The sequence below is a fragment of the Xiphophorus couchianus genome, chromosome 23 (assembly GCF_001444195.1).
Source record: "Xiphophorus couchianus chromosome 23, X_couchianus-1.0, whole genome shotgun sequence".
In the NCBI taxonomy this organism is placed as follows: domain Eukaryota; kingdom Metazoa; phylum Chordata; class Actinopteri; order Cyprinodontiformes; family Poeciliidae; genus Xiphophorus; species Xiphophorus couchianus.
The window spans coordinates 1,744,117-2,032,474 of NC_040250.1; the positions used below are offsets into that span (position 1 = coordinate 1,744,117).

General features: G+C 38.5%; 10 protein-coding genes and 3 long non-coding RNA genes across 25 annotated transcripts in view; 5 read left to right on the top strand and 8 right to left on the bottom strand.

The window, feature by feature from the left end:
- Positions 1-47,010: 47,010 nt before the first annotated feature.
- pitx2 (paired-like homeodomain 2) lies at positions 47,011-103,518 on the top strand. Of its 4 annotated transcripts, none has more exons than XM_028009472.1 (4): positions 47,011-47,211; positions 96,352-96,420; positions 100,891-101,090; positions 101,969-103,518. In XM_028009472.1, exons 2-4 carry the CDS (start codon positions 96,375-96,377, stop codon positions 102,524-102,526), a joined length of 804 nt encoding a protein of 267 aa, XP_027865273.1. In that variant the 5' UTR covers positions 47,011-47,211; positions 96,352-96,374; the 3' UTR covers positions 102,527-103,518. The 4 variants fall into 4 exon arrangements, with proteins under 4 accessions (XP_027865273.1, XP_027865272.1, XP_027865271.1 ...); XM_028009471.1 differs by lacking the exon at positions 47,011-47,211 and adding an exon at positions 92,171-92,528; XM_028009470.1 differs by lacking the exon at positions 47,011-47,211 and adding an exon at positions 93,841-94,242.
- Positions 87,549-92,884, bottom strand: LOC114139493 (uncharacterized). The gene is made up of 2 exons (XR_003594456.1): positions 92,500-92,884; positions 87,549-88,321 (listed from the first exon to the last, which is right to left on the bottom strand). It is a non-coding gene; the product is annotated as an uncharacterized LOC114139493 (long non-coding RNA).
- Positions 103,519-111,326: 7,808 nt separating the features above from the next.
- On the top strand, positions 111,327-113,688 carry LOC114139497 (uncharacterized). The gene is made up of 3 exons (XR_003594457.1): positions 111,327-111,440; positions 111,798-113,510; positions 113,596-113,688. It is a non-coding gene; the product is annotated as an uncharacterized LOC114139497 (long non-coding RNA).
- Positions 113,689-125,186: 11,498 nt separating this feature from the next.
- On the top strand, positions 125,187-143,960 carry elovl6 (ELOVL fatty acid elongase 6). 2 transcript variants are annotated; one of them, XM_028009371.1, is made up of 4 exons: positions 125,187-125,804; positions 141,083-141,214; positions 141,609-141,760; positions 142,300-143,960. In XM_028009371.1, exons 1-4 carry the CDS (start codon positions 125,722-125,724, stop codon positions 142,740-142,742), a joined length of 810 nt encoding a protein of 269 aa, XP_027865172.1. In that variant the 5' UTR covers positions 125,187-125,721; the 3' UTR covers positions 142,743-143,960. The 2 variants fall into 2 exon arrangements, with proteins under 2 accessions (XP_027865172.1, XP_027865173.1); XM_028009372.1 differs by lacking the exon at positions 125,187-125,804 and adding an exon at positions 129,809-129,831.
- Positions 143,961-149,541: 5,581 nt separating this feature from the next.
- On the bottom strand, positions 149,542-167,621 carry egf (epidermal growth factor). Its single transcript, XM_028008051.1, has 21 exons — positions 167,420-167,621; positions 166,702-166,883; positions 166,273-166,494; positions 165,970-166,172; positions 165,769-165,882; positions 165,344-165,466; positions 163,735-163,854; positions 161,175-161,300; positions 160,908-161,044; positions 160,563-160,711; positions 160,292-160,396; positions 159,869-160,092; positions 157,202-157,369; positions 156,883-157,032; positions 156,650-156,802; positions 156,443-156,559; positions 155,274-155,439; positions 154,109-154,273; positions 152,894-152,996; positions 151,751-151,829; positions 149,542-151,675 (listed from the first exon to the last, which is right to left on the bottom strand). The coding sequence occupies exons 1-21, from the start codon at positions 167,570-167,572 to the stop codon at positions 151,497-151,499; spliced, it is 3,138 nt and encodes a 1,045-aa protein (XP_027863852.1). The 5' UTR covers positions 167,573-167,621; the 3' UTR covers positions 149,542-151,496.
- Positions 158,096-174,419, top strand: LOC114138667 (uncharacterized). Of its 2 annotated transcripts, none has more exons than XR_003594266.1 (3): positions 158,096-158,344; positions 159,888-160,100; positions 174,077-174,419. It is a non-coding gene; the product is annotated as an uncharacterized LOC114138667 (long non-coding RNA). The 2 variants fall into 2 exon arrangements; XR_003594265.1 differs by lacking the exon at positions 174,077-174,419 and adding an exon at positions 163,621-163,754.
- On the bottom strand, positions 171,129-180,047 carry lrit3a (info leucine-rich repeat, immunoglobulin-like and transmembrane domains 3a). The gene is made up of 4 exons (XM_028008052.1): positions 179,012-180,047; positions 176,144-176,610; positions 172,783-173,088; positions 171,129-172,660 (listed from the first exon to the last, which is right to left on the bottom strand). The coding sequence occupies exons 1-4, from the start codon at positions 179,125-179,127 to the stop codon at positions 171,639-171,641; spliced, it is 1,911 nt and encodes a 636-aa protein (XP_027863853.1). The 5' UTR covers positions 179,128-180,047; the 3' UTR covers positions 171,129-171,638.
- Positions 180,048-180,737: 690 nt separating this feature from the next.
- gpm6aa (glycoprotein M6Aa) lies at positions 180,738-205,301 on the bottom strand. The gene is made up of 7 exons (XM_028009069.1): positions 204,809-205,301; positions 187,058-187,250; positions 186,694-186,850; positions 185,086-185,239; positions 184,549-184,625; positions 183,969-184,034; positions 180,738-182,615 (listed from the first exon to the last, which is right to left on the bottom strand). Exons 1-7 carry the CDS (start codon positions 204,843-204,845, stop codon positions 182,463-182,465), a joined length of 837 nt encoding a protein of 278 aa, XP_027864870.1. The 5' UTR covers positions 204,846-205,301; the 3' UTR covers positions 180,738-182,462.
- A 5,512-nt stretch (positions 205,302-210,813) lies between these two features.
- Positions 210,814-214,551, bottom strand: spata4 (spermatogenesis associated 4). Of its 3 annotated transcripts, none has more exons than XM_028009816.1 (6): positions 214,313-214,551; positions 213,679-213,808; positions 213,315-213,433; positions 212,933-213,129; positions 211,637-211,683; positions 210,814-210,984 (listed from the first exon to the last, which is right to left on the bottom strand). In XM_028009816.1, exons 1-6 carry the CDS (start codon positions 214,408-214,410, stop codon positions 210,898-210,900), a joined length of 678 nt encoding a protein of 225 aa, XP_027865617.1. In that variant the 5' UTR covers positions 214,411-214,551; the 3' UTR covers positions 210,814-210,897. The 3 variants fall into 3 exon arrangements, with proteins under 3 accessions (XP_027865617.1, XP_027865616.1, XP_027865615.1); XM_028009815.1 differs by having other exon boundaries at positions 211,610-211,683; XM_028009814.1 differs by having other exon boundaries at positions 211,580-211,683.
- Positions 214,552-214,627: 76 nt separating this feature from the next.
- Positions 214,628-221,728, bottom strand: asb5a (ankyrin repeat and SOCS box containing 5a). Its single transcript, XM_028009813.1, has 7 exons — positions 221,373-221,728; positions 220,189-220,268; positions 218,627-218,734; positions 218,251-218,401; positions 217,708-217,842; positions 216,283-216,474; positions 214,628-216,144 (listed from the first exon to the last, which is right to left on the bottom strand). The coding sequence occupies exons 1-7, from the start codon at positions 221,575-221,577 to the stop codon at positions 216,017-216,019; spliced, it is 999 nt and encodes a 332-aa protein (XP_027865614.1). The 5' UTR covers positions 221,578-221,728; the 3' UTR covers positions 214,628-216,016.
- Positions 221,729-222,786: 1,058 nt separating this feature from the next.
- Positions 222,787-236,132, top strand: ctso (cathepsin O). Its single transcript, XM_028009574.1, has 8 exons — positions 222,787-223,053; positions 225,978-226,083; positions 226,304-226,428; positions 229,518-229,685; positions 229,781-229,902; positions 234,107-234,270; positions 235,670-235,762; positions 235,866-236,132. Exons 1-8 carry the CDS (start codon positions 222,883-222,885, stop codon positions 235,898-235,900), a joined length of 984 nt encoding a protein of 327 aa, XP_027865375.1. The 5' UTR covers positions 222,787-222,882; the 3' UTR covers positions 235,901-236,132.
- Positions 235,999-241,174, bottom strand: tdo2a (tryptophan 2,3-dioxygenase a). The gene is made up of 12 exons (XM_028009573.1): positions 241,018-241,174; positions 240,779-240,881; positions 240,591-240,681; positions 240,366-240,436; positions 239,970-240,097; positions 239,688-239,874; positions 239,463-239,570; positions 239,240-239,351; positions 239,036-239,093; positions 238,413-238,492; positions 237,420-237,510; positions 235,999-237,207 (listed from the first exon to the last, which is right to left on the bottom strand). Exons 1-12 carry the CDS (start codon positions 241,050-241,052, stop codon positions 237,054-237,056), a joined length of 1,218 nt encoding a protein of 405 aa, XP_027865374.1. The 5' UTR covers positions 241,053-241,174; the 3' UTR covers positions 235,999-237,053.
- Positions 241,175-249,570: 8,396 nt separating this feature from the next.
- The window catches only part of LOC114139297 (teneurin-3), a 187,966-nt gene continuing 149,178 nt past the window's right edge, over positions 249,571-288,358 (bottom strand). For 4 of the 6 annotated variants that reach the window (XM_028009152.1, XM_028009150.1, XM_028009149.1 and 1 more), the window contains 11 exons: positions 282,061-282,310; positions 280,245-280,265; positions 274,288-274,520; positions 271,626-271,780; positions 261,930-262,813; positions 259,721-259,896; positions 259,188-259,423; positions 255,912-256,208; positions 252,316-253,927; positions 251,706-251,836; positions 249,571-251,196 (listed from right to left, as the gene is read on the bottom strand). In XM_028009152.1, coding sequence (XP_027864953.1) covers positions 250,444-251,196; positions 251,706-251,836; positions 252,316-253,927; positions 255,912-256,208; positions 259,188-259,423; positions 259,721-259,896; positions 261,930-262,813; positions 271,626-271,780; positions 274,288-274,520; positions 280,245-280,265; positions 282,061-282,310 — 4,748 coding nt within the window. In that variant the 3' untranslated portion in view covers positions 249,571-250,443. The remainder of the gene's footprint in view (positions 251,197-251,705; positions 251,837-252,315; positions 253,928-255,911; positions 256,209-259,187; positions 259,424-259,720; positions 259,897-261,929; positions 262,814-271,625; positions 271,781-274,287; positions 274,521-280,244; positions 280,266-282,060; positions 282,311-288,358) is intronic. The other 2 variants (XM_028009148.1, XM_028009151.1) reach the window with 1 other exon arrangement.

The following is a 288,358-nucleotide window of genomic DNA, read 5'->3' on the forward strand; positions in this document are numbered from 1 at the left end:
TTGGCCATCGCCAACATGTCTGCCACTCCTCCCTGTTCTCAGAGCCTGTGGCATGCTGGGAAACCTTACACCATCAGAGGGGTGCCTGTGATGAGTCCATGCAACATGTGTGGTGCTGGGGGGCACAGACACTGCGTCATATCAGACAGCTTCTCTGCTACCACAGCACAGCGGCAGCTCCCAAAACCAAAATTATATTTCACCAAGATGAGGTAACGACAGCTAAGGCTTGCGCAGTAGGAGTCCAGAACATTACCGCACTTGTGGGAACACTGCAAACCTGCACCCGACAAATCCTTAAGATTTAAAAGATCGACACAAATTTGTGGTTAATAGTTGAAAAAGTTTGATGTTTGATGAATGTTAAAATGTCAGACATTATAATGTAGGCCTGTTTCCACAATAATTGTGAGTTTGAATAAAAGGAAGCAGCTGTTTACTGAAAGCTGACAAACTGGCTGGCAAAAGGTTAAAGAAAACCTTGAAGCTGTGAATGTAAAGGATGCAAAGAAACAGGATGAAAATATTCCATCAATTCATTATCTTCCTTTCATAGCATCTCTCTGTCGTATTAGTATATCCATCCTGGGGCGTTTTCAGGCTTTGGCTGGCTTAAGATCTCATAAAATGAAGTGTCACCTGCTTAGTTATTGGGTGCTTACAAATAACCAAGATGCATAACTTGAGAAAGTACTAGTCCCATAAAACCCGTTCTAGCAAGAAGAAAATAAGCTCCTTTCAATGCATTATTAATACTTTTGCCTAAACTCAGCCCGGACTGAACAGCAAGCTGGATTAGCCAAAGGAATTTAATATAAAATTCATGCCTTTGCTCTTTCCCCCCCCCCCTCTCTCTCTCTTTCTCTCTCTGGTGGATAAATTCAGTCTGTTGTTAGTTAGAAAGCCACGGCATTCCTGCGCACTCTGACATATGAAAGTGGATGTGGGAGCAGAAAGTGTGTGGCCCCACTCGCTGCCATGTGTTGCCATTTAAAATGATATTTTCTGAAGTTAATAGCTTACACAGACTTATAGGTATAAAAGGACAATCTCTGGTGTTAATTTCATTGGTTGAGTGGGTCCCATAAAAAGGCCATTAAATCTGGTTTCTGTTTAACTCGTGTTTAATTCCAGACGGTGAGAGAAGAAAAGCTGTATTGATTAAATGACAGATTATCTAGTTGTTTAATAAATAGGCCCCTCTATTGGACTAGATGAACAAGCAGCCAAACAAAAACAGTGATTTGAGATTTAAGTGTTTGGGCTTACGGCGCTGAGATGAAGACAAGACGGAGGGAAGAAATCCTGGGACACTTCAGTGCTGCTGAACCCCCTTCCTCCCTCCCGTCTCCCCGCTTCTCACTCTGACAAATTTATGTTAACAAGCAAATTAGCCACAGCGGGGCATACAGCACCAATCAATAGCCACAATAAAAAAGTTGGTGCTGACCACATAGTGTCTGCAATGTAAACTGCCTGGCCCTTGGTCCCCAAGGCCAGGCCAACAATAACCTACAACTGAGCGAGACACAAAAGGTATCGACACAGAGAGCGCTTCAATTTCCCCAGACAGTGGGGCCCTGTCACATCAAACTGGCTATTAGTCACAAATTCTGCCTGCCACCGATCCATCCCCCATTCTCCAGGGGGACCTTGTCAACTTGAAAGTTGTGCCGCTGGCAAAAGGACATCTGGTTCCACTGTAGAGTGTGTTGAATACAAGAGGCCAGGAGCTGCCTGCCTGATAAAGGAGAACAAACAGGCCTCTTTAGACTTGTCAAGCTTTGTTAGAGGGAGCAAATGACGAAAAAGGCAACACATTAAAAGTGAGAGGCGTTTCCTTAATGCCTGACTTCCACTCATCTGTATTAGTGTATAATTATAGCAAAATCATTTCTGAGGTTGTATTTTATGTTGGGTTGAACTGGGCTGTTGTTGTTCCTGTAGCTCCTTGCACCAATTATGCTTTACACATCTGGACTTCCTCAAAGAATCTGACCCAACATGGCTGTCAGAGGCGTGCGAGTAGCATTGTAAATTTCAATCAGCGTCTCACAGCGGGGTGCCAAGGTTTGACTTCATTTCCCCTCACAGAGAACAGGTGGTAACAGACCAGCCAGAGCGCGTCTGACTGTCTGAGCTAACTGCTGCCCCCCTCCATCCTGCCTCCACCATTACCGCTCTATTAATTGCCCCCACTGTTCGTGACAAGCTAAGGGTCCCGTGTTAATGTTTAATGTGGCAACTGCTGGAATCAATGTGTGTTTAAAAAGACACGCAGGTCCGGCCGGGACTGCACCGTTGGACGGTGGTGGGCAGAAAAGTGTCATCGCTCTTGGTGGGAGGGGGCAACTGGAGTAGGCAGGATACAGCGCTCCAGTAATTGACTCAGACAGATGAGTACATCTGAAGTCCTTCAGCTGAGCTATTTAAACTATCATTATGTTAATTGTAAAAGAGGAAGGACGTGCAGTTAGGTTTTGTACGACTCTTTAAATCCCTTGCCCTAAAGCTACAAACACCTGGTAATCTAGTAACTAATAACAGAGCTTCACATAAACTAGAGCTGAGAGCTAGTAAATATCCATCCATCCATCCATTTTCTGTTCACCCTTGTCCCTAATGGGGTCGGGAGGGTTGCTGGTGCCCATCTCCAGCTACGTTCCGGGCGAGAGGCGGGGTACACCCTGGACAGGTCGCCAGTCTGTCGCAGGGCAAGCTAGTAAATATGATGAAATTATTCTGTTTAACATGAATGTTGGATGGTACAACTTTAAATATGTTTAGATTACATTTGGCTCAAATAGGATTGAGTCTAGAATGCCAACATTAGTCTAAGAAGAGATCAGTGTTGTAGTTAAGAGTTTGGTATATTTAATGAATTCATGCCTCTTTATTTATCCATCACTCATCCAGCCTTTTCTCCATAAGGGTGTAAAAGAAGAAAAGTTAAAGCATCCCATAGAGACTGTTGTTAAGGACAATCAGTCACCAATCAGGCGCTGAGAGTGCTTGTCCTGGACGATGTTCCTTATTACTTACAGACGTTCAGCGTGGGGGAGAAGGTGTTTGTTGTTGCAGGGAACATATGCCCCCTAAAAGTATTCACACCCTGAATGGATTTCGTTTTAGGTGAGGGAACAGAAAACCAATATCAGTATTTTGCACAAACCTGAATTTGAAAACCCAGGCATACATTATTCTCCAGTTCCCCTTTTACTGATGAACTCAAGAGCCGTCAGCTGCTTACTATTAACAAATAGTAAAAATTTGTAGAAAATGGAGGTGTAAATCATTTTTGACCCCAAACCAAAAAAAGGTTTCTCCATATTCACCCTATAAAATGAAAAGTATTGACTGTGTAATTTTTTTTGAGCTTGATTGAAGAGGTAGAAAAAGATTAAGTCTACTTAATAAAGACAGGATCTGGGTCAGTCTCTCTTTGAAAACGCTTGCAATATTTATCCAACTGTAATGAGTTAATTAAAAGCAAAGTCTGCTTTTGAGTAAAAGTCACTGTATAGATCTGATCCAGTTTAAGAGAATGCAAAAAGTGTGGTTGTAAAAAAACTAACTACATTTTCCCCTGCAGGAAGATTTTAATCTGTAATAATTTTGCTATAAAATAAAAATTCTCCATCAACTTCCCAAATTTGTATCATTCTTAAATTGAACAGTAAGTGGCCACACAAATCATTCAAAGTGGCTGAAAATGGCTCCTGCGTAGCATTTGGACATACCATTCCCACATGGAACACGGTGGTGGTGGAATCATGCTGTGGGTGTTTGTTCCTTCAGCAGAAACAGAGAAGCTTGTCAAAATTTTCATAAAGAGCGAGGAGATAAATACAGACAGTGCGAGCCTGCTACAGTGGCTAAAGATGCCTCTAGTACAGTTAGAGACTTTTTAAAATAGTTCTATAAAGCTTTGACTCACAGGACTGGAAACATTCAAGAGGTGTGAATAATTTTTCAAGGTGCAGTATTGTTGTCTAGAATATGTAAGAAGCCAACACACACATATGTAAGATTCTCATGAATCTGGAGTCCTCTGTGGACCCGGTGGGCTTTAGATGATCCCTGAGGTTGATATTAGCTCCCATGGTAGGCATGAGAGAGTAACCCAGTTTACATAAGAGCCATAATAAGAGCACCGGCCTTATAACATTTTATTATCATTTTCTTCTATATTGGTTCTATGATTTATTTTAGAAACACAGTATACTTAAATCAGAATAAAGAACAATGTGCATAAAACTGTACAAAAATCACGTTTTCTTAAAAATGTATGAAATGATGTTGCATATTGTCATGTAAAGCATCAGTTATGGGCTGACAGCAGATAGAGAAAATAGATATTCCACCCTTTCCTACAGCAGATATCCCACAACTTATTAGATGCGTTGTTGGAATACCCTATTAGGAATGAAGAAGGGAGGCGGAAGGGAAAAGGGGCTTTACTTTAAATTGAGGAAGTGCCAACGCACATTTATTGGCTCTAATGTGGTACAGGCGACCCTCGTCACAATATCGGAGCTCTGTGGGCCGGTGCTGCCACGGTGAGGGAACATAATAACCTTTTTAAGGGTTCAGCGTGCCGCCCGACTCACAGAATAAAGACTTCACAGTCAGCGTCTGGCGAGAAAACAGAGGGCCTAGCCCCAGATGAACATAATCTTTTGTTATTATGCTGTTAATACGTTTTTGTTGTACACACTGTTCTGAAGAAAAACATACTCTCTGTGGGCTGAAGCCGTGTCCTGGAGAAAAAGGATTTATTTCTATGTTCATCTTACCTTGTGATCAGAAGCAGAATCCTGGAGTAAAGAATGATTTTTTTATGTAATTTTAAATGTACAAGCCAACAAAAATAAAAACTGAAAATAAATGATTATTTCAGTCCACTTAATAAAACCTGTCCCCCAAAATCCCTTTCATGTCCCACAATCCCTTTCACCCCAGGTGCTGACACAAACTTGGTTTTGGGATTTTGTGGCCAATCGACCAGACCATTGATTAACAGATTGGAATTATTAACTGGGGGATCATCCATCCCACATCGTCCATGTCATTTCCATTACTGCATTTCCATTACGCCTCATTTCAAAGACAAGGGGTGGAGGAGGCAGGAGGACCATCCTCACATTAGCATTCTAATCAAGAGGCCATCAGATAATGATCAATCAGAGCAATCAACCGTCCAACAAGCAGCAGCATACAGATGGAGGAAAACGACCTCACTGTGGGAATATTCAACACAATATTTATGGTGGAATCTGCTTTAACAGATCGCTTCACATGAAAAACATACAATATATAATACAAAAAAATGAAAAGGTAAGAAGAAATAAAATTAGTTAGCAGCAGAATTTATAAATATCTTTGCAGAACCAACTCAAAGTGACTTTATTAACTAATACTATATAATTCATGACAAAAATAAAATAAAAGATGCATGAATTATAGATATATTAGAGATAAATTGTGAGACCATAAATGACCTGAGTTCTTGTATTTGAGGGAATTCTCAGTGTTTACTTTTTGTTGTGAAAAACAAATATTTTTGCGGGGAATGGTCCCCAGGGGCCTCACCAGCACCCCGGCAGACCAGTGCAAGCAGCTGCCTTCATAAATAAACCTGCACCCTGTTTAGCAATATGTCAGTGCAGTAATGTTTTATGAAGCAGTGTTTTATACCGCCGTTCACATTAACTCCATAAAGCCTCACGGCCAGCGCTCCTGACCCCAAACATGGACGCTGCTGCTGTGCAATTATGCAGAATCCCATTGGCTTTGATTTAGGAAGTATCAGTGTGTCCCGAAGCCGCCGGGCGGAGAGAAAAGAGGCGTCATTGATTGAATTTTATGTCGCTGTTGTCAAAGATCTTAACATGCCAGAATTTATAACCCGGAGAATAATAATGTCATATAAAAACTGACAGAGCCAAGGAGGGACCCCCAATTCATCTCTGCTTTCCACTGAGACTGGAGGGGGTGACTCTCCGTTTCAAATATATTCCATCTTTTTTCCCAGAAAATGAAACATTTGTGTTTGACACTGGAGGAAAAAAATCAATATGAATTTATTAACCATACAGTACCTATTGTCTATTTTATTATTTTGGACAAATTTATATCCCTGTTTCCTTCACATAATGGCCTAAATATATATAAATGAAAATAAGTATATATTTTTATAATTCGGAGTGAGGATTGAACCATACACCATAAAAACATGTTAAAAATAAGTAATAACTAAAAAAAATTGCTTAGAAATTCAAAAGTCATTTGTTCATAGAGTTGTGTCTTATTACATATGACATAAAATGCTAATCTATTACAAATACAATAAAATCACATTAAGATTGATTCACATTAAATGTTGCCTCATAAGAAATGTAATAGGATCATATTACATGTTCCTATTTTTCACAAATAATGCTATAAGAAATATACGTCTTGGAAAGCTAATATTCTAGTAATTGACATCTTGGAAAATAAATTAGTTACATAAATACTGTATTTTTTAAGTATTGTCAAACTTCTGATTTTCTTTCTTAAATTAATAGCCAAAAAATAAATACACAATAAAAACCAATAAATGTACAACTAACTAAAGTTAAAACAGAAGTCTTTCATGTTAAGTTGCAGCTTCCAGGACCATTAGTTTTTTTCTGTCAAGGTGAAAATAAGATGACATTTTTATGCTGTTAGACTTTTATTTGGCTGTGCCAACAGCTGGTGTTACATTAAAAGGTGACACTTCACCTTCCAAACTACAGCGCTGTGGGTGTCAGTCAGACAACTTTCAGGGACACGGCGAACACGAAACCCTGTTCAGACGTCATGTTCCAGCCATGCATTTACACTCCGCATCTCCAACAGAAACGACACGGTGCTGACCGAGACGATTTATTGAATTTTCACCGGCCGCCTCAGGACATGTCAGGACTGTTCAATTTTAGCCCGAGGAGGACACGCCATTAAAGGAGATGAGTCAAGAAAGTGTCTTCTCCTGATTGCCCCCAGAAACCATTACCACTGAACATCAGCAGCAGCAGAGACTGGACACATGCCCTAACTTACACACACACACACATGCTTAAACTGAAGCAGGATTGTATTCACAAATTCACACACAGCAGAGTAAAAAAAAATACACATACACCCACCCCCTCCAACAGAAAGCAGACACAATTTACATGAGTTGAAGCGAGGTGACAGGTAGCAATCAGCCTGGGGAATAGGGTTATAGGCTGACGCCTGGTTGCGTATTACCGCCTGCCAACCAAAGCCTACAGATTGCTTATACCAGGCCACGACCTCCGACCCTGCCACATATCAACCAATTGCCCTTTAGTATAATTATGTGGAATAATCTTTTAGAGTTTGATTTGAGGGAGATGGGCAAAGAGCACCACCTCTAATTTATTTTTTTAGGAGTGGAGGGGAGGGGTTCTTAATAAACACTTTTTTGGTGCTGGGCCCGTCTGGCAGCAATAAGTGAAATACCCTTAGAACCGGAGGTCAGATTTATCTATTTTCCTGTGCGTCTGTCAGTCAGTGGAGTTAAGCAGCGACGCAGACACGGCGGTAGATGAACCTCATTGGGAATGTCATTATCCTGTGATCATGTTTTATTGATGGTATCATTTAAAGTGTCCCTCTCAGGTCACTAAAGATATCATTGTTTACACTCTGTGAAAATTTTATGATGTTGCCATGGTAACCTTAGTAACATCTTTGTGTATGTGACTGGGGACAACTAAACAAAGTTTTTTTATTATTATTATTATTTTCTGAATACTTATAATGATTCATTTGGAAAAATACCAAAGTCCTTGACTTGATCAGGTTTTTACGTTTGAATCCCTGTTAATGTGTTAAAGTGAAGTAATTTATTTTGCTATTTAAAGAATTCAACCATTTTTCTTATTACTGTCTAACTAACTAATATTTCTCTTTTCACTTCTTACCCTTTTCTGATTGGTTGATCAGCCCTGTTGACGTCTCCCTCCAGGAAACTCTGGTCCAATGTTCGTGAGAATTAACTTCTCATGATTTGGTTGTGATTTTTGTTTGTATTGTAATACAAAACAATAATCCATAGCAAAAGAGGCATCCTCTTTTGCTATGGATGCCTAACTTTTAAGAAGTTTCTGCAATGATTTTTTTTATTTTTATTTTTCTGCCCCCCTATAAATGTGACTGAAACACAACTTCATGCCTTTTAGATTGACCTGTGGCAGACTGAGCTGCTGCTGCTGCAGAAAAGCCAAAATTAAACTTAATTAAATAAAAAAAAGTAAAGAAATAAAAATAAGGAAAATGCATCTGGAAAAAGATCTGTTTGAATTAGAACCAATTCCTGATAATTGTGTCTTATCATTCTTAACAGAAGTGTAATTATATTTTGATGAATGATAAAGAAATCTATTAATTTGAGATATAAGTTCAAACGAATAGTAAAGTATTGATACTGGGCACAGATTCTAGATCAGATTGTAGATATATACTGATTTATTTACATCCTTACAGTATTTATGTAGCGTATCAATGCTACAATCCTTTAAAAAAGTGGGGAGTGTACTTACATGTTACAAGAAGACAAAAGTACACAATATTAATAAATCTGAATTAACACTAATTCAGATTTTTCTGAGCTGCTTTTTCTAATGCCAAAAGTTTTAAAATTCTTCAAAAACATCAAGTTTTTTAAATTATTTTGATTCTTTCAGTGATTATGATTTTTCTTGCTGCTGTACTTGTTTACTATTTTATTAAAGATTATTTCACAAAAAACAGACATCCTGTGTAAACTCTATTAATGTCACCTTTTTACCCGCTTATGTAGCAAGCAGGTCACTTCTGGCAATTACAGTAACTTTGTTTTGGCGTCTTATCGTAACCTCCGTGGCTCAAAAGAAAAATCATGAACTTAACCTGTTACAGTAAGGCCCCCATCTTGACGCCAGGCACCTTTCCATCAGTGGTCAGGTCTGACCTTAATCATACGATCCCATCAGAAACCCACTGACCTTCACCTCCCTGGAGGACCCTCCTCATCCACACTCTCTCTGGGACCTCTGGCTGCCCATTTAGTGCTTTAATGGTGGGAGGACCCGCTCAGCCACCCATTTCATTGTGTGCTCCTGTAAAAACACACACATTCACACACATACACAGTGAACAAATGCATACAGGAGGTAGTGCAGGAAGACACAGGTGCATCTACACATACACACACACACCCAACGTCAACATATGTCCCAGTCACACAGATTAGGGTAAAGGTTGCAGACGTCTAAATATGTGGTGGTTTATAGTCAACTTTTTAGACTTTTTATTTTCTTCTGAGTTCATCTGTGAGACTTTTGACAGACATTCTCTGCCTTCTCCAACACAACCACACAGCTCCCATCTACTCTGCAATTTGAGTAGTCTGTAAAGGGCAAAAAAGGAATCAATTCCACCCTGACAAATGTAAATAAGGTCTTATCGGGGCAGCAGCGACGCATCGACAGCATCAAGTGAGCAAATGTTCCACTCGCTTGCCTGTCATTTAACTACATCACTGCGGCGCGCTCCTATATTTTGCCCCCAGGACAACCAATCCACCACTGCATCTGCGTACACACGAACTCCACATCACATGTGTGGGTATGTGCAAACACGGATGAAAACGGATGTGTGTGTGTCTTCCTTGTTTGCTTGTGAACAGCATCACTTTACATTTATTGAAATGAGCTGCTCTCCCTGGGGCTCTTGAGTGAAGCAGAGGCCTCCAGCCATGCTAGCATCTATCGACTCTCCAGGATTAGGGCATGGCAGCAGCAGCCTCTCCCCAGCGGCGCTGCGGAGGTGACCCACACCGAGGTAAAGTTCAGGAGGGGAGAGCAGGGTGAGCTCTCCCGGGCACAGATTAGGCGCTGCTGGTGCTCCCTGTGGAGACATGAAAGTGCGTAATGACGGAGTTTGTCTTTGAACGAACCTCAACGCTCACAAACAGCCACATCAAAGAAACTCTGCTTTGGTCAGACAAAAACTCCAATTAAGGGAATATGGAAAATGTGTCACTTTCTATTGTCAGAAGGAAATAAGAGAAATGAGCACTGGAATTCCACTGAGGTGTTTTTACCAATAACTGTCAACACAAACACTTGTGTGTGTGTGCGGGGGTGTGTGTTTGTGTGTTAGTGCTAATTACTGTAATAGCATTAAAATAACAAAGTTTTAAAGGCTTCTTTGAATGCATCACCTTTGACCTTTTGAAATGTAAACTCAAAATAAAGAAAAACAAATATCATCTTGATCATATCTTATAATTAAAACTGTTATTAGCACATCGATTGGAAACATGCCTCATTTTTAAGGCTTTTTCAACCAAGCACTTTAACTATTTTACAAAAACTGGAACTTTTTCTTACAGAACTAAAAGGGCTGAGACTGCATTTATTCACCAACATATTCAGAATATATTACGTCTTTATTTACAGGTATCCATAATCTTTTAGTTTAAATTTTCAGTTGTTGCTTCACTTGGGTTTGTTTGTGGTAGCATGAAGTTACAGGTTAGATTTTTACAGTGAGCACTGTTGAATCATTAGTTAATTTGAAATGTTCTCTTAAAGGTAAAATTCATTATCTTTGTTGGGACAGGCTGATCCAGCACTTCCTGTTTGCTGTAGGCTCATGATGTCATTGATTGCATCACTGAACACAACCAAATGAACAGTTTAATTTTCAGTTTTCTCCATCACTAAAGTCTATCATGAGGGCTCAAATCTGACTATTCCTACAGTTTTACACCAAACACAAAATGCAAGTGTGCCAAAACAGTGTGCATGTCTTGGTAAATCTGCAGTTGGTTCATCCTCTGTCTCTGTTCAGAAGACAGGTTGAATCTAACACTAAACTTCTCCACAACAGGAAGAAGTGGAAAACTGTCCATTTTAAAATAAGGCTATCTATTAATCTGAGACAGAGTGTGTTCAGATCTTTACGTGGTAATTAAGGTTTCAGAAATATTTAATTGGTTCTTTTGTGTCTTTTAAGCCTCTTTGTCTTTGAAGATACAACTGGACGGGTTATTGTTTCAGAATGTTCCTTTTTTTTTTTTTTACTTTCCATCTCTGCTTTTATTTTGATTCTGTAACAATCACTTTGCACAACTAGAATAACTCCACATTTTCTCTCAGGGCTGACGCATTGGACTTGGCTAATTTGAGGGAGGAAAGAGGGCAGGCAAGGTGCAAAGACTGAATTCTTAAGTCCTGAAGTGGCAATCTCGCCTCTGAGTGGTATCATCATCTTCATCATCAAACCCTTTTCTTCTTTGGGAGCAATGAGGAGAAAAAAAATAATTGGATTCTTTCCCACAAATAACGCCTTCACCCCTGAGCTTAATTAAGTAGACAGACTGCAGGACCGGGTCCATTCTCTCCACAGAGAGGAAGGAAACCAAGCTGTTATTGCCCATCGGCCTTTATTACCATGGCTGAGAGATAATATAGGTTATTAGGGCAAGTTGTTGAGAAGAATAAGCTTTTATCTATCTATCTATCTATCTATCTATCTATCTATCTATCTATCTATCTATCTATCTATCTATCTATCTATCTATCTATCTATCTATCTATCTATCTATCTATCTATCTATCTATCTAACCAATCAGACGTTTCAACAATCCATCACAGCTCAGTCAATTCTATCACAACAGTGGTCAATGCATTAAAAAACTCCAAGGAAGAGCAATTTAAGGGGATAGTGTGTCGTTGCTCCTGGATTTGCTTTATTACTGTGGGTGTTGTTTTATGGCAGTGAGCGGTGTATACACTACGCCCACAAGGCCCTCCTAGATGCCACCGTTTGTATTATAACTCTTCCTGAGGTCCTTAGGGCCACTTTGGATGAGGCAGTTGCCATTTTGCTGTCACCGGTCCCTCCCTCGCTTTCCTTCGTCTCTAAACCTTCATGTTTGTTGTTCTATTCCCCTCTATATCTCCCAGAGGAGCTGGCTCATTTTAATATAAATAGAACGCTTCATCATGCAGTGGCACAAACTTCCCCATGTTGCATTGCTCCAGTGGCATTAGCAGCATCAGATGAGGGGAGGAGGACGACGCAGCGAATGGATGGAGCAGCAGATAGAAAGAAAAGCAGATTGCTGCAGTTTTAAATAGTTGTTTTCAAGGAGGAGAGATACAAATAAAAAGGGTAATAACAATGGAAACAGCAAGTAGTTGTCTCATGGCCAAAGTTTGGCGTCACTTTAACATAGAAGGAACAGAATTTGTCCCTTTCTTTGTCAGGATGAAGGTGAGCTTCCACAGACACGAGGGATTTATAACTTGACTGATGGGTAAACTGTTAGTCTATTGAGAATTTCTCCCTTTTTTAAATGTGTCAGATGAGAAAGCCACTGAGATCTAAGAGACAGCACTTCTTGGCCAGAGTGGACTGTGCCTGCCTCACACTAATCAGATGTGCACAGCTGTATCTGAAATGCCAGAGGGATCATTTCACCAGAGATATCAGCAAGCCGCTTTCAGCTGAGGATTTCTGTTCTCTCCTCTGTAGTGGTAAAGAGGCCCGAAAAGACCAGCAGGGCGAGGACACAGCCTGGGGGCACTAACTGCCAATGGCTCCCAACCAGAGGAGCTCTCACTTGCGCCTTGTGATCGGCGGACACCTAAAGCCGCCACCATTGACTAATTGTGCTTCATCTGGGTGCAGGATCCATCGCGGCTAACAAGAAAGCACTAGAGGTCTTCATTTAGCTATCAAGCCTGCTCTCCCCAGGGAGCGTCCCGAGTGCAGCTGCTGTCCTCGCTCCTCTCCCAATCAACACATCAAACGCCAGTCCCGATTCATTTTTCTCCTCCCCTCCTCTCCCTTGCCCCCCTCTCTTCTTTCCTCCGCTCGCTCCGTCTCCTGTGAGAGGCAGAAAGGAGGAAAGTTCCTGGTTTGTGGAACCAAAGAGCAAAGAGAGACACTGTGGTGAATACAGAGCAGCGGCTTTAGCCCGGCGCTGCAAGCACTCTGGATTTACTGGGATATTTATTCTTTTCTACCCAGACAAAAGAGATTGCACATGCCCTCCTGTGCAAGCCAGAGTCACTCCTGTAAATCAGAAAAAGCAGCTCCAGTATAATTAGTCTCCATCATGGTGATTCTTCTACAGCTTTAGATTAATTTATATAAACAATATGTTAAATGTAAGTCTCTTTTTTGAACACCTTTAGTATCTGATAAGAACTACAACTTAAATACTTTAAGAATAATGCTGTTTTAGGTTTCCTCTACCTCTTCCTCCTCCTCTTCTTCTTCTTGCCCTTTTTTATTACGTGCAAGAATTTAATATCATTCACGTAACCCAACAGCTCCCTGTCCTCTGTCAGCAGCAGCTTGTGTGTTTATTAAAAGCCCATTTTAGCATATGCTTTGATTAGATTCTTAATTACAGAAAATTATCATAATGCCACAAAAATACATCTATGTCCTCCAGGAAATAAGATCATATTGAGGGACTTAATTCTACGAGCTATAGAAGGAGAAGCTGCTCACACTGAAGCGGCTTTCTCAACAGCTGGGCGCGAAAAAAAAACTGCTAGTAATCTGGTTTAGCAGCAGGAGAGCTGCCTTTAAAAAACACCTTGGTCACAACCTATGAGTTTAAACTAATAGAAAACTACAGAGGCGTTTCACAGAAAAAGTCCAGCTCAAATAAAATGTTCATGATATCATTTTTTAAAACTTTCATCTATAAATAAAAAAAAGCTAATTATTCTAACCCATGGCTGGTTTATGTAATTATTAATTTTATAAAGGTCTTTCTTCTAAGTAGAAGTAATTTTAATGCTTTGAAGTGTCTCAACCACAGTCCAGATAAAAGATTAGGGTGATGGCAAGGGGACCTTCCAACCTTTTATTTATTCAAATAAAAAAGACGTACAAGGGAAGAAATCATCAAGATAAAATATATCATACAAAAATAAAGCACAGACAATAGGCTATTTGTCAGGATCAACATATAAACTTCATGTACACAATATTACGATATTATATTATAACCAAGAAGAACCATAAAACACATATAATGGATCCAGATGGACACTTTAGAATAAACCTTTTATGGAAACAATTTCACAAACAAATAAAACAATTATAAAATAAGATATTAAGTACAACACTTCTAATGTATTAAAAGGGTTTCTGCATTCATATTAATTTTATGATAAATAGAACCTCAAACGTTAAGCAATCTTTTCTCAAAAACAGAGCTGGGTTTGATTTGAAGTCCTTCAGAACAAAGAGTGATCTGTGCTGCGAAGCTGAGCTTTGACTGAAATGTGAGAAACTGTATGCTTGTATTATAGACCCTGTTTATGCTTTGGATGTATGATCATTTACAGATGCATTTTGAACAAAAACATGGCTGTTTATGTTTTTGAATATGTTCTTGTAAGCTTATATTATTAAGCAGATGAAAAAAATGACTCAATACACTTATTTTTATTTCAAAAACATATTACAAAATTGATCTAATATTTTGACCTCTTTTTAAAAAAAACATCTTCCTGACAGTTTTAACAGCATCACTGAAGATTTGATTTAAAAATCCAAAGAAGGGTTTGAATGCTGGACATGCAAATTTTTATTATTCTTTTTAACTGATTCTGCTTTTATATCTTTTAAAGTTATTTTGAACCACTTGTCTCATTTCCCACAGTGACTCTCTCTGTAGTTGTATGTGGCTCTACATTTGTGTTCACATCAAATACTGTGTTATTATGGAGGAAGACAGCAGATCTCTTCTGTTTTATTGTACTGTCTATGTGAACACATTCAACCTAATGACATCAATAACAAGATTAAACAGGTGATTTGCATAGGAAGTGACACCATGTCATATTAGTGAATATAAATTGGGTTATTAAAGCTTGAGTTAGATAATTCATCAGCTTGTTTAACTTTGATCTGACTGACATCCTTTACTGATGGATTTGTCAAATTCAAATGACCAATAATCAATGGATGCAAAGTCGTAGGTGACAACAAAATAAACAACATCTGCCTCAGTTTCATTTCAACTGTCACGTAGTTGAAACACAGAACGTGAGATAACGAGGCTCTTTCAGACAACTGGCCGGTGAGAGTTATTTCTGCGCCAATCAATACAACTGTTAAAAAAATGTCAATAAACGTATGCGTAAATTGATTTCATCTGCCTATTATCATATAAAGCAGCCTGGTAAATATGCACCTAATTACTGGTTATGCTTCAGTATCCGATAAACTGCAAACGTAATGTCTGTGGTGCAGCTCTGGATGTGTTGTTACATTTCTAATCGATACAAGACACGAGAAATGTGATTTATGAAATACATTTCAGCATGGTCTGTTCAAAAAATCCCAAACTGTTTACTTTTATTTATAATAAGTCCTGTTAAGTTAAAAAGGGCTTTGTGTCACCCATCTCTGCCCTACTTGGCATGTGCCTCTGCAGGCATCATCTCTTTCAGAATCACAGAGATGCCAGCTGCACAACATGCCATGCTGCCATCCTTTCCAGCCCTAATTCACCAAGCTACGCAGATTTTCTCTCCTAATCCTCCCTTTGCTTGCACTCCTATCCCGCTGGAGTTTGATAATACAATCTGAAGAGCAGACTGAATTCCTCCTCCGTCCAATATCATTGGGTTGCTAGTCTTCTGCCTCCAGGGTTCTAACAAGATGAGCTGCTTTCCATTTGGGCCCTTAATGCCACTCTGGGCTTCATTTTTGCAGATCTCTGATGTGCCACAGTGAAATCACTGCCCTGGTTTCAAACCTGCTTGTTGATCTTGAGATTACGGGCCAACAACAGGTTTCCCTCCTAAGCCCTGTCCGCCATCAGTAGGGAAACCCAGACAAGGGATGATATGAAGATGTCTTCCTCTGTGTTGTGCCCTTTCTACCTTTCTCTCTCGCTCTCCAACCACGACTGTCACCGATTGCTCACAGCTGTTGGCACCGCCGCGCCACTAAGCAGGTTTTAAGACGGGTCCCAGTCGGGCCTTCTCTCACCCAACCAGGAGGCAGAGCCCTGGATCCAGACCTTTTTAAGTGATCATCCTTGTATCATAACAGATTAAGGGCTGCTGCTGCTCTGGATTAAGCCTAATCTAACCTTTATCCGCTCCCATCTCCACCTGAAACTTACGGCGACCAGCAAGTCAATCGCCAGGCGCTCGCCATTTACAGTGACACTGATCTCTTTTTTGTGCTCTAATTATTAGGATTAAGAAAAACACTTTTGAGTAATTATTTTCGAATCGGATAAACATTAGGCTTGCACGGATTTAGCTGAGCTTTCGCCCAACAAGAAGCAGAGATCTAAAAGCACACTTACAAGCTCCAGTAAAGCAGATGGAGATCTTTTCTAATCACGAATAACCAACAAACAGGGAATAGAGGAAAAGGCATGAATGTCATTTTATGTAAGTGACTGGAGGATTTGTACATTTCTCAGAGGAGACTATAAAAAGCACCTTGACAATAAGTGTATTTACATGTCAGCTAACAGAAATGAAATTTACATTGTGTGCTTTGCTCTGGTGGATATCTCCTTCTGATGTCTTAAATCCTGGAAGTCACTCTGAACTCTGATTGCTGATGAATACGGCGGGCGTTTGTAGAAGTAGAAGAAAGTGGAACCATGGGATAAATATGACCTTCAGAGCTTGTTTGATATTATATATTATTTCAATCATACACAATTACAAACTGAAATCACATCATAGCAGCAAACTGAGCCCCAGATAACCTTTTAAAGGGACTATTCCCTCAGAGGGGTGACCCCTGACCTCCGGCCTGCCAGCAATCTTCCACAGGATGACTTGGCCATGGTTGCAGAGGTTATATGCATCAGCACATACACAGAAACACACTTTTTCCTCTTTTCTCCACAAGATTTGTCTGAATATTTCCTCAATGTCAAAGAACATTAAAGATCCAAATGCATCTTTTACCTGAGTAAAGAGAATCAGGTAGAAAACGTCAACTTGGGTTTTTGTTTAATTTATTCTACATACAATTCACAGAAAGGAAGGGAGAACATTGATGCTTTTTATCAGACAAAACATAAAATGAGCAGAAACTGAAAGGTGTTATTGTGCTGAAAAAATCTGGAAATAAAAATCCCCCTGGAGTTTTATTCTTAAAGTCAAAAGATTATTTATGCAATTCACTGAAAATTAGATTTACACAATGACAAGATAATGAGCAAAATACAATGAAAACTGGACAATAATTCTTACAAATTACCTGAAATAATCTTAAAACAGGTTTTGATCTAAACCCAGAACAGTTACATTTTCAGTTGTTTGTACATTAAAGCAGAATGAAGAATGAGAACCGAAACTAAACTGTTTAAAAATCATAAACACAAAGATTGGAAAAACAAACTGCACTGCAAATCAATTTATAACCCCAAGGAGAGAAAATAAAAAAATCCACCCAAACCTGAAAATGAAATACTAGTATTTTAGATTAAAATACTAAACTAAATAAAATAATATAAGCAGTTGCATCCATAAAAACCGTTGCTTACAGAGATATTAAGCATGTTAAGCATGCTTTAAACATATTTGATACATTTCCTTACAAAGTGAACACAACTGTAATATTTAACTTTTGTACCTGTGGCAAACTAATGAATGAACAAAAGAGAAAACTTTAATAGAAAGCTAGGGGGCGCTGCAATGAGTAGGTACTCTTAGATAGAGACTCCAGTCCTCAACACAGCTGCTGGGTTTGATTCCTGACCACGGCCATTTGCTGCATCTTCCTTTCTCTCTCAGCTTCTTCCTGTTAAACTACTAATGAATAAAATCCACTAGTACCACAAATATTAAGAAATGCTGCAGAAAGTTACAAATCTTTCATTTTCCAGATGTCACTCAGGTGAAAGATTGATGTTTTTACTTTCAGTCAGGATCTCTTAATCCGTTTCTTTTATGGTTTAGGCACCAAACGTGGTTTTCTTTAGCCAAAAAAACTTGCAAGACTGAAAATCAATCAAGCTCACATAGCAAATGGCTTAGCCTCCAAAAAACATGACATGGTTAGTTCTTAGGTTTCTTTGCTTTTCTTTGGAAATTGTGACACAAGTGAATAAAATCCAACCAACTTCTGCATAGGTAAATATTGCTAAGTACAGTTAATATAGTGATAGTACAATTAGTGTGTTTGTATCATGTTTTTCATTCATTTTTCGGGGACATTACTAGTACTAGTACATCTGCAGAAAGATTCCTGAGCCATAGATTGAGAAGATTAGATTAAAGCCTAGAGACATCCTGATAATCGGAACATCCTTAAATCTGCATAAAAATCTTATAGTGCATTATATTTGTCTCTCTAAATTGCCCTTATATATGAGTGTGTGTTCTTGAATGGCGGTCTGCTCTGTGTGTCTCTGTGTGACACACAAGACAGAGTCCTGATAAAACATTAAATTGGAAGAAACATCAAAGATCCAGCAGTGGATCTCAGTCTATCTGATGTGAAAACTGTTTTCCTGAAATCATAAAATTGAACATCGAGTGTGCTGTGGTGGCACAGCGGGTTAGCACGTCCCATGTTTGGAGGCCTTAGACCCACGGACGTCGTGGGTTCGACTCCTGGTCCCGACGACCTCTGCCACATGTCCTCCTTCAAAAAATGGCGCTGGCTCAGCTGGCTGCCTGCAGACACAGCTCCTGTCGTGTGCTGTAACTGCGAAATAATTTCCCTGCTGGGATGAATAAAGTAAAAATTATTATTATAAATTATGTTTACATGGAACTAAAAATTTTGAAAACTGTTTATTTGTTAGATGGCAATATGACCTACAAACATCTGTTGCAGGAATAAACTGCAGTTAAGGTTTTAAAATAAACTCACAGGCAGGAAGCTTTTCCCTCAGCCGGTATCATCTTGGTGGAAGTCAGGACCCAACTACTAGACCTGCTGAGATTTATGGTTGTGCTAATTTTCCAACACTCATTCAGGAAATGACAGTTGTGCTCTTGTAAACTCTGATTAATCTCCCTGGAGTGTGGTGAAGGTTTCTGCATTGCCACTAACCTCTCACTACCCTCTGACATCCCCCTGCTGCTAAAATGAAGACCTCCTGCTTCCACCTGCCCTCTTCCCTCTACCCAGAACCAGATGTGTGGAGGCTTTGATGTGGACCAAACTTTTCAACTCAGAGTGGGACAAAAACTCACGGCTAGCTCACATAAAGCCGCAACACACACTATCATTTTGGCTTTCAGCACAATCGTTGTACGGAGTTATGAAAAATGTGACTTATTTAACTTTTTTGCCACACTTTAATCATTCATGCTCTGCAACAGGGTGAAAATGTCTGCTTTGATGTGGCTGGCTGTCTGCTCCTAGTTTCCTTGGAGAGCTGGAGCCCTTGGAGGCCCTCAACAGTGATGTATTAAAGTTACAAGCATTATTCCATAAATTAGATAACCATTCATTACGAGTTTATTTTAGATTAAGTATTTATGCATCCCAGGTCAGACAGTATTCAGAACATTAATCGACATGCTTGTAAATACATTCCAAATGTAAATCAGAAGAGTTTCAGTTTAAGGATAACTTTTCCAAAAGGGTTTCTGCTTCAACCATGCATGACAAAGCTCCCTCCCATCAAAACGTCCATCAATTATCAGCTTTTATATTTCTAGATTTTAAATGATTCTCTGTTTTACATATGAATTATGATATTGCCATTACAGCTGCCCATGTACTTACATCTTGCAAGAGATTATAAATATACCATGTTCATAAAGTCTCATCAGGACTGCCATTAATATTTGTAAAATGTGTTACTTCAAAAAGGGACACAACTTTCTATCTAATAACTGCAGAGTGTTCCTGCAAACATCTTTTCTCTCAAAAAGTCATTTGACAAAAAAGCACATTACCACCACCTGCTGGGCTGGAGTTTAAAACAAATTCAAATGTTTTGGTTGAGTTGATTCAGAGTTTCTGAGTAGAGCTGTGCTGTGCATCGTTCAATAGACACCTAAAGCTCTGCAGCCCTGCAAGGATAAAACATATAGAGATAAAAGACTGATGGATAATTCAGAGAAAATATCAAAACAAACATTTGCCAAGTGTCAATGACTTTGTATGTGCAGATAAGGAAACTCATTTTGATCAGAGGAACCATTTACAAACTTAAAGTAACACAAACCTCTGGCTGCACATTCACATGTGGATAACCTTTGTATGCAGCTTTGCACCACATTCTCCTCTCTTAGATTGTGCTAATTTTTTTCTTCCGTTGTAAGATAATAAAACAATAAAACCTGCCTAAATTGAGAAAACTCAAGCTGTAGTGAACGGTTAGGGCAGCATGAGAAGGTGAGTTTCATGTTTTCCCAAAGCTCTGTTGGAGGTAAAAGAAATCACCGAGACGAGACATGCCACTGGGCAGCGCAAGGAGGGAATGAGAAATTAATGGATTACTCAGTCAGGAAAGAGGAATTTCTTTTCTACTTTGTTGGGCTTAGAGGCTAAGTCGGTGAATATGAAGCATAAAAGAATTGCTCCAAACTAACTGCATATTTAGGCTCTCCTCCTATAATTAGCTGTTTCTATTGGAGGGTTGGGCAGGTTTGGTGCTGTTCAGGTATCCTGTGCAAACAGGAGGGACCGGAGTTTAGTCATGGGACACCTACGTACTGGAAAATCCAGCATCAGAAAAACATCGTTAATTTATCTGAAACTTGAAGGAGCTGCAGCATAATCACTCAAGTCCCAGTCATCTTTTAATCCAGCTCATGATCAGGACAAACGCATTGGGTTAAAATAAGAAATAATCCTGCTGTGTTGCTGAACAAGTCTGAGTTCTGAGATCCTGACTGAGTTCACTGAGACAACAAATTGCAAGCAGACTATCTTCTTTTGTAGCTGGTAAGTTTGCAGGAATGTGTCCTTTCTGGTGAACTACAGCGGTAACCTCTCACAAGTCACAAGTCATAAGCTGAAATTAAAGGCAGTTTGTTTTCTCTAGCTGGGTTTGATTAGCAAAGGCAACAGCCGCTGCACATGCAGCATTTATAAACTTTCTTAAGAGCATAAGTGCAGTTTACTTTGTCTCTTGTCACAAAGGCAAAAGGTCAGAAAGAGTTTGAAGTTTGGAGAAGCACATTAAATGTTTGTTTACCCCTCAGAGTTATTTTTGAGTCTTTATTGACCACAGCTGGCTTTTGAATGAATGATAGAAAATAATACACAGGGATTAGGCCAAGGCTGGAAAGCTATCACATCCAATAACTTGGTCTTCTTTAAAAAAATAAAAAAACATCAGTATTTGCATGCAATCAAAATGGAAAACAAAGTGAAAGGTATAAAAAAAATGAATGTTGAAAGTATCATCACTTTAAGTTAAAGGTGTTTTTAATTGAAAGTGGCCAAAAACAAGATGGCAGACTTTGAGTTGGTAGTGATGCAGGTTTTTATGTTATCATATTTGTTGACTTTACCAAAAATGTATTTTTATGTGGGTCCAAACATAAAGAGATTAAGGACATTTGGTAAAACATTTCATTCTTTGGGTCTCAGTAATATGTGTTCAGTTCAAGATCAGATGGGATGAAGGGAGGAAAATGTAAAAACTCAGCAGAGTTAGCTCCTGCAGTAGCGCCAACAAGGTTTCCAATGTGTGTATTTTTACACATCAAGGTATATTTGGCAGTTATTAACTTTGATAGCTTTGATTCATAACACACTTGGATTTCAGGGGTACTCTGTAAGTCCATATGCCACTTTAAGCTACTTCACTGTTGCTTTCTTGGATTTAAAACCAAAGTCTTTATTTCTAACTTCCTTATTCATAGTCCCTGTCTTACTTTGGTTAGTCTGGTCCTTTCTGTCCTGTTCTAGTTGCTCATATTTGAATTTTGTTGCATTTTTTTGTGCTTTCACATTAAATCCTATCTTGTGTTTTCTACTATGAACTCATAGTAAAATACAGGATTTTGATTTATTATTCATTTCAAGCAAGGCAAAGACAGCTAGAGAAGTAGCATGAATCTGCAGACCACACAGAGCAGAAGCATCTTATGATTTTCCAGGGTCCGCTTGATCAGAGAAAGTTTGTTCTGCAGAACCCAATGGAGATAATAATGTTTAGAGGATTGTGTGCTTATGTTGGAAGCATACAATGGATTTGCAAAGCCTACATTAGACCCTGTTGAGAGTTTCTCTTGGGAAGTCCCCTACAGGTCTGATGCAATGCTCAGGTACATGCCGTATATTGTAAGTGTTTGGGTCCACAGCCTTTACAGCGTGGTGTAAAAGCACAACAGGCCATGGTGTTGATGTGAAAGGCTAATGTAATCAGCAAAGGAGCCTTTTTGATTTCCATGACTTTAGACTTAGAAGTGATCAGGCTACAGTGATCCTAAAACTTTCTGTAGGATTTTAGAAAGGAGGCTCTGACCAGTTGTATGAGAGTGGCCTTAATCCAGGTAATGGAACCAAATGGATCACGTCTTTACCCTCAGAGGATTCCAGAAGGGGTCCTTAGAGTTTTGTTTTCTGTTCCTCAAATTTATGTGGATCAGGAGAAAAGCTACATACCGCAATAGACTGCATTTATGGGCTATAAAGTTCATAATGCTAACAAATTCATAGAACAACCTAATGTCAAGAACCAGAATGAAAATGGTTCACAATGAAATGTTGATAAAAGAATTTTACTAATAATGAATCCTTTAGTACTGTCCTGTCCTTCAGTTCTACTCTTTAGTCGGAACCAAAAGTGGACTTTACTTTGTCCTTTTGGTGCGGTTTGCATTCATATTGCGCTTTTTTGCAAACAAGCTTTAACAAATAAACAAAGCAATGTTGGTGACGATCATTGGGACAGAGAACAGACCATGTAAGAAGGCCTGCTTGCTGCATTTCTTTTGTACACATTTGTGCTGTAATTTATACTGCAATACCACTTTGAATGTCAAGATCAGCTCATACAATACAGTAGTACCATCAACAACACTGACGGACTGATTTTTACCAGTAATGGTTGCTTGTAAAGTCCAAAAAACATGTAATTTCTGTAGCTGGTTCAGATCAAACCTATATTCAAATCTATATTCACGTCAGAACCAAGTCACACCAGAGTTCATTTGGAAGCGGACCATCACTACCTCAAAAAGTGGTTCTTGGTCCAGGATTTACTTGAGACTATTCACCTGAACGAAGGAAAAATGTGTCAGGAGCAAAAACAAAACAATTTATTTTGTCTTCAAGAAAGTAATGTGATCCTAACCTACTCACATTGTATTTGTTACCTCGGTCTGTTCGGAGAATATATATCTATAAGAAAGCACAAAGAAATCTTTCTACCTTCAACAGGAAATCTGAAGGTAGAACAAAGAACAAACACTGAATCACAAAGTCAAAGATCTTAAAGCATTTCAGTCTACATTTCTCCACATCCACATCCATCTGTCACACCTCCCACAGCATGATCCACTCATCATCACATGTAATTTGATTTTTCAATTGACAATGACAATGATGGAGATTGGGATAATCCCCACTATGCATTCCAAATGGAATATTTCCCAGTAGCCTGTATTGATCGGTACTGTTATTTGCCAAGAGGATCAGAGTGATAATTAAAATCTAAACACATTTAGCATCTGACTGTGAAGCTTTTATTACCTGGGATAGTTCAGTAGTGAAAAGAAAAGGTCATCTTGTGCAAGAGAGAAAAGGATGGTGACGGGTTTGACAGTTGGGTTTGTTTAGGATATTACAGATTTTGATTTATTGCATGAAGAAAGATTAGTCTTTACTTTGGACATCCTCCTAAATAAGCAGAGGTCATAAACTAGTGATTGGTGTTTGGAAACCAAAGCTGAAGACTGATAATGCAGACACTGTCAGAGATTTTGGAATCAAGGAGTTATTCAGCAAGAAATTCTGCTTTGTTCAACGGTCCAAAATAAAGACATCCTGATGTGTTCAATCCCAGTAGAGAACCCAAACATTTACTTTCCCTTTTCTGTTGCTTCACTATTTTTGGTTTCTGCAGTTTTGTGCATTTTTCCCAAAGTAATACATTCCCTTGAAGGACTTTTAAATATTTGTAGAGGTTTGAAATCTAGATGATAAGCAGTGGATTATTGTTGAAGTAGCATGGACCCTGAACTGACTAATGTGGTAAAATCTGCATGAATCCAAATAAACTCTTATTTTTTGAACAAAGTCAAGGCATTTATGATGTCTGTCAGGTGACTATGTAGTTACACGACTGGTAGCACTTTTGTTTTCTTACTTTTTTGAATCTCAGATATGGATATTTGTGTGGAATGTTTTTCTGTACACTGATTTCCTCTTATATTCCACAAGGTTCCCCTCAGGTTTAAGTATGCATAGACATTCATATGAATGTTGTGTTCATTGAGATTTGGACTGGTGACTAGTCCACAGTGTACTCTGTCTCCCATTCATTTTCTACTGGTGACCTCTGAGAGAACTGACTACAGAGAAGGAGTGTGTGAATTATCCAGACCTGGAGGGAGGAATCTGTCTACCAGAAGATCTGACTCCCATCCTATCTGCTTCACACACAGCTCACCAAAACGCCAAAAACTTAACTCGTGGGGTTTGGCCACGCACAACCCGAAAAGGCAACAGGAGGAAACCTCCCACTGAACTGAAGAAGAGAATGAAGGCTGGGGGAGTTTGAGCTCAGACAGGCGATGGCAGGGGCCTGGATGTGTCTGACTCTGACTTAGAGTCAAAATATACGTCCTTTAGTGTCGATTACCAACAAAGTAAATCCATATGTTTATGTAGAGTTGTTTTTGTGTATTTCATTTCCAATACTATGTACAGGTGCACATAAAATGTGTTTTATTTCTTCTCTACACATATTAAATTAATACATTTCAAAAACTCACACAAATATTTTTCTTCTTCTGAAAAAAACAAACAAACCAGGAGCCAGCTCATGTTTTCACAGACACTGCAGACCCCAACCTGACTGAATGGACTGCTCAAGACAAATTATGTCACTTGCTGTTATTTGTTAGCCAGGGCCCTCAATGGGTCCCTGAAGACACAACACTTGAGAGTAGGAAAAGGTGGCGGGGGCCTTGGCTTCAGCCTGATGTCAAAATGATAGATATGCTCTGTAATTTCAAATAGCAGCTGTCAATGTTTCGTTACTGGAGACACAGCGAGGGTCCAACAGCTCCCAAAGGCCAAAGCAAGAAAGTTACTGATGCATCAGTTGCTTTAATGAAGAGACTTCATCATGTTTGTCTTAAAAGAGGGCGGTACCTCCTGTCCTGTCAATAAAACCTCAGCTTCTCAGTTATTAGCTGTTAAGAAAAATTGTTTATTTGATGTCTTTTAAAATGAAAGAGTGTGTGGTGTGATGTGTTCTTGTTGGAAACTGCAGAGTCCTAAATAAACTAAGAGACTTTAAAACTATTGGAACCCTTTATGCATATATTGTATAAGTGCATACTGTATATACTGTATATAATAGTGGTCTGGACAAAGAATACTTTTGCTAATTTTGATAGCAGCATTTTATTGCTGCACATAGCGAAATGGCCAGATCATCTGTGAGCAGCACAGAAGCAAACATTGTGCTTGAAAGTAGCACACTTCAGAAATTTTATCTGTCATATAAATTAACATCATGGCCACAGGCCCGCACCAGGAGCAAACACAAGCACTCCCCTGGGGGAGGCAATTTAAGCCAGGAGGGGAGGCGGACGGAGCGCCAGGCCACAGCCTGGGAGGATCCAATCGACCCTAAAGACCATCCGTTGTGAGATGAGGCAGAAATTGATGACCATATGTCAATGAGATGGAGACAATGAGGACGAAAGGTAAATGTCCCAGTGTGGATGTTTATACATGTGCATGGCTGAAGTTTACATTGGACCTCTCACTGAGTGTGTAAATCACCAACCTCCTCACACTCAAACACTTTTTAAGGGCTCTTTGGAGTATTTCCCCCCGTTTTATTAAGCAGTAACATTTTATGAAATTCAGTGGAAGTGAATATATGGCCCACCTATGGAAGGGAACCTTTTATGTGTGATCGAGACAAATGATAAATGTGTCATTACTAATGAAATTCATTGTGCTAGCCACTGGGGATTCTGGCAAGAGAAAACTAGCCTTCCTTGTTTTTAAAATATAATCCCTGTAACAATAATACTATTATTTAAATACAAGCAATGTATGCAAAGTTTATTTATGATTTCCTGAATCTTAATAGTTTGTACAGTCTTGGTATGACCACAAACTGATGTATATTATTTGGATTTCAGGTGAAGTAGAAGTAAGATACACATGCTTCATCAGTGTGCTTACAGCAAGTACTTACATAGCCCCTTTCACTCTGATACCCCTAAGTAAAATCCAATACTGCCGTCTTCCTTAAACATAATCTAATAAACGAATGAAGCTGTCTGATAAACAGAACTTTGAATATTAAATCTTTAATTTTGTCTCATTAAGAAAAACTACTTTAACTAATTAACTTTAACTAGTTATCTCTGTACAGGAGAGTGAAACTTCAACCTGTTTCCTTGAGGTAAAACTTTCTCCTGCTCGTTCCCAGACCTCCTTCGTTTCCTGGTTATTTGTGTAACTTCAGGGACTGTGAAGAAATGAAGAAGGATTAGTGGAAATCTGAATCAATGAAATGACTTCTTTGGATAGCCATAGGTCAGGCACGCAGCATGTTTTACTTGACATTTCAATTGTACAAGTAATTTGCATTGTGTTTGACTCTGAATGACACCCTCATATTGAGGCTTCCAGCATCAGTGCTTTTTGATGAGCTCAGTTCAAAGAGGAGCCGGAAACACGACTTAATCACAGACTGCAAGACTCTTGTCAATCTCTGAGGCAAAGAAAAACGAAGCACCTCTGATAAGGTCTGCTTTATTCAAATTACCAATGTGTCCATTCTGACACAAAGCAAATCTTTGTCACATCTTATTAAAACACAATCTGCCATTTGTGTGCTTATATTGTCACATGTAGTTTTAATGCATTTACTTTAAGATATTGCATGTAGACAGCAGATAGGTTTGTGCATTTGAGAAATTTTTTTACAATTTATATCCTCTTAATTGAATACTAATTCAGTTAAAAATGTATTCAAATCAATTTGATTATTTCTAAAATCAGCCTAAAATCATATTCAGCTCAAGTTACATTCTGACAGAAGAGTCATTACAGTTCTTGATATTTGATGTGAATTTATGTTTCCAAGAAATTTCAAGTGATTGAATTCTGTAATTGATTTTGCAGCAATATTTCAGCCTTAGCAAACATCTGGTGACAGTGGAGAGGAACAGCTATCTTTAAAAAAAAAGAAAACTCCTCCTAGTGATGGAGGTTCAATTCTGGGGAATCCTTAATCTGCCTGCCTAAAATTTTTACTTGTCGATTCCAATAATGTGAGAAATTTGTGTGATAACAAATTGATTGACTATTGACTATTTTGATTTAGAAAATATCATAGCAGAAGTATCGTTACATATCATAAAAAAGATATTATTAGGGCAAAGTGTGCAGAGCTTTAATCGCGATAAAAGGAAAGTGCATGTAAAGTGTTTGATAAGTTGCTCAGTAGTGAGGAGTGTCGCCATGACTAACCCAGTAACGTTAAACTCCTCCAGGTCCCGGTTATTGTATTAATATTAGAGTCATATTAAATAAATAATCTTCATCTTATATTAACCTTTACAGTCGTATTCAATTAATAAGAGTCAGGCTTGTTTGTCAGATTAAAAACACTTTCTGAAAATAACCATTAAGCAGATATCGAACATATTTTAGACCATATTTCTGCATTAAGAACATTTTTTATTGGTTTGATACTAAATGTCATGTTTTCATTAGCTGTAAGCAATAAATTGTCATCATTAACAAATAAAAGCTTTAAAACATCAACCTGTGGGAAGTTAATCTATATAATGTGTTTAACTTATGAGATGAGTTACAGAAATATGAGCTTTTCATTATTATTCTAATTTATTGAATATGATTGTAGATGATGAAGACTCCCAGCGCTCACAGGTAACGTCTCACACACTTTTAAGGATTTCATATCAGAATGTCAAAATGCGTTTATTCACTTGAATTTGAAATCTTTACAAATTCTTGCTTCCTTTTTGTTCTTGCAAATAAAAACAGTATATTCAATGCATTCAGAAATGCCACATTATGTTTTATTTGTCTACCCTTTAATCATTGTGTTATGTGGGCAAATTTCCACCTGAAACACTGATCATCTGGTCAATGTCTTGTTATCTGGAATTACCCCACTGAGGGACAAACAGGAAGAGGAACAGTTGATCTTCTATCCTAATATGGCCAATAGATTAAATAGATATTTTTCTCTATACATTTCATTTTATGGTCATTCCAGGTCACGTTTACCCTTTTCTTGACTTACACAGTCAGGTACTCAGTTGTCACCTTTCTATCTATTTTCTCAAGGTCAGAACATGATGGGCGGACGGCCAGACACGAGACAGAGGTAATGAGTTTGGAATGGCATTTAGAGAAGTGCGAGGCTGGAGAATCACACCTGACTCATCACAGTATGGATTCAGAAGGAATAGATAGTGTTAATGAAAGTGGATGGCTCAATCTTTGCAGCGGTTCTGAAAATCTCCCCCCTGTTAGCTGAGCGAATGAGCTGTAAAGAACAAACATGTTAGAAATTAAATATATATTCGTGTTGAGCATTTTTCTCAGAAAATAAAAAGAAAAAAATATAATTCAGCATTAAAATGTTTGCTGCTGCTGCAGTTAGAGATGTGTTTCTAGAACAGCAATGTTCATTTATCAAACTCTTCTTGCTAACATGCTAAGTCGTTTGTTTGCACAGCATTTCCAGATTTCCAGTTTAATTGTGAGTGTTAGTGCAGAGGACCATGTTTTGCCTGAGTGTCCCGTTAAGGGTAAGGGGAAACGTGGTCAGGTTTCAAAAATAAAGCAGGATTTTTTTTAAAATGCAACCACTTTCATGCATTCTGCATCACTGTTTGTTCTTGTAAATGTCCCCTTACCCTCCGGGGCATACATCTGCCCTCATGGGCCTGTGCAACAAGAGAAACAATCATGTTTCCACCATTCATGAATGATAGTTTTCAATCGTACTGTCAGCAGCAGAGGAGAAAACTGATTTTTTTTTCTCCCCGAGCCTCCTCCTGCTCTCAATCCACCGCTCTGCCATGAAAAGAGAAAATGCTTGTTTACCCAGAAACCAACTGGCCTCCCTGATTGCCATCCCAATGGTAATGGCCAAGGATGAGGGAGATCAATAGCTATCTGCACCCATTCCTGAAGCAATAACATTCAATAGGAAAACCCATTTACTTTTACTTAACTTTGCTTTATTTTGTTTTACCATAAGAAAAGCCAGTTGTGATGAAGATGGGATTTAAATGGACGGCAGGTTATGGATCTTTTACAACTATATTGCTTTTTTATTGGAAGGTGAGTAACAATGAGTATAATAACAGAGACAGGAGAGGTGGAGTGGTGAGCAAATCTGTCAGAAAATATTTTTAATCAAGAGAATAACGTCTCTACTTCTGTGTGATTGACACTCTTTATTGGCTTGTTTGACCTTGAAGAATGGACACTGATCTAGACCGGTAGCTTTGGCGTTATAGCCAAGCAGTGATCATTGCCATTTAAAGCTAATACCAATTTATGAGCCGAAAGGACATAAAAAAAACACACAACAAAAAAAGGAAATATTTTCTTTCAGAAACAGAAGATATTTTTGTGACTCTGAAAATCTGAGGCTGTAAAAGTCATTAAAAACCGGATTTGTGTGTTCACGTGTATATGCCAGCGCAGGCATGTCCGTCTAACTTGGTGAAAACAGGAAGTTTAATAAGAGTGTGTGTGTTCTGCAGGACTCACCCTAGAGCCACACTCGCAAATCCTCCTGCAGTCAGAGCGGGTGAACCAGTATGGAGTCAAGTTTTTCCCAGAGCTTCCAGACACAGAAAATGCATTTAAAAAAAGAAGTAGCTTTACTGCAAAACACATTTAATCACAGAAGAACTTATTATGTTTTATTATTTTATAATAGTGCTTCACTACTTGCAGTATATTGTGTGATAAGTTTCCACCTCTGTTGGTATGTCTGTGTTGTTTTGATGCAAAGTGAATGAAGTTTCTGTATCTTCTGTATTCTGTCGCTGTTGTTTGACTCCCTCATTCAAACCAAACATCCATCCTGGCTGCCCTCCACATAACCTTGCATCTAACTCCAAAGACTTCTCCGAATCCTTCGGAAAGCTTCTGGGAATGATATTTCTTTACTTTGGCGCAGCTCTGATCTGCTCTAGATATTTATTTTCTTTTTTATGGCATCATCACATCACACCAGTACTACTGTGGACACTTTGGTGGATTAGCTTTGTGTCCTGGGTGTTCCTATTAGAAGATGCTTTGTACTTTATAGAATCCCACATTTTCAACAATTTGAAAAGTAATAACTGATAAATGAAATATAACTTGTAATATTCCAGCCTGGACATTTACTCAGAGCATCCTTTGGGATCTCTGGAAATATATGTAAAAATAATTTAACTTCACCTTATTTCAAGTTAAAATTCAATCTGTGGGCACAATTAGCAAAACAAAGCATCTTATGCTGGGTGCTAAATGTTTTTTTTTTTAGGAATCACACTAATTTATGCCCATAACAAGTCCTGTAAAATAAATACTTCTACTTGATCTTTTAAGAAGTTTTCAGGTCACTTTTACATGATAATAAGGAGATCTAGTGATTTTTGAAAGGTTGACCAGTGAGCATGTGATTAAAAATAAAACATTAAAAGTTTATCTTCTATCTATAATCATATTAATTATTAAAAAGTTTACAACAATAAAGGCTAAATGATGATCTAAACTCATCCAACTTGTTTTAATAATCTTCAAATGTTTTAAGTCAGTTTGTGTCCAAATATGAAAACCTTTATCTGTACTGATCCATTAAAAAACAGTTACATTAAGACATGCAGGCTTTTAATTTTTACCATTGTAATCCAAACATTACAGAAGTAGCAACACACTGAGATTATTCAAGGTGTAAAATTAACCCACTCATCAAAGTGACCGTTTTGATGAGACGGCCACAGCTGCGGCTGAGTTCAGCACCTTTCTGCTTCGCTGTAAACGGTGATCAATCATGCTGCATCTGCAGGGCAACAACTTTGTTTCCAAATTTATCATCGTAGCAGGCTTCCGCAGGAATCCGTCTCTGACATCATGCAATGCTTGTGCATAGGGAAGGAGACAGAGGATGTCAGCGGTGAATTAGGTGACACCGATGGGCACCGCGGGGCCCCTCTCCGCTCCAGCTCTGGTTAATCCAAGCTGCTGCGCTCAGAGGACACCGCAGGACGTTTAGATGGCGGGCTCAACAGCAAATCAGTTCAGACATACTGTGGATGGAAATGGGCCATAAACAAGGACTGTAAGCTCTTCAGTCTCTGCGAACTTATTAATGTTTGGGTTAAATCATGAATCATCTTAACACTTTTTTTTACCTCATTGAATCTTTAGTTGGCATCAGTGCTGGTAAATGTGTGGTTAGTTAGACAGGTCCACTAAAATACAGCAGTGATGAGAGTTTTACCCTCACCACTGGGCATGGGTTTCACATTCATGTTGGGCTTTTTATGATTTATTGAAATCATATTTTTTTTCCAGGGTAGAATAATTATATGGAAAAATGTTTAAAGGTTTTATAAAAACAAGAACTAAATGCACAATTGTCAATTTCTTGCAAATCCATGAAGGTTCAATTATACATGTATACACCACCCTACTTGTATTAAGTTAAATTACTTAAAAAATAAAAAATAGTAACCAAATGTTGAATTCTGGCTGCTCTCTTTTAATTTGAAATGAATCTAAATTATTTGGTCTTTTGGAATTGTTCACAATTATTCAAGAGAATGGATTAAACTATTTATTTTTTGCCAAATTAACAGCAGGAGAAGATAAAATCAAATAGATGGACATACACCTGATCCTGTGCTCTTGTTCTTAAATGGAAATTTGATGCAGACATTTAAGAACAACTAAGAAGATGAACTGGTGGTTGTTTTAATTGGAAAACTGAACCTGCTATTTTCACATCTAGTTTTTCATTTATCTGTGAATGTAGTCGGCTCCTGAACAACCTTTCAGTTTCATGTTTTGACTCTTCTGTCAGAAATCATAAACCAGAAGTTCCTGGTTTATGATGAAGTGACGGTTCTCTTGGCAATCAAACATTTGAAAGTTTAGAAATGAAAATGTAGTCATTATTATTAATATGCTTCACAGTATTACAGCTTGTTTTAAAAAGTTTATTTGCTTTTACCAATCATCCCACTCTGCATAGTATTTTTGTATTTTGCAGTAATAGGCCACCATTTACTAATAAACAAGTTGATATTGATTTGCACATGGCAGCAGGTTGCTTTCTAAATGTTAACATATTTCCTCTGGTTTCTTGGCTTTCTATGGTTTGGTACTTGTTTTCTGTACCAATCCAAGTCATTGCACATCATTTAATTATTAAATTAATAAATTAAAATTGTTCTTATTACTTGGGTTGAAAAACGTGTTCAGTTCTTATGTTTAATTTTGTACCAGTTTGGTTTAGATTTAAACTTGTGCATCCAGTTGTTGATTTTATGAAATGTTGGCTCTGAGCTGCTGTATAAAACATCAGAGTGTTTAAATTGGACAAAGTGTACAAAGTGGATATCTGGTCTGCAGACTTCCATCAATGATCTTTCATTTCTTAAACAGTTTAGTCCTAAGTCCTAAATGAAAGACTAAATAGGGATCTAAGCAAGCATGTGTCTCTCGCTGCATTCCATACCTTTAAATAAATAGTTTGCAATCTTTAATAGCAAACTGCTGCCTAAACAGCTGCAGTCCTCCACCAAGAACCATAGGACAGCTGGTTGTGCACACACACCCTCACACTGTGCCATTTCAACACATGCACACGCACATTTCCTCTCAGCCTCACTCAAATCCTCTTCTATCCATCCCAGGTGGAATTGGGTTGAACAATGGCATGATGGGAAGGGTGTTGTCTGCTGGGCTTGGTGGATAGTGGGATCCTCCCCAAGGTGACCTTTGGAGAGTGCTGAGGGAAGAGTTGAAGGCTTTGGTGGCGTAATGGACTGGTGTCACTCTGGCCAGTGCTCGAAATAGTAATAGTTTCACAGAAACTACTAGGAGGAAAAGAAAACTTCATTGCCACAATTTATTTTTGGTCTTTTTTGAAGACTGTCTTTTTCATTTATCCATATTTAACTCTGCTTAAACATAAAGTTACACATCTAATGAAACATTCATTGTTCTTTTTTAAAGATGAAATAGACAAGAGATTGATTGGATAAAACATGCATGTGAAAACAAACCTACATACATTTATGTCGAGGAAAAAGCCTTTACATAAGGTTTTCTTGCAAAATTGTAATCTCATATTGGGAAACTTTGAAAAAATTCACAACTGAATACATTTATTCAGGAACAAACAATCCAATTTTAAGTAATAAGAAAAAGCACTGTCCATCTAAACTTATAAAATAAGTGTAACTGAAGCATTTTATGATTTATTCTTTAACTTGTTAGGATGAGCACAAGGTTTTGGAACTTACTTTCAAAAAAAGAGTCCAAATTTGTCCAAACCACTAGGATGGACAGGCACTCATATGTTGCTATAGTGTGCAGTAGATGATTTATGATTTTGTTTCGCCTCCAAAAAAAAAAAAAAAAAAGTGACCTCTGACAAAAGACTGAAAAAGAGTAATGAAACTATGAGTTACTCAACACAGAAATGCTTCCCCAAACTCATAATCCCACCTTCTTCATGTCTGTCTCACTAACCAGAAGAACCAAACCCAGGAGAAAATCGGCATGGTGAGCTGAAGAAAACACCGGAGACTACTCTGGACTCTGGACCGTCCAGAGAGATCAAGCAAACTAAATGGTGAGAAATATTTCTCTCTGTCAGCTCCAACCTTACATAAATGTTGTTTGAAAGGTTTTGGCGCTGATCTTTCACTCCTATTTTATGTATTTTATGAATTTTATGGAGTCTACTTCCTGCTTAATTTATGTGAAAAGACACGAATAAAACCGATCCGAACAAAAGCCCACCCTGCTCAAAAATCAGAAGAGCCAAATATCACTGTATGCCAGCACATCTCCACCGACTCCAGAGCTAATAACCTTCAAATAACCAACTTTGGGCGGATCCTGAACTTTCATATATATTGATCTTAATTATTTCTGCCCCCAAAGGTCTAACAGACGCAAAGTAAAAACAGTTTCTGCATCCCCTCCCCTCCTCCTTCCTCTGTAGGAGATTTTACTCTCCAGTGTGGAGGTGCTTAAATAAGAGGAGAGGCAGAGGAGGAGAGAGCGGAGGAAAAATAGCCCGAGGCACCTGGCAGAGGATTTGACCTGTTCCCTTACAGCCAGAAGCAGGGAGGAAGAAAAACGCTCTTTTTCCCACACTAGCCATATTTAGGGCTTAGAGAGCAGAAGGTACAGAGGTGCCGCTATAGGTGGAAGCCTTCATCTCTGTCTCCCAGTATGAAGGTGCGTGCAGTGTGGAACAATCTGGACATTGTGCTGACCCGCCCCGTCTGCTCTCGGCTTACAGGCCCAAAATAAGATAAATAATAATAAAGAGTTTCCGCGTTTATCAAGAGTCCCAGGGCCTGCTGCGCCACATTCATTTACTTTCAGCCTTACAGCATCACAGCCAGTCACGCAATGGTGTTTTAAGCCCCTTGATGATGTCTTAAGCTGGATATATAATACGCCGGAACAGATGAAAGCAACTTCATATGAAAACTTTTTCTCTGCCTCTGGGTTGAGTTTCTTCAGCTCAGTATTATGAAAACTGTTCAGCACACAGACACAAATATCTCCAGTGCAATAAAAAAACAACATTAATTTGACTATGTAGAAGTTTTTCTGCTACGAATCTGGAGTCTTCCTAGGACTAATTATGAATTCTTCTTCTTTCATTTTACAATATAAATGCAAAAATGTATTTTTTTTCTGCTGAGGCTAAATATGATTTCCCACAGAAACAAATGAATAAATGAAAATTTTCATGTCAATCACACAGCTATTTGACAGTAAGTCATGTTTTCCACGATGGGTTTGGTTTCACAGGATAACGCTGTAATTCTACTGCATAGTGCTGCACAATAACCATATTTCATATTTGTGAGAACGGCGCACACAGAATCGCTGACGGTGATTTTCCTGCTCTGTATTTTCACGGTGGAGTTGTGCCCGATGATGGTTATGATAATTTGATCTGAGAAGACACAGAGATCTGAACTAGCAGAAAGGAGGATGCAAATCCCTCAGTAAATCCCTACACTATATAGCCCCAGCCTGCTGGGAGAGTTTAATATCTACTGGAATGATTAAACTGAAAAGGTGAAACCAGTGCTGTAGTAATAAGAGGGAGGACTGTGCAACAGGGGTTGGACAGCAGGCTAATAGCTTGCACTGTAACTTTGACCTCACATCCACATCCACAATCCAGAATGCTAATTTGCTCGACATTCTTGCGTTTGTCAAATCATTTTTATTTTACTCTATGCCTCATGAAAAGGTGTGTTGTTAAATGAAGGGAAGTCAGAGCTGGCAGTCAGTGTGATATCCAATCCAAATTCATTTAAAGAGTCTTAAAAGAGCTCTTAGAAAAACTCCCAGTGTACAATAAACTTACTTATTTCCACATTTTATAAAATAACCACCATAGAGGCAGGATAGCATTGGTGAATGTCTTATTCTGTTGTGCATTTTGACATAATTTAAATTTAAATAATGTTGGTCACTGATAAAATAACCCCAATGCACTCATCGGTTCAATAAAGTCACAGGAAACATTTCAACACATTATTTGTTTAATGAACATAAAGGTCAACAGATGTTAGAGATTATCGTTGTTGTTTCTTAAGTGTTACAAATATGATCCCTGCTGCTTGAAACTAATTTTCCTATTTTGTTTGAACAGCTTAAACATCTGACTTTATGTCAGACTTTAATGCTTCAGGAGTCAGGAAAGAGATCAGTTTTGTCTCACAGATCAGCAGGTTTAGGTGTGAAATGTGTGTAACAACCCCAGAAGCTAAAGACCGTATGAAGATACTGACAGAAAATGAATGAGAAAGTGAAATGTGCCTCATATCAACATGAGTTGAGAGGCCACTCAGCAGGGAAGAAGCCAAAACTCCAAAAGATGCACTGAAAGACAAAAACCTTGTCCAGAGGTTAGATGAAACTGAAATTGAAATTTGGTCATCAGCAGCATTGTTACATTTGAAGAAAAATGGTGAGTCTTGCAAACTATAGAATAGCAACACAACCATGATACAGGAGGCGGCAGCATCATGTTGAGGGATGTTTTGCAGGAAGGGTTCATGCATTTTGCAAAAATACACCTTATTTTTATAATCTTAATTGACTTAGAACTTAAAATGTAAATGTTAAAACATGAGGAAAATAAGTTATACATGTCTTTTTATATTATGTATTTAAATATCCGTTCTAAAATAAAATGGATATTTATCGATATAGCAAGCCATATGTTAATAAATAAATGAAGAAATAATATTTTTAAAACTTTAACTTTTCATTTAGAAGCAATGCAAACAGGCTCTTTGTTGCAATACAATGATTGTCTTAACTTCTATTTAGATTTTTTTTTTTTGCAATAATATCAAACTGATCAGGTCAGAAAAGTTTTGATCCACAATTATGATAAACATCAAGTCAACAGTGATAATTATTGCAACAGCAATAAAACAAAATCAGCTTTTTCTCTTAATTATTAACATTGTGCTAATTAATGCAGATGTAAAACTTTTAAACTACCATTGTTGTTTTCATATTGATAAATGAAAATTAGAGAGTAAATTTACTTACAAAATAAAATGAATCTTACTGCTGGCAGGTTCCGTTATAAAGTAATTATGTAATTGTACTAAAGAGTTTAGAAAATAATAAAATAATGAATGGGAACGACTTAGCAAGAGTCTTGAAGTAAATCTGAAACAGAGCTAAACATTAGGGTGATGGAAAAGAGGGTTTCCAACACCAAAGAGTCAGAGCTCATCACCACAGATTAAAATAGTTCAAATACCAGCAGAAACATGCAAAAAGTGTCAACAATTATAAGAAAGGTTTAGCCTGCTGGTATTTGGTAAAAGTATAAATTTGGATGCTATTATGTTAATGAATTGTAAATGATCTATTTTATTATTTTTTGAGAGATGCCCGTCTCATTTTTATTAGAAACAAACTTCTTGGTTGGGTGAAAATCATTTAAAATCAAAATTTAATGTCTTTCTTTATTCATTGGCTGTCTGTGACATTTCTAAAGTTCCTGCTGGGAGATGAACTTTGTTTTTATTGGCGTCTGACTTGGTTGGTCAACAGAATTAAATACGCAGCTGACGGAGCTCTACCCAACACCGCCACAACGCTCATCTAAATGTCTATTTATAGCACTAATAAGTGTGGACCTTTATGAAAGCCCATCAAGTTTTCATTACAAACAGATCCAATGGTTGGAGTTCTGTCATGAAGAGAACTGAGAAATATGAAGTACAGCGGGCCTTTATGCTCTTTTTCTCTCTGTTTTCTCTGTTATGTGGTTCAGGTTTTGTGTTTATGTTTTCAAAGCTTCAAATCCAATATATTGCAGAAGTATTCATAATTCAAATTTAAATTTACACTTCTACCCACTCCCTTGAACGTTAATTATTTATTGTATTACTATCATATTATTTGTAATTTATAATGCTCAATAAACTTCAAAAATACATAAGCTTTGTATTTTATTGGGGTTTTAAGTGACAAAGCAACATAAATTAGGTCCTAATTGTTAAGTGGTAATCAAGGATATAATGGTTTCAAGGTAGCTATCAAATAAAAGTCTAGAAAGTAGATCTAGATTAAATTCAAGTCCTTTGATCAAGACCCTCTGCTTCATTTACATCTTCAAGTCTTTTTTTGTTTTGTTTCTACCAGCTTTTTTGAGTTAGAACCTGAAATTTTTGACCAAAATATCTCAAGATCATCAAGACATCAGGTCAGGCTTGATGCATGCAGCATTTTTAACTTTGGGCATAGTTAATGCAAGATTTTCTCACATGTTCTCTAGCAAACCTCGCAGAATAGTTGGATTTATACTTGGAACAGAAAACAGAGATGAACTGAGAGGACTTCTAAAGGCAGCTGACTGAACTATAACTTTTTTAGGGGTATCATATTAAAAGAGGTCTGCACACTTTTTGGATTTCTTTTTTCAGATCTAGTAATACTGGATTCCTTCGCTGTTTATTTTGGTTTGATCTTTCTGCATGTTTTATCTGAAACTTTCAGTGTTTTCAGTAATAAATGCTCAACCTCATATCGGGGTCACTGACAGGTCATCACCCTCACTTCCCATTGCGGACACTGTGATTTTTTTTTAAGTCTGCCGTTGTCACTTTCACACCTCCCCTCTAAACAGACTTGCATGTTCACCTGTGGCACCAGATAAAAAATAATCTTTAGTACGATCCTGCTCACCACTGCCCAAGCACAAAAGGGGGCAACTTACAGGGTAAATGCAACGACTCATTCATTCTCCATACACAGTAATTCTGCCCGAGCCCCTTTAGTCTCTGCCGGCTAAATCCTCTGTTAGAGATAGAGGCTGGGTTTGATCCCCAGCAGGATCTCAGTTTATCTCTCTTGCAAATCTGCTGCCAGATGACAGGGTTAGCATTTGTGGACTGCGGCTGCCCGTTTTCCCTTTAAGATCGACACATTGCCTGGTGACACAGTCTATGCTACTTTAATACAGAGGAGCAGCCGGTCTTTGTGCCAAACGTGCAGCTGATATTGTTCCCTTTGTGCTTTACGTTTCTCCAAACCACATTTTTTAATTTATTAATTTTAATTAATTTTTTAGCTTCATCAGGCCACAGAACTACAGGACAATGCTAGCATGTCAAGCTGCATTGTGTAGCTTTCTATAATATGTTTTATTTAAAATATTTTAGATTGACAAAAACACCAAGGCATATTTTTCATGAATAATTTGGAGACATGTTTTACAGAGAAATCCAGAAACATGTCAATCTGCTATTACTGAACCGTGAACAGGTCGAGGTTCTGTAAGAACAACATAAAAACCAGTTGACAGTTTGAAAACTGTTAAAAACTAAACTGGGAAGGGTTGACCTTAATGACCTTTGTTATATTCAATTTCCACCCTGAGAATTCAGTGAAGTATGAAGGTGGCAGGAACATGCTGCAGGATGTTGTGCTGCAGGAGGAAGTGGTGCGCGTCATAAAAAATATGGCATCATAAAGGAAGAACATTATGTGAAAACATGTAAGGATTTCAGCCAGGTAGTGAAGCTCGGCTCCAAATGGGTCTTCCAGGTGGACAGTAATAATCCAGCCAAAGTTTTTCTGAAGTGGTTTAACTACAACAAAGTTCATGTTTGGTGTTGACGTCACAAAGCCCTGAGCTGTGGAGAATTTGTGGGTGGATCCAACAAACTGGATCCAACAAACCTGACCCAGTTGCACTGTCTCTAGGGGGAATGGGCCAGAACTCCAGCAAACTATCGTGAAGATATCTGACTGAAGTCAGTTTAAAAGCAATTCTGCCAAATCCTGAAGGAACGTATGTAAACTTTGGATTTTTAAGACATTTGTGAATAAGTCATTATAACTGACCAAAAACAAGAGCAGTTTGGTGTGATTTGACTTCAAACATCAAGAAAGTAAAAGTGAATTTAACTTTATGACTTCTGAATTTGAAGATACTTACAAACAAAAATCTAAGTAATTCTCTTTCTCATTATTCTGTAATTTTGAGTAGAAATTAATTTTGGTAAATTACATTTATAATTTAATTTACCAAAATTATATTTGGGTAAATTCCCTGCTGGGGACATCATAATTTATCATAACTCAAAAACATCAATGATAAAACAAATACTAATGACTAAATAAACATTAGATGAAGCTGAAATAACCTTTTTGTTTTCCTGACTTTTCTTTAGAACAATTTGAAGTTCAACACTGATTTCTGTGAACACAAAAATAGAAGGGAAAAAAAGCATTTTTTAAATTTTTTTTATATTTTCGGAGTGTTCCCTGAATGTTCCCTGAGCTCAGGCAGTTGAGTTGTTTCCGTGTAGAGACTCACACGTGTGTCTCGTGTCATGTCATCAGCACCGGGCGACCAGCTGCTGTTGCTGTTCGCTCGTTAAACATTTGGAGAGTCAATACGAATTCCATCAGGCTCCCTTCCTCAGGGTAAACACGGGGAAATACAGTGTGTAAACGTGCCACACTCATCGTTCACCCCTGCAGAAAATAGAGCCATCCAACTGTATCAATAGCTGGAGCGGCGGTGGAGAGGTTCCAGGAGCAAACCTCAGCAATTCATTAGACTCTGTGTCGCCTCCGGCAGATGAGGAGGTTTGCAGCTGTTGACGACTCGTCGTGCAGAGGAGAGTCACGGATCTTTGGTAAATGTCAATGTGGCATATAAAGTCTGCAGAGGGGAGTCCTGTTCACATGTGAACCTTTTTTATAACCTTTAATTACTGAAGGAAAACATTGATCGTTCTTATTGAGATTCACATTTTTTCCCCAAGAAACTTTCATGGCAAATTTATTGAAGCAGTTTTAGAGTCACTTCAGAATAGGACGACAGATTTCAGTAATTAAGACGATGAATGTGTTACTATTTAACACATCTACAGCCGACCTTCATCTTAATTTTCTTTTTAACTTTTAGTCACCCTTATTTTCTAAGATATTATTCAGAGAAACAAGTGAAAAATGTCCTTCTACAATGACTCCCTAGATATAAATTCACAGCAGTCTAATTATTTTCAGAATTAGTAAGCACACTGCATGGCTGTATAATTTATTTTAAGTATAAACTCTTAGCTGTGCACTCCATACATGTGGTCTCATTGTGAGGAAGTCACTGCAGCTGAAAACATCAAATTTGAATCATTTGGCCAGTATGCTAGTTTAATGTAGAAGAAAAATAATACTGCACATCAACCTGAACACACCATAAGCATGGTGGAGCATGGTGGTGGCAGCATCATGTTTGGGCTGAGAGTTGATGGGTTAAGGTTCATCTTCCAGAAGGGGAGCCGTCCTAAACAAAGATCCAGAGAAACAATAAGACGGTTTAGTACGAACAGCCTGATGGGAAGAAAAACACTCTGAGGTTTTCTCCTTCCAGTGAGTCTCACAGCTCACTCCCCACCCTTAAAAAATCTTTAGAAAATAGTAAAAAGTTGTTAAAAAACATTAAGAAATATCTTAAAATTTGTTGAAAACAGTAATGTTTGTTTTTTGTGAAAACTAGCACGTTAATTTTATGTAATATTTGGCATGTTGTTGATGTTGTCAGGTTAATAACTCATGCACATCACATCTATACAGTATTCAAAGTTCACTTGTTTGAGTTCTAATAAAGAAAAAAAAAACACTTCACTGGTTTATGGCAAATTCTGTAAAATTTCAACCACAGGACATATAAACTTTGCACACATGTGGGTGTATTTTCAGATGTTTCTATTTATCGCTTCTGCTACAGAGTATCTTTCTTAAAAAGCATCTTCTTTATTGTCTTGACCTTAACCCATCACATCGGTTCAAACAAGATTTTCAAGATAACTCAGAAATTTCAGCTGAACATGAACTTTCAATGAACATTTGACCTCAAAGGCTCTAATCTTTCTCCATTGTAAGACTAAATAAGTCCTGTGTGAGCCAAATGACGGTCAGTAGAAACATTTAATAAACTTATCTGTGAAAAATCTTGGTTTTCTTTTGATCTTATCGCAAATTTCATTAGAAGAAAATTAAAGGGATTTGCAAGAGAGGAAACAGGCCGGCCTGCAGGTCTTAAATACCATAAATAGATCAATATAAATGACAACATGTTTGTTTAAACTGTCTGTTCAGGTGACGTTTATGAGAAACTGTGCATGCAGAGCAAGGTGCCAGACATGCAGCACTTGACTCCTCCGAACAAAAGCAAACAAAGTCCAAAGATAGCTGATGGCTGTCAGTCAAAGCCATGGCAGGCAGCTGCCTCGGCCTGTCAGCCATCACTCTTTTCCCAGGGTTCCTCTGAGCTGCAGATCCCCCGCCACTGTTTTTACACAAACAGATCAGATTCCTTCTCAAACAGGCTGCTGCCGTCCCTTTTGATAACAGTGTAATAATTCAAAACAAATGATTCAGCCCTTTGATGGGAGCACTTTTATAGGTCACAAGGACATCACCCTCAGTCTGACATCTGTTTGATTTTATCTTTGTGAACTTTATCCCTCTGCGAGAAAATGTACTGGCTCTGACCAGAGCCGTGTGCCGGAGCAGATCACTGGGCAACACAGAACATCCCCGGTTTTATAGACTGAAGTTAAAACTAGGATGGGAACCCATCTTGATAAAGATGCAGAACAATTCCTACCCAGGAAAGTTTTTCACATTTTGTCATCTTACAACCATAAAATTTATTGCGTTTTGTTCTGTTTTTTATGTGATAGATGAGGATCAGGAGCTACAACTGGCTCTTTGGATCTTTTACAATGATTCTTAATAACTCTGACTAAAAATGATAGGGAACCAACTAATTGGTTATTAAATTATGGATATAATAACAAATGCAGGATTCAGTATTAAATCCTGTTTTTTCATGGAAGAATTGCATTGAATTTCCACAACATAGATCATTTTTTTTGTATTTATAAGTTGGAAACACTATTTTATTTATTTATTTATTTATTTTTCTTTTTGTTTTTCTTTTTTTTTTTTTTTTTACAAATTTTTACCTTTTTCTTTATTTACAAAGCTAAAATCAGGAATAAAACAGTGATAACATTCTTATAGTATTTCAATTTTTTTCCAGAAGTTCGCATAATATTTGTGGCTAAATGAGTTTTATTTCACCTGACTGAGGAAGAAAATGACTCTTTGGATTATTAAAGTTGCAGACACCTGTGATAGACAAACATAATGGTGTAGTGGAAGGAAAACAGAACTTTCCTAGAATCTTCTTTTAAATACAAATCTGACAAGTGTGGCATGCTTTTGTTTCAACCCTTGATGAGTCAATAATTGTTGAATCTTAATCAGACCTGCAGTTTCAGCCGCTGGTCTTCTAAATCTAGATCCTGACATTTTTCTTTACAAAACTGTCCAAGTTCAGTCAAACTGGACGAAGAAAGTTTGTAAATATTCATTTCCACTTTGTCCGACCTGAACTTTGACTAGACCATTCTAACAAGAATTTTCTTCAATCTAAACCGTCCACTTTGTCTCTGACTGGATGTTCAGGATCGTTCTGTAGGCTTTCTTCCAAGATTATCCTGGATTTAGCTCAGTCCATTTTCACATCAACTCTCACCAGCTTCTCTGTTCCTGCTGAAGAAAAGCATCCCCGCAGCATGATACTGCCATTACCATGTTCCATTGTGGGGAACTAAGTATCTTTGACAGTTATCAGATGAACTTCAAATATTTCAAATAAATATTTTGTAAAATATATTGTATTCTTATTCTCACTACTTCGTAACTATTCTGTGCTTTGTGTTTGTCTGTGACATAATCCAACTCCCCTCCAAAATATGTAGATTATTGGTATTAATTATAATCTCTCACATGAGTTGGTATTTATGTTTTTGTAAAGAACTATATGCAAACAGGAAAAAAAAAGTTAAATTATAATTTTGCAAAGTTACAGCAGAACAACTGAGAACAAAAACAAGAAGTATGAAACTAAAACCTGATCCAGCTTAATTCCAAATATCAGCGCTAACTTCTCATGCTTTTCTGTTTCTAGTTTGAAAAAAGACCACTGGGGGTTGCTTTCCTCCAGACTCCGGCCATGGTTGGAGCTGTAAGCTAAAGCCATGGTCAGGCCCCAGAGATTTCCAGCCTCTTAGATGCCTATAGCTCATTCCTAGTCCTGCTTCTGAAGGGAGATTTTCCCCTTCAATCCCAGGCCCCAAATATCCTTTCAAAGGCCGCAGACTGGAGACAGATATGTAGGTGTTTTAGATAACGCAGGAATTGCATTAAAGGATTTTTCTGTTTTAAAGCTGTTCCATCTTTTTTTGCCCTTTCCCATAGACCTAAAGAAGACTGGCTGAGAGCGAACGGGAAGAGGGGTAAGGGATGTGCTTTGGGACAGACTAGTTCGTACATTTGTGGTCAGTTCACAGCTCATAAAAGACTAGTGCTAACCTCAGAAGATATTGAATAATGTAGAGAGACTAGAGGCAGTGCAGAACCCCGCTAAAGAATACTAAAGTTATTGACCCGAGTTTGGAGAGAAAGCCTCATAGTTCATTGATCTCCTCACCAGCATAATTACAGGGCAGCAATATGAATCTTCATGTGGAGGAAAACAGAAAATTTACAGTGATGAATTTTCAGAGTGATGGGGATTCGTGCCAAATGCAACCGTTAAATTAAAAGCTCTGGCCCAAAACCTCAGCGTGGGATAATTTTGTTTTGCAGAGCAGCGTGTGGCCGAAAACAGACGAAGAAAAGTCAACAGAATCTCAGCCTGGAGGCGGCGTGTAGGCAGGAAACATCAGTTAAACAGGTTGGTAAAGTCGTAGTACCCATCTAGGTACAGTACCTTGCAATTCACACTCATTGTCTCAGATTCCAACCTTAAACTTTGATGAATTTTAAAAAGCTCAAGCTCAGTCAGATTGGACAAAAAGCATCTGTTAGCATCAACTGCCATAGATTCTCATTTGGATTTATGCCTGGACTTTGATTAGGACATTTTCACATGAATATGCTCTGATCTAAATCTCGCCACTGTATTTCTGGCTGCTCTTATCCTGGTGGGAGGTGAAACTCAGCTTTGGTCTCAAGTCTTTTGCAGCTTTTGAAAAGTTATTACAGGAGTTTTCTGTATTTAAAAAAAGTGAATTAATGTCCTGTGATTAGCCTCCCTGTCACTGCAGCATGATGCTGACACCACCATGTTTCATGGTAGGAGTTGTGTCATGCATAGCATTTTGCATATAGACCAAATACCTAATTTAATTCAATTTATTTATATTTATATATTTATATATAACAAATGTCGTCTTGAGGCACTTTACAAAAAATTTAAAACATGTAAAAAATCATTTCAGTTCAATCACACATACATTCAAATTAATCCTGGTTATCAAACATTGCATTAAGTAATTTAAAAAGTTTGTATTTAGGAAACCCAGCAGATTGCCTCAAGTCATTGACTTCATCACTCCTTCTGAATGTAGTAACAGTTGACAATTGCAATGAATCATTGACTTTACAGCAATCTCTCATACTGAACATGCATGTAGCAACAGTAGAGAGGAAAAACTCTCCTGTAACAGGAAGAAACCTCCAGCAGAACCAGAACCGGGCTCAGTACAAACCTTCATCTGCTACGACCAACTGGAGGTTTGAGACAATTGGGACTCCTTGTTATTTGCTTAACAAGGAGTGTTAAAAAGTGTTATTTTTAACAGTTTTCCAGAAAAAACATCAGGTTTTGTAGATTGCACAACTAATAGTTGTTCTTCCACCTGAGCAGTAGATCTCTGCTGCTCCTCTTGAGTAACCATGGTCTTCTCTGGTTATTGCTCTCCTCCTCTTCCAGCCTGTCGGTTTAGGAGGATGTTCAGGTTCTGGTCTGTCTCCAGGTTCAGATGATGGATTCATCAGAACTCTGGGAGATTTTCAAAGCTTGGCATGTTGTTGTTGTTGAACTTAAACTTGTTTTAAACGTCTTTACAATGATCTTCCTGACCTGCTGTAGGAGTTTTTTGCCTCCATGATGTTGGTTGTTCTCTAATATTCTCTGACGAACCTTGAACATTACTTTTATTAAAGGAAATCAAAAAAATGGGGGCTAAGTAGTTATGATTCCCACTCTTTGTTTAGTTTTATTTGTAATTTTTTTTTCACTTTCATAATTGTCATCTGTTTTGTTTTGGTGTATCACACAAAATCACAATAATTTGTTGCCGTGATACAACAACATGCACATGATGTAAAGGAGTCTAAATGCTTCTGCATGGCGGTGTAAATGTGTGTAACGACCGACATCTGCCTCCCATGCCTCTCTGTTTTATTAAAGCTTATGCTTCACTTTGGCATTTACTTTCTAACTTCATGATCACACGGCCTCCTATTCCCCAGCAGACTGTATTTACATTTGCCAGCTTAACATGAACAAGGTCAGGTCCGCGAACACACAACTCCTCCACAGTCCACATGTCGTTCTTCAGCGTTGGTTGGGCCGAGCGGCTCAGAGATTAGTCGACTTGTTCCTTCTGGTTTCTCGGCTTTGCTGCTCATTTTCTAAAGGATCAGCAGGCAAGAAAAAACTCCAATATTTTAAAATAGGTTTTATTTTGCTTTGCAAATTCAGCTAAACTGTGTTTAGCAGTCATGACATTACACTCTGTTACATGCATTTTCTTTTTTTATTTCTAAAGCATAACATTTGATATGAAACAAAAACAGACTTTGGTTATGGTCAGTGGGTTGTGAAACCACAAAAAATGCTCAAATTCTGAGTTTGCTGTCCCTGATGTATTAAAAAGCAAAAGGAATAAAGAAAGAAAGGGAAGAATTTTAAATGTTACCCCACTAATCTGTGTATATAACGGAGGTTATGATACAAAAAAAAAGATCCAGTCATAAATCCCAGATTTCAAAACGCGCCTGAACCAAGCCCAGATATTTGCTGAAATAATACATCACATATCTCACATTCAGAAAATTACAGACAAGCAGCCTCACTCTACAGACGGGCGCTCGACTAGACAGGGACTACCCGGACCCACATGGTCAGAACCCACACATCAGTGGATCCAAAACGGCATGAGAGACAAAAATACGAACGAGAGTGGGAGAGCAGGGAAACAAGCTTGTGGCTGAAATCGAGGAAGGATCAACTAAAAATTGCAGCAGCAGAGCTTGAAATTAAATTCTGAGAAAACATGAAGTAATCGCTGTCTTCCTTTTTCTGCCGTTAGAATCTGGAAAGCAGTTAATTAAGCGTCGCTAAGGTAAGCTGGGCTTCTCTTTTCCTCCTTCCATGCTGCTTTGTGAATTCCAGCACAGTTCCTAGCCTCATTTGTTGTTTGGTGGTGTACATTTTACTTATTGAGCAGTGGAGTTTTGTACAGCCTAGGCAGAGATTAAGACAAATTCTGATAAGGACTGGAAGTTGACTCTCAGCATTAAGGAGGATTAATGTTTAGCTCTGTGTGGCAGGGGCCTTCTCAGTGACTGTGTTTACGCAGTGTTTCAGACCCCGCATTAATCCAAAATTAGTATAAAAGATCAGCTGTGGCCACTGAGGCGAACCTTCGAAGGGCTTAGGCCTGTAATCAAGTCTCACTTTTGGACAATGAGCGCCTAGAAGGTCAATGAGAGACGAGGGGTGGGGTATTGGGTATTGGGGGGACGGGCTCTTTTGGTGACCACATGATTTAATTTAGGTGAGATCTACACACAGACAAAGTATGTGGCTTCTTCTCCTGAAAACATCGGACCAGGATTTGTTTTAGTTGGAGCTGAAGGAGACATTCATGTTTATCATTTAACACTTGAAAGACATTTCTGTCTTTTTACTTGAAGCCGATCTGAAATCTTATCCATGTATTTGATGACACAGGTTTACATTTCAGAGTGTAACATATTAGCTCTGTCACATAATTATGATGTGTACCGAGGGATTAAAACAACACAGTATAAAGCTGCTTGTAGAAAATAGGACAACAGCTCCAACACAAACCCGGACAGAGAGGAGATGCATGGAGAATCGCATGAGATGCCTGAGAGTTTAACCCTAAAAAACTAAAACTGGAGGAAATTTAAAACTACCAGAAAAATGTGAGTGAGTTTAATATAAAATTATCTATCAGGTATTAAGATTTTTAGGATCATCTTTTCTGTTTGTATCTTATCAATAGAAATATTATTTATTTAAAAATTTAACTTATCCAACACAAAGGCAGCTGTGCTATTTTCACATCATCATATAACAGAGTTTTTTAAAATTTCTTTTATATATCTATTTTTATGGTAATTTTAAAAATTGTCTCCTTTTTTGTTTTTTCATTTTAAAATACTTTATTTCCCAAAAAGCTAAACTCAGCTACACAAGAGACAAATAATGCTGATCTCGCCTAAAGAAAAATATAGAAAATTATTTATTTTTTCCACATTTCCGTTCCTCTAAAATTTTTATTTTTAACTTCTTCCTTTCTCCATTATTTTCCGTTTTTTATCTCTGTTTTTGTCTTTATTTTTTTTTTTTCTGAAGTCATGAGGGATTGCTGATTGGTTGGTTGTTCGTTCTTCTTGTTAATGTAACAATACAAGAGTGTATGCCAAGCTTAATCACAACATGTTGTTAATATTCTAATAACTATATAAAAAGGCAATTTAAAATGTTTTATTTCAGTGTAACTTCAGTGTAACTTTGATAAATTTTTTGTTTTTATTTTGGAGTTTTTTGTCTGGGAACAGGAAGCCTCATGTACGACCGAGAGAAGACAGGAAATATAGTTGAGTATGAACCACAAGCCTCGGTTGATGATTACTCATGAAACTGTTGATGTCTGCATTATTTTGTATTTTTAAACCACTCTGGAGGAGCGATGCCAAGCTCCAAAACGCTTCCAAAAGGAGACAATTTTATTGATATTTTTAAGAATGCTTACCATACATGGAGCCTAATAATGTGGCCACGAGAGTTTCTCTGGCGCGGCAGATGAGTTCAGGAGAGCTTGCCCTTGTAAATACTTTCCAGGCTGCATCAGTGAAGTTCCTTGAATTATTTATTTACTGACATTTTTCAGCGCTTGGGTAAATTACAGCCGCCAAAATCATCTCCTCAATCAACTTCTTGGCACATGCCAGTCCTGAAGTTTTCCACAGGAATCCAAGCGTGCATCATGTGAACACACGTGTTATCAGCTTACACGCACACACACACACACACACGTACACAACATAAACCAGCAGCAGCAACAAAGCTGAATGATAATTTGGGGCATTTACACCCTGTTGTGGTGGAAGCAGATCTCTTCATGTGCCATAAGGGTACCAGGAACCCCTCAGCCCCTCGTGCCCCCAACCTCAGCCACCCACGGCTCCTGCTAAGATTAGACAAATTAAACGCTATTATTCACGTCACTCCTGCAGCTGGCCTTTAAAGTGGTTCTGTGTTAACTATCAGAACGGTTTGCTTTAAAAGCCACAGTCTTCTCCTTCATTTACGATATAAAAAAGCGTTTTTGGCCGACTCGCGGTGGGATTTTTCCTCTCTTCGTGTTGCAGAGGAAAAGAGTTTTTATTATGCTGGAGTTTCTGCTGCTTGGCATGCATTTCCATAGCTCTAAATACTTCATCTACACAGTTTAGTCCAAAACCCGAAATGTTTTAATGACACAGTTCTAGTATTATTCATCTGGTTAAATCTTTAATCTGTGTTTTCGTACACTGTTTTTCCTCCACAAGAAGACACTCCAGTGTTTGCATTCTATTAAAAATATGATGTGTAGCTCAGTCAGCCTCTCACATCTGTCCTTATGATTTTAATGCAGTCTCATGTGGACACTCCACCCCCATCCCAAACCCACTACCACCCACCCCTTTATTTTCCCAGTTGTATTCCCTCAACCTGATAATGGATGTGGTATTGGCCAGGGGCCCTTGGACTGAGGAGCACCGGTGATGGATAACCTTGTTTCAAACCCATCATCACTGTACAGCATGTGCCTTGTATGTGTTGTAAAATCCCCCCCATCCTGACCACGTTCCAGACTCAGATTGGACAAATGGACAGTTAGAGACGACGTGCAAACCAAGTTTCATTTTTATCTCGTGTTACAAACTGGAGAGAAAAAACAAATCCTACATTTTTGTTCCCAATTCAAACCATTTAATAAATCATCAGTTCAATGAGTTCAATTAATGAATTGGCAATAAGCAATCACATTAACTTACTGTAACAGGCATTCAAGACACAAAGGAACTACTGATTGGGACAAGCACAAGTAAACGCTGCAGAAAGATGATAAATACCCCAAATTATTAATTCATGGTTTTCAATGCCTTGATACAGTGCCTTGTAAAAGTATTCATACTTCTTGGATTTTTTCACAAATTTAAAAAGTGTAAATTATTGAGTCAGCTTTAATTTAAATAGCATCCAGTGCAAACCGTTTCCTTTAGACATTGATTTGTAGTCAGAGCCCGGCTGTGTGTAGCTCAGTTAAGGTTCTGATTACACAACAACGTTTCCAAAAAATTATTTTCATTGCATTTGTAAAAAGTAGCATTTACACAACAGCAGAATAAAAATGCTCTGTATGCAGATGAAAACACCAACAGCAACGGAATCAATGTAGTGTGCATGCCAGGCCCATAGGAGGCAGTGTATCTTTCTTTTATCCACAATTTGTTGTCCCTGGCCTGATCCAGAGGAGTGGTTTCATAGGAGGATGTGATGCGTCACGAATATTCCACAACAGTTCAGGTTTTGCTTTAACACGTCAACTAATCTGAAGAGGTGCAGTAGTTGTTTTTTGTTGTTTATTTTCACTAATGTTGTTGTGCTGTGAGCAGAGGAAACATTTTTAAGGAAAGTCGTGACATCATCATGTCCTGTTGTTTTTGGTTTACTTCAAACAAGCATGATTTATATGGTTTGAGCTGATGGTAGAATGGATGGTGCCAATGATTGGAGACACCATTCAGCCTGTACATACCTAAATAGAATGGTTTTTATAGCAATGATTTTTAATGTGTCAGAAAGGTCTAGTCAAAGTCCAAACTTAAATCAAATTACAAACCCTTAAAGTTATACTTACAAAAGCTCCCCACTTATAGTGACAGAGCTTAGTTTATTTTCAAAGAAAAACAAAATAATGAATAAAAATGCAAGCCACACTCATCAGATTTGTTTTGTTTCAGGAAGTAAAGAATTCAGACAAAGTGAAGAAGCCAAAGTAAGAGCCACAGTTGCTCCTCCAGCTCCCAATTTAAGCTGTAAGTTACAGTTATACATAAAACGTTGCACAGAAAAATAGTAACATATATTTAAACAATTGAAATAATCATATGTTTATACATACAGATCTGCAAAGATTTGTAGATGATAAATGGTATTTTGATCTACAATGAAGCAGATTTTTGTTACTTGATCCCTCTATCATGCTTTGAGTCTGCATGCGCTCAACAAAATGAACTTTTTGAAAGCTTATCTTCTGCTCTGACCAGTAATAGAACCAACACCATCCCATCAGGAGCCAGGGGCGCCGACTCCTTCCAACATTACTGCCTTCTGGGATTCTGGCATATCAACTTTAAATCCTGCTATGGGGAACTCCACCAAACTTTCTCGCTGAGGGTGAAAATGAGCAGCGGTTGAGATTGTGTGTCTATGAAAACAGTGATGGAGCAGTTTGGGCCTGATGTGAAACATGATAACACCGCCTCCAAGCTGGGTGTCGAGAAAACACCACTTAGTTTGACTTTCAGATTTGATGCTTGATTATTATTTTAATCCGAGACGGTGTCGCATGGAAAAAATGATTGCCATACTTCCAAGTCATTTTATAGATTGGAAATTGCAGCACTTTTCAATGCAGTTTCAAGTTGTATGTGTACTGAAATCTGTACACGCAGATTATGTGGCGGGAACTTAAACTGTAAGCAGATTTTTTTGAGTATTTTGTCATAAACTCAGAGGAATTGTGGTCAACATCATTAGTTGCTAAGTTATGACTAAATCTAGTACATTTTTTATGTGTTTTGTTGATGAAAGCAGCATCAATGCAGGAGGTAATTAGTCCAACCAAATTAAAAGCTGACTCACAGTTTAAGGACAGCTGTACGACTCACTCTACACCCGGAGGTTTTTTCTATCTAAAGGAGCTGCCGACGGCTGTTTCTCATCCTCACTCACATGAGTTATATGTCTGACACATCTTACAGTACACTAAAAAGACTCAGCATACATGAAGAGAAAGAAGAAAAAAAATGATGTGCTTCACATTCACATGTTTTGCATTTCTTGCTGGGAGAGGGTGTCATCTCTAAAGATCTAATTCAATTTAACCTCCAAGCTGTTTCCAATCCTTCCCTTCTCAATATTTCACTCCATGGGTTCAAGGCTGGAACATTTGCTGTTTGATTGCCTTTTAATGGCGAAATACGTAGAATTTTGTTGACAAAAAGTCTAAGGAAAATGGTTAAGTCCTTAGAGTGTCCCTGGAACAGGCAAAAAGGAAAATCTTGCAATTAATTTTTTTTTCAAACGCCATTTAGAAAAAGAGTGTGCTATCCAAGATAGACAGCAACTTGTTCCAGCAGAAACACCTCAATACTAAAAGTTCAGTATAAATCATGCTCATGTATTTTTATTTAAAACTTAAAAACACAAAGAATGCACAATTTTCACATCTCCAATAAATACTCTAAAAAAATGAAATAATTAATGTTATTCATGTTACGAGGCTCACACATTAACATGTTTTATTCATTTCTCACATTTTATCTAAAATAGACACATTCAATAAAGTTGAATATTATTAAAAAGCCAATTTATTTCAGAAACATTATTGCTAAGAAACAAAACATAAAGTTAATCAAACACAGAGTTGTGTTTTCCAGCCTTTATTCCAATTCATTATGATGATTTTCCTCTTACAGACATTTAAAATTAAAATATAACATCAGACCAATAAAAATTTATATATTTATAAATATATATAATACAGAAATATGGATTTCCCTCCTACAGCGAGAAGCTGTTAAAATGATTAAAGAGGATTCACCTCATTGATGTCCACCTGCATTCAGTCTCTAAACAGTGAAGTTATCAGGTGTTCAGGAGATGAAATCACTTCAAGGTGAAATAATACACACTCTTTGTTCAGCTTGATAGTCTGTCATAAATTATTGTTTAGGAAATAAGTGGAAACTGCTGCAAGAGAAGAATTCATGAAGGATTCTCGACATCTGACTGATTTAGTTTTTACTTACCAGTAAAATACAAGTTTGTTCTGACTTCTAAATAAAAGATTTTTGCGACGTCAAAATGTTTGGCCCTCATTTGGGCCATATTTCCACTTTGGCTGCTATGAAAGTAACTTTGACTTCAGTGGTTCAGTACAATCACAAGATAAAAACAATGAGAATCATCAATTCTCAATACTGGGATAGAGAGTTGAGTTTTAGACTTTGACTAAACTTATACTACTTTGACTCATACTCTAATTATTGGATAATTGACTAAGACTTGTGGTCTGGGACTCAAGTCTAATGAACAATCTAGCTGTTCAAACCTCAGCTTCGACATAGCATGCACATATGAAAAAGTGTGTTTGTTTTAATAACCAACAACATGCTGACTGAATAGTATTTCTTTTTTTTTTTTATTAAACCTTTAATTATACAGGTTGTCCCACTGAGATCCAAGATCTGATTTACTAAAGACCTGTTTTGATAAAACAAACCACTAAAACAAGCTGGAACTGCAAGCAGTTATCAACTGGTTCCAACCCAGCAAGCAAAACACAGTAACAATATAAGTAATAGTTCAAAAGTCGTCAGACACTGTAGTTAGTAATGGCTCATCGTAATCTGTTCATCTGCTTGCTTCATAATAATGATCATCTGGATGTCTCAATCTGAGCCCTGCATCAAATCAAAATAAATGTAGCTTAAATGGAGGTTGTGATCTTCATCTGGCATTATTACAAAGACAAGACCTTCAAATCAAAACACTTCTTGTTGTGGTTCTACAGAAGAGCATTATTCCTGTTCATTCACCAGAGCTTGTGCTATAACAGCAACTGCAAAACCTTCAAATTAAGATTTATTACAAGTTAGCTGTTTTGCACTGAGTGATAAACAAATGGAAAGTTAGAGCACATATGTTAACAGAAATTGTACTTATTTATTTTATGTTGAACAATAATTATTTGATTATTTGAACTTGTTCAATTTTCCCCTACCAAAAAACAAAAATCCACATTTGTATTTTTGATATTATAAATTATTTTTCAATTTCCAAACATTTTTACTGAACATTAAAATCTAATGTTATTTGAAAATGCACAAATCTTACTCAATAACCTACAGTAACGCAGAGTTACATACCATGCATCCTCAGGAGACTGCTAATTTCATTAATTGAAAACTTGAGATTTGTGAGCATCTCTAGTAGCAGTAAAAATTTAAGGCCTTGTAATTTTATATCAGGGACACACTAACAAGGACAGGACAAATTTCTAAATTTAATACCTACATCGTTACTGGTGAGGGGCTTCAGTCTCTCCAGCAAATGATATTGCTCCATATGTTCAAAACATTGATACTATAGAATCATATTCTTGTGTGCGTGATGGATTTATGCATTAAATTGATTGCATTGTGACTTTATTTTTGCCAGTCTTTGTTTAGGCCTAATCTGTAGAGTACAGCTGATAGTTTTACCCGTGAACAGCTTCTCCCACCTGAGTTGTGGATCTCTGCAGCCTCTCCAGAGTTAATGTGGTTCTCTTGGTTGCTTCTCTGATGAATGTTGTCCATGATGTTGTGGTAGGTCTGTTGGTGAGCCAGCCTCTCTTCATGTTCAGATGATGGATTGATCAGATTGATTTTGGGGAAATGCTCAAAAGTTCAGATATTGTTTTACAACCTAACTGTACTTTAAATTTCCTCTCTGACGTTTCTGCTGTGGTCCATCTTTTTATTGATCATGGTGACTTCTGAATGCATTTGGTTGCAATGGACTTTAATTACTAAAAGGGAAAGGATAAGACTTTTTAGAATTTTTTAGATGTAAAAAATTAATTTTTTAATTAATTTTTGTAATTGTTTCAATTTCCTTCCATTTCACAATTATGCCAAATTTGTGCCACTTCAAGATTCTGCTAAATTAGAGGGAGAACATAGTGTCTGAATATTTAAATAAAAACTTAAAAAATCCATTTGTGTGCATCCAAAGCTGCTACAAGACAGCTTCTCCTAGAATAGCAGGAGTTTTGCTGTCTACACTTCTATATTTAAGTGTTGTGGTCATGCATGATTCATTATGGGCTCAGTGAGGCACCCGTCATGCCAAAGCATATGCCAAGCTGAAATATCAAACAACTGGCACTGACTGTTGCCATGAGAGGTTCTCCACTCTTGCCACAATTCGCTTGCACTCCATTCACCACTAACTGCCTTTGCAGGGTGATCCTCATCCACTTATGAACAGCGTGTGAGAGTATCAAAATAACTTGTGAACATCAACTTTTAAGACGAGGTTTCTGTCGATCACGAAACAAGGTTTGAACTGTAAAAGTCTAATAAAACAAAATAAATCAGATCACATTTCTTGCTGAAAGTGTTACTTAAAAATGCACTTTCCTGAATGTTGGCCTTTGAACAAAGGTCTGTTTTGAAGGCTGCAGGAGGTTTCGCCACAACAGCTGTGTAGTGACTTTGGTATTTACAGAAGTTAACATTGTGTTGCCATGTGGTTCTAGGTCATATCAGCGAGCCACAGAAGCAAAACTAAAAACGTATATTGCACATTTATGAAGTTCTGAAGTCATCTGTAAGGAAAATACCCACAAGTGCCTCATATAAATAAACACCACAGAATACATCTGAGTTTCCCTCCTCTGCCAAGCAACATTACCCAAGACATAATAGGAGAGATAAACTGAGCGTTCTGGTTCCCCTCACAGTGCAACAAGCCATGAAAGAAGTTTCCTTTTTATGACCAGCGATGCACGGCATGTTTCTTCAACAGATTCTGTCCATTAACACATCAGCTGTGTGTGCATTCACTTTGTGAGAGAAACAAGAGGCAGATGGATCCTGTAGTCGCGTCGTTCACAGCCAGCACAGACACAGTAGAAGGGGAAATTTGTTTCACAGAGGTCACCCCACCAGGGGGTGAGGAGCAGACACTCGTCACTGCAAACCGTGTGATCCATCATCACTGGCACGTTCTTCTGTTGGAAGATGGCGAGCATGCTGGGAGCTCCCACAGACCTCCACTTGAGCACAGTTACGCTCAAATACATGAAACACTGAAGATAACCTGAGGTAGCAGCCACATCACACAGGGGCTTGCAAAAGTGGTCACAGCCCTCAGACCTTTTCACATTTAGTAATGTTGCAACTGAAAAATATTTTATTCCTTTTTAAGTTAATTAATTTTGATTAATTAACTACATAGATTTCAATGCATTACAAATTTTTATGCTTTTTTTTTGTTTTTTTCCGTGGAAATGTTCTGGCCAGAACCTTTATGTTCTGGTGTTTCTGGTACGCCTGTATATCAAACACACAACATTTGCAAACAGCAGCAGATGGAAGACAAAGCTGCTTCTCTTGGGCCACTGGGTTGTTCATTTCTGCTTCAAAAAACAATCCGATTAAAAGCTGGAATAAACGATTGTGTTTAAGTTGCTCCAAAAGTAGTTTGCCAATCAGTGAACCTACTCATCATTCTTTACTCTGACACCTCAGAAGTCACTTAATCAGTGCATGGGAGAGTATATCACCTCTACAAACTATCAGAAAGCTGGAAAAAGTTGCTCTTGTGAAGAAATAATATTTTTGTGGCAAATTGCTGACAAGTGGCAGCATCATGCAGTGGAAAAATTGTGTTTTCAGCAGGGAAGTTGTTGATTGGAAGATGGATGGCTGGGGTGGAGGTTCACCTCACAGCAGGACAGACACCCTAAACCTATAGCCAGAGAAATAACGAGATATTTTCACACATATTCATGTTTTAGGATGGCCTAGTCAAAGTTCAGGTCTAAACCTAATTTAGCATGTGTGGCACGACTGAAACTGTTTTGTTCTCTGATGGTTCCCATCAAAATCGTACAGAGACTTCACTCCTGTGATTCTATTGAAAGGTGCTTCTACAAAATGCTGACTCATGTTACCTGAGTACACTTAGATGCCACACTTTTGAGATTTCTATTTGCAAAAAAAGAAATCATACATCACTTTCTATCCACTTCATCCGATCGTATCTAACCTGACACCCTAACCTGACCAGTAATCTGATACTTTCAGAAGGAATTTTGTAACCTGGTGTGAAGAAATGCCTTCAGTCAGTGTTTGTGGATTTCATTAGATTTAGATTTAGATTTTCTCTGAAAGGGAGAAAAATACCTGTGAAACTCTAACTAATACAATAACTCTGTGCTATATCTAAAGTAATTATCTAAGATCAGCGCTGGTGAATCTCATTGCAAACAAAAGCTGTTCTGTAACAGAAGTATCTCTGAGTTTTACAGCAGTGCTAATTTCACCTCCAACTTGCCAAGATCAGCTAGGTAGCAGCATCCGTCTGTTCTGGAGCCAAGTCTGGCTCTGATTATCACCAGAGCTACTGCCTCTGCCTGAGAAAAATGCTGCCGCTTTAAAATAAATGTTATTGTTTGTCACAGGAAACCAATCTGATTACTGTTTCTTCTCTCATGTGCGCACTTAACGCCGCACACCGGGCTGTATTTACGCATGTGGTTTTCATTCCACGGCCCCAGCCAGAGGGGAAATGGACACCTCACATTTTCATCTTTATTAAGTCACAGATTTTAGAAGGGTAAAACGGGGGTTGTTTGCACAAAGTATTTGCCGATCTGGAAGACAATCTGTCTGCGCACATCAAACAATAGATTGGGTTTCCCAGCGGCGGCAGAAGCAACAGAAAGTCAGAAGTGGCCAGGGGAGATGGAGCAGGACGACTCGTCTGATAGCTGTGACGTCTGTGTTTGCTCAACTTGACAGCGAAAGTGAGGAGCTGTTAAAGTGTGGTGCAAAGCTATTTTGGGTCCAACAGGAATTGACCATTTTGATGGTCAATTCCTGTATCATTTCACGTTGGCTGTGTGTACAGTTACAGCAGCAGTGTCGACGTTAATGTACATCTTATCAAATGCCTCTGAGTGAAAACAGCATCTCCAGGGTTCTCTAATTTACTCCACTCTTCATCTGTTTTGTTTTTTTCCCATTCCTCTGGAAAATGCTGAAACAGTGCTGAATACTGAAACATGCACACAAAAAACAACAGAGTGCAGAAAGAAATAATGCATGTAAAAAAACAGAATTAAAGACTTGAAAGACATCTGAGTGGAAAGCTGAGAAACGGAGAGAGCCGTCAGCGGGGCCTGCCAAGGCTTAGAAGTCAGACTGTTTGTTTTGCTTCGTATGTCGGCGAGTCACTGCTGCTCCCAGTGTGGTTCTGTCCTGCCGTCATTCTCCATTAGCTTCCTCCAAATAAACTTTACCTCTTCTTCTTTACTTCGCACCCAGCACACCAGTACCACACACCTCCTAGGGAAAACACACACACACACACACACACACAATATCTAAATGTTGTGAAAGGAGCCAATTAGAAAATTTATCTTGTTTGGAGGCCTCGTAATAGTTTAATTCCAAAAACATGTCTTCTGCCTCTCTGGTAATGTGTCACATGTGCGGCTGTGGCTTTCTGCAGAGCTGGGGTGGGCGAGCAGCACCGGGGGGGAAGGGGAGTTTGAACGTGCTTGGTGGCAAACATTTGTTTATGTTTTCCTCCTCGTGCATCATTTCAAAGGGCGGCATCACGGGCTTCACATCTCCTGTCGATTAGAAACACATTGCGAAGTGCTCGGTATGAAAAACTGTCAAACCAACAGTCATGTCATGTATGAGAAACGGGGGGAAGAGTTGTGTGATGCAATGTGTTTTTAAAGATAGAATAACTTCGGCATTTAATCAGGGAGACATCGGCTCATTTGGTTTCACTTAAATCCACAAACCACCCCAAACCTCCCCCTGAAGTGCAGAGATAGCTTGTGTTGCAGGACCCACCACTCCCAACTGCAGTGTGTGGCTTTCTGTGTGTGTTTGAACAGTGTTGTTTTAAAGGAATCTGGTATCAGAAGATTTCTGTCACATCTACATCTCATATTGATGTAAATAAATTAATACATAAAAACACATCAGTTGTCTCCACCAGCTGATGAAAGAGGGAATACAACATGTGTGTTTTTACTACCTATTTATTTTCTACTTCCTGTGTTTGAGCCTGAGCACATGGCTAAAAAGGCTTTTAATTGTTCCCATTACACACAGCTGAGGCATGCTACCAAAGCAATGACAGGAACGGTCCTTGAATAGACATGCAACTGTAAAACCTGAAGAAGAGGCTCTCATGTTTCGTTTTAATTTCCTCCTCGGTTTGCCCCTCCCATGCATGCTGTATTCCTAGTAGGAAAGAAACATCTACCAGCTTGATGAAACTGAAACTCTGGCTCAGGCTTTTGATATTTCATTTGTGAATGTTTCCATTTCTCTAAATAGAATAATGTCAGTTTCAACAACTTCAAAATTTAATTTAGAATCAGTGCTTACAGAGAATGACATTTTGTGACATTTAGCAAATTTCCATGAAAGTTGACTGAATCATAAACAAAACTGACTGTTTCCTCTAAAATAAATTGATATTCACATCTTTTAATGAACAAAAACACTATTTAGTCATTTAAAACCGTTGACTTTATGCTTGGAATTCACAACAATTATTTTGATTTGAATGAAGGAAATCTGGACAAATGTAAAAAAACATTGAAGAAAAAACACCTGGCAGCCAAAACTTCAGTCAAATTCCAAAATCAATACACAACATAATGCTGACCCAAAGCTAAAGAGTGATGAAAAGTGTGGCTATTCTGTCTGGAAAAAAGGAGGAACTCAAAGGAACTGTTATCTGATAGCTGCAGCTTGATGAGCTAACAAACCGGCACCCTAGGAGAACTTTATGAGCTCTATGTGGCGTGGCCAGTCAGCTTAGATGGGCTGACTGTGACCCAGATGGATAGTTGACTTAGAATTGGAAGGTTGTAAGTTTGATTCCAGCTTCCTCTTGTCATGTGGCGATGCGTCTCAGCATGAGGCACTACATAGAAGTAAGCCATGTAGAAGTAAGCCATGGTCATGCTAGTCTTGATTTTCCCACATACTCAGCATGTCATTCTTCAGGACTTCCTCTGCCCAGCTGAAGTTAACTTTCCCACAGAAACACCTTGTTTGGGATTAACAAGTCACTTAAACTAACGCTAAACATTGTGGATACAAGGAAAGCTGAACTATTGATATCCAATCGGCCAGCTGATGTATGCAGCAGCAGGAGATTTTTGTTTGTTTTTATTATTTTTACTTACAGAGAACTCACTAAATTATTATTATTATTTATTTATTTTTTAATTCCTGAAAACCAAGAGTTCATATCCCTAATCTTGGTGGAAATTATATTTCTAACAGATAAACCTTTTTTAGTGATCAATGAAAAATCTGCCTTCTTCATGTGTTCACATCTTCACCCTTATTTCAATCACACTGTAGACACATCTGTATCTAAAATGTCCCTGACTTCCTTATTTGGTCACCAAGATGTTTGACAAATTCCGACTAAAACAGTTGTGTTTTTTTTTAAGATGAAGAGAACAATCTTTACTAACATATACTCCATCAGACTCTGTGTTATCAGATTATGTTATGACATCAAAATATGGTAATTATTTCGTGTATTTAAAATAAGTCTGGCTCTAATGACATTTTTATCACCAAAAATTGTCTTTAAATGAAAAAACGTCAATTATGCTTTATTTATGCTTCAAACTTTCAGTGTTTATTGGTTTTATGGTTCTTTCTTTATTTTATTGTTCATTTTAATTTCTGTCACACAGTATAACATTTATATGGATAAAACAAAATGATAAAACAAAAGGTTATGTCTAATTTCTAACTCCTTTTCATGAGCAATTATGCATTTACACTAACAATTAACAATTATTACACACTTGTTCAATTCATTTTACATTGTAATAGAAAATATGGTTAATCTAGACTGTGTTAAAGAGAAATCACAGGTACAGGTGTAGAAAGTATATATAAATATATGACATATTACCTTTAGTTTCATCCATAAATGATTTGTGCAAACAGAGAATATATGTGACCAGGTGTTGTATGTGTGAACCATCATTAGTGAGGCAGTGGGCAGCACAGGGTGAACCCGGTGCTGGGCAGGGTAAGGCCTTATCGCTGCTTTAATTTTTCTCCCCAAGGTGAGCTGGGAAGAGATCAGTGGCACTAAACCCTGGGAATTACCCTAGATATTGGCCCCCTGTGGTCTGCAAATGAAATCCTGCTGTCGGCAGGAAGAACATGGTGGTTAACACTCTGAAAATCAGTTTTTGTGCAGACCACAGCTGGCGTGAAGGGACAACGAAGAGCAGCAGAGAAAGCTGAAGTAAGGAACAAGAAAATGAGAGGGGGAAGGGGCAGTTTGAAGGGAAAAGGAGGAGAACTCATATGAGAGAAAAATCTGAGGAAATTGCCTTGCTTTTGGCCTTTATTTTAGAATACCTGCTTAAAACGTACATACTTTTCAGCACCAAGTGTCTTCAAAGGTAGTCTGTGTAATATGTGAGTCTGTATGAAAGCTGAGCCCTTATATTCCATGTGGAGGACAACCTCAAAAATTATACGTAAGAGTGGTAGCAGACAAATGCAGACTTTAGATGCATGAACCAAACTGGGGTTGAAACCAAAACCAGCGTCCAGCTGTTTGCGGGCTTGAGCCGGGTTCTGGGGGCCAAGCCGACTCGCCTATGAGATAAAAATCAGTGCATGTAATCATAACCTACACACACTGGCTGAGCAGCTGTCAGGCCGATGATGGTTATCACCGTTTTCTTTTTTAGCCGACTGAAAGTAGGCACTTTAACACAATGTTTCAACTGAAACAATCAAATGACATTTGAACATTTTGAGTCTAATGCAACAAGAAAAGTGTTGTGCATCATTGTGCTGTTTATTGCAGATAGTAGAGAAAGCTTGTTTAAGGGAATAAAAAACCCATAAATGGTCATGTGGCATGAAGGACTCGTTGAGAACAGAGCTTCCCTGAGGGCCTGACAGTTTGCATTTGCTCAAAAATACAAATAGCATTGTGCAGATTTCCATACAACTTCCTCTGATTAATATTCCTTCATTTACATGCTTTAGGTGAGGAAGTCTTCAAAAGTAAAAGATGCATCTCACTGTAAGAGGAAAGAATCTGCAATCTAATCCGTGATTCTCAGTGTAATTAACCAAGAACTGGAGTTAATGACATGGAAAATTATACATCAGCTCGTTGAACACCAAACTGACACGACGCAGGCAGAAACTATATATGCTGTTACATTTCAACACTCACTTGAGTCAGTCTTAGCTTCGCTGCCTCACAGATATACACAAACATCCACACACACACACAGCCACATACACACACATCTTCACCTATGTATTTAGCACCGACTCCCCTGCTGCCCTGTGACACAGAGATATTATTTATAGGCTCTTATAAGGGTGTAAAACAAGCCCTCCTCTCTTTAGAAAAACCCTCCCTGAATCAGACCAAAAATAGCAGGTGCCCCGATCACTTAACTAGGCTGGGGGGGATTCAAGGCTAGGAAATAAAGAGAAGGTTGTTTACTCATTGCCAGAATGAAACCAGTGCTAATCTCCAATCAAGTCCAAAAGGCAGATAGTTAGCAAGGAGAACCTAAAAATATCCCAGAGGGTAACACATTCCTGATATGGTCGAGCTTAACTTTGATCATACTATACGCTGGACCGTGTGTGCTGAAAATGATTAGCACTTCTGTACAGCGCTTCGGGAGATTCCCTATATAGATTCATTTAAAGGGCATAGCTCAGAGTATTGAGGCATGTTGCACCTTTCAGAGGGAAAACCATGGAGTAGCTTAGAGTGTCTGAAAAGTTTAGCTTAACACTGCAGTCAGCTCAAACACGCCGCCCTGGTAGGGTCAGGTGTTACATTATGTTTTATCCACTGGTCAAATATTAATGACAATCATCTAAATGGGAAAATGTGAATAGACTATGAACTACAAAGCATTTTATAATTCCTCTTCTTCTGTAGGACCTGTTTGGTAATGGTGAGTGTTGATGTAGTAAAAGTACCTGGTTCTTTTCCATACAGTTTCAGTATCATCCCCACATATTCATGGATCAGAATTTGCAAAGTGTTCTGTGGAATGTAACAAAATTATATGAGGAAAATGCATTTCAGGAAAGCAGCCAATCCAGGAGCGCCTTTCATTTTCCTTGGTGCTCATTGGCTGAATCCCCAACAGTGAAGATAAGGAAGACTGTAAATTCTGGTTTATGTGGTAGTGCTGAGATGGTTTACAAATTGTGTATTAATGAGAAATAAGGAATGTCTGATTAATAATTAAAATAGTAATTTATAGGCCTTTTTAGATGGAATCTCAAGTATTCACTGATTTCTATTTGTGAGCAGTAGTGAAAGTTGTTTCTCTACACTTATCACATTTAGCTGCATGTACATGAGCATGATTAAAAGCACTAAGAGCCTCCCCCTAGCTCTGATTGGTTGTTTCTGATTGCATGCTGCCTTTCTGCAGATGACAGAGAGAGAACGGAGAGAGGACAGTATACTGTCACAGCATGGTGACAGTTTAAACAAATATGTATAGAAACCTTGTATATACATATAAAAGTTACGTATTGCTGCTTTAATATTTTGTCTGGGGACTTCCTGCGACACGTAAACAAGAAGTCGTGTAGAAAGGTGAAATGGCACAATAATTATACATGGTGTCATTAGTTTTGCTTTAAAAATTGAAAAGTTTGGAGTGTATTTTTCAGTACTATTCAGTATTTTTACTGTTTTAGTTCATTAAAGAAAGACTATGCTTTCTTCAGAAAAACCTGTAAGATTGTACACAAAAACTGCTGAGTTAATAAAGGTCCACTTTAATATCACGTCATTCTTTATCCAACATAATTAGTTGTTTTCAATGTCTCTGTTTTGGTTATGTGAACATGTTCTTTAATGTGCGCGTTTGTGCTCTGGAGGTCTGTGAGGTTTCCGTGGCGACTTCCTTCATTTTCTGAAGTAACTTTTGTTAATTTAACTCCCTGTGACTCTCCACTCAAATCCATTTTTAAACTCAGTCATAATCCTTATACTAAGATTGTTAGGAATTTATAATATGAACAACTCCAAACCTGCTCTGTAGGTAATGAGAGCTAAATATACTGAATGCAATATCAAATGGAGATTTCCCTCACTGGCAATTTTCCCAAAAAAAGTTAAAAGTTAATATTATGAGAAGTTTTTGCTACCTCTTTTTCCTACGTTACAGCTGTGTTTTAACAAAGCCACTGAGGTTTTCAACAGGCGGAAACCTCAAAGTCACCTAATTTATTGTGCCTCCAGATCCTCACACCTTTCTTCTTACACCCCACCTCATCTGCAACCGTCTTCTGGCAGCTCAAGCTGCCTGTGCAACGTTTCAGATCAGCTAGTATCCTTTTAACATCGGGTGAAGATAATTTTCATTTATTAACTACCAGACACCCTCTACATCTCACAACCCCCAGTAAGTCATAAATTAACTGTCTAATGTTGGGACCAGACCTGCAGAATCAGACAACAAGTGTTGAAAAGCAACAGATCAAGCTGAGATCTAAAGAAAATCAGGAAAGAGGGGGAAACAATGAGATCTGTCAGACTGCAAAGGGTTCCAAACACAATTGGTGAGGCTTCCAGCAAACCACACAGAGCGATATTATCCCTATCCTTACCCATAGAACAGTGGTTAACCAACCAGAAATTCTTAAGGACACAAAAAACAAGAACAAAATCTAAATATTGAAAAAAATATTATCCATGACACAAACCCAAGACCAACATCCCTGGTGACTGGAAAGAATTCAAATTAGCCAAAACACATAAAAAATGCTGGAAAATAGTTCACCACATCCAAACTGAAACTAATAAAAGTTTTTTTTTTCCATTTTCTTTTTCATTATGTTAGCAACCTGGGGAACTACCAGCAATTAAATTACCTATAATTTCATCAGTTTATGAACTTATTAATCATCAGGGTTGTGAAAAAAGGCAGTGATCAAAACACACCAGCAGGTTCCCTTTGCAGGGCTCAATAAAAACAACAAAAGACATTTTAAAGTGGCCAAGTCAAAGTCTGGGTTTAAATTTGACTGAGAAGCAGTAGCGTGACCTTGAACCTATTGTTCTCTAGTATTTACTCAAGTTATCTTTGTCTGATATTCAAACATATTTGATGATCTGAACACTTTAAATGTGATTAAAAAATGCAAGCCTGAATAAATATGTAGGGGTGCAAATACTTTTCTCCAGCACTGAATACAAAACTTCCAGTGAAACAGCAGCAGCATATCTGATTACCTATGAAGGATGAATCACTTCATTCTCACTGAGCTCCACTGATTACTGATTCAAAAAATAATAAGCAGAGTTACAAATCCGTTGAACTCTTAGGTCTGAACCAAACTATGAAACAGGCTTATGTTCCTTCTTAACTATTTAGTAAGTTTCCTTCAACAGTTGAGATTTTCTTATCTGACTACAATGTTACTAAATCAGTTATTTGAACCTTTCCTTGTGTTTCAGTGAACAAGCAAGAACAATAGTCCATGTTGTTGGAAAATAAAGCAATATTCCCCCTTAAAGCTTGATTTTATGAGACTTTTCTCGACTCAACTATTATCATTAAATCTTATTACTTATTGTTCAGTGTGGATGCCATTTGCCTAATCCTCCCTGCTGAAATTTTCCATGCGTAAAATCTTCAGATTCTTAGTTCAACAAACTTTATTTACCCACATGTCATACAGAGAGAAAAAAACAGCAACAAGCAACAGCTCATAAAATTACAAGGACACAAAGAAGACAGTGTTCTTGTCACCTCGCACTAGTTTTAGCTCTACTATGCTGAAGATATTCACACTTAATTTATATCTCAGTAATCCCTGTGTAAGCAGATTGCTTCATATCTTCAGTAACTTTAAAATTTCATGTTGCAATGAAATGAAGTGAGATTAAAAAAACTGAAACCGTTCCCAAAATTTTTTGTGTTTCAGAAAAATGACAAGTAGCTGTCAGCATAATTTGTTGCATTTGCAGTTAGATTAAGCAGTTTTATCATGAGATCTGCTACATATTTAAATAGATTAGAGCACTGGTGCAAAATTTCCTTCATGTTAGATGAACGTTAGCTTCAGAAGGTTCTTTTGTTTGTCCTTGTGGACAGCTGTAAATCTCAGCCATGATTTTTGAGCAGTGCCTCCTACCCTCTCTGTCCATGCTGAGGTAAAATGGTTTCAGTGGGGACATTGATGCCGGCGTTCCAGTATCAGCCATTTTTAGATCAGCTTGAAACCTTTTTGGTTCCTGAACATTACAACTGGGGGTGATAGTTTAGGTCTGAGGATTGAAACGTACACAGCTGAGTGCTTTAAACAGAGCAATCATCCAAAGCACAAGTCTTCCTAAATCCCTCACACCAGTCGTATCGGAAAGTTTGGACTATGGTATAAAAAAAAGAAAAAGAAAAAATCTGGGTCTGTTTATGTAACAAAGTTAAAACTGTGGAATAAAGAGAATTATGACAGAAGCTTGTTGGTGGTAACAGAAAGCTTGTGGATTCTTTGCAATATGTATTTAACCGGGTATATCAAAATTAATGACATTTGTGGCGAGGTAAGTGGATGTAATCTTCTGATGGGTCTGCCTGTACTTCTGCTGTAAAAGTGCACTGAGATAACATGAGAAATTGATAAGGGGATTAAAAATTTGTTTAGAATCCCCTGTAAAAAACACAGTAACTATATAACATAGTAAATATATAAGTTTAAATAAAATGACCAGGTGACCCATGCTAGCTGTCCAGCCAGAAGGGTATTTTTTGTGAAACTAGTAAAGTTCAGCCCTTTCAGTTTGGACCAGAGCATGTTGAAATAAAGGGCAATGCAGAAATAATGAGGGGAAATGAAGATGAGGACCAAACTGATGAAGAAGGGTGAGTTTGTGTGGCTGCTGCTCGGAAAAACAAACCCAGAACGAGAGTGTATGCTGTAAAAGAAATTCTGTTTCAAACTCCAACTCTGTCAAAACTTTTTCTCACATATATTAGAATAGTTTTTTACAAAGTCTTAAAGATCACTTTAAATATCCATTCATTATCTTCCAATTTTTTGAGTTTGTGTTAGCTCATGTTAATAGTGAAACAGTAAACCACAAGCCAGTCACATTTCGTTGTTTCAGCAGATATCTTGAGTATAGTGACACAGTTTGCCTCAATCCAGACATTTTGTGTGCTGCCCTCATCAGTCCTGGACTTTTTGTGTTTTGTTTATAGACTAGAGTCGACCATTACCTAGCATCGCCATCGGCCCAGCATGCATCGGGCAGCTGAAAGATTACTGGCCTCTGTAGGTGCAAATATAATAAAGAGACACAATTTTTGAAGTCATTATAAGCTTTTAAGTATCACAAACAGCAACGTTTAAGTGAATAGAAAAATTATTACACATTTAGGCCAGCATGTCGATCCCTTAAAGAAAACTTATTTCCCAAACTGTTCTCAGTCAGTTCTGTCTTGCAGGAAGTTTTTACATCTCAAGTTGCTCACCATGAAAAGTGCAGAGGCGAGACGTCGTAAAAAAATGCCTATCCACCTGTTGTTCTGGCACAGAAGAGGCATTTTGATCCCCACCTGCAATTTTTTTTTGTTGGGCAGACTGTGACGTGTGTGAGTGTAAATGTGTGCGCGTCCGCCAAAAGCGTCTCCCCATAAACAGGTGGGGTTCTCCTCCACAGATATCGAGTTCCCCTCTTTGATAACCCATTACAGACTTCATTAATTTCACTCACTCTGGCCATGCACTCGCCGCCTGACAAACTCACAGAGGAATTTCTGTGTGAGCGCACCTCTTTGGGCTTGTGTAAGTTTTACAAGCAGAGATTAACATGTGTGAAAACAAATGTAATTTAATCTTTTATTGTTTTAGGAAGGTGAAGCAGACATGGCGAGCTTAAATAGAGGTTTTTGTACACAAGTCTGCAGTCGTGTCCTTAGTGACTTTATGACGAGGCTGTTTCCATTGTTTGGGGGAAAAGCAAAAATCTAAAAAAGCATTTAATTAGATTAGGAACAAAAACATTAATCAAGAGTTTCTATGTTTTACAATAAACACAATTAAATAAGATGAAGCAAAAGATAGAACAAGAAATTTTAGTGGGGCATGTTCATCCTTTAAACTCACGCTAATAGGTCTCCTGAGAGTTTTTTTTTATTCAGGGAATGGAGCTACAGTGATCTCCCATGTCCAGTTGTTCTGGACAAATTTCTTCTTTTCTTTGTTTCCTGACATTGATTGGTTATTCTCAAGCCCACAGGACACCCGATACTGCAGCCTGCCTGATTCCAGTTGTGCAGTGAGTCACCTCCATGTCTGGCAGATGACAGAGTATTACAGGGTGAACTTGGACTCGTCCTCACTCTGTCCACACCGAAACGCTGAGATGAGCGCCCCTGTCCAAAAGCATATCTAGAATTGCTCCAAACTTTCAGAACAATGTAGGGGATTATGACGCTATGCTAAATTTAACCTCACCAAGGAATTTATACAAAAGCACACAGGCAAGTCATTTGTCTTCCTGAATGGCGGATGCAATTTTCACAATGCCACAAGCAATGTTACAAACTGATCTCTGCTTTGCAACCATGTACCTGCTCAGTGTTGTCCAGCTCCTCCCTTTGCCTGAACGAGACAGACGAGGCCGGGTACACATGGGAAAGGTCACTAGTCCATCACAAGTAACCACAGAGACACACAAGACAAACGGCCATACACACACTCAAGCCTGAGGGCAAATTAGAGAAACCAATTAACATAACAGTTATGTTTCTCGACTGTGGGTTTAAACTGCAAGTTCAGGATATTTTTTATATATTAGTCAACAATTACTGAACTCTAAGTGACTATTGCACTTACCAATATTGCCATGATGATATATTTTACAGCCGGAGGCATGGCTCAGTTGAAAACTGGCCAGAAATTACTACTGAAGACAAAAAAAACGTCATTAGATTTGGATGACGTTGTTTTTTTCAATTTTTCAATTTTTGTGTTGAATAATTTTCAACACAAAAATTATTCTCCAAATTCATAAAGAGAAAAGTAGATCAAGAGGAGGATTTCAACACAGACAATGAGACAAAACAACAAGGATCAGCCTGTAATATGAATTTATATTACCAGAATATAAATTCCTATTAAGGTCCTAATGCCATAAATTGTACATTAGAAATGGTAATTTGTTCTTACCCTTCATTGTTCTCAACTTGGTCGCTATGCGTCTCGTCTTCCCAGCCATGTCGGTCCTGATCATCAGAATCCAAACTGAAGAGTTTTCAATCCATTCTGAGACATCAGCAGTTGGTTCAAGTTCACACTGGTATGGTTGTTTATTATTTATTCCCTTAACGTCTTCTGGCATTTCTTCATATACGAAAATAATTGTTCTTCCATTTTCTCTGATAAGCAACCAGACAGTAACATGGTTTCAGTAGCTGGCTGAGACACAGTGCATGTTATGAACTGAGGATGGTAGACAGTAGTTCTACCACTCAAATCACCCCACTGAGGCATTACTGACAAAAACACTATAAACTATTTATTTAAGTTGTACATCAGAGAGATTGGTCTCTGGAAAGTGTTTTGCTAAATGATATTTATGCCATATCAATATTCTGGTTTAATTTCTCCTATAATCTCTTGGTCTTGTTTTTGGTCTGTGGGAGGAAGTCGGAGTAACCAGAGCGAACTCACACATCCACAGAGAGAACGTGAAAACCCCAGGCTGAGATTCAAACCCAGGACCTTCTTGCAAGTCAGTAGTGCTACCAACTCTACAGAGCAGATCACATTAATTTACAACACAGTTTATTTTGATATTAGATTTTACTTTTTAATTTGCCCAGTAATCCAGCTGCATTTTGTCCTTCTGATCTTGACAAGTGTTAATGGGAAAACAACACCTTCTCTATAACTAAGCAAATAGGTGCCATCTGTGCAACATTGTTTAAAAGGAGACTAGTGTCATTTATTTTTAGTAACCTGTACCAACTATTTAAAAATGTCCCCGTAATGTTCGTACTCAGGCCACTGGGGTCATTTCTTTCCTGTTGCATAGAACAGCCTCTGTTGTTAACTCTGTTGAGGTGAAGTTAAATTTATTCTGATCGGCTATGCTTATTGATTTAACACGAGACAATAAAAAAAGGTTTTTCAGAATAAAAGTTGGAGGTTTTACTGGGCACACTGAGAAAATGGGTGTTTGAATTGCAGATGATTCGCAACATTGAGGCATCTATAAATCCATAATGAAGAAAAAACACAAACATCACGCTTGAGGAACTACTGAACAGTGGGAGTGGGAAGTTGTGGCCAGAAAACCAAACAAAACCATTTCATCAAGCAATATTTGATCCTTCTCTCGGCTGAGCATTGATTTTTCTGGTTTGCTGTGTACGTTTGTGTGCGATCTTCAACAGTTCAATGCCATGAGTGGTATCTGTTCTCATTTAATTAACAAGGTCAATCATTACCTCCAACAAGTTGTATTGCATATTTGTATGCATGATATTTTTTCCAGTTGGTTTGATGGGAATATTATTGGAGATGGAGGAAATGTGAGAAAAGACCTCTCCAAAGCAATCATTCAGTTTTGAGTTTAGAGCAAAAAACACCAGGAATTACTTTTATGCTGTTTGAGTCAAAATCACATTGATTCTTGCTTTTTTGATCCAAACAGCTGAATAATCCCTCAAACAACTTTTAACAAGATTGCTTTAATAACAGAATGTAGAGCAAAAATAGAACACCTTATTTCTAAATAGACAGACTGAAATGACGCATTGCGTTTGTGCTGACCTAGGTCAGGGCAGTGAAAAATAGTACAGCATCCTGAACTCCATCAGTTTCAGCAACTCAAAGAGAAACATCTGGTTGGACTCAGCTCCAGTGAACACAAACCCTGCCAAGGAGGCTGCACATGTAGAGAGTAGACAGCCTTCAAAACAAGCACCACCAGCTTCGTTGGCTACTGTCATCATTTCCTTCAGGTCTCGTTCAGTTTAATAGCCCTCCATGTTCATCGTGTGCAGAAGAAACCTGTTCCCTTAACAGCTCCAAATAAAAGAGAAAAGGTGGAAGAAAAGGTTCAGTAACCGTGTGCGATAACAGATATGAATATGTTACATTGTTACCTCTTTGAGCACTGTACATAGTTTGGCTTTAGTGTAATCCATCAACCCTGGGTGAGAAATAGCCTTCTATATTTGTCCCCTACATCTTTAGCTTGTGCTCTCAGTTGGTACAAAGGCAGCTGAGAAGACAACCATCTCCATCAGTCATAACTGCTGGCCCAGAGCCTGGGGTTCCTGTCACTACGAGGCTTAAAGAGAAGACTCTTCCCCCTCATTCGAATAAAAGCCAAGCAGGTCAAAAAGTTCTGAAATGATTTGCATGACCAGGGAGGTTCTGACTTTATGACTGCGGCACAAAATTTACACTAAGTTGTGGTTCTCTCTGGCAACTTCTTCCTATTGCTACAATCTCTGCAGTAATCAATCTTAAAATTTAAAATTGCTTAAAGCTGCTAGATTCTTAAAAAAAAACCTAACATGTAGCCCCCTGAACTCCGGACAAGCTGTGCAGTAATTTCAATAATTCCTCCAAATGCCGTCAAATTTCTGGTCTCTAAACACCGTTTTAAGTCTGAGAATACGAGACCTATAAAACACAAGTGGAAGAGCAGCAAAAGGAAAACATTTGGGCAAAGCAGTTCGAAGCTGGGAATTGCTCCTGTAACACACAGCCGTGTGACCACAAGAATCTGTCTGAAACCACGTCAAGAGTGCGATGATTATTTCACTCTTTTCTGCAGCTTTTCGTCTGCATCCGCTTACCACCACATCAGCACTTTTGCTCCAAATGAAATCTGAAGGCATTCCTCTCCCTCTCCGCACCCTTTTTGAAGCTCTAATCAAACCCAATGGAGTTTTCTGAACCTCTGCCCATGATGTTGCACAATTGCTGTCTTCTAATTTTAATGTAATCAAGGTTATCAACAACAAAACTAGCCTGGGAGACATCTTAATATCATTTTAAAGTCTATCATTTATATTGACTGAAAAACTGTTTGTAAGTAATTGCAGCTATTACTTGTTTGCATAGAGTTTAAGTAATAATGTCCCTTAATGGCTCAGATGCTGAACATGCTGAAAGAAATGTTCTTATCTGGAGAATACAGTAAACCTAGACTGGGAAAGGCTAACTAATTTTGTGCTTGCTCAACGTCTCCCACAGAAGTTTTCATGGTTAAAGTGACCAACCTGTTAGCTTTAAATGCTGGTGTTGTCCCGACAAAGCAGCTTAAGTCTGCAACTTGTTCACTTTCTGAAATGCTCAGAGGTCTTCGCAGTCCGCTTTGGCAGCAGGGTCAGGATGGCGCTCTGTAAGTAGGTACTGAGAGATGTCTTAAAATACTTAGGAAGTTCAAATCTCCTTGTCTAGCCTGACATGTTTTCCTCACAGTTATCATCTAAGAATCAACATATGGACTTACAATGACAATATTTTTATAGAGTTTTGCACTTTTCAACATCCTGATATTTCAAACGTTCACTGGGTGAACAATTTGGATAATCTTTTAGACGCTGTGTTTGGATTTGATGTGACCGATCAATAGAAAGTAGTACATAGTTGTGAAATGGAATGAAAATTAGACGTGGTTTTCAAAGTAGCCTGCAGTTGGTAGCACTGTTGCCTTGCAACATGAAGATCCTGGGTTTGAATCCTGGTCTTGCATCTTTCCAAATGGATTTTGCATGTTTTCCCTGTCCATGCTTGGGTTCTCTCCTGGTTCTCTGACTTCCTCCTATCCACAATTATGACTAATAGGTTAACTGAACTTCTAAGACTACATTTACATGAGACTGCTGTCTGAAAACTTGCACTCCATCAGATGTTGACTGTGGAAAAGATTCACGTTTAGTCGAGATCATAAAGACATTTTGAAGCTGATGTAGTTGTCATGCCAGGCCACTACATGGCGCTGTGATTTCAGCGGTTCATTGAAACACCACTTTTGACCCTTAGCTTCCACCTCTATTAGAAAACAGTAAAACCAAATGCCAATGCAAAACATATACGTATATTCCATATCAGAAGTTGTGTTAAACTGATCAGGTTAAGTGGCACACACAGCACAATGCCATCCGCCGTCGGAAACCATTCCCTGCTGCGCAATATGGAGGAGGCTCTGTTATGTTCTGGGGCTGATTTGTTGCATCAGACACAGGGTGTCTGGAATCTGTGCAGCGTATGATTGGACAATGACCCAAAACACCTACAAACACTTCTATGAGCCCTGATATAAATCCTACTGAACATGTGGAAGGAGCTGAACCATGCCGTTAGGAGAAGGCAACCTTCAAACCTGAGGCAAGTGGAGCGGTTTTCCCATAAGGAGGGTGGACAAAACACCTGTGGACAGGTGAAGAAGTCTCATTGGCAGTTCTATTCAGTTCATGCTTATTTGTACAGCACATTTCAGCAAAAAGGCAGTTCAAAGTGCTTTACACCATAAAAACATCATACAGTCACCAACTGTGAAACAAACAATAAACATTTCGTCAAATGCCATAATTAAAATCATTAAGACGCATCAATGTGTTGATCAGTGTTTCATTTTAGTTAGTGAAATGTGACATCACAGGACCACCATCTTGCTCCTGGCCTGTTTTGTTAGTTTTGGGGAGATTTTTTTGTAAGGTTTTGCTGAATCAAAATTCAAAAGCACTGTCTGATATTCTTCAGTTGATTTTCAGTCATTTTTTAATTTTGTCCATTTCAGTGGCTATTGCTGGCATTGCATTCATTAACAGAGGGGCACCAACAATCAATTTTGTCCTTGTATATATATGTATGTATATGTAGTAGCAATGGCATTTTCCTATTGTTGCATCTTTTGCATTACTTGCGCCACCCAGCACTTATGAGTCATTCATTCTCCGCTTGTGTTAAATGCCACCCATGCTAAGAGAGGCTGTATGAAGTCATCAGCAGACTGAAGAGCTACTGTACCACAGAGATGTTGTTCAAGGAGGGAAGAAAAGTTGGCAGAATCTTTGCGTTGTGTCACTGGAAAGGTTTTGCAAGTGGGAGAAGGACGAATGAGGGATGGAAGGGAGGGAGGGATTAGGAGGTGAATGCCTTGGAGAGACTCACAAAGAGAGCGGAGCAATGAATAAAGAGGAAGACAGAGATAAAAAGAAAGGTTAAAGGGAGTGGAGGAAGGTAAAATAGACTTGTGAGTGTGCAGGAGAGAGAACGCTGGCGTTGATAGAGAAGGTGAAAGACATTTTCTCTGGCTCCAGGCCCAGCTGGTGTCTACAGTGGACCGCTGCGGGTGTCAGATCTTTATTCCAACCCTGGAGACAGCTGGAGGTGTCAACACTGTTCTGGCCACAGTTATACTCTTGAACTGAGCTGTGTGTTTGTGCACGCAGAAGCCCCACTGTCACAACAAGCTGATATCATGTTGACACAGGGTCTCCCTCATCTTATGACTCATAGAAGAATATTTCCAAATCTGTGGTTTGATTTGTTACTTTACTACCTCATGACTGCAGAATAAAACATGTTTTTAACTTCAATATGAACACTTGAAAACCAAGAGTTGATTTTTGGAGTGTATAATAAAGCATGACAGGACCCTCAAGAAAAGTTATGGAGGGACTTTCATGGCCCATTTACATTGAAACAATCACTCAGTACCGGGGTTTCAAATTCTCAAGAGCCACAGAAAGACATTCAAGGGGTTAACCCTTAACTACAAATCAAACTGGTAGGAAGGCATTTTATTCTTCTATTAATATGTTCCAGAAAAGATGTAGCTCTGACTATCTCTATGTCTGCCTCTGAAAGTTTCTCTTGGATAATTCTGTCAAAAGGTCAAAGTTTGGAAATATAAAGGGATCCATCTTCTAGATTCACTTTTTTTTTTCCACAACGGCTGAACATCAGTGAGATCCTCAGCAGAGACCTGGAGGATGTGGTGTGTGTGGGAAACACACATTCCTGAGTAATAAGGTTAGTTCTGGTCCGATAGGTGAGTGAGAATAATATGAGGGTCTCTACAGGAATCCAGTGGCATAAAATTCAACACCAGACTGAAATTATTTAAAATTGAAATTGAAATTGTTTGAATGGTTGAATTTTAACAGATCAGACACTGAATTGTTTTTTTAGGTGAGCACAAGGAAAACAGGCAAATGTAAAATTTAAGTTAATCAGATTTATCTGAGTATTTATAAATGGTAACTTTGCATATATAGTGGTTTCAAAAAGCTGTGGTAATATAAACTATTTATTTATCATTATCCTGTAAGTTAGTACTGACCTGTTCAGGAATCTGTGATCAAAATGGTTTTAGTATCAGAAATGTGAGCTGCTATGAAAAACAATGTAAAAGGCTTGCAGTGATTGAGCTATGTTTCATATTCTCAAGGTTTGAATGCTTTCTTTTATATTGATATTATGTCTTTAATATGAAGACAAGTATGTACTGAAAGTCGTTAAATGCAGTGAATGTAGAATTTTGTTTTTTTTACATTTTTTAAGGAAATAGCTGTGGAATGTTTTCAGTATTGTGGAATAAAATCCAAGCAAGCAGATGTGTTTATGGGAAATGGGATTCCTAATAAATATGTGGCATAATGTTATTGAATTAGTAAGGACTTAGGACCTGATACCATATTAAGCCTTGTCTTTTCCAGTTCACTGCTTTTGATTGCAATATATTAAAGTCCCACATGATATACTTGCGTACCTGCCTTCACTTTTCATCACCTCCGCTGAGGCATTGGCGAGGGGTTGACAATGAATAATAAATGAGTCTGAATTTTCTGATGGAATTTCCATTTGCTCTGTGAACAATTTTCAGGAATAGGATTTAGACTTAATCTCACACGGTGGCCCCTCCAACAGTTGCTGTTTGTAGCACAGATTAATGGTGAGATCTCCATCTCTTCCGTGGCATGATGTGATATTTGCTGCCATTTAAAGACACTTATTAGTCTGCGGACTCAAATCTCAAATCTTCACGGTGAATTAAAGCAGCTATGCCTGGAATAAGGAAAAGTAAAGCAGCAAATCTCCAAATGCACATCTTTAATGCACTGCAAATAAACCCAAACAATATTTCTTTATAAGTATAAATCATATGATGATTGTGGATCTAGTTCAAGAATATGTAGCTTTAACTTTACTTCTGGCAGTGGAAAGTGTTGTAATGAAACGATCAGTGGGGATCTGAGGCCATTGGTTTTGTAAACGAATCCAACTGTAAGGAATGAATGGATGAACCAGTTAATGTCCAAACTAAGATCCTAAAGATCCCCTGACTTGTAGAGCAGAAATCCAACAACTACAAATAAACTGACTCTTCCAACTGAGTCTGCAAGGATTAATTAGTACCTTTATGTACCATCTTGCAGAGATGAAAATTTCTGAACGCATATCTATTTTGGAGCAAAAAAAAGTATATTTAAAGGATTTGCTTCAGCTGAAATATTGTTTATTTTAACAGCTATAGTAGTGTGGCAGCATTTTAGATAGAGACAACAACAAACAAATATTGACAGAATGACAGCACTGATGGAAAACTGCAACAATATTGTTATTAATTTAAACCATAACAGTGGAAAAATAAAAGATAATTTCACTTTTTTTCTGGATATCTGCATCTGATCAACTACAGTTCAAAATATAAATTAGTTAGACTGGGAAACATAAACTGATCATTCTTTTAAAAACTGTTTGTAATTAACAAAAAATTATTCTGTTTATGTTGTTTTTTTCATCAACAACAAACGTTTATAACGCTGAGATTTTTGGCATTAGATCCACCATGACAAACATCAAAACACAGTTTATGAACTGATCAAACCTGGGATTGATTATTCTATACTAATTACAGATTTGTTAAGAGTTTGTGATATTTTTAAAATGTTTATTTGTCCTGGGAACCCAGTCTTGTGTATCTTCTCCTCTCACAAACTGGATATATCATTACACACCTAATATATAATCCAATCAAAAAAAGAGAATTTATTTTTCATCTTTGAATTTTTCTAAATATTCATAAACAAGAAGTAAGAGCTCATTAACACAGGTCTTTAAGTCTTGTGCAAACGTGTGTTGTGTTTGTCTGATATTTTACAATGCTAAAGATCCTCAAAACTTTGATCGTCCCTGTTAGTTAAACCCACTGATGAAGAAATGGATTTTTCATATTTCTGTCATGACGCAGGTCTGAAATTTCATTCACAATGGTCTTAAAAAGGTCTTTAAAAGTTTTAAATTTGAATCAAACCTGCAGAAACCTTGATGTGGAACCTTAGTGGCCACTATCAACAGGAAACAGAAACAATAATACAGTTTTTATTTTCTTCTCTTCTTTTCCTCTCCCTACAATGTTGTGTCTAATTGTAACTGCTCCTTTAGATGAAAGCAGAGGTTAAATGTAAAGTCACTCATGTACTCACATGGCACATCGCTCCTTTCTCCCCAACATAGCTTGTAATCCGACGCCTGGATGCCCCCATTGCTCATTACCCAGCATTCCTAAGGGCTGCATGCTGAGGGTGTGGCAGAGCGACTGGAGTGAGGTTGGCGCAGGGCCAGGCGACAGTGATTGATCAAAGTATGACTGATGGCTACAGCTGATGCATCAGATCTGCTTCCAGTTGGGCCGGATCAGGCACTTCTCACCTTGTAAAAGAGCTTTGGGTTGCCTGAGGGTGTAGATGAGGAGGAAGAGGATGTTGGTGAAGAGGTCAAGTGAAACTCCATTGAAGACTTTCTCGACTTCAACTTTTGCTCCCTTGTGCTTTAAGATGTTTTTATATGTACAGTATTGGCGTGTTTATACCCACTGCTGCTGAAATGCCAAACCAAAGCATATACAGTATGTTGTCTCCATGACAACTGCTCATCAAGTTTTATTGCTGCAGAACTATTAACTATTTAAGAAATGTAAAATAATTCTAACCTTTACACACCTACAGTACGGCAGTCGTCTCTTTTTGACATTTATCTTCATCATGACCTTTATGGGTTAAGATAAAAAATAATCAACCAGAAGTGGATGCATTTATAGATTTACTTGTTTTTATAAGAATCATCAACAGGTCAAAATTTTAATTTGTGTTTCACTTTCCAGAACTAAAGATATCAGTTAGCAAGTAGCAGCATGCTCACCCTGGGAACTATGCACTGCAAAACAACAAATCCTGTAACTCACTGTAGCAATACAATGACTTGTGAAAGTATTCACACTTCTTGAAATCAAGTATTGTTTTCATAATTACTTCAAATCTTATATTTAAAATGGGTGTATATATTTGATGTAAATAAAAGTTTTAAAGCAATATTCCAAGCAACAATGGGTTAGCAGATGTTCATTAAGTGAAGCTAAAGGGAAATAGGAAAGGCTTCTTTTTTTGTTGTTTAATATTATTTGCATTTTTTTACACAGGGAAAAATATTTCTGAGTCATTGGGTTTCATTATATAGATTATATATGTGATTGTAAAAATGTTAACCAGTAGTTTTTTATCCCTTGTTTTTGGCGTAATTAGCTGCATGTCTTCTGTGTGTTGCTGGTTTAATAAGGAACAGTCCACAGAAATGCTCTCTTGGTGTGTTTTTCTCTACATGGCCATACAGCAGTTATGGAGCAGGAACTGATCGATTTGTTTCCCACTAAAGATCCTTGACGTTGAGTGGGATTGGTGACAAAGCCTTGGTTCTGTTGATATTGGCCCCCAATGACCTGGTGGTATTTGAACTGCCCCCTGAGGTCCACTGATCAGAATGCTCTGTGTTATAAGAACGAGCGCCATGGAAAGGGTTAAGACTTGGTTGGTCTTCAAGGGCCAAGCCTCTACATCCTACCGGATCAGTACAGTTCTCTTTGCAAGGATCATGAACATGCAACCTACCAACCTCTGCTGGTCTCAAACCAGTGGAAAATATCTATCAGTCATTATTTGAAGTCAGCAAATCCTCTAAACATTCCATCTTCTTGGTAAACTTGACAATCCTTTAAAATGTCAGTTTTCAGCTTTTCTCTGGACTTTTTTCTAAATTGTTTGGAAATTGCTCCAACTTCGATTTAAGAGTTACTGTCAATTTTGCCCATTCCATATATGTCTACCCAAAATGTTCCATAAAACATTAAAGGTTTAGCAGTGACATTATGCGCTGACATAATATCACTGCTAAACATGTGACAAGGGTCAGCTTCTTGCACACAGAAGCAGGCCCTTCTGGCTGTGTGCAAGAAGGGCCTCCTGTAGTGGTCTGTATTACAGCAGTTCTGAAGAAGCCTCTGATTGAAGCGATCTGTTGTTTTAAAGTTGTCTCAATAAGAGAATGATTGGGATTGTCCATAATTTTCTTGTTTTTATGAAGAATCCATCTTTGCGTCGTCATCTCCAGCCATCCCCAAACCAGAACCAGAACAGAACCAGCCTTCTTTGACCCCTGGCTCTGCCTGAGTCTTCTGGAGTTTCTGACAGAGTAGATCAGCCTGGATTATATTAAATGCACCAGAAGAATCACACAACATGAACCTCACAGTGCTGCCTGTTTTGTCCAGATGACGGTGGATTTGTTGATGCAGGTGTATGATGGCGTCTCCAAAGTGATAATCAAACTGTAGAACATCCCGAAATGTGTAAAACAAAATAAAAAACCCTTCAATACATTACATGTATAATGTTTTAGATACTTTAACTCTGTCCCAGTTGCACATGTAACAGTTTGGAAGCTGCAGAGTCTCACAGAAATGGAATGTGAACAAGTCACTCTGATTAGGTTTTGTAATTACATGTTGTTTGTGCTATATTTGTAAAAATGACATTTGAAAAATATGAAACAAAAGTAAAAAAGAAACTCAACATGCAAAATGAAGTCATTCCAAAGGAGCTTCAACACGATCCCTCAAATCAACCGTTATCTGTCATATAAGAAATTCTTTGGTTCGATTCCCATAATTCTCTTTTTTCTCTCTCTCCATGAACCTTTCCCCCCAATTAATACTGCATGCATTTTGATTGCAAAAGTATTCCAGCTCCAGGAAGCCTGAGGATCAGGAACATTTCTCATGTCCAAAGTTTAAAATTGAAGAATCTCATTAATTGAACACAAGCATGTTTCTATTGTATCATCCTTGGCAATGTATTCCCTGTAAAAGGGGGATCATTCATCCATACTTTAGAAACTGAATCATATCATAACTCTTTGTGATACTTAAAACGTGTTAATCTCCCACTTCAGGGCGAATGCATGTGCAGCTGAGGGTGGTGGGAGAAAAATCGTTTGAAAAGCTATGAAGCAAGATTTAAACTCTTCTAATCACATCTATCAACAAAAGCTTGCAAGTCAGTGCAAATGTGTTTCATGTTAACTAAACACAGTTTGTGACAGCCAAGCAATTAATGAAAACATTTGAGAGAGCGGGGAAATGCTCCTGGGTTGGTGTGGCCTTGGCTGACGCGCCACATGCACTGCAGTCCAGCGGCCGCTTGTCGCGGCCTCGGTGTCAGCATGCAGCCTGGCCTTCCTCCCAGGCAGCGGAACCAGATGCAACGCTGAACTCATCATTAACACATGTATCACATAGAAGCAGCCGCCACACAAACGGCCCTTTCATGATCAGGTTATTGCTCAGTCTCATTCTGGAGGGTGGCAAGAATTTCAGTTCAAAGAGCTGAAAGTGAAGGTGTCTGATTTCTGGTCCAGTTTGAGGTGTGGCAGAATCAGCCTCTCTGTTGCAACTATGTGTCATAAAAAGACAATTAACCAATACACAGATGTTAGTTCAGCGTTAATTTCTTTATTAATGTATTTTAATTTCTTTATTTTTTTATTTGGGTGGATTAGTAAAATGAAAAACAGTCAGTCAATTTTTAAGGCAACAACTGGCTTCTCAAGTTTATAGATTTTCAATCATGAATGCTCAGAGCTGGGCAGTAATTAATAATTACTCTCACTGTTATATTTACATTTTGAAAAAATTACTTTAGTTTTACTACACCCTACTTTTTACTTTTACATGAGTAACATTACTATGAAGTATTACTGCTCTTGGTTGAATAAAATTTCTGAATACCCAACTCACTGCAAGCAACTTCATTAAATGAAGAACAAATAAGTTTGAACCCAAAATTCTCCAGATACAAACACACAGTTTATGTAAAAGTGAAAACTCTTGTTTGACCACAAGCTTCGTTGTTCTGATGTTCATTTGTATCTGTGAGACACATGAAGGTGAAAACAGATGCAGAAGACACTGATGTTGTCACTGGAAGTTCTTCACCCAGTTCTAACATACACATCACATCACATCACACATACTGCAGGTGAAATTTAGCTGTTTCCCAAAAAGCTGATGTTAAGCACAACGCAAAAGGACTGACAGCTATCTATCTATCTATCTATCTATCTATCTATCTATCTATCTATCTATCTATCTATCTATCTATCTATCTATCTATCTATCTATCTATCTATCTATCTATCTATCTATCTATCTATCTATCTATCTATCTATCTATCTATCTATCTATCTATCTATCTATCTATCTATCTATCTATCTATCTATCTATTTGTGCTTTAATTGTAGGAAAACTTGATGGAATCATCTCTTGAAGTGTGTTTCTTTTCCACTGGTTCATCCCAATGGAAACTCTTGTGTGACATTCACAGCATGCCAGAGGTCAGCAGCGTCACAGCAGAGCAAGCTGGCATGTCCGTCAAAGGACGTACTTGGAAACAATCTTAAGTATTATTTACGAGTCTGGCAACTGTCTTTTCAATGAACAATGACATCACCTAAGCTTAGCCCATTAAGCATTTATTTGCAGCAATGTGGCACCTCGCACATCAAGCTGTCCGCCTTATATTCCCTGTGCCACAAGCAGCCTGCAGTTAATTACATGATCTGACGGTCACCGAAGACGGGCCGGGCCTTTCTGATCACTGCAGGATGAACCGTTTTGTTGAGATAGCTCATCCCTACCGCCACCGAAAACAACAGCTGCTGTGACCTTGAGCAAAGAGTTAACTAACATCAACTAAAGCGTGACTGCTATGTAAAAATACACGTTTTTATACTGAAGTACTAAAGGCGGTCCAAAGAACGTTTAAAATCCAAATATTTTACTAACCTTTTTTATATGAAGTAAACGCCAAAAATAGAAGACTTCAGAAAACTTAGTAAGTTACTACACACATCAGAATGGAATTAGTTTTATGTCTGTTAAAGGTTAAACTGCAGCGAACTGGACCAGATTCATGTAGGGACATGTAAAATGCTGCTCATGTAAACCCCACCAGGAGGAGCAACAGATTTGGTATTTAGGTGTAAATTTTGATTAATTAATCACATTTTAAAGTGTTAAAATGTTTTACCACAATTAATCACATTTTATTTCTGACTGGAACCTTTGTATTCATTCGTTTCTGGTACGACCATAAATCTGAAGGACGAGCGACTTCTGCAAACAACATAGATGGAACAGCGAGGAAGTCGCTTCTCTCATGCCACTGGGGATTAATTTCTGTTTCATAAACCAGTCTGATGGTATGCTGGAAAAGACTATTGTTGTGTTTAAGTTGTGCTAAAATGTGTTAGCCCATCAGTGAAGCTATTCAAGCCTAAAATAGCATCTTAATGCTGAACATGTAGCAGCTAATGCTAATGTCAGAGTCCACATTTCTAAAGAAGTTCCAAGAATGATCAGAGTTTCTGAAACCCTTGAAGCTGAATGTTATAAAAGCACTTTGTAACAATCTGATGTTTAAAGAACTTGAATAAGAGACTAGAAACAATAAATACTTTTATTGTTGAGCTCATATGTCTAGTTATTCAATACATTTTTTAATTGAAAATGTTGATTTTGGTTTTGATTAAAATGTGATTAATTGTGCACAAAACTTATGCACATCCACTCAAACTTATTTCTCCTGCACATTTCAAACTAGTGACATGGATTTAATAATGCATGTTCCTGAGGGATTACTAAACCAAGTCTTAACAGAACATGTGGGCGTGGCTCGGCCTCAACTTCTGATTTCTCACTATAAAACAGGAAATACTTAAGGAAACAGGATATGATGTGTTTTACTTGTGGATGTCTCTTGTTACACCTTTTTAATCCTGTCAATTTGAATCTGTCTCAAATAACAGAAGTCACTGTATGATTTACAGCTTTAATTTTGAATTGCAGTTTTAGCCAAACCTTCACTACCAAACAGCAAGTTTGTATGATTCTAAGACAGAGGCTTGGGTTTCCTACAACCTTTTGGTCTTCTGAATGCAGCAAAATCTGATTTTAAAGTTCTGCGGTGATAATATATGAGGGAAGGATCTTAAAACCTGCAGTCACAGCCTGCAGAACCTCAGAGGTGTCAGGACTATTCATGTCTGCTGCAGTTTTGATTTTTTCAGAATTTTGTTTTTGAGGCCATTGAATAGTGATGCAATCAACCTCCTTTAATCTTTATAATTAATCTTTTCTAATTAAAGCAAGTGTTTCTTTGATCTTTGAATATGAGCAGGCATATGCTTTGATTAATTGTTACCCAACAGGGTAATGCCACTTTCCGTTATGAAAAGAAGTAACCCCGGAGCTCTTTCTGTTAGACAGACAAGAACAAACATGATTTCTGCTCAACTGAACCTGGAAGTTCATGGACAGGTGCTTTTCAGGAGCACTGTGGGCTATTATTACCGTTACTGTGCCAAATTACAGAACATCTGCTTCTATTGAGGAGTTGGTGCTGTTGTCTTTTCAGCCATTTAGTGAATAAACCTTATTATTTTCTTTCTTGTAAAAAAAAACATCTGCTGAAATGATGACAGCCCTGAAGCTACAGGGTTTTGTTGATGTGGGGTCTGAAGTCTGAAAGCTTTTTCCTGCACAGTAAAACATCTAACAGTCATTTAAACACACTAAAGAGTTCAGTCACCCTGCACTGTCCTACTGTTTTTCCACATTTTCTTTTGTAGTAATTCATTTTAGATATTGTTCATATTTAATATTTCTGTCAATGTGTAAGCTTGTGTGATAGTAATAACAACTAAACACCTGCAAAATGTTTGCCTTAATTTCTTCATGTCTTTGTAAAGCTCCTCTGGTTCTGAGGAGTTCTGTAATCCAGCATCAGTTGTTCCTTAAAGGCAGCACACAGTCGTTTGCCAATCAAACACATCACTGAACAGTTACTACTCACTGGTGTCTTCCCACATGCCTACAGTATCAAACCTAAATCCCAGTTAACAACCTGCCATGTTTATTTGTGCATGTGCAAGAGACTTCACTGAATATAATAAAATGTCTCTGGCTGCCTGAGAGGAACAACATGGCAAGTTATTGTCAGTGTTCACTGCCAGCGGTTTGCATGTTTACTATATAAACTGCGCTGTGGGTTTTTATAAAAGCTGAAAAAAGGTGAGAACAAGGAAAGAAAATCACTTTCAGGGTGTTAGACTTTAAATTATCTGGCTCCATGTCACAACTTAAAACAGTAACCTATTTTATTGGGGCATTTTGTCATGGATCAGCACAAAGTAATTGTGAAATGGAAAGCTAAGCATTTGCCTTTTTTTACTGAAAAGAATCTAAAAAAGTCTGGCATGCTTTATGCTGATTCCCCTCAATAAGATTTAATATAAGCATTTTCCTTCAAAAGTCACCAAATTATTAAACAGAGTTGACTCAGGGAGCAGAGCAGAGAGTCAGGGATGAAGATTTGGAGAAGTTTAAAGGAAATATATGTTACAAAACAATATCACAAGCTTTCTAGATTTAACAGAACACTGATCTACTGATGATTTAAAAAACTGAGTACATCAGAAATATAGAAGAAAAAGATAGTAAAAAATACATCAAAAGACAGTCAAATACCAACAATGAAATTATATTAAACCAAAAATGTAATTTTACGTAATTATAAAAACATTAAATAATACTTATTTGAGAGACTTTAGTAAACATTGAATTTTATTGTAATAAAAATCTGTGATTTACAATAAAAATAAATAAATATGCATATTTAAAAAAGCAAATACTCTACTAGTAGAAATATCTGCAGACTTTGAATTTTATAGGAGTATTTTGGAAAAACCACAGCTTATTATACAAAGACTGACAGACCAGACAGGGAGCAGGAGCAAAAGTCAGCAGAGAACCATCAAAGAGGCTCATGGGAACTCTGGAGAAATCCACAGAGACGTTTGTCTGTGGATAATGAAATAATTTTCTTAATAAGAAATTCATGTACTCCATCCAGTTTGATTAGTCTTGAGCTTTTTCATAAAGAATACCCAAGAACTTCTCCTTTAGATTACCAAAGCAGGTAGAGAGATATTCCAACAGCTTTGCCGCAGTGATTGCAGCAACAGGCAGTTCTAGAAGATGTAAAAATGTCTTTACATAGATTTCTGTCTACCTATGTTGATCTCATCATTAGTTCTATTTGGTTCTCTAAACTTTTGCTATTAACATCCTAAAAACATTATTTAAATTATGATTGGGAAATGTACCTACCACAGCAAATTAGCCAAATTATTAGATAACATGACAACACATTTATTTAGCATTTATGCAGACGTACACATGTAATTCAGTAAAGATCTGATGAGAATATTTCCCTGTTTTTCTGTAGAATTATTGCATAATTTCCTAACTTTCCAAAACTCAAATGTTGGACTAGAGGTCAAAGGTCAAATGATTTCTGATACACCATGAACCAAAATGTATATTTTGCTCTTGGTTTGATTTTTTTTATTGCAAAGCAGATATTCTTGACTTATTTCTATACCTTCAGATTCTTAATTGTTTTTTCTTCAGTTTTTGACTGAATGAGTTGAAACATTCAGGACCCAAAACCTTCATGCTCTGTACCTTTCAGAGGCCGCTGGCCCTCACTGTGCTCAGTCCAGAAACTCATTGTGTTCGAGGAAATCAAAGCTGGCAGCAGAGACAAAAATTGTGAATATGTATGCCTTTAATGCCTCTTATCCTGATGTTAGGTCAGGGTGTGTCCCCCGGACTTCCATAATAGTCTGCAATGAGAAGCTTGAGTAAACACAATCAATGAAAGATACTAGCATATGCACCACAGAGACTTCTGGAGTCCTGGAGTTGTTGTCCCTTTTATTGGCTGGCACAACAACATTTCATAATTTTAGGATCACTAAGGTAAAATTATAACTCAGCAGCCGTCATCAGTGATCTGTTTTGGGGAAAAAGTCTGACTTCATAACGGGGTTGCCCTCCCTGTCCCCGTCTGCCTCTCTCTCGCTGTACGGTTTTCCTGCATGCTCTCTTACTCCTGGATTACAATCTCTTCATCCATTATTAATGAAGTTAAACTACTAGTGGCATGCTGAATGTGCTGCATGGGAGATTTGTAGCTAATCCAGCGCAAAACAGCCCCAGTCACATAATGAAGGGAAAAAAAGAACAAATGTCAACAGTTTCACACTGGGACTGGATTAGACACCCCCACCCTCCTCATTCACGCACAGCCTCGCTCCCCCTCCCTCCTGCTCCTCCTCCTCCACGCTCACACAGGAAGCCCTGCACACACACACTCAGACACATCCACCATGAAGAAACCTGAGCATCCACACACACCTCCCTCTCTCTTTGGATTAAACCTGAAGCACAGATTTGAGGGAAGAGGCCAACGAGCCGCAGAGGTCTGCATGAAACCTCCTCCACATGGCCACCAGGATTAACAGCTGCAACGTTGTTTCTTAAAATCTGTCACACTTACAGTCTATGAAGTTTAGAAAGTGACACTGAGATGTGCAGCATGAAAGGATGTTGACCCAGGCCCGTCTCTGGGGTCACTGCTAGTGTAGTTGTTGCACCGGCTGTGGTGGAAAACTGTATGCAGTGCAGCCAAGCGGTGAGGCTCCGTGAAACGGACAGACGAGCATGAAAGACTGGAACTAATGGCGACACGTGACATGGGACCAGCATCCTGATTACAGATTAGCCACGTTGTATCCACCCTCCCTCCGGCTCTCTTCTTCTATCTTTTTTTAATCCTTGTCGCATCCGCATCAGATTTATCTAATTTCTCTTGCAAGTTTCTAACATCTGTCTCATATTTTTTGTTCACTCCAAACTTTGTAATCTATTAACTGTTTCTTAGTTGTCGATTATAAACAGTTAGATCCTCCAAAGATTTGCAAGGCTAAGTACATGACTATCATCTATGAACAAGACAATTTGACCAATTAAGGTCATGTTTGCTGATTTGCAGATGAGTTTTGATTCAAAAATCCAGAGAAAATTTTCAAACAAGTTGGTGCTTATTGATTTTATTGTGACAAAGTGCATTCAATAATACAGTTGGAGCAAAATGTTTCATCACTTTCTGGGCCTGTTTAGTAGTTAATGCTGTCTGACTGGAGATAAAAGAAAATTATTGGATGGCTCACATTCATTTTACAATACAAAACAAATTAGTTGTAATCAGTTAATCAATTAAACTTTATAAAACACATTTCTTACAGTCAGGTGTAACAAAATTCTTTACAGGTTTAAAAAAAAAACAGACATTTAATGACTAGAGACCCACAATATGAAGATCAAAATGATGAAAAAATCATGTGATCAGATAGAGCAATATTTATGGATAGTAAAACAATTAAGAATTAAAGAGAGAGAAATCAACTAACATTATAGAGGAGCAGAAACTGTGGAAATGCAAGAAATATGAAAGATACAGTACATGTATATTTTAGAAGGAGATAAGATAAATAAAATCTATAAAAACAGCAAAGTTAAGACCATACATAGTACACATACTGTAGGTAACAAGATTAAGTACAGTAAAAACAGCAATGTCACAATAAAAAACAAATAAAGAATCTAGGAGTAGCTAAAAGAAGAATGAAATAATAAACTATAAGGGATAATGAATAGCTATAAACATGAAGTAAAAGCCAGACTGAATGGATCTGTCTTTATTTGGCTGTTGATGATCTAAACTTCATGAAGGAATGGCGCCTCGACGCGTGTTTCACTTCTCCCTCCAGGCACCAGCAGAAGAACCTGAGAGGCCTGGAAGCTCTGGAGGACAGAAGCAGATTTATAGTTTATTACGTTTTCATAATAGCTCTCTCAAAGAAATAGTACCCAAAAACAGCTTATAAATCTAAAACATAATTTTGGATTTTTATTTTTTGTCACACATGATATTTTTTGGATAGTGTGTAGAGTTCAGTTAACAGACAGAATTCAGAAATTCTGGTCAAACATATGACCTGAATTCTGCTAAGCTGCATGCAAACAGAGTTACTGAATCTAACAGTCCCTACAAGTTTAAATAGAAAAAACAGATGTTTTTGTTTCACATGTGGTATTATGTTTCTACATGCTTTTTAAACACTGTTTCCAATTCAGAACTGCAATTTATTTAATTGGGATTATATGTAGAAAACCAAACCAAAATTAAAGCGATGTGTGGTTCAATATCTTTTACCAATAATAATGTGGAAAGTTGGTGTGTAGTTGTATCCAATTTCTTTTGATTCTGAAACTCCTAAATAAACTCCAGTGGAACCAACTGTCTGCATCAGAATCCATGTGTATCATTTGATTTGATCTTCCTATTATCTGATTGAGAATAGGAAGTGACCTGACTTTAGCGTGCTTTCAAAATAAAAGTATTGAAATGAAACAGACTTTCATGACAGTTAATGTGAAAACAAGTTTTCTGCATGGAAAACCAGCAGTTATGGTGACTTTTCATGCAAACTGATGATCAGAGAAGCAGGAAAGAGGCCAAAAGTAACTCAGGAGGAGCTGTAGAGATCCTCCGCTCAGGTGGAAGTATTTGTCGCTAGGCAGACCTCTGGTCAAAACAATGGCTCAGTTACAGTTCAGCTGAGAGTTTGTGGTAGAACTGACACTCTCCACCAATCCAACTGAGCTTTAGTTCTGTTGTAAAGAGGAATGGGTCAAATGTTCAGTGTAAAGATGCTCACAGCTGGTAGAGGTTGACTCAGCAGATTGACCACAGAGTAAAGTGCTGGATTGTAGAGGGGTGAACACAAATACATCCCAGACTTTTCATATTTTCATTTATACACAACATTTAAAATCACACGTCCTTTTCTTTACACTTTTCAATTATTATTAGCCAGACTCCAATACATTGTGATGGTCTACTGCATAAAATCCCAAAGTTTGTAATTTCAAAGTGACAAAATGTGAAAAGGTTTAATGGATTTGAATATTTTTTCTGAGGGATTACAGACAGAGGCCATTAAAGGATGAATGTGTAAGAAATCAGAGGCAATTTTTTTAGAAAAATTTATTTCCAGAAACATTTCATATTTGGTTTCTTTTTTTCCCTCAAAGCAACATTTCTTAAACTCCTGCGTGTACTGATGAAACCAGCTCGATGTGAGGACATGTGAGAGGAATTGCTCTGCCCTTTTCTATTAAATATGACCTTAAAGCATTTTACTTTCTCCTCTTACCATTAGGTGACACATAATTTTTTGTTTTAAGATCTCTATGAAGTTCTTGTTTTCCTCCTGCGGTGTGAAATCAACCCTCTGCGCGTCTCTGTGGGTTGTTTCATTCCTCTCCTCATTCTGCTTCTCTGCAGAAGAAGACCAATTAGAGGAGCTGATTGTGACCTCTGCGTCCACCTCAGCTCTGCTGACAGGAGAGTTAGCATGTAGCCGGACTGTTTTACATGTTATCGACGGGCTGGGAGGCATCATAGTCATTTTATCACACCAATTTCATTCTTGGCCGATTTCCCTTTAGGCAGGTTAGTGGCAGCTTCCCATTGATTTTTCATGTAATTGATCAGAGACCTGCTGGAGCAATTTATTGGCCCACTCGCACCTGTGATTAAGGCTGAGGCTGCATGTGTTTATTCATGCACCAGCAGCTGCTTTCCCTGGGAGCGACCTCTGCGCAGTAAAACGCCGCGGTCCTCCGTGTGGAAACGGTCAGCCTAATGAAAGTCATCTGGTCTCCAGGACGTTTCCCATCATGCCTGACCAAAGCCATGTCACGTCCAAAGTCAAGAGCAGCAGTGACGGCTTGCTTAGACCCGTCAGGGCCGACAGGCCTCACACACAAACAGAGCTGAGTTTAAATCAGAGTAATCTGTATTCATTTCAAGCTGCTTCATTCATGGAAGTAAAAATGAGAGCGCCCGGGGGGCCCGAACCCACAATGACATCAGCTTTGCATTTCTTTTGGTAGCCATCGATGGGATAATTACAGAAGAAGACAAAGACGAAGAGCTGAGTACTTTTTAAATATACACCATGTTAGCTGGGCACGTCAGGAGGAGCGAGGCGAGCAAAGGAAGCCGTTTACAGGCCTTACTAAACCACAAGCTGAGTTGGAGTGCTTAGCGTTGCTGCAGCTCATCTCCCTTTGGTACTGTGACAGAGCTGGAATAGCAAGGATCAGGCATAAAGCCGCTCAACAAGCTCAAGAGCTATCAAAGATCCACCCTTTTAATTTGGTTAATTTACAGCCAGCTTTTTCACTAATAACGCTCTTGGAGTGCTACTTGACAAATGGAAATACACACAGGATGTTTCTGACTTGGAGGAGAAAGTCTCAGTGAATGTTTTGTGTTTTTTTAGACATCTATCCCTTTTTCTAACTCCCTTCTTTGTTCTCTTCATCCTTCACTGACTTCCTTCTTCCCAACAAGCCACTCTTTCAATTAAGCTCAACCATAAATGAAACAAAATTTCTGCTCATTATTAGACTTCTACCATCTTAGCAGATCCGTTCAAAGCCTTGTGGCTTTGGAAACAACACTTACAACTTCAAGTTTTACGACATGACCCGCAGAATTTTGGTCAGACTGAACATCGTGAAAATTACATGTGGTTTTAGGCCAAATCTGTGAAAAAAAGGAAAGAGAAACGAAGAAACTGTTTTCAGACGCAAAGGCAAACACCAAATAATGAAACCACTTCATATCTACTAAAGCTTCCTGGTGCAATACAATACATTGGATAATGTTATGGGAATATGTGAATTTATTCAAAACTGACTGTGCTGAAGGAAGAAATTACAGAGGCATTCCTTTGTGATTTGACTGTGATATGAGTTATGCATAAAGGCACGTTCAGGATGCAACGGTGGGAGAGGGATATGAGGTGCAACAAACTACCCTGTGAGGATATTAAATGAGACAAATTCACTCCGGTGTCAGAGTTTATTACTCAGAGCAGCTGCACATTACGGTGATTCAACAAAGAAGAAATGAGACTAAAGTCTGCATTAATTACAGTGATGCATTCGAGTGATGTCAGGCCTTTTGGTTAGAAATCTGCTCACATGCAGGAGCATCTCAATAAATTACAACTTCAATGTAAAGGTCATTTATGTCAGTTCAAAATGAAACATAATAACTACAACAAAATGATTTTAATACAGAATATTATGGCTATTTTAAGGCCTTCGGAATCCCGAGGAAGGACTTAAGAGATGTCCAGCAACCACCAAAGGTCATTACAAGCATTCCAGTTGAAAGTTTTGTGGAAGGAAAAAGTCTGGTAGAAAAAGATGAACAGGGGTTAGTTGCACAGAAACCCGAACCACAGAGAATCTATGGGTTGAGACACCAGAGCCAACAATGCAGGCAAGCTTTCACATTTTTAAATTGTGACTCTAATAAATAAAATATTTTACATTGAGATGCATTTACAACGTCTAAACAGCAAATATGCACAAATGTAATAACAATTCTGCATGTAAGAAATGGAACCAACTGCTGAGTTTTGTGAATTCAAAGACAGAAGTTCCTGTTTTTAAAGGAGCCCAGATGAAGCTCTGTTAACGGCTGACTGCCTGTAGTCTATCATCTCTCCTCCCTGAAGTGCAGGCTCGCATGCCGTGCTGATATACATAAAAAGCTGCAGAGAGTGTTTTGAAATCCTCTCCAGCGCATGCAGGAGGAGGGAAAAGTTGAAGTGTCCAAACTGCGCTGACACAGACGAGCTGATGTGCTCGTTAAGAATCAGGAGAGAGCACCAGCGGAGCAGGTCACCCTGCTTCTCACATCACAGCCCCATCAGAAATTCTTTCAAGTGTCCTTCTGCGTCGCCAAAGATGACAACGGCAAATCGATAAGCGCTTGAAATGAAAAGAAGCCGTCGGTTTGCCCCCGAGGCGAAAGATTTCATACCCGCCAGCCTTGTCTGAACTTCAGGCATTCCTCTGCATCTTTCTGCGTGAGAAAGAGGAGGCTGCTCACTCACTTTTTTTCTTCCTCTCTTTGTGTAAGAAGGTAAGAGAAGCATATGCGGCCGAAGCGTCAAGCCTCTCCAGACGCTGCGCTCCCTCTTTCTTCTGTACTTGCAGGCGGGGCGTGATGTGGAGAAATCTCTGTGATGCAGGGCTGATGCTTTCTTCTTTTATTTGCATTTTCTCTCATTTGGCGTGTTTGGTGGGCTTTCCTTGAGAAATTGGTGAAATCCTGACAAACCGGGATGTTTGACATGAAATGTTTGACATAAATTTGTCCCTCCATCACACCGCAGGTCAGGCTCAGATGACTAGAAAATATTTAAAACAATCCCGACTGGATCTTTTATGAGTCCAAATACGTTCAATTGACGAAAAATGTTTTTTAATTTATTTTGTATTTATTCCTACAATTAGTTATTTTTATCCCAAAAAATGTAATTTATTAAATATATTTCCAATTACTTGATTTTAATTATATACATATATATTTCCTTTTTTTTTTTTTGAGGAAGAAACGACGCGCACGTTTTGCTTCAGTGTCCCCCTTTTGCTTGGAAATTCCCGTGTGGATGAGCGCATTAATTACTGGCTTAATGGGAGTATGACTAAAAATGTAAAAGACGGATTATGTGCCGGGATGGCGGGCTGGTGGAGGGGGCGGGGCGGTGCGGGGCGGTGCGGGGCGGTGCGGTGCTGGGGGACTAACGCAGGCCTGAGTCCGTCCGGTCTGCTCGCCCAGCTTAAGATGCGGGTGGAACACGCATGCAGTCTGCATCAAACGAAACGGATCCATAAAGAACATTTGCATCCGAGCCAGCTGTTCCCTCCGTCCGCACATAAATCCGCAACACGATAGCGCTCTGTCTGGCGCAGAACGAGGCCACTGCATCTTTATAAAAGCGACTCTCTCAGCTTTTATTTGAAATATTATGTTTTGTGGGTGTATTAAATTAGCAATAAAGGATATTTTGTGTCTTATCAAACAGTCTTTAATTGAGGCTGAATATAGAAAATATGTAATTATTATCTGAATTTAACAGATATGAACTGTTTGCAGACAGCTGTGGTTGCGTCTTGCTTATTTTGTGCACAATTTACCAAAGTTATAAATAGTTTGTCCTTTTATTAATAAGGAAATGAGTCATTAAAAGTTATACACGCCCGTAATGTTTAGATAAAAAGTCGCTTTCATCACCGCGTCCTTCTTGAAAAGACGCATCAGAATTTTTGGATTGTTGGTGAAAGTTGAGAGTTGCCCTCTGCTCTACGCAAACATACACACCCCTCTGTGAGCGCGCGCACACACGTGCACACACACACACACACACACACACGAGTTCCCCTCTGAGCTCAAAAGCTGGAAAAATTGCGCCACTCCTGGAGCGTCTTTCAAGAGAGGAAAAAAAGTTGAGGAAGACAGAAGAGGACGAGCCAAGGGGAGACTCAGATGAAAGCGCCTCCTTCGCACTTTCTCTGCGCGCTGTAAACAGACACTTATTTATGCGCATAAATGAAACAAACCTAAAGGCTGCGCCGCGTCTCTTTTTTTGGATACGCGCGGCGTGTGGGAGCTCCTCCATGCGGCGCTCACGGTTACAGACAGAAAGTTCACCGCCGCTGGAGCTCGAGGTTGTCTGAGTTTGAGCCGTGAGCGCGGCTTCTGAGGACGGTGGGATTCATTTCCTCACTTTACAAAAAAAGCCGACGACTTGGAGACAGAAAAAAATCCCTGTCCCGCCCGGTGTCCGCAGCTGGTGAGTAGCGCTTTGAGTAAAAAAAGAAAAAACCGGAGAACCGAAATGTGAGCTATAGTGAGTGAGGGAATTTGTTCCACTTTGTGCGTTTTCTGATGTGTATTTCAAAGCCGTGACTGGAGGAACATAAATGGGGATGTGAGGGCACCGTTTGGCGCACAGGTCGGCGGATGATCATGAGGTGTTATTATAGCGGTGATGGAGAGCTGGAACACGGGAGAGCGCAGAGTGAAACACGCAGTGTGATCCTATTTATGCGCAAAAACTATCAAAAGAGGCAAACAGCGAACATTTAGAATAATTCAATCTTCTATCTGGAGTCTAAAAACATCGATAGGTAAAATTCCGCTTGTTGTGATTTATTAGTAAATATTCAGCTGATGTAGGTGGAAATTTATCACTTTTGTTCCTTAAGAGAATAAAGTGATAGAAATAACGTGCTGATGCTGACAGTCCCGCGTCTTTAATTAATACAGGACCATATGATGGAGGTTAGTGGCTCATCCTGCCGGTGATGGCTGCAGCCTCGTGCTCACGCTGTGCTAATTTCACGAGTAAAGCCTGCGTGGGGCGATGCCAGCTTTCTGTCTGCACTGGGCCCGATGCCACGAGACTCACTGATTCACATCAACTGCTGGTGCTGAGAGCAAACGGGCTCCACGGAGTGAGAATGAATGGATGAACGGGATGAAAATAAGTAAAGTGGTGATGGCGATGCTGATGCAGCTTTCTTTAAACTGCTCCCACAGGGCAGTTTATCCCAAACAGATACTAAAAAGAAGGGCCTCTGGTGGATAAGGCATCATTACCCTTTAAATTAATCTAAATTGTAGTATTATTATTATTATTATTATTATTATTATTATTATTATTATTATTTAGTGCATTGCTATTCTTTTTTTTTAATTAAGAAATTAAATTTCTTCACTTTTCTTTTCACTTTGCTTTGTGTTTAAAATGTATTTACAATTAATTTAATTTAAATTTTATTTCTTTTGCTTAGTGTCATTTCTTTCTGGATAAAGGAAATGCAAACTTTCAAAATAATATTTGTAAAACAGATAATTTGTGGGAGGATTTATGTGATTTTTGCTGTATTAAAATCTCAGTTTTCTAAAGAAAATCAAACCAGGTTTGCCTTCAGAGGCCGCAGAAAAGCCCAGGCTGCATGTGGAGCTCTCATTAAACCTCTCTGATTAGATAACGCGGAGCAGCGTGCAATAACCTTCCACCTTCCAGCCTGGCCGCCCACTCTTTCATTTTGCTGCTGAAAAATAGAGAAGGGCTTCTGGAGAACTGTCGCGCAGCTACACACCGTGTAAAACTTAACCTCCAATATCTGCATCCTCTGAATGAAAAACAGGGAATATAAAAAAAAAAAAAAAGATGTAGAGCAGGTGAGGAGGAGAAGTGAGGAAAATGGTTAACAGCATGACTGCATGCAAATTTCCTCCCGCCTCGAATTATCATAAGCAAACAGTGTGAGCCTGGACTAATAAAAACCCATCTGTGTAACTTCATATCGAGGTAGTATGAGGGGTTGCGATAATGAATTTTGTAATATCCCACCGACAGACATCTCAATCAGACTCTAATCCCGTGATTTTACCACGGAATCACTCCACTTCCAACTGCTGCAGACAGCAGCAAAACACGCGTGGAGGCTCAGGCAAAACACGACGTGTTTTACCCACGCCACAGAAATCAGACAATGCAGTAAAACAATCGGAAATGTGTCGACAGCAAGTGAGGAGGGCGTCACAATTATTGTTTTAATGCAGCTGCAATTCCTGACACGCTTCAAAAAAAAAGTTTAAGCAGAAAAAAACTCATTAGAAATATTTCACTAACAGTCATCATTGATTCAAATTTATTCATTTATCCTCTTAAATTAATTAGCGCCATGTCTGTATTCCCTGATTTTTCAAGCTTGATTTTTTAAATGTAAATTCTTTCTTTTATTTTTTGGTAAATTTTGAAGTGTTTCAGATAATTATCTGAAAACATCACTGTTATGAAATGTTATGAAACTGAAATGTTTTCTAACCTTAAATGCTGTTTAGGTTGTAATCTAGCTAACTGAATCTTTTTTGTTTATCTAAATTGCAGATCAGTGACCTCACAGCGCCACAATGGAGTCGCACTGCCGCAAACTGGCCACTACCTGCGCACAAATAGGTGAGTCTCCTCAAGTTTATTCATTTAAAAACAGCGAAGAAACGAGAAAAAAATCCATTCAGACATTTAATATTACCATCCTCAATTAATCATTCAAATATAACGGTTATAATAATAATAATAATAATAATAATAATAAATTAAAAAGAAGGAAATTGAGTCATTATCTCAATTCATTCTTATAATTGAGAAACAACCTTCTTCTCTAATTACGTCAACGTGACGTCGGTCTAAGATTTTCTTTTTTTTCTGATAAAATGAAAAATAGCCCAGGTACATATTTTTTCTGTCAATTTTAGCTGTCTGATCAAAAAATGTGAAGACATATTGGCCTCCGTGGGTCATTGTTCTTTGTCTTAGTGCGCCACCTGCTGGTCAGACGTATTCTCCAAATTTACAGCAGCCTGAGTTGATGACGTCTGGTTTGAGCAAGTAAATAATGTTTAGCCGAATTCAGTTTCAACACATTGTGTATTTCATTCTAATTATTATTTTTTTTTTTTTTACAATTTTCAACTCAAATTACATCTAAGTAAAACAAATTGTATCACGTCAATTTTTCAATGTATTCAGTGAATCACGATTTCAAAAAACAAAAAAATGTATTTCAGTAAAATAGAATTATTTCATTGCTCTCTAATTCGATTCGAAAATCACATTCAGCTGTAAACGAACAAACTACAACTTTGATTGTGTAACTCAGTAAACACCGATGCGGCTGCTGGATTCATCCCTTCATCCAAACCGCCGCATATTAGGAATAATATGATTAATAGACGCAGAAACTGGCGAGCAGGAGCTGCAGCTCACAGGGAGACGGGCGTCATCTGTGCCGCCCTGTAATATATGCAGCGCTCGGTAGATTGGCTCCTGGGAAAACTAAATGTATAATGAAAGCCCATTCGTGAGCAGGAATACGCTAATGGTGGAATCTGATGTCTTCTTAATCCTATGTAAAAAGCCTTGTCGTCTCCCGCTATATTGACTGAATTGCTAATTAATGGCCCTCTATGGCGGAGGCCTATTGCACCAGTAATCCGCAGAAGAGAGATAAAGCATTCAGATTGTAGAAATGAAGAGGAAACCGATAATCCACTTCAAGTTTAGTATTACAATATGGCTGGAAGAGGAAAAAATGACATCACACTGTTTGATTTATTATTATTATTATTATTATTATTATTATTATTATTATTATTATTGTTATTATTATTATTATTATTATTATTGTTATTATTATTATTGTTATTATTATTATTATTATTATTATTATTATTATTATTATTATTATTATTATAGTTTTGTAAAAATCTTCGTCATTTCTTGTGTTTCACATAACAAACACATCTAAATGGTTCCGTTCCAGTTGATTTGTCATGTAATCGGCCTGCAGGAGTGGTGACTGATGCGTGTTTCTGTGCGTGTCGGTGGTCTGCTGGTATATATATATATATATATATATATATATATATATATATATGGGGAGGTTCATAGGATTACTGCGCCAAGTCCAAATGTGCTGCAAGAAAGCGCGTCCGCTTGGCCACGTGGAAGATGAAGGATTCCTTCTTTACTTTTCTAAAGATGATGATGATGATGATGATGATGATGATGATGGTTATGCATGTGAAGGTGCTTTTTAACCCGGTTTGCTCTTCCTCGATCTGCTCCATCACATCTCTGTCACTGGTTTTCACACTTTTTCTTTATTGCGTCACGTTCATTAAAAGAATGACATGAAAAATGAGATGAAAAGGAAGAAAAATGTCCCAGACGGCGCAGCCTGCAGGACCCGCAGCAAAGTGAGGACAGATCCGGTTTAAGCCTCATGATGGAGTAATCCGTCCTCACCAAAGCAGATCTGCGGCTGCTGGAGGCCCGCGCGCCTCCGCCGAGCTTCATTTAATGAATCTGAGAACCTAACACTGAGGGGGTCAAGAGGATCACTGCATTTGACAGCTAGTGTGTGGCTCTTTTGCATGTCGTGAATCAGGAAGTCTGTGAGGTCAGGCTTCTTGTGTCTTGGACTCAATTTGTTGAGGACTGTTTTGCTTTTATTGCCTTTGACCGAAAATCCACACTGGAAGAATTCAACAAATTAAATTGTTTTTTTTGGCTAGATTTTTGTCAGCGTTTTTGGAAAGAAATAATTTTGGTTTTAACTGCTGAAAGCCACTCAGTTAAATCATTCTATTGTAATTATTGCTCCTCTAGTTTGTCCTTTAAGAGTTGGTTTGTGATTAATCCATAAAAAGAAGTTTTAGATTCATTCTGTAAAGTTTTTACAGAATGAATCTAAAGTTAAAATGCCTCATGTTTCTCCTCATAGTACAGCTCAGCCTGTCAACCAGTTTAACTTGAACGTTAACTCGTCACTACTTTAGTTCTAGATGGACACAAGTTTACCTCCAACACAAACCTGTTCCAGACACGGCATGTCTTCTGCGTCCCAATCAGCAAAACTCTGTGACTTTATCTAAATATACTTTAAAATAGTTGATGAGAGTCAAACTGCTTCGAAGGAAAACACAGGATAAATAAATGATTCTGCAGCCTGAAGTCATTTTGATCTCAAAATCTATAAAAGTTTAGAAAATTTCAGAAGTTTTGTTCACACTTGTCCAATGGAAGTCAAATTAGGTCAAATCTCTATTTCAACTAAATGGGAATTAGATTTTAACAGATGATCATGTTGTACTGAGGAAGACTTGAAGTCAAAAACTCATTAGAAAAAAGAAGTTCTCTTTTTCACAGAAGTTGTTCTGTTGTGATTAATCCATAAAAATCTGAATCTGACTGTGGAGCAGCAGGGGCGGCCTGTTACATGGTGGTGGGAGCATTATGCTGTGGGGATGCTTTACTTCAACACATCAGAATTCTATAATAAAAATTCTGATCTGAATGTTTACAAACTGAAGTGCTTGGTGTAAATTAGCCTTTGGATTGAGTCGCTTGACTCTTTTCCTTCAGCGCCTCCATTCTGCGCTCCTGTGCGAACACACATGCGGCACGTGTGCGCTTTTTTCACATAGCTTGCGTGTCTGGCAGTTAGCGTCAGTTGACAAGTGCGCGCAGATAGTTTTGGAGCGCGCTGGCGCCACCACAGCCCTTCTTTTGAAGTTAACATTTGTTTGTCCTTTCACGGGACCTCTGCGGTGCAGAAGGTGTTTGTCTTTGATATTCAGTGCGCATCTATTTTCTTTGCGCCTTTCAATAAAAGCCGCTTTATCCACTGAGCAAACTGCAGCGACAGAGCCGGAGAGAGCGCGGCTCAGCCTGGGTATCAGCGGCACTCCATCTCTTTACCGGGCCACTGGACCCGTCTCATAAAATGAGGCCAAACTGTGTTATTTTCATTTTTATTTGGTCTTGGGCTGCTGCGCAGCGGCGGCTCGGGGCGCAGCTCGGTACACCGTGCGTCTCAACTGACTTTACATGCTTTTATTTGGAAGAGGAAAAATAAGCGCCAGCCCCGGCATAAATACACTGGCAGACATATCTCGTTTCTGCGAGCTCCGGTTGGTTGGGCACATCCGCATGGACGCGCCTGTCAGAGAGAATCGGGGCGGAGGCAAAGCGGTGACGTGGAGGTGTGGAGAGAGGCGCAGTTGGATGGGCAGAGCACAGGCAACAGCTGAAATGAGCAGAGAGCGCTGGAGTGTGTGTAAGCCTCTGGATCTAATATCACCTACCTGTCCTTGTCACTCTGATAGTCAGCCAAGGTAGCCGCAGTTTTCCACCGATGCTGTGATAAAACTCAATGGCCTGTTTTAAAGCGTTCTCCAGTTTAAACAGAACGAGGGCTTCATCTCAGCAAGAGGAACTGTGCTGCTGTGCGCTTTTTGGACAGCTGAACACATTCCGGAGTCGGACTTTCCGCTCAGCCTTCCTGCGCTAGAAGCTCGTGAGATCTTTCACCGATGAGCTCTATGAGGGATCCATTAAATATAGACCACCACCTCACAGGGAATAAACTCGCCTCCACGCACCACACGGCTCTGGCGATGGCGTCCAGCCTGCAGCCGCTGCAGCGCTCCGTGGACTCTAAGCACCGGTTAGAGGTGCACACTGTGTCGGACACATCGAGCCCGGAGTCTGTGGGTAAGAACCGGCCGGGGTTTCACCCGGAGTCCCAGAGATCATCTGGTTATGAAACAATAGTTGCTATCAGTCACCATGAAGGGAGATTTATATGCATAAAAACCGGAGCTGTCATTTTAATAGCAGCTCATTTGTCTCTGGTTTGACGGTGAATTATTGTTTTTTCTATTGTTTGTTTTTAAACAGTTTAAATAGTTTATTGTATTTTTAGCATTATTATAAAAAGTAGAATGCGATTTAAAAGAAAAAGTATATGTTTTTAAATCAATAAAAAGTTCTTCACAAGGATAAAAAACAATCTAGGTTTTATTCTTTTTTTAAATTTAAACAGTAAAATCTCAATCTAAAAACCCGGTTTTCTTTTTATAGAAAAAGAAAAAATACAAAATAAAAACGACGATTCCTCGGACGACCCGTCCAAGAAGAAGAGGCAGCGGCGGCAGAGGACTCACTTCACCAGCCAGCAGCTGCAGGAGCTGGAGGCCACCTTCCAGAGGAACCGCTACCCGGACATGAGCACCAGGGAGGAGATAGCCGTGTGGACCAACCTCACAGAGGCCAGAGTCAGGGTGCGTAAACACACACACACACACACACACACACACGCACACACACACGTAAAACATAGACACACACACACACACACACACACACGCACACACACACGTAAAACACACACACACACACACACCACACATACATCAAGCGCAGCACTTCTGATTCTCTCTGAACATGAACACAATTTATAGTTTTTTAATTATGCGGCTTTTTGGCACAATTACGCGCGTAAATAAAACTTTATGGATTGCTGGAATGTACTACAATATGACAAATAAAAATGATACTCATAGTATAATTAAAGGAAAATTAATTTTAAAATACTGCAGAATAAAACAACATTTAATTTGACCTCATTCCAATAAACTTGATCAATTATGACACAACGCGCAAATATTCACCTCAGATCAAATAATCTGAAAATTATCCTTATCGTTTAATTATTTTAAAAATAATTATAAATTACTCAATGTATTATTTACCCATTAGGTGTAATTAGGCAGTGATGACGCTGTTAACAGTTGAGGCTATTGACGTGCCACTTGTGTTCTTCTCTCCGTGTAAAAGAGGTGCAAAGCTCGTATTTTGCGATTGTCGCCCTGACGTTGTGTGATTAAGGTCAGAGTGTTTGTGGAAGCATGCGGGAGAATACACATCCACTCCACGCTAAGATGCTCCACTGAGACTGCAGTGTGTATTCCGCGCAGATAGAGGCGGCTGTAAAACGGGAGCTTTCTGCGCGAATGGGATGAGAGGGATTTCATTTTAATTATGTACATTTAGGGAGAAAAATTAGAATCCAATATAAAAACAGTACGAATAACAAAAATAAAAATAAGAATAAAAAAGTGTATGTTATCTCTTATATTTGTTATTTTTTGTGCTCTAGGTTTGGTTCAAGAACAGACGAGCCAAGTGGAGGAAACGGGAGAGAAACCAGCAAGCAGAGTTGTGTAAGAACGGCTTCGGCCCGCAGTTCAATGGACTCATGCAGCCGTACGACGACATGTATCCCAGCTACACGTACAACAACTGGGCCGCCAAGGGCCTCACGTCCGCCTCCTTATCCACCAAAAGCTTCCCCTTCTTCAACTCCATGAACGTCAACCCTTTATCCTCGCAGACCATGTTCTCGCCGCCCAACTCCATCTCCTCCATGACCTCCAGCATGGTGCCATCCGCTGTGACCGGCGTGCCGGGATCCAGCCTGAACAGCCTCAATAACTTGAACAACCTCAGTAACCCTTCCCTCAACTCTGGGGTGCCCACGCCGGCGTGCCCCTACGCGCCGCCGACCCCTCCCTACGTGTACAGAGACACTTGTAACTCCAGCCTGGCCAGCCTGAGACTGAAAGCCAAGCAGCACTCGAGTTTTGGATACGCCGGGGTTCAGAATCCAGCCACCAATCTGAGCGCTTGCCAGTACGCGGTGGACAGGCCGGTCTAATTGCTCCCTGCACTGCAAAAAATCGCCACCGAGCTGACATGTTAGAGGACAAAGCATTTTTAACCCCACAAAAGATCATTTTGAACTGTTTGAAGTGTTAAAGGGAATTTACTGCTCGCCTGGTAACCACCTCCCCCAAGACTCAACTTTTCCATCAGATAATAGGAAAAATTTGACTTAATTCGCTCTTATTGACTTTCATTCATTTTCACGCAGTGAATCTGATTTAGAGGGTTTTGTTTGTGACGGTGGTTATTTTTTGCAGTGTGCGGATAATTAATAGCAGCCGTCCACCGAAACAAGAGACTACTACAGCTACTTTTCTCTTCCTTTTTTTTTTTTTTTTTTTTCAAAACAAGGGCACTAGAAGACTGAACCACTGAAACACACTCAGCTCCTCCTCAGAGTCAAACTGAACCGGGAGTTTTTTAAGTTTCTTCCTCTTCGATGAGCGATGGCCTCATTCACACAGTTAAAAAAAATCTAAATAAAGGCCTGTTTCACTTTTCACAGCTCGTCATGAGGGCTTTTCCCCCTGATGGATTCTGGACGTTAACTGTTGACAGAAATGTTCGTGTAAATAAATCTGAATGATCATCTCCTGTTTGTTGAAGCGGCTGCGCTCCGACGCTGCGACTTCTTCAGGTTCCAACTTATCGACGCATGTGGATAAAAAAAAAATACAAATCCTAAAAAAAGGAATCATGTTTTGCTTGCAAACAAAAAGGGAATGTACATACTAAAAGCGCACCAGTTGTGTGTTTCGAACATATTATAAATTTATTATTAATGTCTGTGTGAATATCGATTTAGAATAGCAATTCTGGATTTTAAAAATAATACTAAGCATCCAAAAATGTTCCTGCGACAAATGATTTGGTTTTTTGCTCTGTGTATACTATTTGGTACGGAATTATGTTGTTTTTTTCCCCCATCAATCCCCGAAATATTGTGTTTTATTTAATGGAAGTAAATATATTGTTCCAAAAACATTCTGCTGGGCGACTTTTATTGAATCTTTGTGCAAGAAGTCTGTTAGCGGAGTGCAAAGCAGTGACAGTCTGTCTATAGCCTTTCGATTGTCTGAGGCGCTTGTGCGGCAAATCTATAGAGGAAAACAATGGGCCGCTCCAATACACATAGCACCGGGATGCTCCGGCAGATTAGCCCCTGAATGCGTGTCTGTCTGCCTGCCTGCTCCAGCCAAGAGCCTCTGCTGCTCGCTGGGGCTTGAAATAACACCGGAATCAACAAAAAGCTGCACGGCGGCGCACACAACAAAGACAGCAATCCATTAAGTTCCGTTCTCTGAAGTGGATTTTTTAGAGTCAATGAAACCTTAGAAAAAAGTTTAAAAAGGAATAAGGCGATTCAAACGCAGCCATGCATCAAATCAACCCTGCTTCGTTGGACTCTTATGTACACACCTTAAAACTTGCTTTGTTTTGTTTCCAACAAGTTCTTCTTTGTAGACACGCAACCAGCCTTATTCATCTGTTTGCCCTTTTATTGTTTTCATTGGCGCTGCTGATTTTTTTATGCTTTAAATGTGCACAAACGTGACAAAGCCAAACAAACTATGAGTATGAAGCCTGAGCAAACATGCAGAGCTGCAGAGGTATGAAGGCCGGGGATGCATGCAGGAGGAAGCGGGGATGAGTGCAGAGTTCATGGAAGAAATCACGGAGGAAACACGCCCCACTTCCAACAGACAGAAAGAAAATATGTGCAATATGCATGCATCAAAATGCTATATTTATATTTTATTGTATTTTTTATATCCCACCATAATGCAGATATAGGATGTAAAAGTGCAGCATTCCCCCGTTTTTAGCACAAAGGTGGTCCGAAGATCCACTGTGAGGTTCGCCTCAGGTCGCCTCTCATGGGGTTTTATTATGAGCAGAAATAAATCTCAGTTAGTCCCGAGTGTTGTTTTTCCAAAAGTGCTAAATAACAAACAGCAGCAAAGCGTTCATCCGTTTCCATATATGCCGGAGCTGCCGTGTTCAGCTGCAAACTCTGTAAGATTTTCCACAAGTGTCACCTTTGGATGGAGTTGGTAAGACGCAGAAATAATCATCCTGTAATGGTGGGGTGGAGGGGATAAACCCGGGCGAATACACAAGTCTGCAGTCTGAATACACATCGACACAATCAACATGAGACCTGAAGAGGAATCAGTGGGAAACTGTTCATTTGGCTGACACGCTGATCAGGACTGCACACTTCTGTGGCTCCGCACTTCTGCTCAAAGGTAAGCATCAATTTATATTTAATTAAAAAAAAAAGAAAAATAGGTATGTCTTTAAAATGTAATTATTGCATGGAGGTTAGGTCTGCGCTTTTTGAAAATACATTTAATAATTTTTCTTCAGGAAATGTAAGCTTTTTTGAAACACCGCAAATATTTTTGCACATTTTGATGCTTAAGCAAGAGTTGAAATTACAGTGAATTTACGGATATACAATCTGGGTACATTTTATTTTAAATATTTATCTTAACTTATGCGTCAAAGAAAACACCTTCGTAAGGGATTCATAACATTGTTTTATAATTATTGCATCACGTGTAAAATTTGTAATAATAAAATAAAGATGATATTTTCAGTCTCATCGCCAGAGAAATCCACGCATCACCTGCTTATTTTACCTACATCGCCGCAGTCCATCCTGAGGGGGAAATTTGTTCCACTTACTGATTTTAGAAGAAAAACTCGCTGCGCTCAGCAGAATTTAAATTAAAAAGACAACAAATGCAAAAGTCCAGCAAAAATAATCACAGCCTCTAAAGATTCATGCAGATTAAATACGACGCTGTTTGGTGATGACGGCACTCTTCATAGATAATTTGTGGCTTTTATGAATATTTTGATTATATTTAATGCTAGGAAACTAGTTTGGGTGAACAATGGATGCAGAAAATTTGACTTAGCATTATTTTTACAAATTAATATGAACTTTTTTCTCCTTTTTGCATGTCATCTGTTCTTTTGCTGTTTAGTAACTCTGTGTTGCTGTAACAAGCAGGAAATGTGGGAGTTGGAGGGATATGGGTTAAGATAATGAACACAGATTCCGGATGTTTCAGAGCAGGCAGGGTGGCTCGGATCAATAGTTTATTATTTGAAGGAGGCAATGAAGCAACAGAGCCAAATTAAATCACAGCAGGACTCCGAAGGGACAGAAACACTCAGCTGGGTGAGGTCAGTGCTGTCTGTAGGTGAGAGAGGATGGGAGACACGCCAGCCTGTTCCATACTTATGTTTGCACACATGTTGGTATGCAGGTGTAGTTTGCAAGTGAGACACTTTGGCAAGAGTTGGGCCAACAAGCATGAGCTCTGCAGCAGAGGGGACTCCTGTGTCTGGGGGAGGTGGAGTGTTTGACTCTTAACCAATGGTGGCCCAGCAGCTTCAGCTAAAGGTCACATGGTGTGACCTCACACATTCTCACCCTCACCTAAGGCCTGAAGAGAGGTTTTCCACAAGATTCATTACAACCCATCTAAACTAACAGGAAAAAAGCTTCTCTGGCAAACTTTCAAAATAAATCAGAAGATGCCTGGATTTATTGCAACATTTGTGTCTGTTTACTTAGCACAAAATGAAAAACTAGAAATGCTTTTTTTTTTTTTTTATAAAAGCGTCGATCTAAAACCGGATGAAAGTGTTTTATTTTAGTGAGTTTGGCTGGGAGTAGGTGTGCTGTGGGGAGTTCAGGCCCTGCTCAGCGCCGGTGTCTGCTGCGTGTTTGTTCAGTATACATGTGCCATTCGTGCAGCCGTGTTGGAGCTCCTCTGGCTGTGGAAGCTGGGAGCAGTTGGAGGGCAGGCGGCAGACTAGAGCGTGTGAAAGCAGATAACCAGGATGGATTTCATGACGCACACACTTCCTGCTCTCTGAAGTTCTATTAAAGAGGGATGAAAACAAAACACACACACACAGATCTGAGTTGTTTTCTCTCCAAATCAATTTCTGCACATTGAGAGCATGCTGAAAAGATCAGCGGAGCAGCTCTCATGGAGCTTGAAGGGAGAAAAACAGGCTCCATCATGAGGGACTTGAGAATTTAGACGATACGGTCGATGTTTAAGGGTGAATATCACCTGCTATTTTTACAACTGAATCAAAAATCAGAAGCTCTGCTGCCATCTGGTCAAAAGAAAATATTCAAGTTCCAGTAAAGAGGAGTCTGAATTAAAGGGATAGTTTGGAATATTTCAGCTGAGAAATCATCAGTATAATTTCCCTCAGCTGGTGTAGTCAGATCAGCATGAGTCTGTAGAAAAGTAAAGAAATCCTCAGAGTGCTGTTAGGCTAACAAGCTAATCAGAAAGACATTGCTGTCCCGACTTAGTAAGTTCATCTCAAAATGTCCATCAGGCCCGCTTTACATTTAGAGAAGGTCGAGGGGAAGCTTTTACGTCCACAGTGTCACTTTTCAGGAATTACAGAGAAAACAGCTGCAGAGTGTAACTTTCATAAATATATATTACATACTTTTACATATTTGTTAAAGCTGTCAGCATGTCGATACAGTTTAACATGAGACACAATCTGTGAAACAATCCAACTCCCTGGCCTCCTCCCAGGGGTCCTGCTGCCATCTGCAGAAATACATTGTTCTAGATCAGAAGCAACCAACTAGATCCAGTAGGAGGGTCTTAGTGCGGTCAGTCACCCTCATGTTGTGTTCACTGCTTAATGTACGAATATCAGAGAAGAAACTTGACATTACAGGAAAAATTGTTTATCTGCCGGCATCGGTAGCTATAGTAACTAACCTGTGCATTTATGGAAGGGGTGGGAAACGAGCTGTAGGCTAGCAGAGAGCAAGGTGCACGGCCAGAGGGGGCGTACACAAGCTTGATTAACAGTAGTAAGACTGTTCTCTTGTTCTGATTGGTTGTTTCTGACGGAGCAAAGTATTTCTGCAGATGGCAGTATAAACACTGGCAGGAGGCGAGGAAACTTGATTTTTTTATGATTATCTGACTCATAATATACTGTGAAGACATAGTAACACTTTTAACAAATAAATAAATAAACATATTGTTTAAAAAAGTTACATACTGCAGCTTTAATGCTTGCAAATGTCTTCCAGCTCAGACAAGCAGCAGAAAAGATTTAGCTTTTATCCTTGGACTGTTTTAACATAACAGTGAAGTTTGGCTGTGATGGAGGCCAGTGCTGCTGAAGCTGGTCTCTGATTTGTTTAAGGGCTGAATATAATGATCATCCTTTTGCTTTTTCTGTTGATGAATCTTTGAATGTGTTTTATTTTGTGGTGGGAGACAGAAAGAAAATTTCTACCTAGACAATGAAGTTTTTCAACTTATCCAAAAACAAAGACAAGAGCATGATTAATGCTTTTTCTGGAACTAGAACCGCTTTAGATTAAGACAAGCATGAAAACCACAACGCAGAAACAAGTCAAACATAGTTTGAGTATTTCTGCATCTTATTAAGATATGTTTTGTGATTTATAAAAACAAAACGGTGGAGCTCGTAACATGAGCCACCACAGGTTGGTGCATTTGTCAACATGTGTTTTAGGAATTTAAAGAGTGTGTCTATCAGTGTGCCTGTGTGATGATCCAAACTTTATGCAAGTCATCCCAGACATGTATCAGATCATTTCTGCTTTTACTGGAAGGAAATGAAAACAACTGGAAGATCTACAGGATTTCTATGGGAATAATCAGTTTCTGAAGTCTTCCTCATGCTTTGTCACGTTAACCCGACAAGTTCAAAGCTGCTAACATTTTAGCCTTATCTACAGCATCGTGTTCAGACACCTGCAGTTTACACAGGCTGCCCCCCTCCTGCACTGGTTTCTGTTTTCTTTGGGCCTGTCATCTACTGTAACAGCTTAATTGACGTTTACCTCAGTTTTGCGGCTGTCAGCCACCCAGAGTCTGAGTTTGAAGAGCAGCTCGGCATGACCGCTTCCCAGGCTCCAGCTTTAGCTAGAAAATTACACCTGAGCACTTGTGTTTGCTTTAGTGCTTCTTTCATTTCACGTCCCACAATCTTCACAACCCAAGGTGAGTCAGAAAATGCAGAGGGAAATTGTGGAAAACATAATCTGTTATTTTATTTTATTTTTTTTAGCTGCAAAGACAAAGGATGAACAAAGAAAGTCAGAATGACAGAATCAAAATACAAGAAGTTCTTCAACTTCTCTTTTGGATTTAGCCTTAAACATCCAACCTAACACTGAACATTTGTGCTCTTGCATTTCTTCAGTCTCTCTGTAAAGATCATGTTCAGTCATGCAAAATATACAAACCTGCCATATTTCTGCGCCGTAGTTTGAAATGATGGCAGGAACAAAGGCAGGAACGCCTGCAGAGTTAATGTCACACTTTACAGACCGAGTCAACGTTCCAGCTGTACAAACATCACATCTCCGAGCATAAAATGAGCAATATTACTGGGAAGCCAAGTAAAGAAAAAACACAATATCACAATTTATTCACCTAATTCCAACTTCCGTTCAGTTCCTGAGTCCAAACAGAAATGTTTTCCAAGAGAAATCTCTGTGCTTTCATGTTGTGTGGTTATGGGACAGATTCTGCAGAAATATGGACACACATGAGTAAATTCTTGTCTCTTTATTCTCTCGTCCTTGTTTGGTTACTGGCCTTTCTGTGCTTATACCACACAGGTGGGCACACACAAAAATCTGTGTGGAATATTGAGAATTTTACTTAAACGTATTTGGGCGTGATCCTTTGTGGTATTTCAGGTCACTGTAGCTGTGTTACAATCGGAAAGTTTCAGGTTTGATTCCAGCTTTCTCTTGTCTCTTGTCTCTGAGCCCCTGGGCAAGGCACTAGCCCCAAGTTGCCTGCTGCTGCATGTGAGTCAGAACTGCATTCAGTCTGTTTACCATCACAACGTGACTTTATGTACTCGTCAGCAGGGCTTGACAAACTTTGGAACTGTGTCAAAACTCTGAAATGAGAAAACAGAAACTGAGCGGCCATTTAACGTAGCCCAGTGTCAATTAGCTGAATTTTACATTTAACTGTCTAATAAACATAATTCAGGAGAATACAGCTTTCTGAAAATGTGCTTGGCTGTCTTGGGAAAGTATTCACACCTTCTGAATTTTCTACATTATGAAGCTTTACAATCACCAAATATCTTCAGTATTTAATCAGTAGAACCCAAATTAGTGCATAACTGGGTATTGAAAATAAAATACAGTTCAAATCTTATTTATATAATAAAAGTGTGCCATGCATTTTCACTCTGTTACCTCTAAGTAATACCTAGTGCAATTAATGGGCGGGGTCTTAAGTTATCTGATTATAAATGGAGTCCACTTGTGTGTTTCTGAACTTAGAGATTCTTTGGAGATCAACCAGCATCATGAAAACCCAGGAAGCCAGAAGCAGGTCAGGAAAAAGGTCAGGAGAAGTTTAAAGCTAAATCCAGGACAATCCTGGAAGAAACTCTGTTAAAACTGCAGGAGTTATTTATCTTCATAAAAAAATGTTAGAAACTGTTTATCCTCTTCTTTCCACTTCACAGTTATTTGTTAATTCATGTTTGCTCTCTAGTAATTGGATCTCATTTTATCTGATATCAGACTGCTGACGTTCAGGGTCTACTGCTGCCGCTTCAAAATAAAATCATTTAAAAACATCAGCCAGTTATAAAATGCTCTCAGAAATGCTGCTTACGTCCAAGTTATTTCCTTGAAGTTATGAAAAATATGGCAGCAATTACTGGTGCTGACTCTGCCAAAAGTGGGTTTAGTTACAGAGTTTGAAAACTGCCAGTGTAATTATTACATTGGTGCCTTGTGCAACTATGAAAATAATTACACACTGAGTAATGTACAGTGCAAAAGTATTCATACCCTCAATGTTTTTCTCTTTTCCATCGCATTGCAACAACTAACTTCAATTTATTTGATTTGTTTTATAGAATAGTCCACTCAAGAAAAATGTTCCATCTTTGTGGACATAAAAGAGTAACTGATTTTTACTTCTTATTCACCATGAATTATTTTATTTCATGGCATTTACACAGAGTGAAATCATTCATGCATTCTGTTAAGTAGTTTCCTATTTTTCAAAAGGAGTTTTGGAGCTTTAGACATATTTTAATACAAAAATGAATCTTTAGACCAGGGATACCTAAAGTGGGTCCTGGAGGGTCGGCATCCTGCATGTTTTAGTCTCTCCCTGGTTTAACGCACCTGGATCCAATGATGGCTCATTAGAGGCCTAAGAAGAACATTGATAAGCTGAAAAGGTTGTTGGTACTAGAGTCACATGTTCTGTTAGAACCAGCAGCTCAGATGATTTCAATTCAATCTCCTATCACATTTGTTTCATTTATGACATTTTTTAAACTGATGAAACCTTGTTGGATCATAAAATAAAATAAAAAAAAGTAAAACTTCCTCTAAAACTCAATATCTGTGGCGGCGCTGCACTGGCTTTCTAAGACTGGCTGTGTGAAACAGAAAATATTCTAAATAATATTGAGAAACCTTATTAATTTTCTCAAACATCCAAATATGGGAATGGAAGCCAGCTGGAAGAATGCATAACAGAACACCTCTGAGTTTTTAAATATTAAAATTATGCCACTGCAATAAAGTATTTGACAATCTATAATAAATGTTGTGCCTGGTGTATTTCCTCAGTGTCTGTGTGGTCAAATATTTGCTCAGCGCTGCACTCAGTCATTCCTACAATCATCTCAGAGTTTATCGCTTCATATTTCAAATCCATCTCTGACTCCACACACACTTTGCTTCTTACAGGAGAGAAATCATCGCTTTCTCTCTGTCCTGCTCTGCTGTGTGACGCTGGTGGAGGTGAACATGCCAGCAGCGCTCACACAGGAAAACACCACAGCCAGTTCATCAGCTGACGGAGGAAATCACCGTAAGTTGTCACTGTTTACACCTCATAAAAATATTTGTTGGCTTCCACATTTATGGAATCCAGATGTTGTCAGTCCCGGCTTTCCCAAAGGAACTTTTTAAACTTTTATTGCTTAGGACATCTTTTTTCTGTCTCTGACATTTACTTTCTTTTTTTGAACTAAAGTTCACTCCCCCAATGAGGATTTGTTTTTTTTACAGAGATCTGAGAAACACAAACAATGCAATGTATTATTTTTACTTATACACACATTCACATCACATTGTATGATATGATAAGTGTGTATTGTAATATTTTATGACTTTATTTATATAGTTGGTAAAATCATTTAACATGCTCTATTGTTTTTTTTTTTAGGAAATAAAGATGAGGAACAGCTACTTAAAAAGTTTCTGCCAGTTATTGGACCTCAGTACTTCCTGGTTGTGGTTGCCTGTATTTTGTGTGAAGGTAATAATATTTGAAATTAAACAGAACATCCATTTTTAACATAATGAAAGATCCAAAACTACAAATAATATTTGTGAAGTGGAAGGAAACTGATCTGTGGATCTGAAAATGTTTTACAAAAAATAATCTGAAAAGTTTGGCATGTATCTATATTTCGGTCAGGGAGAGTGTTGTGGAGAAGTTTAAAGGTTATAGTCTGCAACAACATTGCAAGCTTTGAGCATTTCTCAGAGCTCTGATCATTTCATCACCTGGAGAGAGGATGGACCACCTGGACAGGTGAGCTGGTCAGAGTTGAAGCTGGATGGAGCTGAATCAAACCTTAAAGAAAACCTGTTAGAGGATGGAGGAAACTTGAGACTGTGTTGGAGGTTCACTAAACACAAACATCTAGCCAGAGCTGACATGAAGATTAATGTTCGGATGTGTTTTCAGATGGGCTCAAACGCATCTGAACATTAATTTTCATGTCAGCTCTGGCCAGATCTTCTGACTGACTGATGTTCTGCAACTTTGCAGTAAAGAAATTGAGACATTTTCAGTCTCTAGATCTGTAAAGTTGGTTTCGTCATTCCCACAGTTATATGCAACTTCACCTGCAATTACAGGTTTTGTATTTACGAAGCTTTTACTCAGTAAGACTGAACACAAAAGCTTGAAAATCCTTATTAAAATTTTAATAAAATCCCTTAAAATTTGTGGTTGTAATGTGACAAACGGTGTAAAAGTGTAGTATGTAAAAATACTTTAGTTTTTATGCTATTTTTATAAAGCTCAAACAGTTTATGATTTGTAGCAGATCCCCAGTATTATCAAAGGTTTATGAACCACAACTGCCTGCAAAAAGCTACAATCCACAAATACTTGAAACAGCCTTCTGAAAATGTTTATAACTGCCTAGTTTAATAGTTCCAACACCAAATATAACTCAATATTAGACTGCACAGTAGAAGTTGATTTAGTGCTACAGCAGAAGCTAACATCCACAATCTACCTCATCTCCACTTTTGAGGGTACAACCAATCAATGCCAGGGAAAATGCATGGCACTTCTGGATTGGCTGCTTTGCAAACATCAGTCTAGTTTTGTGTCTGTATTTGAATTATTCATTTTTTGTAATATTATCTTGTCTAAATCCCTGTTAAATATTGTCTTCTCTATACTTATTCAAAGCAGGAAAATAACTATCAAATCATGTTTTGATTAAATCAGCAGCTGTTTTGTCTGAATCCCTGTTGGTGTCAGAAGATAAGAAAACCTGAAGCCAAGTGATGCTGAAACCTTCTAGATTTAAAGCTAGGTGGACAGATCTACTCAGACTTCCTGATTATTCATTCTTGTATTTTTGTTGTTGCACCTTTCACAGCACAAATCTTGGTATACAAAATTATTAATATAGGTAAGAAGAGCTAAAAAGCTAAAAAAAATCTGAACTGCTGTGAAAAAGGGAAAACAAGTGAACACTCCACCTGGTGCCGCTACCTGCTGTCTCTCCTATTGCACCTCTTTGAGCCCATCCAGCATTTCCAACCCAACAAGAACAGACGGTGTGGAGAGCGACTTATTGGATTGGGTCCCATCCAGCAGTGACTTATATGCTCAACCTATATGTCACAGATGGTAGGATTTCTGTGTGGTTGATATAGGAAATCCACTAAGGAGTATTGATCTCTCTAAGATCTGCTCTCTCTGCCTGATCTTGCAGGATCTGAACATCCACACAGACCTGGAGGGGAGAGGAGCCACTGGATTCTCGTTCTGGCCTTAAGAGCTAAAAAAGAGATGATTCTGTTCAAATATTCAGGTAAAAAATAATTTCACACCCACAAAAGCTGTTTTATTTTGTTGTAGCTCCATTAAGCCTATAAGAAGACGTGGAACTGCTGCATAGTGATTGGAAATGGTCTGTTTTTTACAACTGTAATAAAGGAAAGGATAAAAATAGTTTATGCACCTAAAGTACCACAAACTGTGTCAACAGAAAACTCATTGTTGACTCACTGTTTGCCTGCAAAATCCTCTTCAGGTAGATTAGCTTCAAACCACAGCAAGAGTGATCAGTTTACCTCAAAGACTTCTGCAACACAAAGTGCAATAATCCACTGAATTATTGCTTGAGGATGAACTAAATGCATGACCCAGCAGAACTATCTTTGTGAAGTTTGTCTCAGGAGATTTCCAACCAACAAACGTCACCTGGGAGGGATTCAAACACAAACAAGAGCTTTGATTTAATATGACAGCATTAAATAAACGTAAGATGTCTGCAATGTAAAACAGCATCAGCACGTTTCAGACATGTCTGAATGCTGGAAATGTTCTTCAGGTCATAGGTCAATTTTGTAATTGTCTTTGTGTGACTGAAGGTTCAGGTCTGATTACTAGTTTCTAGGTGTAATAACTGAAATTTAATGTTTTACTTCTGACCATTCCTCCATGTCAAAACATTTTAATTTTAGTTTTGTTGCTATTCATCTGTAGAATGTAATGGCACATCTATGCACTGATCTGTAAAACTTTATAAACAGTTAAATGAGTTTATAGCCACTTAGTGACATTCTAATGTAGAGTTGTGTATCATCTGATATCATGTTGTTATGGTCTGTCTCTGGAACCATAACAAATTAAAGGGAAGCAACACATAGGATAACTTAAAATTGGGTTTATTTAACAAAAATCATAACTTCCTGGAGAGGAGATGGAAAAGGTGAGAGAGTGACAAGGAGACAGAAAGAATGGATGGGGTTAGTGAGAAAGAATGACTTCTGCATCTTAAGCTGGATCTCATGTCATTCTGGAGACACTGGCAGCTGCTTCCATTTCCAATCAGCAACAATTAGGAGCTTTGAAACAGGGATGTTAGAGAAATAAATCAAAAGAAATCAATATATGGAGAAAAAAAAAGCAAAGAGCCCAAATGACCATGGATTTATGACAACCCGAATGTGATTTTTGTCCATTTCAATGAAAAGTTACCTATCGACACAAATAAGTCTCAGTCCTTTTAAGTAAGAGTCAAACCAGTATCAGAAAATCTAACCCAGTTTTCCTGTGGCCTCAATGATATACCATTGTCAACTCTGGTTCTTCTACAACTTGGATGTCAGTGAAACTCAAAAATGTTCTCTCTCTTTCATTATTCTGGCATTTAACAAATAGAAATAATTTTGTCAATCAAATCCGATCAAAGTCTGTTTTTTGTAACAGTGCATGTAAGTGTAGCCTTTCTGGATGTCATCTCCTGACCTCTGCCTCAGGATGGAGTCATAATCCACATTTCAGGAGTCACAGTGCTGTCCTCAGGCTGGAGTACAACCAGTTGAGCAGCCATCTTTCACACAGCACACCTTCACTTTCTGAACTGATGTTTTGTGATTCGCTCTTTAAATGGATGACAGAGTCAACAGAACAAGCAGAAAACTCTGCCTTCCTTCTTTGTGCCAGACAGCTTTAATCTCCAGTGATGCAGTCACGTTCAGAGCCGTAAAACTCGGGTGAAGAAAGAACAACCTGCAGCCTGGGCCTCCAGTCTGCACAGCCCTGCTTCATTATGGAGCACGGTGGGGAGCCCGAGCACACGGCGCGGTAATCCCTGCTGGAGCAGCCGCCATGCTGTCATTACTGAAACGGATGCCACTCCTAACACCAACATGCACACAGATAAAGGGCTGTAGTCACTGCATATAGACTATATCAAGAATTATATTCTCCACAGGACCTGTCATGCTGGTGCAGATTTATCCTCTGTTGTGAATCAGAGGCATAATTTGTCCTATTTGTTGTTGTTGATGTCATATGCTTGCAGATATGAAATGTAAGCCACTACTGTGAGGTTTAACACTGTTTGCAGAGTCTGCATATAAATGCAGTTCCGATTAGAAGCTTATATACACATATCAGCATGAATGCTGTGTGCATATTTAATTTGATCAGTTTGAGGCTTTTAATTAGATATTTAAATCATTATTTTCTGAGAAGCTGGACTGGTGTTTCAGCATATAACATCAGTGGTTTTATTTGTTCCAGGACAGTGATCTCAAACACACTGAAACAGAAACTGAAAGGCTCAGATATGCTTTCTGATTGACCTCCCCAAAACAGACTGGTGAACTAATCCAGAAGTTAGTACTATGACAAAAAAAAACAAAAATAAAACTGAACTACACCATTTCTACCAAGAAGAAGAGTCAAATATCCAGTCAGAATTTGGTCAGAAACTTGGTGATGACTACAAAGGTCATGTGGTTGAAGTACAACTTACTCAGGGTCATTTTACCTAATATTAATTACATATTTCAGCATGCATGTGTAATTTTGTTGAAGAGTGAATCAAGTAAATTCACAGAAAAATTTACCTTGTGCATGCCTCTTACGTTTTAAAGTCATGGAAGTTGCATGTTCTATAATCACCCGATAGCAGAAGAAGAAAAATTCAAACACATGATGAAAACCCCCCAAAATAAGCAAGATTTTCTGACTGATGATGACGATTTAAACTCATGATCTCAAAACATATCTATTGTTATTTTTCTTATGAATCTCTGACAGAAAATTCTAGACACATGGACATGCAGAGGCCCACAAAAAATAAATAAGTAAAAAGGAAAATGTGTATTTTGTTTTTTCCCCTTCCGACTGATATTCCTGATCTTGACCAGACATTCATGGCTGCCTGAAGACTAATCCAATCTTGCATAAACATTGCTATGTTTTGTTTTATTTTATAATATCAAACTGATTGCCGTTTAAAATTGTGTTTTGTAACAGTTTAAAATTAAAAAAATCTTATTTTATCAAGTGTAAATATTTGAAAACCTGATTTCTAAATTTTTTAAAGCTGTTTATTTATAAGTTCAACGAAGCATTATTCATAGATTTTATTTGTGTTCGGTCTGAAACAACCACTAGAGGTCAGTAAAGAAAATTAGCACAGCAGTTCTTTCATACATTTTTTACAGTGATGCAGAAGTGGGTTGGTTATCTTTACTGACTACACACTAAACAATAAATCAACAAAACATTTTAATAGATTTTTCAGTAATTAAAAATGTACACTCAGTATTGGCTCCCGTTAAGTTGAAGTTTAACACATATAATCAACACTTCAGTATATGAATCTCATTCTGCAAAAATTGGAGGAAATCCGACTGAATTTCACAAAGGACAGAAAGTGCAGGATTCTTCTGGACGAATGTTGCAGCCTGGTATTTTCCTGACTTCATGAGGTATCATGGCAGGTAATGAAGCAGAAAGGTCAGAGGGAATGTGTTTTTATCCTCTCTAAACCAATAGGTCGGATTCCCACTTTTCACGCCCCAGCACTGTGACTGCACCTGCTGCCCTCTTGGTTAAAACAATACATATACCACACTCACTCATTCATCATATCACCAATTTTCCATCTTATTGGCAATGTCACTCAGAGGACTGGGATATACTGCAGAATAGATTTACTGCCAAGGCTTTTTGTCAGACTCAGACATGATATAAACAGGTTGTAATGTAAGCCATACATTATGAATCCAATTTGTTTGGTGAGATGAAGTATTTGAGGTGAAAAGTAAAATCTACAATCTACCACTAGATGGCAGTATGCTTGTGAATACAGAGCCAAACACTGGATAATTTAGCAATTTTGACCAAAAATCAACAAAATGTTTTTGTTGATAATAATAATAATAACAATAATAATAATAATAATTTTGTGATTTACTTTGAATTTTTAAGTTAAATGTATTTTTTACATAATATTTGACCGTTTACACAGAAATGTGTCAACTTTGTTTTCATTTTTCCAACATAAAAAGACCTATGCTTTCATAACACAAACTATTTTAGAATCTATACGTCACACACAAAAAACAAAGACAAAGTTAAGACTTTCACAAACCACAAGAAATATGGATCAACAACACTTTGAAAGAAGGGAAAAAAACTTCTTGAGAAAAAAAAAACTTTTTCACTCTACTGTATGCACAGTGAAAATTAAATGTAAATGTAACGAGTCATCTCCCACCTCTGTTCCTAATATGAGCTCATCTGAAAAAAGTCGATTTTGAAACAGCTTGATTTTCTGGCATATTAGGATAACTGGATAGTTAGCCAAAAGTGGAGTTAAAGACTTTTAAAATGTTCTGTAAAATCCAATTAAAACAGTATTTCTCATCTCTCATCCAAAATGCTTCTCCAGACCTGAGCGGAGGTTGGAAGCATCATTCTAATGTAGTCAGGACGTTCACACTAATAGGGCTGTTAAGGTCACTAATGAGCCCTTTAGGGTCACATGAGCAGCAGGCCGCACCATCTGGTTTAATGTTAGGGTTGTTGTCATGTCACTGAATGATCCAAGCATGTCATCTAATGACGTTATGTGAGTTAATTTCGTACTGCCTTACCGTCAGGAACAAATAATCTCTTTATTTTCCTGAGATAAAGAAATGCTATGAAGAAATCATTGTTTTTATAACTACTGTATGTATTTTTACCACAAACTGGCTCCCCTTAAGTTGTTAAAATAAAATATCAGCTAAGTTTAAGTCAAACTTGTGTTCCCAGACAGCCTTGGACAGGTTGAGGGTAATGTGATAACTTTGTTCTCTCTTGAAGCTGTGATATAGAAAATGAGAGACACACATTGAGCTTTCTTTAGCATCTAACAGGGGTCTCAAACTCCAGGCCTGAAGGGCCGCAGTCCTGCAACTTTTAGATGTGCCTCTGCTGCACCACACCTGAACAGAATAATTAGGTCATTAGCAAGGCTGGGAGAACTGAGCTACACAAGGAGGAGGTCATTAAGTCATTTCATTCCAGTGTTTTGTACCTGTGGCACATCTAAAAACTGCAGGACTGCAGCCCTCAAGGCCTGGAGTTTGAGACCCCTGAAACAGGAAGGTTTGTTCTTCTTCTGTGTAATGAACTCCATATTCAATACTTCAGGTATCACTGCAATAGATAGATCTTAGATTCAGTACATCACAAATGGTTTGAACGAGAACATGTTCCATTTAACATTTTGAATTTTATCAAATGACAAAATTTATTCACAGATGGTTTTTGCTTTTAATTCTTTAAAAACCATATTAGTTATTTTAGTTATATACATATATTTCAAAATAAATGTATTTGCTTTAAGCAACTTTAGCTTTTAAAATTTTATTCTGCACAAATAAAATATACTTTAATATTTAGGCATTTTAGCTTTTAAATGTGTCAATTGTTTTCTCTCTTTTTTGACAAAAATATATATTTTTGACTTTAACAACAGCAAATACCAAGTCAAAGCTTAATATGTTCAAGAAATATGTAAAAAAAAACAACAACAACATAAATAAATAATGCAACATTATTAGCAAATACATTTTAAAACACTTTGAAAAAGCTATTAATCAGCTGAAGAGACTTATTGCAATACAGGGATTATGAAAGTCTACATGTTATGTGTTGCACAACTGAAGCTGTTATGTCATTGTTTGAGAGTGCTGCAGAGTGTCCGACTGGCCTCTGAAGATAGTAAATAACTCAGGTCTTTCAAGGACGGTCTATTTAAAGCATGCCAAGGAGAACTGCAGGGCAAGTTCAGAAGATGCTGAATCTACAAAGGCAGAGCTCAGAGAAGTAGGGAAGAAGATCAGGTCATCTTGATGAATGCCACAACACGTGTTAGGAGTCATGGGAAGACTGTGGCTGTCCGTCACATGGACTGTTTCACACAGACTAGTAGACTAGGAAATTCAAGGCCTTCTCTGTAGACAGACATCAGTAATTCATCTGGCATTGAGTCAAGAAGACATTACATCGTCACATATAATCCTGAGTGATTACTGACGCTGATAATGCTGCCCGTCTGGAATTTAGACTGGCTTCTAACGTTTCAACTTCCTTTTGAAATACTTTGATACCAAAACAGAAATCATTGTTTAAAGTCCACCTTACTGTGTCAGAGTTCAAGCTTTTATGATGCTTTGAATAAGCATTGAGAAACTGAAAGCATTTTGGATCATCAGTGCTGAACAACTGTCCATGAAGAGGAAAGTATTTCTGTGCTTATTGTCTAACAACTGATGATCTTCTGCTGCAGGAAGCAGGTCCAAAAGAGCAAACCCCCAAAATCATCTCAATTATAACCAGAACGATGACATTATTTTGATCAAGATCAAGTGAAAATCTTAGTGGGAATCTCTTTGGAACTTCTGCTTCCCAGTCTTTGCAACGTGGATGGTGTACAAGCTTTGAAAAAATATTATACATTTCTATAACCTTCCAGAAGATAAGTGTGTTAAATAGATAGAATACCTATTCTTCTCATAAACTATCACAGCAGTGGAGCCATTTTGAAAATCCAGAAGCTACATGACTACAGCAAGAAACTTCCAGTTTGAGTCCCAGATGTGATCTAATGGGAGTTTGCATGTTGACTCTGCCTCTACTTCATGTTTCTTCCTGCATTTGGGAAACATTCCTTTGTGATGACCTGGCTGTAGGATTGAGTGTGCCTGGTTGTTTTTCCTCATCTATCTCAGTACTGGCCCAACTGTAAATAAATAAATCTGTTAAAATATTTTAAAAGATCTATATTTTTCAAGCACTTCACAGTTTAATGTTGAAAAAGCCTAAATGTGTTACAGAAGGCTAATTTCTCCTGCTGCCAATCATAAACTCAAAATGATGTCCAAGAAAAAATTGTGTTGATGTCTGTGATTGAAATAATTCATTAAAATATCTAAATAATAGTTTTCAAAATGTAATTTGTTTGTTCCAGAAACAGGGATTTTCTCCCAGCGTCCGCTGACAGCAGCTTCTGCACTTACACAACCACGACTGATGATGAAATTCAAGTGGACAGTATGTATTTGGAGCATACTGATGTGATGAGGCAAAGATTAAAAAGGTGGAAGAAGATAGGTTTAGTCAGCTGGCTCAGAGAAAAGATTTATTTATATGAAAACAGAGATTTCTGGCAGAAATCTCTCACTCCCAAAAAGCTTCAAGAAACTACCTTATATACACAATATACATATTTTATATTTTATGGAGCCAGAACATAATTTATTAGCTGATGTTTTTACTGTGATTGTATCATCTGCCCCTGGCAAGGTATTACAAGATTAATACATGTGACATGACAAAAGTTACAGGGCAAAAATGTAGCACATAGTTATAGGTGATGTAATTACTATGATGTAGTAATTATATACAATCAGCAAAATGTTACTCTATTAAATAGCGTGAATGTTTTAAAGATGGAATATCATGATGTAAATATTATGACGGACTGGACAGTGGTTCAGTTGGTAGCACTGTAATCCTGCTCTGGAGTCTGTCTGTCTATCTATCTATCTATCTATCTATCTATCTATCTATCTATCTATCTATCTATCTATCTATCTATCTATCTATCTATCTATCTATCTATCTATCTATCTTATTACTGAGTCTTTTTTTGTTATGCAAAATTGAAAACTGAATCACTCCCATTTCTCCGATGATGATGTCCTCTGAGAATCTTGGAAGAGAAACTGGGATTGGTGACTAACTGGTCTTTTATGGGGTAAATTGAGTTGGGTGGATCTCCCAAGCTTTCTAAACTGACACATTCAGGAGCCCATTTCAGATTTGCTAAAACTGGAGAATTAGTGTGAAAGAGAACCTCACCAGCTGAAAATGTAACAAATGTTGCAGTTTTGGTCCTCAATCAAACTGAGTTTACTGAACTGTCGGGTGGGAAAACATCCATAAAGACAAACTGACTTGTTGGTTGGTAGGTGATCAAATACTTATTTCATGCTACAAATACAAATTAATTATTAAAAAAATCATGCAGTGATTTTTATGGAGCTGCGCTTACAATAAAAATAACAGATCTTTCTACTCTTTGTGTTTTGTAAGAGGGCAAAGTTGAAAACTTGGTGGAGTGTCCAATACTTATTCCACCAACATACAGTATATCCAGATTGTTTTTTCGTTGGAGTATTGGTGATGATTAGGACTTTACTGTGTCACTGTATTAAAAGACACATGAAAGGAGAAAGTGCACATGTGTCAATTTAATAATTTCTGTTTAAAGCATTGATTAAATTTAAAACAGTTTGTGGTGAGCTTGTTGTATGCAGCCCTAGTATCTGGGTGAGAGGTTGATTGGGTGGTGCCACAGTGGCTCACACCACCTATTATCTGTTAGTCAGATCGAGGAAGGTCTGTTACCTTGGCAAGCTGATATAATCAGCAGATATTCAAAGTATTGGATCAGAGCAAAGTCCTGATTTACTAGTTGGAAGTCTTTCATCAAAAACAGAATACATGAAACCTCAGGAAATATATCTCTTCATTTAATTTGCTGTTAGATTATTTTCTTACTAAGATAAGAAGAGATAATGAAGCATTCCAGTAGTAAGGCAGTGAGATATGACTGCCTATTATTAAAGCTGCTACTTATATGTAATATCATGTAATTTTACCTGTGCTATGCAATGCTTTGTGGAAAAGTTGCTTTATGAATAAACTTTACTTCCTCACTGATTCCGTTATAAAAACAGAATCTGACTCTCAAAACCAAATTTATGCAAATCAAGAGAACAGCAACTACCTGGGCTTCTTTGATTGGCTTTAAAAATGGCAAAGTATACTGTGGACTTTCTCGTGAAGATTAAAGGGTCCACAACAAAAAAAAGAAATTAATGTGTAAACATATCACAGAGACAATTTATTTTTACTTTGAATGCCTGAAACTTAGTTGTAATTATATGTATTTTTAAAAATCAGTTGTGTGCGATCAAAAATATTTTTTTGTGTGTGTTTGGACATTTACCAACACTAACTGCTTTGTCCAGGTCCCTTCAAAATGTCCAGATAGATTCTCATTCCAAGAAGGCGACACCTGTGGTATGAACACATTAAATGACTGAGCAGCATCATTGTGTCTCATGTCCAGCAGTTTTTCCTGGCAGTAAAAATGCTTGCTTATGTGATCAATCTGATCTTGGTCATTTGTTCTCAGGCTGCCTGGTGACAAACTGTTTGCTGTTGATTGGTTGACTAATCCTGGAAGCACACATACTGAATCTTAGAATCATTCAGACCTTTGTTTTACCAGGCAATACAGTGACCCTGCCTATTCACAGGTTAGTATTAGTAGATTCACCTACTTAATGAATAAAGTACTAAATACTTTAGGTATTTAATACTTTAATACCTAAAGTAATAAAAAAAATCAGCTTTTGAAGTTGAAATACCTAGACACAGTGCTACCTATTGCCACTTTTTCTTGGCTCTGATTGGCTGTGCTCCCAAAAGCAAAGATAAGAAAGTCTTTGGATGTTAGCTTCTATCGTAGTGCCAAGATGGCTTCTGCTGTATGTATTAACGGATAATAAGATATTTGATGTTTGTACTTTTAACACGGGCAGTTTTAGGGATATTCAAGGGGTTCCAGTATTTTTGGATTTTAGCTATTCAAGGTTGTTTGTGGTGCCAAACTGCCATGAAACCACCGTCCACTGGATGTTTTCATTTACAAGCATGGGCTGGATGAAGGGCCCTTAATAAAATGTTGGACACGGATCAAAGTAACACATTAAATTCTATCTATTGTGGAGGTTCCAGTGACAAAAAAATTGTTCTGAATCTTTTTTATTTCTCCTCTCCTTCCCGTCTTACTGGTATTCATATGTGAGTAGAATAAATGCAACTGTTTATTACATTAATGCAGAATGTTTTTATCATCAGGTTTTAATCTTAGTGCTCATTCTCAATCAATCTAATTTCCTGAGAAGTATATAGACAACTTCTGATTCTTCTTTCATGCAAAAGCAATTCACCTCTCACAGTGATTGTGAAAATATCCAGAGTAACTAATTTATGATAGATATTATAAGATAAGATAAGATAATTTTATTAGTCTCCCATAGGAGAAATTTGTCTTGGAAACATACACTGAAATAGATTAGTTCAAACACTTCTGCCTCAGATCATAGAACTGGGAGTCCAGAATGCACTTGTCCTATTTAGTTTGTGAAAACTGCAGATTGACAATAAGGTTTATGCTCAACAATTCCTGATGGCTCAGTCAGGTTAGTCTTAGAACTTTTCTCCACATGTTGAGACTCACATGTCTGAACATTTTGGTCTTTTTGTTCATTTCTTTATATGGTAATTTTTTTGGTTCATATGTTTCTGAGACAGGTTTCATGGTTACCCCTTTCTTCCCTGCTACTTCAGTACAAACTGATATAATCACATTTCACTGTAGCTGTGATTATAAATTACATCATTTCAAAGACTTGTCAGATTATATTGAGTTATGAACAGACATGATAAGTGAACATGAACCAATGCTTCTATACCGCAGAGCAGCAAAACATTGTAGTTTACCATCAGTGTGTGAGTGGGTGAATGGCAGGGTGTGAGTTTTTATTGGCTAGGTACACCCATGACACCATCACCATTTTATCTCAGGACCAAAACAAAGGAACCAATCAAAATCACCTATACACTAACTCTAAAATGTTTAAAATTAGCAGTTAACATGTAGTTTGTCCTCTGGGAAGAAAACAAGGTTCCTGCAGAACACATGCAAATAGCAACATGCAAATTCACACAGGGAGGATTCAAATCAGCAACCTTCTTGCTGTGTAATTAATTATGATAGAGGATAACTCCCTCTAATAAAATAAAAATGGACTCTTAAATCATAAGATAATAGCTACAAGTTGAACCTGAGGGAAAATCAGGGTTAGATATTGGTTAAACGGCAGCACTTTTATTTCAGCTTGACTTTTTCTTATCTAGTCAACATTTTTAACATTGAACTGAGCAAACAAAGCAGAAAAAAAGAGAAGTGAGATATCATTAATAATTTATAATTTATTAAACTGAACACATTTTAATGTCAGGCAAAGATAAGCATAATAAATACAAACTGCTCTTCCCAGACTATGATTTAATTTACTGAGGGGAAATAAAAAGCTGTGCAAACTAACCTTGACCAATGAGAATTAAATAATTGTAGCCTAAACACGATGACCGCAACAGTATTTTGTCTTTAGAAAGTGTATTGGATCTCGTTTTTACCACCGCGCCTCCCAACTCAATGTTTACACCCCAACGTGAAATGACTGCAAACAGAAACTCAGTTATTCAACTGTCTGAACATTTTACAGAATCTTTTCTGGATGGCAGGTCATCAACAAAACACTTGTCCTTTCCTTCTTCTTTTCCAGCAGTAATTGTACAACGCATACATAAAACCACCTGACCAAAGGTGCTGGAACTCCTCTTGGGTTGCTAGGTAACGGCTCAACGCCCGTTGACTGTGCCTTAACAGTAATAGTGCGCCCACCATTTCAGCTTCCCAAGCTGCATTTTGTTTGGAAATTTTGGATATGCTGTTAGGAAAAATCTGAGAATACTGAACAGTCTGTAGCTTAATGATTTTGACTATTATGAAGCTGAACTTGTTAGACTGATAGTCTACGGGAGGAGTTGAGTTATTTCAGGGGAGCCTGGCGGACCCTCAGAAGCAGCTGGGTTTGCTTATGCCTCGGGCCTTTGACAACCGAAACAACACCGTTGAAAAGTTGAATTGTACTGATAGCAGCATGTGAGTGACGGCGCTAGGACCCGTAGACCTCATTCCTTCAGGAAGAGGGTGTTGGCTCCGTCAGCCGGTGGCGGAGGAGGAGAGAGCGGGGAGGGACTGCCGAGGTGCTGCTGAAAGCGGCGTGAGCGATGCGAGTCCGGGGCTGAGGAGGACAGAACAGGAGCAGAGCCAGCAGAAAGCATCCAGTCCGAGCGTCGCTTTGTTCCACAACCTGACAGAAGCCGAACACGGAGAGCCATGTCGGTTTTAGCTCTACAAGAATATGAATTTGAGAGGCAGTTCAACGAGGAGGAAGCCATCCGATGGATGCAGGAGAACTGGTAAGGCTAGCTCCCTCCCTAACGTTAGCGCCTCGTTTTTAATCCCGCCTAACAGTTACTGTCACCGGCGTTGGATTGGGGATTCAGCTCGGTGACCTGCTGCTAAATTTGAACCGTGTAACAGCATCAGCTTTGCTCACTGGGATTAAAGCGGTTATATCATGCTCCCTGTCAGTATATAAACTGAAAAGGAAGCAAATAATCACACAGGCCTTCAGAAAATGAGACTAAAAACAGCTGAAAACCGGCTGCTGCTGTTTATCTTCCTTTTCAGTGACGATTTGTCCTTGACGTCCTGCCATTTATACTCCATCATCATCATCATGGTTTCGTAAAGGTCATCCATCCTCCAGCTGCCTCATCCATTCAGTCAGTGGGCCAGTAGTTTATTAAGCCAAGCCTGGCCATATGCTGACACACCACACACTCCCCAGTCTGCCTCAGGGCGTCCGATTCTTACCAAACATCACATTTATAAGCTTTTACTGCACAACAACAAAGCAAAAACAATTGTTTACATCCATGTTATTGCAAACCTCATCCCTTCTTGGTCAAAAAGAAGGGATGAAGGGTTTGTTCTTAAACAAACATGCAAGTGTTTGTTTAAGAAGGGATGATTTGTGGGCCACAACCGAAAAAAGCAAATTAAACAGAAGATAAATAATGTCTTAAAGCTTTAGTATCTCAAACTGAGGTGTGTGTACCACCAGTGGTACATGGACTGCCTGTTAGAGGTACTCAGATGAAATGTGGGTGTTATATTATTACTCATATGGTCTGGTTAGTTAAATATGACCTACAATGCTTAGGGTAGGTCACTAAACATGTTCATGACATTTTTGCACAAAATCATTCTTAGATAATGAGATTTCAGTCTGATCAGACATTTTGAACTCCTTTCAGAATTAGCAGCTTTATATCCAAAGACTCTGCTGCTGATCATGGCCCCCCATCACAATGTTTAAAGAAAATGGCTGCAAACAGATGTGCAATTATACAACCTCTGACCCAAACAGACTCAAAAGCAGAAGCAGAGCCTCCTGCACAACCAACAAGAATGTAGCAACTTCTGAATGGTAAGTCAACAACAAAACTTTTCATTTCCAGCAGCCATTGTACAGCTCATACAGCAATAAGACCAGCTGACCAAATTGTGCTGGAGCTCCTTGGGTTGCTAGGAGAGGGGCTGGCTCGTTGAGGTTGCCAGGTAACGGTGCAGCGCTAACCAATTGTGACTTAACAATCAGGAGATTTTTGAACTTTCTAGAAACAAAAAATCATTTACCTATTTTCCATAATCGGCTGGGTGTTTGTTTAAGCTCTGGGCTGTTTCTACAAACAGATGAAACCCAAATGGAAGTACAGAATCACGCAAAATATGAATTTTGCTTAATAGATCCTATTTACATAATAGTAAACTATTAATGCCCAATGAACTTCAATTTCACAATTTAAATTAAATTTAACATAAGCTGCTGAATATTGTGAAATGTGAGGATTTGGTTAAACCATTTCTGGTTTTCTAATAGAATAGAAAAGAAATATCCTTTAATGTCCATCGGTGGAGAATTTGTTGTGCATCAGCAGCAAATTGACAGGAAGAATTCAGATACATATTTAGTAAAGGTAACAAAAAATGGAAGAGACTTTACAGTAAGAAAAAAACTGTTCAATTCTTAAAAATAGCATAATTCAAGTTCTAAGAAATGCTCAACTTTCCCACATGGATGAAGGAACTTTCTGTTAATTTTTCCAACTTTACACTTTTACATTTCAACATTTCAGATTTAAAATATATATTTTGCAATCAAAATATGTATATATATATGTGTGTGTGTTAAAACACAACATACTGACAAAGTCCAACTCCTGTTGCAGCTCTGCTTTAGAATGGCAGTTACTAAAAAACTTAACTGCCTAATGTCAAAGTCTTTCAGCTTCTGCTAATGAGTTATTATTAATGATTAATAATGAGTTAATATTAATGCAATTTTTATGTAACAAAATACATAATAGCCTATTTCTAAAAAATACACATTGTTATTAACATATAGAAGATAATCTATTGTGCTTCTCATTTCCCTGATGATGAATTTTAGCAGAAACTAAAGCTATGATGAGTGATTGTTTGCCCAGGGCGACGTCTGCCAGGCTTTTGCACAACCTACAACATTGATAAGCCCCGATGTTCAACTGTCACTTTTGATTTTAAGCAAATATTGCTGAGCAGCTGTGTGCGTTTTTATGTAGGTCATGTGCAGGTCCAGCCAAGCGTCCTCTGCTTTGACTCACTGGGGGGTCAGTTTTGTCCAAACCAGGTTGAACAAAGAACTGACTTCGAGCAAAACTAAGCAAGCTGTGTGTAAAGTTGGAGTGTACGCTTCATTAAAGATGCTGCAGGGTTTCTGGGAAGGCAGGATGTGTGAGGAGAAGTTGTTCATTTAGAGTCTGTCTGGTCTTACTCAGAGGTGACTGCAGAAAACAGCCACATTTCAAACAAATTCAACCTAACCAGACCTCCTGAAGCCCTGGTTTGGACAGTTCTGTCCTTATTCATTTAGATGTGTGTGTGGGTGTGTGTGTGTGAGAGAAATAGAGAGAGAGACAGGCAGGCTGGAGCTGTCCATACCCTGGTACTGACAGCTGACCAATCACAATCATCTTCTGATGTCTGCTGACAGAGCATTAACCAATCACGTTGCGGCTGCTCTGTGCCCACGCCTTGTGTCGTTTGTGTAGTAGGAAGGAGACTGGAGCGGGTCGGCGCACATGGCCTCAGAGGCAGCAAGGGCAGAAAAATGAGATGAGATTGCTTATTAGCTACATTCACAATGTAAACTGGAACTGATTGTGACATATTTTATATCATGAAGGTTCATGAAGACAAATGTAATGGTGTGTATTGTTGAAGAATAAGACAGCAAAGCAGTTGATTACGGTTTCATTTAACACAATAGATCCTAATTTTGCTCCTTGTGAACGTGAAGTTACCGTTGTGGTTTTATTTATTTTAATATGGATTAAGCACACTAAACCAACCCTCAAATGAATTCTGATTTATATCCAGAACCTGTTTAGGTGTGATCTAGATATGTAAATAAAAACATGAGTATATTTCCCTGTTTAGCTGTTCAACCTTGTGGATTTGATTGTTTGTATAGTTGGACTGAAGATCCTGTTTCTGTTTCTGGTCTCATTCTGGAAATTCTGCATTTCTTCTTGTTTTGAGATTTCAAAACAAGATGGATTAAAAACGAAAAATTTTAATTTTTTTCTTTTTAATCCATCCAGACTTTCATTAAACATCAAAATGTTATTGAAATCAGCATGTCAGACTTTTTCAAACATGGGTGATCGACCAGAAATCTGCTATCGGTGCACCATTAATTTGTGAATAAGAGCAATGTGTTCATTTTTAATATATCATGTTGTAAATAATTGTTTCATAATGAGCAATTAACTTTTAATCATAAATTCAAAAATGAAAGAAAATACATACAAATATCAGTTGAGACATGTAACATTTGACCTATTTATACTATTGAAACTTTATTATAGTGTTTTACACTGTAACAAAAAAGCCAAAGTAATTATTTTAGTTATAGCTCAAAACTCTAAAATGTGTTACAAAACCAATCAATAAGTGAAATATAATATCCTGTAGAAAACTCATCACCCCAAATAGTTGATGTATAGCTGAACTAGTTCCTCTGACAAATACATAAGTTTATTTAAAAAAATTAAAGCTACTCGACCCTAAATTTTCTTAAATATTTTGGTATTGTGTATGTTTTTTTATGCTTCAGATAAAGCAATCAAACTTGTAGAAATCTAAAGATGTTTCTCAGGCAGGGCTGAATGGAGACTGACAGCTCAGCGGTGTAAAGCAGGCTGCTGGGTTGAGTAAATATGGGTCGCCTCGCCGTGCCACGCTAACATTACTCCCCTTCCTGCTGCAGCCGCTATGGAGGTTTGTTCCAACCTGATGCTGCTAATGAACTCCAGGTCATTAGATCAAAACTAATCAGTAAGTGCAGTGACTGAATAAACTGATAAGATGTTACACATCTCTATAAAAAGCCTTCATAAATATTTGCATTTCTTTGTACTTGCTCTTATCGCTGTTTCACTGCTATTTTAGGAGCTCCAGCATCACATTGTACCTTGGTCATCAGAGTCATTGCATAAACAGAACTTGTTATGCATCAGTTAGGACAGCACACAACAAAACCTTATTCAGTCTGGAGAACTGCTTCATCACAGTTTAAATTAGAAACTGGTTCTAATTTAAAGGTATTTTTGCATCAGTGGTAAAAGACTAAAGGTAGTCTTCTATTCTTCAATTTTTAACCATATAAATGTGTTTTAAATCCCAGCAGTGTTTATAAAAGTGAGTAAAGATCAAACATCCCTCATAGCTTTTATTTCCATGTATGCAAATGCATTGAGAGCACTGCTGGTGTTATTCCAAACCAAAACGCCGAAAGAAATTCATTTTCTGACTCCACAGAAAGGGAGAAAAAATTAATATCAGGCTGTTCATAAATATTTTTTTTACAAACTCAAACATTTACTCTATAAACAGAAAAGTGCTTGAAGATTGTTGTACGTTTTCCTGTGAATTCCTGAACTGTCTGTGTTGCTTAGAGTCGACCAACTTCCAGCACCTGAGCAGGTGAACGGCCCATGACCCAGTTTCTCTGGTTTGCTCGGTTTTGCAGGATGTTTGATGTCACCCCACAAACTTCTCTTGCTTAGAATGAAAAAAGTAGAATTTTGGAAAAATAAAATATATTTTGTATGATCCTATATACGTACGTAGTGTAGGAAACATCTTCATAACATACACCACTCTGCTTGAGGTTGATTTTCGCTTTAATTCAACTCCAGTCCATTTGTTTAGAAAGTCCGGTTCATTTGGAGATGTGTGAATGTGGAATCAAACTCTGATCCAGACCAAAAGACCGAACTCCGGTCCATCTACAAACCTCTATCGGGCTTTGATTGAAGTGAATCCTGGTGTGGTTTGATGCATATGTGAACGCCAAGCGGACCAGAAATCGCTCCAAAAGCAGGAAATGGACTACGGCGCAGAGCATTCTGGGTAAACACAATCAGAACAAATGGGAGAAAAATGGCTTTAGGTCTTTTACCAAAAACAAAAGAGAAATCCTATGACCGTTAAAATCTGATGCCACTCCGATGTTTATATGTTGTGAAGAAGGAAGTTGTGTGCTTTTTCTTCTTCAGAGGTTTTTGTGTCATTTCCTTCAGTGGTTCTTGGTGCAGGCCAAGAGGGGAACCTGTTTATAAAAAGCTTCTGGATCGTTTGACAGTGGAGTGTGAAAGAGAACTGCAGCAGAACCAAGTCTTCCACATGTGTGTGAAGAACCTTTAAAGGGTTCTGTGGCCTGGTTTCAGTGTTTGGGGTCGTCTGAGAAACTTTAGATCATCGTAGAATAATCTCTCTTTCATCAGTTCACCAAACGTTGCTCTGTCTCTTTACTTAGGGTTCTTTTTACGTCTGCTTCACATGTCATTGTTTATTATAGGACTCTGTAGGCGCTTCATGTCAGCTGCTCAGGTGTCTTTTAACTGTAACAGTACTCACAGGTGATGGCATTTCCCTTTAAAATAAAGAGAAAGATGTGTTGCTAATCTTTATGAGAACATGCTGAAATTGGGATGAAAATCTTTACTTTCTGCATATGGCTTAATGGAACAAAGTGATGTTAGATTGCTTTACTTTGCAGCATACAGCAGCTTTAGCATTCCATGTTACAGTAATGATAAGCACAAAAATAACAGCATGTTTTTGATATCAGAGATAAAACTTGCATGATAATAAAGCACCAGAGGGAGCAGAATTTCTTCACATTTATAGTTCTCCAGTGAAACAGGCTGATTTTCCAGCTGTGTATCAAACATCTGCATCCTGCTGACTCACTCCTCCAGCCTGCAGACGTCACCATCCCTCCTTAGCATGCAGGTTGTTTCAACCTTTGTTTCAAATCGGGTTCAGAAAAGCCTCTCATGGTGCTGACTGCTTCTCTCAGGTCTTTGAACTTCAGATGGATCCCTGGTGGCTGTATCGCTGCTTACTGCTAACATAAGAGTCCCAAAAATACATCAGAGGATGAAGAATGAGCTTTGTTATGATCTGCATTTACATTTCCATATTCCCTGCTGGAAGAACAGAACAACGTTTACATGGCAGAATCAGGACAGGTTCAGCACTTCTTAAACACTGTCCTTCTGACGATTCACTTTGGGGGTGTGTGTTCTTTGTGGGGGGTCAGGTTTCTGGGACTAGATGGTTCAGGAGATAGCTGTCTTTCCTCTGAGTTTCACATTACTCTTTCATGAAGAAGAGTCGAGCCGTGTGAGTTTTCCAGACTGGCCTTGACCTGTTAAGTGTTTTTCAGAAAACATTCATTCATGTTTTCATGAAATTAGCACTTCTCATGTTATATGTTTCAATATTTTTGGACTGTATAGACTTTTTAGTTTCCACCAAGTGGCCTTGGTGGAAACAAAGGAGTGCAAGTTAAATATATTCGCACCTCTTTCCCAAGAACACATTTAGACATTTCAGTTTATTTATGTGATAAACATACATAATGCACTGCATTTTTTTGATCAGGAAGTAAAATGATACCTGGTCTTCAGTCCTTTTCTTTTTTTTGTTAAAATCTGAAAAGTGTGGCATGCTTTTCTATTCTGCTTGCGTCAGTGCAAGCAGAATATAGAACCACCTTTTGTTGCAGTCACACTGTTTGTCTCCACCAGCTGTAAACATCTGCAGAGTGAATCTTTGCTCAGGTTCTTCCATATTAGATGGAAAACGTCTGTAAACATCAGTTTCAAGTGTTACTACAGATTCTCAGTTGTAGTGATGTCTAGACTTTGACTAGGCCATTTGTAAACATGAATCTCTGGCTGCTCCACCCGAGGTTTAGATGTTTGTTCTGGTGTTAAACTTGCAGCTTAGCGCTGTTGTTTCTACGGTTTTGTGTTACTGGAGCGACACGCGGTGATACTGATGAGTGTCGACCTTGCTAACCCAGAATCCACCGCAGGCTCGGCTTCAGGTCCACTGCTCTCTTCATCATCATCATCATTACTGTCGTTGGCGTCAGAAATAGAGAAGTGTCTCAGGAATGAAGGTCTGCCTGAAGTATCGCTGCACTCTGCTGTCACTTTTTATTAGGCTGGAGAAGAAATGCTTTGATTTAAGTAAAGAGAGAGAGAGTGGTGAAGTTTGTGTGTATTTATTCAGGAAGCATGGCAATGACAAGATTATAGGTGGCAGCTGTGTTGTAGCAGGATGCAGACATGGCAACTTAAAGATCCATTATGAAGCGGCCAGGGTTTGTGGACATAACTGTAAATGAATGCAGGATAACAGGTTTTTCTGAGCTGCCTCTCTATGTTTTCTGTTGAGTGACTGATTTTAAAACCAGGTTTCAGTTCCATGGATCTGTGGAACTGACCTGAATTGACATACTTTTTGCACGCCGTGGCACATCCATAAGCGACGCTGTGTTGAGTCTGCTCACCATGACGGCCATGCAGCCTCATCCTCAGGCTGAAAACAGAATTACATCATAACTCCAGCTAATACACATCCAAATTACCCAGCAGCTTTAAACGACGCTGTCAGTGGGGGATGAGAAACAATTTATGTTTCTCATCATAAACTGCAAGAGTTACAGCATGTGTAATGTTTAGATTTGTCAATACTGTAATAACTATGCAGAATCCCTGATAACAATCCTACATTGTCTTGCATGCCAGTTATTTCTGCCATGATTTATGACCTCTAAAGTGCAGATTACATGATTTGTGCTTGAAAAGTGCAATTTTAGTTTCTTCTAATAATTCAGCCCTCTGCTGATTCTGTTAGTCCTCCATGCTGATCCCTCCCAAAGAGCTCTGACTGCGTTGTTTTTCACTTGTGCTGCCCCCAGCTACTTTGAAGAACCGCCGATTCAAGCTTATTCCCACAACCCTCCAATGCACATATTTACCCAGGTAGTCAGCATTTAAACAGAAGTCCTGCTTGCAATGCTTGTCTTTGATTTTAATATTTGTGTTAAAATGAGTCTTTTTGTATGTTGAAGCTGAGCTAACAGATATGACAAAAGTAGGAGAATAATGAAACACTAGCTGTAAAACATTTCTTTATATAAACATGAAGATTTTTCAAACGTAAAACCCTTTGTTCAAGAAAGTGTTTTCTTACCAGATTAACTTTATGTTCACAAACAACAGCAGTGGTAGTCTGGCTGTTCATTCCCTGTTTGTGCTGTCACTTTAATTTCAAGGTTCCAGTTATTTTCTAATCTTGAGACAAAAAATATTTGTCTACAAGAAGACAACAGGAAATCTCTTTAAACCTTCTGAGTCTATGGATAAGTGAAATGTCTGCGTTAGCTTCGGTATCTGCTGATGTCAGTTTTTTTTTTTTACATGTCAATTCAATAAGTAAAACTTGGTTTATGTTAAAAGCTGAGGTTTATTTCCGTCTCGTTTCTGTTTGTTTTTCTAGAGAGCGGGTTGGTCATGTGACTGTGATGATGATGCAGTGCAAGATTGTGAGAAGTAATGTCAGTGATGTGATCCTTAGAGTTGTTAGGCAATAGAAATATGCATAATAGCTATAAATATTGGTTTGTATGGCTCTAAAAGAGGAAAAAAAATGTAATATAGAAAAATATCCTGGATGTTTGAAGTGAAACGAAAAATCGACACCTGTTTTTGATCAGTTATTTTCAGACGCTGCATTCGCATCGTGACCGGCTGTGTTAGACGCTCATCTTAGTTTACTGAGATGTGACGGAGCATTTGCAGGAAAAGCTGCGTACTGGTGCGATATTTGTCACCTTCTGCACAGCTGGGACCTGAGAGCAGGAGGAACAAACTTCTCACTGCCAGCTGATCGATGTTCAAACTTATTTTGGGACACTAAACACCTCTGGTGAAGAGTTTTTTTTCCCAGCATTAGAGCATATAAAAAGACATGACATCATCTAAGAAAAACGAATGAACTTCATAACCCAGAAAAACTAGATCCATAGATAAGTGATGAAGGTGGTTATTCAGGTAAGGTTTGTGAAGAAAAAAATCTGTAGATTCCTGAGAGCTGCTGTTGCTTCAGGGCTTTAGCCAGAAGGCAGCAGCAGCAGCACCTTCTCTTGCCCAACCGTCTCTACCAGCTTGTCAGCTTTGACTTTGCCTTTAGGTTGATTTTTTTCCTTTTTATAAAATCTGTCTTCTAAATATACCTCAGTAGAGCCTGAATATCAAATACTGTGGCTTGTATTAACATTGGAAAGCAAGACAGCAAAGGTGGTGATCAGATGTTCAAAATCTAATAACAAGTATTTTAGATTTAAAGTCATTGATACTAACATATTCTCCTCAGCTCAGTCAAGACAAAACTGAAGGTAAACCTACAATGAAGTCCGAACCATGAGAATGAACTCTTTAGATCAGGGGCGTCCAAACTTTTGTCTTTTGGGTCAAAATTCTCCAGTGAATTTTATACCTGCTCAGCAATAAATTAAGCATGCAGTGTTTTAATAAAACAAAGTAGTTGGAGGTTTTGTAGAAAAGGGATCTTTAAATCATCCAAAATGTATGATAGGTTTTTGCTTTATTAAAGAAAAGTTTCCAGTTTGTAAATTCTTTTGGGCTCAACTGGAACAAAATGCAGATAAATGTTTTCAGCACTAAGAACATGATCTGGGTCAGTGCTGTATTTATCCAAGTTTAATAGATTAATTAATTTCTGAGTAGAACTGTGGATAGTCGTGGTCCTGTTTATTGTGCAGTTATTGCAACAAGATTTTATTTGTCTGTAATAATTTTGCTCTAATGAAAAATAAGAAGTCTTGATCTGGATCAGCCGCTTCTGCTAGCGGTCCAAATTTGTATCATTCTTAATCTGAAGTTGGGGGCTGCACAAAATCAGACCCTAGACCGCAGTTTGAACAACCCGGTATTAGATTAAGTTAAATTGAATCTAATTATATTATGACCCGAGGAACATCAACAGAGTTTGATGCAAAACTGTCTCGGTGCTAAATGGGGCTTTATCTAGTCAGTCATTCAAGCCATTCACACACGCATTCAAACTCACGCACACACACCTTCACACACTATCACCTGCAGATCGGATTTCTGCAACACTTCACTATAGGCTTCCTCCAAAGGATTTCTACTGTTACTCTAACATTCAGCTGCACTAGTGTTGATAAAGGTTAGAGCGCGCTCACATCAATACAAGATGTCTGTCTCTGCATGTGACCTGCTGCTCCATAAAGTCCAGAAGGACTTGTGATAAATCTATAGAAAGAAACTGTCCATTATGAGGCATTAATGTCCTACAACCGCCTGGAACCGTCTTGCTCCAAGCGCCACGCTCTTTATTAGCTATTAGCATTTTTGGAAATAAGATTTTAAATTCTCAATATTATTATTTGTTTTGCTTACTATTTATATTGTTTATTCATTTGTGGAATTAGAATTTCTAAATTAATGCTTCTTGAATTTGATCATCTCTCTCTTCTATTATGTCATCATTTATAATCATCATTGGCTTTCCAGCAGAAAATGTCCTCAGTCCTTTTAACCAACATTTTCTCTGTTTCTGCCATTTATTTTTGGACTTTGCATCACTGAATGTGGATGAGAAGGGCTTTAGAAAAAAGACTGATGAAATTTTCATTCCAATCCAAATTTCCTTTAAATTTCTGTTTTGTTACACTGTTGGCCTGTGCTCTAGAGTTAATAAATATATATTTATGTGCCATTTGCTGATTTTATTATAATAACCTGAAGGAGAAATTCTTTCTGTTCCAGTATTTTTCTACCTTTGAGGATTTTTTATTTCTTTGACAACAGAAATGAAAGCTCCATCTCTGATGCTAAACGGGATCTGTCACACATGCATTCAAACTATGTGTGTGCGTGCTCAGGATCTGACTAGAAGGAAACTCAGTGTACTCAAGACTTAAAGCTGAGGCTACATAGCCACTGTTACCTTTGACCTTTGGCCTTGAATGGCATTTCCCTGCAGGAGAATACAAAGCTTGTTCCTCCTCTGCTGTATCTGCAGCTTCAGACAGTATGTAGGCCACTGTCTTGTGTTCTGATCTGTTCTGCCCCCTCCCTGTGTGGTTGGTTGAGGAACAGTGATGTCATTCTGCAGTCCTGTTGTCATTCTGTGAAAGCAGCTTCTTTTGACATCGACCGTGTTGCTTTGTCCTCTGCTCTACAGAAGCAGCTCATGAGTTTATGGCTTTCCAGCAGAAACGCTCCTGGAAGTATCTTAGTTGTTAAACTAACAGAGCGATGTCTTACTGCCTTCAAAAGACGTGCAGATCTGACAAAACCTGGTGCTGTTGGTTGATCTTCAAGACAGAATCAGTTGTTTAACATGTTAAATGTGTCTCGTGCTGCAGATCTGTAGGTTGCTTTGAAGGATGATTACATCAAATCATTCTCTCTGGTTTATTGGTTTACACATTTCTTAAATAGTTTGATCAGTTGATTATTTTTGTACAAACCATTTTCTTCTGTCATTTATTTATCAAACCTTACATTATAGCACTGTAATTATTAATAGATCGGTTCATTTCTGTTTTTAAGTTGAGCCCAAAACAGAAATGAACCAATCCAAATTTTCTAGCTCATTTTTGATCTCCAGGGTTTGTAAAACAACAACCTGCTGCTACCAATACTAAATTTTATTTAACAATCACAATATAATGTGAGCACTTAAAAAAATTCCCGCTTTTAGCAGTGAATAATTATTTTTATCAGGATTATCAGATTACATCAAGAATGTAAAATGTACAGTACTTTGTCTTTAGCATCAGATAGAAACACTGACACCTCTGCATCATTCTAGATAAAGAAGATCCTTAAATCTTTATTTACATACTAATATTTACAAATCCAGCAGATTCCAAGATTAAAAAGAGTTGGAAGAATTCTCGAACAAGGCAACTCAACCTTCCTGTTATCTGCTGAAGTCTTGCTCTTTCTCACAGCCTGAGTTAACCGTAGGCATGGCAACAACATCCACACTAAAAGAGTGGTGGTTGGTGTGTTCACTGACCAAAGAATGATTGGATTTTTGCAATACAAATTGACTGGTCACCAGCCAGAGACTCTCGAGCTGAAAATGGGTTGAGTCTGGTCTGTAGTCGATTTCACAGGGCACTTTGAGTACAAATGCCTTAAAATAAATTGTTGCTATGGAAACCTTCCTGTAGTTCTCAAACATTTAGCTTTTTTTTACCTTCCTCCTGTAAACCTGATTCCTCGAGCCTTGTTTGTCCCAGTTCTAGTTGATTATTTTTAAAATTATTCCTCTGACTGAACATGTGGTCGGATTTAAGTAAATAGAGAAAATCTAATGTTTTTTTACTGAGGAAGATGATTGCTCTCATATAGCTTCCATATGATACGAAATGATCCTTCGTGTCACGTCATATTCATACTTCAGGGAAACAGGAAGTCATGGATTATTAATTAAGACATTTTTTGCAGTCAGAATGTGATTTTGTTAATAATTATTTCTTAAAAAGGGATTTTATTGTCACTCAATAAATAAAGTCAAATTATTGGTTCACATTTTTCAGAGTGAGATCATGTGGAAGCCATTACTGTAATATCCTTTATGCATCCGATATACTCTAGAAATCAAGTAATATTTGTCATAATATGTGTCATATTAAAAAAGACATTAAAAATAACTTTTCCATACTTTTTTACTTTGTTTTTCTTCTCTATTGTACAGTTTAGTTGAAATAAAAATGTGAAACATTTAGAGTTACTTATATTATTTTAATTTGAAAATGCTGTTTTTGAAAAGCATAATTCCTCAGTAACACAATAATAGAATAGAATAGAATAGAATAGAATAGAATAGAATAGAAAAGAAGTACTTTATTCATCCCAGCAGGGAAATTACTTTGCAGTTACAGCATAGAGACAAGACACAATAACAACTACCACTGAGTAGTAGTTGTAGATAAAATAAAATATAAAATGCTATAAATTGTAAAAATATAAAATGCTGTTAATATAAAAAGCAACTTAAGAGCAGTCCTTGCAAGATTAAAAAAATGCAGATATGTATATGTAAATATATGTACAGCAAGTGTGCCACAGTGCAGTTGTGCAAAATTGGACTGATTAGTGCAGAACAATGATTTAGCTTTTATTGTACAGTGAGATGGCATGTGGCAGGAAGGATTTCCTGTATCTGTCCCTACGACAGCGGAGCTGGAGCAGCCTATGTGAGAAGGTGCTCCGCTGTCTGTCCACTATGTTGTGGAGAGGGTGCTGTTTATTGTCCATAATAGACAGAACCTTCTTCAGTGTCCTCCTCTCCACCACAGTTTCCAGGGACTCCAGCCTTAGTCCCAGTACAGAGCCAGCTTTCCTGATGATTTTGTCTAGTCTATTAGAGTCGCCGGCTCTGATGTTGCTTCCCCAAAACACAGCAGCAAAGAAGATGGCACCGGCAACAACACTGTGATAGAAGGTCTCCAACATCTTGCTGCACACATTGAAGGATCTCAGCTTCCTTAAAAAATAAAATATTTCCGCTATATTTTGAAGGATTAAGGAAAATTATCCAAAATAATTAACTACAACATCAGGGACATGAAGCCTTCAGATCCAATGTTTTTAGCTCCCCTGCTTTAAACTAATGTTATTTTAGGACAGGGCTGATCTGGTTGGCATTTTCTTCGTTCCTCTCAGGATCCAGTCTGTCCACTCAGCCCACCTGTGCCGTGGGATTTGCTGAGTGCTGGAGAACGCTCCGTTTTTTCTGTATCCAGTCAACAGAACAGAAGACTTTCCTCTTCATGTGGAGCAGCTCTGATCTCCGCAGCAACTGCTGCAGCCTGACAGCATTCAGTTACACCTGCAGCTGGACTCAGACTGTAATAATCGTAGGCAGGTGTGGGAGTGTCTCTGTCACTGTCAGACGACAACGTGTGTCTCTCTTCAGCAGTATTATGGGTCAACTGTATTTTATTCAACACAGAACAAAAGTCAGGGAATTGTCATAATTCTTTTAGCTTTACACCATGTTATAATGATGTGTATTGCTTTGATTCTTTTAAAGCATGTTTGAAGAAACCTTGAATTTCTTATACAACCATTCAAAGGTGTTTTAACACTCCCACAATGTGCCACCTATTCCCACACAGCTGATCTCTGGAGCTGCAGTCTTAAAGCTTCTACCCCACAGAGCATCACTTCCCCACTCAGCTCCTCCAGACTAGCGGCAGCAGCAATTAGCAAACACCTGGTGGAACTGAGCTTAAAATACAAACTATTTCTCAGTGCAGCCCTCCTAAGAACGGTGGCAAACATCATTATGGAAACACATTGTTGTCATGATGTACTGAAGGTGGAGTGTTGGAAAAGTAGGAGGTTCTTAAAGAGACGGACGCCAATTTCAAAATGTTGGATACGGCTATGATGGGAAGTCAGATTTATTTTAAGTTATTTCTGATTCATACAGCATGTCTTCAGGATCTTTTGAAACTTCATTCTGTGTCCAGAACTTTAAGATCAAATAATCAGCTGCTACTGAATGTTCCTCAAACTCATCTTAAGAGAAAAGGAGATCAGGCCTTCTCGGTCTCCTACTCTGCTATACCTTTCCAGAGTGTTTTTTCTTTACTTATTATTACTCTTATTATTTTAACATTATACAAATATTTTTTTCTTGTATTATTTTTCTTTTTCTCAACTTCTTTTATTATAATTTTTGTACAGCACTTTGATGCAGTTTTAAGCCTGTTGTTAAAGTGCGATATAAATACATTTGAATTAGACATTGACATTGACCTCGGGGTTGAAAAAGCGAAATAGTGGCTTTACACTTAAACCAATCAAAATGCTTGAATGAATTCATTACAGCAGCCAAAATCTTGGCCGTGCCGAGCCAAACTTTTGTTTTTGGTCAAAATGTTTTTCACAGACTTTGATGATAGCCAATCTAGATGTAGTTTGTGTCTTTTGTGTTCTGTTATTTTAGTGTAAACTGCTGCTTATGAACAAACTATGAAAATTATTAAATGCATTATAGTCAGCATCAAAGATGAATAGCTGCTCTTCATTTTTACCTTCTTTACTTTTCCTTTAGTTTCAGTGAACATTAAGTCCAAACACGAGCCTCTGATTAACAGTGCTTTGGGACGATAAGAGCTTTCTTCAGCGATGTCTGTTGTTTATGCTGACAGGAAGAAGTCGTTCCTGTTCTCTGCGCTCTACGCTGCCTGCATCCTGGGAGGGCGTCATGTCATGAAGCAAAGGGAAAAGTTTGAGCTGCGGAAACCCCTGGTCCTGTGGTCTCTCACGCTCGCTGTGTTCAGGTGAGAGGTTGAAGCGCAGACAATGACTGGCTAAAGTATCTACAGTGTTTGGTCACATCACATTCCAGCTGATTTAAGCAACAGATCAACACTATGTAATAGTAAGGACACAATACACCGATTCACTTTACAAATGTGGTCCTATTAAAAGTGACAAGAATTTAAAACACTTCATAATTATTCTCTGCTTCATGTTTTTAAAATTTTCATAATCATAGGTGCAGGCGGTGACAGCACTTGATGTGTAAAGTAGAAACTGAACAGCTACTTCTATCGACTTCACAGTAACATGAAAGTTTAAAACCAGTTATTATGCTTATGTATAAACCCTTATAGAGGAGGCAGAGCTTCATTTACCTGATTTGTTCACTCTTCATCGTTTCTGTTGTCCCAGTATCTTTGGTGCCATCCGCACTGGGAGCTACATGATGTTCATCCTGATGAGCAAAGGGCTGAAACAGTCAGTTTGCGACCAGAGTTTCTACAACGGGCCAGTCAGCAAATTCTGGGCTTACGCCTTCGTCCTCAGCAAGGCTCCTGAACTGGGTGAGTCGAGACATGTCTGATGTTGTCTGACTGATGGGAGACATGCAGCGGTTGAGGTTGCAGTAGTTAAGTATTCTGCGGTTCTGAATAGCAAATTGAATTATAATGTAATTTTACATGAATGTTAAAGTTAAAGATGAGAGGATTTGTCTTAGATTGGATGAGAAAGTTTTTTGATCCAATTCCAGAGCTGAACCAACTACAGTAGCTAATCCCTTCTGTTTTTGGTTGTGGTGTACCTGAAATGAATCTGCCAACATAACTTCACTTGTTGAACTTAAAGATTAAGGACTTCTTCATTTCTGTTATTGAAGTTATAAATCATATGATGAGAAAAATCAAAGCTAATCACAGATATTAAACTTTTTGATCACTCAACTTTGTTCAGTTTTTACCTGGAAAGCAGAAGCACCAAAACTCCTGTGAAGCACTGGCGACCTGTCCAGGGCGTGCCCCACCTCTCACCCTTTGAGCACATTGTATCTCATTCTGAATGTTCTGCATTTCTGAAAATGATTGATAATCCCGTCTCTCTTCAGGTGACACTCTCTTCATCGTCTTGAGGAAGCAGAAGCTCATTTTCCTCCACTGGTACCACCACATCACCGTGCTGCTCTACTCCTGGTACTCCTACAAGGACATGGTGGCGGGCGGCGGTTGGTTCATGACCATGAACTACTTGGTCCACGCCGTCATGTATTCCTACTACGCGCTGCGGGCAGCTGGCTTCAAGGTTTCGCGCAAGTTCGCCATGTTCATCACTCTGACCCAGATCACCCAGATGCTGATGGGATGCGTGGTCAACTACCTGGTGTACTCCTGGATGCAGCAGGGCCAGGAGTGTCCATCCCACATGCAGAACATTGTGTGGTCCTCTCTGATGTACCTCAGCTACTTTGTGCTTTTTGTCCAGTTCTTTTTTGAAACCTACATCGGCAAGTCCAACTCATCGGCCAAGACTGAAGTCAAGAAGAACGAGTAGAGAGGAATGCCAAAAGCTTGGGATGCAGGGAGATAATTTAATAAAAGAATAAAAGGGAAGCGCAGGGACCAGTGGTGTGAGACAGGATTGGAATGGGATGAGAGAAATGTGTCATGGAGTCTGGGGTTGCTGGGATTATTGATGGGTTGGTGTGGGAGGTAGGGGGGAGAGGGGGGTCATGAAATGATTGGTGTTTGTGCTTCAGGTTTACAACTTATTGAAGACCTAAAAAGGAGGTAATGTCTCCCTTGTGGGATACGGAGGAAGTAGCACCACCATGATCAGAAGCCATCATGAGTCATTCACCTGAACTCTAAAATGTTCCCCTATGAATTCACTTTTAAAATCCTTAAATATAACAACAAAAACAAGCTCATTCTTAACTTTTACAATAGTAAAACCATCAAATTCGTTAGAATATGTTTTATTTATTATCGACCAAATAAAAAGGTACTCGTAATGATCGATGGCCTCATCGTTAATGTGAACCATCAGAGTTTTTGTCTGTTTCTTGTCTGTGTTTGTTGTTTCGCTTTAATCTGAGAACGAAAAGGTTCGAGACGCCGGTGAGCAAATGAAGCTGAAGTTTTAGCAGTTGATGTGAAGCGATGTGGTGAGGGGCGAACCCGTTGTTAATATAATGTGCATATCAAGATACAGTAGAAATGTTTAACATCTGCTCCAGTTTACAGTGTGGCTGATTTGCTTCCACAACAGTTGCCAATGAATACAAACCAGTAGGAAAGACGGATTGAAGCTGGCCTCATGGACTGAAGCCAGGCTGGGTTTGGATGAGATGCTGACCGTGTCCTGCTTCATCTCTGGTCTCAACTTTTCAGATGCACTGATTTCCGGAGCCTTGTCTGTATTACAGGGTTCCTACCAGTGAGGAATACTAATCTGTTGGACACTGATACCTTAGCTGGAGTACAAACATACTTATGTTTAGCAAGAAAACAAACAAAAAAACATCATGCAAATTGTCAAAAATCTGCTGTATTGAAAAAAGGTATGTATCCTTAATGGTGTCTGTTGTGCTATTGTGCATTTGCACTATATCAATGTCAGAAAACAATTGTTGCTGAAAAACCCAATGTATGAAGGAAGTGTGCAAAAATGTGACATGCTTGTGGTGTTTTCTTTTCTGTGCCATCATGGCGTCACGCGTACATAACCCGTTTGTTGGTGCTGAAAGTAAAACAAATGAGTTTAAATGCAGTCTGTCCAGTTTTTCTTGTTAAGACATTAAAAAAACAGAGGGGAGTTTCTGTTTTGATTTAGACTTCCTCCACACGTAGCCAGCTATCTGACAAACCAAATAGATTTCTATGTGATTTGGCCTTTTATCCACATGTAACCTCACTAAAAATTATTAATCATAAAACATCCAGCCAAATTGAAGATTGGCAATCTCTCATTTTTTGCTTTTTGTGTGGATATTAGAAACCGGAAATTTAAAGAAAAACGCACGACAATCTACAACAACATGTGGTCACATCTACACATGTGGTCATTGCTATTGTTTGACCATGCAGTGAAGGAAAGATGGCTGCTGTCAGAGAGGGGCTGATTTTTACATTAGTTATATCATAGAGTTTTTACTTGTTATTTTATAATTTAATATTTTGAGGTCAGCTGTTTTACACCAGCCATCCCTCCCAATTGAGGCTGAATGCCGTTCAATCTCCACATGCATCTGCGTATTTGCTTTTACATGATTCCCAGTCAACAGAGACTTGTTTTATATTAACATTATATTCTAATACAGTATTTAAAAGTAATTCAACCGCTCTGTCCAGACAAATGGTGTCATGTTTAATTCTTAACAGGAACTTGGGGTTGTTTTGAAGGATTGTGATTCCCTGACAGGTTTTACCTAGTTCCTATGGGGTTAGCATGTTTAATACAATGCTGAATGGAATAATTCAGAGTGTTTGTGTGGTTGAACACTTTTCTTAAACCGATTAAGTGTGGACGCGATTATTTTATAGAAACGAATATCTCCACTATGTGGTTTTAAAAAGGCCTGGCCATGTGTGAACTAGGCCATAGAAACAAATTCCAGCTCTCCAGGCCTTTCTGGTGATGAGCTGTGACCAAAAACATCATCCGGCAGAATTTGTGTTCAGAGGGGAGTGGCTTTCCCAAGTAAGCAAATTAATTGATGAGGTACCATTTCTGCTAAAATTGAGGATATCGGTTGTATTCATTGAGCTGATCACAGTATTAACTGATGGCCTGATCCAGAAAAAGAAAAAAAAATGTTTACCATTAATTGAATTTATGCATTTTCTAGTCTATTGAAGGGTATATGTTCCAATCCTGGACGAGCCCCCACATAGTCTTAAGGGCTAGTTGAAACCAGAATGACACCAGAACAGGGAAATGAATGGAAGAATGGCTATAGCAACTGTTTTAGGCAGGCTTGAGAAAACAGTGGTATGGTTAGCCCAACGCTATGTTAGCCCTTAGCTTTTGTTAGGCTAAGGATCCTAACTCGGATTCTCGGGGTGTTGAGTTGCCCCGACAACTCAACACCGTTTCCTCAGGGTGAGAGCCTTTGGTTTTGCTCCAAGCAAATGCTAGCCAAGAGCATGTATAGTAGCATTGCACTTTGGTATTTCAGCCTCTCAAGCTGCATCTTCTTTCAAATAGATGTGCTGTATGAAAAGTGGATAGGAGTCCACTCATTATCTCCTTGAACTGTTTGTCTCTCAATTATAATCTTATAGAGAATTTTTTAAGCAACAGAAATCTGAAAAAATAACAAATCTTTAATAACTTTTTAGAAAAATAACCATAATTTTGGAAAGTGTGTCACAAAGCTGAAACTGGAGCTGGACAAAGCAAGCCAAGGGCAGACAAGTTCACAGAACACAAGATACTTCAAAGTGCATCTCAGGTTTTCAGTGTGTTGTTTCCAGAGGTCAAGAACAGAAACAAAATGCTGCCTCCTCATGTTCTCACTTTCTGCAAACACCAAGTTGGCAGGTCTGTCATGACTTGTGGGGTCTACATGGCCCATATCTGTCAAGCAGCTCAGAGATACCATGCCGCCTTAAACCTTTTCAGGACAGAGATCATTCAATGCTTTACTGGCCAATAACAAAATTCTAAAATTCATCCTTTTTCAAACAGAAAGCAAGCAGAGGAATATAAAGACTTTTCTTACATGATTCCTTTTCCAGGTGTTTCTGGCAGTGGTATTTGGATGTGCTTCACACACCTGATTGATTCAGGTGAGTCTTAGAAGAGTGCAGGAGAAATCGTAATGTTTTCGAGGAATTTTTCAAACTGGTACAAGCAACAAATTTGGCACTTGGATAATTCTTAGGTATGACAATTTTGAAACAGCAAATTAACCATTTTTTTAAGAAGGCTGCCATATCTGATACATAAATAAAATATGCTCAGACCTGCCTGATATGAATAATTCTGGCATCTAACTATATATGCCTCATATCAAGCAATCTGTGAACAATGTGCTAACCAGAAACACAGAGTCCTGCTGACCGGGATGGCCAAAGGGTGGAAAGACATGGAAGGTCTAATGGATGACACCTCTGCCAAGGAGTCGCCATCAGCTGAAGAAGTGTGGCTGTAAATCTGAAATAAATTGAAATTAAAATTTAACCCAACAGAAGGTGAGTGATTGAGTCCTACCTGGATTGGACAACACATCTGTAAATGTGACAGTTAGGCCAAGTCCAAATGAATCTGGATGGAAAGTTGAACTACCCTGGTATGAAGAGATTGGTGAAGCAGGCTTTTAGAAATATTTGCATGGTTAGATTGAAAAGAACAGTACTTTCACATTCAAATAGCACATTTAAATGTTCCAGTCAAATACATGATTTGGCATTTGTCTCCTATTTTCAACAAACAATAATGACAGCTGCTCTGTCATTATTAATACATTGTGTTTGTTCTAAGAAGTAACAATGAGGGAGGCATGTTGGTATATATCTGCATGTCACTCAGTCATATCTGCACAACGGATTATCACCAGATACAGGATTATCACTGATAAACAATGGATTTCAATTACATGAACAGCCTAGATTTGGCCTGTCAGTCTGACTGATAATAGTGATTAGTGATCTGGATTTAGTTTGTATCTACTTCAAATTTTTCTGTTTTATTATTATAAAAGGTTTAAGGAGGTTGGTGAATCTCTGCTCTGATGCATGAAGTTGAGAAACTGCATTTGATGCTGCCAAAAGGTCTCTTACTATCTTCTGGATAGAGAGCTAAGTAAATCCAAATGTGAACAGACTGAACTGATACATCCAGCTTCATCAGACCGAAGCTGGATTTGTTATAACACTGTTTAAATGTAAAGCATTTGTCCTATAATACTACTGTGTATTTAACTAAAACTTAGTTAGAAAAAATGTCTATATGAACGCTGTTACTTGCATGTTGTTATTGTCTTTCACTCATTAAGAACTGTTTTTGTCTCTATATGCTGTCGCCATCTAGTGGCAAATGTAAAAACAAACAGCTCAGCTTTCCATACATTTTTGTAACCAAACATACACTTATTATTTTTGAGGCTTTTTGTTCTGGGCACGAAAATACTACAAATAAATTCCTATCTGCATAAATTTAATATTTTAGTGAAACACCTTCAGGGATATCTGCTGAAAATGAATCTGAGTAAGAGGGCTATGAGATCTCTTTACACCATCCAATAATATACTTGGCTTTTACACTAATGCATCTCTTGTTCCACAGTTTAGTAGGAGTTGTTTTCATTTTCCACATTGACTGACTCTGAGAGCAGATTTCATCCCTGGTCCTCTGGGAGATGGAGCTACTCATGGGGCTTCGCTAGTTTGGGCTTTCTCTTCTTTCTCTTCCTTCTATAGACTGTGAATCTTGTGTCTTTGTCTAAAAGATGCACCCCCTCCTCCTTGATTTTAAATCTACACAAATCCCCACAAATCAGTGTTACTCTGAGCTGCTCAGCAGCTGGAGGGACCAAACAGTGACCTGAAGGATCAGAGCAAAGCCTTTGAGTGGGCAGCTAATTCCTTCTTTAGCCCTCATCGGCTTTCCTCCGTGTCATGCTGGAAACATGAACGACAAGTCAAAATTACACCCATCTGCTGGAAATATTTGGACATTGAAGAATGAATGAGAAAAAAGCTTTTCCTTCTCATTGTTTTGTTTGTTAGTTACACTAGAATGGGATTTTCGTAAGTCAAGCAGTGGAAACATTTAAGTTATTGTTTTTGCAGGATGGAAAATACAAAAAACAAGCTTGAATTTCAGGGTCAAAATTGAATACATACAGGTTAAAATGAATAGCTATATTTTTACTACTTGGTTAAATGTTCTTTGGCAAGTTGCAGAGAAATCCCACTCTTTTTGTAGCCATGAACATAATCTTTGATATGTGATTAGTCATTAGTAGAGCTACTAAACTGGTTGGTTTCTAAAAAAGAAAAATTCTTAACAGAGCTGAAGTTTGGTGTCAGTTTGCTCTTTATAAATCCCCAAACCAGGTTTTCTGTGTTTGGGATGGAATTCCTGTTGTATCATTTTCAGTCTGTGTGGATTAAAGTAAATATGGGACAAATTTAAACTTGTGGAGCAAGTTCTTGCTCAAAAGGAGCTTTTACTACATAACGCATCAGATCTGTCAACATTTTCATTAATAAGTATCTTTCCCTAGTCCCATTATGTGACAACTTGTGTTTTTCCAGCTAAATAGATTAAATTAGTTTTAATATCAGAATGTACTTTTTATAGTATTTGTATTATAATTTTGTTTTATATTGATTGTATTTATTTTCTTATTTTGCAGAGTTAAGTCATTTTAACTTTGTTTTTAGTGGCACTCCATTTGTCCAGAGACAACAGATAAAAAATATTCAAATGGCTAATTCTGGCACATTTACAGGAATGTTAATTTGTCCCTGTCAAACAAATTAAAAAAAAATCTAATTTAAAAAATCATTTTATTATAAAAAAAAAACAAAAAAACTTTTGAAATTAGTTTTTAAAAGCCTCAAATTCATATGAAATGAATGTCCACGAAGTCTGGATGTAAACTTCTCACAGCTTCTGAAAACTGTCTCACTCACAGTTCATATCTTTACTGGAGAATGCAATAATCCTTCTTTTTAATCATATTTACACTGTGGTGCATTTAAAATGGAGAAAACTGAGGTCCCTTGAGAGCCCCTTTACTTATAGTGTCAGTGACTCTATTGCCCCCTGTTGCCCCAATTGAGCAGTAATACAAGATAAATTGACTCTAGGCTCGATTCATAAACGAGCCGGCTGATCTGCTTCTGTTTGGATTGGTGCCCTAACCTATCTGTTAGCACTAATGGAGCCCAATATATAGATAAGTGTGTCTTGCCACAAAAATCAATATCAATGTGGCCACTGATGGTTTTTGAGTTAAAGTGCTTTGTTTGCTGCCATCGCCCCGAAACAAAGAGGCTGTGGTTCCTTCTGTTAACGATTCCCAGTCAACCTTGAGAAAGAGTCAGAGAGATAGAGGTAGAAATGGAAAGGTGGAGTGGCGGTGAAGGGTGGCACTAGGGGTACCAGCACCACTAGAGCAGGAGATTTGCTGGGAGATAGAAAAGCATCATCGATGGAGCACAGCTGAGCTTTAAGAAGAGAGTGATGGAGTGTAGCAAACCAAAAATGGTTCATAAATGCTCAAAATAATCTTTCAGTTATTAAAAAAAGATTATTAAAATTGTGTCCTTTACACAAAGAAAAAAATTAGTAGAGTTTTAGTTTCATCAGGCATGATTTTTTTTTGTCATCAGTCAATTTATTGATAAAATAGAAATATGGAGTTTATTGATGTCTAAAATAAAACATTCAGTAGTCATTGAGCACAATGTACATACAATTGATCATTTTACATTTATTTGACCTCTTTTTGTTAAAAAAGTTTTAATATTCTAGTTGGATGGAAACAAGAAGCAACAAGCTTCTTTTTTCTAACCAAACTGTTGAAAAATCTGAAGTTTTCAAAACATAAATCTCAGTAGAACTGACCGTCCATCGAGGCATTTATAAAAATAAACCTTATAATTCCCTAATAGATTTAATGTTATTTGTATTTAGTTATATACAGGCATAATTGTTAATTGTGGCAAAGTCCTACAAGTGCCTCAGTCGTAGATAGCTGGCTGCGTTGACTTTAACTTGTTTAAATGGTTTAAATGGTAAAACCATTTTAAGTGAATTCAAATAGTAAACAGATTTTGTATTTTTAGGATTTAATTGTAAGAAGTTCAGCCAATTTTTTAACCACCAGGGTCTGAATGAAAAGTATTCAAAAGACAAACCTCTCAGATCTTAAACTTTACTCAACAACAAAGCCATTTGTGTTAGTGATCATTTTTATTTTGTAATTTTCTAACTTTTACTTAATATCGAAAAATAAGAAAAAAATTGGACAAAACCAAACTATGTTATTCTTTTTTTGCAAATGCTAATGAACATTAAGCTAACAAGAGTCAAGTTACTGACTTGAGGAAATCTGAAGTTTAACATAATCACATAAATCTATGTCAGACATTCAAAAAAGATCATATTTGTTGTGTGAACTGATAACAAACCACATTGAATGGAGATTTAATCACGATAAAATCCCGTCTTCCTGGTTCTGATGGAATAATAGATTTCATAGAGTATACCTTCATACTTCTACTTTTGAATGGAAATTATACATGTAGCACATCTGTCATGATCTGAAATGGCAAAAAATAGAAAATGACCTATAAAATAAAAAAAATCGTCATTATTCCCACATGATTGATTTATTCCCAGTTTAAAGATGTAGGCAGTTCTGAAGCATAAAGTATATTACTGTCAATAAGGTTTTCCATAATTATTTTACACTAAGAATTTTGCATGTAATATCCCAAACTAGAACGTATCTGCCTATCTGAGTCTGAGCTGAAAATGACTCAGCTCAGACTCAGATATCACATCAGTGACCCAGTAATGCATTACTAATGTATAAATGATGCGTTCTGGACACTTTAGTCTCCTCTGTATGCTCCATGCTTGAAACTGAAAGTGAACCTGGTAGCATGACCTAGAGACTAATAAATTAGGTTAGTAATTATCTGACCATTTGGATGCACCCACCAAGCACTGAAAAGCAATGCCCAGATGCTCAGTAGATCTTTTAAACTAAGATCTTGACGTCATGGCAACAGAAACTATGCCATCTTGGTTCACCATGACACTGAATTACACACCCTTGATTCCAAAACACATGCAGTATTCAGAATGCATTAAAGTCGAGAGATGTTTTATAAAATCTCATTCATTTCCTCGTTAGTCCCACGTAACACATGTATTTCAGCAAACCGGTATCCATGGCAACTAAATGTTGTGTGTTTGTCTCAGCTGCTTCTTTTGTTAAATGAGCTAAACAAAAACTTCTTGAATTCCCTCTTCGATGGTAATTTCTTAGTTTTTTGTGATTTTCCATTGTATACAAACCAGACCAGGAAGTCTGACTGGTGTGCACCATGATTAGACTAAGTTTAACCCTAAGGTTAGGGTTAATTTTTTCTCCAATGTGCAAAGCATTGGAATAATACCAACATTGGTACTCTTAGTTTTACTTTTTATGAGAGCTCTGGTTTTTATCATGGTAGCAGTTAATTAAATACAGTTTTGCATATACAGAAACATGTTACAGAGCGGTCCAGCTTTGTTTTGGGTCCTTTGAGCTAGGACAGAGGGGACTCTGGCCTGGGAGTATTATTGTGTTTCTGGTTTGACAGATGAAGAATTGTCTGTGTTTGAGTTTGATGGTGAAGGACTCAAGCGATGGGCAGCAGGCTGGGCGGTCTCTGTGGTGGCATCTGGAAGCTTTAAATTCCCATATTCTTTGTCATGTTTGAAGATTGATGCCGGATGTTCAGACATAGGTTTGATGGCTGAAAACATATTTGTATCATTACAGGTGGTTTGAAAAGTGTGAAAGAAAACTTGCTGAAGGATTTTTCTGGCACCTGTTTCTGTAGCACATGGTGAGCAGGCAGCTCTCCTTGGATCTGGATGGATGACACCATTTTCTGTTACCATGTAGAACTGTGGATGCATATAGTAGACATGTTTAAGCTTTTACTTGACATTTTTTCAATATTTGCTTATGGTGGTAATAAGTTAATGAATAGAACTGGATTTATGGCTGAATAGACATCTCTGACATCCAGTTTAATGTGGGCAGAAGTTAACATATTCATGATTCATAAGGATTTTTAATGATCCATGTTTTCTATTCTGTTTCCATGAATATAAATTTGATGCATAAGTTTAGATTTAAGCAAAATGTTTGAATCCAGGTTAAAAATAGTACATACAGGCTCAAATATATACATACATTATACATATTAGTAAGCTGCATAAAAAGCTTTTGTAGCCAACAAGATTCTAGCATACTTAGAATCTTGTTCTGAGATTCTAAGCAGAGACAATTTTAATCAGCTGATTTCCAAACCTTCATGCTCAGTCTACACATTTTCAGTCGTATCAAGATTGAATTCTTTCTAGATCCTGAATATTAGCCTGTTTTATCCAATTCAGAACCAGTTCTGGTGTGTTTGGGAGTATTGTCCTGTTGAAACCAAAAGGTAAGTCAAAGTTTTACCATCTAGTTGTTGACTTGAGGTGAAATTAGAGAATCTGGATGAAATCCTTCTCATTTGTAGTTTCTTCCACTTTGTGCCAGAACAACTACCTGTAATACAGACCCTCAGCATGATCCCATCACCACCATGCCTGACAGTTGGTACGGGCTCTGAGGTTTATGTTTCTCATAACTTGTTAATCTTCCAACAGCACCATGATTTCAAACACACCCAAACTGGTTTAGATAAAGGAGGCTAACATTAAGCAGATAATGGACTATGTTTTAATGTTAAGTATCATGTCAGGATACCAAACAATTTCCATAAACTACTTGTTCTGAAAATAAAAGTAGTTAAATGTCTAGTTTGAATTATTCCAGAGCCTTGTTGAAGGCTGTAAGAAATTATATTTTCTGCAAGTATGAGGGACGTTTATTCAAATATATAATACTAAATATATACAAATTTAAATTTGTAAGTAAAAATGTGACCATGTGAGAATAAAACAATTGATAGTGCTCTTACACGAGGAACGCTGGTGGTCGTCGTCTCAGACATGCTCTCATCAGTCACGCTGATCTCACTCACATTATCCTCTGAGGTCTGTTTGAGGACGAGTCTCCTAGATCTTCAGAATAAAAGATAAATTAAAACCACCAAATGTTTTCCCAGAAGCTTATACTATAAGTTACAATTACCTATAATATATGACAACATTTGATTTTAGGAATTAGCCAGAGATGATTATCATCACTTCACTCACTTTGATTTTCTTGCTTCTAAAACCTGACCTTTCTTCACTGTTTGTGGCTGCAGGTGAAACAAATCCAGCAAGCTCACAGACTTCACAAGTAAGCTTTCAGTCAAGTGCAGAAGGCAATTTGAGGCAGCGCTATTGGCGACCATGTAGCGTTTCCACGGGGGTCATACCTCGCCGACTCCATTTAGTAGCCGAGGAATGACCTATTTTTGTGTGTAATTGCTGTAGAACAAGCTAAACCAACCATGTAATTGAAAGCGTGCCATTTCCACTGGGCAAGCAGGAGTGTAAATACTGGGATGTTGTAGGACGTGGGGTTGGGTAGCGGGGTGCTTTGTGAAGCAAAATAAGGGAGAGAGCCAGCAGAAAAACGACAATAAAACAAATCAGCTACTTAAAAACATCTCAGGTGGAAACAAAGCAGAAGAGATGGGCTTTACTCAGACAAGCAGGATTGCATGTTAATTGTTCACCATTTGATTCGCTTCCCGACGCCCCCTGCTGTCTGACAGAGGCTATTACATGGCTCACACTACATTGTGTTTGAAGCACTGTTTGAAGAATGGCAGATCATTCTTTACACAACTGAACATGTTTCGGGTTGTTTTAACGGCCGTGGTGGTTAACAGCCTGACTTAGCAGCAGCTTTACAAAGTCACACCATGACGAGCCTCAAGTGTTTGTATTAAACAGAGGAGGAAGGATCTGCTGCAGCCAGATGGACAGCTGACGCACATGAAGCTTATTGTTGTTTACGAGTTGCTTTTGTATCTAGCGGAGTACAAATACTTTGTACTTCAATAAAATTTTAATATATCTACACTTTTCTTAAAATGTTTATAGAATCTATGAAATCTATAAACCCTACCCTGAAAACAAACTTACAATATTCTAGGTCTGTTTCCAATGGCCTTGTTCAACTTTTAAAGCATCACCCTACATCTAGCCTTCACTACTGCCAGCTGTCAGTTGAAACTCACCGGAAACAGTAGGTGATACAGGCTGTGATGGAAATGATGAAAATGAGCGCCACCATGCAACCTCCAATGACCAGATTTCTCTCCTTCTCCTTCTCAGCCTGTTGGAGCTCCAGCCATTCCAGGTCACTGAACTGACATCTTTCCCCTAAGTAGCCTCGGATACAGCTGCACAATGAAGACAGACAAATAAGGATTTTTTTTTCCAATTCAAGAAAATTCAATGTGAGATTCAAGCAAGAGGAAAAGGTTTAAACTAAAGTTAATCTTTAGATGAAATACTCAGAAACATTTTACAAGAGACATGTAGCTGCTTCACAAACAATATGTGAGCAAACAAGGAAGTTCTTCATATGCAAGGAAAGAATAAACAAATGTAGCCTTCTGATAGACACACCTCAAACAATCACAGATGTAAATTTGAAGAGGGGAAAAAATATTCTATATTAAATTAAATATTTTTATTTGAATCTATGAAATCTATAAATGAATGAATAACATTCATTTTTTCCACTTATGACAGGCTAAATAACCCAAATTATTGCCGTAAAATCTTTATGCAACTTTGCAACGTTATTCCTTAACTTCAACATATATATTAAAAAAATGCCACTTTTCCTATTTGAAGCTACACTTTTAAATCTCCATATGAATCTCCCAAGCCCGCCTATAATATCCAGCATGTCATAGGGGATTTCATGCTGTTAAAAAACTTTTTGTGGGAACATTCATATCGCTGTGATGTTTTTAACTCTGGTGCTCAGTGTTCAGGATGCTGGTGAAGCCCAGGAATGAGTCAGTATTTCTGCCCTCCTGTCTGTCGAGTGATGCTCTGTCACCCAGGGATGACTTTTAAGATTTATTATTTATTATGATTAATTATGTTTAAAATGTGTCAGATTCTCTTTGCTAATAAGGACAGATACAACTCTTGTCTAGCTTTAACAATCAGGTGTTAAAGTTCTTGATGGTGGAACAACAGTGACACCTGGTGCTTGTTGTTTGAAACAGCAGCTCATGTCACAATTACCATCCTCAACCAAATATTCTCTGCCTAATAGTTTAACATGCAGCAAGTTCTATGGCGCACAACATGGAGTTTTCAGTAAATTCAGAGTTTAAGCCTGTGGATTAAATGGAGAGATCTGACATGAAGAGATGTATTTACTTGCAGGCATAGATCTTTAGCTCAGGAAAGTAGACACAGACTCCGTGGTACAGACAGTAGGCATCATGGCTGGGGGGGCACTTCTCTGCTGCGTTGCTGTTGTGGTGCTGGGTGGTCACATCCATGGGGGTTTGAGATGTTACCTTCGGAGAAGTGCTCTCCAGTGCTAAAGGATGTTATTTTAGTCATTTTAGTTAGCTCAGTGTGTACAAGTGCATAACTTTCTCCAACTGAACAGAAACAAAACTGAAGCTGTTATCTTTGGACCTGAAGAGGAACGAGTCAGCAGAAAGCTTCAGTTATTACAGCTAGAAGCTGGTGTAGTGAGGGACTCTGACCTGAACCTTCAGAGCCACATTAAGACAGCTACAAAGTTGGCCTTCTGTCACCAGAGGAACAGAGGACTAACATCTCAGCAAGATCTAGAGAAACTCATCCATGCGTTTATCTTTAGTCGCATTGATTACTGCAACAGTGTCTTCACAGGTCTGCCAAAAAAATTCAGTCCTTCAGCTGCTGCTGATCCAGAACGCTGCTGCCGTACTGACCCATCAGTTCACTGGCTCCCTGTAGCTCAGAGAATAGACTTTAAAATACTGCTAGTTTATGAATCACTAACAACAGTATTTGTTAGTGATTTAACAAATACTGTTTGTTAAATCAGCAGCATCTTCCAGACCACTCAGGTCTTCTGCTTCTGCTCTGCTATTCATCTCCAGAACCAAAACCAAACATGGAAAAGCAGCTTTCAGCTTCTGTGCACCAGAAATATGAAACAAACTTCCGGAAAACTGCAAAACTGTTGTAACACTGAGTTCCTTTAAATCAAGGCTGTAAACCAACTTGTTTATTGTTGCTTTTGATTAATAATTACTAGAATGTAATTCATTTTAATCTATATTATAACTCTTCATTACTTTTCTTCATTGTTCCCCTGTAATGTTTTTTGTTTGTTTGTTTCCAAATCTGTCAAAGCAATCTGTTTCCGAAGTGGAGCACACTATGTGTCTCATCTGATAGCAGCTTGATCACTTGTTGCCAGTTTTATCAGACAGTTTCAGGTCGAGCTGGTACAACCCGAGGTAGATCAAATGTAAACGCATAAATAACTGCTAGTTTTGTCAGATTTCTATTTAGAATTGTAATTTCAGCATAAAGGGAAACCTTACCCAGACATGTCTGTCCATCACCTGTAAAGCCTTCCTGACACAAACAGAGAGGGTTCCCAGCCTCCAGCACACACCTGGCACTCACAGCACAGTGGAGCGAGTAACAGTCATTCTGGTCTGACAGAGGAACACAGAGTGACAAAATGATGCTGAAAAGGTTACTGGAGTATAAGAATAAAAGAAATGGTGCTAAAGGGGCACCATTACCTGCAATCATCTTTTCTGTGAACAGAGCTGGTTCAGTCCCTCCATCTGAGATGAAACCAGCCTTCCTATTATCACCCACCAGTGGGATGATGCTCTCCTCATGTAATGTTTTGTTTCTCAGAGATGTTAAGTTGGAGGTTTCATCGCCAGATTCTGTATAATAATGAGAAACAAACATTTAGTTTAAACTAGATGGTCACAAATGTATCTGAGTATAAATGCAACTACTTTACCTGCAGTAACATTTGAAGAACTGACAGACAAACAGCTTTTTCCATCAGCTGACAGGGTGAAGTGAGGCAAACAGGAGCAATGTGAAAGTCCTTGGTTGCTTTCACACTTCTGAGCACAACCTCCATTCAGGTGAAGACAAGCATTTGCTCCTGAGGAGAAGTTTTAAACACATTAACTTTGTTTTCATGGTTCACTAAGACACAGAATCTGATTTTCATGTGGCGTTCAATACCCAAAATTTACATTTCAGGTGCTCTAGTGGCCTAAGGACATATTAACTGACATGAGACTGTATTTACTATTGTTTATTTTGTCTACCTGGCTTAGCGAGGGGATGCACCACCACCACTGATGCTGGCTGAACCAAGTTGCCACGGATACGCTGCAGCTTCTGCCCTGTGCGCTTGTGGACGCTCCTTATCTGTTGGTGCTCCCACTCAGATATCCACAGCCTGTCCTCAAATACTGCGAGGTCAAAGGGACGTCCTAGGACAAACAGAAGACAAGAGCATAAAGAGTTCCAGGTTAACTGCACAAGGAATGAAAATGGTAAATAAGCATTTTTTACACCTTTTACTATGTAATAATGGAAAGACAAATCTATAGCTGAATACTTTTAATTTGATCAAGCTCAAGGTTGTACATAAAGGGCCCTCTAGGCTCAGATCTGCTTCTCCTGGTATGTGCAAGGAGAAGCAGATGAAGATTGAACAAAACTGGTTTGTGAACTCAACAAACAATTTCTTACAACTAAAACATTAAATAAAAAAGACTCAGCTTAAGTGGAAACCCTCACAGACACAAAATTGACACCAGTCTCAGGTCGCTATTTTGAAAAAGCAAGGCATGGAAATAATGTTCAACTTTGACCTAAATTTTGACAAACCATATTATAAAGTAACATTTTTATCATGGACCATTCAAGAAAAAAATAAATAATAATAAAAAATAAATATCTTCTGACAAAATAATTCTGATACTCTCCTCTAGGTGGAGGCAGTGGCCCAATGTTCACCCTCTGCTCTCAGTGCCTTCAGCTGCCACACCTGTTGCTCATCAGGTTTATTAGCTCACTGTTACAGTCACCCTGGGAGCCTTCAGTCTGTAGGCTGCACACTGCAGTCTGAAGAGGCCCAAACCGATTTCCCCCCCTTAATGTGACCTGGCTGTCTCTGATCTTTTCAGGACAGTCTGAACAACACAGATCGGATTTTTTTTCCAAATGCGACCAACTTGGATATGTGGTCCTAAATCCGAAACATATCTGATCTTTTCAAACGGGACATCAATCTGTATGGCCAAGTCTTGCTCATCCGACTTTGACGTCATTGTTACTCGACAAACGTCACTATTCTGCGTCCTGATACGCGCAAGCGGGAAGAAAAACAACCTCCATGGCGGACTGTAATGAAGATGAAGTTGTTAATGTGCTGACTTCTATCGGACAACAACTTTAAAATGGTAAGATTCGCTCCATCATTATCATCCAGATGACTTTTGCAAAGACTGAGCACTTCTTATTTTTTATGGCGGTTGGCAGAAAAGGCTGTGGACTAAACTGTTACTCGTGTTAGCCGCTCTAGCTCCAAGTACAGCTAGTCAATCAACCACCGCTGTGTTCAGGGAACCGCTGATTAATAATCGATAAATAAATATCAAGCCTGGAAACTTGTTATGTTTTTAACTTAATCTTTGCTCGTCTTGCGGGGCGCAGGCGGTTGCCACGGTAACGGTTGTGCTTAAACTACAAAGAGAGAGAGAGTAAAAAGGTAGGAGCGGTTTTGAGTTGATCACCTGTTCGGGTTATTTTACCTTTGTTTCCCTTTGCTGTGGCTCATTACAGCCGCTGTAGTTTCTAAATGTTGGACTAATTACCTCGTTCGTTTGTGAGTTTACGTCATTCACAACAAACATCAAATAGAACAAATATATTTCATAAAATTTTAACAAACAAATGGCTTCTACCGTGGTAATTATGTGAAATTAAATTAATTATATCTCAACTTCAGAAAATTTGCCTTTACCTTTACAGAGCTCTTTGGTTCCTCCTATCAGTCTGTAGCTTCTCATATTGAGGTCAAAGTTCAGATCTACCATAACTGACTGACACCTGCTGGCCTCAGGTTTGCAACCAGCTTGTGACTGAGAAACCAGTAACCTCCTCCCAGATGATGACATGAACTTGTTAGTTCCTCTGTCCATGTAGTAGCTGATATATCGTGGAAATCCGGTAGAAATGATGCACTAATCCAGTCATGTTTACATAGAAACAACCGCCGCGAGACTTTGCTTGTGAGACTTGCGGTCACGTGGATCGGTTGTGGGCGGAGCTTGGTAAGGTGCGCCCTGCACTGCGCATGCGGGACACTTTAAGGTTGTTTGCATTTCTCATTGGAGATTACATACAAGGCGCACATATTTGGAAGTGTGAACAGCACGCCAAAAATCGGATTTGGGTCACTTCAGGCTGCAGTGTGACTGTTTACACATGAAGTGATTCCTCTGCTTAGATCTCTGCGCTGTTACCCGATAAAAGCAGATTACTGTTTGAAGATTCGTTTGTGCAAAGCATTAAATAGGTCAGCTACTATCTTTTCTCATGTTTTATCTTTAAAGTTTTATCGCTCACTGGCTCCCTGCATGAACTGTGAAGATGAATGGATATTTATGCTCATATGTATGTTTTATCTGTATTATCTTTACATCTACTCTTTTAGTTTTTTTTTCTCAGTATATTCACCTTTTGTTGCTTTGTGATAAAATATGCTTTATACATTTAGACTCTGCCTTACAAGACAACATATAATTTATTTGTTTTTGCTCAGCATCAGTGGTAGATGCGGTGCTGCAGGTTTTTCCTGATATGTTTTATTGTAATTTTCCATTCCACAACCTTATCTGTAACACACATTTCTGTTTTGGTTTTTGATTCAGTTCATTACAGATGCCTAATTTTGTTGCATATGTGCTTCAAACAAACCTCACCTACTTGGTTCTCTATTAGGACCCGTCGATTAGAACCATCCAAAGCTGCTGTTTCTATCAGGCCCCTCATCTGGTCGCACCAGAAGAGTCGATCATCAGTGAAGTCGATGGTCAGACCAGTGGGAGACATGAGGCCGGTGCTGGCAATGATCACACGACTGCTTCCCTCCAGAGTGGCGCTTTCTACCACAGGCTGAGCGCCGGTGTCTGTCCAGAATAACTTCCTCCAGAAGTAGGTGATCCAACATGAAAAATATGGGTATCAGGTTTCATAATATTAGAAAGGTTTTCACAACTTTAGCAATGGGCATTTTTAGATTGTTTCTTTTTAGAGTTGTATTAAAGGTCAAAATCAAAGTCTATAAGTCTATGTTTAGTTTTTTAGTTTCTATAGCTGGGAAAAACAAAATCAGTTTAACTCACTTCGCTTGGGGATGAACGGCAATTCCTCTTGGCTTTTCCAGGCCTTCTTTCACAACAGTTTTCCTCTTCAGTCCATCTAGTGTACTGCAGTCAACAGCTGACTTTCTGCAGAGCAAATGCAATAGATACTTAAATTCTTACAAAACCCATTTCCATAAACTGACTCCTAAAATGGCTCAGTGTCAAACTGTATAGCAACAGCCAGCTTTTTGCCAGCATTAATTTATTTTTCTCAGTAAAATTCCTACAGTTTTTGTCATACACTGCTCACCTTCTATCAGACCAGTACATAGTGTGGTGAACCCAGTCGATTGCCAGTCCTTCTGGAGAGTCCAAACCATCAGAGACAAGAACGTCTCTTGAGCCAGTGTTCAGATCAATCCGCTCTATTGTCCTCTGGCTGGTGCTGGCGAAGTAGACCTTGAAATTCATCCCAATTTTTGATAAAAAAAGAAATGTCATTGAGATGTAGAAATTAAACAAAGCAAGTCACAAAGGACCACTAGATGGCACTGCACGCCAAAACATCTCGTAAGAGTGCAGTAGAACATTATGTTTGCTAAGCTGTGAATAAAAACAAAATGTGCGACAAAACGGATGAAAGATGAAGTTTTACACGGTGATGGACGGGGTCAAAGTCCAGAGCTAAGATTGTTCCTCTGGGTTCCTTCACTAGAGTTTGTTCCTCCGTCCCATCTGGGTTCATTCTTCTCACATCCATCAGATTGGCCACAATTAGATAGGCAGGAGGTCCTGAAGAATAACACACTTTATAATTAGATGCATGGCAGAAAGATATGTGGGCAGTAATATGCATGCATAAGCAGAGAGCTTCTGTATGGGCTGCTCTGACTCTGCTGCCTGCTTTGCTGCAATGGCTCACCAGTTGCAATGCAGCGTTTGCCATCTTGGTGGAGCCTGTACCCAGGAAGACATCCGCACTGCCAGCGACTCGGGGTGATGGAGGAACAGAGCTGACTGCAGCCACCTCTGTCTGCTGAAGAGCAACCTGGAGATCAGCGTTAATAACACAGAACCAGATTTACACTCTGCTTCTGACAATTTTTTTGCAATAATTTTATGTATTCTCTTTATAATTGCATCAGTTTTCACCAATGAGGGACAGCAATAGAAAACTTGTTGGACATTGTGTTTTCTATAATTTTTCCCAGTATTCCTTTTGGTATAGTGAAAGGTTTATTAAAAAATTGAAAGACAGATTTTTTGTGTGAAGTGAGTTCAGCCTTGTATTGCACTTCCAGCCACAATTTATTGAAATAAACGGCTAAAAACAAACTAATAATTGAATCTAGTCTCAAAGCTTGTCGAATGTAACTATTTGCACCTTTAACCCTCATGTTGCAAACTTTTTTTCTCAAGTGAATGCTAAATGCATCTGATATTAATCACTACCAGCTTCTACTAAGAACTACACTCTTTGGAGTGGACGTTGTATTTTTACTAACCTTGATGTGCAAAAATAAAGTCACAGCTCTTAAAAAGATTTATGGAGAAATCATTTTCTACAAGGTATCCTTCAGGGTACAAAGTAAAGCTTTCTGTTATAAAGCAGATAACAGGAAGTCTTAACAACGTGCAGTAAATTTGATTTAATCTTTTTTAGCTTTCAATATTTATCAGTCATGAAAAGTGCTGATTTAAAGATGTTTGCAACCTTTCAGAAATCACAGAGACTTCTGGTTTTATAATGTTCACTTTGTTTCAAAATAGTAAAACCGTGTTTTACAGCAACTGCACTCAGTGGCTGACTCCACTTCTGCTTCTAGCATGAATAATTAATATTTGCTCACAGCAGGAAGACAAGAAGAACAGAAGTTTGTTTCTGTTCTGTCTAAATGAGATTGGCCAGCTTTTTGGTTTGTGAACATTTCTTGTTTTAAGATTTGAAGCTCAGCTGTGGTATCGGCTATGATGAGGCTTGTTGGTTTCAGTAAAAAGTCAAATCATTAATAAGAGCAAAATGATCAAAAGGTCCCCGTGGAATACGTTAAAAAATGTTTTTGTTTTACAATACATTCTTCTGAATTACTCTAACAAGCTGAATATTCAAGCAATCAGCTTGTTAAAAGAAACAGGAAAAATATAAGAGGTAAAAAAAGGAGAAATAAAGAGGACACTGAAATATAGAAGACAACTGGACTTCTTATGTCTTCAAAATGTTTCACCTCCGATCCAAAAAGCTTCTTCTGTTCTGAAAATGGTTAGAAGTAAAAGTATTATGTTATCAGAACAATCACATTAATAGGACCATGTGTCACTAGGACACTGAGTCACTAGTCCTACCAGTTATTCAGCTCAGTGTTTGGGTTGTTGTTGTCTGATGATCTGGATGTTTCCCTGAAGATGCCTTTAGAATTATTTTAGTAACAAGATTTGAAATGTTGTAAAGCCGCCTGGGAAGACGAGTCAGAGTCAGAAGCTGCTTCTTCTGGTCTTGATTATTTATGTTTACCATTAATGTCTCTCATCCCTCTAAGCCCTCTCTTTTTATAAGCTGTAACTGAACTTCTGATTCTTGACCCAATGAGTTTGCTCTCCTGTGTTGGACCATCTGTTTGTATATGTACCAGTTAAACGTCTGTTACTTCCAACCATGTTAAGAACTGAAGAAGTGTTCTGGTTGAGAGGCAACATTTCTTCACTGTCTGCTTTAGCCTACTTAAGCATTTAGAATTGACCCTGATGAACACCAAGCTTAATATAAATATTAACTTTTTTTATTAAGCTGAAATCTTAAGTTGTGTTTTTAAATGATGTTCACTGATTTATGGCTAATTACTTTTTAAAACTGTGAACTTATTATAAAACTAACTAATCCATGACCCAGCAATGTTTTCCAAAGTGATGGCTGCCAGGGGGCGCTAGAGAGTCCTCATAAATTGGGGAAGATGGAAAAGGGAAACAAAGCAGACAAACAAATTGAAGCTTATACATTGTTTTATCATACATTTTTGATTATATTTTTTTAATCTAATCTTTATTTCAATCATTATTATAAAATAAAAGTTAAAATAAATTGTTCATTTTTCTGACTGGCTCACAGTCAAATTTATCAAGCAGTTTTCCTCCTCAGGCTAATGAAGAAGGCAAGAAACGGACAAAATTTATGACATGAAAACGACCAAAGAAACAACAGCAGCCCTGCTGCGGAGCCTAAATACTCACGGGGAACTAATATCAGAAGGGATGAGGTAGCATTTATACTAAATGAATATAATAATTATGGAATAGTAAATAAAGTTAAAAAGCAAACAAAAAAACTTCTAAAAGTTGATGATTTATAACTTATTTTGTTGTATTGCCTGTAGGAGGTCCTCAGCCAGAAGCCGGTGCTGTTTGGGAACCTCCTGCTGGGTAAGTTGTCATAGTTACTGGACCTAAAGTTTCTTAACTGGACCTGATTGGTGTCATATTGTCAGTACCGGTGCAAGTGTGTCCATCCTCCTGTAGAACAGATCCCTCAGGACAAACACACATGGCCCCATCTTCTGTTGCTATGCAACCATGTCCACACTTTATGATGCCGCCACATGGTGTTATTTCTGTAAAAGCAATTTAATAACAAACAGTTTAAATTAACATCAGAACAGGTTTGGAATAATTATGCAGAGGTTTAAAATGTGAATGAATGCAGGAAATGTTGCATGTTTAAGACTTTCCAGCCTGTTTTAGGGCCTCGCTGGTGGTAGATGAGCTGGATGGACGTCAAGCTCCTCAGGCCCCGCTCTGGTGAAATCCCTTTATGAAATCAGGTCTAATCCCATTAAAATAGTAGAAAATGTGAGAAGCTCACACACACAGAGTGATGTAATGTTAGCTCACAAGAGAACGAGTGAAAGTGGGTGAGAGATGTCGAGGCAGGTTGTGATTCTGATGTGGAAAGTTAAATTCCTTCTGCTGAAAAGTGTTTCTGTGGCAAATGCTCTTGACATTTTTGGGGGTTAGATTTAGGATGTGGCAAACTCCTGTATTTTTTTGAAAGTTTGAATTTTGCATAAGACCAACATGATGACGCTACATTGTTATGCTTCCTCCTTGTAATCTCTGCTCTCATCTCTATTGTCTAACATGTTGCTTGATCACATGTTTCTTCTCCACTGGACCTTGGCAAAGGTTGTCCACTAAATACCTTCAACAGACAAAGCTGCTGACAAGATATGTTCCTTATTGCAAATGTCCCCTCACCGTCTAATCCCATTGTGCCTGGGAACCTCTCCTATTGTGCAGCGAGATTAGGGAAGAAGAGATTAGGAGTAGAGTCGGACCGATATAGCACACAGGCAGTTTTATCTGCTAATACTGGCCCATCACACAGTCTCTTGTTTGTAAAACTTTGCATGGTTCATTCTCAGCTCCATTTGCAGCACAGACAGCATTGGTTGCTATGCCAGCATTTTAATCTTTCTTTAGTGTGTCACCTGTGAATGGATGCATCACATTCCAGTGATGACATTGTTGTAAAAAAGTCTTTGCCCTTTTGCAGATTATTTTTGTGTTTGCTTTTTTGTCACACTTTCATATTTCTGATTATCAAACTACTTTTAATATCAAATGATAACATCATTTATTAAGGCAAAATCTATCCAAACCATGTTAGCATTGTGTAAAACATGAACAGTCACCAAGCGTTTGCAACAACTGGCAATGAATCTTTTATTCTGCTTCGGGGGAATTTCAGTCTATTCTTCTCATTCTTTTAATTCAGCAACATTGAAAGGTTTTCTAACATTAAGATATTTCCTAAGCTTTAAAAGTCTGTTTAAGCTCATATCACAGCTTCAGAAGTCTGAACTTTGACTAGGCCACTATGAAACCTATGTGTTGCTTTTTTTTTTTTCAAAAGCAGACTGTTCCTTATAATTACTTAGGTCATCCTTTCAAATTTTAAGTTTGGACATTTAGTGTGACTAAGCACGCTAATGTGAGTGAGCAAATCTTTTTTCATGTACATGCATATTTTCTGTAGCCAAGTGGTTTATTTGTGTTCTGAATGAAACTGAATATAAAATAATGTGTATGTTTATTTGGTACCTCGACATGTCTTCCGGTCTGGCAGGAGGGTGTATCCTCTGGGGCAGGTGCAGAAATATGAACCTGGGATGTTTTCACAGCCAAGAGAGCAGCCGTGGTTCCAGTGGGCACATTCATTCACATCTATGCCACAGAAAGACGTCATAGGGTATCTGCAATTTTTTTTTATGCACTGATTGCTTTATTTTCACTGACTCATGGTCCACAAAGACAACACATACAAAATAAAAATGAAATCTTATAAAAGACTTGCATACCAATGTTTCCACAAAGCCAACTGGTATCTTAATGCATTTCAACATTGGTTGAACACATTAAAGTCTTTTGGTTTTATGAGCATTTGACTTTGAGAATAGATAAATCAGATGTAAACTGAAGACCTGTAACAACTGCCATTATGAGTGTGTTGTTGAACATTGAGTTACCTTCACAGTGAGTCCCATGGTTACTGAGAGCAAAGCCTTCAGAGCACTGGCAAACCCCTTGCTCCTCTAAACGGGAACACACATTCACACAGCTTCCACTTTGGTCATTGCAGCCTGTTTGACAAGAAGACATTTATCACTGAAGCTTATTTACTTATTTAAATGTGGAGAAACTAAAAAAGAAGATTACATAAATGGAACCTGGAAATAGTGAGGAAGTATCTGCCATTGGCTGGATGATTGGATGGACCACCTTTATGTCCACCGGAGGTTTGACCATCGGTTTATCATTAACATCCACCGGTCGTCCTCCAGTGTATTTGTTTATTTTTCTTATAATGCCGGCTGCAGCATCAGCGTAATAAACGTTCTCCAGAAAAACAGATATTCCAAGTGACTGAGACCTGAAAAAATATGTTAACATGATATTATAAAAAATTAGCATCATTGTAGATTTAAAAAGACAGCTTAATGAATAAGTGATCAGGTAGAAGGCTTGTTTACTGAAGTGGCAGGTCCATGATGTGCAGTGAATTCCCACTGTAATCACAGGAAGCAACGGCTCGCTCTCCTTGGAGACCAAGCTGAACCCAGAACAACCGTTTGTCTCCTCGATCAACTGACAGAGCCTCAAGTTGCTCCTCCAGCTTTAAAACAGTCATTTTCATTTGACCTGAGAGATCAGATCGCTGGATTTCTGATCCACCAGACAGCCAAAACAAAAACCTGAAAACAGTTTGGAATTTGTTCACATATATTCTGAAATATTTTTCATCTAACTTTATGCACATGAGTATGTCAGTTTTATTTTTTATTTTTCACACAAATCGTACAGGAGAAATCCGAACCCAGTCAAAACATTAACTAATTATTTCTGTTAATCTGTGCCAACAAAAAAATGCATAATGATTTCTTTGTAACTGGATCATTTACCTGTGAGTGGGATCAACATTTATAAAGCTTGGTTGAGACAAATGTCTTAAAATTGTCCTCTCATTTTTTCCATTTAAGTCCATTTTCTTGATTTCACCCTTTCTGCTGCTCGTCCAGAATATCCCGTTGCCAATCCAGTCCACTGTGAGCCCGGAGATGTGTTTGTCAGATGAATACAGTTTCTGCAAAATAAACATCAATTTAAACACCTTTAATCGAAAACCTCTGACAGTACATGATTTGGGAAACTCTAATCTTCAAACTGGCATGACGCTGGTGCGTTACAAAAGTGAACAGGCTAATAAAGAAAGAGGATGACCTCCAGATTTTTCAAACGTGGTCACAGTTGTCCAACTGGACACATTAGAACTGGTTTTGGAACGGATAAAGCAGGCTTACATTAAGCTTCTGGAATAATCTGACTGCAACATTACTGCAAGTTTGGTGAGAAAAGTGGTCAAATATTAGCATATAATAATTCCAGTGATAATTGAAAGTCTCCAACCCCAGAGGGATAATTATCCAGACTTTGAAGGGGATGGCTGTTCATTTCTGAGTCTGGATGTAGAACATATAGAGAAATAAACCTTGTACTAAACCTCTAAAATTGCCAAACCTCAGGCCTTGTAGACCAAATCTTAAACACTCACAAAAGCAAAGGATCCGCTCCAGATTTCTAAGTATTAGTAGGAACTCTGGAGCATTTTGGCACAATCACCTGTCTGTGTGCTCCTTGCACCGATGCTTTGTAGATGATGCCGGTGCGCCTGTCGGCCCAGTAAAGCCTCTCTTCTCTGAAATGAAAGTCGAGAAGGATGGAGCTTCCTGTTCCAGCAGCAAGCCGTCTGTGGTTCTTCCCACCCAGGCTCATCCGATGGATTGATTTACCATGACCAAACAGGAGGAAAGGCTGAGAGGCTTAAAGGAACCAAAGAGACAAATCTTTGCAGGTGCTTTTAAAAAAAATTCTTTCCAAGGGTCTTAAGATGTACAAAAATAATCCAGTTGAAGCATCGTACTAAATGAAAATATCTGTGTTTTTAGTATCTAATGAGAGTAAACTGCTTTTTTTGCAGGGCAATAAGTTCTTAAGTGCCTAACGTTGCTTTCTTGTCATGTTTTCACCCACAAATAGGAAGTTTCTACACCCCATCACAGTTTAACAGTCGCTCCCTGTCACACTGCTGTTAATTTGTCAAATTATTAAAATGTCTTTTCAGCTGCTTGTGGATAAAACATCATCCCTTAGCAACCAGCAGCTCTTCCTCTGAACCTTGAATGAACCGCAGGGCAGTCGCACTTTATGTCTGCTTTGGATAACAACAGGGAGCTGAGTTCCTGTCCAAAACTCTGCAGATCTACTTCAATAAAAAAAAAGACCAGACAAAAAGCAGTCTTTATTTAAATAACTGCTGTCAGAAAGTCTTCTTTTGTAACAGTGTCATGTGCATCCATAAACACTGCTGCTAACTCAGTGGAATGAGGACAACAATGAGTTTCACCAGACAAACAACCTACTAGAACGTCTGGTCCCAGTGATCACTGGGACCAGTGATCACTGGGTCATCTTGATGAATTACTGGTTCAGAAGTTCACAAGATGCACAAAGGGATTTCTGACTAAGCTAAGAAATTATGTGATACTTTACTGAAGATATGTAGGTTTTACAGCATAGCAAGGAAGATTTAAGTTCACAAAAATATTGTGGTGATTTTTTTTTTTTTTCATTATTCATTTCACACGTTCATCAGCCAAAATAGGAAACATGCATTCATACTTGTTTAGTTGATGAAGTGTTAGAGTTGAAAATGATTTTATATTTTGAACTTTTAATAAAATACTTTTAGTATCTTTCAGTCTCTATATTATGTCTCTACATAATATATAAAGTTTTTACAATTAATATTACATAAAAATATATAAAAATGAACTCCCACCATTTACTCTTGAGATGAGTAAAATAATTTAAATAATTTTTGTACTGTGGTAGTGGTAGCATCATCTGATGGATGAAAACCTGTAAGAATTCAGAGGAAAAAAAACTGAATAGAAATTATTTGTTTTTGACAAAATCATTACTAGCATTTAGAATAAAAATGTTATTTTAAATGCATACATTTTTGTATGACAGTTTGTGATAAATAGTGTGCGCTGGTAAGCTGAAGTCGGCCATTTGGGTTTCAGCATCTGTAAACGTGGCTCCGCCAACAACTCAGGCTGAAATCCACCCACAGGACAGTCGACTGTCTGATTGAACATTTGGTGAAGTTTACTGGATCTTCCATCATGTTTTAGAAGGTGACAGCCCTTTCTATTATCTTTATACTATTCTTTATGTAAACAAATTATTTGTAGAAGCATCTGTTTCCTAATATTATATGCTGCCATCAGAATTTGGGGAAAAACACTTTTTTATTCACATTTGCACAATACTCTGTGTAATCTGGGTAATGTTTCATATCTCAGCTAGATCTAGAATAATTATTCTGTTTTGTCAAATATATGCGTTTCTGTTCATTAGGTAGGTAAGGGACTTCATTATTCTAAAGTAAAATCCACATTTCCTGTGCAGTTATTAAATTAGTTTTTGAAGAATGATGAAAGAAATAAGAATAATTTGAGCTTGTCTGGAGCTGTTTCAGGTAAAATGTATCCAGCAGTTCCTTCAGAATCAGAGGTTTATGTGATAAACTCACGCGTGCAGCTGCTGTTTCTTCCCGCTCCTGAAAGGCGTTCATCCCAACACGCTGCACCGAGCACCAAGTTTCCAGTGCTTTGCACCAAAAAGAAGACCAGTGCTGTTTTAATCATTGCAGCCAGCATAATCCTGTGTTCTCTTCCTGCTGCACCTGCTCACTTTGACTCAGGCATTTCCACTGTCATCACTGGCACACAAGAATTCCCAAAACTTGAGCAAAGTTTTCTTCTGTGTTCTTGGCATCCTTGTCTGAGGCTGAAACCAAGAGAGAGCGTTACCTGCTAGCAGATGTCCTGCTGGGGGGATGCAGGACCCCTCTGAGAAGACTGCAGGGAGAACAGCAGCACTCTCTCTGCAGCTTTACACTTAGAAGAAAAAGAAAACGTGTGTGGGGTCCAGCTTTCTCCCCACTTTCAGGCTTCTGACTCTGTCTCTTTTGGAAGCAAAGCTTGAAATTCCTGACACTCCAGTGGCAGATTTTGCACATCTAGTCCAGCATTGTAGCAAGATTTGCTCTAAACTGATCTGAAAAAAAGGTCCCAGCAACTTATTACTCTCCTTCCCCACCCACAGACCTGATCCTTGTTAGACAGAGATGGATGTTTTTGAGGAAAAATAGGGAAAATGAGCCTTATTTACACGGCTGTGGGAATACTTAACTCCAGAGCAAAATGAATGTTTTGTTTTTCAGTGTGTGAAACCAACATACAGTAAATGTGCATTTAACATTTTACACAAGCTAAAAACACAGTGAGCACTTTGTTTGGGGTCGGTGTGTGAATGAAAAGTCAGCTTGTCTCCTGTCGAGGTTCATCTGGCTCCCAGCAGGAATTGACAGAATGACTCATTTCTAGAGAACGCTGTCTCAGTTGAACAGATTATCCTTAAATTGTTTGTCACCGGCCGGGGACCATGGCCTCTATTCATGCTCTCCATGACTGGGATATTGTTAGAACCAGCATCACCACTGGTAACCTTGTAGAGGAGCAGAAGATTTACGCTCCTGAGAAAGTTGTCTTGTCTCCAGTCTGCAGGTCACTGACCTTTGTTCACCGTTTCACCCCAGACGGATAATAAAAATGTTAATGCTGGTAATCAGACACCAAAATGACTCGCCGGTTTGGTCAGAGTTATGCATGAGTTTGAATCAGCAGGTAGAGGATATCTGTTGATAATCGATAAGCTTTTCACTCCATAAACAAAAACTTCAGAAGGTAGGAAAGTGAGATTTTAACCAAAATAAGTAAAAAGGAGGATCCTCTTACAAACAGAACCAATTGAGGAATAAATTGCAGGATATTGTGGAATCATCATTTCATCTGAAGTCGTTCCAGTTTACTTCAGATCTTTAGAGATTTTTATAACTCAGTTATTTATTTTCTTCAAAAATCTTGACCTGGTTGTTGAAAATGTTCCTATTTAGTAACTCATTCATTCAGTTGTGTTGTTGTGTTGTATTTAATATTATGGACTAAATGAACAGGGGTTCATTAAACCTACCAGTTTAAAAAGCATTAAACAAACTTGTGACATTGGCTACTCGTTGATTAAACTATGAAGTAAGTTCATAGTATCATTAGGGTATCATAACATAAAACTCAAGTCAATATATTGTTTCAAAACAGTAACTGAAATGTTTTTGATGTGTTTTCTCTGAATGCTCCTCAGAGTTTATAAAATTATTTTAGAAAACTTTTCTATGGAAATACCATGCAAGTAAGTCATATAATAGTTCTCACATTCAAAGGAAACATTTATTTACAAGTGAAAATATAATGTGACAACATTCATCAAATGATTCACATATTGTGTTCTAACAAACACACAAACAGTACTGTACTTTTGTGTTTAGTAAGGCAACGATTAGCTGGATCCTTACAGCAACTATGATGTATTGAAGAATATTATGGGTCTTCTCTGAGACCACCAATATATGTTTCAAACTTATGGTTTTGGCATTGAAGACAACATCACTAATACCTGATAGAGGTATAATCCTTGATGTCTGCATAATTTCTGTATGAAGTATAAGGCTCAGAAATAGGATAAAGGGGGTTTTTGTGATCCATTCCACACTTTTCTAAATGGTTAAAGAGGAACAATTCTCAGTACATCACAATCATTCTTTATACACCATTAATAAAAAAAAGAAATGTATAATTTCTTAGTCATTTTCTTCAGAATATTGAAAGGCAGACGTATCAGCATGGAGTTAAATTATTGGCAATGTATGTTGACATCAGCAGAGATACTCCGAGCGAGAGCTGTCACTCTTGTAGGTCATCTGAGAGTCGATGCTTGACCGGGAGCACAACAACAGACGCTCAGATTCATTCGTCGGTCTTCTTGCCCAGAGTTCAGTTGGGTGTGAGTTCAGAGTTCTTTGTTTCATTGAGATTGTCTCAAATTTGACATAACTTTCTTTTTCCAGCTCATTTGTATCCAAAGACGTGTTGCTTCCTTTGCAGTAAAGGGCAATAATTTTGTAGATGAGCAGAGCAATTAGAGGCAAAACCAAAATGCAGGCGATACTGCTTATGATAAAGAAAAGTATGTTCTGCCCACTGTCCTCTGTGTAGAAGTCAATGCAAGGATCTTTTCCAGTGGTGCTACCTTTTGCTACAAGGCAAACTGAGTACCTCATTCCAGGAGACAGTCCGTCAAGAAGCACTTTTCCACTTCCTGCTTTTGTCTCCATCGTCCTCTTACTGTCATCCTCCCCATAGGGTGAATACACAACAGTAAGTGGGGCATCATTTAACAATCCGCCTGCAGTCCAGAGCAGCACTGCACTGTCAGCCGTCTGCTCTACAATCTCCAGGTCTTTGAGACCTCTTGAGCTGTCAGTTTTCTTACTTTTCTCATCCGCTGCTAATTTTTTGCCAATACCTCCTTGCTGGGTTTTGGTCTCTTTGAACGAACTTCTCTGAGAACTGTTGCCAGAGATTGATTTGGGTGGCTTTTGGGCAGCAGAAGGTGTTGTCAGTGATCCAGGAAGGGCTGTTGGTGCGGTGAGCGGTGATTTAGAAATGTCAGTCGGAGGAGTGATCGCTGTGCCTTGGCTGGTTGGTCCAGTTCCGACGCTGGGTCGTACTGGGGGAGCAGTAGTGCTCGTGGTACCAGCCACCGTTAAAGAAATAGTGGCTATTGCAGCACCAGCAACATTCTTTGCTTTGCAGCTATAGTTCCCAGCATCTTTATGCTCGATTCCATGCAAGCTCATGATGGACCAGTTAATGCCTTCCCCGGGTGACTCCTGAACTGAATGGTGGAGCAAAAAGAAAACAGTTATTAAAAGTTTGGAATTACTGAAGACCTCCACCCACCTTTTATCAATCAAAAATGTAATGTATATTTTCTCAAAAAAAGACATTTTATTTTACCTGTGTTGTTGACTGGTGAGCCATCGGACTTGGTCCAATAAAGAGCTGGAGTCGGAGATCCTGAGGCATCACATCGCAAGAGGACATTGCTGCCTAAAGGCGAAGTTATCTTGGTAGCAGAGGTCATCACTGATGGTTTCACACAATTCTCAAGTTCAGCACGCTGAAAAAGGACACCGGCTAGATTGTCTGGCGTGGCACAGGTCAAAAATAAATCCATCAAGATCACTGGGGTGTCAGCCATTTTGGAAATCTCTATCAGCTTTGAGATTTTACAGTCACAGAACCAAGGATTGTCCTGAAGGCCTGGGAATGAAAAGACATGAGAGATTTGAATTACTTACTATATTATATAAAACTTGTTGTGGTATTTTGTTGTTGAAAATGCCCAATACTGAACATTTAACTCTTGTGGAAGCCAGTGAGGGACTCTCAAATAATTAGCACTTTGAGAAGATGCATTGGGTGTCATCTCTTTGCATTCAGTAACAAGATATTAAACATTGTAGTTTGGAAAATTATGTTTTTATTAGTTTTACAATTTAATTAAAGAACCTCCATAAGTACGACAGTAAACACCTGGTGTACACAAACCCGTGTTCCAGCGCACGCTAAGCCTTTCAACAGATTAATTTGACTTGAGTCGCAAAGCACCTGTAAGCTGCCGCTGGCCTTCCTACAGTTTGTGGGAACACAGTTTCCATTGGCTTTACTGGTAGAATAAACATCATCAGGTCACTTACAGTAAACACTTCCTAATCCGTGTCACAAGTTCAAAATAAAACTTTATACAATAAATCATTTTAGACCCCGTAGGGTTCTATGCTAACATTATAACAAGCAAAAATTTCAGTTTTGGACAATACTGTGATTGGCCCAAATGATGCTCTAGTTTATGCTTTAATAAATTCTGCTGTTTGTATTTTACAGTGAGTTATCAGTGAAATGATTTAAAAAATACAAAAATGATTAATTTCAAATTATAATATTAAAACAAAAGTCATCTAAGATACCTTGAAACTAGAGATACAACTTGGCCGTCCACTGGAATTGTATAATTTTCAGTTTGACTGATCGTGTCGCAAACTGAAAGTGAAAAACTAAATGTTGTTCTGAGTGAGAAAGGCTCAAACGTAGCTGCTCAAAGTATCGGTGAGGCGTTTTTTCAGTGGGAGTCGAAGGAAACACTGAAATATACTGAAATATAAGAAGACAAGTCAGTTAGAACTGTTTTTTTTTTTTTTTACATTATTCTGATGCTTGTCTGTTTTATTTTTTGTTGGGTTTTTTTCAGGTTGGAACAAAAAGCCACACTTAAAGAGGAGAACAGGAAGGTTGCAGCTGAGTTGAGGTAAAGGCTTATATTCTGTTAAAAACAAACATTGTGGTTCCAGTTACAGCAACAATATGATCTGTATTAATTTAATCCTTTCATATTGTAAAGCCTCGTTTTACGGCATACACACAGAGTGACGTGTGACTGCTCTTTAATGTATTTAATGACTCCTCACAGCAGAAAAGATAGATCAAATATTTTAAATGATTTTTTTTTAAGCTTCTCAAAGAAAATCAGTATCAGCTTAAATCCATACCAGCAGGTTAATGTTAAAAATGATATGGATAATAGAAATTAGCTACAAAACACTAAACACTACATCTTTAAGACACCTTTGCTTTTGCAGTTTGGTTAGCATATTTATGGCATTTATTGTCTTCTGCTGGTCTAAGCTAATGTTTTATACAGAATTAGCCCAAATAGAACATCCAGTATTTAAAGAACAAAATATTTGTAGCAGCAATTAGTTGGGCTCAAGAAAGGGTTTACAGTTTGGGTTTTATGTTTGACTTGCTCTACAAAACCAAATCAGTTATCTAAAAGTTTACCATTTACTGTTACAGAGATCCTCTTGATTGATCTGTTCAAGTAAACGGTTTTTCTGTTATTTTATGCTTCCACATTGTTCTCTTGATATTCATTTGATTTTCTTTTATTCAATATGTTTTAGCAATACAATTAGATTTGTTGACTTGATTAAATTGTGCTTACATTAATCAATGACAGAGCAAACCAAATCAACGACTACCATCAATTACTTAAAGGGGAAGTATTTTTTAGCACAGTCAAGTAGCAATCAAAAAAATGCTGTATATATAAAAAATAACTTAAAAGAAATGTGAATTCCTAGCTTTGCCGTGTCTGATGCCTTAAAATTGGTCTCTGTCTCTTTAAGAGGCTGCTACTCTTTCCAGCACTCCCCCTTCAGCACATCATCACAGCAATGCTTCTCATTGATGCTGTTTACAAATATTCTTAGGAGCGTTGTAGTTTGTATGTTAAGCTCAGCAGATGTGCAGTTCCACCACATCTGCTGCCGCTAGTCTGCAGGAGCTGCAGTCAAATCGCCACATTTCCTCACAGTTAAGCAGAATATAAAAAATTACTTTAAATTATTGATTAAAGAGAAAGAAATGAAGGCTGCACAATATATTGCAGCTATAATATCATCACAATATCACTGTGTCCAATATTAATATTGGAAAGGACTGTTTGGAGTGTAATAATTGTTGACGAATAAATTAATGTATGATAAACTTCTCATGTTTCATACTAATATAATATTTAACCAATTGGAGTCTAAGTGAAGCAAATGCTCACACCAGACATTGCAATTAGCCAAAAGGTTAAAGGTCACAGAAAGATGGAAGCACAGGTGAGAAAGAGAGGAAAAAAGACAATGAGCCTGACTATATTTACCAATATTATCGGCATAATATGGTCTTCTAATATTCAAAGTTCAGAGAATTCAATCAGTCTTATTCATTCCCTTCTTTCTGTTCATCTTCTTATTTTCTTTAATTGTCTAATCAAATATCTGTTGTCCAACCGTAAACCTTATAAAGGCTCTTGACTCATTTCTTGATGCATGACCAAATTCTGCTCCTGTTCATGTGGAAAACATGTTTGTGTTTGTTTATGTGTGACTGCAGTAGAAGTGCAACAGAATCTAAATGAATTCCCAAGCTGAACACTTTTTATGAATAATTTTAAACTGGATTCATGTTAAACAGGCTCATCAAAGATCATAGTGTCTGAATTTGGAACAGTTGCACTTCTTCCAGGTTTTATAATAACACTCAAAACCTTTTTTAGGTGATTATTCTGCAACAAATTAGAACAATAAGGTAAGGTACATCAAATGTCAGGTTTTGCACTACTTAGGCTAAGCTAATTAGAGAGTGACCTGATGTTCACCACCCCTCCATCTCAAATTCCTGAGGTGATGGACCACAATCCCAAAAGTGTCCTGTCTTGGCCCTATTATCCTGTAAAACCAAGCTGGACTGAACTGCTTCCACTCACCTAACACGACTTTTTGAGAGGCATTAGAAGAGATGGGCACACCATTAAAAGGTGGCCAGATATCCATAAGGTCAGAGGGCAGGGTAGTTAGTTTGTTGCTGGAAAGATCCAAATAGGTGATGTTGACTAGATAGGGGATGGCTTCAGGAGCAACACTGGTGAGTCTGTTGTTGTGGAGATCCAGCGTCTTCAGCCTTGGCATCTCCTTGAGGGACTCCCAAGGAAAAACGGAAATCATATTCCCATCCAGCCTCAGCTCGTGGAGCACTTTCAGGTTGTAAAAACTTCCCGTATCCACTGATGTGATGGAATTGTAGGTAATCCAGAGGTATCGCAGCTCCACCAGATAGTAAAAGGCTTCGGTTGGGATTCGCCGCACTGCGGTTTTCTCTACTCGGAGCTTGATGGTGTCCACAGGGACGTTGACGGGGATGTCAGACATGTCCGGGTCGTTACAGAGAACAGATCTGAAAGACAAATATTAATTGGTTGACCTGTATTAGAAGACATATCATATGAAGTAATTTTTTGTCTGGTAAGTTGCAGTATAGGTGAATGACTAATTGTTGTATAAAGTGCTTTGGAGTCCTCTGACTTGATAATATACAAATGCAGAAGTTTAGCTTTTCACTGAGAAAAATACAGTGAATACTGAGCCTTTGGACCAATTCACTTTACAAAGACGGTCTTCATCTTTTCATCCACAGAGAATGAAAAGATGTCAGACATCCACATGGTGTCTGACATCTACTTTATTAATCCCAAACAGAGAATAAATAACTCCCATCATTAACAGAAAGACATCATGTGACCTACAGTCTAAACCAGACACTTACATTCACTTTGTAAGAAGACACTTGTCTCATTAAACCTGACTAAACTTTACCTGCTTTAGGTAAAGTTTACAAAAATGATTTCTGTTTGGTTAATTCCAGAATGATGACACATGAACATTTTCTTTCAATGCAGATACTTCAAATTCTGAAGTTTACATACATTAAGATTACTTTTACATTGAGTCCTCAATGGCTACTGTCTAGTAACTTTTAGAATCATCCCTTCTCCAACAAATCTGAATAAGAGGCTGAATTCCCTCATCAGTAATCAGTCATTCAGCTCTGAAGTGGTTAATTCATTCAGGTGTGTTGGAGAAGAGACTGAACTTGGGCAGTCCGTCATTAAACACTATGGAAAAGTCCGGATGAAGAGTTCATGACCTTTTAAGCTTCTAATAGGTTAATTCTCAACATTTAAGTTAAATGAAGGCACACCTGTGGTTGTATTTTAGGGCAACACATCAAACACACTGCTTTGATGTGTGACATAATACAATCTGCTACTGTTCAGGTGTTTTTATGTCAAATTTGCAAACTAACCCAAGAACAGAGACTCAAGCTAGATACCTTGTAAAGATGCTGAAGTTGGTAAGGGAGCACAATTTTATCCAAAGTGAAATTAGTCCTGAAGCACGTGAGCTGCAGAGCCACTCCACAGGCCTTTGCTTCAAAAAAACATAATAAGCCACAGTACATTTTCTAAGTTCACTCAAAGTCAAAGATCCTGATTTTGAAAACATGTTCAGTGGTCTGATAAAACTAAAATTAAAGTGTTTCCTCATTGCAACCACTGGTACATTTGGAGGAGAAAGTTGAAACCTGCGTGCCTGAGAACTGCAGACACATTGAAACCAGAGAAGATGTTAAAGGTTAGGCATGAATGAGTCTTCCAATGATCCTAACCATACCGCCAAATTAGCTACAAAGTGGCTTACTGACAACAGTCAGGCTTTGGAGCAGTTAAAAAGTCCTGATCTCAATACCATAGAAAATTAGTGGACAGAGCTGAAAAAGTGTGTGTGAGTAAGGCAGCTTGCAAGCCAAACTCCGTCCTGTACAGAGAAATGGGCCAAACTTTGCAGCAAGTTACTGTGAGAAGCTGGTGGAGCAAACAAACCTTTGATCCAAACAATTCTGTTGAAAGGTAATTGTAGAAAATGTTTAGGAATTACATGTAGCTGTCTGGATCTGAAGAAAGTAAAAAAAAGTAAGCAGCTTCCATAGTAGCACAGCAGAATGTGTAGGGCCCGTAATGCTAGCACAAGAGCTGTTGCTAATGCTAATTTCTCAGCTTCCTGCAGTTTTGGGGCTTTTTTACAGACTGAACTGTTGCCTTCAGATGTTTCTTAGAAAGTCTAGGACTAATGCAACTAATCAGACTGAAAGCCGGGCTTCCTCACTTATAAAGGGATTAGCACGATGCCATGAACATAACAACATTAAGTTAATACAGGTCAGAAGACTTAGGGGAAATCCTATGCAATGTGAATATTTCATATAAATTGTATTGTAAAACTCTCTGGGTGCCTATGTACTTAACTTAAAAAATGTGCAAACTAACAAAAGAACAGAGACTCAAGCTAGAGACCTTGTAAAGATGCTGAAGTTGGTAATGGAGCACAATTTATCCAAAGTGAAATTAGTCCTGAGCACGTCGGCTGAAAACATTAAGTTAATACAGGTCAGAAGGCTTAGGGGAAAATCCTCTGCAATGTGAATATTTCATATAAATTGTATTGTAAAACTCTCTGGTTGCCTTTGTACTTGAATTGCTTTTAAAACGCGAAGGCCCAGCAGGTCAACAATTACATCCAGTCTGGATCATGCACCAATTTTTTCTGAACACACGAGTAGGGATGTGTCTAAGAACTCTTCATTCAGTATTGCATGCAAAGTTATGGACCCTGATTGCCCTAACAGAACTATTTTCTATTAAAATTTGATTTTCTAAATGTATTATAGTTTAGGGGTAAACAATCTTCCATTTAAAGAAAGGTGCATTTTTGTGTATACTCAATAAAGCTCTCGTTACCTGGTTCCTGTTCCGTCAACCCGTCCATGAAAGACACAGGTACACTGCGAGGGACAAAAGGACAGAGCCATACTGAGACAGCATAGGAATACATGCAGACAGAGCAGTCGATGCATGGCGTCACCCTATGCTCCCAAAACGCTCACATCGATGAGATATCAGGAAAAAAGACATCCGGATTCACTGGAAGCCAGAAGAATTCCCAGAAAATGATAGAAAAAAGAAAATAAAAAGAAGGACTCGTCAAAATCCGTAAGAGACAGCGGCACCCAGGCTGAGGATCTCGGCTCGGTACAGGTGACCTGCGAGATTGACCAGTGGGTTAGGGTGGAGGGGGGATTAGAGAAGGATTTGGTAGGTGTGACGGGGTCACGCAGGCTCAGCAGCAGGAGACACTGATTATTCAACATGCTGCTGCTCTCCACAGAGGCTTGCCCCGTTTCATCCTGTCTTTTCAACATGTGGTTAATGAGGTTTTCTCTCACGTGAGCCAGCCACGCTTTTCTTAATCCACTTTAACAACCTCTTTATTTGTGCTTCTGTTTTTAGACCAGATACTCATGTACCTAACTTTTGAACCAAAAAATAAAGATTTGGTTCACTATTTCTTTCTTAAAAAGCTATTTGAAGTTTCCAAGAATTTCTTCCATGCTGTATTATTTAAGTGGGATGGATATGAAAGAAGTGAGAGGGGAGTTATTCTGTCTGGCACCAACGTGCAAACTGTAATCTGGGAAATGATTTATTACCCTGGCAGAGTGGATCAGTGGTTTTAGGCAAGAAGCCAAACTACACCTGAACATCAGCGACAGATTCAGTGGCGCAAACCTTTCATTTATCAGCACATCATTTGTCACCTGATTCCTGCACCATTGTTGTGTTATTTCTATTAGATAAGGAGTTTAAAAGCTGCAGGTATTGTTTTCTATTCTCTGTATCTGCTGGTTTTGAAGATGCATTTTGGTGGCAGCACATGGCTCAAATTTAAGGTTGGATTTTGTAATTTTCTCAGTGTGAAATTAAGCCACACATCCTTACCAGAGATCGAAATGGAAACCCTGTTTTTTAGGTTCGGAAGAACTGAGAGGTGGGAGACATCTAGTGGTGAAATGCATTAAATCATAAAATGAAATAATCTAAGTATTTTTTTAACTTTGAATGGTTGATCAACACAAAAATATATATATATATAAAAAAAAATCTTAACATAAATATTTTTTTTACTTTCTCAGATTTATCTAAACAATAAGATGAGACAAAATTAAATAAAACCCTTAAATTATTTTTTTCAACTTTCTTGGGTTGATTGAAATAATAAACAAATAAAAAATTTTAACCTAAATATTTTTTTTTTACTTTCTTATGTTGATCTAAAAAATTAAATAAAATTTAATAAAATCTTACTGTAAATATCAATATTCTCAGTTAGAATTTAATCAAATTAAATTAAGTAACCCAAATATGTTTTTCAGTTTTTCCAGTTTGATCTACGCAATAAAATCTTAACCTAAATATATTTTTAGAATTTCTTGGGTTAATGTAAACCATAAAATAAAACAAAATAAAATTAATTTTTTACCTAAATATTTTTTCATCTTTTTTCAGGTTAATCTAAAAGATAAAATAAAATAAAAAAAGAAATCTTGACAAGTTTTTTTTTTAACTGCACAGTTCTGTTTGTCCAAACATGGAAAAATTGTCAAAAAAAATTTACACTTGACTCATATAATTATTAACAAGTACACAAGTGAATTTTATTTATGCAAGCAAATTTGATCATACGAGTCAAATAAGCCATTTCTAGCTCTTGGCACATGGATGTACAAAACAGATTTCCTTTAAAGCCTGCGGTCGAGCATCTGTAGTGAAAGTACAAAAGACTAATACAAGGAGGAAGCTGAAAGCATTTTTTTCTCATCATTACAGAGTAAGTCATGTTGGTACGAGAATCAGCTTTAAGACATGATTGAAAGCTCATCACAAACTAAATAGACAGAACTCAAAGTCTACAGTCTAATATCAGAAGGATAAGATGCAGTGAGCGTGGGAGGTTCATTACTGCACATATAAACAAAGGGTTGATCCATCAAGACGCTCTAAATTACAAAAATAAACAAGGAAATAAACTTTTGAGTCAATAAGACTATATTAAGGAATCTCCATGCCACAAAAAAACATCCACAGTAAATTCACAGTCTTTACTAACAGTACAGTTATCCAACTTTCAGTTGAACACCAAAGCGGTTACATCTAGAGAGCACAGAAAAAGTCAAGTCAGTGCATGAAACGGGTTTGGGAGAGGCTGTTTAAAAAAAAAGCAGGCAATGAAGTGACAGGCTGTTTCTGCAGCCGTATGGCGAAATGTGTAGGCAACACAGTTACTGTCATAAAACACAAATAAAAATCTGTGACACACACGTTAATCACATCTTATTAATCCACCAAGGACCGACGTTACAGCAGAAACTTCTCAGCTTCAGGCTCATTCTTTTTAGTTCAGATTGATGCAGACTGGATAGGTTTCTTTTTAATTTTCCTTAAACATAAGTGCAAAAACATAAAGATAATCTTTGATGTCATCATATTTACAGTGCAGAGTTTTGCTTAAACACAAGATTAGTATTCATAATGCTCTTCTTTCCGAAAATAGATTTAAATGACAAGATTATACTCCTCAATTAAATTGAACTTGGCTCGTTCCCCCTTTATATTAATAATAATTTCTGTTTAGCAGAGACTTCTTTGCATCGATTTGGTACTTAATATTTAGTTGGTTTGCTACTTTATAATCAAAAACAAACTAAATAGTTGTTTATTGTGAACGTGTGTCTTAATCCCTGGGAATTCTGGCAAAATTTGCATTTTTTAAGGTGTGAGATGCAAAATATTTTCAAAAACTAAGCACTCATTCATTTAAAACACTCTTACACATGAAATCTCCACACACACAACATGAGAAATGTGCTTAAAAACCCTTTAAAGCCCCTATTGACCCCCTCAGAAAACAATTAAAAAGAAATAAATTATGAATGAGAGCAAAATTACCAAATAAAAACAAGATTTATACACAAACTCTAATAAAACTTAAAAAAGCTGAAATAGTACTGCTACTTCTGATTCTACAAACTACACTAAAACTACAATCAGCACTAAACGACTCGTATTCAAGAATAATACAACTGCCATGACGATGATTAGAAAAACCCATCCACGAGAGAGGTAAAGGGGCTTTTTTTTCCATTTAAGATGCTGCTTGTGACGAAGGAGCTTCGTGAGAAGCACCCCCAGACCACATTGTCACATGACGCACCAGTTACATCAGCAGTGCCGAGGGCCCTAGGCGCCATCCGCCCCCCTCGGGAGGGGATGGTAGAGAGAGACAGAGAGAAAGCAAGAGGAGAGGTGGGGGGGAGAGAGGCCGGAGTGGCAGGGCCAGGCCTCGCACTGGACTCTATGTGTACGCGTTGAGGCGCTCCTTGGAGCGAGTGGAGTGGATGTCATGAAGCTCCTGCTCCTCTTTGGACTTGATGTCCTCATACTTCTGCATGCGGCAGGCGTCCTTCACGTAGGCCCAATTGGCAGACAGAACCATCAAGTAGTGGATCTGTGAGGAAAATGGAGAAATGCAAAATAAAAAAGAGAAATTAATTTGACACTATTTACAATATAGAAGCCATTTTCTTAAATGGCGTGATGGTAAAACCTGAACTTATGTACACCTTATAGATGGAACACCACTGGTTCACTGTACAAGACAAGAAGACATTAATGTAGATCTGAAGTCGAATCAGGATGATGAGAGTTTTGGACAGATGCAAAACTGTCTCCTTACTCTGTAGTGTACAGTGACAGTACAGAGTAAAGGATACTCAGGTAACTAAGGAGGTGTGGTAGGTGAAGGTACTAAGGAAGCTGATGATTGGCAACATGACTGAGCTCAAGACCAAACATGTAAGGCAAATATCACATATCTGGAAGGTTCATAGAAACCTGTTTTAGTGTGAGGTCTTTTTCTTGTGTCCTGTGGTTGAACTGGCAGGTTTTGTATACCAATGTCATTTGATTCCTCTTTTTTATTGTTAATTAATTCCAAGAACATTTTTTGTTGAAATATTTGTTACTAAAGTTCACAGCTCAACAACATGGAGTTTTTTGCCACCTTGTTACTGTGATGTTTATTATTATTAATTTGGTGGTCCACCAGGTGGCAGCATGATGCCAGTCCATAGCCTATATTGAACCATGACGTTACCATGGTAGCAGAGATTATAATGAATGTTTTGTGCTTTAATAAGACAGCTTCTCCTGCACCGCTAGACCTTTCTAAGATCCAGACAGCTCCTTCAGATTTACACGTTTGGATTCAGTTGCTCCCTTTTGTCTGGTGTTCCCATTAAAGATTCTTGGCTGTGTTTGTGTGGTTCAGAACATTACCACCATTGGTTGGAGGTTCTGTTGTGGTTTCTGTTTGGCAGAGAAACTATCAGAAGAGGCATTGAGTCCCGCCACAGTTCGCACCATCGGTTTCTGTCTAGCAACCACTTTCTGCTTCTCAGAAAATGGCTTCGCACAATTACTGAGCGATGTTTGCAACAATCTCTGAGCCTTTCTTTTCCCTGTTTCCATGACAACAGCATGACATGCCCACCGCCTGCAAAAGAGGGAGGGAGAGAGACGAACCCTGTCTCTTTCACTGCACCAAAATGCCTTCTTTCCTCTGTCTACCTCTTTAATCTCCCAGGGAATCACAAGGAGAAACAACAAAATGTCACCAGTTTCCCAACGTTTTTCCTCAGTTTCCTGCAGCTAATCAGAGGAATGCACATTCTTCTTAAAACAAACGAGATTGTGCACGAGCCAGAGTTGTTGTATTCTGCTGGTATCTCTAGCGTTCTGCATTTGGGAGATGTTGAGGTGCATTTGAAATATTGATTTCATTTTGCTGTTGGTGGCTCACCATTGCAATAACAGCGGCTCCTGCTCCAGCGAGGGCACAGATGAAGAGGTGGAACGTCATATCCAGCTGCAAGGAGCAACAAATCACACCATATTAATCACTGACACAGAACTGGATGGTTTTAATGGTAGCATTCAGATTAGAAAGAATTACAAAGAAATAGCCATTAAAATATCAGTTAATTCTGCCTTCATCCATAGAAATCCTGCATAATAAACACCAAATAGTGCATAATTTTGAAGTAAATGTTTTATTAAACTAAAGATATGAAAAAAAGGTCTGGTGTGCATTTGTATTTACCCCACAGATCTATGTTTATATCTGCAAATCTTGAGTGTTATTCTCAGTGGGAGATCATGTCTTTGGTTAGATTTGTGCCAAATCCTGCTGTAAACGTCAACGTAGCTTTAGCCCCGACCTGTCTGCTGCGTTCCTGGAACACAGTCTGCTCATCTGTGCACAAAACGGATGACGTGCGTACCTCCATTATTTATGGCTAGGTTTGGTTCTGTGCACATGCTTTTTTCACTTATGCTGAAAGAGTCCAATAAATAACATTTTCTGTCACTGAATCTTTTACCTCAGTAGATGCACACATCCTGTAGAACTTCTCTGATCCAGCACACACAGTCTTTGCTTCAGCAAGCGGAACAATGCCTGAAATAAGCAGTTAGTTTTATTGTCAGGTGAGTTTTTCTTTTTTATCAGAAAAAATCCGCAAAATGTAGAAACAGTTTCCATAAAACAGTTCTGATATGAACAAGGTGTTTCATCGTCTCTGTGGTGGCAAATTGTTGTAGACACTCAATTGCTGTGTGAGTGCCTGCTGGTGGTTAATAGGCTGGAATATATGGCACTAATTCTACTATCATCAGCATAATTTGATTTGAAAACATTAACAGCACTTCAGACAAACCTGGCTTTGATGTATCAGAATTTCAGAGTTGAATATTGGCTTTCATATAAGTTCACTTCATATAAGTGCAGCCACTAGTTAGCTATTGATTTTTCTGATCTAGAGCAGCTGTTCTGGATGCATGATCTACACATGAACTTCAGAAGTTGTGAATAAATCTGAGAGGAATGGACAGGATAAAGAATCAGAGACAAAAGGTACCGTATTGACGAGGGTCGAGGCACAGCGAAGCCCCCTCCAGCAAAGTGTCGTTTTGGCAAATATTCCAGATGTTGAAATATATAAAGACCGGAATGGAGGTGAAAGCTGTCACTCCCAGCCAGGCCAGCATGAAGATGTAAGTCAGCATGATGAACTGAAAATAAGCACAGAAAACCAGATAACTATATTAAAAAGAATATGACATGTTAGTAAAATCATGAATGTAAGGTAAATATTGCTTTTTCCTGGTCACGTTTTCAGAACTTCTGCAGCAGATGGTACTGGTTTCTTTATGCTCTGGCTTTGGGATTTCTGTTGATTCCCCACTTTTGATTGCATAGAGAATCAGAATGCTGGTGTGGAGGTGAAGGCACTTATAAATAACTGCAGATGTTGAGCACAGATACAAGGTGTATGGAGGAAAAACCGAAGTGTTGCACAACTTTACCCAAAAATAGACGATCATAACTTAGCTCATGATTCAAACAAAAACAGAACTTAAAAAATCTTGAACGACTGGTCAGTGCTTTGTGTCCTTGTTGTCCAAGTCTTCTTGATCAAATTCATTTAGTCTCCAGTCTCAGTTCCCCTCCTCAGCTGAATGATCTTCTGAGGAGTCGTAATGAGGGACTGATCAGCCAATCAGAAGCGGACATGGGTTAATATGAGAGCACCGTGCCAATCTAAGCTAAGATGCACAGATAATAGTGTGTTATTTTAAAAACATCAAAATTAACAAAGCTTTCTGAAAAATGTAAGCATAAGGTGGTTTGGATGTCATGAGTTGGAAATCTTTGAATGCCATTTGCAGAAATAAATTCTTTTGGATTTGCAAAGGTTTGTTTCTATAACAGTTTTAAAGAAGTTAAAGAAAACACTTGCTACACATGTTTGCATGTTTAGTCTATTAATTTAGCTAATTTGAGTGAATTGAAAGGTTGGCTAATTCAGGATTTTTTTTACTTAAATGCTTATATTTGAAGATCTTTACACTTTGTGGCCATTAAAGAGCCTTTGGTTTCTCCTGTTGACCTCCAAGGTCTTAAAAAGCAGCTTAGCTTCCTTATGCCTTGAATCAGCTCTGCTTCATTTTTATATTTCTGTCAAATATCTATTTGGTGATGCTAACAAGTTTATTTAAACCATAGCATACTTTCTTTATTATATTGTCTTCTTTTAAGTTACTACTTAAAAGAAGTAGTAACTTACTGCTCAAAAAAATAAAGGGAACACTTAAACAGGTGTTTAACACTTAAAGTGTTCCCTTTATTTTTTTGAGCAGTATATATCTCAAGATGATCTTGATAGCAAAGCACTGGTTGCTTTTTAATCACTTTAATTTGACTTTTTGTAATTTAAGACATGAATAGAATAGAATAGAATAGAATTCAACTTTATTGTCATTGCACTGTCACAAGTACAAGCAACGAGATGTAGTATTTGACACTGACAGTATGATATCAAGAAATTATAACCAAGATACAATGTTAATACAATATCAGTCTGCTGTGTTCCTTAGTTTGTTCACTAATATCATCTAACAAACTCCTCAGGCCTTGAGAGTAAAGCATTTAAACTCTGTGTATCCTGAAGCGTTCAGGCTCTTACCCAAGCGCTGACACAGCGTCCACAGGTGGTGATCTTGAAGTCTCCATACAGATCCTTAATGGCTCCGCTGGTGAAGAATCCCTCCACCATCAGCAGGATGCCGTAGACGAAGAAAGCCGAAGCAATGCCATAGATCACATATTTGATTATGTCAATCCTGCAGAGTAAATATAGAAAACCATTTTATTCTTCAAATTACTCTGTCCTATAGAAATTCACAATAACGTCACACAAAGAAAAAATGGAGCAATAAACACAAACTTACACATTCTTCAGCAATATTAGAATCTGATTTGAGGGATTATTTTTGTCCTCATTTTTACTGTCTACAGTTTCTCTTTGCAAACTGATGCTTTTCACTCACATGGTGAAGACGTCCAGCGCATCCACTGGGCTCCTCACAACCTCAAAGTAGTTCTGGAGGATGGTGACGGTGCCCGACAAGGCTTCATGCCCGCAGCCGCAGAACAGGGCCACGCCCGCATACAGCAGGATGGTAGCTACCAGGGACGGGTACGGGATGCCGCCCAGGCATTTGATGCAACACTCCAAGCATCCTGAAAACACAGCCAGGTTCCTCGGTTAGTTGACTGAGTCAGAGTAAAATTCAAGAAGACTTTTCACGCCGGGAGACACAACTTTCCCGTCTGCAGGATTTTAAATAATTCAGCCTAACATCACAAATGAGGAAACTCCATCAGAAGGTTGTACACTATGTCTCAGTTCACTAGTTGAGAATCTGCATCATTCAGAGGAGAGTTGAGCAGCAGATATCCATGCATGGAAAAAGAAACTTCCAAGACTAAATCTGAGAATCGTTTTCTATGGTTTAGAAATAATAATTTTCTTTAGGATAACAAGAAACATGATAAATTATAAAATATGACATTGATAAACAAGATTTGGACAGAGATTAGGATTGACACCATAACACAAATCAGAATAAGGTCCATTAGTGACAAGAGATGAAAATTATAACAGCTAAACACACACACACACACACATCATGTGTGTTAAGCTGTGTAGTACCTATTCTATTCTATTTTATTCTATTCTACATATTCTAAGCCAAGAATGAGACATTTAATGTCCACTTCTATTTCATATTTATTACCACATTCAGGTTATTCTCAGTGAATAATTATTACTACATTTACATTATTCTCAGACATCCTCTGTTGTATTAAAGGCCTACAAATAATTTAATTTAATTCTGGAATAATTTTGCAATTCTGGAAAAAGATGTTGATTGAAGATTGAATGTTTGATTCTTCCTCCTTTCATTTTCTAAAACATAATCTGTATTTCGATTAAATTAAAAAGAGTCTTACTAGTGTTTAGATGATATCCAATCAGAAAATCTTGCAACTTTGCAAAATTTTTTGATTTTTAGACGCTTGTAGTTCTGATTTTAAAATTTGGACCTGTGGTTCTTTAACTGGGTCTAGTTTACATGCCAAACAAAACGTGTGAACAAAATTATTCTTTAGTTTGATTATCCATAGTTTATAGATTATGGATTTTTGAAATATAATAATTGTTTTGTTTCATAATTAGTGGCAAAAATAGATTTAAAAAAAATGTTTATTTGGAAAATGTTTTACCTTAGAATATGAAATGAAAATGGAAAAATTACTTTGCAGTTTAAAGACTTCAGCCCTATATTTATACTAGGAGTTGCCCAACCTGTGGGCAATGCTGACATTTTATATTGGATGAAATCCCACCCTGAGATTTACATAGAGATCGTGACCTTTAACCCTGTTCTTTTTGCCAGGCTTACCCCCAGAGGACCTGTTGGTGACCAGAGACTGGTTGGCTCTGGTTCCAGTTTGGAGGAGTCCATCTTCGTCCCTGAGAGGCCGGGACTGTAAACGCTGATGTATGCAGCTGTCATATGAATTGGTTAGATTTATGAGTCACCGCCGTGTCTTTGGGTGTTTGTATGTGTTTCTGAGTCAGTCATTTTTCAGACAGACAGCAGCAGAAGCTTAACCTATTCCCGGTGCTGCAGAAGAATAAGCCTTGGAAGGCACTGCAGCAAATAAACCAGCAGACATTTTAATAACACAAACAAATGCAGCTGCATGCTTATTGGCTTTATGATCAATGGTTAAATGTGCATGCATTTATTTGTTGGGAAAGAAAACCTCATTTTGTTACTGTAAATTATAGCACAGATAAAAAAGGAACAAATTCAGATTATTTTCAGCATCAGGGGTAACAGTCACCATCTATCTCTGCAAATTAAGCGTCAGAATAACATCTCTGCTCCTCAACTCTGCTTCTGATTCTCATGGTAGACCTGAGTGGAATACTGAGTAGCTGATCCGCCTGCCAGGCTGTGCTGAGCATTCAGACGGTTGGTAGGGCTCCAGCCTCTCCCAGGGTTCATTATCTGCATCCTCACTCACTGCTGTGCTGTGGAATGTGTTTTCAGACACACTATTTAATTTTTAACCATTTTATCTGGCTGCGCAGAGAATGTTTGCTTTTCCCAACACCTAGGTGCAACACCTAGTGCATTTTTTCCTTTACCCCAGAATCAACCTGTGACAGATTAAAGAATGGAGAAGAAAGTCCAGTGCACTTAGCTTCTGTGCATTGTTCTTGGTTTGTTGTTTTAATGATTTTGGACTGAATTTTGGACTAAATAAGCAGGATTTTGATGCATAAATGCTTTCTCTGAATATTTTAGTTGAGGAAAATAAATCCTTGCCAACACCACAGCATGTTCATCCGAGTTTTCTGAGTGTCAAAAGGAGTTTGGTTGTCCGGTTTGCAAGCATTTTGTGGATCTGAAGAAGACTTTATGTGGCAGTCTGCTTTGCCTTGAAGCACAAACCAGTCCTTGCATACACCGAGGATGAGTGGTGTCTGCACAAAGTGATTCTCCTTGTGTTAACATAGCAATGGAGAGAAGAAGTGATTCTACTAGCCATAGTATTCATCGTGCAGTGGAACAGTCTGCAGGTTCTTTAAGGTCTGAAGCCATGATTCTCAATGTGAATAAAATGTACTGTTTCTTCCATGTTGAGGAATTCCAGTATCTTGTTGATTTGTTCACAAGCGATAGTCAATCAGACCCAGAGATAGACAGATTGGAGGCTTCTCTGCAGTAAAGCAGGCGCAGCTCCTTTGGGTTGGGATAAGGAAAGAGCTAAAACAAAATCACAAAACTCTCGATTCTGTGCAACATCTACATTCCAGCCTTCTCTGATAACGATGTTGACCAAATCGAGGAGATCTCAGACAAACACAGCTATACTTCCTCCTTCTATCCTGATCAGGATTTCTTCTGGATGCTTTTGAAGACTTTGGGAATATTCAACTGGGAGCAAATCATAGAGCAGATCCAGAATCCACTGGAAGGACTTTTGTTATTTTTAGCTATTGATTTTATTCAATAGAAAATGTGTTTGAAAGCTTTAATGTGAGAACAGTTTCAGTCATCACTGAACTTGTAATTACATATTTATGGGGAATTAATATTTAATCTGAATGCTTTAGTGACGGGGGCAACAGCCCCCCGAGCCTCTGTGTAGATCCGCCCCTGTCCCTACCGAACTTTTTCCTTCTAACACAATTTTGGATAAGAGGATGGATGGATGGATGGATGGATGGATGGATGGATGGATGGATGGATGGATGGATGGATGGATGTTAATGATAGTTTAGTTTTATGTTGGCTGTTCAGCCTTTAAAATTCTGAATCTGTTTTTAAATCTCTGGTACCTGTTGGTGGCGTTATGTTGTTATTTCTTTAAGTGTTCTCATTTTAAACATGCCTCAAACATCAGATTGTTTGAAAATCCTCCAGGACAGATGGTGAGTTTGCCACCTCTCTTCTCTCAGTCTCATGACCGGATTTATTGACCCAATGGTGACTCACATGAAGCGTGATGGATGCAGCCAATCACATTTGCTGTCCAGTCATCATAGATCCATCAAAGCAGACATTAAATGTACAAACAAACATCTTATAGGTTTCATGCCTTACAGGTGGAGCAAAAACATGTTTTCTGGTAATAATCTCTTTTTGTGGTTTTTATTTTAGACTTTTTCTCACCTGTTCCAGTAATAGCTGTGATTTTTCTCGTTGAGCATTGATTAAAAAAACAAGACTGTGTCTCTTTATACACTTTGAAGACGTGTTGCTGCAGCCATGCAGAGACGATTTCAACATGATGGGGAAAGAGCGCTCGTATAAAAGATTTATGGCCTGGCCTCAATTGATGTTTATTACTTTTGCATTATTTACATTCCTGCACACAGATTACACCAAGTCAAAAATCGTTCTCTCCTTCTGGTTTAATGATGCTCATTTTCATCTGAAGCATAATCGAGTAAATTATCAATAATTCACACGGAGGAAAAAAAGAAGTCTTAATTATTTTTGCTTATTAAGCTATAAGTAAAATAGCCTGTTCTGCATTAGTGAGAGGACATGTTTCCATGGAAACAGTAGAGAGGAGTTGCAGGGTTGGATGAGCGCGGTGTGTGCATTAGTGAGTGGCTGTAACATGACTGATGTTTTATTGATTCTCTGCTTTTAATTTTGTGGAATAGAGACACTTTGGATTCACTAAATACTGAAATATAAAGACAGAATGACCATTTGATTCCCCGATAGAAATATATAAATATATATATTGAATGAGTGCAGCGATGAATAAATGATGCAGAGAAACAACATTTTCTTCTCCATAATTCTTTGCTAAGCTTAACTGACCCAAAGTTTGGGCCGATGAAGGATGAGGAGGAGCTGCTGAGTGCTTGATCCATAATTTAGGAATGGCACAATACAACCGCATGGAAGCCTCTCACATGACTTATTCATGCTTTTTGCTTCGCCATGGTAAAAATAAAATATCCCATGCTATATTAGGGGTCAAGGAAATTACAGTAGATCTGAAAATATGTTAAAAAAAATTGTTGTTGTTTTTTAAAGTATTTTCTGTGAACTTTAAGAATTTGGTCCTACTTGTTTTTGTTGCATATTGCCTTTACTGTGTATTGCATATCCTGTTAGTAACAGCTCAATCAGCTCAAAATGGATTGAGAATAGGTTACATTTAAACACGTCATGGTGCAAAATAAAAAGGATTTTAACATTTTAATTATTTAAACAAAGAACTCTGTGGGATTTGCATAATGCATCCTCGCATGATAAAACCTCCCCAAAAAACACAAACAGGTGTAAAAAGTGAATGTGACCCCAAAACACCACGGCCCAATCAGCAGAAGGCGTCTGTTTAAAACAAAGAGAAAGGATCACCTCCCATGGGCCCACCACCCGTGGGAGGGGCCAAAGGGGTCGGGTGCACTGTGTGATGGGTGGCGGCCAAGGGAGGGGACCCTGGCGGTCCGATCCTCGGTTGCAGAAACTGGCTCTTGGGACGTGGAATGTCACCTCTCTGGTGGGGAAGGAGCCGGAGCTAGTGCGTGAGGTCGAGAGGTTCCGGCTAGAAATAGTCGGTCTCACCTCGACGCATGGCTCTGGTTCTGGAACCAGTCTCCTTGAGAGGGGCTGGACATACTTCCACTCTGGAGTTGCCCAGGGAGAGAGACGTCGGGCAGGAGTGGGCATACTTGTTGCTCCCCATCTCGGCGCCTGTACGTTGGGGTTCACCCCGGTGAGCGAGAGGGTAGCATCCCTCCGCCTACGGGTGGGGGGACGGGTTCTGACTGTCGTTTGTGCTTACGGGCCGAACGACAGTTCAGATTACCCACCCTTTTTGGAGTCCTTAGAGGGGGTACTGGAGAGTGCTCCTCCTGGGGACTCCCTTGTTCTGCTGGGGGACTTCAACGCTCACGTGGGCAACGACAGTGAGACCTGGAGGGGCGTGGTTGGGAGGAACGGCCCGCCCGACCTGAACTCGAGCGGTGTTCTGTTGCTGGACTTCTGTGCTCGCCATGGATTGTCCATAACGAACACCATGTTCAAGCATAAGGGTGTCCATATGTGCACTTGGCACCAGGACACCCTAGGCCGCAGTTCGATGATCGACTTTGTCATCGTTTCATCGGATCTGCGGCCGTATGTCTTGAACACTCGGGTGAAGAGAGGTGCGGAGCTGTCCACTGACCACTACCTGGTGGTGAGTTGGCTCCGGTGGTGGGGGCGAAAGCCGGTCAGACCTGGCAGGCCCAAACGTGTTGTGAGGGTCTGCTGGGAACGTCTGGCAGAATCCCCTGTGAGACGGAGCTTTAACTCCCATCTCCGGCAAAACTTCGAACACGTCCCGGGGGAGGTGGGGAACATGGAGTCTGAGTGGACCGTGTTCCGTGCCTCCATTGTCGAGGCGGCCGATCGGAGCTGTGGCCGCAAGGTTGTCGGTGCCTGTCGCGGCGGCAACCCTCGAACCCGTTGGTGGACACCTTCGGTGAGGGATGCCGTCAGGCTGAAGAAGGAGTCCTATCGGGCCTTTTTGGCCTGTGGGACTCCGGAAGCAGCTGATGGGTACCGGCGGGCGAAGCGACATGCGGCTCGGGCGGTTGCTGAGGCAAAAACTCGGACGTGGGAGGAGTTTGGAGAGGCCATGGAGAAAGACTTCCGCACGGCTTCGAGGCGATTCTGGTCCACCATCCGGCGTCTCAGGGGGGGGAAGCGGTGCAGCACAAACACTGTTTATAGTGGGGATGGTGTGCTGCTGACCTCTACTCGGGACGTTGTGGGTCGGTGGGCAGAGTACTTCGAAGACCTCCTCAATCCCACCAACATGCCTTCCACTGAGGAAGCGGAGCCTGGGGACTCTGGGTTGGGCTCTCCAATCTCTGGGGACCAGGTCGCCGAGGTGGTTAAAAAGCTCCTCGGTGGCAAGGCCCCGGGGGTGGATGAGATCCGCCCGGAGTTCCTTAAGGCTCTGGATGTTGTAGGGTTGTGTTGGTTGACGCGACTCTGCAATATCGCATGGACATCGGGGGCAGTTCCCCTGGATTGGCAGACTGGGGTGGTGGTCCCCCTGTTCAAAAAGGGGGACCGGAGGGTGTGCTCCAATTATAGAGGGGTCACACTCTTAAGCCTCCCTGGCAAGGTCTATTCAGGGGTCCTGGAGAGGAGGGTCCGTTGGATAGTCGAACCTCGGATTCAGGAAGAGCAGTGTGGTTTTCGTCCTGGTCGTGGAACACTGGACCAGCTCTACACCCTCGGCAGGGTCCTGGAGGGTGCATGGGAGTTCGCCCAACCAGTCTACATGTGTTTTGTGGACTTGGAGAAGGCGTTCGACCGTGTCCCTCGGGTAGCCCTGTGGGGGGTTCTCCGGGAGTATGGGGTACCGGGCCCTTTGATACGGGCTGTCAGGTCCCTGTATGACCGGTGTCAGAGTCTGGTCCGCATTGCCGGCAGTAAGTCGGGCTCGTTTCCGGTGAGAGTTGGACTCCGCCAGGGCTGCCCTTTGTCACCGATTCTGTTCATCACTTTTATGGACAGAATTTCTAGGCGCAGCCAAGGTGTTGAGGGGATCCGATTTGGTGGCCTTAGGATCTCATCTCTGCTTTTCGCAGACGATGTGGTCCTTTTGGCTTCATCAGATCGTGATCTGCAGCTCTCGCTGGAGCGGTTCGCAGCCGAGTGTGAAGCGGCCGGGATGGGGATCAGTGCCTCCAAATCCGAGGCCATGGTCTTGAGCCGGAAAAGGGTAGAGTGCCTTCTCCGGGTCAGGGGGGGTGTCCTGCCCCAAGTGGAGGAGTTTAAGTATCTCGGGATCTTGTTCACGAATGGGGGAAGAAGGGAGCGGGAGATCGACAGGCGGATTGGCGCAGCGTCTGCTGTCAAGCGGGCGCTGTACCGGTCCGTCGTGGTGAAGAGAGAGCTGAGCCAAAAAGCGAGGCTCTCGATTTACCGGTCGATCTACGTTCCCACCCTCATCTATGGTCATGAGCTTTGGGTCATGACCGAAAGAACGAGATCGCGGATACAAGCGGCCGAAATGGGTTTTCTCCGTAGGGTGGCTGGGCTCTCCCTTAGAGATAGGGTGAGAAGCTCAGTCATCCGGGAGGGACTCAGAGTAGAGCCGCTGCTCCTTCACATCGAGAGGAGCCAGTTGAGGTGGCTTGGGCATCTGGTCAGGATGCCTCCTGGACGCCTCCCTGGTGAGGTGTTCCGGGCACGTCCCACCGGGAGGAGGCCCCGGGGAAGACCCAGGACACGCTGGAGAGACTATGTCTCTCGGCTGGCCTGGGAACGCCTCGGGATTCCCCCGGAAGAGCTGGAAGAAGTGGCCGGGGAGAGGGAAGTCTGGGCCTCCCTTCTGAAGCTGCTACCCCCGCGACCCGACCTCGGATAAGCGGAAGAAGATGGATGGATGGATGGATGGAGAAAGGATCACCTCCCCCCCACACCCTGCACCTCCCACCTCTGCTCCATCTGTCAGTGTCATATCCAGCAGGCAAAAGAAACACACACACCCTCAGATCCTCAGTGACCCAGTCAACTTTTCAGTGCTTAAATATGCTTAGAGCTAAATGACGTCTAGCAGAGGGAAGACGGCTCAGGATGATGGTGGGCTTCATTAACGAAGGATTTACTGTTCCCTTAGTGCATCTAAATGTTGTACAAATTGAGGATAACACATCATTTTGCATCAGTCTTGCTCATTAGTCACCTCATGCATTGTAAATGTTTAATTTCATACACAAGAAATTATAAGTTGTATTTGAGATAAAACTTGAACTTCACAGCAGTATGAATAAAAGTATTTACAGTTTATCCACAGAAGTCTACATTTGACTCCTGATTAGTCTCATCAAGAAAGAACCAGTCAACATTTTTAAATTCATCACACTGACCATAATTTGTTAAAGCCTTTATGGAAACCTATAATCCAGTGTGGTGTGTTCAGGCACCTTTTTGTGTGTCACGGTTCTAAGCGGATTTTGGCCATTTAGTGTATAATCGTACAGCATTAAGTGGCACAAAGAATTATTAGGGTCATGGCTGAAGTTCACAGTGTGAGGTGTGAAAAGGAAAACATGAGTTTGGGTGTTATCTGTTCAGCATTTCATGAGTGAACAAATAATACTCATGAAATGAGTTAATGCTTAATTATGGAGAACTTATGAAACTTTCAACACCATTTGGATAAATAATGCTCAGTCATGCATTTGTACTCCCTAATATCTGCGAAAGTGAAAGTACGATTCAATATCTATAAATACTGTATAGTATAAGAAGCTGTCAAAACCAAACAGATAAAAGGATGTTATATGTGTAAATTTCTTTATTGATATCTTCATCTTGAAAACTAAAACTAGACTAAACTTTCTAATACTAGATCAGTGTTAGATGATCTTTTGACCTGTGCAGTGCACCAAACACCTGCTAAAATTAAGAGATATTTGCACATTTCACCTCATTTAATTGCTTTCTTCCAAGTCCCTGTAAAATATCCTTTATGGACCATTGGTCTAGTCAAAGATGCCTCCTATTCCGGCAGAAGTTTTGTTTTTACTTAATAAAAAGAATTGGGAAGCTTCGGAACATTTAATATCACTGCAATTGCACTTTACACCAATCTGCTTCTGATTTTTTGCTGAGTCCTTCATGGCGTCTCGTCCAGGAAGATACATTCTGCTCAGCTTCCTTCACAAAGCTTTTTTTAAGTTTGTCACCCATTTCCAAATCCAAAGTGAGGAATCGTGGAGCACTGAGAGAGTTCAGTACCTCTTGTCATCTGAGTGACCTGCTGGCAGACAGGACTGCTGCAGCAGCAGAAAAACCAGCTGAAAGGAAAGGAGGAGTCAGATTCCCTGAGACGAAACACAAAACGTGCAGGAAGAGAAATCACCGTAAATATCTGTCTGACCCAAAGCAGACACACTGTTTTCCTCTTCAGGTCTGAGAAGCTGTCACAAAGGTGGTTCTGCAACTTTTAATATCTCATCCCCTTTTTCCTTACCCCAATATTGTAGACAGTTAAAATATTAGATGTTATTTTCAAAGTTCAGTTCCTTCCTAATAAAACTCTGATAATTTCTGTTGGAGTTGAGAAGCAGAACTAACTTTAAAATCCTTTCTTTTATGCTTTTTGTTTGTTTCTTTTCAAACCCATATTTAGAATATGAGTCTCAATTGTCAGATCAAAAGTACCTTTTGAAAGTAACAATTTGTAAGCAGGTACTAAACATAGTTTTTATTAAGTTCATATTCCTGTTTTTAAACATGTTTTTTATTGGTCTGATGTTCTAATTTTAAATATGTTTTCATTAGCTGTAAATGTGAAGTCATTACCTCTTAAGAGAAATAAAGGTGCTAAAACTTCACTTTGTATAATTTAAGTAATGTGTTTCATTTGGTGATAGAGTTATTGAAATAAACTGACTTTTCAATAATACATTTATTTGTTCAATGTGACTGTAGGAAGGTTATGTTTGATTAATACATAAACCTTTATCTGAGAAACATGCATAGTTCAGTTACTTCTTTAAATCCAAGGTGGATTTCAACAAGAGTTGAAAGACTGTAAATATGATTAATCTTTTTTACTTTATTATAAAGTTTCCTCTTCAAGTTCTCTAATCTAAAAACATATTTTATCAGAGAAAATTCAGAATTTTGTGGAATTTCTCTTTTATAGTAACAATGCTCCTTGGCTGCGACAGACTGGTGACCTGTCCAGGGTGACCCAACCGAAACGTTCACTGGAGATAGAAACCAGCACCTCCTGACCCCATGAGGGACAAGGGTGTAAGAAAATGGATGGATGGGTGGGTGGATGGGGTGGGTGGGTGGATGGATGGATGGATGGATGGATGGATGGATGGATGGATGGATGGATGGGTGGATGGATGGATGGGTGGGTGGGTGGATGGGGTGTGTGGGTGGGTGGATGGATGGATGGATGGATGGGTGGATGGATGGATGGATGGATGGGTGGATGGATGGATGGGTGGGTGGATGGGTGGGTGGATGGGTGGGTGGATGGATGGATGGATGGATGGATGGATGGATGGGTGGGTGGGTGGGTGGATGGATGGATGGATGGATGGATGGATGGGTGGATGGATGGATGGATGGATGGGTGGATGGATGGGTGGGTGGATGGGTGGATGGATGGATGGATGGATGGGTGGGTGGATGGGTGGATGGATGGATGGATGGGTGGGTGGATGGATGGATGGATGAATGAATGAATGAATGAATGCTCCTTGGCAATATGTTTTATTCCTTTGGAAATGAGTCACTTTAAGCAGGTATTAAATACTTTGTGTTTTTTACTTCTCTGTGCTGCATTTGTTTGAAAAAGACATTTGTGGGTTATGCAACAGAGTAGAGAATCTGGGTTATGGCCAAAAAAAAAACAACTAACCAAATCCTCTGGTAGAAGAATGAGATGTCGTCCCACAACAGTGTGTGACCCAGCTTGGTTATAGGCTTTCGTGGTTGGGTATGGTTCTCCCATGTATTTCTGAAGTTTCAGTATGTTTAGTTCCTTCAGATTTTGTGAGATCTCAATAATCTCGTCTTTTAAACAGCAACAAATAAGAGTCAATGTCAGATTAAATTGTCTGAGAAGAATTGACGAGGTTTTCATGGGAACAACTCACTTACTCAACTCTGCAGCTCAACTAAAAAGTGCTTTTACCTCACAAATGTAGCACCATCTAAGGCGAAATGAAAAGGAATGCAGCTAATTACCAGGTCTTTAATTAATTGATTACAACTAATTGCATTTTAATCAAACCATTTATTCACAAATTAAGCAACATTTTCAATTCAGAAACCCTTTATGGTGCTAAATTATTAAAGATTTTATTGCTTTTAATCAGTTATTTAGTTTATTCAACCGTCAGACTGGTGCAAAGTACTTCTCTACACATTCAGCTTTCCAGTGTTTAGGAAATCCTGATCATTCTTTAGTGGACTGGGGATGCTGACATTAGCGGTGGGGACGTGTTAACTGCTGCTACATGTTTAGCATTGAGATGCTTTTTTAGGCTTGAATAGCTGCGCTGATAGGCTAACTCCTTCTAGTACAACTTGAACACAATAGTCTTTTCCAGTGTTCCATCAAATCAGCTTAGAAGCAGAAATGAACCCAGTGGGTCTAGAGAAGCGGCTTTGTCATCTATCACTGTTGTTAGTGTGTCAGATTTACGGGTGTACCAAAAACGCACCACTATAGTAAAGGTGTCATACCTTTACATAGGGAAAAAAGGGATTAATTGCATTTAAATTGTATATAGGTTCAAATCTATGTAATTAGCAGAAATAAATCTGGGTAGAAATGTGAAGTCAATGGGCATGAATGGGGAAGGTAACCTGAATGTCTTCAGTTTGAAAAATCAAATCTGATCCTACTGGAACAATGCACTTAACGGAGGAGAAAAACCAGAACCATTAGTAGAGAATACCTAATCATGTTTGTTTGGTTATGATTAGCTTGCACCACAATGCATCCAATCAGACATGATTGCTGGTGCTCGTTATCAGAAGAGTTATGTATGGGGGGCAGGGAGGCGGTGGGTCGGTTCGCGGAGTTAAAGGGAAAGGAGGGTGTGGGGGGGAGAGGGGGTGGATCTGTGTCAGTGTGAGGGTATAACATGCTTGTCTCGTTGCTTTCCTTGCTCCTTTTTATGCTGCTCCCCCTCTCACTACACACCATTTCTCCTGTAGCAAGCGGCAAGCGCTCTTTTTCTTTCCTGCTCCCCCATCTCCTCTGCGCATGTTTAATCAACCAGTATGGTTGCCATGTCAACCCCAGCGCGAAATCTGAGAATAGAGCGAGTACTTCAGAGCCATGACCCACTTTACTGTATGTCAACAAATTCAGTGGGACAATAGTGAATGAGACGCACACGAGCCCTCAGGGCCAAGGGGCCGATGAGGGCCACGTCCAAAGGCCCGGCGAACAATTTCCTCTTTTTCTCCTCAGAGATACTTTAGTCTGAGAAAAACTGCATGCCTGATAGACTGGGGACATTCTTTCAAAAAGCGATAAAGTGATTAAAAAAAACACTAGATATTTGCGTGAAAAGAGCTCAATATCTTGTGAAGCAAGCAAGAAGGAATGTAGGAATTTGATGAGAAAGTTGCAAAACAAAACCTTATTCTGCTATTTAATGTTCTCAAGTTTATCTGTATGGGAGCTTTAAATCAGCAACGTAAACTTTACAAAAGCGTACTACTGCTTGATTATTATACTACAGCAATATTACAATCATGTTTATTACCACCATTAGATGTTGAATCACAGGATTTACAGTACAATCAGTTGTTTTGGCGCAATAAGAAGTCGTCATGATGTTTTCAGAGAAAAGTCTCAAAAAAGGTGAAAGGAACAATTGGAGGAACTCCCCTGACTTCTTCAGGGCCGGACAGGTCAGGACTCCAAACAATGAGACAGGGAGGAGTGGACCCTAGGACAGAAGACTCATGTTTTAGAACACGGCCAAAAATGGATAAATACTGCTGCTGTACCCTGACCTGACCTCAGATTGGCCAGGATCCTCACTGCTCCACAGACTCTTGATAATAGTCTGAACATTTGGCAGTAATACAGCTTTATTGGATTTATGGATGTTCCAGAAATCCTGAGATGACATGATGCTGAAGTCTCTTCAAGAGACTTTATTTATAAATCTAAAATGCTTTGACTTTACGAATCAGGATGGATCAGTTTGTGGTTATTTAAACATCCATCCATCCATCCATTGTCTGTTCACCTTTGCCCCTAATGGGGTCGGGAGGGTTGCTGGTGCCTATCTCCAGCTACGTTCCAGGCGGGAGGCGGGGTACACCCTGGACAGGTCGCCAGTCTGTCGCAGGGCAACACAGAGACATACAGGACAAACAACCATTCACACACAACACACACCCCTAGGGAGAATTTAGATAGACCAATTAACCTAACAGTCATGTTTTTGGACTGTGGGAGGAAGCCGGAGTACCCGGAGAGAACCCACGCATGCACAGGGAGAACATGCAAACTCCATGCAGAAAGACCCCGGCCGGGAATCGAACCCAGGACCTTCTTGCTGCAAGGCAACAGTGCTACCAACTGCGCCACTGTGCAGCCGTTATTTAAACATTTTCTAACTAAATAAAAAATACTGTTTTAGTTCTTAACATCAAACTTAACCCTTCAGAGCCTGATACTCTAAAACTCAACCTGTCTATTAGATGAGTTGAAAACAACTTACTCAAAATTTTCATTAATATTCTGTTAATATTATGCATATTGTGTGAAATGTGTAGTTCTAGAATAATTAAATCTAAATGAGTTTAAAAATAATTTACTTTTTGTATTTAAAGTAAAACAATACATTAAAAAAATATAGTAAATAGACCTTATTTACTGAGCAATAATCACAATGTATACATTTTTACATGTTTTTAAATTTAAAAAAATGAAAGTCACTTACTCAAGTATAAATATCTTTTAGAAAAAGTAAGAAATAGAATCTGGAAATTCAGCCATTTTACTTACTCAAGTTTCTGTTTGTCTATTCATATTAAGGCCTGAAAAACCAACTGTAAAGTTTTGAAACTAATTTCAGTTAAAATCACCTGTCCTTCAGAATAATGATAAAGTCATTCTCTACTAACACAGCAACATATGCCTGGACGTAACATGAGGTTTCAAACTTGTATACCATGCTGATTATTGTTGTGTTAAAAAAAAGAAAAACATAATTTTTATCAGAACATCAAGTTTGGGTTTTGATTTTCCATATGGCGTCTGTGATGGATTCGCAGGATTAGCAAGTTTTCCTTTTTCTGGATTTATAAAAACCTTTGGTCATGGACTAAAGAGAGTAAAAGGGAGATTTGGGGGTTACAGGCATTGATTGGAGTGGATTTTCATATGAATCACTTTGGGTGTGACGGTGGATTGAGTGTAACAGTTAGCAAAGAAGCCAATTATCTGCGAGACATGCGGCAGAAGAGTGCAGACAGGGGGTTGTTGTTGCCATTTTGTTGAAAAACTCAGAAGTGGCAGAAACAGAGGATATTAAAAAGACCACTGGAGTCTCTTTTACAAGATGAGTCGTCCATGAAAATTGAAACTTATTTAGGAAGTGATGCAGTTTTGTTTTCAGAAAGAGGAAAAAGATAAGAAGATTGGGGAGATTGTTGTATTGAAAACGGTTTGAGTTTGATGCAAGATTAAAATCGAAACATTCTTAAAATTCTGTGGACCTTTCAAAAGTATAGCTAAACTAGGATAAAATGACATGTTGTGTTTGTTTGGTAGAGTCTCTATTTTAGGCTGATAAAAATATCAATAAGGTCCTTGATATGAATCTGATGCCAAGTAAGAATCCTCATCAAACCTCTGAAGCAGAAGGACAAGCTGTGCCTTGTGGAGCCGCTTCTTGGCTCAGGCTGGGCTAACAGGTGGGCTTTTCTCTGTTTTTCCATTTTGCAACTTTCTCATCAATCAGCACACTGACTGGGTACATTTTCAAAACTTCAGTTTGGGTTATTTGTGAACAGTTTTACTCCTCATGTTGTCCTTTTTAAGGGATTCCTTGGAAAACTAATCATCTTAGCCTCATGTTTGTGTTTCCAAAAGGTTGCTGCTTTGCTTCCCCGTGGTGTCTGGCCACTTTCATGTGTGGAGTGCCCCCCTACTGTCGGCCAGCAGCTCAATGAGCAGAACCCACCTGGTGCATCTGACTCATAATCTGAGATTTGCAGCCTCAGAGGAGGAAGACAGAAGGGAATTAGCGGGCAGCGAGTGCACTCAGTGACACCCGCAACTCATCAAAATGGAAGCAACAAGAAATTAAAATCATGTTTTAGAAATTGATTTTCTCTTTGTGTGGGAAACTTCTTTTAAAATAATCAAAGGTCCATGTGATCCAGTACTGTCAGACTCCATCTCTTGTGTCTCAGCAGCAAAGTGTGGCTCTTGCTTGTAAGTGAGTAATGATTGTTACAGTGGATGACAGGATTTTACAGAAAGATGGGCGTGAAATCAAAGTGGACAGCCTCAGTCTTCATCTCGCCTCTTCAGTGAAGTCATTCTGATCATGTGGCCTCTTCAAAGACGAGAGGATCTGTTAGTCACTGCTTTAATATCAGATGCATCAAGTTTCTGTCTAATATCTTTATTAACCAGAGGCTTATTTAGCTAATGTTTGAAAGCTGCTTAAGTTGATATAGTAGTTGAGGTGATAACAGGATTTAAAAAACTTTTAATCCCTTTTTTTCTTTGAGCTTTCATAGACCTGGATTTGAGTAAACAAATCATCATTGAACACTGAATGTGTCCTTTTGTGTCATTACACCTGGATCCGTATGAAGGATGTCAATCTGAAGTAGTCAAATGTAAGATAAAGAGCCAAAATGAAGATTAATAAAGTAAATAAATGTCAAGAAATAACACATTTGTTCATTTTTGTTTCTATAATTAAATTTATGATACCGAAAGATTTTGTCGTCCATCAGCTTAATTTTATAATCTTAATGAACAGATTCGGTTTTAAAAAATAAATTAATCGTAATAATGAGACTTTGACCTGATTAAGTAATTTCAAAGATTTGTTTAATTCAGTTTTAAAAATGTTATTATTTTAAATAAAATATAAATCACTCATGTGATTCAGGAAGCATATGCCACTAACATTTGGTCTGTAATTTACAAACATTTATGTATGGAGCATATGGCATCACTAGCATTGTGACGGTAACAGGTTGATTTGATTTTGTTTATTTTTAACTACCTCAGAACTTCTGGTCTTTCTCAATGAGACTTTAACCTGAATCCATCCATCCATCCATTTTCCGTGCACCCTTGCCCCTAATGGGGTCGGGAGGGTTGCTGGTGCCCATCTCCAGCTACGTTCCAGGCGGGAGGCGGGGTACACCCTGGACAGGTCGCCAGTCTGTCGCAGGGCAACACAAAGACATACAGGACAAACAACCATTCACACACACACACACACCTAGGGAGAATTTAGATAGACCAATTAACCTAACAGTCATGTTTTTGGACTGTGGGAGGAAGCCGGAGTACCCGGAGAGAACCCACGCATGCACAGGGAGAACATGCAAACTCCATGCAGAAAGACCCCGGCCGGGAATCGAACCCAGGACCTTCTTGCTGCAAGGCAACAGTGCTACCAACTGCGCCACTGTGCAGCCCACTTTAACCTGAATAATAATAATAATAATAATAATAATAATGTTATAGATGCATATACTGAGGTATTTCTGAGTTTTTGGTTTTGGGTAACATGTGTTATGTTGACTCTCAGTCTCTTGTACAAAACTACTCCAGAATTGTTCTGACTCGATATTTCTGTCATTCCTGCCACTCCTCGAGTCTGTCTTTCTATTTTATGTTCACTCAGTGTGTTCACGCCCACACACACACACACACGCCCCCACACACCTTATCCTCTATTTGCAGTGTGTTGGTTTGATTCTGCAGCTCTATATTCTGCCAGCCTCACTCATTCACAGACACAGTGGACTATTTCTGCATAACTGAACTGTAATCAGCAGGAGTGGGCGAATAGAAATCAGATGATAAGGACAGGTCTGTGGCAGCTGCTGCAGCTCGTGTGTGTGATGCAGAGGAGAGGGATTGGAGGAGGGGAGCAAAACACAAACATATGAAGCCATGCCTGTCACATGAAGTTGATTTCAGGAGGGGAGAGAGCAGGCACAAACAAAGGTGTTTTTGACGTGACATGTCAAGACTTCCTTTGTAATACTGACATCGTTTTAAATGTTTCACTCCACAAAGCAATAAATAATCATCTCCCTTCCCTGCCTTAAAGTTTCCTGACAATTCATTAAATCATTCATGCTGGGAAAGTGGTTTCGGGGTTTCATGCAAAGCAAACGTTGCTCCTGTTTTAAGTAAATGAAAGAGCCAGCTCCTCCATTAAATCAACAGTGAGCATTGAAAAGCATTGCAACACTGGAGACAAAGAGCAGAACCAGAGGCTCGGTTTGGTTGGTGTTTTTCTCTGAGCCGTCACGACAAGCATGAAATCCTCATGGAGCACACAAAGGCAGCCCAGCCGCGGCTGCAGCCATTCACGCCCCTCTGGTGACCCAAACAGCTCACACAAACATGACACCCAACAAAGAACGCACCGCAAACAGCTGCCCGCCTCTTCACCAGCAACACAATCTCTTTTTCATTTAAAACCTTACCTTTCTGGGTCTGCCCCTCGTCCAGGTCTTCTTCCATGCTGCTGGTTTTGTTTTAGACTAACTGAAAAAGCCTGCTTGGATTGAAGGCTGAAAATCTGAATTATATCAGAGATAATCCACAGAAGACTTCCTCTTTGCTTCTCTTGTATCACTTTCCCGCTGTCTCTGTGTCTCTAGTGGACGCTGAGATTGGCTGTCAGCTGTGGTTTCTGTCAAGTGTCTGAGTGATGCAAAGGAGTCAGTGAGTGTTTGTGGTGATGTCCACTGTGAGCCGCCGTGGCAAGTGCTGAAAACCTCCCTGGTCCCTGGCGGAGGAAGAGGAGGAGGAAGAGGAGGTGGAAGGGGGCTTGGACTGAGCAGAGGGTGGTCTTTATGAGGCAGCAGAGAGAATGTGGAACAAAAGCCTGTTTCTGAGAGTGAACCCGTTTCTGGAAAATGTGGTGTTAGAACACTGAGGCATGCAGAAGGTTTAGACTGCTGAGACCCTCAGCCTGTGTCATGTTCTCCGTCATGTTGAGTTTGTTTGAACATTACTTAGTTTAAACGCCCCTGGATTTCCAGACAGAATGGTTACACCCATTATCCCCCCCCCCCCCACACACACACACTGTAGCTCTGCTGCATTAAATCATTCCCACCCTAAATGAGGGAGGGGGCAACTGATTTTCAAATAGGATTCTCCTAATCGTGTTAGTCATACTGATTCAATTACACAATCACCAAGTATGTGCACTAAGATGTTTTTTCAAAGAAACATTTTATTTTCATTTTCAGTGATCTGAAGGCGAGGAGAGGCCAGTTAGTTCAGCAACATTTATTCACAAGGTAAATCCAGGTTGTTTACAAGAAAAGAAACAAAGGAGAAGAAAATGACATTTAAAACAAGAATAAAGTTTAAGCACCACACAAAGAGAACGATTAACGCAAATTTAAAACAAGCACAAAAAATAAATAAATAAAATGTGATAAAAATGAAGAATGAAATAATCTCTAACTGGAACCTGCAGTAATGTTTTCAGTGCTGATTTAAAGGAACCAACTCAGAGATGTTCCATGTAACTGAGATGTTTGCTAGAAACCTTGAAATATTTAACCCAACTGGAGTCCAGAGCATTACACTCAGACATGGACATGATACATGGGTCTGTATTAAAACAGTCAGAAAAAAAAAATCCTGTCAGAAGAATAAAACTAAAGATTTTCAAGAAAGAAAATCAAGATTTACCAACCAACTTTTTCACATTTAATAAAGAATTATTTTATTATAAATAAGAGTGATATTAATTGCTTATTGATTTATTTAATCAAAAATATAAAACAAAAAAGAAAACTAGATGAACTACAGATAAATGATTTGAAAGTAAATAATTCTAAATTATTTTCTGTTGTTTTATTTTTGTTTTATTATTTTCTGATCATAGCAGTTCAGGGTGAAAACGTTCAGGGATTGGAGAAAAGTCAGGATGCCAATGGAATGGGAAAGAAAACTGTTTCTGCTAAGAGGTCAATAAAATGGCATGAGTCTTGGAGCGGAGGAGCTTCTGGGGCTCAGAGGTCAGACTGAGTGCAGATGTGAATACAACAAGATGTTCTGTTAGTGTGAATGTTAATGTGTTAAACATCTGCAGTTAATTCCTAATTTAAATCAAACATGATGTAAAATCCTTAATTCCAGACAAAACTAATACATGTCAGAAAAACATGAATAATCTACTTTCATGATTTGTGAAAAATGTAGAATTGCAAAAGTTGTATTTCTAACAATGTTGAGTGTATAAGAACTTATGAGTATACTATTCTATACTTTTTCTGTTGTTAGTTTGTGTCCAGGATGTGTGGGGTCTGCAGAGATTCCTGGGTTAGGTTCTTCAGTTTTCTGTTTCTTGTTTTCATTTTACATTCAGCAGAATCTGCAGCAGATTTTGAGTCTGAATGAATAGAAATGGATTAATATGATGTTGGGTCTGCAGAAACAAAGCATCAAATCTGACATGCACATGACTTTCACACAGCTGTTGCTTTGCTAACAGACAGACGCGCCGTCCCAACCTTTGTCCTGGATAACTACAGATCAGCTTATTGTTGCTTTGTTAATGGGGATGAGAGATTTGCTGCATTGAAATGGGGGAGGGCTGTGTTTCTGTGGGGGAATCCTAAGCTTCCAAAGCTCCAAAATGTCCCTTTGGCCAGTCATGTTCACACACACACACACACACACCCCCACACACACACACACACGCATACACACACACACACACACACACACACCCTCACTAGCAGAGATTCTTCTGCTCTGGGTGCCATGAAGCTGATAGGAAAACTCAGCAGATGGTGAAACACTTTCTGAGGGCATTTTAAGGCACTGTTGCTTTCTAACATTCAACTTGTCTTTATCTATTTTCATCACAGATGCAATTTGTTTTAATATTTTAACATGATTTGAGGCCTATATTTTCTATCTTAGATTAATGTGCTTACATATTATTTCATAATAGGCTCCTTGAAAGTCTAAGCTGCTGCTTGTGCCTATTACCAACAGAAGGAACCAAAGAACCTCACACTTAGCTTATTAATGTGTCCTGGTCGCTCTCCAGTATGGGCTTTCCAGTTGCCATAGCAACCAGGCCTGAGCTATTGCCTAGTTGGAGAGACAAGTTGGTGCAGGATAAATATAAACCTTCTGTTGTAACTGTTGTGAGAAGCAGCTTATCCCGTTTGTCATTGTTAGTTTTCACAATATGATTATTTTCTGAAGGGGAAGTTTGACACCGAGGATCCAGATTCTGATTTTCACCGTCCCTCATCTCCAGAAGTTAACCAGCGGCGGACTCCTCCGTTTAAGTGCTGATGTGTGTTCATGCGAAGTCAGGCTGAGGGAAATCTAAAGGTCCTGAAAGATTAAGGAGGTCAGTTTGTAGCTCCTCTGGGGGAGGCTGTGAAAACCAGAATCGCCATTAAACCAGAAGGGGCTGCTGCATGTCAGATGGACAGAGAAAATCAGATATTTACGCTCAACTATAAAACGACTGATATCCCTTTTTTCCTTGACATTAAATCAAACTGAACATGTCCTGTTTATGTCAGCTAGGATTACCAACGTGATTTTCATTTGGATTTCTGACTAGTGTCAAAGTCTTTTATTATTTTAATCATATTCTAAAATATACTTTCATTAAGATTTATTTTCATTTAAACAATATGGGACTTGAACCCTTTAAAAAGACAGTGGACATCATCGGAGTTCAATGGAGGCACAACAGGATGTATTTTAAGGGAACCTGCTTCCTTGTGTGACATTATGGCATAATTCAAATAAAAAAATGAAAAAACAAATCAGGCAAAATGTAAAGACTACAGCTGTCAGTGAAAAGCTGACATCTAGTACTTGAGATCCCTCTAAAAACAATTTTAAATGTTTATTTTAATATTTCAAACACCAAATATACCCTAGCATGCATTATACGTACAGTGGAAACTGTCTTGGTACAACAGCAGAAGCTAACATCTGGTCTTCCTTATCGTCTTGGGGTTCAACCAAATACCACCAAAGAAGATGAATGGTGCTCCTGGATTGGTTGTTTTACAAACGCCAGCAAATAGCGTGTTAAGATATTTCAGCTTCGCAAACTGCATTTGCGAAGCTGAAATGCAGTTTGCGAATATTTGAGCATATTTGAGGTATGCTCAAATATTTGAGGTATTTGAGCATACCTCAGATATTTTAGGTATGCTGTATACAAATCCACAAATAGGCAGAATCTGTGAAGCATTAAGGGCTTAGATTGAAAAATATCAAATGTCACCCAGAATCTCATCACTATAAGGACAATAACACAAACAGTATTGCCCACTGATTGTTTTTTCATGATATTGGATATCTTAGTGAGAAATACCCTTTAAATATAAATTCTATTATAAGATCAATTAATGTTTTAAAATATCAAATTTGTGATAATTTAAAGTTTGTTATTTTCTACAGGATGTTTGTTGGAATTCAGTTTTAATTCAATGTTGTTGCTTTAATGAAGTTTATTACTGACCAGTCAAATGCATTTTATTTGCTTTAGTGGAGCAGAAAAACACTTTTCAACTGGATGACATGGCAGCTCAGCAGGCTGGGCTGCCTGAGAGGGATAGCACCCTGTAAGCGACAGCCCAGAGTCAGCTGAGGATGTGGAGATCATATCATTACAGCATTGTTCTATCTCTCTGTTGAAAGCGCGGCTCTTAGACCACAGGAGAGGCCAGGCACTCTGCCAGTAACACTTATCATCCTGACATCCATTTCTCACTGGCTTCACAGCTCAACTGTACTTTACGCCAAGCTTTCATGAGAGCTCAGAGGTTTGGGAGCAGAGAAGGCATCTTAGTCCAAATGACTGTGAAAGGGTTTGGCACCAGAAGCAGTTTAATCTGAATCAGTCAGTGTGCAGAGTCAAGCTCTTTTGTCAAAAATCGCACTTTTTTTCTTGAAAAGCTGTTGAATCATAAATAATTTGAATCTCACAAATGAAAATTGAGTGTATTGATTGTTTGGTGTCCACTGAGAGGAAACAGCAAATCTAAACACCCAGAAAGAGCTTCAGTGTTTTAAAGGCATTCATTCATTCACTGTGCCAGAGAAAACCCTGCTGGGTCAAGAACTAGAAATTCATGAAAAAAGTCACTTTGCAAACCTTTTGTAATTTTAAATGTTTCCTACATCTGTAAATATGAGTACAATAAGCATTTTTCTGATACATCTGTCTCATCATCACTAAATGATTGAAAACATAAAAGGCTCTGATCAGACTGATTTATTCAACCAGTGGTGGAAAGGGCTGTAAAGGTGACGATTGATCTGGGTTACAACCACACCGCATTCTGAAATGTTTTCGCTCTGTAATGTCACTTTTTTATTTTAAACATAAATGACTTCTTTAGCTGTTTTCTCGTGTCATTTGTCCATCTAAAACATGCACATCAAACCATTGAACTTTGACCTAAGGGGCTGGCTCTTCTGTGTTGTGCCAATGCAGTCATAAATTAAAATATGCATCCCGATGAAGCTTGTTTGTCAGATTAAAGGAATTTTTTTGAAAATAATAACATTTAAGAATGTATTTTTCCTAGTGATAAAGATTTTAAAATAAATGGGCTTGTTAGCAATATTCTAATTTATAGAACGGGTCTGCAAATTTGACTATTCATTTTTCATATTTGCCACACATTTTCAGTGGGATTTTAGGTTCTAACATTCATTTGTTAGAACATTTGTTTGCATCTCTGGCTGCTTGTTTTGTGCTGCTGGAAGGAAAAGCTTCACCCCAGTCTCAGTCCTCTGGTTTCTTCCTCCACTGTCCTGCATTTATCTGCCTCTGTCTTTCCTCTCATCCTGTCTAGAACTCTGTCCCTGCTGAAGAAATCATTTCTATAGCATGACGCTGCCACTTCCATGCTTAATGATGGAAAGGATGTGACCAGAGTAATGAGCTGCTCTAGTTTTCTGCCATAGAATTTGAGTTGAAGCTCAAACATTCAGTTTTAGTCTGATTTGAGCAGATCACCTTTTCCTACTTGCTGTTGTGCCATTTCTCCTTCCATATTTAGATGATGCATTGCTCCAGGAGATATTGAAATTTTGCGATATTTTTATGCAACAAAACTGGAAAAGTGCAAAAGGTATGAATATTTTTGCATGCAGTGTTGGCTCTTACATTGTCCTAATTGGGCAAAATTGTCTAAAAACAGTGTGGATACTTAAAATTTCCTAATTTAAAAAGATTAAATGACAATTTTAGCTATTTTGTAGCTACCAAAAGATAAGATAGATCTAATTAAACTAAATATGATGTTGTGTGTACATGTTCAATGAAACACACAGCACAGCTAACTTTTTCCAAATCTCATTTAAAATGTCCTTTAAGGAAATAAAACTCTGACGTGGCAGTAGTGTTATCATGGTGGAAGGATTTATCTTCCAACACCATTAGGAGCTTAAATCTCTGCTTTATGTGAAACATACAGATTTTTGAGAACATTTTATTTATGTTTTCAGGCTAAATAGCATTAAAAGCTTTTTAGCCGTCATGTTAGAGGTTGGTGGTTGGTCATCCTGATTCTGGCTCTTTTGGAGATTTCTTCTTCTTCTTCTTGTCTTCAGTGTTTGACTGATCTATTTTAAAAAGGGGAGATAGCTGCAAAAGAAAAAGAAAACATCAGTGAACTCTGTTGGTTTCAGTATATCAATAGATTTCATGGGAATTAATTGCTGAAAAATTAATTTTGACTGGATTAGATTGTGTTCAATTTAGCATGAATTAAATTGAAACACCTTAAACCAAAAGTAAGAACTGTGTGCAAAAAAAAAGCATTATCAATGTGTTTTATTTATTTTTAATTTTATAGTAATTAAATAAGCAGCTAGTTGGGTGGCTGAAGTGAGGGAACAGTATAAAATGAACTTCAAAACCTTCAGTTATTTCTTTTAAAATACCTATTAAGAAAAAAATTAGTGTTTCCGTATAAACCTGTATAAACTCTCAAGGTTCCATAAGAATAGTGGCAGCGCAGGTTCATTCATGAACAACATGCACTCAAAATGACCACACAATGCTGCTACCTACTGGTACAAACAGACACCGCAAACAAAGAGGCTCTGTACCATAAAATAAGCCACATTTCATTGTTTGTTTTTCTAACTGTTTTATAACTAAAGTAATCATTATTTGACATAGTTTTACTGAGAGATTATACTTCACCAATTCTGCAAATCAGTTGATGAATATTCACACTGTGATGCAGTGAGTGTAAAAGGTTAACCATTGAATTTCTGACAGGTTGGTTCACTTTTATCTCCTTGTAGGAAACAGGAGCTCCTCTCCATGTTGACGAGTCTGAAAAAAGAGCAAATACAGATATGGAACAATGAAGCTAAGTATATTTTATCAGTTATTAAAACACATGGAGTCCTCATTTTTATTTGACTACAAGGAAACATGAACTGATAAACATGAGACTTTGCACATTGCAGTGGCATTGTGGGGACAATCCATGCTCAGTGCTGCAGACATTCACCATGTCTTGACTCAGAATTACATGCAGATTTTTTGTTTTCATAAGACTTCTTTAAAATCCTTCTGACCTGTTTGGGAGACAAACATTTATTGTATTCTAAGACAAAATATGCTTTTCATTTTATCATAATGTATAATTTTCATAATGTATCAAACTTTGATATCCCTCTTAGGATGGAAAAAGTGAGCAGAAATAGTTTTAAAAAATGCATTACATGAAGAGATTTTTAAAGATATAATTTCATGTTGTGTAGTTTTTCAAAACTGCACAATTGTTTAAATATTTTAAACAATTCCTGCACATTTTGTCTCCATTGTAGTGATAGAACGACAGATCAAAATGTTACCATAAAATTTATATATATATATATATATATATATATATATATAAGTCAATTTTGGTTAAAAAATTAATTTAAACACCTTAGCTTTATCTAAATAACATACATAACAAAGCAGGGAATATCTGATAATATAAATTTACCACTTGCTGATTTCTGTCATGATTCCAATCTAATAATATTAACTGTTAAAAAACTCTAAAGTTTGACTTCTTCCATCACTGGATTACAGAAAAGATCAAACATAAATAGTTAAAGGATAAATGTAATATTTTGGAGCCAACATACCTTTAAATACTGAAAGGATAGGATATGAATAAAACAAAACCAATCTTTCTATTGTTTGCAGACAGTTTGTTCATTTTAAGATCATTTTTGCCTCAGAATAAACAGGAATGGGGAACTATGAAAACATGAAGTAGATTATCCTGCATGTGGACTCTGACCAGAGTGTCTCTGGAAAAGAATGGCAACAACCTGGGGAGAAACTTTAAGTCTTTTTGTGTTTATAATTTTTTGTATTTATGCTTAAAGCATATAAATATCTGCAACAATAAACAAATATCCAAACAAATGTCACCTTCTTAATGAACTTCCTTTGTCTTAGTCAATGTGAGATAAAGTCACCATCAGTTCATCTAAGTTGTGTGAAAACTAACTGCTGCTGCCACCTTTGTAAATCTAATCTAAAAGACTAAGAAAGACCTGATGACCCATGAGTGACCCACCGGTGGGGAGAGACCTGTCTGCAGCTGTGTGTTCCAGCTCTCTTTCGCCCCTGCTGATTTGTGCTCTCCTCTGGTCTGAACTGACGTCTGACTCGGCCATGATCCCTGCAGCTACCAAATTGTTCCCGAAGGACCTTGACGATGTGGAGTGAGTCAGTGACGAGGGTTGTGACTGCTGACCCTGGACATCTGTGACACTGAGAAGAGAGTGAATAGTTGGTCATCTGTTGCCTTTCTTTACTTTACCAAGAAGTGATTTTGTGGATGTGACACATTAATTAGGTTTAAATACAAAAACACATCAAAACCTTGGTAAATTCAAAGAGCAACATCATGAGATAAGATAAGATAAGATAAGATAACTAGGTTTAACTTAAGTTACTTCTGATTGGTCAGCATCTCGTAAATATCCTGCACCAACTGCTCAGCTGCTCCTGGTTCACAGTGTATACTTCCATAGATTACTTCCTTCGATAGCTCCAGATTCTTCTTCTTCAAAAACTAGAGCAATAACAATTTTGAGCACAAATAGTCCATAAAAATATTACAATGAGTTCTCATTAAAAATATACGTATACTTTAAGTTGTTTTTATATTTATAATATTCCTATTTTAAAGGTTTGTTTGCATGTATATTTGATCTAATTAATCCACATGCTAACCGGATGTGGAAAAACAGCTCGTTACATTTTTGGATATAAAATATAATAACTTTTACTAACTTTAACTTTTTTAATAACTCTTACCTTCTGTATCCGGCTCCAGTTCTTCTGCTTGGAAGAAAATGATACTCCGTTGTGAAATGAGTACACTGAGATGTCATGGGGGTAATAACGAGAAAATATCTCAGCAACCAGGTAACCATTGGACAAATCCCTGGAAGTGGAGGAGAGGACACCATTAAAATGAGTTGTGGAAGGAATTAAATGTCCATTCAAATAATCAAAATATGACTCAAGTACAGTCATTTGTAAATGCAAAATTCAATCTTTAAATTCTAATAGTAGTAATGAATGAGATACATGTTGCCTCTATTTAAACAAAAACACAAATCTCTTATTTACTTAGAGATAAATGTTTACTCATTTAAACATGACTGTGATGAATTAAATAAGAAGAAAGCTATTAGATTATTTTATATGCAGATCTTCTTAGGTTACATCCAGTTTAAAAATTGTTCTGATAATATCTGTACACACATGCAGGTAGGCTGACATTTCTAGAGGTTTTGGAAGAAAGCAAACTATTATTCATCATGAAGCGACTAACTTTAAATAAAAGTTAGCATGCATTCAGAGGAACAGATGGTGTTATTTACATTTTATCAGCTTGGAGCACATATTTTTATTATACTATATTATCTAAAAGTTATTGAAATACCTTCGCAGATTCCTTGGGTGAAATGATAGTTCCAGATCTTGGAGCCACTTGATGACTTCTCTGTCAACGCCTGTCTTATGACCCTGAGAATAAGACATTTTCCTCAGATGAAGATGAATCAAGATGAGCTCTTGGAAACCGCTAACATTTACTCCACCAGCAGTTAAGCTTTCCTCTGAAATGGCCTTTTTCTGTTTTTCCGTTTCTATGGCAACCAAACTTGCTTCTCGTTCTCGGCTTAACCTCTGCTGCCATCTAGCGGATAATTAACAGTTTTGAAGGGAAATACAAAGCAAAGCGTTTCTGAATACTAAATTGTATTCAAAGGTACACACGTTTTATTTCACCTACAATTGACAATGAGATGCTTCAGTCTAAATGTTTATTCCTTAATCAATGTTATATAAAGGTTATTTATCAAGGCAACATAAATAAAAAAATCATGAATGCACAAGAGTCAACTTTAAATCATCAAGTAGTGATCAGTGCTTACAATATCAAATAAAAGAAACTTGTTCATGTATACTGTAGTGTGTTATTATTACATGAAAACCTCTTAAAACAATATTTTTTCCATTATAAAGTGCTCATGTGGTTTAAGTTGCTTGAACTAACAAGGCATCAAATACATGTGCAGAACAGAAATGAAGTGATATTTACTTTTTCATAGCATCTGGTAGGATGACTATAATATAAACTAGGGACCCCTAAAGGTTACAGCAGCAATTTCCTTTACAGTCAGTAACCTGACTGTAAGTTTTATTCACATACACTCCCAGTCAGAAGTTTATATCCATGCATTGTTCATTTGAACCATGATTATTTTACACACTTAAAACATCAGAGTGTTTAAAAAAACAGTTTATGTTTTTAAAACCAGTTTATTTGAATTATTTGTGGATTTTCTGTAATCTACTCATGGTAAAAAAAATAAATACAGATGCATGCTTAAAAATTAAGATTCACCTAATAATGTTTGGATAAATGTTCTTTAGTAATTTGGAGGGAAACCATTAATAAGAATCTGACATGATTCTGGTTAGATATTTAACCATTCTTCTTTTTAGAAATGGGAAAGTTTGTTTTATTTTTTTTGTATGGACCCTGCTTTAAGCACAGTGCATGAATTATTAATAGAGGTAAGCCTGGGTGATTTTAAAAATTATTCAGCCTGTTTTATGTATAACAAAGCTGGTGCTGGTGTGTGTTTTGGGTCACTGTCCCATTAGACTCCCCCTGTTGTGTCCAATTTTCACTCTTGCCAATCACACTGCCCAGCGAAAATGAAAGACATGAGTACATGTACAGGAACAACCAACACGGCTCCAGCCTATCATTAAGTGGAAAAAGCTAAAAGACGAGTGTCACCATCCAGAGGGAAGCATGTTTGGCATGGACTGACCAAGAAAGTCCACCTACAGCTAGAGGGTCACAACTTGGACACAGTTTGCTGCTCCCACATTTATATGACATTGATTCTGATGATGGATGGATGTAAAGTTCTGAGCTGAAGTGCATCTTTTGGTTGGTTGGTGCAGTTGGGTATTCCCTTTATTCAGTTTCTGCTCTGTGTCTGGTTGAAATAATCCCTTATGGTGTGTTGGGACCACAGCATTACGGCCAAACTGGTTCTGATGTGTTTAGATTAGTTAAAGGTATATTCCATAGAGTCCATTTAGGGGCACAAGGTCTTGGTTCTGCTGGTCATTGGTACTGCAGGTAGTTCTTGAGCCTGTTGGGAAGAGGAAGGTGAGAAACAAGGTGGAGTCTGTCGCGGCCAACGCAGCTTCTGATGCACTGACGACACAACTGGCTCAGCAGGCGCGGCGTAGCTGTGAGAAAAACACACAAAAATCTGACCTGAAAATTGTTTGTAACAAATCAGGAAATAATGACGTTTTCACTGGAAGTAGCCTGGATGTGAGGAATCATGAAGCCAAGTTGAAACGCAGGTCAGCAACGAGTCGTACCTTCGTAGAGCAGCAGGAAGCCCTCTGTCAGACTGCTGGGTGGAGCCACGTCTACCGGCCTCTGAAACTCTGTGTTTCTGGCATTAATATCAGCCCCAAAGTCCAGCAGCAGCTTCACCACGGCTGTGCAGTCCTTTTCTGCTGCCGCGTGTAGAGGCGAATCCAAGGATTTGCCTTTCTGAACGTTTGCACCTGTATGAAGAACAAAATAATGATCTGAGATCAGATTGAGGTCATGTACAGCTTTTTCATCATGACCATTAAATTCCAAGCTTCAGATTTCTGTCTTTTTATGTAAATCTACAAATTCACCACATTTTACATAAACTCCTTTAACCCTGAGAACCTTTTCATCTCATTACCTTTAATCGAGAGTAACAAGATTATAAGCATGAACAGTCAGCTGAAAATAAGCTGTATAATATGTTGTGTGTGGATTGTTTACTGACAACCAACCATTGTCTCCTATTCATTCCACTTGAACTTGTTCATATTTTGTCACTTTACAACATAAGATAATTGTACAGTGGAAGAAAAATGATGTGTGATTTTCACATTTAATAAGGAATTTGTGTGGTGTTCATCTGTAATCTAATATTCTCTATAACTATAACTTTTTACATCACTACCTGTTATGTATGATCTGGTATATTACTATCTATGAAACAGGTTTAAATGTCCATTCATTTCTGGAAATGTGAAGTACTCCTACATTTGCAGTATCATTTACTGCAGGGCAATCTTTACATTTTCCCTGTATTAGTATTTAAATTATTGAGCATAATATTGAGTACATATTCCACCTTCTTGTCTAATGCTTTTATGTTTCACATTTTTTGTATATTTTATTCTATTTTTCTATTTTTTTGACATTCCTATCATGTTTGTACTTGTGTATGATTGTTTGAGTAAATGAGTGCAGCACCTTCAAACATCTGGAAATTGTTCTCAGGGATGAAGCAGACTGGTGCAGCTCCACATTTCCCAGTTTCAAACCAGAAACCAGTGTGTATCAGAAGTTTCTAAAGCCATGATGTCATCATCATCTGAGCTTACCCTCATTGTCTAAAGAGATAGTAAGTATTCTTTTGATTTTGAAACAAATAAATGTCTGACATATTCTCTCTCACATTATTGTAAAAATTAGCAAATAGACATAATTTTGGTAAGCATAACAGCCCTCAGAGAAGAGAAGTTTGGATTATTTAAAGGTGTATTTGTCTTTTTATTTGGTGCATGTAAACTTCTGGTTTCAGCTGCATTAAAGTTTTGTTCAGAGTCTTTTTAGACTCTGTAAGTATGCATTTCCACAGGGTAAGGATTTATATCCTAACCTTTCATATTCTACTTCTACTTGAGTGGATGCGTAGGACTTGCATCTGTCTCTGAGGAGATGTAAATATCCACACTGTGCTCCGAGCTAACCTTCCTTCAGGAGTTTCCTGGCACACTCCAGCTCTTGGCAGATGCAGGCAGTGTAGAGCGCTGTACCCAGGTGAGGAATGTCCATGTCCACATCGGCCCCCCAAGTCACTAGGGCCTCAACACAACCATAATGACCTGGAAGTAATGGAGCATGAAGATAGTAATCAGTATGCGACAATGTGAGGTGATTCTCCAAGCTGTCTTCTCCGGTCAGCTTCATTTATTTTTAAAGCTGTGGTTTTTTTACACTGTAGGTCATTTAGAAAGAGTGTTGTAGCAGAGCAGGAGACATAAACACAACTTGAAATATGGGATTGAGTGTAAGCCTAGATAAGGAGAAATATTGATAGGTAAAACATTGCAGGCCATCAATGAAGCTAGGCTGCTGTTTCTCAGCTAGAAAGCAGAAATATTTTCCTTTTCTTTTATGACTATTTCTTTGGATGGATTGTAAACAGCTTATGACCTGCTAAAGCAGTTTTTCACCCTTTAATGTTGGCTTTAGGCTCTCGTTTCAATACACCATATTCTGTCATGTTATACCTTTGCTGGTTGCTTCATGTATCGGTGAAGGTTGGTATACAAGGCTCTGGGGTTTTGCTCCATTTTCCAAAAGGATTTCAGTGCAAGCCACACTACCCACCATACAGGCATTGAACAGAGGGGTGACTCCATCAATTGTAGATGCATTGACCTGTAAAAACATTTTTATTGTTATTTTTAGCCCATCTTTAACAATGCAGGTTGACTAATGGCAAACGCCAGGGGGAACAATTTAATCGCTCTACAGTGTCCGTAGATGGAGAGCAGCACATCTCTCATTTGTTATCCCCTCCCGGAGTTTCCCATCCATGGAAATTACATTTGACCTCAGCAGAATGGCAGCATTAAAGAGTCTCCAGGCCAGAATGTGACTTACATTCGCTCCTGCATCAATGAGCGCCCTGGCACAGGCAACATGGTCTGCGAGGCAGGCCTCATGAAGGGGTGTCACATGGTCTATAGTCAGAACATTCGCATTGTGACCCTGGAAACACAGCACAGCAGCAGCCAGAGAGACTTAGTGGGAAAATTTGTTTTAAGAAGCACTCGGCATCAGACGCGCTCTGTCAATCTCCAGTGGTGAACAATGGGAATTACACGAACATTATCAAAGCTTATCTCTTCGCACAAGACAGAGCCATCATCCTTAGTTACGGCTTTCAATGATTACTGAACTTTATTGCAAAGTCACATGTCAACTCCACAGATTAATTAGCCTGCTAATTAAACTGAAGCTCAAACTGAAATCTGGTTGAAATTCTAGTAATTCACCATGTGAATAGTCATGTTGTCACTGATGTGTCTGATGTGAACAAAGCATCTCAAACTTCAGCACATGGTCTTCCGTGAGTGAGCAGAAGAAGAACAAAATGAAGATTGCAGTTTTTTAATCCAGCATTTCTTTGAGAATGATATAGGAAATAAGAATATTTCATTTTGCACTGAGACAGTTTTGACCTCTAACACAGATAAACCTGAGGCCCACAGATCCTGGGGCAACAGAACACACATCACAATGTGTCTCAACTTCAAACTGAAGTTTTGGGATCTTTTTGTGATCAACCAACACTAAGCAGTGCACTATAAAATCGAGGCAGAAAGATACATCATTTTTTCAACTTTTTTATGAGCAAGGACATAAAAAGTTGGCACGACTTTGTAGCAATACCTTTCCCATCAGTCAAAATCTTTTGGGTTATTTTCTTACAAAAGTTTGACATCTTGACCTGCCTTTCTTGTGAAATAACTCAAACTCAGTTAGTTTTGATGGGTAACATCTGTACACAATAAGGTCTGGTTAAAAACTGGGCCATTCTAACACAGACATGTTTGATCTAAACTCTTTTGTATGTTGAAGGTTATTCTGACAGAAAGTGAACGAGTCTTTGAGATCCTGTCTTAGTTTTTCTTTCAGAATTGTCCCATATTTAGCATCTCCACTGCATGATGCTGCCTGCACAATGTTTCACTGAAGGGATGGTGTGTTTATGTTTTTGTGTTTGTTTTATGCAAGTTTGATTTAGGCTTGATCTGATCATAGCACCTACTTCTATACACTTGCTATCTTTGTCCATTTTTCTGTAAAGCAACGATTTGCAAAAGAATTAGTTAACGGGGCTAAAAAAAATATGTATGACAATTTTATAGTTTGTTTTGGTCTGTCACATAAAATCTCAACAGAATTGATTTAAGTTTGTGCTTTCAATGTGACAAAAAACTGCAAAAAAATGTAAAGGATGTGAATATTTTTGCAAGGGACTGTATGCAGCTCACTATGACTTCTACCCCACACTTTCCACTCCTCTATCTCTTTATCAGACATTGAGTCTACAAAGGCACTGAGCGCAATTTAACAGCACCAGAGGTGGCAACAAAAGCCCAACATGCGTGGAGATAAGGGGACAGACATTACCCTCTGAGAGATTGTGTTCCCTTCACCTGTAAAATGAGGGTCCTCAGGGCGAGGAGGCGGCCCTGACTGGCAGCGTCGTGGAGGGGTGAGCGGTCCGCCCAGGATCCTGCAACAGGAATATAAATTCAGTGGTTGCTTCTCCCCACATTTATTCCAGATTGATACGTCATGTTGTCCAGAGGAGAAACACGACCTTTAGAAACTACAATGTGGAACAATACAAAAACCTGTCCTTGTGATGCTTGATCCAAAAAGACATATTGTTTTAGCTGTATTGGTTCTAACCTTTTGATATATATTCAAGTCAGTATTGTGTAATGTGAATCGCACCCCCACACCAGACACACCTGAGTCAATATCCAGAATAACAGCTGATGCATTCCACACGTTATCATCTTCATTATTCTCCTCCTCCATTTTCATCATAAATTATAGATAACAATCAACTGAACTTCCTCCTTTTATTCATGCAGCATATTTTCCTCAACTGCCATTTCAAATACAGACATATAGAGAGACATCAAACAGATTCCTCCTAACAAGGAAGACCTTATCTACAGGAGCATGACTAATATCCTGATTTGAGCTAATTGGTATTCCCTTTGAGTGATAGCTGCAGATTATGTTGTCGTGTCTGTCTTGCCCCAGAATGTGTCTCCGCGGCGCTTGTCCCCGAGAATGTGGAGTGTTGTTTTGGTTGCTGTGTGAGTGTGACAGGGTGCACTGCATAGCTGGGAATGGAAAGTAGGGCAGGCTGAGGTGGGTGGAGGGGGGGAGGGTGGATATCATGACTGGGTTCTATTATTATATTAGAGAGAAAGCTGCTGGGCTGATCAAGTCTTCATTTAAAATGGAATACTTCAGGATTTATAAGTGGCTATTAAGCATGAAATGAAAGAAAAGTAGGCATTAATTCATATCCCTGCTATAAATGGGCATATAATTAATGGCTTTTATAGTAAATGGATAAGTGAAACAGTATTTATAGCACAGAAACTGTGTAAATATGGTGCATGTGCCCTTGATTTACAACCAGGAGGATTTCTTACGTCTGACCTTACAGGTGATGTCAAAAGTGTCACCATGAGACTCCCTTAAATACAGATGTGTAGTTGTGTCATATTTCACATCATATTCTACTTCATATAACCCAGTTTTATAATAAACAGCATCAACACAGTTATTCAAAAACTTTTCTCCCGGTACTCACTGTGTTGTTGACCGTAGTCATAGAACTCTGCTGATATCCGGGCAGCTTCTTTACGGTTCCCACGGACTATATAGAAGTATGTCAGCAAGTTGAGAGAAATCTTAACAAAGAGCTTGAAGCAGAACAGTGCCAAAATGCTAAGATAGACATTGGACAACTGGACTGCGAAAGGCTTGTTGGTGAGTTCCACCGCTCGGTCTGACATTTCCTCAAAAGAGTTTTGCTTATGAAGAAGGCAGGACCAGATGCTGCTCCAAAAGGCACAAGAGTTGCCTACTTTTCTTCCACTGTACTCTCTGATCGTCCGGACCTGACAGAGTGCAGCCTGCAAAAAAAAAAAAAAAGCCCTGCAGCTGCTACTGGGCCTGAGAGCAGCTACTGCAATGTTTTTAAACACTGCCTGCGGGTGTGTGTGTTCACAAGTTCTGAAAATTACAGAACTGCCTGTTTGGTCATGAGAATCTAACCTTTAGTAACAGTAAATGATACAGTATATATATGCTTTAAAAATATGGTTCTCATAAGATTTAATAAATGGGTTTTGAAGAACCTACATTTTGTTTTAAAATCTAATAGCACATATTTTTTAATCAATCAAATTCTTAAAGCACTGTCTCAATAAATACTCACTAGAGGGTAAAAGTAATTAAACATATTAGGAAAAGAGCAAAGAAAAAAAACATTGATACAATTATATTTTATGGATCTTCTGGTGGATTTAAAAGCGAAATGTTCAATTTGGTTTGGCTTAGAATAGAATAGAATAGAATAGAATAGAAATTGTATTTAATATCCCACATGAGTGAAAACACCAGATTAAGCATAAGTGGAAGCATGCATAGTCGCACAAAAGAAAAAGGCATAAATAAGAGGAGAGACTGTGCAATAAGATCAAATTTACAATGAAAAATAATACTGTACAGTTATTCAACTCAGCATTCTCAGATTAAAAGGAATGTTCAACAATATGTGCAAATGACTATTAGATATATAAGAAAATAAAAATTATATATTAAAAAAATTAATAAAAAGTTAAAATATATTCATTGCATTAGTTTAAATTAGTCTTACAACTACTTTACCATATTAATACTTATTTTCTTTTTTATAACAGTTAATATACTGCTGCTGTACTTATCAATATGCCATCATCAGTTCCTGGACTCTATATCACCATTTCACAACACTTCTGTTTTCTCATCCTGTCAGACATGTTTGTTTTTATCTGTAAATCACCCCGCGGTAAATGTAACCTGTAGACTATATTATAAGAACTGATTGGTTGATTCTGGAAGAAGTGATAATGGATTTGGTTTGAACTGTGATATTATCATTTTTAACAGGTTGTTTTTACACCAGCTCTCTGGAGCGAAACTGTCAGCGTTTCCCTGGAAACGCCTCTGTAGTTCTGCGCGTGCGCGCAGCGTGACCGAACACCTTTTCCGCGAACATCAAACGGCCTTTCTTCCTGTGTTTACCTCTCCGTGTTGAGCTGCTTTTTATTCGTCTAATGGCGGTTTTGCAAATGTTTTCGGTTATTTTAGTTACTGCTGCTTGTTTTGGTGAAAGTGTTGCTAATTTAAATGGGTCTGGGATTGATTTCTACTCGTTCAGGAAGAAGTTTCACCGTTTGTATGAAGTCAACAGTGAGGAATTTAGCCGTCGTCAAATCAATTTTCAGGTAAGAGATTGGAGATGGTGAGGAAGAGATAGAGAGAAATTTTTTGTCCTGTTTTAACTCGAGACTGTTCTAAACTAAGCGTGCAACTGTGTGGAAGCTAAACAAACGGTTACCTGCTTTCTGTTCAGGAAAAACACAATCTGACACGTAAAGTTGTAAAAATAGCGGCGCAGTTCATTTCCTGCAAAAGTTCAAAACTCGAAGTCACAGTTCAAATTATTTAGTGTCCTGCTAAATCATTCATACCTTACGGAGCCCTCTAGGGGACATGGGGAATTTTTTTTCTTTTGCGTTCCCTCGCAAAACTTTTGCGTTACCTCGCAATACTTTTGCGTTCCCTCGCAAAACTTTTGCGTTCCCTCGCAAAACTTTTGCGTTACCTCGCAATACTGTACTGGTCAGTTATGCAGCATAATTGAACACTGCCAGCCTTTCTTACGGTGGGCGCCGTACTTTCTGCTTTAATATAAGGTTATGTGAGGTTTTTCCATGAATGTTAGTATCTTTTTGTGAAATATCTGAAGTTTTATATCTTTCTTTAGGATAGAAAGGCACCACAAACCTACGATATAAACAGAAACCTTCTGTAAGTAGGAAAGAAATAAAAATACATTATAATTTGGACTATTTCTGAGTTATTATCGCGGGTAATAAATCATCTGACAGTTTTGATTGTGTCTCTGTTGTGTTCGTAGTCTGAATGGTTTAAAGAGCTGCTTTCAGTGCCGCTCCATCTTAGCCTTAACAGACATAAACATGCAGTAATAAATCGATTTTCAATCAGTGTTTTGCACCAAACAGTTTTTACTATTAACAAGTTTTTATTATTAAAAACACGACAAACTAATGATGGTAAAGGGCCGCACTGGGTTAACTCGGGGAATCTCATCTGTCCGTTTATCAATCAACTCCAAACCTTTTCTTTGTTCTGTCACAATTATCGATTTATTCCATTTTGATGATCAGGCTCCAAACTTTGCAAGGACTGACCGCCCCGCTCACCGCTTCCTAATACACACAAAGCCAGTATCCTTCCCATTCATACCTGGTGACGTCACGCCCACATCGACACACCCACCACACAAGTGTCAAAGCCGCTGCTCCTGTCATATCAATAATTACTTATTTCATTCATATGGCTCTTACAGAGCCTCAGTGAAAACTTGTTTATTATTATTAACTGTTTGGTGCAAAACACTGATTGAAAATCGATTTATTACTGCATGTTTATGTCTGTTAAGGCGAAGATGGAGCGGCACTGAAAGCAGCTCTTTAAACCATTCAGACTACGAACACAACAGAGACACAATCAAAACTGTCAGATGATTTATTACCCGCGATAATAACTCAGAAATAGTCCAAATTATAATGTATTTTTATTTCTTTCCTACTTACGGAAGGTTTCTGTTTATATCGTAGGTTTGTGGTGCCTTTCTATCCTAAAGAAAGATATAAAACTTCAGATATTTCACAAAAGTTTTGCGAGGTAACGCAAAAGGTTTTGCGAGGGAACGCAAAAGTTTTGCGAGGGAACGCAAAAGTATTGCGAGGGAACGCAAAAGTATTGCGAGGGAACGCAAAAGTATTGCGAGGTAACGCAAAAGTATTGCGAGGTAACGCAAAAGTATTGCGAGGTAACGCAAAAGTTTTGCGAGGGAACGCAAAAGTTTTGCGAGGTAACGCAAAAGTATTGCGAGGTAACGCAAAAGTTTTGCGAGGTAACGCAAAAGTATTGCGAGGTAACGCAAAAGTTTTGCGAGGGAACGCAAAAGAAAAAAAATTCCCCATGTCCCCTAGAGGGCTCCGTAATACCTGGTTGAATTTACAGCCACAAGTCCTAAAGTTTTTTTATTGGACGTCTATGTGACAAAGCAAAACAATGTCCATAATTGGAAGTGGAACCGTATTCACAATTTTAATATTGTGAAAAAAAAAAATCTATAAAGTTATATTTAGGTGTATATTTAGACTATTGCGTCCTCTAACACAGGGGTCAGCAATCTTTGCAAATAAAAGAACCACTTTCTCCTAAATACCAAAGCGACAGAAAAAGATTTTAAAAACATGTCCAAAAATTAATTATTTTTAAAGGAAATTAAATTAATTTGTTTTGTTTTATAACAAAATTAATCAAAGTTTCACTGAAGGGGAAAAAATATATATATTTTCAGCAGAGTAAACCCTTTCAATAAATATGTTAAAAATATAAAGCGCAAAGTGTGACGCTTTATAGGATTTATATCACACTTTACAAGATGTTTTGTTCTCTGTCACAAAAAATCCTAATGAAAAACATTCAAGTTTCCAGTTGTAACAAAATGTGAAACAGGTTGTGAGAGAAACTTTGCAATGCAAATATTTGCAGTCCTTGTACCATTGGTGCTCTCTGTTCTAGATATTCGTTAGCTGCTAAACCTTATACTCTTTATAATTAATGACCTATTTGGTTTTGTAAGAACCACAGTGGAGGGGCCAAAGTGCCTGGTGGCTCTGGAGCCACATTGCAGACCTCTTCTTTGTTTTGCTCTGTCACAAAAAATCCTAATGAAAAACATTTAAGTTTCCAGTTGTAACAAATGTGAAAAAGGTTGAGACAAGACATTACTGATGTTTAACCATCTTACAATCTAATGTAACACAATGCAAATATTTTAAAATATGTGATAAATGAATAATATTGTTTTGGTTGTTATCATGTACAGTTTCACTCCCCATCCATTGTTTTGCTTTTTTAACCTAATGAAAATATTTTAAAATGTGTGTTTTATTTTTTGTATTTTTCTGTTTTTCCCCTTGTTGTTTTTCCTTCTTTTTCTTTCTGCTCTTTTCCCCTCTGTCTTTCTGTATTCCTAGAAAATATTTCAACGTTGCTTTCTTACTTGGTTAACTATCATCCAGCATTTGTGTTCCGTGTGTTTTTACAGAATGCTGCAGTGCGACATCTATACCTGAACTCATTTTCCAGGCAGACACAGTCTGCTACATATGGCATTAACCAGTTCTCTGACCTTTCACAGATGGAATTTAAGGGTGAGAGGAAAATTCCTTGTGGATTTGAAGCTTGCAGAATTGAATAAGTTGCATGTACTGAGTGTCTGTAAACTAGCAAGTTAAGACATGGTGAAGATCTTTTATCAAATCACTTCTTCTAAATGTGTTTAGTCATGTTGTCTGGCTCTAGAGGGAAGAACCGTTGTTAAAGTGGATCTTTGTATCCAGGATTGAGTCTGGACTGGATCTTTGTTTGCAGATGTTTACCTCCGAGCAGAAAGCAGCAGTGCTCCTGGCTTCGTTGGATCGACCAGAGCGGGGCTCCCGGCCAAATATGACTGGAGGGATAAGGGAGTGGTGGCACCGGTCCAGAACCAATTAGCGGTAAGGTTAATACAGACAGATGATGGATATACTGGATGGCTGTTACACTCAAATCACTGTCAACAGAAATAAACAACATGGATTAGTTCATCACATTAAAATTTGCTAATGGCAATCCTTTGGTCATAACAAAATAATAATCAAAAAATTTATTTGGACCTTTCGGGAGACTGGAACAGAGGTTTACTTTGCAACAGGATAATGACACTAGACATATGGCCAGAGCTGCAATAAAATGGTTTAGTGTCACATGTATTTATGTGCTAGAATGACCTAATCAAAGTCTGTACCAGGATAACTGCTGTTCAGAAAATCTCCATCCAGTTTTCTAAACTTGAGCTGTTATGTAAGGAGAAAGGGCAAATATTTTAGTTTGAATTTGCAAAGCCGGGAGAGATGAACCCCAAATGACCTAAAGCTGACATGGAAGGTGGGAGCTGAATACAAATGCATGCCACACCTTTCAGATTTTGTTTTTTTAAGAAGGTTAGAAAACTTTGACTAATCTTTTTTCTTTGTCACAATGATGCACAGCTTTGTGTTTGTCACATCAGATCTCAGTAAAGTTAATTTGAGTTTTTTGTTTTCAACTTGAAAAAATGTGAATACATTCAAGTAAAATTAAAATATTTACAAATCACTTACCTTTGCAACGTCTTCGTTTGTACACAAGGAAAATTTGATCTTTTAAACTAGACTCTAATGTAATAATACATGTGCAGTAATTGAACGCTGTTTAATTATATTATTTGGTTTTATGATTAGATTTTTCAAACAGATGGTAACTTCTTCAGTTAACCTGGTTAATGTGGGTGGAGTGAAAGGATTTCAGTCAGTACTGGCAAAAAAACCAAGGTTGACCTTACTGAAAGCCGCCACCTGCCACATTCCTGCAGCTTCTCCACATTTCAGCAGCTGCTGTGCTCTCCACAGCTCACAGTGAACGTTAGTGGCAGAAAGTTCAGCTCAGGGCTTTAGTGGAAAATTTAATTTGAGATTTTAGCTGCCGTTCCGTTTAAAATGGAAAGCATAAGTTTGAATGTTTATCATAAAATAGATATTTTACCACGTCGCAGTTTGAAATGAAATTACGGTGCGAGAGGTTCACACATTTAGTTTCGACAATCTGGCTTCAGTTCGTCACCTCACCATCTGCCTCGCCAGCTCCTCCTGTCTCCAAAATGCAGATATATACGGCAGGTCAGTGGTGCCGTACAGGTGCACACATTCTCACTTATCAAGTCTGTATTTTTGCTTCATGTGTGAAACAGGGTTGGTATTTTTCAGCCCTGGATTTGCGCATCTACTTTCAATATCAGGAGGGACAACTCATCCCTCCTGAAATATCTGATTTGCAGCTACTGTACTCTTAAGTACAGTTATGCAGTTCAAAATCCTAAGTTCCACTTAGTCTTTAATTATTTTGGTAATAGTATAAATAATTGCCAAGTATTTAAACTTTTTAAATGAATGCATGTTGGAAACTTTCACATTTTCACACCCAAATCACCTTCCCCTCATCTTGGATATATTTAGAAGTCTCAAACTAAGATTTACGACGAGTGCACAGAGAGTTCTCCCTTCTGCAAATCAATTTTAGTCTTGGAGAGTTCAGCTGAAGGTCAAACATTCATCTGCAGTAGTAATGGACAGAATACATATTTGAGTGGCGGGGGAGTTCAATCGTTAAGGAAAAGCAATGAAACGATGACAAACCAAGCCTTTGAGACTTCAGCTCAACGAGCAGAAGGGACCTGGGCTCCAAAAGAACTAGGCTTAGTGAAATGGAGTTGTTGCATGTCCTTTATGAAGGTTCACTTTTTGCTCTTTTTGTCCTTTATCTCTTTAGTAAGTCAATTTGCTGCGGGGGATGATATTTTCACTCGAAAGCACTTCTCCTAAGGGAGAGACGTAACCTATACAGGAGAATGCTGCATGATAACATGGTGTATATTTCATCCTTTTGAGTACAGGGAAAGTTTAGAGCTCCTGGGAGACTCTGTAAACGACCCGAGTCTCTGCACTCACCTACCTCAGCTCGCCTGCAGTTTATCTGCCCACATTTCTTATTGTCTGGCTTGTTTGTGGTCCTTCCTGGGCTCGGTACCCACACAAGATTAATTTATAGGCAGAAGATAAAACACGATGCCATGCACACAGACACCAAATATCAAGTCAATTACATCAGATAAACTCTTCTCTACTCAAAGTTTCCTTGTCTTGATTCCTCATTTATAGCCTGGGTGCATTTCAGTGCTCACAGATGGCTTTAATATTTTGTATGCTTGGTGCATACTTATCTCCAGTCCAGGCAATCAGGATTGAATTTAGCTTCTGTATTGATTTTAAGCCATAAAACCACTTTGATAAAAAATAAATAAATAAAGTGTTTCAGACAGCAAACGGTTCATAATATTTATGAGAATTTCTGCTGAGGGAGTGAACATGATGTAGTGATCTCCATGCGGTGTGAAGAATATAATTTGTTAAAATATTAAAGAGGGGAAGGAAAAAAAACTATTTCTCCGCATAATAAGGTATTGCATGCTCTGAATGAAATAGCTACTGGTTTCTGGAAGGGAATGAAATTGACTTCTATCCATTTTTATTACAAGAATTACTTTATGCTTTATGAATATTAGAAATGATCGTCTCTCTAAAGCTTGAGTAACAGCTGGCTCTATGTATTTCTTCATCATGTCGCTAATAGATGAGAGTGGAGTTTATTCATTTAAATTTTCCCCAAGAATTTAGTTATAAAGTGTTTCTGTCAGTAGGTGGCAGCAGAAAGCAATTAGTCACAGTTCATTTGGTTTAGTCATCTCATCCATCTTTTATGATTCAATATAGCAAAAGAATTAGATTTGAAAATGTATTAATGTTAATTTATTGTAATTTAACAAATATTTTCTGCTACAAACAGATTCAGTTTTTATCTGAACTCAGAGACTTTATATGTGTGGGACTGATTTTTGCACAAAGGCATCACCCACCTCTACAATTCCATGGAAAATAAATGCTATCAGACTAAATGTTTCATTGGCAATATTTAGCCCCTTACCTTATTTCACTGTTTCCTTGTTTTGTAGTGTGGGAGTTGCTGGGCGTTTAGCACAGTTGGTGCTATACAGGCCGTTCATGCTATGGGAGGCTCGCAGCTGGAGCAGCTCAGTGTGCAGCAAGTTGTCGACTGCTCCTATAAAAATGAGGGCTGCAATGGAGGCTCGCCCTCCCACGCTCTCGCTTGGTTAAAACAGGTGAGGTTTGCACTGCGTTACAAGTTGAAACAAAAATGACTGCTAACATGTTCCTTAAATTTATGGCTCAAACTGACATGTTCTTTATAATGTAGACCAGAGTGAAGCTGGTGAGTCATTCAGACTATCCATACAAGGCCGAAACCGGAATGTGCCATTTCTTCTCCCCAACACATGAGGGTGTTGCTGTGAGGAACTTTTCCCTGCATAGCTTCAGGTAAGAGATAAACGTTTTAAAGCACAATGAGCAGCTGAAACTACATATATATGGCATTAAAATCACTCATTTCTATTTGTCTGACATTAATCCAACCAGTCAGGATTACTAACATTATTTCAGTTTTTTTTAAACTACTGTCTTCATATTCAAAAGTTTAATTGCACTGACTAGATTGCTGTGCCTTTAGTTAATTTTGATGCATTTTAAGGCATCCTTCTCATACACACTGCTTTCTTTGGTGACATTACAAATTTTTATTTAGATATATTAGTGAAGACATTAGGAAGAGAATTGTGTAACTCCTGAAACTGTAATCCACAGTGACGGTTCCATACCGTCCCGGGCTGAAAGGCCACTCACTACAAAGAAACTATTATTCCAAAAGCAACATAAAAAAACAAATCACATTCTGTTTATTTATTTAGTTTATTATCCAGAGATTAATTGGTCTTAAACCAAAGTGTTTGGTTGGATTGATCAATGTTACAGTGAGTTTACAGACCCAAGAACACCATCCCAACCGTGAAGTATGAGGTCTGTTTTTATTTTGTTGCAGGAAGGTTTTGTGCACCTCACATAATATCTGCTTTCATGAGGACAGGAGCTTGTGTGGAAATATTGAAGCAACGTTTCATGATATGAGCTTTGAAGTTTTAATTTTGGGCTCAAACTTGCCTTCCAAATAGACAATGACCTTAAGCATCCAGCCAAAGTGGTTACAGGGGGGCTAAAGACAACAAAGTCAGTGTTTTGGTGTGGCCATCAATGGGTCCAAATTACAGCAAACTATTGTGGAAAGTTTGAGGAAGGATATCCAAGTCATAAATCATAAATTCTACAAATTTATGATTTATAAGGAAATGTATGTAAACATCTGACGTTTAGGAAAAAGTAATTAAAACAATAACAGATTTTCTGTCATTTAGCAACTGAAAATAATCCTGGTAATCCTAACTGACCTTAAAAAGTAAAAATTTAGTCTGATTTAATATCTACATGCACATATTTGGTTTTAGTTATATATAGTAAAAGCTAACAATGAATGTAATTCTGAATTTTAACTTGGTGGTTAAAGAGGAAAAAAGTACAGAGAGTGTAGTATTTGTCCTGTCCAATCACAGACCACAAACCACCGTGATCAGTCTGTCAACACAGGTTCTGATAGCTCAGTAGCACAAAGGTGTTTCTGTCTGAGTCAGGTGTTATGGCCAATGAGAGGCAAAAATATTTGTTTACTCATGATGGGAAGATGGTTTTAATTGAGCTTTAATTTACGGACGACATTTTTCCAAAAGAAAATGTCATCTTCTTCAACTGTAAGACTCTAAACTGTAAATATATTTGAAACATCACATATGCTGAATGATAGTTTTCACTCACAGTGCCTATGTTTAAGCTCAATGTTTAAAGAGATGTTGATACCACTCCTTGATAAAATATGCAATGCTATAGATGTAGACGATAAAACCAGACACAGAAGGCTGTAAGCATAATTGGATGCTTTTTCAGTTACTGTTTATTTTTAAGGGTCCTTCAAAAGGAAATTCAGTGAAAAAGCAACAATAATAAAAACCAGTCGGCTTGGTAATAAATCTGCTAGTTGTAATCATCTCACGTGCAAAGGAGACGCATAAATCACTTGCCAGGGAAATGGGAGAATGAGTGATGACCGTGGCCAAATGCCCACTGGTTTGTGTTGCCACCAGCTGGCCTGGACTGTCATCCAGGCAAAGAGTCTTATAAGCCTCTGCTTAGCAGAACACAGCAATTGGCAGCTGAAAAAGGAAGAGTTCAAGTGTTTCACTTGAGAGCAGATTTGCGCTGCTACTGCAGGACCCTGGATCTCCATCAGATGGACGTGTTCGCCTCGCATCTGTGTTCAGAAAGCAAAATGATTCAAGAAAAACTAATATATTCTGAAAATGTGTGAGCTAGCTGTGAAAAAAATAAAAGGAATAAACACCAGAAGCATGAAAGTTGTTCCGCTTTTCAAAAGGTGTGTTCTGTTAGATGTCAGAGAAATCTTTCTGCCTCCAGTCCGAGCCGTAAAAACCACCATGAGCACAGAGACTGACGACATCGTGAAGCAACGCTCCAACTTTCCAGAATTTGTATTGATCTGTTCATAGTTCTGAGTGAAGTTCACTGTGATGTTTATCAACAGCCATGTTTGTCCAAGGAGGTCAGGATGAGCAGGACTCACAGAAAGCTGTGATTTGCAGACTTTCTCTGGCTACAAATGCAATAAACCTGCACTGGTTCCCAAAATGTGCTCTGTTCAGATGAGACCAAAACTGAGCTTTTGGGGGGGTATGGGGGGGTGTTAGGTGCTTTTGTTGCAAAAACACTGGAGCTCTGAATACAAAGGCATGCCACATTTTTCAGATTTGTATTTTGAAACATTTTGTAAACCGTGTATAATTTCCCTTCTGCTCTATGATTATACCCCACTTGGTGTTGGACTCACATAAAAACATAACAAAATATGCTAAAGTTGGTGGTTTTTAACGTGACATGAGAACATTCAAGCACTTTATTTATACAGCACTTTTCCACGGCTCTGTACGAGCCTGCCTAATAAAATAACTAAAAAGATTTAGAGATCTCAGGCTGAGAGAAGATTAAGGGAAACCAAGGTCATAATTTTCAGTGGTAATTGAACTTCAGGTTCTTAAATAATAGCAGAAAATCCTTCTGAGCCCCCAATGGAATCAGAGTACTTTAAATCAAACTCAAGCAGGGCAGAGCTGCTGCTTTCTGCTGCTATCATAGACCTTCATTAAATCTCACGTTTAGCCAGTTTTCTGTGGCTGTGAATTATTTTCTAACAAAACAAAAGAGATGATTGTAGATTTCAGGAGAAACTGGGTTAGATCCCTCATGGGAGAGGAAGTGGGGGTGATGGAGGAGCATAAATACCTCTGTGTTCACCTGGACACAAACTAAGCTAGAGAAGTAAGTTTGAAGAAACTTGAATAGCATAAATTACATTGACATTTAAGTTTCCTCTGGAACTAATAAAGGATTTGAGAGAGGGTTGAAAAACGTTTAAGGTGAAAAATAAAAGACTAAAGGAACTGATTTTTATTTTAACTTAGTAGTTTGGACAGCAATTCTCTGAACGTTTTTATTCATATTTCAGATCCCTACCTTGTTTCTAGTTAAAGCAAGTTGGTAGTGTTTCATAGGTATTGTTTTTTGTTTAAATAAAAGCGCAACAGTGAAGGTGTATTGTGACCTTATAACACCTGACAGTCAGTTAAACAACAAAAACTTTGGAATTGACAGGTGAGGCTTTTTAAAGGTTGATGATTGACTAGAAAACTGCAATCAGTGCACTTCTATCATTTGGCAATTTTCTACATTGAAGGAAGTTTACAGCTCATTATTCTCATTAACTGCAAGTGTGAGAGTTGAATATGCTATTATTTGTGTTTTGAATTCATTCTTATTTTCTGTGCTAATCCCATTTGTGGATTGTTTTTGTCCCTTATGACTCCAAATTTATCTTTGTCAATGAAACTTCCTCTGAATTTTCCGCAAGCGCAGCCTGGCCTTGTTAAGACAACTTAAAGCAAAGTAAAGATGATCTTCAGTCGGAGTAAATGCCAATGTCACGCTACCACTTGAATTACTCGTTTTAGCATTTTCAACAATTCTCTGATCTAGCATGAAAATGTCTCTTTTGACCTGCCCCCTGTCTTCAGGAGTGGGACGTCGCTGCTAGAAGTTGTATCATCGGGAGGCCAGATCTTTACTGCAGCACAGCGAAACACAAACACCATGACAAAGTCAAAGTGACTTTTCAGAATAGTTCGTCACATAGAAAGAGGCCCTATGGACGACATGAAATGAGCCTGGCAGCGGAGGGCATCACAGATTCCCCCAGTGGGAATCGTCTGGCGGGATGACAGGAAGGGGCAACAGAAGGGGGCCTGCATATGCTCACTGTAGAAGAAAAGAGAATATATGTCATATTTGTTCAAAAGCAGATGTACTAATGAGAAATATGGATAGTAGATCAACTTTAATAGTGAGAAGATGGCAGAAGCATGTCCATCTTTCAGATGTTTGAAGAATCTTTAAAGCTTTCAGCACATGTTCAGCTCTCTGACTTTCTCATGTTCTTCAAATAGCAAGTTAATCAAAAGGCCAAAGAAGCCACCCATAGAGAATATGCTTCTGTAATTTTCTTCCACAGTGGTCAAGAGGAGGCGATGATGGGTCAGCTGGTGCAGTTTGGTCCTTTGGCTGCCATCGTGGATGCTGTCAGTTGGCAGGATTACCTGGGAGGTATTATCCAGCACCACTGCTCCAGCCAATGGTCCAACCATGCTGTCCTGGTTGTTGGATACGACACGACTGGTACAAACTCCTGCACTACATGCAACGGGAACATTTATGTGGCTCTGTATTCTGCTTTAGATAATGTGGGCTGTAAAAGTAATTTACACAAATTAGTGCTGCGGGAGAACAATATGAGGCCCACTGTGTCACTAAGGGGAATATATTATTCAGAGATCGTGGAACTAAGATGTGAGGATTTTAGTTCCTTGCATTTTGTTCCTCACGTTTGAAAATAAAGGGGATGCTAATTTAACTCTTTTATTCCAGACCAAATTTTCAGTCACTTAATTTGTTAGATTCTCTTCCAGTCTGTTGAAATGATCAATATCAGGGGCTCCGATGCTAAAGAAAATGGAGTGTGGAGCCAATATTTGTTTTTCCAGACCTAATCCAGTTCAATTATTCCTCTAACCAGTTGATGAATTCACAGCTGAAACTAGAAATGTACATACATCGAAAAGAAAGACTTGCACCTTTCTTTTCTCACTGTCTGAAGTGAAATCAGACCAAACTTCTCTTGTTTTAGGTCAGTTAGAATCAAATATTATTATATTTACTATAATAATAGTAAATTATTACTATTTGGTAAAAGCCAAAACTGAGAGAAAACAATTTGTCAGATTTATTTATCAATGCCATTAAAATAAAGAAGTTTACATACTTTCCTTAGTATGTGGTGTAATTACCTTTCAACTCTATGACCGGTCAGATGTTTTGGGTTTACTTGTATGGAGTCGTTGTCCATTGGGAAGACCCATTTGGACCCAACCTTTAACTTCCCGGCTGATGTCTTTAGATGTTGTGTCAATATTCTTTACATAATGTTCTTTCCTCATTATGTCATCTATTTTATAAAGTGCATCATTTCCACCTGCAGCAAAGCAGCTGCTCATCATGATGCTGCCACCGCCTTACTTCACAGTTAGGATGGTGAAGGCGTCCAGTTGGCCAGTTATGGTTCTCTTTGTGTTTTGCTTCCTCCTTTCTGAGCGGCCTTTCAGTCCCTGTCAGTACAGGACCTGTTTCATTGTCTTTCCATCTTCAACAGTATCTTCACAAGATCTGTGACTTTTAAAGAGGCAATAATCATTCTGTATGCAAACTGGTTTTGAAGACATTAATAAATAAATCTGATATTCTTTCATTATTGTGGCTTTTGGCAAACCGGAATAGTTTTGGTAATTCTGACTTGCCTAAAAAAGTAAAAAGAGCAGTTTGAGTTTTCTTTAACTGTAGCTATTTACCCTCATATTAAATTCCTACCATAGAAGACCCCCAACTGATTTTCATATTTCTCAGTTTGAATAATTTAACACAGTCTTATTTATGGTGTATTATAGAAAGAAAACAGTATTTATGTAAAGGCATAAACACAAACAACCTATCAAGCTGATGAAATTCATGTTTTGTCTCCTAGGAGAAATACCTTACTGGATTGTACAGAACTCCTGGGGAACGACATGGGGAGATCAGGGTTACGTTTATGTAAAAATCGGTAGCAACATCTGTGGTGAGTTAATCTCCTTCATCTTTTTGCACGTTTTGATGCATTAATGCAGTCTGTTGTTCTCCTAAAGTGTTAATCACGCTTTTCTTTTTGGGTTTCTTCCCAGGTATCGCAGATTCTGTGGCAGCTGTTTTTCTTTGATGACAGTTTATATTTGAGTCAGATGGGTTTGTGTGAGTCACTGCATGCGGCTGCTTCCCGTTGCCAAAATGAAATAAGTCATCTGCTCGTCTTCAGTGTCACTGTGGATAATGCTTTTATTGAAATGTAGCCATCTTGTGTCACAAAAACAAATAAATCTCCTCATATGTTTGCAACTGTTGGATTATAACAACAAACTGTGACACAATAAAAGTATTTTCACTATGCAAAATACATGCAGCTTATTAAATACAAAACATATATTAGAGCTCATAATTCTTCTATACAAATATATAATGAATTAGTAGATAAATACATTACAAAATTATGCAGAATACTATACAAAACACATCTGAAAGAGCTACATCATTAGGATTATGTAATAATTCATGGCTTCTCTTTGATATCATCATATTTAAGCAGTGCAAATCTTCCTGCTTTAGACATTGACATTTTTATGCTTGAGATTTCATCTTATTTACACTTTGTTTCACTGAAGGTGCATCTCGGTTTGTCTGTAGCGGCCCGCTGTGACATGCTGACATGAAAGGCGTTCTGTAAAACCCGGCAGCGTTGTCCCTCTGCGTAAGGTTTGATCATTCCACCCACTGATCCGCTTGCCTCCAGGTCAGTTCTTCTTCATTTATATAACAGTTACTGAGGGAACATCTGAGCAGGTCTAATCAAGGAGCCGTCTGCCGCACTGTGACTCTGAGACAAGATTAAAGTAAAATAGCTTGATTCGGCATCGTGAAATATTTAATGTCAGACATTATGTCACAAGCTCTACGACTCGTTTTATTTTTGTGGTTTATTTTTACCACATGCTAAAGCTTAATATTTACAAGCCTAACTACTCAGTTCAATCTTATCTTTTTCTTTATACACTCAGTAAGTCACCTTTACATCCATTTAACTTGGTATAAAACAGTAAAGTTCATCATTTTACTTACTTACATGAAGTTTACTACAATGTTTATTGGTCTTGAGTAAAGCAAAGTTGAATCAACTTTAAGTCAGAGTGATGCTCTGACTCATGCATATATTGGCCCAACACAGGGGCTCCCTTCACCTACACACTTGGCAAATAACTCCCCGGCTGCGATCTCTGTCACAGCGAAGGGAAGCCATAACAGACGGCTGAGATGAACTCCTAGTCCGAGTCCTCGCTGCTGCAGTAGGAGCTGTCGCAGCACTCGGCCATGTACAGGAAGGTGTGAACGTTGGGGTTCAGTTTGGGCACCCAGTGACGAGGCACCAGGAACGTTGCTAGGTTAAATAGATCCACGAACACTTTGTAGCGGTCACTAAAGAGAAAGAACATCATGTAGTTGTACGTTGGACACTACAGAAAAATGCTGTTGTTCTGAAAAGTCCAAACTTTCTGGGAAACAATATCTGAGAAATGGGTTATTGTTCGATAAGAGTATCTCAGTTCTGTCCTTATCTAAATCATCTTGGATGGGCTCTGCAGAGTGATGTTTGCAGTCAAGAGACTGAAGTTAAAATTAAACAATACCTGACAGTGGATCTTAAGTAGTGGTAGCCTGATGAGCCCCCTGTGCCTGCTTTGCTGCCAATCATTCGATGTACTATGCACACATGGTTGTCTTGAAGGGAGAACAAGAAAAAAAAGTAAAAATCTTTGGTTTGATATCATTTGTGCTGCCACTTCCAGTGCACTGTTAAAGTATTTATATCCCTTTAACTAGTTTACATTTTTTCATGTTAGGATTTTGTGTGATACACCAACACAAAGTGACACATAATTGAAAAGAATATATCAGCTCAAAAGTTAATTTACAATCCATTTGTGTTCAGCTCCATTGATCGGGGGTGTTTCTCTAAACCTCTAAGGCAAAGAAGAGATTTTGCCTCTTCTTTGCAAAATAGAAAACTACAACACATACCAATGCTTTCATGCTTAAGTTTCAATCTTGCATGTAAGCCAAAAAAATACAATTTTAGACCCATCTGACGAGAACGCCACATGTTTGCTGTGCCTGCTGCATAGCTTGTGGCGAACTTCTCAAGGCTTTTCTTCATATCTTTCTTCTTGCAACTAATAAAATTTGGATTTGTTTTTACTGTACTCCCACCTCGCACCATTACCCGTTATACCAAGATTAAATTACTCACAAGTGGAATTTTCTAATTCTGTCGTTGTTTGCATTGAATTTTATTAAGGTCATTTTTTATTTTTTATTAAAATGAAGAGGGATGAATATAAATGGAAACATACAGTATATATATTTTTTTTTTGTAAAAAAAAAAAACACTTTGAAAACCATATACCCTTTTCCTTTTTACCTCAATATCATCCTCTTTATTGTTTTTTCTACATTTCCAGGTTTATGGACATCTAATCTGAGTCACTTTTTAATATCATATAGTCTCTATTGAGACTATATGGATGAACAGCCAGATCTGTTTATCCAGTTCTGGCTTTAAGCTAACTAAAACACTCTGTTGCTGACACAGTATATGCAGAAAGTCCCATAGAAATACTTACATCTCCATTTTGTCATGAGGGTGTCCATGTCCATGAGGGATGTGAGCAGCTGGAAGGGAACCTGGAACCTCGGCTCTTCCCTGAAAGGTAAAGGAAGGTTTGATGTTTTAAACATCTCATGAAAATCCTTCTAAATTTTAATGGGAGTAAAACGAGAGCAGCTGTCTCCTGTGCACCACCAACAACCTCGGCAGTTTTGCACTAATTATCACTGTGCAGTTGCTGCCGGATGACTTTGTTAGCTCTGCTGAAGCCTTAATGAGCCTCATGTGACATTCTGTCCTTATCACATGTGTTACGCAGCTACGACACCTTTAGGAAAATCTGACAGACATGCTCAGACTGTTGAAGTTTCCTCAAGACCTCTTTACTAGTGCTGTAGGTGTCGCCTGGCTGACAAGGTTTCAGAACCGGGCTTGTGATATGGAAATGTTATGGGGAGGAATTAATGAGCACCCCTGCCTCTGGAACTTGCACTGAGATGTTCTTAAGTTAGTCCCTTTGGAGGTGCCAACACCTTCCAGATATAAAAAGTAATGTATGAAGTGTAATAATATGGTGTAAATGCTGCAGTTTCACTAGAAAATTAAAGGTGGAGAAACACAAAGAAAAGCTTAACTTACCTGAAGAAGTAAATCATCAGAGCACCTTGTAAAGCCTTGTAAGACAGCCGCCTTTCCCCTTGTTAGCAAAAACAAAATATATTAATTAATTTGAAGCAACATAAATTTACTTTATTTGTGTTGCAAAAGTTCAAACTCGACAGGACTCAGTTTTGAGGAAACGTTGAACACAGAATATTTCCAACAGTCTGATTAAACGACTACCTTTGCTGACCAGATGTTCATGACGCTTTTCATCAAATAGGGACATGAAGTGCTCTCTCTGTTGGACGACCTCAACCATCAGCTTCTCCTTCTCCTCTGACTCTGGCATTTTCTACAAAAATAAACAATGTCCGCAAACAAAACAGCCAAGTTCTGTCAATCATCCATGCACTTTGGGGCGAAGCTGGTAAAGTTTGTTCTGGGAGCTGAAGTTATTTCTTACCTCGATTTTCTTTTCCTCCACATTCAGCCCGTCAAATATATTGATTTCAAGCCGTTCCCAGAAATTGAATCCATCCACTTCCAAGCCAGGCGTTCTCTCCAGCCACTCCTGAAAGAAAGGCCCAAAGGTTTTATGCTATTTATTCCCTGCTCAGAGCAAGTCCAACCACACAGTTATGTGAATTAACGTGGTGGGGAATCAATGGCAAGAAGGACTGAGACGAACCTCAACCAGCTTCAGAAGTGTTGGCTCTTGCTCTGTCTCTAGAAGCGTCTCAGTGTCATCCCCTTTAATGTAGTCCTTGTAATGCCGTCGGTTGTAAGGAACCCTCAGGTTGTCCTGCACCCCGATTTTGTTCTCCAGAAGTCGAAACTGAAGGCTTTCAAACCCAGAAGCGGAAGTCAGGTACGTCCTGCAGACACAAGATCAAATAAACATCCACAAGCAATTCATTAAAGACATAGCGCCTAAACATATAGTTATTCATGAGGTTGCTAATGAGTTTACCTGAAGTCAAAGAAATCCAGCGCTGTCATTGTTTCCAGAACTGCGAATTGGTCGACCAGCAGTCTGAAGATCATTACTATCCGGTGAATCCGTGTGTTGACTTTGAGCATGTTGCGTTCATCTCTAACCTTAAGGAATAAAAAAACGTATGACTTGACAAATAATGACAATACAGTCTCCAAAAACCTCCTAAGACAAAGAAGCTGTAGTAGTAATGAGACGTGTATCGGTTTTGGGGCAATTAGACTTTCTTGTTTTTATCTGCCTGAGCTCTAAATTTAAAGGTAACTTTAATTCAGTCAGACACTGAGATCTGACTCTTGTGAACAGTTTGAAACCTTAAATATTGAGGCTCTAAATCTGTCAGTACAAAATATTCTTTTCTGTGTGACTTACATGTCCGCTGATGAAAATCTCCCGCACCGAATCGAGCTCAAAAAGAATCTGCTTGAACCACAGTTCATAGGCTGAAATAAAAATCAAAGGCTTCAACATCATAAATACATCTGCATCAAATTAGGAAGTTAAGATGCTCAGCTGTCAACAGTGAAGTAGGTCATCAACTTTCAGGTAAATAATTTTCTGCTTGATTAAACACCAGTAAGACATATTGAATGGTACCTTGGTGGGTGACGATGAAAAGATGCTCGTCGTGGATTTTATTGCCTTGCAGTTCACTTTGCAACACTTGAGCTGTGGTTATTTTGTCCAGCTGAGGTTTAAAATTAAGTAAAGCAAACAGCAAATAGTTGGTTTCTAAGTTTCTTTCTTAAAAACGTCCCAAAGATAAAATGTAAGTCTTGTTTTACCTGCAGGTAGTCTCCATAGATGATTCTTCCTTTACTGTCCTTGTCTGCCCCTGCCTGCGAGGCATCCTGGCTTTCTTCAATAGAAGGTTTACTTTTGAATAACCTGCAATATGACAGAAGGCAGCCCTCAGTCATTTGGATTTTTTTTATTAACAGAAATGAACAGGCTTGCATTTTACTGTGTATGCGAAATGTGAAAAAAGAAATAAAAGTCCTTAAATGTGATAACTGAAACATACAAATGTTTCTTCTCAAAGTACGGGCATCGACTCATGGTTTATCCTAGTCTGTTGCAGCAGAGATGTGTTCCTCTTTGTTTTATCAAAATTTACTAAAACAGTCTTCAACTCAGTCTGAGTTTTTAAAGATGCAACTCATCCAATCAGCCAGTCACCATCCGACCCGCCTCTATTTGTCCCATGCTGTCTGTGTTTATCTTGAACTCTGGTTACAATCTGGACTTTGTGTTACCAAAAAAAAAGATAAAAGTTCACAGTGGCTGATTTTTTTTTTTTATGAAATCAAACTGGATTATTTTTGGTGTCAACTGAAAACATGGAAGTTTGACATAAAAAGCTGGATAGGAAACGAGGCTCACCTTCACTGCAGCTTACAGGAGAACATCATCTGCAGCAGAACCCAACAGGTAGTTCTGATTGTTTTATTCTGTTTCTATTTCAGTTCTTTCTTCCTTCGTCCTCCTTAGAGATCAATTGGACAGGTCTAGAACCTCCTGACTGTTTAACTCCGTGGTTGTTTTGGTGATGGGTTTTGGCTCCTAATGAAGGAAAATCCATCTATCATTTACAGAACCAGTAGAACGTATTGACCCCCCTTCACTTCTACATTTTTACATTATAGACTTATTCTAGAACCAGTTAGTGTTCAGTTTTCTTTTTAAAAAAAATTAGACACAAAACAGTTTGGATTGACATGTTCAAGATGTGTTTGTTACTAACTCCACAGAAATGAGCGCTCCTTCCAGAAGGCCATTCAGGCCTTAATTGTAGAGGCCAGATAGAAGTTGGTTCTGCTGGAGGTTTCTTTCTGTTAAAGGGTAGTTTTCCTCTCCAATGTCGCTGTGTAAATTCTCCGGATGAGGAATTACTGCAAAGTCAATGAGTTTGCAAGTCGCTGCGTACTACTACAGGATTAGTGGATTAGTGCAAGTCAATGATTCAATGCAATCTGCTGGGTTTCTTTAGAAAGAAAACTAAATGATAAAAAAAAAAAAAAAATCCTTTAACTCTCTTAAGTAGGGTGTGTTGTGAATTTGCTCTATAGAAATAAACAGAATTGAATTGTCCCAGAGTGACCCTAGAGTGAAGCTAAACGTGGTTGTGACCAACCAGCCTGACTCGGTTTGAAAGGTTCTGCAGAGAAGAACGGGAGGGAAATGATCAAAACAGGTTTACTAAGTAAAGCAGGAATGTCTTTACTAAGCATGTGAAGATATTCCTGAGATGACTTAAAGGTGTGATTGCAACCCAGAGTACCTCAACAATATGAGTTTAAGATATAATGAGATCATTCATATGTGTGTAGATTGCTGAGAAAAAATATACTCAAATCCATCTGAAATAAATCAGTAATGTAACAAAATCAGAAAAATTGAAGGAGTGTGAATAAGTTTGTTGCCGTTATATTTACATGTCTCTACAATACCAGATGAGCACATCTACACAAAATGTCTTATCTTCCATTTTCCTTTCTAATCTTATGCAGAAATTTTGTCATATTTTTAAAATGTCTTTACACTTTCACCAGAAACTATTTTTTGATAGTCTGTCTCATGAACAGTTTTCTGATCACAATGACAGCAGAAATAAAAAAGTGGTTGCATTAAAAAAAACAGAAACATCAAACATCTTTAGAAACTTAAACCGAGTCCAGAGTCATGAGCAACAATCCAATTATCAACATTTCCTTCCAGATTTGAGTTTTTAAAGTTTTTTTTTAAACTATTTAAATTTAAAATTTCTGGCATTTAAAAATCTTGCGAACTTGTTGGATTATCATAATGATTGTTAGTAGCATTAGGTTGAGTGTTTTACAATAAGCAGTGAACCTCTATGTGGACAGCTCTATGCCCGGTCAAAGGTCATTGTTGCTGTTTACTGTTATATTTGTGATGAATCAAACAACCTGCTGTTGCATAACAGATGGACCTGCTCTGTTCTTTACACAGAATGACCTGCCGCCCTGCACTGACGTGGATTTTACAGAAATGTCTCATCTACAGATTCATGATGATGATAAAAGCATTTCTTTTATTTCTTGAAAAAAATCTAATTTTTAAAATCATTTTTATTCGTGGCTTAATAATAAATCAGATGCAATTTTAAAGGGTTTTTTCCTGTGCATGTGTGGGTGTGTGTGTGTGTGTGTGTGTGTTAAATGTTTTATAAACACATTCACATGCTTTTTGGAAATCACTGCTGCCAGTCTGCAGGTCATTCATCTGTAAATATTTGCACTTTGGTTAATATTTAATTCTGCTCATTACTGCATCTCAGTGGCTCTAAGAGTTTTCTGTGAAACACTCCGACAGTTTCCAGAGAAAAAGCTTCTTTGTTTTGTAGAAAGCGGGTTGAGAGCTGCTGAGGACAGCGTGTTGGGAACGCAGCCTTGTTACACCTGCAATATCAGCTGTCACACAAAGTTCATGGGAACTGTTTGTTTGCTTTGGGTCTCAGGTGGCAGGTTCTGTAGAAAATAATGACAAGCTTGATGGCCTCCACCACAACACGCCGTCAGTCACAGCAGCCGTTTAGGAGAACCGTTGAGCTGGTTTCATCAGTGAAAAACTAAGATTTCACAGTCCGCCCTGTGAACCTCCCAGATCATTAGCTTTGTGTTTTTTTTGTTGCTCTTTGTGGACTTAACCAAGTTGAGTCCCATCAGTGCGTACAGTAGTCCTACAAGATCAGAGGGATGGTAATAAGCAGCTATTTCTGAATTGGGACAAGGTACGAGCCTAGCATGAGGAGCAGCGGCGGCCCCAGAAAGCTTTGTTCTTGTTCCCATTTAGCTGGGATAAATGGGACTCTAGTGGAGACGGGTTATGATAGATGACGTCTTTGAGATGACATGAAGCCATCACTGTAGATTTTCTGAGCCTTAACAAACCCGTCCATCATGCTGGAAGGACACAGGTGTCTTTATGAGTCATCTCGGAGGTCTGAGTTTGAGGCGGATTAAAAAGAGCAGGGAGATGTCCTGTTTTTGTTCTGGCTACCATGTGAACCGTCCTGTGAAAGTTTACTCGTATAACTGTCTCCCCTCCATGTCTTTGAACTCTGCAGTCATAATTTCCTGCTGCGGGGATGTTTTTATCAAGCAGCGCGCCTTGCCTCCAGCTATGATTTGTGATCTTAATATAACTTTGAATCATTTTTCAGCTCTCAGCCCATCATTTTAAATGTCAACATTCTTATCCGTGAAAAGTGTTCAAAAATCAAACAGGGAAAAAATAAAACAACAAACGTGTTGGTGTGTGACCTGCATGTTCATTCTGCAGGTTTTCCACCCAGTCAGGACTAATTATTCTGAAAGCGAGGGCTGCATCCAGCTTTATGCAAAATATTTACTCCCTTACAGATTTGTTCTATTTTTGCTTTTTTGATTCCATTAAAATGTAAATTTAAATGGACTCTATGTAAAAAGTAGTTGAAATGGTGTGAAGAGTTTCAATAAATACTTTGGTAATAACTGCTTTTCAACACTGTGAGAAATTTTCAGTTTTAGTTCTGTGAAAGTATGTTTAAAAAGGGAAAAAAAAGTTGTTACAAACTGATAGATATTTTCCTTCAGGATTTTCTGCTAGAAAGTTGATTGTTCCCTCAGTTCGGAAAAATAGCCCAGACCATGATGCTGCCACCACCAAGTTTGATTAACTGTAGTGTTCATTTTCTGAAATGCTGTGTTAGCTCTCTGGTTGGTGCAATGCGACACAAACTTTCTGAAATATCTCAAAATATCTTCCAAATGTCTAAGTGATCATGGAGGTGATTTTAGGCAAAGCTTTTGTCTAAAATCAAAAAGACGTGACGTTTTACAGGTCAGACGTCCTGTAAGTGTTCTTGATGTTTTCTTGGAGTAATTTTGGTTGGATGGCTTCTCCTTTTTTCCAGTCTGTGGAAATTTGCTCTTACTTTGATTCCCAAAGACTTGGAAATAAATCTGGACGTTTCCCCAGGCGGATGGATTTTGGTCACCTTGTTCCTCGTCTGTTTTAAGATCACGATGTGGTGTGTTGTTTTTCTAAAATGTTTTGTGTTTCCAGAAAGTTTCTTTTAAAGTAATTTATTGAATCTCTAGGGCAGGTATTAATCAGACCGGAGAGGGGCTATTGAAGTTGGACTCAACCTTCCAAAAAATACAATTAATCACAGGTAATAAAAGATTTAACTAGAATATCAATTAGTTCTCCATGCAGGGCCCCCTTGGTTTGGGCAACCTTTTTTCCTCATCATTATTTGAAAACTGCTTTTGACATAAATTATTGTTAGAAGAAATCTGTAAGAGTTAAAATACTGTTCCATTGTTTTGGAGTACAGAATCTGCCAGTTATGATAATATTCTTTTTTCCTAAATAAGATGTTTAGGCTAGCTTCTTTTTAAGGTTTAATTCTCTATGACTCTATTCTATAAAAGTATGATGTTGTCTTGCCATGTGGGGAACAAAGACTAACAGAAAGCTTGTGATCACAAGTGAACAAAGCCGGATTTTCTCTGAACATCTGTTGTTCACACACTGTCTGTGCACCAAGAGCTGCTTTTATCCCGCATTTTGTCACCTCTTTGGAAAACATTTGCAAATAGAAATAGTGTGTGTGGCTCTATGGATAGTTTTTTTTAAGTGGGCAAATGAAAGTAAATAGTTCCCATATTTTTTGAAAACTTGTGCTTGAATTTTTTACACCTCTAAATGAATGATCTTACTTCCAGGTCTGTGTAAAGCAGTGGGTCCACAATCTGTCCCATAAAAGTGAATGAACAATGAATTCACACTAGAGTTGGCTGCTTGTTGAACTGTAACACATCAGCTGTAAACAGAAATCTAACACAATAAATGAATAAAGCTGTCACATAAATACCATAAAGCTCTATTAAACATGCATTAAACAGAATCTGAAGTGATTTGGATTATATTAGAGTGTTTTGTTTTATTAAAAATCCGGAGATTTTTTTCCTTGTGATAGGTTCCTTCCAACTTCACATTAATTAGTAAATCTCCAATGGCATCTTCATTTTAAATAACGCGTTTCATGTCTTACAGTATTAATTTTTGACAGCTTATAATTAGAGCTTCCATTTTTAAAGTCTTTATCTTCAAAATAAAAAAAATAAATTACTGCAAAATCAAACCTGATTTGCTTCTAACACTGCGACCAACCCATCAAAAGCTGAATAAATTCAAGCTTTTTATCTTTAGAACAAAGACTTTATGACACAATCTCTACTATAGACCTGTGCCAAATCTACAAAATCAAAAGATGTAAACTGATTTTCCATGATCAGAAGCGTGATTCTATATGGATGCTCTTTATCTAAAGGAGAAGCTCAGTTGAAGCATGGAAACTGCTTGATTTTTTCCCAGTTCTCTGCTGTGGTTGTTGCACAGTTCTCTTGGTTCTTTGATGTTTTTGCAAAGAAGTGCCATCCCTTTTATACCAGCCTTTGAAGTCGGTCTAGTTGGAGTGCATAGTGATATATAGCATGCTGTTTCTTGGCTATACTTACTGTGGTCACAGTGAGATACTGCAGCAGCACTGCGGTTTATTCTAATATCACTGGCTTAGCTATTCCATTTGATGTCTCTTTAAATTAACCTGGAGCTTCCAGAAGTGATTGTTTAGCTCCCAACATCTGGCTCTTTAATCACAAGAAGTTGACATGATTGTTTGAAGTTGGAGCTCAAAGCGGCGCCGTTTTCTGACCTTTCTGGGAGCGCAGCATCGGCAGCCATTACAGGTGAGTCCACTGGATGAGTCTGATCCATGTACTTTGTACCACTAGAGAGCATCAGAGGGCAAAGAAATATGGGAGGCCTTCATATTTAGCAATGCTTAGTTTGAGTGAGGATTTCTCTGAGGAGGTTGGTGTAATTTAGAAGGTACAGTGCCATGTTAAATATAATATTCCTTAAAGCTTTTCATATTATGTCTGGCTACAGCACCAAACTTTGACACAATAATGCACATTTATGACATGGGAGTAAAATTAATTAAATGCATTCAACATTTTTTTTTCTTTTGATCCTAAGTGTAATCTAGTTTAACTACCACTGGATTTTCTTTCAACATCATCTTCAAAAATCAACTCACTGATAAATCAACATGAATTCAATTCAATAGTTTTTATCTATATATAGCACCAGTTCACATCCACTGACCTTTCAGCAGTAGTCATATTGAACATGCATGTTTCAACCACAGTGGGAAAACACTGGCCTAGATTCCAGACCAAGGGTTTCCAACCTGCGGCTCCGGAGCCACTAGTGGCTCTTTGGAGCTCCCTTTGAACTAAAATAATAAAAAACATACTTTTTTTTTCTCTTTTCATTATTTTCAGGAAATGTCAACATCCCATAGAAGCAAATGCATTTATTCTTTTTCTCCCACAAAGTTTCTTCTAAAAATAAAAATAAAAATAAAAATAAAATGGAGGTTCTTCAGATATTTATCAAAAAAACAAGTTTTATTATTTTAAAAGATCACGTATCATTTAAACATCTAGACAATTTTTATTTAGCTGACTGAGGGTAAAATTGGCTGTTTAGATGAATAAGCCCTAAATTTAATTAAGAATCTGTGGAAATTCTTGAAAATTGATATTTTCTGTCTGGTCTGAGATTTTAGCTGTTTTATAAAGAAGGATGAACAAAATTTTCTATCTCCTGACTGCAGGGGGTCTGATAATGCACACCACATTTCAGAAATCCTATTTAAAGAAAAAGCAAAAAAATAAATAAATGTTTTTCTTCCATTTCTTGCTGCATCTTTTGATGTTTGTGTTGTTTTGTTGGTAGTTTTATAAAAAACTTTATTACCACAAAAATAAACTAATATAAGTTAATTGTACTAATGTGATGGGATCATACATATAGCATTTCTTCACATTATTTAGTTTGATAAGAAGCAGATTATGTCAACCTTTTTAAATCAGTTCTAATATTCAGATATTCTTGGGGACACTTGAGCAGCAAAGAGGAGGCCAAACAGCAACAGCAGGAAGCAGCTTGTGTGCAGAAAATGTTCGGCTCCCATTTGGTTTGGGATGCTGTTTGAAGTTTGCCATGGAACAGAGCGAGCTTTACTATGAAGGGCTTGTTTTCAGAACGATGCATTTCATCACAGAAACCCTTCTGCACTTTGATGAACAGCACTTGGCGATCAGTGGAATCCTGATCACAAAGCAATTAGACTTTATGATCAGGAGCAATTAAACAATCAAAGATGCACATAAACCCGAACCTGAAAATTTGAGTGTGACCCTCGGTGAGCTGGCGGATTTCAGTCAACAGCTTCGTTTTCAGGTAAATTACACCCAGAATCCCTTCAGCTACGGTTCACACACTTCAGATGAGAACAGCTTCAAGCTGCTGACTTCAAAGTCAAGCTGCATTTGTCTTCTTTGGCTTTGTAGCTCAAAGGATGTATTTTCAATCATTAATGCAATTTGTGGTGTTTATTTTTTATTTAAAAACCCCTTGCTATTCATACATCGCCAGTTTGGAAGACTTTCTTTGATGATTTTCAAATTAGTGACTGATTAACGCTTGCTTAAGTTGTTTTCCTCTCGTTTTGAAAAATGTTTTTAAGTGGAAAAATGTATTTGTAAGAAGTATCCAGTGGTTAAAAACCAGAGCATCCAAAAAGAACCCTGAAATTATTTTAATTCTAAACGTTGCTCTGCCAGCCTCTGTTTGGGCTTGTTTATGTAAGATGACTTCATGAAATATTTGTGCTGTTTGTTGCTGCAATATTTATTGTTGGACAGGAAGCCGTCTCAAAAGCATTATGCCCAGTAAATGTTAAATTTAGTGGAAGTGATAGCTGACTTTGCGTTAGAGATACATCACAGTTTATGAATATGTTTTACTGACAGTCTGTTTAAGCATCCGGGTTCCTGCAGTCTGGAAAAGTTTTCCAGGCCTGAACATTTATGTATTCTTTGTTTTACTGCTTAAGGGATGAAAAAGTAGATTTTCTTACATAAATCTATATTAAATTTCCCTAATTAGCTTTTTGTTTGCCACATCTCAGCTGGATTGATTGTCACACTTGTTTGGTTTTAAATAGTTTTCTTACAAATATTTATTTTTTTATATATGGGAATTTCGTCTCCCATGTAAAAACCATCAGCAGTATTCTCTCCCCAATGCTGCACATATTTGCAATAATTCAATCTTGTTTTACACTTTATAAAAACACTATATACACACGTTACAAGAAAGGAAAAAAAAAACATTTTATTTAGCCTTTTTGATATATTTATATTTTGAATGTTTTTACTGACAATCAAATGTTTTGCTTGTGTGAAGAAACTTGGCGAATAAAACTGATGGTGATTTTGAGAAAAGGTATCAAAAACGTATGATTAAAACTGACTAGATAATATTAATGTTATAGATTTCTAATTTGAGCTGATTTAAGTTGTCAAAAATTTTAAAAACAAACAACTAAACCTAATGAAATGAGTGTTGGAAACTTGAAGCTCAGTAAAGAAAAACGGTGCCATTTGTGTGAACAGCATGGAAACAAAAAAATCCCAAAATATATCAAGAATGAAATTAAAACCAGCTTGACTTTATTTATGTATAAACACAACATAAATTACTGTTAATGACTTGTACAGACATTGATTCAGTTTCTTAAAAAGAAACAAAAAAACTGCATAAAACTCTTGGATCATTTACAAAAGATGGTGTCCCTGTGATATCCAAGACACACCTGTGCTGCTCCACATCCTCAACAAAGTTCATCACGACTTCGCTGCACGTATTTTCTCCCACAATTACTATTTTAGGTATTGAAACATCTTTTTTTCCATTTAAAAGCATTTTAAAGAGAAAATGACATATTGATGTTTTACAGTGCTAAATCTGGTATACATAGTGGTTGTCTGGTGAGAATAAACATCAGAAGTCTCTTGGTTTTAAAAACAAATATTTGCTTGAGAACGCTGCTTGCTCTAGGAACGTGGATCCATGAACCCGGTACTTCTAGAGAAGTGCAGGGATGCATAATGTAAACATTTCCTCTGTTCCATTGACACTTTGTTCAACCACACGTTTCCAGATGAAAACATAAAAAAATCAAACATAAAACACCTACATCAGCTCAGCGTCTGGTTAAAAACATCCAGGTTCCTCTGCTTTGGAGTCCCGAGTCCAAAAGGCTTGTGCTACAGAGGAGCTGACCTGTAATTGCCATGTTAAGGCTTTGTGTAGTTGTACATTTACTCTGAAGTCTGTAGGTCACAATGCACAGCATCGCTTTTGACCCCTTTTTCTCCTTCTTTTTTACTCGTTTCTTTTTTTATTGTATTTTTTACAAAACAAAGCCACACTCTGTACATAACAGCTGCTGTTTCATTTCCTCCACATTGATTTCACTACCAAAACTCAGTTTCTTTGGCAGGTAATCCACCTCGAATTGTTACCTTTTCCCAATCTCACTTTGCCGCAGGAAATGGATGTTGTTGGCGTTATCTGCTAGGTCCGGGTACTGCTCGATGGGAAGCACGTAGTACCCGTCGTATCCCAACACTTTCCCACCACTCAGCAGCTGCCTCTTCTCCCCCTCTGTCCAGGGGCGAACCCCCTCCTCCCCGTCACGCACCCGCTGCTGCTCTCGGGCCCACGCCCCCGCCAGGGCGCGCTGGCGTGCAAGCCCAACCACCCGCACTTTCTCCTCGTCCACCGTGGAGCCGTAGCGGATGTGAAAAGCCAGAGCCCCGGCGCGGATCTCCACGTCTGCAAAGCGGCGAGTCCTGCTGTCCATGACGGTGGTGGACTGAGATACCGTCATGTTGATGCCGTTCTCCAGGGTCTTGTGTCCGCTGGTAAGGTGCAGCGCGGCGAGGTCGGCGTCCGGGAGGCCCGGCTTCACAAAGAAGTGCGTGTCCCGTCCTTCTATGGTGAAGTGGAGGTCCTCCAGGTAGAACGCGTTATTGAGGATCGTCGCAACCTTAATGCAGTCCTCACTCGCCACGTTGAGCGTGTTTGTGTGGACGCTGCCTTTATATATGGCAAACATAACAGCTCTTCCGATGGGAGACTTTGCAGCCGAGAACCACAGCCAAGGCTTTTCACCTCTTCGACCTCGGCTGAGATGGACCTCTGGCAGCCGCTCGAATGACAAGAGAGAATGCGCTTGTCTGGTTACTTCCTGCTGGACCCCAGAGATAGACTGTAGGAAAAGTGCAGTGAAACGTTAACGCCTGAACATGGCAGAACCTGAGTCTCTAGGCCATTTAGAACCAGCTACTGCTTGGCTTCACAGAGCTGCTTTTTATCCCTATTTGAGGCAGTGGTATTTTTAAGCCATGTTCTTAAGTCTAATGTAGATAAATCTCTGATGATTTCCTTTATGTGAGTGTGTTAAGGTTTAAGACTAAGGATTTCTTGCATATATAACATCAAAGAGTGTTTTAACAGCAGCATTTCATATAAAATTAGACAGCATGAACACATTTCAACTATTAACCGAAGGTAGGCGGAGGAATACACTTTCTAGTTATATGATTATAATTACTATACAAAAATAGACCAATTAAGGTGGATATTCCATGAAATACATGGCAGTCTAATTAAGGGATGGCACCTTCAAGACAGTGAAGTAAACAAAGTATTTTTTTTCTGTATTAGCTGCAGGTTCTATTTATCTGTTCAGTAAATAAAAGAGCTTTTTTTACCCACCGGCAGATCATCCCACAGCTGACTCTTCCTCAGTTCATAGGAGGGCATGCTCAGATCAAACTTTGGAACGGGAAACCCGGGAATGGTGTTGTGAAGATGAAACCCAAACGTTACAAGCCAACTGTTCACATCTGCAAAATCAAAAGAAGACTTTAAAAACTCATGACTCCTATCCTAACTTCTGTAAAAAAAAAAAAAACAACAAAATGCAATATTTAAGTAACTACTTATCCAACCAATCCAGGCATATTTGAAAAAGTTATTCCCCTGTAATAACACCACCCTTGATTAGTTACATATGATTAGCCAAATGTTTGGGTTACATTTTATACAAAAATTGGATTTTGAACCAGAAAGTGCCAGACAGGTTTATTGACCTCAATAAGCAACACATATTGCCCAATATAAAGGTTTCAGGTCAGCACTGAGTTTACTTTAAAAATACTTAAATCATCCTCATCTTCATCATTCAGTTGACAAATCAATTAATTAATAGCTAATCTGAGCAAACTACTCAGTATTTTTGTTCAGTGGAGAACAGAAGAATAAAGATATGTTCTCAAAAAATACAATTATCAAAATTCTCTGCTTTAAGAAGAAGATATCTTACCTGCAACATACTCTTTCAGTTCATGGACCTTGCTGATAGGATTATTATTTCTGAACATGTACAAGTTAAAAGGAGCCGGCTCTTTGGCAACCTTTTTCCAAGCAGAGATATCTGGAATCGTCCACCTGCCAGACATGATATCATAATCCTGCTCTCCAAAGTGCAGCAATTTGGTCAGAGGATCATACAGTCCACCATGAAAGCCCAGCACCAGCTGAAAGTCAGGGTTAGAGTCAAAGTAGATCTCGCCGTACGCGGTGTACTGAAGCTGTTTGACCAGAAGGCCGTTGCTGGTGAAGACGGCCAGAGGTGTGCCGGTGTTATCACAAGCAATGTAGAACTCTTCTCCATTGCTGATCTCCATAGCAAAGAGATGACCTTGGAGGTCGTAGTAGAAGGAGGTGATCTCTGATCTGGAGTGGTTGTATACATGGGTTATCCTCTCTGGGTAGCTCAAATCTGCGTAGAAGTACTGCAGGTGCTGGCCCAGACTGGTCTTAGTTGAGACTCTGCGTCCGAGGCCGTCGTAGCGATACTGGATTGTCCAGCCGCTGCTTTTGCTGTAGACCCTCACTAGGAGTCCTTTGGAGTTGTACTCAAAGATTTCTGCTCCTCTCTGACGGAGGAAGCCGTCTTCGTCCATCCTGTACTGGATGTCTCCGAGGCGGGTGATGCGGTCTCGCAGGTCGTAGCGCAGAGGCAGGAGCCGGCCGCTGTTTCCAGCATTCAGCAGGTGCAGATTTCCATTCAGGTCGTATGTGTAGCGCCACACTACTTTGTCGTTTAGAAACACGGTCTGCAGCTGGCCGTCCACATCGTACTCATAGCTGTATTTGGTGGTGTTGGCAAAGGGACCAATCTTGAGTTCTCTCTTAGTGACTCTACCCACATCGTCGTACTGGAAAGTAATCCAATACATCAGTGAACGAAATATTTCATACTGGATCTCCTTGATGCGTCCGTGTGCATCAAAGTGTTTTGTGTACGTCATGACAGTCGTGGAAATGATCTGATTTATGTCATAGTAGATGACACCAAACTTCCCAAACTGCTCGATCTTTCCTGAGATGTCGTCAAACTGGTACAGGTCGATGGGTAGCGGCGTTTCGTTGATGACGCCTTGGACGCTGGTGACACGCAAGCTGCTGTCATACGTGTAATCGAAGCGTGCGTTCACCATGCCATCTTCACTGAAGCGAAAAATCTGCCGGTCCACCAGGGGACCAACTTGGCGATAACGGATGGAGCAGATGAAGCCTTCGTTCTGCAGGTTGACCGTCTTCAGCACACCTGCCGTCTCGTCGTAGGTGAAGCTGACTCTCGTGCTGTCGTACAAGATCTCAGAAATCTTGTTCTGCCGGCGGTATCTGTACAGAACTCTACGGCCGGTCCCAAGATGAGCTACTCTCAGCAGGAGGCCGTCTTCGCTGTAATCCACAGCTACAGAGGCGTTGCTCTCAGGTGGGTGATAAAGGTTCCTGTAGTAGCCCACTGAACGGATGGTGTGCATGGTGTAGCGGGCCACACTTGGCATGGTGACAGCAGAAAGCCGCTCGAGAGAGTCGAACTCAAATATGTACTGCCGTTGACTGTGAAGCAGGAGAACCATAGACTGAGGGGAAGAGAGCAAAACACAGTGTTCTTTTTTTAGTCGCTTGCCTGCAGAATATATTTTCAAAACAAGGCAGAAAGTAGAAATTTTCTGGTTTGAGGAAAGGTGAAACCTTGTGCATAAAAAATGTAGAAAGTAGAACTGTGACACTTGTGAGACCTGAGCTACCCGAGTTCCACATTATCAAATCAATGCAAAATTACCAAAAGAAATGGATATCTAGTGTGCTAGGTTAGGACTTAGCTAAAAACATTTTAATGAGATACAGTCTGATTTAAATGTAATTCTTACATACATATACATTTCTATCAGCAATTTATTAACTCCTGGCATCCAGACAGCCTGCTTAATCAAGTCAAAAAATATGCATTTTTTAGAGTGTGCTCTGTCTCCCAAAGTCTCTCTGTTAAAATGTCATGCCCAGTCATCCGTCGCTACACCGAGGTTTCCTGAGCCCCCTTGTGCTGCCAGTGTCAGTGTTGACATGGCCTTTCTAGGTCATGCAATGACAGGATGGAGTCAGAAGAGACTGGAGGAAAAAAAAAGTATTTGCATGTTTTTGTTGCTGATCATTCCTGCACAATTTTAAACACAGTCTACAAGAGATGAGGGGAAGTGTACATCTGAGAGCTGCTGTTTGACATGGAACAGCAAAATACACAAAATGCATCAATGTAGTTAACTTTTATTTATTTATATGTATCTTAAATGAGGACTGAAATATTTAACATATATGCAGGTGAAATACATAGAAAAAGAGCTGAACATGAAGCAATCAAAACCACCCTGAGTTATAATATTAACATGCACCTATTAATAAAAATCAATACATTAAAAATATTTGTTACAAATTTTGACCAAAATAACATTTTCTGTTACTGTCATTAAAAGTAATCACAAACACCATTTTACAGTTTTTTTTATATCATCAAAAATTGTCCTTGAATTTAAATAGTATAACCTTTTATTACACGTTTTATTTGTGATCCGAAATCCATGTTCTGACTAGTTTTAGTGAAAGTGCCTTTAACTTATTCAACTAAATACAAAACACATTAAATTTCATATTTATATAAACAATAAGCAAACAAGCATCTCCTGCATATTTAATGCTGCTGCTCCTGTTGGTGTGGAGACGACACTTTTTATTGCACCGTCTGGATCTGGACAGACCAAACATTTTCCTTATGTCTCATCTTAAGAACTTTTCTTGTTAAGCCAAAGACGATATTTTGGGAGCATTAGTTCTTCCCAAATTACTCTGATTATAGAGGTGAAACCTGAAGTTTACATACAGCAAATAAAAAGAGACGTCCACCTTTTTTTCTCAGTTACTGAAGTTAAATCAGACCGGATTTCCCAAATGAGAAAATGATTGAAACAGATTTTTGTTTACATCTTCAAGATCAGATGTTTATATAAATGACTGCAAAAACTGAGGAAATATATGTCAAATTCTGATTTTGAAGACATTTACACATAAACCTCTGACATATTCTTTTTCTTGTTAATGTGATATTTTGCAAATACAAATAATTTTGGTCATTTTAACTGACTGTAAACAAGAAAAGTTTGATCTGATTTAAATGCAAATGTTTTGTGTCTTTCTTTTTGGTGTATGTAAACTTTCAGCTGTATGATTCTGCAGTGTTTTGGGTGGAGATGCTGTGTTTTAAAGAGTTTATGACTGAGTAGCACATTTAGTCCATTTTCCACGATGAGCAATGCGTTTTGAGGTAGAACGTCCTGCTGCGCTGCTCCCGCTCACAGCCTCACACAAATGTTGAGAACAAATGTAATTGTAGCAGTGGCAATTAGCCTTCCTGCTTAAATCATGTTGAGGCCTCCTGAACTTAATTAACCCTGACATATATCAGAGAAACAGCAGGGAAACTTAAGGTCCACATTTATCTTCTGGGGTAAAACTATTCTGCTGCACAATATATCTTTCTTATTATTTCTGCTGGTGATGCGATTTTCTCACCTGTTCAAGGTAGGTGTAGCTCCATATCTTCCCATCTGCAAACACCTTGGAAATCAGCCGGCCTTGGCTATCATACTCGAGTCTCTCGGTGGTGGGGCCTCTCTGTAGGGCACTGATTTGCCCGGTGCTTGTGCGGCTCACATTAACTGGCAGTAGCTTACTGCTGGGCACCCACAGGACCGGGTGGCCCGCAGTGTCATATATAATCTTTAACAGGAACTTCCTGTGGTCGTCGTAAATCTTCTCAGTCCTCAGGGTGCGATCGTAATCAACAGAGAGAATGTTCCGTCCATTCACCTGTGGGTAAAATTTAACAGCTGGTTAGATAAAAACTGTACTCCGAGTTGCAGCCAGGATCCTCTTTTAACCGAAAGCTCTTTAAGACGTACAGTTAAACAGAAAATAAAATATGTATATAATTCAAATGTTACTGCTTTTCTGTATAAGAGAACACATCACAAAGAGGAGCCTTTTAAACAGAAAGACACTGTAAACTGTTCAGATGGTCTTAAATTAAAGGTCTTAAATATGGTGGTGACAAAAGTCACAGTGAGTTCTTGCTATCCAAGAGAAGTTCATGAAGGAGAGTAAATCATAAAACTGCATCAGAGTCGGGGAAAAGGGAGCAGGAAGAGATGGACTGGACTTATATAAAGCTCTGGAATATTAATGATCTTCTAAGGCAGGGGAACGAAGGTCAGGCCTAAGGTCACAGACACGGTGATCCTAAAACTAGAGGTGGAAGTCCATTAAAAATTTTATAGAGTTAATTGCAGGGTCTGTTATTAATTAATCACAATAAATCAAAAACTATTTAAATGGGCAAAATAATTTTCAATTCAAAAACTTTTTTTGCTGCTAAATTAATGAATATGTATGAACCCTACAAAGATAATTATTGTTTTTAATCTGTTATTCGACCATCAGATTGGAGCTTTCCAGAGTTTCCAGAATCCCTTCTTCAGAAATGTTGAGCTGTGGACACTGAGATTAGAGCAGGCAAAGTCGGTGCTGCTGCAGCATGGTTAGCATTGAGATGCTGTTCTAGGCTTGAAAAGCTTTGCTGATAGGACAACTCCTCTTAACACAACCTGAACACAACAACAGACTTTTCCAGAGTCCCGTCAGATCATGTTAGAAGCAGAAATGAACCCCCAGTGGGCCGAGAGAAGCGGCTTCGTCGTCCATCACTGTTGTTAGTAAATGTTGTTTGTGTGTCAGATTTATGTTTGCATGTAAAACATAAATTAATTAATCGAGTTAAAATTTTGAATGATTTAAAATCTGCATTATTAATTAATCAAAATGAATGTGTTAAAGCGGTTTAATTAAAAATAGCATATTTACATATCGATATGTTTCAATGTGTATGCATGTTTCAGTTTAATATCAACAACATTTAAAAACCAAATGTTAATGGATTAGAAAGAGGTGTGATGCTTACGTTGGATTGTAATCACTGGGAATTTGTTTGGGAATGAATGTTAAGTGAGCAAACACATGACAAACGACCTGAAACGTTATTTGTTGAAGTTGATTTCAACCATTAGACATCAGAACTTTTTCATCTCTTTTTCAAACTGCAAATCCGACGTTTAAATTTTATTGTGTTTTTTCTACTGATTTCTCAACCAACGAACTGTTAAATATTGCAAAACTGTTCCTCAACTCCTTTGTTGTGGTTTAAGTATTTCTTTCACATAAACACATTTATGAAATATTTTTAACTCTTAAAAAAGTTCTGTTTTTTTATTCAGAAAATTTATCGTCCATTAAAAACATGAAGTCTTGGTGTATTTTAATGATGCTGAAAATAATAAAAAGGTTGAGAACATTCAAGTAATGAAGCTCCCTCCTGTTTGTCTTGCTTTCGGTATAATTAGCTTCTTACAAAAAGCAGCACAATCAGTTTCCTGATTAGCCTGGAGCACAAACTGCAACAGCACAGACGGCGATGCCAGAAACACGCAACAGGTGCCAAGCCACGAGCGACACAGCTGCTGCTCATCAGCCTTTTTAGAGGTTTAGTTTCTCTATCTGGCCTCAAGGACATCATGTTCATGGTTATCTAGTTATTCTAGCGTTTAGAGCTGCGATTATAAACAAATCGATTAGATTTTTGTGATTTCTGGATTTGATCTGGCAGTATAAATACTGATCATTCAGATTATTTTTTAATAACTATAATTTCGAAAAGTATAAGAACAGCAATCCAAATATGTTTTTTGAGCCTGGCATGAACACTGTTTTTAATCTGTTTTTAGCATATTAGCACAGCTAGCATTACAAAAACAACAACAGCTACAAAATGGAGATCCTCCTCTTAACTCTGAGATTGCCAAAACATTTGACACATTTTCAGGTTCAGCATTGAAAGCTAAATGTTAAAGCAAACCAACGACCATTAAACCACCGTGCAGCCCAACCGCAGACATGTTACTGAAAATAAAGTTTTTCTTTAACTACCTACTGCACTTCTCTGACTTCGCTTTAGACATCACATGATGAAATTAGCAACAACTGAGTCATCGTCACTCAGTAACAGCGTTCATACCAAAATGTGTTGTTAGCACAACTGTGACCAGTAATTTGTTATTTCATCACTTACCTGTCTTACCTTCACTGGTCAGCCTCTTTTTTTCCAAATGTGCCACATGCAGATATGGATGTGACTTTTTATTTGTATTTAATGATCACTGTTTTTTTATTATGCATATACTGTATGTAATCATTATATTTTTAGTGACACAGAGCAACACATTTGGATTTTATAAACTATAATTTGTTCAATGCTTGTAAAGTGGAAATAATTTCAGATCTGACACCAGAATCTTGCTTTGCAGAGAAGTTGTGGATGCTGAGAGTTTCACTTCAGAATTGTTTGTTCTTAATATATTTACTCCACTGTGGAGTGGGATGATAAAATAACCAAAATTATTAGCAATCATTTCTTTTACTCATATTTCACACATTTCTTAGGAGGCTTTTTATCTCCAGATTATTGTGAAATGTTCATCGCTTGCATATTGGCTTGGATATCATCTGCTGTCCTCTTTGTTTAATAGAAAGTGTTACTGGCAGCAACAGTGAATGTGTTGTCTTTATTTTAGGAGAAACAGTAGTTTTTAAACAATCTGCCCAGAATAACCTTCTGTTTACAGAACCAGTTCACACAGTTTTACAACCTCTCTTTTGTTTTTTATGCGTCTCATATCATTAGTGCCGCTTGTGCCACAGAGGGGAAAAGAGGGGGATTTAAACCACATCCACACTTACCCTCAACTTTCGCCCAAATACGATAACTTTCCCTCTGGCTTGTTCTTTGCGAAAGCGCCACTCCACCAAGTTTTGCCCAACCTCTCCTGGCAGGCTCATGTTGCGCCTGGCGACAGTCGGGTTGGCAGCTCCAGTCAGGATGTGGGGCTCTGTTTGGTAGTGGGTGTCCATCCCGTTGGCGTAGGTAATCCTCAGCGAGTTGTCGTAGCCCACTTGGTAGCTGCTTCTACACTGGTCTGTTGGTGGAGAACAACTGTTTAGCATCTCTGATTTTATTTGAAGTCTAAAAGAAGAGTGATGTGAGGAAATAACGGGTCCATCTGGTTGTGGAAGAGGAGAAAGCACTTAGTAACAAGGTTGGTGCGTCTCCCTGACATCCCAGCCCACACTCCCAGAGAGCAATCATTTACACTGCCGGACCCTCTGAGTCATAATGATACATGACTCAGGCTTACTCAACATTGCCCTGCAGACCCTTGAAACAATGATAAATAACAGCTGCTGTGCTGTGGAGCCCGGCGACGAAGCCTTACCCTGAGCCAGAGTGTAGAAGGCTCGGATGGCGGAGGAGTTGGTGGTGATGCTGATTTCCTCCTCTGTCAGGGAGCTTTCGATGTCCACCATCAGAGCACTGTATATGTCTGTGTACAAGTTATTCACCATTCCCGTGGGGAACGTCACGTTCATTAGGCGGCCTTCACTGTCGTAGCTGTTTGACAAAAGGAAACATCAAAAATGACAAAGCATTTATATGTATGAGGGCTCCCAGGCTACAATGCATTTCAATTATCAGCTGTTTCATACTTGGGTGAGACGGCTGACTTTCTTGTAATTAAAATGTCACATTTTCATCCCCGGATATCTCACACTTCTGGCGCAGAAGAGGAAGGATGTCTGTGAAAGTGGCTCAGGCGCAAATAAGGCTGAGTGACGCATCTCACAGCTATCAGGAAGATTAAATAAAACTACACAGACTTATAATGAGTTTTATTTTATTTTTTAGAGTGATTGATGTGTCATAATCATGATTGGCTGTTTGGCTGTTTTTGTTGTAGTGAGGGTATCATGTGCAGCTTAATGTCGTGACAAAAAAATTACGCTGAGATGCTTTGCTGCCAAAACAAATTGGATTATGATAAAAAAATCTAAGTGACTTACTTTAATTAAATACAATTATTTATTTTATTTAATCTCCTTTTTACACTTGTGACTGCTCTAATAGCACTGGTTAATAAAAAAAACAAATGTAACTCACTTCATGGAGTTATTGAGGTCTAACTGAGCTATTTTACACATCTGAGGGACATTTTATAATTAGATTTCAATTAATTCTGCACCCATGGCAATTTGCAGGTAGGAATGATTCACCATTTATAGAATAAATGTGTGACAGATTCATGAAACATACATCACAAAAATAGTTACTTTTGACACTTTAAATCTAATCCTCAAAGCAACAAAAAATCTACAACATGACCATATTTAAAAAATATATTAATAGGGATCAAAGGTATAAAATAAGCAATTTTAAACAGCCAAATTCCTGGAAAACATTAAATCTGCCTTATGTTTCTATATGTTGTTTTAATGTGTAAATATATACAGTGGGGAAAATGTATTTGACCCCTTCCAAATTTCCTTCTTATTTTGCTTTTTTGTAAATAAGTAAAATTAATTAATATAGTGCTTCTCAGAAGACTCACAAAGTTCCTTACAAGTTAAAGTACATGTACATTTACAATATGAACAAAAAAAATACTGCAAAGAAATACAATAATTCAAAGAACGTTCGTATATAGGAATAGCTGTGAAAAATATCGGTTTTAGTTCAAGGTCGTACAAACCCAGATCAGCTGACCTTAGCAAGCAGCTGAGGCAAGTCGGACACATATGAAGGTCCCTGGCCATGCAGGGCTCCATATGCAACAAAGAGAACTTCACACTGGACCCTAAAACCGACTGGATGCCGGTAAAAATGCCAAGGCAAGAATCATGTGACAGAATGGACCTGATTTTATCACAAGGTTGGCTGCAGCACTCTGGACCAGCTGAAGGCGGCCTATACATCATCATCATCATCATCATCATCATCATCATCATCAGGTCAGAATGTTATACTAGAGATCTGAATCACTATTAAGCTAAAAAAAATAATAAAAACAAGAGCGTTTTAATATTCTCGCAAAGTCTGATGTGTAATTATAACAGACTTTAAAAACTTGACCACAGCTTAGGGTTAAAGGAACAACACAGAACAGTAAGAGCCTCTGTCTTGGCATCATCTGCAACACATAAATAGGAAAGAAAAGAAAGAAAGAGGTGGATCTAAATAAACTTAAGTGGTCTTGCAGACAAATGTTCGCTTTAATCTACTGCACAGCCCACACATAAAAACACACCTTCATTAAAAATGTTCATGTGCAGATGCCTTTGATTTTTAATTAAAACTTTAGTAGAGTTGCAGTTTATTAATAATGACAAAAGGTAACATCAAAAATAAATAAATAAAATTTCAATTACATGACCGTTAATAGTTCCTTCTTATCCCACAGATGCAGGGTGTGGTGTTTCATTCCCAAACACAATTCTACCTGCCAAAGAGCAAATCTCATCCGTTTACATCATGTTTATTAGCATGCACAAAGTGAAAGGTGTATTCTAATTTGCACTGTGAGCTGTTTCCTTAATTTGAAAGTTAAATCAATCAGACCGTGCCAAATCATTCCCAGTATTTCTACTCACTCATAGAAAGTTGTCCAGCCGATCTCTGAAGTCTTTGTGGCCAGCAGGCCGTTGTTGCCGTGGTACGTGAGCAGCACCAGCTCCTGACCCTGCGCCGTCAATGTTTTCAGGCCACCGTTGGTGCCCATCGTCAGCCAAATCACCTGGTTGTCAGGGGCGACGATCCGCACCGGCATGCGGTTGGCATCCCTCCGGATCCTCAGGGTGTTCCCGCTGCTGTCAGTAGCAGCTGTGATGTCATTCTCTGTGCTGTAGCTGAACGTGTACTTCAGGTCTCCGGTGAGCAAGCTGGCGGTGTGTTGGTGGGTGCCGTTGCTGTCGAACATGTAGACCTCCTGAGCATCGGGGGAAGCCACCTCATAAGCACCGCCATTGGAAGTCAAAGTTGGCCCGTTTCGAGAGATAGCGCGGATGCGGATGTTCCCCAGGTCTGCCACATATAGCGTTCCATCTGGAGCCGCCACTAATGAAGAAGGACCATTCAGCCTCGCGTCTTTGGCATAGCCGTCTCCTGTCTGATAGCAGTCGCAGTTGGCATCGTTCTTGCAATCGCAGTCGGAGGGAGCTCCGGCCAAATGTGTTATCTCCCCATCCACGGAAACCTTCCGAATCCTGCTCATCTTCCTCTCATCTGTCTCTGCGACGTAGATGGCACCGTGGTAGGATATGGTGATGGAAACGGCCGACTCTAGAGGGGTTAAATGAGCTCTTTGTCCACCAGCTACGCCTCTCTCCAGTCCAGCCAGCGGGCAGTGGACGGGTCGGCCTGCTGCAATGCTGACCTGACCGTTCTCAGTGATGCGCAGCACGATGTTGTTGTCCAGAACATACAGAGAGTTGTCCATCGGGCTGACTGCTAGATCTGTGGGCCACTCTAAAATCACCTGCAATGCAGAAAATAATTACATATAATTCTAACTCTAATTTAATTGAGAAAAAAACAAGTATTTTATTCAGTGATATCTTCTTTCAGCAAAAGTGCTCCATGAAGTTATTTTTATAAAACTTTTATCACACACACACTCACAATGTGTCAGCAAACATAGCCAAAAGGCAGATGAATCTGCGCAGACTGAATCAGAAACGTGACAGATGTTATTGTGTCAAGAAAAATAAGAGCCAGAAAGAATTACAAACCCCGGCCTCCTTCTAACCTCCACAAAGCTCACTGTGAATGGCAGATTGTCAGTGTCAGAGTGTGACAGAAGAGGCTTCACACTCAAATCTGGAAATCTTTTGTATGGAATATATCAAGAAGGAGCATTTTCTGAAGCACAATACTAACATCCTAACACACTGTGCCTCACAAAAGTATTCACAGCCGTCGAACATTTAGATTTTGTTGTGTTACAACCACAAACTGTACTGTATTTTTATGGGGTTCTATATGATAGAGCAACACAAAGAAATACATTTAGTAATGTGGGAAGAAAATTCTAAATGGTTTTCAGCTTTTTTACCACTAAAAATCTGAAAAGTGTGGCGTACATTCCAAATATATCTGTGAGGAACTGTTAAAAGATTTTTTTAAATTTATTTGGCCTTCATTTATACAAGTTGGCTCATTGAGTTTCAATATCTAATTTATAAGAGAGACAATTAAACCAACCAATCAGAGAAAAAAAAAAATGCATGGAGTTGAGAAAGTCAGAAATTTATTGTCCAGACAAAGACCTACATCTTTCCAACTTTTCCCAAAAATGCAGTTGTTCCATTACAATAAACAGCTTTAATCCAGTTTTGGGCTATTGCTCCATATTTGAATACAAACAGATCTACCTGGAGGGGATTGAGTCCAATACAGAATTTAAATCTTTCACCTGCAGGATTGTCTTTTGTTTACCAAAGCTGGGATAAAAGATTTTAAAGAGCCAGGAGGAACTCTGTAAATTTTGATCCTACAAGCTCACAACTGGGTTGTTTTGTTGTGTGGCTGGCATATAAAACAGATGGACTCCCCTCTCAACAATGAAACCAGGATCCTAAACCGTATTTCTGTGATGACCTGCAGTAGGAGGCTCCCTTCGGGAAGACACAGCAGTAGATAGTTGGTAAATCCACTTCTTTCTGACCAATAAACAGGTGATCATGTCTCAATCACCATTGTTTTTGTGGCTGATCCAACCCCGGTCCTCTAGGCCCACTGTCCTACATGTTTTAGAGGTTTCCCTGCTTTAATGTTCCTGATTCAACTGATTGCAGTTCAACAAACGCCTGTTAATCAGTCATTAATTGAAATCAGCTGGACTGAAGAAAGGAAATACCTAAAACATGCAGGGCAGTGAGTCTGGAGGACCAGGGTTGGGAAACACTGATTTAGATGACTTCTAAACTCAGTTGTCTGAACTGGATTTTTAGGGTATTGTAGTAAATGTCTGTGTTTTATTTATTTTTAAGTAATTAGAAAATCGTGAATTATTTCCCTTTTATTTCATGATTAGACAAATCTCAATAAAATCCAAAGTTTCTGGTTTAAAATATTACAAAATGTGACATTTTTACACTTTGTAATATTTGCTAATAAAAGTGGGTTTACTTTATTAAACAACAGCTTCTAGTTTTACTCAGTGGTGCCGTCCAGTAGCTGAATGTTCATCTCTTCCAAAAAGTCTAAGGTCTTTGACTATTTTAACATGTTTGGGATAACTAATCTGTTCATTTTAATGATTTTCATCTTGACAGTGTTACATTTCTTAGTGGATTTCAACCTAAGTAAATGAGCATGTCTTATACAAGAACATTAAGCATGCAATTAACGCCTTCCTGCTCCATTAAAGCTGTGCGGTTTGGTGGTGTAACCTGAAAGAAAAGCTTCACATGGTGATCAATGACATATATCAGAATAAATCAAAATGACATGAAAGAAAAGTCTCCTGCATTTAAAGTGATGAGATAATTAATCACATCTTGTAGAACATTAAGCGAGCCAAAGCCAAACTCCTTCTCTAACAATTACAGCCGGAGTTTCTAACAGGATAAAAAGCTTCTTTTTCTAACAGCGGAAAAATGACTAACCTGGCCTTGAGAAACAACACCATGTCATTAAAACTGTCCAAACATCCCTAATTTGTGTTTTTCACTTGGTGATTAACAATAAAAAACAATGCCTTTAAGGCTTCCACTAGTTAAATTGCAGCAAGCCAGCTCTTCAGCCCGGGTGCCGGAGGATCACACAGTTGTGCCAATGCTTTGTCTTGGCTGCTTTGCACCAAATGAGTTGGTTAATAAGGAAAAAGTAACAAGCTTAATGCTTTCTGTTCATGTTCTCTCATGTTCTCCCTCTTTCAGCACACCACCCACTCACAAACACAAATACTGATTGCTTTCTGTTCTGTTCACAAGGAAAATACTCCCAAACATCAACTGAAATGAAAGCTTATTATACATTAATTGCACTTATAATGCAACAGAAAGAAATCATTTGTAATATCTGCTTTTGTCACATAATATTATATAACATGTGTCTGGACCTCATGTATTGTGTGAGTTTGTGAAGTCAGGCCACCTCAGTAGGAGTAACAGCTTAAAAGCTTTTCTTGGTCTCTGAAGATACAATTTCTCTAATTTAGCATTTTCAGGACTTTATTAATATGTCCTGGATTACTTTATCTATTTAGAACACATTTTATGGACTAATTATTATTGAAAAAGTTCATGTAGTATTCATGTAAAACAATGAAGAAAAATCCCTTTTGACACACTGTATTTCTCACAATAAGAATAACAGAAAGCTGCTTGTTTAATTTAAAATATTTTTTGGTTTGAGTTATTCCCTGTCATGGTTTGTGAGATGATTGCAGATTTGAACATTAAAAAGAAATCACACTAATATAATTAGACTAAAATTAAATAATTATGTCAAATTACTGATTCAAAAGACAGATTTGATTCTTTGTACACAAAACCAGATTTTATGATCATGCATCCACTCAGTTTTCATGTCTTTTTGATCTTTGGAGTTTAAATAAAAACAACAAAACAGTGTTACATTTAGAGGTCCCCACTGGAGATAACAGTGACATTGACAGATGTATAAAGTCTGCGACTTTTAAGATACAAAGAGTTATTTTTCCCTCATTTCAGCTAAATTAAATTAGTTTAAATTTGCTAAAGTTATCTACTAATAAAATTTGTTATATTTTTTAAAGAACCACTATTTCTTTTCTGTTTCTAGGTTTTAAAATAAAATGTTTGCAAGAACAGGATATAAATATATTTTGTTCCAATGGGATTTTGGTATTTATGGAAAATTATTAAAAAAGCACAGAGTTTGACATATGACTGGTCTCTTTCTGTTGCAGAAAAATATATTTATATATTTTATGAAAAACATGAAAAGCAGCTGGTTTCATATCATTTTAGCCAAAGTTATTGAGGACCATTGTTGAAGGTCCAAAGAGCCTCAGGTTGACTCACTCGCCCCGAGTTAAGCGACAGCAGCCATGATGTGAAAACTCACACAGTAAGATGAAAACATTATGATGGCAGAAAAAAAAATCAAACACTGAGGGAAACATGACCTTATTGTAATAAATGTTTTTCCAGTAGCTAAAGTCCCAGTTTGCTTCATTCAGACAAAATGTTCATATTAAGCCATTTTACACCAAATGTTTAACTGTTTTGATGTCAATATTTTAGAGGTTTTATTATCATTATGTCTTTCTTGAGTTTTTTCTCCTTACCTTGATAACACAGAAGGTGTGAAGTATTTTGTTTCTCATCTATCCAGTATGTATTTTGTCATAAATACAAACATGTTATTTCCAAATAACAGAGTTAGTGTATAGAAAAATGTTACGAAGTAATTTGTCATACTTGTTTTTGTTCAGATGTTTAATAAATGTGCTAAACATGTCTTAATTAACCCTGATACTCAGTGAAGAAAATAATTATTTTTTTAATAAAATGTGACATATGCATTCCATTTAGTCTGTGCTATATATCCCCCTATAATTATATACAGATATTTATATATCCATCCATCCATCCATTTTCTGTTCACCCTTGTCCCTAATGGGGTCGGGAGGGTTGCCGGTGCCTATCTCCAGCTACGTTCCGGGCGGGAGGCGGGGTTCACCCTGGACAGGTCGCCAGTCTGTCGCAGGGCAACACAAAGACATACAGGACAAACAACCATGCACACACACACTCACACCTAGGGAGAATTTAGATAGACCAATTAACCTAACAGTCATGTTTTTGGACTGTGGGAGGAAGCCGGAGTACCCGGAGAGAACCCACGCATGCACAGGGAGAACATGCAAACTCCATGCAGAAAGACCCCGGCCGGGAATCGAACCCAGGACCTTCTTGCTGCAAGGCAACAGTGCTACCAACTGCGCCACTGAGCAGCCAGATATTTATATATCTCAGAGTTAATTTGTAAGGATGAATGTGTCTGAGTTGGGTTATTTCTATATTTGTAAGTGAGCAGCGGTCTCTGTTTTTCCAGGATGATAATTCATCTGTTTGGTGTTAGTTTCAAACAGCAATGCTTTGTCTTGCGCACAAAGTGGGAGGAATGGAAACAACTTTATTTCCAAGAGCAGAAGCAGTAAAACAAATCATGGTGTGAAAGTTTTCACTTTAGTGTGATGAAAGTCTGTTTTCTTGCCCTTTTTTCTGCATTATTCACCTGAAATCAGCTCACAGAACTCTCAAGGTGTGCAGCAGAGACAGATCTGGACGTTGAAGACTCTATTTACTGTCCCAGTTTCAGAATCGTTTCTTGTCCTCCATCAGGAGAGGATGAGCTTTCGTGTTACCTTAGTCTGAGGTAGGAGACTGAAGCTTTCTTAGACAAAGCCGCCAGCAGTCGTGCTCCGCCAAGTAAAAAAGGTTTTATGTGCTCAACAAGCTACAACTACTGAGCACTCCCTTATTATCATGTGCGGTGCCACAATTACTTGTGGAACACTAAACACTAATTCAGCTCTGGCTGCAAGCGAGCACGCCCTCCCAAACTCAGTAATTATTCTTTCCTCCTTATAATTGGCTCTGAGATGAAAACTCATCTCTTTTTGGACCTGAAGTCACTTAGAGGTGTAAAAACCTCCCACTAATGTTTACATATCACCTTTATTACACTACATTTTCTAATGTAGTGACCGTAAATACATCAAATCTGCCCTTTCACACAAAATTCATCTTGATTATGAAAAATAACCTTGATGGATCTTTTAGCCTATTAGCCGAATAGTATCTTAAATGAATGTTATTTTGACCCTGAAATATGATCTCAAGTTTCTTCTGAATGGCAGTCAATGTGTGTCAAAATATCTAATATGAATGATTTTATTTTATTCATTTTGAAATTCAGAAAAATGTTGATCAAGAGTTACATTTTGAAAAAAAGCAAGTCTGTTCACAGTTTTCCCTCTAAAATCCTGATATTTGCACAGAGATTTCTGTGCATTTCTAAGCATTAGAGGACAAATAATTAACACTGATGATAAAGTTCATGGACAGATTTATTTTGGTATTTGGACTAACTTTGACAAACTCCAATTCAAAATATAGAATTATGACTTGACGGGGAAAAAACGGAGTATCCTAGGCTGAATATAAATCCTTTAAATCAGAGTTTGTGTACATTGATATGGAGCCCTCAAGGGAACATGGGAAAAAAATTATTTTGCGTTCCCTCGCAATACTTTTGTGTTCCCTCGCAATACTTTACTGATCAGTGATGTGGCATAATTGAACTGTAATCTCTTCTGACGGCGGCCGCCATACTTTCTGCTTTAATATAAGGTTGTGTGAGGTTTTTCCATGAATGTTAATATCTCTTTGTGAAATATCTGAAGTTTTATATTTTTTTCTTTAGGATAGAAAGGCACCACAAACCTATGATATAAACAGAAACTTTCTGTAGGAAAGAAATAAAAATACATCCTAATTTGGACTATTTCTGAGTTATTATCGTGCGGTAATAAATCATCTGACAGATTTGATTGTCTCTGCTGTGCTGGTTGTCTGAACGGTTTAAAGGGCCGTTTTCATGTTCAGTTCCATCTCAACCTTAACAGACACAAGTATGCAGTGAATAAATCGATTTTCAATCTGTTTTTTGCAACAAAGACTTAATAATAATAAACACATTTTATTATTATAACACAAGGCAAACTAATGATGGTAAAGGGCAGCACTGGGTCAACTCTGGGAATCTCATCTGTCCGAGTATCAATCAACTCCAAACCTTTTCTTTGTTCTGCAACAATTATCAATTTATTCCATTTTGATGCTCATGCTCCAAACTTTGCAAGGACTGACCGCCTGCTCACCGTTTCCTCATACACACAAAGCCAGCAGGCCAGTGACCTTCCCATTCATACGTGATGACAGCCACGCCCACATCGACACACCCACATCGACACGCCCACCACCCAGGTGTCAAAGCCGCTGCTCCTGTCATATCAATAACTACTTACTTCATTCATATGGCTCTTACAGAGCCTCCGTGAAAATGTGTTTATTGTTATTATTATTAACTCTTTGGTGCAAAACACTGATTGAAAATCAATTTTTTTACTGCATGTTTATGTCTGTTAAGGCTAAGATGGAACTGAAAGCAGCTCTTTAAACCATTCAGACTACGAACACAACAGAGACACAATTAAAACTGTCAGATGATTTATTACAATAATAACAATATTACAATTATTACAATAATAATAATTAGCAATAATAACTCAGAAATAGTCCAAATTAGGATGTATTTTCATTTCTTTCCTACAGAAAGTTTCTGTTTATATCATAGGTTTGTGGTGCCTTTCTGTCCTAAAGAAAAAGATATAAAATGTCAAATATTTCACAAAGAGATATTAACATACATGGAAAAATCTTACATAACCTTGTATTAAGGCAGAAAGCATGGCGGCCGCCGTCAGAAGGGTTTACAGTATCCAATTATGCCACATGAACTGATCAGTATTATTGAGAGGGAACGCAAAAGAAAAAAAAACATTCCCATGTCCCCTGGAGGGCTCCGTACATTGGCACCGTTATTTTGTTTGTAAAAAGATAAAAAATATATTGTTTAAGTTTTAGACCCAGTTTATGGCCAGAAATCCAGTTAAACCTATAAAGTTTAACTGACCAAACATGTAGTAAAATGCCAAATTTAGATTTTTCTGATGAATCAGTGAAACTGATGGATGAGATGTTAAAGTCAAGGCGTAAGGTGACAAGTTAAAGATAAAGCCTGTCTAGTACAAATAAGCGTGGATACCGTGTTTGCAAGTCATTATATTTTTGTCCTTCAAAATATAAAAGAAGGAAAAAGCTAGAAAATTAAACCTTTCTTCGTCCTTTTTGAAAAAAATATAAAAATTAATTTCTGTACTTTCAAAAACTTTCCAAGGCTGTGGAAGAACCCTGATGTAATGAACCTGGAAAAGGATTGCAGCTCCAAACTGAAGTATTTAATCTACAAGTTCACTGTTTATATGTTCTTTTATTTCTTTAGTTTAAACTGTGTTGAAGGAAAATATTTTCCAATTTATAATTTTTACTTTTCCCAGATTGTTCCTCTCATTTACTGTTACAGATTAAATACTATAAATCAGAATTAGACCACAAGCCATTCCTAAACTTTTGAGGGTGACCACATAAAATCAGTTAATATTTTTAATGTTCATTTCAAATGCATAAACCTTCCCCTCTTAAAAATAATTACTTATAGAATAGATGTTTGTGTCTTTGAGTTGTTTTGCTTGAACATTTTTTTAAATTTTGTAAATCACAAGGAAGTACACATTATTGTGATTAATAGTATAATTAATCCTTCTATCCAATTTAACTGATGAAATACATCCTACTTTGGAAACAACCAGAACCTCCTCGCTTATTTAAATCTATACAAGCGATTGCTCAATGGGGAGGAACCAATTATTCCTACAGAATGGATTTCTAGTAGATTATGAGAATGATTAAGAATAATTATAAAATACACAAATGTAATTCAAAAGCAGCATGAAATCTTCTGCAATAATTGCATCTTTAAAAAAAATCACAACAAATGTCGTCTGAAAGTAAATGAGAGTTTTTAAATAATTTATTAAATGGATTGGTGAAGAGTCCAGGCTGTACCTGCCTCTAGTCCAGTGACTTCTGCAGATAGGAGGATAATTAGCTTAGATTAACTCTGCCTTCAAGAGTTGCTTTGTTGCGACAAACATTTTTCACATCATGAGGGAAATACCAAAAAAAATTCAACCCGTCTTTTAGGGCAATTAAAACTATTAGCATAAATAAGTACGACTGATTTTGAAACAACTGAATATTAAGTGTATTTAATTTAACTATTCAGATTTCAATATGCTAACAAATTTCTTCTGGTAGAAAGCAATCACACTTTCTGAGGCAGAAGTTTAAATTTCCAGACAGAGAGAGAGAGAGAGAGAGAGCTGTTTTCCTATTCCGGCAGCATCCAAAACATCAAAATTACCAAATAATTTGGAAACTCCTAGTAATACTAAAACCTATGAAGCGTGGAAAAAAGCATCCTGCAAGTGTTGCTTTCCCTTATAAACCAACTGCATGCTGTGTGTGTGTGTGTGTGTGTGTGTCAGTAACCACATCTCACTGTGGAGGGATGGCTTGAAATGGGGTTACAGAGCTTGGAGCACAAGGTGGCACTGTGACACACTCTGCAGAAGTGTTAACAGCTTTCTGGCACTTCTTTGTTTAAGTCACCTGATTGATGTCCATGCTGCTGTCACAGGTCAGGGGACGAGCCGATGTCAGGTCGTTGGAGCCGAGGAAAGTGGAGATGATGCCGTTCTGGTCCACCTTTCTGATCGTGGTGCCGTCGACGAAATAAATCAGCCCGTTCTTGTTCACGGCGATGCCTGTTGAAAGCAGGTGGGAGGTGGGAGCGGCGGTGGTGGTGGTAGAGGGGGGATGAGAGAAAAGGAGAGAAAACAGAGGGGAAAAGAGCTTGTGATAACAGGCAAACATGGTAGAGATGCCACATTTCTGCTTGCATGACTCAGTGGACAGAACACGATGGATACATGTGTCAAGCTCGCCTTCCCATTATTCAGGTCACTGCAAAAAGCACAGCCATCAATAATTTACAGGCTGCTTTTCTGCTATTAAATAATTTCTCAGGCAGAAGTGGGAAAGGCTGTATTCCTACAGTATATATATACTGTATATACATATATATATATTTATATATGTATATATGTATGCACTTGCCTCGCCTCGTCACCCCCTCTGTCTAAAGACGACCTCAGAAGGCGGGGGGTGCAAACGGCTGCTGCTTTGTGGAGATTCTTTGACTTCCGCAATCATCACGATCCGCTCATCATTTGACAAACAAATAAGTGAGGGGAATACAACCGACAGCTGCTGACAATTTTTCTTGAAAGGGGTTAAAGATGCACAGTTGCCTTGGTGACAAGTGAGGGCTAAATTGTCTCAGTGATTGACTGTTAGCTCAAATCTTTACGCCAAAGCAAAGCCAAGCCAGTGTGGGTTTGCAATAACCAGATGTCCCAAACTGGGAAAATACATTAGCGGGGTGTAGTGGCTTCTGCATCACTCTCCGTGTCACTGTGCTGCTTAATAGAGATCACTGCCTTTGGGAATTCAGCCATACTTCATAACCAGGACGGCTGTTTTCTATCCGTACCGATTTTAACTGGCTGTGGTTCGGGACTTCATTTCAAATAGCCGCTGATCCCAGGAAGTACAGTGGATGACTACGCTATAGTTTTCCAAAGATTTTAACTGTTCTGAATGTGCTATAACTTTACTCTTACCTCCAGAGAATTTCTTCTTCAATGAAGTCTTTAAAAGCTTCTATGGAAGGTTAGTGGTTTGGTTTGACCTGTGGGCTAGGGCTGCACAAGATTGCTTTCTGCTAAAACATTGACGAGCTGTGGGAGCTGGCGGTGAATCCTTGGGAGCTGGCTATCTGACAGCCTGAGATTCTCAGACAGATGAAATGTGTCACATTTGAGCAGAGTTCAGCAAATGTCTGAGGAGAGAAAAAGGAAGAAAAAATGGAGCCATCTGCTGTTTCTTCTCTTGTCTCGGCTTCCACCCACTCCATCATTAGAGTCGTTCCCTCAGATTGCCTTCACTCAAGCCTTTATCACCTAGCCGAAGCTTAGCTGTTGCAGTTGGCACTCAAAAGAAGACAGCAACGAGCGAACAAAACAATTCATCCTCGCCTTTTATTCCAAACGAATTTATGGAAAAGGCGTCGATTTTGCCACAAATGACCCTCTGCTATCTGAATGTGGACAACAGGTTGTGCAAAGCACTTATCGGTTTGTGGGCAGCAGTTATTTCACAAGGAGCATTAAAAGCCAGGAAACTTGACTTTTACAGTGCTTTGCAGAAGAATCCAAAGCCCTTTCAAAGATGTTTTTCTGTTTTATCCAGCTACAAACACAAACTTCAATGTATGTTATTAGGATTTGATATACCAACACAAAGTAGTGCAGAAAGTGAAGTGGAAGAAAAATACTGCAGTTTTCAAACTTTTTGTATTTTACAAATAAAAGTCAGAAAAATGTGGCATCAATTTTCAAGTCTTGCCACATATACCTAATTGTATTTGTGTCTGGACTTTGACTAGACTCTATGGCTGTCCAACCCAGTAATTTGTAAGTAATTTCCCCCTCATGAACTGGTGTTGGCAGGTTTGCAATTGGCCTAAATTGTGCTGATGTCAAAAGCCTACACTGCAAAAACATAAAATCTTACTAAATATTTCTAATCAAATATCTTAGTGCACTTGAAATAAGACAACATAGCTTACAAGAACCTTTTCAGTAAAATATAGCAGCTTGTTTTAAGTTCATACCTCCTTAATACTAATGAGAAAGTTCTAGTTCAAATGGCAAATTATATTAGTGGTATCATGGAAAAAATGTACTTGAAAAAATATTGTGCTTTCTCTACTTTGTTTGGATGTAATGAGACAAAATGGGAAAATGTTCCGGTTGTGTGAATACTTTTTCATGGACATGTAAAAGAGTAAGAGAAAGATTTTAAATTAATAACATCAACACTTGGAATAATAATCCACAGGGATATCCTCACATGTAAACTAAAGTATCATTTGCATTTCTGGAGGTAACAGCTTTTTAACAGGGAACAGAAAATTGCTTTAATTGCTGAAGTATCAATGTTTTCTTAGGAGCCTTGCCTGTTTGCTTTGAATTTTACATGAGAACCACAACCAAAATTAATTAATTACAAACGAGTAAGCCGTCATTTGGCACGGTGCCCAAAGCACACATAAATTCACATCTAGCAGGTGCCACTTCAGAATGAGAAATCCATCACCGCGATCCACCCCTCCATTGAGCAGAACATCTTCATCAATTTTAAATGATACCTTTGGGTCCGGTGAGGGAGGCCTCTGGAGCTTTCCCGCCGTCGCCGCAGTGGTTCTCATCGAAGGGCAGACAGTGCTCTCCGGTTCCTGCCACCACCTCGGCGTTGGACTGCAGCTCCTTGGTTCCACCCAGGATCCTGGGTCGGTAGATGCGCCGGGAGTTTGTGTCCGACACGTACAGCTGGCCGCTTACCGGGTCAGTTGCCAGGTAATACCGGTGGGCTGGGTTGTTGCTGCGTTCAAGGAGATAACTCAGGGTGAATTAAAGCTGCAGACAGCATTTATCTTTAAAAGCTCCTTCTTTACACTAGAGATGGAAACCTAATGCTTCAAATCCATCTGTAAGAACCCATTCATTAATCTCTATAATAGATTAGAAACTACATTCAACCAGACTTCTTTAGTAGAAGCTGACCAGCAGGTTATTCCTGCTTAAGGCAACCTTTCACTCTGACGTTCTGAACCATGACAGAGCTCTCCTGGGGATTAAATATAATACATACATGACTTTATTTTCATTAATAGTGTACCACTATATGATTTTCCTTTAGGATTTATTAAAGTAGTTTTCAACTTGATTCTGTTTTAATTAAATTCTATTCATACACAAAGTGAGCGCTGATAAAATTAAGCCTGTACCATCTGGGACTCACTCTCAGGATTCTCTAGTTAGAAAACTGCCCTCAGCAAATACTTACAAAAAAAACAACATAGGTTTACTACAAATGTTCCATTCATTCTGGAGATAAACACACAGAAATGAAGCAGCACAAACAAGCATAAACACAAACATGTACAGAGCAGGTCACATCCGCTGACAGCTAGCTGGAGAATCTGCTGATTTGTTCTTTTTTGGGTTGATTCTTTGCATGTTTGGACAATTATTTCCTGTGGTTTTGGATGCTGTGCAGCTGGAAGGATTTCTGCTCTTGCCTTTTTACTTTCAGACAGTTGCTACAATGTGTAACCGTGGCAACATGCTATTCTTTTGACTACATTTGATTAACATCTCAAAGCTCAAATAGAAACCTGAACTACGACCCCAAATCCAAGAGGAGTTTAAAAAAGATGGCAGGCAGGACCAAAGAGCAGTCTGTCGGCACAGACTCATAATGTCATAATGTGACACAGAGGCTCAGATCTGTTAGCCACCAGCCGCTAAACTGAAAGTGGATCCACATTTATTTTAGCCAAAATCAAGAGTTTGCTACCTGCCACTATGTTCTAAAAGGTTTAGTTTTTTGGCCATAAGCCCTCCAGGTGAGCTCCACACAAAACAAAGGATGTTTACATCCTGCCTACATTTAGGTATGTTGGAGGGTCTGTTATGCTGTGGGCCACGGACTGGGTTTGCAAATTAACCTGTGGCTATCCAAGCTACACGAAAAATAGCAATTACTTTGTTTCTATCATGTAACATGGTTTACTGTGCTACCCTTCATTAAATAAACTTAAATTGAATTGAGCCTGTTGTAGTTCATGGCCTCATTGACCAGTGATACGCCAGGACAGAAGAAATAAATAGTCATATGTTTGAAAATGAGTCGTTGATTGGTTGTCCAGCAGAATAATGGACAACCAATCATGAGGCCAACTCAACAGATGGATAACCAGACACAAAACCAAGCTTCTTAACTGACCATCCTACACCCCAGTCCTAAATCCATTAGAAAAACCTGAGGATGAGCTCAGAGTTGGAGGATAAGAGAAAATCCAAGACTCTAAACCATCTTGAGCGATTGTGCAAAGAGGATTGATTAAAGCACCCTAACTCTGTGACTCCAACTTTGCTAAATGTCATAAGAGAAGATGAGGTGTTTTCCTGTTGGTTGGAAAGATCCCAGCAAATGTATACAATGTTATTATTATTTTTTTTGGTTTGTGATGATGCTCCTGCAAAAAGAGATGAAGTTGAATTTACTGTTGCTCATGTTTAAACATCTTTTTTATAAGCTCTACTTCATCAAGATCCACAGAGGTTCATAAACCTTACAGGCAAATAAATCCTGGAAAGGGCCTGGGTGCCACTATGAGCAGCAGATTAATCGCCTGAATTAAAACATCTTGCAGACAAAGAAACTAACATGTTCAAGCAGGTGAAAGTGCTTTATAAAAATCACAATTCCACTCCTCAGTTTATTAAATAATTTGAGCACAAAATAACTTTCACTGTTAAGAGTTGACAGGGGGAATATCTATAGCAATAAAACAACCAACTCTGGTAAATATTACACTCTGTGTCAATCTCAGCAGTAACGCCATCTTTAATCACAAGCCATCTGAAGGCCAAATTATAGATCTGCTCCTTCTGGCAGGTGTTTATGTGAGCTAGGTGAGCAAATCCAGCAAATCCATCTGCAGTCCAGTGAAGCCAAAGGACCTGGTGCTAGGGAAAAATGCAGCTTTGTGACTCTGTGTGGCCTCCTATTTTATGCTGAAATACATAAGCCACCTATAATTCTATTACAGCTGATAATATAAAAAGGCCATTTCATTTACCACAAAACCTTGACTCTGAGGTTTTCTCCTTGGCTGCAGACAACGACTATAAAGAAATCTGCAACAATAAAAATAACTGAAGTTCTACATAACAACAAATATAAAAGAAGAGTAATAAAGCAAACAATAGCATGATTGAATAAATCATTGTATGTTAAAACTAACCTACAGAAAATGATTACAGCCAGTCACTCTGGGTAGTTGTCATTAAGCATGTTATTTTGTGAATCCTGCGCTCTAACTCACTAATTAACAGTAACTTGTTTGTAGTTACACAGATGCTGCTTAAAATCCAGAGCTTATTATCAACTTTAAATTAGAAGCAACATTGTCATGTGAAGCAATAATGAACTTAATTTGTGAATTTTTAATGCTGCGATGAAGCTCTATAAATAATTCCAACAGCCGGGAAAAAAAACAAAAACAAAAAGCGGTTGAACCTTTGAGGATGAAAAGAAAAACTGGAAAACAGAAGGTTGCAACATGGAAGTGGGACTAAATTTAACCGGATACCACCACCACCACGGGGTTCCAGTTTGCAAAGCAGAAATGACAACTTATGTGCCAGATCATTTCATCTGTTATGAGACTCCTGTGGGGAGAAGCCTCTGGAAATTATAGAAATGACTGGCTTATGTTGACAAAGCGCAACAATTAATGGCATCTCTTTCTGCTTAATTTGCCTTATTTACAGTTAAATAACCTTCTGCAGTGTAAATATAGACACATGATGGAGCACATGATTGATATTTTTTATCTGCATAATAATCAAGAATGCAGACTAATTGTGTGTGACATTGGACTTCAACAAACTACATGTATTCAAAAACAACTGACCTCAGGCTAAACTAGCAGGTACTCAAGGAAAATTAAAGAGCTCAAAGCAGAGGCCATAAAAATGAAATCAGGTTGCTTCACTGTGCAGTTGTAAATGTTGCTTCTCCGGTTGTACTGAAGCCTAATGGTACCTCAGTCGATGCCGGTTCGGCCCTGGATCTGGATAATGTGGTGGCGAAATAAATGTGGCAATGAAACATCTTTGTAAAATGATAAAGATGTGGTCATAAAACTTGACGGCCATCATAAGTCCAAGTAAATGTTCAAAATAGGTGAGCACTATTTGAGATCTTATAAAAAATTCAGTAAGTCAAACATTAGTAACCCCTTATTTTATAGTCAACCTGCAGGGGGTTGGACATAATAAATGAGACACCTCGCTCCTGTGTTTTACGGTTCAATGAAACATTTATGCAACAAATATTACCTTTATGCACTTTTCTGATGGTAAAACACATGGAAGTTTAAAGAGAAATTTTACGTCTTGAAATTACTAACAGGTTTTGTTGTTCATTTTGAAGATCAATTTTTTTCTTCCCAAAGTTTCCTGCATTTTTTTCAGCACATCTCAACAGTGTGACCAAACCTGTCACAGGTGCTAACACAGGTGTCAGTCACCTCCTGGTCAGGCAATCACAGAGTCCTGGAAGCTGGCATTGGCCTGCAGGGATTCAGAAACCTCTGACTGATCTGGAATTCAGCAGCTCTCAAAGCATCAAGCTGCTGCATGTCACTCTGTCTCCAAGCTCCACAAACTATTGGTTTATTTGTGCTGCACATCAACAGCAGTGCACAGAAATCTCTCAGTATATCTTTAGACTCTAACCAAAGAGACAAACTTTCTTCTAATATTTTAAAATGATCTTGTGCTTCAAATTATCTTTAATCTTCAGTTTCCACCAATTAGAATTTCAGATTAGGCTCCAGAACATCTTGGCAGACTTTTAGATTTGCCACGAAAAAAAGCAAAGAATAAAGAAATTAGAGCCAGTTTAAAAGCCTTTAGGCAGCACATTTCAGTATTCCTTTCATCCAGTGTTGGGTTTTACACCTTTTTAAACCTATCTTGGTGTCTAATTAACACATGGCTGTGTTGAATTCATTAGGCCCGACAACCTTTTCATTCAGCTCAGTGTTTGAAATGATCAGGAAATCTGAGTTCACTACATGAATCAGGCAAATTAGATTTGAAATCCACACAAAGGTCCCCCATCCATTTCCCATAATCTGGTCATCTCACCAGAGGCGTTGCCGTGACAGCCAGCTTAATAAAGTTACAGCAGTTTTACTGTCTGGAGCACCTCTTGCTCTTGTCATGTTAATCATTGGGAGAAGCTAATTGCTACCAAGAAGCATCTTCACTTGATGCAGTGATGTTGCCATGTTCATGAATACAGAGCAGTGGTGCAAGGCCCTCCGGATGAGAACATCTGCCAAACACCATCACTAGAAATGTAATTACAAGCTTTGCAATGATACTGAACTTTATTTCAGAGCTCTGATGTCGGACATGTAGGCGTCTCTTTGCATTTCTGCATAATTTTTCAAATCGGTTAAGGCTGCTTATGCATGTTTCCCTCTTTTACATAAAGCAGATGTACTAATTCTGAAAATCTGTGTGCTTTCCCTCGTGTTTAGATGTAATCAAACCATCACTGATTTGCTATAATTACAAAAGTCAATTGCCGGTGCTTAAATGAGTGTAAAAGGCAAATAAAATATATTTGTGTGGCGCATTTTCGACAGACAAAGCTATCTAAGAGGTTTTGCAATTAAAGTCAAAGACAAAAATGTAAAGGAAATTGCATTTAAAAACATAAATCATCTATTCAAAAATGTTAAAATGTATTTTAAAAATAAATAGGTTTTATTTTTTAAAATAAAAAAACCTCATCAGTTCATTTTGAAAATGAAATGATGAGGTAATTGTTGACTTTTATATTGAAGCTGCAGAAGACAGAAATGTTTTTAGTCCTGATTCAAAGGAGATGACACGTCTAAGATTTTTAGAGATTCTGTTACTGCTAATTAATTCATAGTGTAAGGCCCAACACTATTAAGTGCCTTACTAGATCAATTATATGTTTAAATGTATTCTTTACAGAGAAGTAGTCTGGGAAATAATATAAATTTGCAAGGATTCAAACTGAAAATAAAAGTATGAAGAACTTTCTCTGCATCCTATTTAGACAGGAATTTTTGTATTCCAGCATTTTCATTTTGTTTCAGTCTATCACAGAGCCTATGTTTGTTTGCATTTTCCATGGTATTTTGTCTAACTGATCGCTGATCTCCAGCATTGCCTTTTAGAGCCCAAAACAATACATGATAATACAAAAGCTCCATAAATTTAATATAACGGGGACATTTAGATATTGAAATAAAGTGGGGTAAGAATGGAGCCTTGAGGAACCCCACATGTAATCTGTTGCTCAGATTCATAACTAGAAAATGTCACAAAGTGTCAGTGTATAAAATAAAATCTAAATCAATGTAGCACAGTTCCAGTCGATGCTTCTCACTGTGATCCAGCAACAAAAGGCCGAGTAATTCAAGTATTTTCAGAGACGGTGACATGCAGAAAGGACAGAATAAAACATGCACTATAATAATTCACCTACCTGTGTCTAAAGTCTTTATTTCTATGACAGGATGCAGTGGAAGCAACAGAAAAAGAGGAAAGAGAATAAAGACAATGAAACATTTTAGTTGGAAATTTTCTGTTAGTATTTATATGGCTATCTTTTGCCATTTCTTTGATTTATGGATGTCTGACTCTCCAGTAGATTTTTCATTATTTAAGTTTAAACTTTACAAGATTTGTGAGATCTCAGCAAGACGTATGTAAAATGGGCAATCAAGAGCTTGGTGAAGAAAGTAAGAAAGTCAAAGTCGTCCCCTTGAAGAATCAACACAGCCAGCAGAGAAGGTCACATGCAATGACAGTCTGTTTGGCAGACGGCGCAGAGGTGGAGTTATTACCCACAGAGAGGGAAACATGTCCTCCTGTGTTCATGAAGCACCATCCGGTATTACCACTGCTATTCTCAATTTGACCGCTCATATTGAAATATTGATTCAGCCATTTGCTACATTGACCACTGAAGCCAGAATATAAACACAGGCTTAAAGCGAACACTGACTGAAGGAGGTTCAGGATGTTTCCATTTGTACAAGGTGGCATGACTGAAACTAAGTGCATGTTTGCTCTAAAACGATCAATTTCTGACACAACATTCTCTGTAAAACTGTTGGACTTTTTCTACAGTGTGACACAAAGAGATTTGGCTGTTTTTTAAAATTTAATTTAACAAAGCTAACATGAGTTCTTAGCCTCTTGATCTTGTAAAAGAGCTGCTTGGAGATGTAAACCATTATTCGTCTGGTAAAGTGTTGCTGAGCATGCATGTTGGTTTATAGCGGCGCCCTGATTTTCATCCAACCACTACATCATTTCCAACATCCGTTATGTAGAGGCGGATGCCTGTGCAGGTGCATTAGCAGGTTTCCAGGGTGGATTAGCATGTTCGCCTTCCAATTCAGATTTGCTCTAAACATTCACCCTTTTAATCCTGATATTAACTCTCATAATCAGTGAACAGACAGCCAACAGTGCAGTGACCTCCATCATTTTAAGGCGATTTTCATGTTATTTTTGTCATGTATGCGTCTCGCAGAGGGTGAAGGCCCAATGTACATTTAATCAACATCTGCCACTTTAAAATAAGCCAACTGGCCGAATCAGAGTCATTGCAGAGAGAAGCCAACTTGGCATGAGGACGTAAATCATCCCAATTACACGCTGAAGACAGGATGTCTTTCCTAATTATGGAGATGGATGGGGAAAAGATTTCAAATTTCTATGAGAACTGGAAAGATGTGTGTGAGTTAAAGTCTGCCCACCGTGCCATTTTAGTTTTCCCTCACTATGCTGAGCTCTACTCAGCAATGACAAGAGAGATACTTGATTACATCATAATTTAAGGGTCAGTGAAAGTGCATTGTGTAATTTCCCCCCCTTTTCATTGTCTATCATGTTCACAAAACATTCATAAATATACAACAACAATAAACATGTTTGAGGCAGATTGGTTGGTTTTGTTTATTTCATTACATTTCTTCTATGTCTGATATAAAAGTTAGTTTAGTGAATTTAATTTATTGATTATTATTTAGCTAAATAGTTTAGCTAAATGTCATGTTTAGCTAATGTTTCATTTTATAACTGGATAAATATTTAGACATTTAACTAAATATTTAATAAATGTGAAGCTTTACAACTGATAATTATCAGCTAAGTTTTTAACTTTCTGTTTTGTTACACCTCAATATTCATACATTTGATTAAATGTTTAGCTGTAGATAGTTTGTTTATAAGTATGCATGTATAACCTTTGAGACTATAACTTTACAAATGCTGTATCATTTTTCTCCTACCTGAGCTCCATGATGCTTGTCACGTTCCCAGATGGGTAGATGCGGCGGATGAAGTTGAAATCACCGACGTAAAGGCTTCCATCGATGCCCCAGGCCAGAGCAACTGGCGCCAGCAGCTTGTTGCCCTGAGCTTGCCCGTTACAGCTGGGACATGAGATGCTCCTGCGCCGTCCGTTCCCCATCACCGTGGAAATCACTGGGGGCTGAAGAGAGATGAACTGGTTCTCGCCGCTGCCCTTATAAAGGATTCCTGGGAAACAGCACAGCAGTTATTCACAGGTGTGAAAGCATGGCTGCCGTTTGTTATTGGCACGACATAACTGGACTCATTATTCAGTTATCAAACCAGAGGATATGATGATGAGAAAAGACGGACTAAATGGACTGAATGGCAGGACTTTTGTTTATAACAAGAAAAGGCAAAACAAATGGTATGGTTTAAGGTTTCAGTTCTAGTAATGAAACTGTATTCTTGTGTCATGATCTCTTTCAGACATTACCCAGAATTCATGACTACATCTCTTCATCACTGCAAACACTGCACCAATCTGCCTATTAATCTCAACCATTCATGAACAAGAAACAGAGTTTCTTAAACTATTGAATATAACAATACACAATTCTCTACAAATTTACCAATAAAATATTAAATACACCTTCAGCTTGTATTACCATTTTACCCCTAAATAGTATCAGGGAAATTAATGCAGTGTTTGTGTCCTTGGTGTTCCTCAGAGACAAATTATTCAAATGGAAAGAAACAAAATACAGCAGTTCTGTCTGAGAACTGCTGTATTTTTTGTATCTGAGAATACTTTTTAAACCTTAAGGTTTGGTGTCACCTTTTTATTGGGATGTTATCGTAGTTACTAGCTGGATGTCTGTAAAAAATCTAGGAAAATATGACATTTGCATCATTCAGTCTTCAAATGGGGGGTTTTAATTCTCCCTCAGTATTTAGCTTGACTCCCTCTTGAGAACAGTTTTTTTTCTATTGCAGGTGAGACACTGGCTACTCACGACTAATCCACATGACCTCTTGCTCAGACAATAATGTGATTTAAATAGCTCAGGGACCGGAGGCTGCACAGGCAGCATGCTGACCATCAGCATGGCAGAGCCGCGGCCCCGCCCCAGCGGATTCCTGAAAACCCTCCATGAAGCTGAATCATATTTTATATGAAATGATGTTCTTCTAACTTGACAGGGAAAGCGCTTCCCCCAAGTCACAGAGAGGCAGTAAACATAAACACGGAGATGTGGACACCGTCTTAATGACGGCCCATACGTTACGCTGAGGACTCACTAAACGTGGTGAGTCATAACAGATTAATATTTTAACAAGGGGCTGATATAACAGGCTTTCTTCAGAGCGGGGTGGGGTGGGAGTATGGTGGGACATTCTTCAAAGTGGGAAAAAACACATCAAAGGGAAGAAGTGCATGCTTGGAGCACTTAATTATTCACATCCAGCAACTTGTGTGATTTCACTCTGCCTCTGTCCTAATTAGTGGATCTATGACGCCACCAACGGCCACATAATGCTGTACTCCCACGGAGCCACACCGTGAGCCACTGCAACCCTCAATATATGTGAAATTAAGTGTGCAGCTTGTCCCTCCTCTGATTAGTTCCTCTCATTGATTTAGCTGATTGAAGGGCAAATTCAAATGAAGACGCAGACCAGCGAGACTCCTGACGATCTGACCAATTCGTCTTCTGTACCCGACAGCATTATACATGAGCCTCTAACCAAGACAAATAGGTCCAGGACGAGGCTCTCCGCGCAGCGCCTGGAAACGTGTGACCTTGGGACTTTAATTGAACTGTGATCCATTTGTCGGCACATTGAAAAGAACACACACAGCGCGATGAAAACACTCGGTGAGCTGAAAGGTTGAGGCTGAGCCCAGGAAAAAATGAACACATCAGAAGTGACAAATAAGCTGTATAATTTGATCTGAATTTTAATGTCTGTTTGCGTAATGACTTCTTAACATTCACATGGAAGACAGCAATGTTGCTAATATGCAGGATGCAGCTGGGTGTGTAGGACATGGATGAGTGTCAACGTTGCAGCCGTCTCACAGTTTGGCAGACGTTCAGCTTAAAAGAATTAAAAAAAGAAGGATGCTGAAGTCGTCCTGGCAAGTCACTCCCGTTCTTTCCATTTACACTTCCATCACAGTTTACTGTACACACAAGTCTTCCCATAGGCTATTAGACAGTGTAATGGAATAGATTAAATACTGCTATCAATCACCAGCAACCCCCCACCATTACACCCACACTTACTATTGACACTGTACTCTTTTACTTTGATTTTTCTCTCAGACACAATGTCTTCTGCCAGCTTAGTGTGAGAGAGCAGATTAAGGTTCAGCTTCCCTCCCTCAAGGACACTTGGCCATGACACATTACGGCTGATGATTGTTGTGAGGATCAAGCTTGCGATGTCTCAGCTGGAGAGCTCCACTGATGGGAATTTGGCTTGTGACTATCCAAAGCTCCAGGCTGTAGGAGGTGGTGTTAGTGGGGGGGGGGGGGGGGGGGGGGGGCTCCTACAGTGTCTCCACTAAAAAGGGGTTTTGGATTCCACAAACATGCATCCAGAACTATTTTGCACTTCTAAGTCTGGATGAGAACTCAGAGAACTGTGATATGATTTCCCAAAAGCGAGATTCGGTAAAACAATTTATTCACAAAGTCCTGCACAGGCTGCAGCAAAGTCCCCCAACAGATTCTGCGGGAGAGAAGTCAAAGAACAAGCATGGCAGCTGAATGGATCAGCCGCTCGGGACGTGTCTGCTCATCGATTAGAAATATGAACGGCTTCAAAATCTGGGGAGAAGTTACTTGCTCAGAGACGATGGATGGCTTCTCTCCTGTGGTGAATATACAGAACCAGAGAGTCTCACCGGTATGGAAACCTCAAAGATAACACAGACTTACAATACGATGCTCTTCAGAAAACCATTTCAGACACAGGAAAAACAAGATGTCACTAGTTACGATTAAAACAGAGAGCAACAGCTGTCCCCACGGCTGATCTAATTATTTAGTATATTACTTATTGCAGTAGATAATACCTGGGTTTCTAAACATCTACATGAAAAATAGAAAGAAAGACAAAAGAAGAAAATTAGTTTCAATACAAGGACTGAAGAAAAATTGAAAAGAAAAAAAGGACACAAAGAAAGAAAGACAAAACAGGAAAGAACAAAGAAAATAAAGAAGAGATACAACACAAAGAGGGTAAGGGAAAAGGACACAAGGAAAAAAGAAAACCAGGAAAGATGAAAGGAAATAAGGAAAGAAAGGGAACCAAAAAGGGAAAGATGCAAAGAAGCAGGCAGTAAGGAAGGTCAAATGATAGGGAATAAAATCCTAATCTGCTTTTCAACATTTTATCAGAGCTTAAAAATACTAAAATCAGATTCGCACTGAGGTGTCTCCTTTTTTTAATATTAAAACATTGGCAACCGCACTGGTGACACAGTTTTAGTTTCCACTCATCAGTCATTATAATTTGCAACTGGTAATATTTGCAAACAGTCAGATTTGTCTTTCACTTAAGGTAAAGAAAGGTCTGGCCGTCTTCTTTCAGCCAGCTGACCGGCAGTGGGGCTTCCTCTGGCATCTCGTTAAAAGAACTTTAAATTGCAGGAAGAGTTTAACGGATCATTTTGGCCATTATTTTTAGGTTGCTTGTTATCGGTAGTGGCCGTATGTCTAACTCAGGCGCAGCTAAACCTGCAGCTACTCAGAGACTCAAACAATGACAGAAAGACAGTCAAACAGTCCAAATATAACTGTCTATAAAACTGATGGTGAAAGAGACATTGAGGAGGCCTGAAGGCCATGAAAATAGAAAACCAGAAGAGGATTCATTACATGAATTATTGAGCAAGGGCCAAGATGTCATCTGCACAAACTCTGCCTGCTGCCTCCATATAGGAATCATAATTCCTGAGTGCGCTGCCCAACACGAATCCATTCCTACCTGGGAGACATTACACCAGGTAATAATTTGTTTGATAAAAGGCTAATTTGAATCATGTGGGGGGAAATAAAAAAATGTCTTTCATGTTGACATCACAGCTTCTGAGATGATTAATGGCGCCGGCGCAAGGCCGAGCCTCCATATGTGATAAAAAACTGGAGCGCCCTGAGCAATGTCACCTTGGTGACACGCGGCGAGCACAGAGAGTGGTAGCGGACGAAAGGGAGTGTGTCTTAATTGGACCCTGTCCTTCTTTGTTCCTCTTTGCTGTCTTTCTTCAACGTGCCACCCGGAGCCCCGCTGATCCTGTGTGAGGCTAACGGCAGGCAGCAGACCTCTGATTCCTTAAAATGCAGCATGTGTGTGAGCCATACAGTGCTTACTCTCACAAATACAGCCTTTCTGAACCCTGGCTGTGTCCAATAAGTATCGGCTATGTTACCCAAGATAGAGACAAGGTGCAGATTGAGGGGAAGGCATATCCACTTGTAACGAAGAAACGAGGGGCAGGAGGGCACGACTACAGTGCAGACACCAGCAATTTGCCTTATCTGGTTTGACAGGCTGTGGAGTCGAGTCGGGGGGAGAGGAGCTTCTGCTCAGGCCTTACGCCACAAACGATGAGAGGAAAAACTTCTCAGATGTTCCAAGTGGAGCAAATATGAAGCAGGAATCACAACAAAGCGAGATAGCAAATGTTTGGAGATAAACTGCAGTGCACCGGCAGGACCACCACTTGCTCACATGTCTGGTAAGGACATTAGTCAAGCCGAGGAGCATTAAAGAATCAATACCCGAGCAGCAACGAAGGCAAACAGTGATATTTGGATTCATCTTCTTGTCGACTGAAAATATCGAGCTGAATTTCCCTCCCAAACTCCGTAAATTCCTAAAAGCCTGATTCCTGACTGAATCCTTCACTGTGGAATGAAAGATTGCAAGAAAACAAATTTGGATGCATTAAAAACAAACAAAAAAGCCCACTAAAACCTTTCCACACACACACACACACACACTGAAGGGCAGATTATTTTTGGACTGTGAGGAAACCGGAGTAGAACATGCAAACTCGAACCGCAACGTTTTTGCTGCAAGGCAACAGTGGCACCAACTATGCCAACATGTTGCCCCTGAGCGCAAATTAAAACCTTTAATTATTCATATTCTGGGATATTTAATGTTAATTTACAAAATACATTTATTACGGACAGGAAATGAGATAAGAAAAGAGCAATGCATAAGATGTGTTATTTAAAAAAATGCATATGTATACTTATTTTTAACTAAAATATCAAAAAATATTAAAACTGTATTAGAAACGTCTTTATTTGCAAGATAGTAATAAAAACCGTCCTGCTGCTGAAAAGCATTTCACAGGTTCCCACTCATATTTTGAGAACATATCTTTCTGAGTGTGGAGACTTTCATTGCCATCATCCTAAAATTTAACTTGTTTCATCCAGTTTATACTGGTGAAAATTAATACCACTTTCACTCAAACATTTGTGGAAACAATAAAAGATTAATTTAAAACTAAATCTACCAGGAAGTTCAGCTGCAGTTTGGCACAATTTTTGTAGAAGAGCCTTCATGATCTATTTATTTATGCTTTCTGTTGTGTGTGGTTTTAATTTCCATTTTATATTTATTGTTTTGGTCATTTTGTTAATTTATTTTAGATATTTGAAATATCTGCAGCTCCAGTGCTAAGTGTTCTTTACAAAATTAAAGTTTATTGATCTTTGAGATGATGAACTGGTATTGTTAAGCCATTATCATATTACTTGCAAATGGTCTCAGACAATAATTTGATCATTTATCACATTAATATCTGGGACAATTTATCATCCAGTAAAGTCATGGAATACTTAATTAGACATACTTTTCTCAACATCTTACCGATCTAGATCTATTTTACAATGAATAATTTTCGGTTTTTCTGTAGAAAAAGTAGCATATACCCGGATTTATTATAAATGGATTTATTTTGCCTTTATTTACCCAGATGACTCAAAGAGAACCAATTCTAATTGATTTCAGATTTGTATCTGTAAAAACCACAAATAATCATTTAGCCCTTTTCCACCTGCTTCACAATTTATGTTGGTGAATCAATTAAAATCTCAATACATTGAGGGTACTTCTGCAGAGAACTGCACAAACTGTCACAAACAGCTGAGATTATTTCAGACTGCTGTCTAGCAGTGAAGATAGGATGGTGAACTTTTCATAAACTGTCTTGCCAAAGTTCTGGATAAAAAAACATCCAGTCCTACCAAGCGTGCTGTGTTGGCT

Bases quoted from the DNA above. Each gene is read 5' to 3' on its own strand.
- pitx2 (XM_028009469.1), top strand. From the start codon at position 100,341: ATGAGCTCTATGAGGGATCCATTAAATATAGACCACCACCTCACAGGG. The intron at 100,522-100,890 runs GTAAGAACCGGC...TTCTTTTTATAG, and splicing joins ATCGAGCCCGGAGTCTGTGG to AAAAAGAAAAAATACAAAAT. The intron at 101,091-101,968 runs GTGCGTAAACAC...TTTGTGCTCTAG, and splicing joins TCACAGAGGCCAGAGTCAGG to GTTTGGTTCAAGAACAGACG.
- elovl6 (XM_028009371.1), top strand. From the start codon at position 125,722: ATGTCGGTTTTAGCTCTACAAGAATATGAATTTGAGAGGCAGTTCAAC. The intron at 141,215-141,608 runs GTGAGAGGTTGA...CTGTTGTCCCAG, and splicing joins CTCACGCTCGCTGTGTTCAG to TATCTTTGGTGCCATCCGCA. The intron at 141,761-142,299 runs GTGAGTCGAGAC...GTCTCTCTTCAG, and splicing joins CAGCAAGGCTCCTGAACTGG to GTGACACTCTCTTCATCGTC.
- egf (XM_028008051.1), bottom strand. From the start codon at position 167,572: ATGAGCCTGGGTGGGAAGAACCACAGACGGCTTGCTGCTGGAACAGGA. The intron at 163,855-165,343 runs GTACCAAATAAA...TTGCTTTTACAG, and splicing joins AGACCGGAAGACATGTCGAG to AAATAACACCATGTGGCGGC. The intron at 156,560-156,649 runs GTAATGGTGCCC...TTCCTCTGTCAG, and splicing joins CACAGAAAAGATGATTGCAG to ACCAGAATGACTGTTACTCG.
- lrit3a (XM_028008052.1), bottom strand. From the start codon at position 179,127: ATGCATCGACTGCTCTGTCTGCATGTATTCCTATGCTGTCTCAGTATG. The intron at 176,611-179,011 runs GTAACGAGAGCT...TTTGTCTTTCAG, and splicing joins GTTGACGGAACAGGAACCAG to ATCTGTTCTCTGTAACGACC. The intron at 172,661-172,782 runs GTAAAATAAAAT...TCCACCATTCAG, and splicing joins CTCACCAGTCAACAACACAG to TTCAGGAGTCACCCGGGGAA.
- gpm6aa (XM_028009069.1), bottom strand. From the start codon at position 204,845: ATGGAAGAAGACCTGGACGAGGGGCAGACCCAGAAAG. The intron at 186,851-187,057 runs GTGAGTGAAAAG...TTTACTCTGCAG, and splicing joins GCGCTGGACGTCTTCACCAT to GATTGACATAATCAAATATG. The intron at 184,626-185,085 runs GTACCTTTTGTC...TGCTTATTTCAG, and splicing joins CCTCGACCCTCGTCAATACG to GCATTGTTCCGCTTGCTGAA.
- spata4 (XM_028009814.1), bottom strand. From the start codon at position 214,410: ATGTCTTATTCTCAGGGTCATAAGACAGGCGTTGACAGAGAAGTCATC. The intron at 213,130-213,314 runs GTAACTTAAGTT...CTCTCTTCTCAG, and splicing joins GAGATGCTGACCAATCAGAA to TGTCACAGATGTCCAGGGTC. The intron at 211,684-212,932 runs GTGGGTCACTCA...CTCTTTTTTCAG, and splicing joins AGACAGGTCTCTCCCCACCG to ACTCGTCAACATGGAGAGGA.
- asb5a (XM_028009813.1), bottom strand. From the start codon at position 221,577: ATGTCAGACCGAGCGGTGGAACTCACCAACAAGCCTTTCGCAGTCCAG. The intron at 218,735-220,188 runs GTGAAGGGAACA...CTGTGTTTCCAG, and splicing joins TGAGGACCCTCATTTTACAG to GGTCACAATGCGAATGTTCT. The intron at 216,475-217,707 runs GTTAGCTCGGAG...TTCTTCATACAG, and splicing joins CAGGAAACTCCTGAAGGAAG to GTGCAAACGTTCAGAAAGGC.
- ctso (XM_028009574.1), top strand. From the start codon at position 222,883: ATGGCGGTTTTGCAAATGTTTTCGGTTATTTTAGTTACTGCTGCTTGT. The intron at 226,084-226,303 runs GTGAGAGGAAAA...CTTTGTTTGCAG, and splicing joins TTCACAGATGGAATTTAAGG to ATGTTTACCTCCGAGCAGAA. The intron at 234,271-235,669 runs GTACAAACTCCT...TTTGTCTCCTAG, and splicing joins TGTTGGATACGACACGACTG to GAGAAATACCTTACTGGATT.
- tdo2a (XM_028009573.1), bottom strand. From the start codon at position 241,052: ATGAGTCGATGCCCGTACTTTGAGAAGAAACATTT. The intron at 239,571-239,687 runs GTTCGTCTCAGT...CCTTTCTTTCAG, and splicing joins CACTTCTGAAGCTGGTTGAG to GAGTGGCTGGAGAGAACGCC. The intron at 237,511-238,412 runs GTAAGTATTTCT...TCTCCCTTCAAG, and splicing joins CCTCATGACAAAATGGAGAT to ACAACCATGTGTGCATAGTA.